This window comes from Suncus etruscus, chromosome 5 (genome assembly GCF_024139225.1).
Source record: "Suncus etruscus isolate mSunEtr1 chromosome 5, mSunEtr1.pri.cur, whole genome shotgun sequence".
Classification (NCBI taxonomy): Eukaryota; Metazoa; Chordata; class Mammalia; order Eulipotyphla; family Soricidae; genus Suncus; species Suncus etruscus.
This window is the reverse complement of record NC_064852.1, coordinates 105537027-105780819: the sequence shown is the minus strand read 5'-3', so window position 1 is coordinate 105780819 and position 243793 is coordinate 105537027. Positions and strand designations below refer to the sequence as shown.

Sequence of the window (243793 nt, the reverse complement as noted above, 5' to 3'; positions counted from 1 at the left end):
TAATATTCATATTGTCTTCCCCCAAAGATGGACCAGTTGATATTACCACCAGCAGTGAATGAGGGTCTCTTTCCCCCTGCATTCAAGGAAAGTTCCATTTTTCTTTTTCTTTTTTTCTTTTTTTTTGGGGGAGGGGGAAAGCACCGGCAGTGCTCAGGGGTTATTCCTGACTCTGAGCTTAGAAATTGCTCCTGGCAATTAAGATGTGGTACATATACACAATGGAATATTACATGGCAGCCAGAAATGATACAATCACAGACTTTGCAGCAACGTGGATGGACCTAGATCATGTTATGTTAAACGAAGTAAGTCAGAAGACAAAAGATAAACACAGAATGGTAGCACTATTCTGAAAAACCTAGAACACATATTTTATACACAACTAATACCTAACAATCAAATAACAGGGTTCAACAGGGTAGAAACTCTGAACACCGTAATAGTCAACATAGATATGGGAACAGTGTCCAAAATACATGAAAAAGGAACAAAGCAAACTCTTGACTACACATTATACCACAAAGAAAACAGCAACAACAGAAATGGCAGCATAGAGAGAACAGGTATGTAATCAGACTTCTACAACAAAGGTCCACAATAACCCCTTAGAGTACGCATACAGGAACACAAGTATAGAACACCAAGGGAAATCACGGACTGCAATGGCAACATACCATAACATTACCTTTTAATGCCTTTATCTTACTATACTTTAAATAACCTCTCAGCTTTTCTGTCCACAGGTGCCCTTGGATACAAAGGGCGAACAAACTAAGGTGGCAACTCGTGATACCACACGGGATACCATACCTTGCTTGCACTACGAGATGGCCACAAGAAAACTCTTTAACATACACTTTATCTCTAGGTAATACCTTCATTTAGGAATTGAAGCACGAGACCAGTCAGACCACTGAAGCAGTACCTGAGACGTACAGACTTAAACTACAGGCTCTATTCTTCGAACACATTCAATCAAACCAGCATTCCCTTGCCATTTTCTCCTCTCTTCTCACTACTTTTTTTTTTCTATTCTGCGCATTACTTTTTTCCCTTTCTCTCCCCCTTTTCTCTCAAAGTTATTTTCTCTTTTCTCTCCCTTCAAACCCTTCCCATATACCTTCCCCTTTCCCCCCTCCGGAAATCCAACTATCCCTTCATCCCTCAATCCCATCCAGATCTCCCACCATATTAAAACTCTTCACCCCCAGTCCTTATTCTATTAGGCATCAAGATCGACCCCCTACCCAACGAACCAGTACCCAGCTCCCAGGCGAGAGGACACCCAGATAAACCCACACCTCGTCTCCTGAAAGAAAAGACAGCCAACCCCCCTGTGGACTCACACTGCGAGGCCCTCCCTGCCATCTCCCCCTAACGCGGACTACTCCTTGAAACCGGGCCTAGATCCAAAAGTTTCCCCAATGCAAGAACTCTTCCAAGACCTCCCTGCCACAAATTTTTACCAATCTGAAGAAGGGCAGGGGGTGGGTTAGGAAGATGCCTGGGAACCCACACACCACAAGAAAAACTCAAAAGACAATGGGGAAAACTGTACTTCCAACATAGGCATAAGACCTGTAATACACCACCTCTTAACCTGCCCTCCCCCAAATGTAAGGTAATCTTTTGCACCACTTTGGCCCCTTAAAAATTTTGCTAACTCACTTTATTTCCTTTTTTTTTTTAATTTATTTATTTATCTTTTTTGAATGTTCATCCTACATATATATTTGTGAGCACATACATTTTTAATTCCCCCCCCTTTTTTTTTCTTTTTTTTTCTTTTTTCTCTCTTCGTTTTTTGATACGTGACCTGTGTCTGTTACCCCATCAGTCCACCCACGAATACACAGACATTATAATGTAACACCACTTCCCTCTGCAAAGGCACACTAAGTAAAGGGGAAATATTACATATAAAAAAAAAAGAGCTCTTATCTACTAGAGATAGGAACTCATAGTTGTTTAAAATATAGGGATATCTCCTGCCTTGAAAATATGTCATGTGGAATCAAATTAGACCTCAGGTGATTAGATACCATTCATCCAGCCTTGAACCCTTGATCCCCGACATAGAAACGGCACAGCTCTTCACAACAACTCCAGGAAACAAACTCCATCCGGGACGGCCTTAATACGATGAGACCAACAACAAGGCCCAGCTCTAACATGATATCCTGACAACGAGGAAAATGCGAACAGCTTGACCTTAGAGCAGATTAGCCTACCTTATCAACTAACGACAAGACAAAAACAGAAGTCTCGCCACCCTTTGGTAGGTCCAAAAACCAAGATTGGGATTTACAGATGACTGGCTGCTAGATCCACGACCAGACTGTATACATCTCGGGCCCAATAAAAAAGCCCTAGTTTAGGGTTTGAACTATGACCTGCACAATAATCATGATCCCCAGTCCCAAAGGTGCGGCAGAGACAATAGTAACGGAATGGGGCTTTTTGGAAGCACAAAGTAAGACGCTATCCTAGGCGCCACCCTAGGTTCAGTGCAAAGACCAAGATCACCAACCACAGAAGATGGACTAAAATGACACTGAGGTAACAGAACCTCTAGAACCACAAAGACTGACTTCATCATAAGTCCCACCCCAGGATCTGTGCAGATACTGAGACCTCTAAACACAGAGCAGAAGTCCTCCACACACCAAAAAAAAAAAAAAAAAAACCAACGAGAAAGTAAAGGATCCTGAGCAAAGTCTAGAGTTGATCCCATGACAGTATGCTCCAAGGATGGAGAAACCCCATATCTCTTAGGCCAAGTGAATTCTTTTTCGAATGACCCCAATATTTACTGTGCCAGGGCAGAAGGGAAAAAACAAAAATACAAAAAGCGCAAAACCTTGGTTACTTTTTATATAAATATATATATTACCTTCATTTATTATTGTTATTACTATTTTTGATTTACCAATCTATTTTGGTCGAATTCTCTGGGTGTAATTATTGAAAGTGTAGTCCCCAATTATACTTTTTTTTTTTCCTTTTTTTTTTTTTCTCTTCCTCTCTTCTCTTTCGTTATGTGCTATGCCATGTTTCTCAATTCAAGACCATGGCGTGATTTTTGTTTGTCTGTTTTTGTTTTTGTTTTTTTTTCCTATTTGTTTGTTTGTTTGTTTTGTTGGCTCTGTGTGGTGCTTATCGATATAGCTGGAGCCCTCACTGGATATTTGACACTTCTTTTGGTACTAGTGGAGTGTTTCACCTTCTTTTTCTCCATCTCCCAAATTGATGATGAGAGCCTTTAGAGGGACTCCGCCCAATTTTGGGGTATTAAACTCTTATCCCAGTTTATTACTTTTCTCTCCTTCAAACAAAACCATGCAACTTGAACTAGCTAGTCCTGACTCCAGTTAGAGGGGGAAATAAGGGAGGCATCAAGACCAAACAGGTGCAAGTCTACTAAGTAGTGGGTTAGATACAGAGGAGACCACATATTCTACCTGCCCTGGGGTGAGGGAAAAGGAAAAGGGAGGTAGGACAGAAACGGGGGTGTAGGGAGGACAATTTGGCGATGGGAATCCCCCTGATTTTATGTAAATATGTACCTAAAATATTATTGTCAACAATATGTAAGCCACTATGATCAAAATAAAAATTTATATTAAAAAAAAAAAAAGAAATTGCTCCTGGCAGACTCAGGGCATTATATGGGATGCAGGGGATCAAACCTGGGTCCATCCCAGGTTGGCCACGTGCAGGGCAAAATGCCCTACTGCTGTGCTATCACTCTGGCCCTGGAAAGCTCCATTTTCAATTTTGTGCTTTCACTGCCTTACAATTTTCCAACAGAAATTGAATCCATTTCCTTTTCTTTAAAACTTTATTGATTGACTGGTTTTGGGGCCACACCCAGCGGCGCTCAGGGGTTGCTCCTGGCTCTGCATTCAGAAATTGCCTCTGACAGACTGGGGAACCATATGGGATGCCAGGAATCGAACAGGGTCTTTCCTGGAGTGGCTACATGCAAGGAAAACACCCCACCGCTGTGCCATCTTTCTGGCCCCATGAACCCATTTCCATTCCTATTAGCCTCTGTGGCTTTAGTGGCCACTCTTGTCCCGTCATCTCAATACAAACAGATTTGGATATGACACTCTTCTTAGTCATAGTGTTTTATGTGTTTTACTAGTTTCTTCATTGAAGCCTCATAACTTCCTCAGAGGTAGACATTAAAACTGAGCATCCCATCTCTCTCTTCTGTTTCTATTAACAGGAACTGAACTAGCAACGTCTACACTTTTTTGGACATATTGGAGTGATTTTTATTTCCAAAAGGTATGGGTTGAGAATGTTTATCAGGTTGTTTTTTTTAATTATTTATGTTTATTTTACAATACTATTACTAATGGTTTCTAGTCCACTGCAGGACTAGTGTCAGTGTCTAGTGACTAAATGTAAAAAACAAACAAACAAACAAACAAAAAGAAACACACACACCTGGTGGTACTCAGGGGTTACTCCTACCTCTGTGCTCAGGAATCATTCCCAGGACTCAGTGGACTAGGTAAGTCTAAGGCTCAAACTCAGCCACATACTTATAAAGCATGTATTCAGTATTTTCAGCTCCTTTTCAGTCCTAATAAAGTTGATTTGAAAACAAAAGAGAAGTGTGTGCTGTGAATAAGGGTGAATAAGGCCATGGAAACTGGTCATATAAAGTTTCAGATTTTTTGGTTAGGACTTTGGTTCCTATGTTGATGGACATGAGAAATCATTGGAAGTTTTGACCATGATCTGAATCACATTATTGCAGAGGTGGCAGGATATTACTCTTGTAGGTACTCTGACCAGGGCTTGATTCAGGGAGTAATTCAATTGGTAGAAGAGCCTTTTAAAGGACAGTGAAAAAATGCTCAAAGCAGGCCATGGAGAGAAACATGAAGCAATCCCACCATCTAGAGGAGGAAATTTCACTTTCATAAGCATAACTTCAGTTTAACAAAAGCTAAACATTGAAATGTCTGGGGTTTCCTCACCTTGAAGATGAACTATATCTTGCTGAAAGTCAAAGTTTCCTTCTCTGAAGTTATTTTAGTAAACAAAAATATGATTAGTGTCTAAGATATAAACAGCCTACTTGAGTTTGATTCCTGGTACCACATATAATCCTCCCAAGGACTACCAAGAAGAGATCCCTGAGCACAGAGCAAGGAGTAAGTTCTGAGCATAGTTGGATGTGGCCACCCCCCCACCAAAAGAGCTTTTTTTTCTGGTACTTGAAAAATGATGTGTTAGTTTCAAACATTTTTTTTTTTTTTTTTTTTGTGGTTTTTGGGTCACACCCGGCAGTGCTCAGGGGTTATTCCTGGCTCCAGGCTCAGAAATTGCTCCTGGCAGGCACAGGGGACCATATGGGGCGCCGGGATTCGAACCGATGACCTCCTGCATGAAAGGCAAATGCCTTACCTCCATGCTATCTCTCCGGCCCCAGTTTCAAACATTTAAGAAAAATAAAGAGACAATGCAGAAAAGACATTCGTATTTCTAGGTTCATAGCAGCTGCATTTACAATAGCCAACATCTGGAAACAACCCAAGAGCCCAATTACAGATGACTTGGACAAAGAAGCTATGGTGCATATACACAATGAAATACTACTCAAGGTCTGGAGAGGCAGCACAGAGGTAGGGTATTTGCCCTACATGCAGCCAATCCAGGACAGATGGTGGTTCGAATCCTGGCATCCCATATGGTACCATGAGCCTAGCAGGAGTGACTTCTGAGCACAGAGCCAGGAGTAATTCCAGAGCACCACTGGGTGTGACCCCAAAACCAAAAAAAAAAATAAATAAATAAATAAAAAAAAGAAAGAAAGAAATACTATTCAGCTGTAAAGATAAAGTCATGAAATTTGCTGATTGACATCGAGAGAATGGTGCTGAGTAAAATGAGTCAGAGGAAGAGGATCAGAAACACTCAGATCACACTCATAAAATATATTTTCTATATCTATATGCAGAGCATAACAAAATAGTAGGAGAATAAAGGCCATCGATAATAGAAGGGAAGGGCAGGAGAATTAGTCCTTTGGAGGAAGGTACACAATCATTGCATGCTGAGACTCAATCATGAATAACTTAGTGGGGCTGGAGAGATAGCACAGCAGTAAGGTGTTTGCCTTGCATTTGGCCTATCTGGGAAGGATCCGGTTCTCTTCCCAGCACCCATATGGACTCCAGCCTGCCAGGGGTAATTTCTTTTTTTTTTTTTTAAATAGATATCTTTTTTTCAGGCACCTTGATTACAAATATGATTGTATTTGGATTTCAGTCATAAAAAGGACACCCCCTTCACCAGTGCAACATTCCCATCACCAATGTCCCCAATCTCCCTCCTCCCCCAGGCTCCCACCTATATTCAAGACAGGTTTTCTTCTTCTCTCACTCATTAACATTGTCACCATAGTTGTCAGTGTAGTTATTTCTCTAACTGCACTCACCACTCTTTGTAGTGAGCTTCGTATTGTGAAGAGTGAGCTTCTATTGTGTGCCTGTCCTTCTAGCCCTCATCTCTATTGTCTCGGACGTTGTTACAATTGTTTCTAGAGTCTGGCTATTGTAAATAGTGTTGCAATGAATATAGGTGTGAGGAAAGGATTTTTTTTGGGGGGGGGGTCATACCCGGCAGCGCTCAGGGGTTACTCCTGGCTCCACGCTCAGAAATTGCTCCTGGCAGGCTAGGGGGACCATATGGGATGCCGGGATTCAAATCAATGACCTTCTGCATGAAAGGCCTTACCTACAAGGTATCTCTCCGCCCCGAGGAAGGGATTTTTGAATTGTATTTTTGTGTTCCTAGGGTATATCCCTAGAAGTGGTATAGCTGGATTATATGGGAGCTCAATTTCCAGTTTTATGAGAATCTCCATATTATTTTCCATAAAGACTGGACTAGACAGCATTCCCGCCATCAGTGAGAGTTCCTTTCTCTTCAAATCCCCGCCAGCACTGATTGTTCTTGTTCTTTGTGATGTGTGCTAGTCTCTGTGGCGTAAAATGGTACATCATAGTTGTTTTGATTTGCAGTTTGCCCAATTCCAGGCGCAATTTTTGAGTGTAGAGCCAGGAGTAGCTCATGGGCACTGCTGGGTGTGGCCCAACAACCAATCAACCAATTAATCAACCAATAAGTAAAGTTTAAAAAATGAACAACTGTAATTTATGGTGACTGAGTAAATTTTTTAAAAAAGAAAATAATGGGGCCGGAGCAGTGGTGCAGACGGTTTGCCTTGCTCATGGCTGACCTAGGACTGATTGTGGTTCGATCCCCGGGTGTCTCATATGGTCCCCCAAGCCAGGAGCGATTTCTGACCGCATAGCCAGGAGTAATCCCTGAGTGTCACCGGGTTTGGCTCAAGATCCCCCCCCCCCAACAATAACAGCAAAAAAATCAAGAGTCCCATGGGTGGTTGGAATGATATTACAGCAGATAGGACGTTTGCTTTGCAGGCAGGTGGCTGGTCTAGGCTCATCCTTGGCATTTCATAGGGTCCTCCGAGCACTGCCAGGGGTAATTCCTGTGTTCAGATCCAGGAATAAGCCCTGAGCATTGCTGGATATAGCTCATAAACCAAAAGGGAAATTAATAAAAGGATCAGGGGTCTGAGCGAAAGCCCAAAAATAAAAAGCCAATCAATCAATAACATTTAAAAAATAGAATATAGTTGTAGGCTTGGCCTTATATAGGCTGAGAAGAGGCGGGGAGGAAGGCGCGGTGGAAGCACAAGGAGCGAGGTTGGAGCTTCGTGGCACCGCAGGAGTCCTGCTCGGCCCCCACCAGCCTCGCAAGACCCTGGGGCCAGCGCCCCGAGCTCTTGCATCTGCATGTTCATTTGCGAGTTTATTTGCATTTTGCCTTTGCCCGCCCGCGCGCCCCGCCCCGGAAACACGCCCCGAGTCGTCCGGGCGCGCTTTGCAAAAGTCTCTTGGCTCCGGCGTCGGTTCTCGCGGTTCTGGCTCGGTCCGGAGCTCGGTCCCGGAATCCTCCGTCCCGCGGCCGCTCCCCGAGTCCACGGCGCGGCGATGAGCCGGACCCGGGCCGAGGTGGACGCCACGCTGCAGACCGCCAAGCTGGACGCGGCCGAGCTGCTGCCCGCCGTGCACTGCGTGGGCTTCGGCGCCCAGGCCCGCCTCGCCGCGCCCGGGGACTTCTGCCTGCTCGAGCTCGAGCCCGCGCTGTGCCAGCAGCTGGAGGCCGGACTCAGGTAGCCGGCCGGGCCCCGCCAGCCCCGCCGCGACTCTCCCGGGAAAGGGGCACCTCGGGGCCGGGGAGGGCAGACCCGGGATCAGGCCCAGGCCCAGGCCCGGCCGCTCGAGTCCTAGCGGGCGCTGCTTGCTGGCCCAAGACTTCCCGGAACTGGAGCGCTTTACCGTCTCTTTCGCTCTCTAAGACAGCCCTGCCCGTAAGACGCACCTAGTTCGTAGAGGAGGAAAACACAAAAAACCCTAAAGCAAATGGTGTACTAAAAATTTCACAAGCTCTAACAGAACAATATTTCAATATTATTTCCATGTTCATTGAACAGCAGTCAGCGTGCCGTTAAGAATCATTATGACCTACATGTTGTTCTATATACCTTATAGTTTCAGTTCTGATATCAAGGTCTTTAATCCATTTGGATTTTACCTTTGTACATGGTGTTAGCTGTGGGTCTGAGTTCGCTTTTTTGCAAGTGGCTAACCAGTTGTGCCAACACCACTTGTTGAATAGGCTTTCCCTGCTCCATTTAGGATTTCTTGCTCCTTTATCAAAAACAAGGTGGTTATATGTCTGAGGAACCTTCTCTGAGTACTCAAGCCTATTCCACTGATCTGAGGGTCTGTTTTTATTCCAATACCATGCTGTTTTTATAACTGTTGCTTTGTAATACAACTTAAAATTGGGGAAAGTAATGCCTCCCATATTCCTTTTCCCAAGGAGTGCTTTAGCTATTCGAGGTTGTTTGTTGTTCCAGATGAATTTCAGAAGTATTTGATCCACTTCTTTGAAAAATGTCATGGGTATCTTTAGAGGAATCGCGTTAAATCTGTACAATGCTTTTGGAAGTATTGCCATTTTAATGATGTTGATCCTGCCAATCCATGAGCATGGTATGTGTTTCCATTTCCGCGTGTCCTCTCTTATTTCTTGGAGCAGTGTTTTGTAGTTTTCTTTGTATAGATCCTTCACATCTTTAGTCAGGTTGACTCCAAGATATTTGAGTTTGTGTGGAACTAATGTGAATGGGATTGTTCTCTTAATGTCCATTTCTTCCCTATCATTATTAGTGTATAAAAAGGCCATTGATTTTTGTGTGTTAATTTTGTATCCTGCCACTTTGCTATACAAATCTATTATTTCCAGAAGATTTTTGGTAGAGTCTTTAGGGTTTTCTAAGTAGAGTATCATGTCATCTGCAAACAGTGAGAGCTTGACTTCTTCCTTTCCTATCTGGATTCCCTTGATATCTTTTTCTTGCCTAATCGCTATAGCAAGTACTTCCAGTGCTATGTTGAATAGGAGTGGTGAGAGAGGACAGCCTTGTCTTGTACCAGAATTTAGAGGAAAGGATTTTAGTTTTTCTCCATTGAGGATAATATTTGCCACTGGCTTCTGGTAGATGGCTTTGACTATATTGAGAAAGGTTCCTTTTATTCCTATCTTGCTGAGAGTTTTCATCAAGAATGGGTGTTGAACCTTATCAAATGCTTTTTCTGCATCTATTGATATGACCATGTGATTTTTATTTTTGTTGTTTATGTTGTGTATTATATTGATAGATTTACAGATGTTAAACCATCCTTGCATTCCTGGGATGAAACCTACTTGATCAAAGTGAATGATCTTCTTGATGAGGCACTGGATCCTGTTCGCCAGGATTTTGTTGAGGATCTTTGCATCTGTGTTCATCAGGGATATTGGTCTGTAATTTTCTTTTTTGGCAGCATCTCTATCAGGTTTTGGTATTAAGGTGATGTTGGCTTCATAAAAGCTATTTGGAAGTATTCCTGTTTTTTCGATTTCATAAAAGAGCCTGGCCAGAATTGGTAGTAGTTCCTCTTGAAAGGTCTGAAAGAATTCATTCGTGAATCCATCAGGACATGCAGCTCATCACATAGAGTGATGAGTGCAGTTGCAGAGATGACTACACTGAAAACTATCATAAAATGTGAATGAATGAGGGAAGTAGAAAGCCTGTCTCGAGTACAGGTGTAGGGGGGTAGGGAGGAGGGAGATCTGGGAAATTGGTGGTGGGAATGTTGCACCGGTGAAGGGGGGTGCTCTTTACATGACTGTAATCATACAACTATAATCATGTTTGTAATCATGGTGTTTAAATAAAGATAAAAAAAATAAAAAAAATGTGAACCAGCATATAATTAAAATAAAAAGAATTATAACTCAAAAAAAAAAAAAAAAAAAAAAGAAAGCCAAAAAAATAAATTAAAAAAAAAAAAAAAAAAAAAGGGCCGGGCGGTGGCGCTGGAGGTAAGGTGCCTGCCTTGCCTGCGTTAGCCTAGGATGGACCGCGGTTCGATCCCCCGGCGTCCCATATGGTCCCCCAAGAAGCCAGGAGCAACTTCTGAGCGCATAGCCAGGAGTAACCCCTGAGCGTCACAGGGTGTGGCCCAAAAAACAAAAAAAAAAAAAAAAAAAAAAAAAAAAAGAATCATTATGACTCGGGGTTGGGGTTGGAGAGATTGCACAAGCGGCGTTTGCCTTGCAAGTAGCCAATCCAGGACCTAAGGTGAATGGTTCGAATCCTGGTGTCCCATATGGTATCCCGTGCCTGCCAGGAGCTATTTCTGAACAGACAGCCAGGAGGAACCCCTGAGCACTGCCGGGTGTGGAGGGAGAGAGGGAGAGAGGGGGGGGAGAAAGGGAGGGAGGGAGGGAGGGAGAGAGAGAGAGAGAGAGAGAGAGAGAGAGAGAGAGGGAGGGAGGGAGAGAGAGAGAGAGAGAGAGAGAGAGGGAGGGAGGGAGGGAGGGAGGGAGGGAGGGAGGGAGGGAGAGAGAGAGAGAGAGGGAGGGAGGGAGGGAGGGGGAGGGGAGGAAGGAAGGAAGGAAGGAAGGAAGGAAGGAAGGAAGGAAGGAAGGAACACTACTGCCAGGCAGAAGTCAGGTGTGGGACTGGCTCTGCTTTGACAGGGATACTGGCCCTACAGAACAGCTTGATCTTGATTAAAATGCAGTGGTGAGGCTGGATGGGTAGTGAGCTGGGGAGGGCCTTTGCCTTGCACCAAAGCGATCTGGCATCATCACTCCCTGGCACCTCCTGGTTCCCTGAGCACTGCCAAGAGGACCTAGGAGTAACCCTTGAGTGTCACTGAGTGCTCCTCCCAAAAGAAATTTAGAAAACACAAAAATAACACAATGATGGGTAGTTTCTTGCCTTCCACTCATATTTATTTTATTCAGAATATTTGTCAAACATTGGGGGATACGTTGAAGGCCGTTTTCCAAACCTGGTGGTTTGGGGCAGCTATTCAGAAAACACGGGTGGGGATCTGAAGCTGTTTGTAATTGAAGACAATTGCTGTCTTGCTTCAAGACTTAAATCTGAAGTCCCACCTGGAAACGAAGGGTTCCAGCTTAGAATTTAATGCTCTGCTGTGGAGCTCCTCTTCACTTGCCATATATTAATGAGGTATTTGTTTCCTTCAAGTTCCTTGAAATTTCACCCCTGTTTATTTTTGTTAAGTAACACCAGGTGATGCTCAGGGATCCTGGTAGTGCTTGGTGGACCCAGATGGGATGCCGGTGATTGAACCGGGCTCGGTCACCTACAAGGCAAACACCCTCTTGTTCTCTCTTTTATTCTCTCTGACCCTAAATTGAACCCTTTAAGTCTTTTTTGCTTGCTTTACTCACCAGAATGTTATTGTAAACCAGTCTGTCTAGCCATAGAATATTTCTAACAGAATTGGAGGAAATATTTCATGTATGTTTTCTTTCTCTGTTCTTTTCTTGCCACATATGGCCACATATGGCAGTGCTCAGGGATTACTCACAGCTCTGTGTTTTTGGGGAGGGGTCACTCTTGGTGGCACTTACGGTTCATAAAACAGTGCCCAGGATCCAACCTGGTCTTTCAACAAATGAAGAATGTACTTAGAACCGCGGTCCTTCCAAGGCTAGCGCAGGTAAGGCAGGCACCTTACCTTCAGCGCCACCACCCGGCCCCTGTCTTGCACTCTTCCCTACAGCTTGCATGGATGCACCAATTGATGACAGTTGGCCCCTTTGGGTCTTGCTCATTCATAACTAATTGTTTTTCCATCTGAGGTACCTAAGTGCTGTTTCTTGAGGCTTCCACTTTGCTTACAGGGGTCCTCAAACTTTTTAAACAGGGGGCCAGTTCACTGTCCTTCAGACTGTTGGAGGGCCAGATTATAGTAAAAACAAAAATTATGAACAAATTTCTATGCACACTGCATATATCTTATTTAGAAGTGAAGAAACAAAATGGAAATAAATACAATATGTGGCCCGCGGGCCGTAGTTTGAGGACCATTGGAGGCCCTTGGGTCTTGCTCTGTGAGGTGGGTGTAGCATTGTGCTCGGACCTGAGAGTGGGGTTAGACAATTCAGGGCTTTGGAGTTCTACGATCTCAGGATTTTGGAGATGTTGTGAGAAACCATCACAGTCTTCGTAAACTTTTATTTTTTCTTTTTTATCTTGCTTCTTGCAGTCTGGTGATTCGTGGGGATAAGGATGAGCAGGCCGTCCTGTGCAGTAAGGACAAAACATATGACTTGAAAGTAGCAGATACGTCCAACATGTTGCTTTTTATCCCTGGCTGTAAGACACCTGACCAGCTGAAGAAGGAAGGCGCCCATGATAATATTATTCACACCGAGGTACTGTCCTTTTCATCCTGAGTTGTTTAAGGATGAGAAAAACAACACGTGTGCTAATCTTGCCTTTGTTTAAAACCTCAGGGCTGGACTAGAGGGCATTCCCACCAGCAATGAATGAGAGTTCCTTTCTCCCCACATCCCCACCAGCACTGAATGTTCTTTTTTAAATATTTTTTATTGTGGGGCCGGGCGGTGGCGCTAAAGGTAAGGTGCCTGCCTTCCCTGCGCTAGCCTTGGACGGACCGCGGTTCGATCCCCCGGTGTCCCATATGGTCCCCCAAGCCAGGAGCAACTTCTGAGCGCATAGCCAGGAGTAACCCCTGAGCGTTACCGGGTGTGGCCCAAAAACCAAAAAAAAAAAAAAAAAAAAAAAAAAAAAATATTTTTTATTGTGACCAATGTGAATTACAAATCTTTTACAGTTAATTTAAGGTATATAATGATAGTGAATTAGAGAGAGCCATTCCTACCACAAGTGTTGTCCTCTCTTCACCCCTTCACCCCTGTTTCCAGCATCATCCCAACCCATCCCCTTTGCTCCCTGGATTGCTTGTGAAACAGGTCTGTTGGGAGACTTTTTAATTGGGCCTTGAAAGATAAAAAGCTAAGAAGATTTACATGACTGAAACCCAGACACAATCATGTATGTAATCAAGGTGTTTAAGTAAAATATATATATAAAAAAAATGCTAAGAAGATGCTCACCTCTGTTTAAGAGGGCCGACTGACTGCCTCTCCTACAGATATAACAGCACCAGCACATAACAAAGCACTTGCCTTCCTTTTCTTGCTCTTGTTTAGAACAGATGTGTTAGTTGGAATATTTTGTAGGTTAGTTGTCATTTTGTGTAATGATATCAGGAAGATTCTGTCACTCTCGTTTTCAGATCTTTGGTTATTCCAATAACTATTGGGAGTTGAGAAGATGTCGACCTAAATTAAAGAAACTAAAGAAACTTTTGATGGCAAATGCCTATGAGGGGCCTGATGGTCAAAAAGAAAAGGAGTCAAATCACTCAAAGGTAAGCCTTCTTTTTAATTTTAAGTATGGATTCAAAAGTAGAATCAATATGAGAGGCACTTAAAATTTATTCATATATTTATATTTCTATATATATTTGGTTTTGGGACCACACTTGGCAGCGCTCAAAAGTCACTGCTGGCAGGCTTAGGGGGGCATATGGGATGCCGGGGATTGAACCTGGGTTTGTCCCAGGTTAGTCACTGCAAGGCAAACATCAACCTAGTACTGTGCTAGCTCTCTGGCCAAAGTTTATTTATATTTATATAATAAAAATAATCTAAAACTTACCTGAAGGAAATGACAACAATAATCTGGAATAGGGGCGAGTGGTGGTGCAACTATAGGGTGTTTGCCTTGCATATGGCGGTTTGATTCACCCCATCGCCTGCCCCTACATCCCATATGGTCCCCCAAGCCAGGAGCGATTTCTGAGCACATAGCCAGGAGTAACCTCTAACGTCAACGGGTTTGGCCCAAAAACAAAACAAAAAAATTCTGGAGTAGAAGGTGCTTGATAATAGTCCAGAGCACATGCTTTGTATGCAGGTTTGATCTCTGGGCCCACATGGTTCTTTGAGCTCTGAGATAGGACTTGCCTTTGAGCATCATCTAAAGTGGTCCACAAAGCAAACAAGTCCTAGATACTGTAATTCTGTTTGTTTAACTAGATGCTTCTTGTGAGGTGGGAATCATCTGGTGCTATGGGTCAAACCCAAAGCTGATGCATGCAGAACATGTGCTCCAGCCCTCTGAGCTGCCTTTCTGACTCAAAGCTTATCATTTTAATAATATTTTTAGGTATAGTTATTTGGTAATAAGGATATTCACTTTGTTCTTTTATCACCATCACAGCTAAAATTTTAATTCCCTCATCTCGTCTACCTTTGACAAATGCATATAATATCCATCTCTGAATTTGATTACTAATACTTTATAAAAGGGGACTCATACAATATTTGTCCTTTATGTTGATTATGTTTTCAAGAACCAAAGTTTTATTTAAATTTAAATTCAATTCATATATTTTTCTTTGTATAGGTTGGCATTCATATCTAAGATATCATTGCCAAATACCCCCCATTTGTCTTTACGATATCTATTGATTTCATATGAAAATCATGATACCAACCAAAAAAACCTACACAAATTCTGCTTTTTTTGCTTTTATATCTTCTCTGTGTTGTATTTCCTCTAATTTAGAAAGTAAATAAAAATAATGTCTGCCATGGCCATAACACATTGTTGTTATTGTTGTTCTTTCAGTATACAACTAAAGATTTACTTGATCAAATTCAGGCAAGTGAGGAAGAAATCTTTACCCGACTACAAGTTCTAAATGCCTGTGAGATTGGAGGTAGCATTTCTTAACGATTTTCATTAATAAATTATGGGATTGGTTGTCTGAGAGAGAAAAGTTTGGACATCTTCACCCTTTATATACTATTGATTTACTCTTCTGTTGGTCTCAGAAATAAGATATTTTGTGATGTGTGGTAGGTTTGAGGTATGATGTTACTACCTGATCAGTGATCACTCCTTACAGTCTTTGTTTTTCTTTTTGCAGTGATTAATAATAGAAAAATTATGTAAATGGAGAAAGGCCTTTAACTATCAAGCAGCCTAAGTCCTTTATTGTTTTTAGTAGTAAAAAATAATTGTTTTTGTTTTTTGGGCCACACCTGATGGCCCTCAGAGATTACTCCTGGCTTTGCGCTCAGAAGTTGCTCCTGGAAGGCTTGGGGGGACCATATGGGATGCCAGGAATTGAACCCGGTTCATCCCAGGTCAGCCGCATCCAAGGCAAATGCCAGCCCCCAAGAGTAAAAAAATTTATTGTTTTATTTTTTCATTTATTTTACTTATTTATTTAGTTTTTGGACCGTACCTGGTGGCATTCAGGAGTTACTCCTAGCTCTGAGCTCAGAAATCACTCTTGGTAGGCTCAAGGGACCATATGGAATGCCAGGGATCAAACCCTGGTCTGTCCTGGGTCAGCTGTATGCAAGCCCTACTGCTATGCTATTGATCTGGCCCCTTGTTTTTATATACATTTTTTATTTATTTGTTGTTGGCCATATATTGAGTTAGTGATTGAATCAGACAGAATCCAGATACTTGATGCCCTGCTTAAAATTAATTTAGTAATGTGAAGCTGTTTCCAAATTTCTTGTGAGATGGACCCATTTCAAAGTGTGATAGCTCTAAACATAACTTAGCAGTGTGTTACTTGGCTGCGTGACCAGCCTGTGAAGCTTTGTGCGCGTTGGCCTCAGGTGTTGGTGGCAAAGCCCAGCAATGTCTCGTTCTCGATTCCTCTGTGCAGCCAGAACTTTTTCAGCATTTGGGTCTGTGGTGATGCTTGAGCAGTTTGTATTTTCAGCCCAGAGAAGCAGCTTCATTCTGCACTCAAATGTTAGAAAGAAAGAAATCCATGTGGATTTGGAGATATGACATTCTTTTTTTTTTTTTTTTTTGGTTTTTGGGCCACACCCTGTGACGCTCAGGGGTTACTCCTGGCTCTGCGCTCAGAAGTCGCTCCTGGCTTGGGGGACCATATGGGACGCCGGAGGATCGAACCGCGGTCCGTCCTAGGCTAGCGCAGGCAAGGCAGGCACCTTACCTCCAGCGCCACCGCCCGGCCCCTTATTATTTCTTTTTACTTTTTTTTTTTTTTTGGTTTTTGGGCCACACCCGGTAACGCTCAGGGGTTACTCCTGGCTATGCGCTCAGAAGTCGCTCCTGGCTTGGGGGACCATATGGGACGCCGGGGGATCGAACCGCGGTCCGTCCAAGGCTAGCGCAGGCAAGGCAGGCACCTTACCTCTTGCGCCACCACCCGGCCCCTTCTTTTTACTTATTTTTTTGTTTTTTTTTTTGGAGGGGTTTGGGTCACACCTGGCAGCGCTCAGGGGTTACTCCTGGCTCTGCACTCAGAAGTCACTTCTGGCAGGCCTTGGGTGGGGGAACCATATGGGATGCTGGGATTCGAACCACCTTCAGTCCTGTGTAGGCCACTTACAAGGCAAACGCCTTACTTACCACTGTGCTATCAATGGCCCACTACAACATTCATTTCGTACATGTACACAGCCTCTCTAAGTAGATTAACTCTTGGAAGACTTTAAATCTTTTTTTTTATCCTTTGGTTTTGGTTTTTGGACCACACCCAGCAGCTTTCAGGCATTACTCCTGACTGTGTGCTCAGAAATCACTCCTAGCAGCCTCGGGGGATTATGAATTGCTGGGGATCAAACCCAGCACCAGCCCAAAGAAGAATTTAACCCTTAAATGTGGCAGATTCTGGGATCAGAGTGATAGCACAGTGGTTAGGGTGTTTGCCTTGCATGCAGCCGACCAAGGATGAACCTGGGTTCAATCCCCAGCATCCCTTATGGTTCCCCGAGCCCTGAGTGCCACTCTGTATGGCCCAAAAGCCAAAATAAAATTAAAATTTAAAAAATACGGCAAATTCTGCTAGTGCATGAATGCAAACACTTGTGTTTGCCTATAGAACAAGCTGGAAGCATTGTTGTAGTTACTTAAAAAATATTTGCGTCCAAGTTAGAAGTGATTTAATTACGGGTGCCTGAGGCTAATTACCCTGGTGTAAGGTTACTATGAATGTTAAGATTTAAGATAGAGCTAAGAAAGGGGACGGGAGAGCTAATACTGCAGATAAGGGTGCATGCTTTGCACATAGTGACCTGATTTGAATCCCAGCCCACCCCCCATGTGGTCTCCTGAACACTGCAGGAATAATTCCTGAATATAGAGCTATGAGTTACCCTTAAGCATGATCAGGTGTGGCCCCGAAAGAAAAGATTTTAAGAAAGATTGAAAAGAAAAAACAAACGTTAAAGCATAAATTTTTACATAGCCTTCTATATTTTTCACTTATTATTTAGAGATGGGTAAAATTTTGGTGAGGGGATGCAGATATTTCTTGCTTTCTTTAAATTTTATATAACACAATCCATTTTTTAAAATCTCTTGTTTTTATTTTGCCAGAATACAAATGGCAACATTTTCCCTTAGAAATGGTCGATGTCTACTTGATTGTTTCTTCAAGGATAGTTATATCTTCACGTATAAAATAGTATTTCAGGACTGGGAGGGTGTGAGGGAGAGTAGCCAGACAGTGCCAGAGTTAAAATCCAGGACTCCTGCATACAAAGCAAGCATTCAGTCTAGCCCTTTGACCATTTCCCTAGTTCCAGCATATCATAATTTTTTCATGTAACAGGAAAGACATTTTATTTATTTTGGTTTTCGGGTCACACCGCAGCGCTCAGAAGTTACTCATGACTGTACTCAGAAATTGCTCTTGGCAGGCACTGGAGACCATCTGGGATGTGGGATTCGAACCACTGGTCCTGGATTGGCTGCATGCAAGGCAAATACCCTACTGCTGTGCTATCTCTTCAGCCCCCATTTAAAAAAAATTTTTTTTTGTGGGGGGAGGCCCACGCCGGCGGCACTCAGAAGTTACTGCTGGCTTTGTGCTTAGAAATTGCTTCTGGCAGGCTCAGGAACCATATGGGATGCTAGGGATCGAACCCAGGTCCATCCTGGGTTGACTGCATGCAAGGCAAATGCCCTGCTGCTGTTCTATCACTCTGCCCCCATGGGAAAGACATTTTAATGTCCAATCATTCTTTTGCCACCCATCCACTTTGTCCCCCTGAATCAACTGAGGTGTTTTTTTTTTTTTGGGGGGGGGTGGTCACACCCGGCAGCGCTCAGGGGTTACTCCTGGATCTACACTCAGAAATCACTCCTGACAGGCACTGAGGACCATATGGGATGCCGGGATTCGAACCACCATCCTTTTGCATGCAAGGCAAATGCCCTACTTCCATGCTATCTCTCTGGCCCCATGAACCAACTGTTTAAGTGATTTGGCTTTTAGTGGTCTGAGAATCTCTGCAAGAGAGCTATGATAACAGATCAGTGGACTGATATCTGTCACAGAGATTAAGGGTGAAAGATACTGTCCATTTGCCCTTATTTATATGTAAGATATTCTTTTGTTTGTTTGTTTTTTGGGCCACACCTGGTGAGGCTCAGGGGTTACTCCTGACTATGCGCTCAGAAGTCGCTCCTGGCTTGGGGGACCATATGGGACGCCGGAGATTGAACTGCGGTCCTAGGCTAGCACTGGCAAGTCAGGCACCTTACCTCTAGCGCCACCGCCTGGCCCCATGATATTCTAAATGGCAATACCACCTTTAGGTTTCACATTACCACCTAAAATAATATTCTGAGGGGCCGGGCGGTGGCGCTAAAGGTAAGGTGCCTGCCTTGCCTGCGCTAGCATTGGACGGACCGCGGTTCGATCCCCCGGTGTCCCATATGATCCCCCAAGCCAGGAGCAACTTCTGAGCGCATAGCCAGGAGTAACCCCTGAGCGTTACCGGGTGTGGCCCAAAAACCAAAAAAAAAAAAAAAAAAAAAATATAATATTCTGAGATCATTACGTATTAGCACATTTGCAAAAAATTAAAACTACTCAGCTATAATACAGATCTGAATTGAAGGAAAGCATTAGAAGAAGCAAAGACAATATCTTTAATTTTTTCTTTTTAACTTGACTAGTAAGAAGCATCTGCTGTTACTTGACCAGTTTATTAACCAATTAATGTGCTTAAAATGTTCTGTGGTAAAAATAACTTTCGGAATCTGTAGGTTACTGGAGGATCCTCGAATTCGATTATGAAATGAAGCTTCTGAATCATGTAACTCAGCTTGTGGATTCCGAGTCTTGGTCTTTTAGCAAAGTTCCTTTGAATGTGTGTCTCCAGGAACTTGGGCCATTGGAGCCAGAGTAAGGATCCTAATTACTTGTTTGTCCATATTTACTTAAGGCAGGGGTCTTCAAACTTTTTAAAGTGGGGGCCGGATTACGGTCCCTTAGAGAGCTGGAGGGCCGGACTATATGAGCTACTAATTCCTACTCACACTGCACATATCTTATATAAATAAAATGAAAACCATTTATAAATAAACAAATCACATACCAGTATTTCAGTGGGAACTGTGGGCCTGCTTTTGGCTAAAGAGATGGTCAATGTCTGGTTCCATATTTGTCACTGCCAGCTGTAACTAGTGATGCAAGCGGGCATCAGTTAATCTTGATCTGGTTGGAGATTTCATTCTTGAAAAAGTCTGTTCATAGGCATAAGTGCTACCAAAGATGGTTACCATTTTGAGTGCATGGTTCCTGATATTTGGATATACACTGAGTGTATATGCTGGCAGGTATCTTGGCAACCAAACAGCGCTCACTGCTGGAGGGCCGGATCAGACTCCTCTGTGGGCCGCATGTGGCCCGAGGGCCGTAGTTTGAAGACCCCTGACTTAAGGGATAAAACATTGTGGGTTTTTGTTGTTGTTTTTGTTTTTTGGGCCACACCCAACAGCGCTCAGGGGTTGCTCCTGGCTCTGCACTCGAAATAGTTCCTGGCAGGCTCCAGAAATCATATGGGATGCCAAGGATCAAAAACCAGGTCTGTCCTGGGCCAACCGTGTGCAAGCAAATGCCCTACTGCTGTGCTGTCTCTTGGTCCCAGTGGTAGAATTGTTTTGCAGGCTGGAATTGAACCCATGGCAGAGACTATCTGCGTACTTGGGAGGACAGGGTAGAGGAGGATTTGGACTATATGTTCTTGTTACTCCAAGATATTCCTGTCTCTACCTGGTGGTATTCAGGGGACCATATACATTTTGTGGTGCTAGGAATTCAATTAGGTAACAGGGCAAGTGTCTTTTTGTTTTGGATTTTTGCTTTTGATTTGGGGACACTCCCAGCAATGCTCTGGGATAACTCCTGGCCTTGCAACTAACTGGTGGTACACTGGAGAGTTATAGGCGATGGGACCATCTAACCTGGTTGGCCACGTGGAAGGCAAAAGACTTACCCACAAGACTATCATTCCAGCTTCAGGGCAAGTGTCTTAATGCTCATATTCTCTAGCCATAAGAACATAGTTTATTTAAATTTTCATATCATATATCATTAAAAATATATGCAGTTAAGAACTTGGATATTTTGTTATCGGGATAGATAAATATATACTTTTTCTTACCATGAAAAATTTATAAAAACTTTCATTTAAGGTTTTTTTTTTAAGTTTTTGGGACACACCCAGCTATGTTCCAGGGTACTTTCTGGCTCTGCGCTCAGAAACCACTCCTGGCATGCTCTGGAGACCATATGAGATGCTGGGGATTGAACCTTCATCAGCCATGTTGCAAGGCAAATTCCCTACCTGCTGTGCTATCACTCCAACCTCTAAGCTTTTTATTTTCCTTATGGTAATTTTCCAGTATTTTTTTAATTTGTAGTGTAAACCAATCTATGCCACTTAGTTATTCATACTACAATTTATATCTAATTTCTGATCAGAAATGAGGTTTAAATATAATGCATAAACTGCTGGTAACTTTTCACATGCAAATCTTATATTTTTCAGGGAAATGATTGAACACTGTCTTAAATGTTATGGAAAGAAATATATAGAAGAAGGTAAGAATTGGAAAGTATTCTGCTGGGTATTTTAACTCTTGTCCACTGAAACTTACAAGCCTTTGTAAGTGTGTATTAATAATAAGAACTCCATGGCATTGGGACTAGAGAAATAGCACAGGAGTGACACTTGCCTTGCACAAGGTGTGCTCTGGCTTGTTTCCTGGCATCATATTTGGTTGCTTGAGCACTTCCAAGAGTGATCTCTTAGCAAGAGCCAGAGTAGCTTTGGACCACAGCTTATATGACCCCAAAACAAACAAGAACTCTGTGGCTTTGTGGGAGATAGTTTGTATGAAATTCTTTTAAGGAAAATGGAATGTAAGTATTATATTGAATTAAATGAAGATAATATCTTTTCCTTAGATAAAGTTTATTTTGAATTGAGTGCTGACAAAATATGTAGAGCAACAGCCCAAATGCTACTGCAGAATGCTGTCAAATTCAACCTCACTGAGTTTCAAGAAGTATGGCAACAGAGTGTTCCTGAAGGAATGGTAACCAGTCTTGATCAGCTTAAGGTAACTGCAGCAAAGATGGTGTCTAGAACTCAACAGCTTGTCATTAATTACTAGGGAAGTCAAGTTTATAGTGGGACTGAGTTTGGAGCTGATTTATTTTCAGAGCAGCCTGTTAGGAATGCACTCTCCATTCATCACAAAATCCTTAGAAAACCCTAGCAGTTATTGAAGTATAATTTTACAATCATAAAATCCCCCCTTTAAGATTATCACTAAGAAGTGATTCTTAGTAAGTTCCCTGAGTAACTCAGACATCTCAAACCCATTGGTACTTCATTATGGCTTCCATCCAATATATATATCATTTTGTTCCATTTTCCCCAGCAATCGTAGCTCAAACTCTCTTGTTTTTCTGGTTCTAAGTAGCAGCACTTCCCTTATTCTGTTTGATATGTTATAAACATCTTGCTTACATCACTTCAGTAACTGTCCATTGCCCTACAGATAAAACCCAGGATTTGTCTTCTGGTGACTAAGGCCCTTTATGAGACCCCCCTGCAGCCTCATCTCTAAGGTTTCCCTCCTGCTCTGTGCATCACTTCTGGTTTCAGTGTTCCAGAGCTCTCCCTGACCTTGGGACCTTTATTGTTCTTTTCTCTGTTTGCACAAGCCCATTTCTTCCTCATTTTACAATGCTTTCACTGAGAAGGCCTCCTACCGTCAGAGAAGGTCCCTGATTTTAATCTTCTTGGTCCTTTCTACTTTTTTCTTTCAGAGTTCTTACATCTTAGCTTTGACACAGTGAAATTACATGGTGCCCCACTCTCAAAATTTCCAGAATTTTGTTCACTGGTGTTAACCCTTACATCGCATACTGCCTGGTAGGTAGTGTAGAAATGATATTATGGATAATATTATGGAGTTCTCTTTATGTGTAGGCAGCAATGTGGAGTGCTGGACAGAAAACAAATATCAGAGTCCTTAGCCCAAGGACTGCACAGCTTGGGGGCTGGGGATGGGGAAATATGACACAGGTAAATGTCTTCACCTTAGGATGAACATGCATGAAATATTATTGGTGCAAAGAAAAGGTTTGGGCACTGACTGGTGAAACAGGAGAAGGTTTCTACGGGAATAGAATTTATTTATTTTTTATTTTTTTATTTTTAATTATGAGAACAAAGATGCAAAGAAAGAGGACAAGGTAAAGTTACAGTGGAAGGACAATCATCCATAACATAATTCTCAGAAGAAGTCCCCTTGCTGATATCTTAACTTTGAACTTTCAGCCAAAGAACATTAAGATAAATAAAACAGAATCCAGGTACAATTACTTTGTCCCTCAAGTCCCCAGATTGTAACACATTATAATATTTCTTAACAGCACACAAGGTAATCTAAAGCCATAAAACTTACATAACTTCTTAAACATTAGAGGCATAGTATGTTTTTACATTTCCATGTACATGCATATTAGCTTGTTTTTTTTTTTGTTTTTTTTTTTGATTTTTGGGCCACACCCGGCGGTGCTCAGGGGTTACTCCTGGCACCATGCTCAGAAATCACTCCTGGCAGGCACGGGGGACCATATGGGACACCGGGATTCGAACCAACCACCTTTGGTCCTGGATCGGCTGCTTGCAAGGCAAACGCCGCTGTGCTATCTCTCCGGGCCCCGCATATTAGCTTGTTAACCTCAAATTTTAAGTGGGTTTTTTTTTTAAGGATTAGAGTCCCCAAAATATGAGGGGCATGGAAAGAAATAACCTTGGCCTAAATACAAAGAGACCCTACCCCTGAAGTTTCCTGGCATAAGACCAACTCTAGGCTCCAGGCAAGTTAGATTGTCCAATCCAAGACATTGTCCGTAGTGCCAACACACTTTTCACACAGTCTCTGTTTGTTGGTATCATGTTTCTGTATTAAAGATCCTGGAATCTGCATATCCTACATTGAAGTCAGGATGTGGAGCGTCCTCTCATTTCACCTCACCATTAAAGGGCAATGCAGGAAGCCCTGTCCTATAAGCAGGTTGTTGTTGTTAAGTCTTCTCAGTGTTTTTTTTTTTTTTGGTTTTTGGGCCACACCCAGCGGTGCTCAGGGGTTACTCCTGGCTGTCTGCTCAGAAATAGCTCCTGGCAGGCCCTGGGGACCATATGGGACACCGGGATTCGAACCAACCACCTTTGGTCCTGGATCGGCTGCTTGCAAGGCAAAGGCCACTGTGCTCTCTGTCTGGGCCCAAGTCTTCTCAGTATTAAGGAAAGTCTCTTTTGAGCAGGTCGATATCTGAGCAGTGGTAGGGTCTTCTGTGGTAGAGGATTACTTCCAGGTGATGTTATAGACAAACCTGGATGTTTCGTGGATGGCTTCCCTGGTTTAGGGGTGAATGGAAAATGCCCTTTCTTCTGAGGCCTGTGCCAGGTCATTATGTCAATGTTCAGGGTGAAGGTCCCTTTGCACTACAAGATTTGTGTGTTCCAATCTCTAATAGATAGGATCTTATTTGTATGTATAGTATTTTCCCATTTTAATGTGCCTATGCAAAAAAGGAGCAATGCCAAGTGGCGTTATTGGTGCATATGGGGGCCATAAGAACAAGCCCAACAATCCCCATGATATGGTTCAATCATAAGCATTATACTGGGGGACTCTCACCAAAATTCCTTGTTGAACAGCTCATAAAGAGAAGATAAAAAGTGGTTAGAGTCGTCACTGTATAAGAGGATATTTAGTAAGACTTATAGTTGTCAGAGAAAAAACACAAAATATTCTAAAGAAATACGTGTCCGTTTTATGTCTTTTGAAACAGTTTGGGGTTGTTACACACAATGCACGGCTTTGGTCTGTGATTAGGATTGTGGAATACAGAAGTTAATAAGAGTATTGTGGGTTAGTGATGTTTGGGGGGTGAGAGAGTTAAGGAGTAAAAATGAGCTTTGTAGGAGTGTGGGAAAGGGCAGAATACAAAATGGACATTCTGGATACGCAAAACATAACATAAAGATGATGAATACTCTTTTTTTTTTTTTTTTTTTTTTTTTTTTTTGGTTTTTGGGCCACACCCGGTAACGCTCAGGGTTTACTCCTGGCTATGCGCTCAGAAGTCGCTCCTGGCTTGGGGGACCATATGGGACACCGGGGGATGGAACCACGGTCCGTCCAAGGCTAGCGCAGGCAAGGCAGGCACCTTACCTCTTGCGCCACCGCCCGGCCCCGTGAATACTCTTAATACATAAGTGCGCACCGGGGTACTAGCCCCCCGCGCGGTTTTCCATATGCAGAGTGGTCAGAAATTGCCAGTGACAAACAGCACAACCGAGCAAATTTCAGCACACCCCAAGTTAGGACCAACCATTTCTGGCCGCCTGGGCTGCCACCCCAGAAGGCCTGGAGGCCGGGGGCAGAAGAGGGCAAGCCTGGGAGCCTATCAAGGCTCCCAGCACACCCAAGTTAGGGAGAAGGCCTTCCACATGGGGTCTCCCCCAACCCCATGCCTGCTAGAGCTAGCCTCCAGCTCAAGAGAGGATCGAGAGAGAGCCAGAAGCCAGGATCTGCCTGCCCTACACGCTGTGCCCTAGAGCTGAGGGAAGGGCAGGGAAAGCGTGGGACCCCATCCAGGAGGGACCCCCCCCCCACCTTGACTGGCCGCCTGGGCTGCCACCCCAGAAGGCCTGGAGGCCGGGGGCAGAAGAGGGGAAGGCTGGGAGCCTATCAAGACTCTACGGGAATAGAATTTAACTCTCCAGGTTGAAAGAACAAGTCGAGGAGCCGGAGAGATAGCATGAAGGTAAAGCATTAACCTTGCATGCAGAAGGTCAATGGTTCGAATCCCGGCATCTCATATGGTCCCCCGAGCTGCCAGGAGCGATTTCTGAGCCTAGAGCCAGGAGTAACCCTGAGTGCTGCTGGGTGTGACCCAAAAACCAAAAAAAAAAAAAAAGAAAAAAAGGACTATCCAAGAGCATGTGTTTAAAAACATAGAGGTTACAGAGTGCTGATAAATTAGTGAGGAGGATGACTCTGTGACTAGGTCGAGATAGTTCTTTTGTTTGTTTGTTTTTGGGTCACACCCGGCAGCGCTGAGATTCAAACCATCATCCTTCTGCATGCTAGGCAAATGTACTATGCCCATGCTATTTCTCTGGTCCCATGGGTTGAGATATTTCACCTCCAGCTAAAAAGTTCTTTTTGATTTTATAGAACTTGAGGTAGGGAGGGGGGTTTCGCACCTGGCTGTGCTCAGTACTTACTCTTGGCACTGTGTTCTGGTATAATTCCTGACAGGGCTTGGGGGACTATATGTAGTGGAGGAATTGAACCCACATTGGCCGCATGGTAGGCAACCACCTTACCTGTCTCTCCAGTCCCTGGCTAGAATTTTCTTGGAACTATTCTGTGACTTTGCTTAGAAGAATCCCATGGTATTCGGCCTTTGGGCAAAGGCATTTGGTAGTAATGAAGTGGATGGGAGTAGGGTGCAGTTTGACTATGAAAAAAGGAGAACTATCTAGTCTCTCAACATTTAAATGACTGTGAGAGTACACCTTAGAAATGGGAGTTGGGGGGCCGGGCCGTGGCGCTAGAGGTAAGATGCCTGCCTTGCCTGCGCTAGCCTTGGACGGACCGCAGTTCGATCCCCCGGTGTCCCGTATGGTCCCCCAAGCCAGGAGCAACTTCTGAGTGCATAGCCAGGAGTAACCCCTGAGCGTTACTGGGTGTGACCCAAAAACCAAAAAAAAAAAAAAAAAAAAAAAAAAAAAAAGAAATGGGAGTTGGGGCCAGAGTGATAGCACAGCAGTAGGGCATTTGCCTTGTACATAGCTGACCCGGGACAGACCTGGGTTCAATCCCTGGCATCTCATATGGTCTCTCGAGCGATTTTTGAGTGCAGAGGAAGGAGTAACCCCTGAGCACCACCGTGTGTGGCCCCAAAATAAAATAAAACGAAACAGAAAAAGAAATAGGAGTTGAGAAGTTCAGAGAGTAATCTTGATGCCTGGTATCTGTAAGATTTAGTGACCATAAGGTGTGGTTTGTGGGCAGAAGTGATAGTACAGTGGGTAGGGTCGTTGCTTGGCACGCAGCCAATCTTGGGTTTATCCTGGAATCCCATATGGTCCCCTAAGCATCTTCAGGAGTGATTCCAGAGTGCAGTGCCTGGAGTAACCCCCTGAGCATCACCAAGAATGGCTCTAAAACAAACCAAAAAAAAAAAAAAAGTGTGGAATTTGAGTAAGGGAATTCCGAAGATACATTGGTTTCCTAAGCATGGGACTAGGACAGGTTTGGGTAATGAGCTTAAATTCCTACATAGTTCTAGATCTAGAGGTTTATTGCTGGAAGAGGATTTTATTTGGAGATATAGATATTACATGAGCAATAAGCATGAGCAAATAAGAGGTAGATAGACATCAGAAGTTGAGTATGATGGTTTTTTGTTTTGTTTTGATTTGTTTTATGTTTGGGTGACACTCAGAAGATCCCAGAGCTTACTACTGGTTCTGCTCTCAGGGATTTCTTGGGGTGGAACTCAGGGCCACATGGTGTAACAGGGTTGGCCCTGTGCAAAGCAAATGCCAAACCTGCTGTACCATCTCTTCGACCCTATTGAGACTTATATTACCCAAGATAGTGACAGGGAGCAAATAGTGGGTCAGGGAATTGCAACATCAACTCAAGAAGAAATTGAGTTCTTGCGCTCAAGACCACCATGTCAGAAATAGAAACTCACAGAGGAAGGCGTGATCAGCAAAAGGAATAGGGCTATCGAGACAAGTCTTAAGGAAGGGTCCATTGGCTTGGGCATTGAAGGTCATCTGTGATCTTTAGAACTAAAGCCATCTTGATAAGTGGGTGGTGGAAAAAGCCAATATCCTTGTTTAAAGGACCTCTTTAATGGGAAATGTTATGTCTTTGCTATAAGTCTTTGTGTGTGTGTGTGGGGGTGGGGGGCTGGAGAGATAGCACAGTGGTAGGGCATTTGACTTGTACGCAGCCGATCCAGGACAGAAGGTGGTTTGAATCCTGCATCCCATATGGTACCCCAAGCCAGCCAGGAGTGATATCTGAGTGCAGAGCCAGGATTATCGGTTTATTACTTTTAACTGTTCCTTTTCTTCTCTTGTAGGGGTTAGCTTTGGTGGATAGACACTCCAGACCAGAAATCATATTTTTGCTTAAAGTAGAGGATTTACCTGAGGATAATCAGGAACGTTTCAATAGCCTCTTCTCTGTAAGGGAGAAGTGGACAGAGGAAGATATTGCTCCATATATTCAGTAAGTCATGTATGAAAATGGTTTGTGAGGGATGGAGAGTTTATTCTCATAAAGAGTGATAGAGGGTTTAGCTTTATTGTAATACAATTTTCCCTAAAGTCACTATTTAGTAATTCTTGAACTTTGTCAAGTAGCATCTCAGGCCAGAGAGATAGCACAGCAGTATGGCGTTTGCCTTGCACACAGCTGACCCAGGATGGATCTAGGTTCGATTCCAGTTATTCCATATGGTCCCCTGAGCCTGCCAGGAGCAATTTTGAGTGTAGAGCCCTGAGTAACTCCCGAGTGCTGCTGGGTGTGACCCCAAAACAAAACAACAATTAAAAGAAAGTAGCATCTATTGAAGCATGTCTCCTCATTTTGCTTTGGGGCTACTCCTGGTGGTGCTCAGGACTTATTCTGGGCTCTGTGCTGTAGTATCACTCCAGGCAGTACTAGGGATCCAGCCTGGGTAGACTGTGATTCAGCATCTTGCTTTCTAGTGCTTTCTTTGCTCTCCTCTCTGCAAAACTGTAACTCCTCAAGCAGCAGTCAAGATTAAGGATCTCACTGTGATCTAAAAAAGCACCTCTCTTTTATTGTTCCTTCTAGTGTTTTCTCCTACCATATGGTGGTAGAGGCCAAATTGCAGAAGGACAGGTCTGTTCTGGAATCACTATTGAGTAGACCTGAAATCAGACACCAGCCTTTCTCTTCAGTGTGACTCAGCTCTTAAGACTTTTCTCTTTTTTCCACTATTAGATTCCCTGTGTTAACTCTTTTTTTTTTTTCGGACCACACCCGTTAGATGCTCAGGGGTTGTTACTCCTGGCTAAGTGCTCATAAACTGCCCCTGGCTTGCGGGGACCGTATGGGACACCGGGGGATCTAACCAGGATCCTTCCTTGGCTAGCGCTTAAAAGGCAGACACTTTACCTCTAGCGCCACCTCGCCGGCCACCCTGTGTTAATGCTTAACTTCTACTATGTGTGTGTTTGTTCCTGTCTTGGCACTTCTCCTGTTATACTTTTCTGGCAAAAATTTACAAAGCTTAAATACAACTTTTTTTTTTTTTTTTTGGTTTTCTGTTTTTTGGGTCACATCCAGCAGTGCTCAGGGGGTACTCCTGTTTTTGCACTCAGGAATCACTCCTGGTGGGCTCAAGGGATTATATAGTATAAAATAAAAGTATCCACGAGTGGTGAGTCTCTCCCAGACACCATGTTTCTAACCCCTTAGGCGGACAGGTCTGATGAAGCAGGGTAGCAGTGGAGAAATAATACCAAGCCAGTGAGGAAAAGATTTGTTAGTCAGTCTGCTTTTTGCCTCATGGCCTCTCTCTCTTTGCTTGTGCTCTCTCTGGCCCCCCTCAAAGCCAGAACTGTTCTCTTTATTCTCCAGAACCCAACCTACCAGGATGGGGAAAGGTCCTTTAATATAGGTGGGTTTTTACATATTAAAGGAAGAGGTTACTGGGAAGAGAAAGTTGGGGGAACACCTTTGTTTAGGGTTTTAGCTAGGTTTATCTTACAATATAGTATGCCAGGGACCAAACCTAGGTCAGCTGCTTGCAAGGCAAATGCTCTACCCACTGTGCTATTGCTCCAACCCCTCAGATCCAACTTTCTGTCTACTTTCTGCCTCTCTGTGTGTGGCTGAAATTTCCTGGGGGGAAATAAACAATTTTTCTCTGTCTTTGGGAATCTAAAGCCTTTACATATGAGGTGTGCTCTCTGCTATTACCCCCTTCTGGTCTTCTTAAACTTTCCTCCAATTATCCACTTCATGCCATCACTGCTTATCTACTGGATTACTTACATCAATATATGAAACTATATTGCTCATCTTAAGAAAAGTAACATTGGGAGGGTGCTCAGGCAGTGGTAAAATATAGGGATTTAGATACTTGCTTTCATGTGAGTGAGCCCAATTTGATCCCTGGCATCACATACGTAAAAACTCTGAGTACTGTCAGATGTAGTCCCCGCTCCTCACCTCCCCACCCCAATACAGGAATAGAAAAAATAAAGGGCCAAGGGACGTGGTTCAGAAGTAGAGTGCTGGGCTTGCAGGTGTAAGGTCATGAGTTAAGTTTATTCCAGACCCCTTAACTGAGTTGATTTCAGCAGCACAATAAATGTGTGCATCTCTCCAACACACCATGGGCATGTGTGAGCACCACAACCCTAGTTGAGCACTTCGAGGAAGTAGGTGATACTATAGCTAAGTGTATGTGACCTCCAGCCATTAGAACAGTGGTAGCAAGGACAAAGGAAGGGTAAGGGAAGACAGTGACATAACCACCATTTTTCTCATGCCCTTCGTTCTCCTTCACAAAGAACCTTTTTTCTGCTTTTCTTTTCTGTTCTCTCCTTAAACCAATGTCACTTGCCTTTCTCTTTATCATATGAAACCAAACACTGCCAAGAGTGTTTCCAGAGCACAAAGCCAGAGGTGAGCTCCAAGCACTGCCAGATGTGCAACAACCCCCAATTACCCCCCCCCCCCCCAGTTAAGAATTACATGTTTGAGGCTAGAAAGTGTACAACAGGCTGAGAGTATCTTTGCATGAAGGAGGCCTGGGTTTAATCTTTGGCTCTAAATAATCCCCTGAGCATGACCAGTTACAACCTCTGAATACAGCTAGCAGTAGTCCTTGAACAGTACCAGATGCTCGCCATCCTCCCAAAGGAGTAAATTAAATAAGCTCTGCCCTTTCTCCTGTAAACATACACCCTATGCTTTTTGTTGGAAAGATTGGTTAAGGGGAGAGAGAAATAACATGCTATGAAGTTTGTTAGGTTTCTTTCATGCCACTCATTTCTATTTTTTTTTTATTCCTACAGAGATTTGTGTGGAGAGAAGCAAACCATAGGCACATTGCTCACTAAATATTCTCGATCTTCGATGCAAAATGGCATTAAAGTTTATAATTCAAGAAGACTTATATCTTAAAAGAACAAGTCTTTATAGAATTGCTGGCTATAAGATTCTTTGGTTTGTTTTACAGACTTTCAAGAGTTTTAAAGCATTTTCTACTCATAAACATTTTGAAACTACCACACTTTTGTCTTAAATATAGGCAAATATTTTTTTATGAATTTCAGATTGGTTATATTATGTGCACAGTGTAGACAAGGACAAATGACAGTGTTATTTCCTATGTTTAGTATGTCTTTGTGTTTACATATTTATAGAAAAATCATAACTTTTTCATTGCATATCTTTTAATTGTATGTTTTTAATCAAGATTTGATATTCTAGTTAATAAAAAATGGTATTCAAAAAACTAAAGTTTGTTTCCTAAAAAAGTTAATGATTCAGGGGCCGGAGAGATAGTGCAGCAGTAGGGTGTTTGCCTTGCAAGCGGCCGACCCAGGACCAACTGTGGTTTGAATCCCAACATCCCATAAAGTCTCCTGAATCTGCCAGGAGTGATTTCTTTTTTTTTTTTTTTTTTTTTGGTTTTTGGGCCACACCCGGTGACGCTCAGGGGTTACTCCTGGCTATGCGCTCAGAAGTCGCTCCTGGCTTGGGGGACCATATGGGACGCCGGGGGATCGAACCGCGGTCCGTCCTGGGCTAGCGCAGGCAAGGCAGGCACCTTACCTCCAGCGCCACCGCCCGGCCCCAGGAGTGATTTCTGAGCAGAGCCAGGAGTAATACCTGAGCGCCACCGGGTATGACCCAAAAAAACAAAAAAAACAAACAAAAAAAGTTAATGATTCATTTAAATATGATATGCTTTTATTTTGTTTTGTTTTAAAATTTTATGTTATTGGGGCCGGAGAGATAGTATGGAGGTAAGGTGTTTGCCTTGCGTGCAGAAGGTCGGTGGTTCCAATCCCGGCATCCCATCTGGTCTCCCGAGCCTGCCAGGAACAATTTCTGAGCATAGAGCCAGGAGTAACCCCTGAGCACTGCTGGGTGTGACCCAAAAACCAAAATTTTTTTTTTATTTTGTTGAAGCCGTTGTGATTTACAAAGTCCTTCATAGTTGGGTTTCAGACATACAATGAATCAGGGCCAGTCCCATCTCCAGTATTGATCTCCCTCCACCATATTCTCAGAGTGTATCCAATACCACCAACCTTTGCCGCCAAGCCTGCCAGTATAACAGGTCCATTTACAGTTAGAGTTTGCATCTCTTGATTCCATTATTGTTGCATTTGGCTTGGATATTTAGTTCTGTCCTTTTTGTAATCTCCACCAAAGACATGAGACCATTTGGCCCCTGGCTCCCATCTGTTTATTTTAGTGTTTCTCCTCCACTCAGTTTCTTTTTTTCTCTTCGTTATACTCTGGGGCCAACGGTGGTCGAGACAACTCCCATTTAGAACATTGTGTTTCTTCATGGACTTACTCTGAATACCACATTGTGTTATCATTCTGTATTTATTTTTCTGTTTTATTTCATTTAACATAATATCTTCCAGTTCTGTCCATGTTGTGTCAATTTGCATGATTTCATCATTATTTACATCTATGAAGTATTCTGTTGTATATATGTACCACATCTTCATGATCCACTTGTCTGTTGTTGAACATGTAGATTGATTCCACACCTTAGCTATTGTACTGAGTGCTGCAATGAGTAGCGGTGTGCACACATCCTTTTGGATGAATGTTTTTCTGTCCTGGAGTTTATACCCAAGAGAAAGATTGCTGGGTCATATGGTATCTTAATTTTTTTGTTTGTTTTTGGGTCACAATCAGCAGTGCTCAGGAGTTACTCCTGGCTCTATGCTCAGAAATCACTCCTGGCAGGCTCTGGGGACCATATGGGATGCCGGAATTCAAACCACCATTCTTCTGCATGCAAGGCAAATGCCCTACCTCCATGCTATCTCTACGGCCCTATAGTAGCTCAATTTTGAATGTACTGAGAGCCTTCCATACTGTTTTCCATAGGGGTTGGACCAGGCGGCATAACATCCATCATCCTATCAGCAGTAGATATGAATTCCTTTCTCACTACATCCTCACCAACAGAGATTATTTCCAGTATTTTTGATATGTGCCATTCTTACTGGTATAAGATATCTTATTGTTGTCTTGATTTGGATTTGCCTAATGATGTGTGATGAGCATTTTTTCATGTTTCTCTTGGCCATCTGTTGGTCTTCCTCAAAGAAATGTCCATTTCCATTTCCATTTTTTTTGTTTGTTTGTTTTGTTTTTGGGCCACACCTGGCGATGCTCAGGGGTTACTTCTGGCTGCCTGCTCAGAAATAGCTCTTGGCAGGCACGGGGGACCATATGGGACACCGGGATTCGAACCAACCACCTTTGGTCCTGGATCGGCTGCTTGCAAGGCAAACGCCGCTGTGCTATCTCTCCGGGCCCTCCATTCCCATTTTTTTGATGGGGTTTTTAGGTTTTGTGGAGTTAACCTTTGTGAGTACTTTATATATCCTAGATTTCAAAACTTTATCTCATGTATTGAGTGCAATGTTTTGTTTTGGGGCCACACCCAGTATTTCAAGACTTACTCTTTACTCTGCATTCAGGAATCACTTCTGATAGATGTCAAAGTTTGAGTCTGGGTTAGCCTCATGCAAGGGAAATACCCAACCCTCTCTGTACTATTGCTCTGGTCCTTATTTTTTTTATTTTTTTATTTTTTTGGTTTTTGGGCCACACCCTGTGACGCTCAGGGGTTACTCCTGGCTATGCGCTCAGAAGTTGCTCCTGGCTTCTTGGGGGACCATATGGGACGCCGGGGGATCGAACCGGGGTCGTCCTAGGCTAGCGCAGGCAAGGCAGGCACCTTACCTCCAGCGCCACCGCCCGGCCCCTGGTCCTCATTTTTTTAAAACTGTAATTATTGTTTTTTGGGCCACACCTGGTGGCATGCAGGTTACTCCTGGCTCTGCACTCAGAAATCACCCCTGACAGGCTGGGGGACCATATCGGATGCTGGCATATGGGATGCTGAACCCGGTTCCCCACATGTCTACTGCATGCAAGGCAAAAGCTCTACCGAAGTACTATCTCTCCGGTCCCTCTAGTCCTCATTTAAATTTAATTTAAATTAAGTGTGTTCCTGTTCCCTTCAGTGGTTCACCAAATGGGAAGTCACTTGATAGTATCTTCTAGTGATAATTAAATTAGTTGTCTCAGCACTGGTTCCATAATCTCCTCCAGGGCTGGAGAGATAGCACAGCGGAAGGGCATTTACATTGCACTTGGCCAACCCAGAACAGACCTGAGTTCGATTCCCAGCATCCCATATGGTGCAATTAGTCTGCCAAAAGTAGTTTCTGGGGCCCGGAGAGATAGCACAGCAGCGTTTGCCTTGCAAGCAGCCGATCCAGCACCAAAGGTGGTTGGTTCGAATCCCGGTGTCCCATATGGTCCCCCATGCCTGCCAGGAGCTATTTCTGAGCAGACAGCCAGGAGTAACCCCTGAGCACTGCAGGGTGTGGCCCAAAACCAAAAAAAAAAAAAAAAATGGTTTCTGAGCACAGAGCCAGGAGTAACCTCTGAGTGCTGCTGGGTGTGGCCCAAAAACCCAAAAGAAAAAAATCACCTCCATTCACTTGACTGGTGCAGATACCCACTTAGGGATGAAATGGATTTAGTTGCCAGTCCTCTGAAGAATACTAATTTTGCAGTTTATTACCCTTGTAATGGAGAATACTTACATAGGTAATATGCACTAGAAAGCTATGAGTAATTATAAGTAGCTTTGAAATGCTCCATAAAATTCCTTTATAACATTTTCTCCTAATTTGCTATCCAGGCCAAAATTCAACTTAATTATATTGTGGGGGTGGGCATATCTGGTGATGTTCAGGGCTTACTCCTGGCTCTACAGTCTGAAATTGCTCCTAGAGATGTTCAGGTGAACATATAGAATGTAGGGGATTGGGCCCTGGTCAGCCATGTGCAAGACAAACACTATCTCTTTAGCCCCATTCAAATTAATTTTAACTTAGTAATGAAAGTTGGTGAGAGTAGGACTAGGTTAAAATTGGTCCAACGCTTGGAAAATTGTTAATGGGTAATTCATAATTAACATTTAACAGCAACTGAAATCGACTACAGTTCTCATTCTCAAAAACATGAAATGCTAATCTGATGGCTTCGAAATATTTTCCTATCATTAAATAAATTTTTCTCAGGGCCGGAACAATAACACAGTGGTAAGCTGTTTGCCTTGCACGTGGCCAACACAGGAAGGACCCCAGTTTGAATCCTGGCATTCCATATGTCCCCTGAATAGTCAGGAGTAACCCCTGAGTGCCGCTGCAACTGTTTTTCTGCACCTGTGGAATTTTTGTTTTATTTTGGGGGACAGGGATTTGAGCCACACCATTCCATGCTGAGATGGGAGGGCCCTTACTCCCTCTGGTTACCATAAGGGCATGGAGAGGCTACTTGCAAAGCAGTACCAACATTTCTACTATTTCAGGCCCTGGATTTCCTGGTGGTGTAGATATCATAGGCAGTGCTGGCATTGAACCCAAATCTGCTGCATGCCTTAACCCAAGCATGATACGCCAGCATAGATTTTTTTCCCTTTTAATTTATGATATTTTTCCTTCCCATTTTTATTGAAGTGCTGTGATTTATAATATTGTTAACAATAGCTTCATGAATGTCAGCCTAACACTTCTCACCTACCTTTGAGTGCCTGTTTGCCTTTACAGATATCAACCACCAAGACTACCTCAGTACTGTGGACCAATTGTAGAGTTCTCTTGCCCTTGGCCATTTGTTGCTCCCTTACTATGTATCTTTGTTTTACAGCAACTTTTTTTTTTTTTTTTTGGTTTTTGGTTTTTGGGCCACACCCGGCGGTGCTCAGGGGTTACTCCTGACTGTCTGCTCAGAAATAGCTCCTGGCAGGCACGGGGGACCATATGGGACACTGGGATTCGAACCAACCACCTTTGGTGCTGGATCGGCTGCTTGCAAGGGAAACACCGCTGTGCTATCTCTCCCGGCCCTATTTTACAGCAACTTAAAAATTATTTTTAATTCAGAAAATTCTTTTTTCAATTTCCAAGTGTTTGCATTTCCACCCATGTGTGCTTGTGATTTATTTCTATTTTCAAATCATTGTGGTCTGCTTTAATAGCTAATATTTCTGAGTCTTCTTGATTTTATGAAGCTGTATTTTGTGACCACATTTGCTGTTTCATGCAGAATATTAATTTAAATAAATAATAAGGATGGGGCTGTCTTGAGAGTTCCAATAGGTTGAGTGCAGGCTTTGCCTGCAGAGGGTCCAGGGTCCACCCGTATCTCTTTCGTTTGTTCCCCGCAAGATGTACCTGGACACCACCACGTCTTGTCTCCAAACCAAAACTAGTAGAATTAAAAAATAAAATACTAAGGCAGCAGTGTCTAATCTGGATTTCAGAGACAGACCACTAGAGTTCTAGCGTGATATTTCACAGTTTAAATCACTGGGACTCCGTGAATCTTTTTTGTTTTTGAAACCATTGTGATCTACAGAGTCCTTGATAGTTGAATTTCAGATATACAGTGAATCAGGGCCATTTCCACCACCCATGGCCCCAGAGTGCATCCTGCACAACCACCCTTTATCCCCTGGCCTGGCAGTATAACGAGCCCCTTTGAGTTTAATGTCTTTGACGTTGGCTTGTATATTTAGTTCTGTCCTTATTTCCCCACCAATGCATCTGAGACCACTTGGTCCCTGGCCCCCAGCCTTTCTTTATTCCTTTCTTCTTAGTTTTATAGAAAAATGCAGGGATATGTGGGAAAACGAGAATCTTTAGTGTCTAGCTGCAGGTGTCGCGATTACCACCAGCCCCAGCCCTTTGCACCCACCTGCTTCCCACCTCCCCATCCCTGCAGAGCACCTAAAACTGCAGGAGTCTTCCAGCTCCTCCCGCCTCCGTTATTCAACCGGTGTATCCAACCTCCTCAATGCTTTAACAATTTTCTACAGCCTGGGTACTCGGTGGAGCAGGAAAAGCAACGATAAACAAAACGAAAAAGACCCCCAGAAACCCTATGTGGGCCAGGCCCGCAAATGCAAAGCATCCGCGGCCGCCCACTTCCGGTGACGCCAGGGGTCAGAGGTGAGCCGCAAGATACCACCGGCGGTGGCGGCGGCTCGGGGACGCGGAAGTTCCCTGCGGGCCACGCCCACAAGCACATCCCGCGCGGGACCGCCCACTTCCGGTGCCGGCAGGGCTCAGAAGTGAGGCGCAAGATGTCGGCCGCGGGTTTCTGCGCACGGCCTGGGACCGGCGCTACCCCGCGCTAGAATCTCAGCGGAGGCGGCTCCGGACGCCGGTCTCTGTCTCCGTTCTCTCGCGCTCCCCTCCAGAGCCAGTTTGGCCGGGCGGGGCGGGGCGGGGCGAGCAGCACGCAGAGAGGCGCGGGGACTGCGAATGGTCCGGGGTCCCCCGGCGCTCCGCTGTGCCGCCGCCTCGCTTGATGCCGCCCGCGGGGCTCGAGCCCGCCAGGATGAACAGGAAGAAGGGGGACAAGGGCTTCGAGAGCCCCCGGCCCTATAAATTATAAGTATTTGCGTCTCCCGGAGGGGTGGTGTGGCCTGGCTGGGCTCGGCTTCTGCGACGCTCTTTGAGTGGGATCCGTCCTGAGCGTGCAGCGGAGGTGGCAAGTAGTCGCAGATTGGATTGCACCGGCCCAGGCCTCTCATGGAGCTGTGTTGTTGTTTTCAAATTTTATTTGATTGAAACCAATATGATCTACAGAGACCTTCGTAGTTGCAGCTTAGATAGACAGTGTGTCAGGGCCCTTCCGACCACCAGTGCCAACCTCCCTCCACCCATGGACCCAGAGTGCCTCCTGTACCACCATCCTTTGCCCCTGCCTTGCCAATATAACAGGCCTCTTATAGTTTAGATTGTTACAGCTTAGGTCCCTTGATTCTCTTATCGTTGACTTTGGTTTGGATATTTAGTCCTGTCCTTCCTTATTTCCCCGCCAGTGCATCTGAGACCACTTGGCCCCGACCCCCCCACAGCCTTTCCTTCTTCCTTTATATTTATTTTATATATTTTTAATTTTTATTTTATTGAAACAGTTGTGATCTTCAGAGTTCTTCATAGTTGAATTTGATTTCTACAACTACCTTTGTAGTTGCATTTCAGATATACAGTGAGTCAGGGCCCTTCCCACCACCAGTGTCAGCCTCTCTCCACCAGTGGCTCCAGAGCATCCTATACTACCACCCTGTCTTTGCCCCCTGGCCTTCCAGTGTAACATGTCCGTTTGAGTTTAGATTGTTAAAGTTTAGGTCTCTTGATTCTAATGTCTGACTTTGGCTTGGATATTTAGTTCTGTCCTTATCACCCCACCAATGCATCTGAGACCACTTGGCTCCCCGCTTTTCTTTATTCCTTTCTTCTTAGTTTTATAGAAAAATGCAGGGATATTTATGGAGCATTTTTTTTATGGTAGCATTGTTTAAAGAAATCTTTCCAGGGCTTCTTCAATGGCAAACAGTCCAAATATCTTCCTTCCCCTTTAAAAGGATTTGTAGTGAGACTTGGGAGAGTTGTGCATGCAGCATTTCTTGGTGCATAGAATTGTACTTCTTGAGTAATCAAGGTTTTATTTTTCTTTTTCTCTCCATGTACAACTCACCAGGTCGTTTGTATCAATAACATCAACTTCCAGAGGAAATCTGTGGTGGTGAGTACAGACGCATCCATTAGGAGGGACAGCTAAGTAACTTCACCCACTTAATGACTTAGGAACTTTGATGTCACCCAGCTAGGTTTTCAAGACTAGGTAAGAATTAGTGTTTTGGAGATAGTGGGTAAGGTGCTTGCCTTGCAGGCAGCTTAACCCACGTTTGGTCTTCCACACCATATAAGGTCCCCTGAACACCTCCAGTAATGATCCCTGAGCATAGAATCTGAAATACCTATAGGTGTGGCTTCCTTCCAGTCCAAAAAAAAGAATTAATGTTTAGCACTGATCAACTCCCAGACTTGGGAGTTGGGCTGGCAACCAGATTGCTAGTTTCTTCAGTTCTCTTTCCTCTTGTTTGTTTGTTTTTTTCTTTATTTTTCTGATTAATTTGTGTGTATGTGAATTAAGATAGTTTTTATTGAAACTTATTTAGAATGATGTGAGGGGAAAGAAATATGTAAGCAAGAAAAGAAAATCAGGACATACAAAAGAGATAAGTGTTCTAAGGAAAACTTGGACTTGAAGAGAAAAACTGACTAGAATTTTATTTCACTGAATTTGTTGTAAAATGGGAAAATCTGTACTATTGAATGCACTAGAATCATGTGTGAAATATCCATAAGTCTGATAGAGAAATATATGTATGCAAAAACTGAGACCTTTGGGCTTGCTGAAGTCCTTTGGCAATTCATTCAGTCGGATATGTTGTTTTACTTTTTATTGTTGTTTTGTACTTAGTACTTAGTAAGTTAGAGGTTAGTACTTAGTACTTAGAGGTTAGTACTTAGAGGTTACTCCCAGCTCAGTGTTTGGATTGCTCCTAGCATGCCAGGGAGATCTTGAAGTGCTGGGAATCAAACTCCTGTCCTCCAAGCATTGAATGCTCTAGGAACTAGAGAGATTGTACAGGGTTTCAAAGCACTTGGTGGCAGCTACCAAACCACTCCAGACCAATATTCAGTCCCATCTCTCTGGAGCCTCACTAGGAGTGACCTCTGAGCAGAGAGCCAGGAATAGCCTCTGAGCACTGTCAGATGAGACTGATGCAAAGTATATGCTGGTCTGTTTAATACCTCTCTAGCTTTCTGTGGTTTCTTTCCAAATGCAGATGGTTTTTAGCTTGATATTTTCTTTGCCTTTGGAATTGATCCTTGAAGTGTCTGAAGTTAATATCCTGGAGTGTTCTTCCTGTGTTTTCATCAGTCATTTTGTAGATGGGAGTTTAACACTGAGGCTTTTTTTTTTTAATTGATATCCTTATTTAAACACCTTGATTACAAATTTGATTGTAGTTGGGTTTCAGTCATGTAAAGAACACCCCCTTCACCTGTGCAATATTTCTGTCACCAATGTCCCCAATCTCCCTCCTCCTCACCCCACCCCCGCCTGTACTCTAGACAGGCTTTCAGCTTCCTACTTCCCTCATTCATTCACATTGTTATTTATTTATTTATTTATTTTTGGTTTTTCGGGCCACACTCATTTGATGCTTAGGAGTTACTCCTGGCTAAGTGCTCAGAAATTGCCCCTGGCTTGGGGGGACCATATGGGACGCCGGGGATTGAACTGCGGTCCTTCCTTGGCTAGGACTTGCAAGGCAGACACCTTAACTAGCACCACCTCACCGGCCCCTCATTCACATTGTTATGATGGTTCTCATTGTAGTTATTTCTCTAACTGTACTCATCACTTTTTGCAGTGAGCTTCATGCCATGAGCTGGACCTTCCAGCCCTCCTCTCTTTTGTCTCTGAAAATTATTGCAAAAATGTCTTTCATTTTTCTTAAAACCCATAGATGAGTGACACTCTTCTGCGTCTTTCTCTCTCCCTCTGGCTTATTTCACTCAGCATAATAGATTCCATGTACATCCATGTATAGGAAAATTTCATGACTTCATCTTCTGATGGCTGCCTAATGAGTCTTTTAATGTACAGTGATACACTCTTCCTACCTCCTATGTCGTAAATTAATTGCTCTTCCATCTGAGGGTTTACTTCTGAGCTATTTTAAGTGTTTTCCTTTTTTGTGAAAGCTGTCTTGCCACACAGCTTTGATTACTATAACTTTAGAGTCTTGTTTAAAGTTAGGAATATGATACCTCCAATTTTCTTATTTAATTGCTTTAGACATTTGGAGAATTTTATGTTTTCATTCAAATTTTAGCAGTACTTGCTTCATATTCCATGTGCGTTTTGATATCCTTTGCATTGAATCTTGAAAGAATGCTCACTTTTGGGGCCGGAGAGATAGCACAGCGGTAAGGCGTTTGCCTTGCATGCAGAAGGACAGTGGTTCGAATCCCGGCATCCCATACGGTCCCCGTGCCTGTCAGGGGCGATTTCTGAGCGTAGATCCAGGAGTAATCCCTGAGCGATGCTGGATGTGACCCCCCCCCCCCCAAAAAAAAAAAGAATGCTCACTTTTATTTGTTTTGGGGAACATGGGAGAAAGATAAAAGGGTCATAACTAATTGTGTTAGTCCTGACTTTGTCAGGAGTGACCCCTTGGTGTTGCTAAGGATTCAAACTAGGGTCAGCAATATACACGGCAAGCACCTTAATTCCTCTACTCTCTCTCTTTCTCTCTCTGGTGCAGAGTAATCATTTTCCCCCCCTAAGGTAAGGGAAGGGAAGGGAAGGAATGGGGAGGGGAGGGGAGGGGAGGGAAGGGGGCTGAGAGTAATCATTTTAACTATATTAAATTTCTCAGTTGTGAACATAGAATATTTTTCTATTCCTTGTATCTTTTCTTTTAATAGTAATTCATAGTTTCCGATTAAAAAAAAGTCTGTCACTTCCTTTGTTAGGTTGATTCTGGGTACTTGTTTTGTTTTGTTTTGACACCATTGTCAATAGAATTTTAAGAAAAGTTGTTTCTACTTAATTGCTTATAAAAATGCACTAGAGAGGCTGCAGCCGTAGCACACCCGTAGGGCATTTGCCTTGAATGCAGCCAAGCTAGGACAACCCTGGTTCTATTCTGGGCATCCCATTTGGTCTTCCAAGCTGGCCAGGAGTGATTTCTGAGCACAGAACCAGGAGTAACTGCCGCCAAGTGTGACCCAAAAAACCAAAACAACAACAAAATGCACTAGAGTTTTATATGTTGATTCTGTAACCTGCCACTTTATAGATGTGTTGTTCCTAGGGGCTTAGGGACACACTTCAGGATTTTCTCTTTAATATTTATTCATTTAGTTATGTGAATAATAAATAACTAATTATATTTAGTTATGTGAAAAGCAATAGTTTGACTTTTCTGCTTTTGTATCTCTTTATATTTCATAATTGTTGTGTCACACTTCGTGTTTGTTGAATAATAGTGATGCCTGATCTTAGAGAAAGGCTTTTAGTTCTTCACTGTTGAATATGTAAGCTGTGTGTTTTTGATAAATAACCTATAATATAATGGTAAATTTCTTCTGTCTTCATTTTATTCTTTTACTTTTAATTCACGAATGGTAGTTGTAATCTTTTTTTTTTTTTGGTTTTTGGGCCACACCCGGCGGTGCTCAAGGGTTACTCCTGGCTGTCTGCTCAGAAATAGCTCCTAGCAGGCACGAGGGACCATATGGGACACCGAGATTCCAATCAACCACCTTTGGTCCTGGATAGGCTGCTTGCAAGGCAAATGCCGCTGTGCTGTATGTCCGGGCCCGGTAGTTGTAATCTTGTTAAATACTTTCTTTGCATATATGGATTAAAGCATATTATTTGTTTTTTATTTTGGGGTCACACATGCCAGTGCTTGAGGGTTATTCCTGGCTCTGTACTCTTTTTTTTTTTTTTTTTTTTTTTTTGGGCCACACCCGCGGTGCTCAGGAGTTACTCCTGGTTGTATGCTCAGAAATAGCTCCTGGCAGGCACGGGGGACCATATGGGACACCGGGATTTGAACCAACCACCTTTGGTCCTGAATCGGCTGCTTGCAAGGCAAACACCACTGTGCTATCTCTCCGGGTCCCTGGCTCTGTACTCTTGAAAGACTAGAGGACCATATGGGATGCTGGAGATTGAACCAGGGTCAGTTGCGTACAAGGCAAACGCTCTACCCACTGTCCTATCACTCAACCCCAAAAGTATCATCAGTTTGACTTACCTGCTTACTCTCTCCAGCCCTTATTTTCTTTTGAAAACAAAATGCTGTTATTTGCTTGTGGTGATGTTATGGTTCAGAAGTTGGAAGAACTCTGTTGGGTAGTACGTCTGATATACATAGCAGCAATTGAGGCTGAATGATTATTATTTCCAAAATGACCTCATTTTTTTTTTTTCATTTTATTTTGTCCTCCCATTCACAATACAGACCAGGCAAAGGGCCTGGTTTGAGGTATATATGGGGAGCATTTATGTACCTCCTCTTTACACAGTCAGTGTAAAGAACACAGCCTGTGATAAGCATTGGGAGGCCTTAAAAAAATGACTTCATAGCCTACATGTATGGCTCTTTGATGCTTCTTTGATTCACTTGCCACCTCCTTCAGAACAGAACCTTTCTATATGACTTTGAGGGTTTTTTTTTTTTTTTTGATATAGTGATATCAGAATAATTCTATTTCCTAGAGAATGGTTGACTCCAGGATGAGGAAATAGAAATTGGATAGCCAGTTTCGAGCAATACCTGGAGCCATCACAATTGCACTTCCAAACATGATCTTTGTCATACCCATTAAAAGGCTACTTAAGACAAAGGTGGAGGGACACAACTTATGGGTGACAGTGACTTGACACTGCAGGAGGGCTTGTGAGCTGGAGGGCCTACTGTGGGCTCTGGAAAATATAGTATACTATGTTGTTTACTGATTTTTGTTTTCATTTTCTAGTGGGGGTCACACCTGGCAGTTCTTGCATTATTCCTGGCTCTGCACTCAGAAACCATTCCTGCCAGGCTCATCTGGGTTGGCTGTGTGCAAAACAAACGCCCTATCTGCTGTGCTTTTGTTTCAGCTCCACCACCCATGTATTTTTATTTTGACTGTGGTTCCAGGGATCAAACTTACTAGTGCTTCACATGTAGGGCAAATGATCTGCCATGGATCTGCGTCCTCAGCCTTGATACCTATATCTATTTACTGTAGTTGCTTTGGAACTGTAGTAGCAGTTCTGAGTAGCTAGACCAGAGAATGAGCTCTATAAAATCTATTTACTATCTGCTTTGTAAAGATTATCACCTTTGAACAGTGCCTGAGAAAGGAGATGACATTTCAGCCCTGTTCTCAACTACATTAGTAGCCACAAGTCTTTTTTATCCCAGAAAGCCGGCTGTGGAACTTACTTGCTATAACCCATACTTTTCTTGAACTGATGACTGATGATGTATATAGTTTCCTTATTCCTCCACTCGTTCCACTTTTCCTTTTGCCTCTGCTAATATTTCTGTTAGTGTGGCTCAGGTTCACTCTGAATTGAATCTGCACATTGTTTCATCTTTGATTCCCACTCACCATGACTGATGATGGGTGAGGTGACTGATGGGTGCCAATGAGAGGGCTTTCCACTTGTTTTTCTGAGATTCCAGACACTTCTATCCTTACTCTGTAATAGACCCTCAGTTCCCATTTGATATTTAGTAATTCTAGACAGGGCTGTGATCCCTTTATCTGCCTCTTGTTTCAGAGACACTTAAGAGTAATGGAGAGATGGTTTCAGGTACAGTTAAATCATATGTCCTGCTGAATACATTCTTCCCTTTGTTAGTAGGACATGTGAACACACTGAGGTCCTAAACATGGAAACATTCTGTTAATGGCTTCTCTAGGATAATAATAAGAACAGTTATACCAATGTTCACTGCTTGATTCCTAGGTCTGTTAGCTATGGGGAGATGACCCTCGGTGCTGGAGCCAAACATTCTGTTGAAAGTCTCATATGGGTGCTTTAATTGACTTCAACAAATGATTATGTATTGGTTGATACACTGCTATCTGGTTGATAGCATAAGATAAAACCAGTAACTTTTGTGTGCAGGAGTTCATTGCCACGTTTCTTAGGTTTCTGGAATGTTGTGATTACATATGTTCAAAATATGGAAAAGCAATGTAAATAGAGCAGAAGAGAAGTTTGAATTGAGGATCTTGGGTGAAAAAAAAAGAGTTGCTTTACGGGGCTGGAGCAATAGCACAATGAGTTAAATCATATGTCCTGCTGAATACATTCTTCCCTTCGTTAGTAGGACATGTGAACACACTGAGGTCCTAAACATGGAAACATTCTGTTAATGGCTTTTTCTTTGCATGTTGGCTGACCCAGTTTTGATACCTGGCATCCCATATGGCCCCCCAAGCCCACTAAGAGTGATTCTTTTTTTTTTTTTGTTTTTTGGGTCACACCCGGCAGTGCTCAGGGGTTACTCCTGGCTGTCTGCTCAGAAATAGCTCCTGGCAGGCTCAGGGGACCATATGGGACACCGGGATTCGAACCAAGCACCTTTGGTCCTGGATCGGCTGCTTGCAAGGCAAACACCGCTGTGCTATCTCTCCGGGCCCTAAGAGTGATTCTTTAGTTCAGAGGTAGGAGTAGTCCCTGAGTGGTGTTAAGTGTGGTCCGAAAACTAAAACCAAAAAAAAAAAAAAAGGTAGTCTTAAAAGTTTGAGGAAGGTCCAGAGCAGTAGCACTGTGGGGAGGACATTTGCCTTGCACACAGCCACTGTGTTCTATCTTCCGCATTCCATACAGTCCCCTGAGCCTGCTAGGAATGATTTCTGAATGCATTGCCAGAAGCAACCCCTGAATGCTGCTGGATATGTCCTCCCCACCCCCGCACAAATACACACACACACACACACACACACACACACACACACACACACACACACAAAAGTGAAGGTGTGTCATGAGAAATTATGAGATCTGTAACAGAATGTTGTGTGGTTGAATAGGTACACTAGGAGAAAAGTGAACAGCATGGTCATTGTGGACATTCAAGGAATGGAGGTGAAGATTGTAGGAATTAGCCAAGGAGATAGCTCAGAGGCTTGGTGCACATTCATGTATGTGGAAGGCCCTGGTTGGAGTCCTGTATTGCAGAGTTCCTCCAAGCACAACCGGGAATATTCCCTGGCACTGACCCTGGGAGTAACCCTGAAGGGCTGAATGGGGGCACTTTGAATCAGTGATATAGGGTGGGTCAGAACATGTTTGCTTTCATGTTACTTAAAGTGAGAGGGAGAAAAAGAGCTTCATTATATGGTTAGAGAGATTTTAATAAGGCACAGTAGAGGATGATATACCTGTTTGCTCTAAACATGAGAGAAAAGTGGAAAATAATCATGTCTGTTATGAATTTCAGAATTTTCTATGAATTGCTTAACTATCATATAGATACAGAAAAGTAGGAAGTGTTCTTTTTAATTAAGGCACATAGATCTAGAGAAGCACAAATATATATATATACATAAATATGTATGTATATATAGATATATAGATATACTTAATAAATGGTAGTGCTGGAAGATGCTGGAATGATAGCACAGCAACAGGGTGTTTACCTTGCCTCTGCCAATGCAGAACGGACTTAGGTTTGAACCCTATCATCCCATATGGTTCCCCAAGCCTGCAAGGAGCGATTTCTGAGCATAGAGCCAGGAGTAACCCCTGAGTGCCGCCTGGTTGCCCCTCCGCCAAAAAAAAAAAAAAAAAAAAGGCCAAAAAAACAACAGTAAGTGGTGGAGCTGGAATTTGAATGTAGGCTGCATGGATTGAGGACTCAAAGGGCTGGAGTGCTTGCTCTGCATGTGTGTTCTGATCTAGCTCCAGCTAGATCCTTTGAATACCATTGGGAGTACGCCAACCCTTTCCAACAATGAATGCAGACAGCCTACTTCCACAAGACGAGCATTTAACAATGACAGTATTTTTCCTTACTCCTCAGTATAAATCAGTAAATTTTTAGTGGTTAGTTTGAATATTGCAGGCAGGCATATGTTAAGACTAGGTGATGTCAGAGACTCAATGTTGTGTGATGACTGGGCTCTCCCTATCCTCTTGAAATACACTTTTATTTTCTGTTAATATTACCCTTAGCTCAGTAAATTAGGCCCTATTCCCATGTCCCACCAATGTAACTAACTTAGCAGTACTTGCCATAGTTTTTTTCTAATTCACCTGTGTTTTGCTTGTTTGTATTTTGGAATAGTGTCTGAAGGTGCTGGAGGGCTTTTAGAGATACATAGTGCCTCCCACATAAAAGCATGTTTGTTTTGGGATCAGGCAGTGCTCAGGGCTCACTCAGGAATCACACCTGGTGGGGACCATATGGGATATTGGGGAACAACCCTTGGTCACCTGTATTTATGGCAAGCACTGAATTTGCTTACTACAGAGCTGGACCCTCCCTCCATTCACTTTTGATACTGTATTGATTCTTGCTTTCTGAGCTCATTCAAATTCAGTTACAGATAAGTCGTCCTATTGCTGATAATTCTAACTTAGTAAATTTTGGTCTTCCTAAGAAAATTCCGTGAACTCCTTTAAAGAGATTTTCTTATTTAATCTGTCTTATTGTTCTTACCTACTTACACAAAAATCTGTGCAGTCTGATTTAGGATGTCTGACTCTTTTTTTGGCAATTGGGGGAAAGGCTACTGCAGAATCTAGGCTTTTGAGCAAGTTACATGGAACCTTACCTAAAAAATGTTTGCATGTTACTTAAAAGCCTTCTGTATTAAGTATTAGTTTCTCTGCCTTCCTATGTTTATTTTAGATGGACTCTATCAGTTTTCTTTTTTTTTTGTTTTTTTTGGGCCACACCCGTTTGATTATCAGGGGTTACTCCTGGCTAAGCGCTCAGAAATTGCCCCTGGCTTGGGGGGACCATATGGGACTCAGGGGATCGAACCGCGGTCCTTCCTCGGCTAGTGTTTGCAAGGCAGGCACCTTACCTCTAGCAACACTCACCGGCCCCAACTATCAGTTAGTTTTCAACCCAGGATATTGAAATCATTCTACAGTCCATGTTTCATTGTTTTGTTTTGTTTTGTTTTATTTTTTCATTTGATTAACACGAGAGTGGACAGCCAGTATAGAGAGTGGTCTCTTATATTTTAAATCGGGTCTCAAACTCGAGGCCCAAGAGCCGCAAATGGCCCTTCGTACAATATTTTGTGGCCCTGCCCTAGAGGAATCTTTTTTGTTTTGTTTTGTTTTAGTTGTTTGGGTCACACACCCCCAATGTTCAAGGCTTACTACTGACTTTGCACTCAAGGATCACCCCGAATTTGCCTCGTGGGGCCTGCAGGTAAATTGAGTTTGAGACCCCTGTTTTAAATCTATGCCCCAGATTGTTTCCATTGCCAGAATGGCAGAACAATATTAAGACTTGTGAAGCCACTTGGAAGGAAATTACACAGGCTCAATGGAAACCAAAATAGTTTTTTTTTTGGCCTGTATATGTCCTGTAAGTGCTTTCTGTTTCCCATTCTCTTGATTTACCTACCAGGAACAGATGACTAGACATATTTATTAGCTTTATTGATTTGCTTGATGGTTTTCTTTTTTTTTTTTTCAGTTTTTATTTCTTGTTGGGAGCCACATTCTTTCAATTGAAAGCCTGATCCTGGTTCTGTTTTATCATTGTTTTTCATCCCTGTTGAGGTTTTAGTTTATCTAGAAACTAATTCTATTTGAGAATAGTGAGGTTTCTTTAAAAAAATTATTGCAGATTGCCTAGTTTTCACTGATAGTGAGTGTGGTCCACTGAGATGTTTAAGCACACATAATTCATATCACTTAGTCTTTAGAACAACTGCATTTGAAATGAAGTTAATTGAAAAACGCATCTGTATTTAGCTATTTGAGATTCTATCTCTGGAGTAGAGTTTAAATAGAAATTGAAGAATCTAATATCTGCCTTAATAATAATGTCATTTTAATTCTTTTTAGGGCTTTGTGGAATTGACTATATTTCCTACAGTTGCAAACTTGAACAGAATCAAGTTGAACAGCAAGCAGTGTAGAATATACCGAGTTAGGATCAACGATTTAGAAGCTGCTTTTATTTACAATGATCCAACCTTGGAAGTTTGTCACAATGAATCAAAACAGTAAGTCACATAACTTTAAAGCTTGATATTTATAATAATTTAATATTTTATGATTAGCTAAATGTTCTCAGGGAACATTAGATTAGTATTAGGCTCTGGATCCCAAATATTTTTTCCTGATTATAATTTCTGTTGCATTACTATTTAACAATATAAAATTTAGTAAAATTTGCTAACTGTCAAAACACAAAGCTTTATTTTTGAAAAAATTTATTTCTTATTTTTATTTATTTTTTGGTTTTTGGGTCATGCCTGGTGGCGCTCAGGGTTTGCTCAGAAATTGCTCCTGGCAGGCTCGGTGGACCATATGGGATGCCAGGATTCTAACTACCATCTGTCCTGAATCAGCTGCGGACAAAGCAAATGCTAGCTATCTCTGCAGTCCCAAGTTTATTTATTTGTTTGTTTTTTGGGCCACCTGGTGACACTTGGGTTACTCCTGGCTATGCACTCAGAAATCACTCTTGGGACCTTATGGGATGCTGGGGGAGATTGAATCAAGGTCCATCTTGGGTCAGCCTTGTGCAAGGCAAATGCCCTACCACTGCATCACCCTCCGGCCCCAAGTTTTATTTTTTTTCAAAGCACAATTTAGAAGTATTCTTTAAGAACTTTGGTAGATAAATTTTTTAGCCATACTTTACTTTTTTTGTTTTAGTTTTTTTTTTTTTTTCTTTCAGTTTTTGGGTCTCAATCGGTGGTGCTCAGGGGTTACTCCCGGCTTTGCTCTCTGCCCTCCTGGCAGGCATGGGGGACCATAAGGGATGCCAAGATTCAAACCAGGGTCTATCCTGTATTGGCTGTGCAAGGCAAATGCCGTATGGCCCCATTTACTTTTATGGGATTTTTCTTTTTTAAGTTTAGTTTAGACACTATGATTTGCAATATGTTAATGGAAGGGTTGCCTGTGTCAAACATTCCAGCACCATACCCTCCACCAGTGTCTGCTTCCCTCTGCCATTGTCTCAAGACCCTCTCTCCCCCTCTTGTGCTAAGATTCCTGATAAACACCAGTTCTGTCGCCTTTTGGTGTTATTCCCTTTGTGTTAGTTTTGTTTGTTAAGTTAAAACCAGATTTTATTTGCATGTACCAAGAGGAAGGAGAATATGAGAGAGAGAGTAGAGTACTGCACATTCAAGAAGGAGAGTACTGGAACCCTGGTACACAGCCCAACATGAAAGTAGGAAAAGCCACATCTGAAGAGGGGAGATGCAGGCACCGTTTTCTCACGTACTCAGGCAGTGATGTGAGCCTATATATCATTTATATATTCTTTATATCCCAGATCTCAGAGAGCTCATTCTGTTTCCCTTTCTTTCTGACTTTTTTCACTCAGCATGATACTTTAAATTCATCCACGTCACAGCAATTTGCATGGAAACAACCTGAGTGCCCAAGGATAGATGACTGAAAATCAAAGAAACCATGGTTCATGTGCACAATAGAATGCTACTTGGCCAAACTTTTAGGGTTTTTTATTTAAAAAAATTGTTACTTCAGAGTATTAAATATCACCTTCAGTGAGTTAACTAGCCACTGCACTGTGCAGACAAGAGGCAGTTTTTTTCCCCCTTTTCTTTTTGGGCCACTCTAGTGGTACTTGGAAGCTATTATTTGCTCAGTGCTCAGAGGACCAAAAGTTTACGGGTACTGAACGTTGCTCCTGGATGCAAGTCATCTATTCTCTCTAGCTATCTTTCTGGTCCAAGAGAGACAACTTTAAAAATATTTTATAATCGGGGCTGGAGAAATAGCATGGAGGAAGGGCATTTGCCTTGCATGCATGAGGACAGTGGTTCGAATCCCGGCATCTCAATATGGTCCTCTGTGCCTGCCAGGAGTGATTTCTGTTTCTGAGCGTAGAGCCAGGAGTAGCTTCTGAGAGCTGCCGGGTCTGACCCCAAAACCAATATATATATATTTATAATATATATGAAAATTTTTTCTTTGTTTTTGGGGCACACTTGGTGGCCCTCGGGTTATTCCTGGCTTTGCGCTCAGAATTGCGCCTGGCAAGTTCAGGGGGCCATATAAAAGTTTTCAACTATTTTCGTTTGTGGGGCACCTAGCGCTAATCCATTCTTAGACGACCTGCTTCTGGGTCAGGGTTTTGTATGTAGCAGAGCAGCTCCCACGCTGCAATCTATTGAAAGTCAGCCCTCGACACAAGGGTTTGAAAAAAAAGAAGAGTAAAGAAAAAAAAAATAAAAATAAAAAAAGAAAAAGAAAAAGTTTTTAACTATTTTTAGAATAACATGAGATTATTTTTTCTAAAATACTGCATTTCTTCTAAAATATTGTGAGATTACTTTATTTTATTTATTTATTTATTTATTTATTTATTTATTTATTTATTTATTTATTTTTTGGTTTTTGGGCCATACCCGGCGATGCTCAGGGGTTACTCCTGGCTGTCTGCTCAGAAATAGCTCCTGGCAGGCACAGGGGACCATATGGGACACCAGGATTCGAACCAACCACCTTTGGTCCTGGATTGGCTGCTCGCAAGGCAAACGCCGCTGTGCTATCTCTCCGGGCCCTACTTTAGATGCATTAACATCTTGTAGTGTAGGTAATTTTCTGCTCTTTTAAAAATAATCTGTTGGGCTGGCCCGTTGGCGCAAGCAGTAGAGCATGTTTGCCTTGCACATGTTGACCTAGGACAGACCACCATTTGATCCCCCAGAGTCCCATATGGTACCCTCAAGCCAGGAGCATAGCCAAGAGTAACCTCTGAGCATCACTGGGTATGCCCCCCCCCCAAAAAAACAAAACAAATTGTTAATCACATTTCTACATATATTATGATTAGGTTTCACTTACTTTTATGGTTTGGTAATGCTTCATTTACACAGTATACTATAAGTTACAAGATTAGTTCTTGTTTGCAACATTCTGTCATATGAAAATTTTTCTTATTTTGAATTATGATTTAATAGATATCATCACTTATATTTTATCATCATCTTTCCTGTGGTCATTAGTATTTTACTAAAACAGTTGCCCCAGTGTGATTTTTTACTAGCTGCATTATGGACACTTGTTTTTATAAAACTTGGCTAACATGGGATTTTATAGCTGGACACTTGGACACTTCTACAACCTTTCTCATTTCTAAAATAACTTCCCAGGTAAGAGGGAAGTTTTGGTTTGGTTTGATTTTTAGGGTGCCTCACCCGGTGGTGCTCAGAAATCATTCCTGGAAGGCTCAGGGGACTATATGGGATGCTGGGGATTGAACCTGTGTCCTTCCTGGTTCATCTGCTTGCAAGGCGAATGCCCTACCGCTGTGCTATCACCCCAGCCCCAAAAGGGAAGTTTTAGTGCCACATGTGTGGCTTTCATAAGTTTGATCTGGCATTGGACCATCGGGCCTGCGCTGCTGGGCCAAACATAGCTGAGGGTGATTCTGTTCAAAATTTCTCTTTAATGGACCTATACAATTGTCAATAAAATGAAAAAAAAATTAGTATACTAATTATGGAATTAATTTTAAAATTTACTGATAAAAATTAGACATCTATAAGAATGATTAGCATGAGGAAAAAAAAAACATACTCCATCACGTGTTTGTATTTGTTTTAAAGTTAAGGTGTTTGGCTCTACTTTTCTTAATGCAAATAGTGTGCTTACTTTGGTTGAGCTTCATGAGCAACAGTAAGGGACAATGGGAAGCAGGGAAACATTTAGATAAAAGGCTAAAAGGCATTTCTAAATATTTTGTCCAACTGAATGTTAGATAACTTATTACATTTCTTGTATTGGCTATTAAAAGCCTTGTCTTTCTCGTTTTTGTTTCTCTTCTTTGGCTATAATTCTGACATGTTTGAGACATCTTAAAGTCTTACCAGGGACTAGAAGTGACATGGGGACAATGGTGGAGAGTCCTAGACATTTGGCAGTAGGGAAGGCACCGTAATTTTGAATTTGAACATTAACACTATTATGATCATGTTACCTAAAGTAAAATAATGTTTAAAAATATTTTTTTGGATTCTGTTAGATTTTAAAGCTTGTTAATCCATTCAAACTTTTGCCATATTTTATATGTGCTCTTTATACTTATTAGAAAAACATTGGCTTTGACCACCCCAAATTAGTGAAAAATGGAGTGATCATAGTAATTAATAATTATACTGCTTATGTGATGAGTGAACTATGCCATGTATAGTTTTTGTCATGGTGAGTAGAGCAACAGTTGATTAAATAGTTGAGTTTGGTAATAAGATATGATTACAGAAAATGGTGTCAGAAATGTAAATACTTGGTGAAATAGTTGTTTTGTTGCTAAGGTTGAATTTCTTTTCCTCCCCCCAGGAGAAATCTCAATTATTTTTCCAATGCTTATGCAGCTGCGGTTAGTGCTGTGGATCCTGATGCAGGAAATGGAGAACTTTGTATTAAGGTTCCATCAGAATTATGGAAACATGTTGATGGTAAAACATCAAGGATATATTGACTAGTCAATAAAATCTTGTTAGATTTGGTGACTAGAAGTTTTTACATAAACATTGATTATGTCAGTTTATTAAGCATTTGAAATAATACAGCATTGTATTGAAACAGAAAGTTTTGCCAGGGACTAGACATGATGTAGGGACAATGATGGAGGATCACTGGTTATATTAAAATATTTGTAAAATTTGAGAGATAGTACAGTGGATAGGGCACTTTTCATGGCCCAACTTGGCTTTGGTCCCTCATATCCCATCTGGACCCTTGAGCACTTCCAGGAGTAATTTCCTGAGTGCATTGTCAGGAGAAAACCCCAAGAATAGTCAAATGTGGCCCCAAAACAATAGCAAAATTTCACCAAGGACTGATAAGAAGCAACTCACTTTACTGTTGTTTTTAATGTGAAAGTTATTTAAAATAATGGATTTGTATAAATTTGAGATTGTAAGCCCATACAATATCAAATTAGTTTACAGTTATAGCATTGTATATAGCATAAAAAATAGTAAAAATCATATGGTTAAATTCCTTTCTTATTTAATCTCAAAAAAAGTGACCTGCTCAAGATTAAAATTAGAACTTAGTATTGAACATACTTTTTACTTTTTGGGTTTTTTTGGGTGGTATTTTTGGGCCACACCCAGTGACACTCGGGTTACTCCTGGCAATGCACTCAGAAATCGCTCCTCGCTTGGGCCAAGACCGTATGTGGGACCATTTGGGACACCAGGGGATCGAACTGCAGTACATCCTAGGTTAGTGCTTCCAAGGCAGACACGCTAGCGCTAACACTCCGGCCCCTACTTTCTCTTTGAGAGTACTATAATTTTGTTTTTCTTTTGTGTAAACTTAATTACCCTTTTAATTATTATATGTACCTTTATTTTATATATGTACTTATATATCATATACACATATAACCTAACCTTTAAAAATTGATCCACAAGAAAAGACTTTATTTTTTTTTAAATAATGAGTTTTGTGTGAAAGGGGGACAATTTTGGGGACAGACATAGGCAGTTTTTGGACAGGCATTGAAGATCATTGCATGTCCAGGTGCTGATGATATAATAGCTTTAGTATTAGAATTTTAAGCTAATTATGAAAGCAATGTTTGTTATAGAAAAGCTTAATAAAATTTAATATAGGTGGGGCCGGAGAGATAGCACAGCAGCATTTGCCTTTCAGGCAGCCTATCCAGGACTTAAGGTGGTTGGTTCGAATCCCAGCATCCCATATGGTCCCCCGTGCCTGCCAGGAGCTATTTCTGAGCGGATAGCCAGAAATAACCCCTGAGCACCACCGGGTGTGACCCATAAACCAAAAAAACAAAAAACAAAAAACTTAACATAGGTAATAACATGAATTCTCAAATATTCGATCTACTTCCTTCCTTCCTTGTGCTCTCAGAGTTAACTATCTGTGTGGAATGTCATAAAAGAACAAACTTGATTTAGTTTGGAAGGCGTGTTTAGTTTTAGGCAGTCAGTGTAGCATACCCAGAAGAGTATTTTGAAAGAACATAGCAGACTAGAATTGAGTGGAGATAATGGCATCAGTTGCAGGCTCTTTAGTTATATAGGTGTAGAGATGGTGAAAGCCTAAACTGGAATAAGTAATATGGTTTCTGCGTTAAAGCAGGCTTCACTTTCTAATCAGCATGTCTTTTGTTTTTCTTATATAAGCCACTGTTACTAAATTATGTCATCCCCCCCCCCCCCCCAGAATTAAAGGTTCTAAAGATACACATCAATTTTTCTTTGGATCAGCCCAAAGGAGGTCTGCATTTTGTGGTACCCAGTGTAGAGGGAAGTATGGCGGAGAGAGGTGCTCATGTTTTCTCCTGTGGATATCAAAATTCTACAAGGTAGATTTTGAATTTTTTTCCATACTTATAATTTCCAGCTGCTGGTGTGTGTGTGTGGGGTGGTGGTGGTATGTGTATGTGGGGGGGTGTATTTGCAATGTACACTTTAGTATAAAATGATGATTTATGAGCTTGGGTCTTCAAACAAGTTAACATTTCTGTTGGCAGGGAGGGTTGGGGTGGGAGAATACCCTGAAGTGCTGGGTATAACTCCTAGCTTTGTGTGCAAAGATCACTCTTGGTAATGCTCATGGTAGCAAAGTGATACCAGATATTGAACTGAGTTCAGTCCCTGCAAGACAAGTATCTTAACTCCTATACTGTCTCTCTGACCCTTTTTTTCTAATTTGTGTTCCATTAACCATTCTTCCTATTTCCTATCTTTTCTGTCATTATTGTTGTGAGAATACTTCTTTTTTGGCTGTAGATGTGCCTCAGTAGTGCAGTGAGCCTTAGTTTTAAAAATGTATATATAGTTCTTTCTCTCTTTTTATTTATTTAATTTTGGTAGAGATAAGTTGAGTTACCCTCAGTGATACTCAGGGCCTCTTCCTGGCTCTGTTCAGGAGTGAATTTGGGTGGTGATTATGAATGATCATGGGTGATGGATGATGTGAATTTGAACCATATCCTGTCCCTGTAAGACGAGTGCTTTACCATCAGAACTCTATAGCCCCTCTTCTTTTTTTAAAGTCTGCAAGATTGAGATGAAATAACATACATTGCAAAATTCTCAAATAGGAAGCTCATAGTACTTTGTCATAAATGAATGAATTACCATTCTGTATTTTTATCAAAAAGCATCTGGGGCAGGAGAGATTGCATGGAGGTAGGGCATTTGCCTTGCACGCAGAAGGATGGTGGTTTGAATCCCGGCATCCCAAATGGTCCCCCAAGCCTGCCAGGAGCAATTTGAGCATAGAGCCAGGAATAACCCCTGAGAGCTGCCAGGTGTGACCCAAAAACAAAAACAAAAAACAAACAAGAACATCACATCTGAGTCCCCTGTTCGACTGCTGCTTTCTCACTTGCTATTCTCCTCAAGATTAACCATTATGCTGTTCTAAAGTAGCACATATATGTTACATAAGTGGGATGATTTTCATCATGCTATGCATATTAATTTAACTATGTTGTTAGCATGTATAATTATAGTTCCTTTTCATGATTGTAGTTTATTACATGCTATGGGAGTGTTTGTTGTTGTTGTGTAGGTAACCCTGATGATTAAATGCTACAAGCTAGAGTTGCTATCTTATGTCTCTCTTCTATTTTATTTTTTGTTTTGTTTTTGGGTCACACTCAGGGATTACTCCTGGCTATGCGCTCAGAAATTGCTCCTGGTTTGGGGGACCATATGGAACGCCGGGGGATCGAACCGTGGCCCATCCTAGGCTAGCACTGGCAAGGCAGACACCTTACCTCTCGCGCCACCTGGGTCAGCCACATGCGGGGGGATCAAACTGTGGTCCGTCCTGGGTCAGCCGCATGCAAGGCAAACACCCTATCGCTGCGCCACCGCTCCAGCCCCATGTCTTCTCTTTTAGTAGTAACTATAGACCCCGACATATAAAACTTGCCCTTAGTTGCTGGAGGTTTTATATCTGAATTTACAATGCATTAATTAGTTCAGGAAACCAGTTTTCTTACCTTAAGGAATAGAATCTGAATATTTTTAAAAGTTGTTACAAATAAGAAGGGCACTTGCCTTGCATGTAACTGACCTAAGTTCAGTTCCCTTCTTTTTATATGGTCCCCTGAGGATGCCAGGAGCAAATCCTGAGTGCAATGCCAAGGTAATTCTTGAGCACTGCTGGGTATAGTCACAAAACAAACAAAAATTGCTACAAAATTTTTATTGTCTGAAACAAATGATACATAGAACTGAGTACTGTGAATACTCAACTGAAAATTATATTTGATTGAAAATTGGATGCTAGGTCCCGGAGAGATAGCACGGTGGCGTTTGCCTTGCAAGCAGCTGATCCAGGACCAAAGGTGGTTGGTTTGAATCCCGGTGTCCCATATGGTCCCCCTTGCCTGCCAGGAGCTATTTCTGAGCAGGCAGCCAGGAGTAACCCCTGAGCACCGCCGGGTGTGGCCCAAAAACAAAAACAAAAAAAAAAAAAAAAAAGAAAGAAAGAAAAAGAAAATTGGCTGTTATGCATTGCTTACTTTTTTTTAGATTTGAATTGGAGGTAACTACATGTTATATATTTTATATTTTTATATTGCTAAGTTGTATTTTTAGAGAGGTTTCTATGTATGTAACATGAGGGAAACAAATATAAATTATGCTTTCAGTTCCAACATTTTAAAACTGTCAAATTTCTTTCCTAGATTTTGGTTCCCATGTGTTGACTCGTATTCTGAATTGTGCACTTGGAAATTAGAATTTACAGTAGATGCTGCAATGGTGGCCATTTCCAATGGAGACTTGGTGGAGACAGTGTATACCCATGATATGAGAAAGAAGACCTTCCATTACATGTTGACCATTCCAACTGCAGCTTCTAATATCTCCTTGGCCATTGGACCTTTTGAAATACTTGTAGATCCATACATGCATGAAGTAAGTCACATCTCCCTGTTTGTTTCTAGACTCCTGTCATTCCTGATAAGGAGAAGGACATTGAAGCATATGGACTTTTTCCTACTTAAGACGCGTACTAGAAAGAAAAGGCTGTCTGATATAGTTAATGAGTGAATTCTGAAATGAATTCCTTTCAAAATGTTTCATGATAAAATTGCAAATTTTTTCACCTGGGAGTTTGTCATTTAAAGTGAGCTTAAATATATGCTTTGGTTAGAATATAGATTGATTTCACTGTCTTTTTATTCATTATTTTTATTATCTTCTTTACAAATCTTGGTTCCCAGCTTTGGAACTTGACGTAGTGTGATTTTAGATGTCAAAAGTAAGATTTGTTTTCACTTCAGTCTTTTCAGAGTAAAAGAAAGTGGCTAGCAGACACCTTGTGTCATGGATAATACTTTTAGGCTGTGAAGTGCTTTTCTTCAAGTGTGAGACTTTTAGGTGAAAGTGATTCATTGATGATTAATTTTTATGGCTTGTACATATATTTAAACGTATGGGTGAATCTCTTTATGATTTTAACTTTTTTTTAAACATAAGGCTTATATTGTGACCATCTCAATAGCACTTCTTTTAGTTATATGAATAAAAACTGAAGGCAACCGGATTTAGATGGCAAGCTCTGAACTCTGCTCCTAGGCAAACAGTTTATTGTTTGCTTTCTGGAAATTTGTGAGATTTATAAGATGCTCTCAGCAAATATTCAAGATATTTTGTGAATGATTTTCTTTTGGTTGTCTGAACAGTGACTTCTAAAATGTATTTGCTACTAAGACTGGCAGTGAATTTTATTGTTTTTGGTGAACGATCAGCTTTAAAATCAACATCACGTTTTACACATTATGTATTTTGGAAGGGTCTTTTTCCTTTTGAGCTACTAGCTGGATGAAAGGTAAATGAAATTAAGAGTAGTTTTCTTGAATGTTTAAAACCCATGACTTAGCTTTCCTTCCTTCCTTCCTTCCTTCCTTCCTTCCTTCCTTCCTTCCTTCCTTCCTTCCTTCCTTCCTTCCTTCCTTCCTTCCTTCCTTCCTTCCTTCCTGCCTGCCTGCCTGCCTCCCTCCCTCCCTCCCTCCCTCCCTTCCTCCTTCCCTCCCTCCCTCCCTCCCTTCCTCCCTTCCTCCCTCCCTTCCTCCTTCCCTCCCTCCCTCCCTCCCTTCCTCCCTTCCTCCCTCCCTTCCTCCCTCCCTTCCTCCCTCCCTCCTTGCCTCCTTCCTCCCTCCCTCCTTCCCTCCCTCCCTCCCTCCCTCCCTCCCTCCCTCCCTCCCTCCCTCCCTTCCTTCCTTCCTTCCTTCCTTCCTTCCTTCCTTCCTTCCTTCCTTCCTTCCTTCCTTCCTTCCTTCCTTCCTTTCTTCCTTCCTTCCTCCCTCCCTCCCTCCCTCCCTCCCTCCCTCCTTCCCTCTCTCCCTCTCTCCCTTTCTTCCTTTTTTGTTTCTAGGCCAGGCACTCAGGGGTTACTCTTGGCTCTCATTCAGAAATTGTTCCTGGCAGGCTTGGGGGACCTTATGAGGTGTTGAGGATCAAAGCTGATGGAGTCCTGGGTCATCTGCATGCAAGGCAAATGCCCTATCGCTGTGCTATCACTCCAGCCCAACTTAAGTCTTTTTGTCTGTCAAATAACTTTACCATATGTGCTATTATCTTAAAACTTAATGTAAAGTAAATCATTTTTAGATAAATAAGAATACTGTTTTTTATTTGTATGCCAAGACTCATGCCAATATTTAGGAACTTTTGCCTTGGTAATATACAACTTTTGCCTTGGTAAATCTATATAATATATAAGATGACTTTTTAACCCATGAAAAACTTCTTAAAAGTTGGGGGTCATTTTATACGCCAGTATACACCATCTGAAACTTACTCCAGCTTCAGGATGATCTGGCCCCTTGATTCGTGCCCCTTACCGCTGCATCCCATCCAGCTGCCAGGTGTCATCACTCAGTTCTCTGCTTGTCCTGATTCATCTTTCAGGGCACACAGAGGAGCTGAGTTACCAAGTGCTGCATCCCATCCTGTTGCCTGGTATGCAGCTTTCCTGTTCTGTCTCTGTTCAGCTTTTATGGGACGTAGATGAGGTGCTCTGTCTCCCTCTAGCTGTCCTTTTAATCACTACACTCCAGCCAGCTGCTCTTGGAAGAATCCAATTTCACTCTTATATTTACATGTTTGATGACAAATAGCCTTATGTTTATAAGTACATGCATTACATAAGCATTTGAATTAAAATTATCTATATTGAAATAAAATGTTATGTTTTTTAATTTCCATTTGGTGTGCGTTTAACAGAGAAGTAATCTTATACAGTGTATATAGCACAAACCCTAGGGGGTCGTCTTATATTCCAAGAAATACGTTATATCTTTTGTTACTCTAGTCTTTTTTTTTTTTTTTTTTGAATTTTGGTTTTTGGATCACACCCGGCAGCGCTCAGGGTTTACTCCTGGCTCTACGCTCAGAAACCATATGGGATGCCTGGATTCGAACCACCCTTCTTCTGCACGCAAGGCAAACGCCTTACCTCCATGCTATCTCTCTGGCCCCTACTCTTTCTTTTTATATGTGTTTTATTATTTTCATTTATAATACTGCTGCTAATAAGTTTCATATTCTAGTCACCGATCTTCCATAATTCTTTCAGAAGGACATATAATCATGTAATTTTCCTTCACAATCTTCTATAATCTGAACTAAATCTTTAACCTTACTTCTGCAGTCTTTTAGACGTCGACTCTTAAGTTTCTCTTTTAGTTTTTCCCCTAATGCCTTTTCTTTCCTGCTTGTGTGTTGTATTCTAGATAGTTTGCTTAGTTTTTCTGGATTGTACCACATTACTTTTTTTTAGGTTTAGATTTTGGGATATTCTTTTTTTCTCTTCAGACCAGTCAAACTTTCATTAAATTAAAAAGACTAACTTGGGGTTGGGGAAAGGGCAAGTGATAGAAGAAGACTCATAGCTTGGTCCAGGTCCTGAGACTGAGCTTCATGACCCCCAACACTGTTGTGTGTGATTCCTAATTTTTCTTTGGGGGAGGTATTTGGGGTTGGGCCACATTCAGCAGAACTCCTGGACTACTTCTGATCCTGCACTCAATCACTTCTGGCAGGCTCGGTTGACCATATGTTGTGCCAGGGATCAAACCCAGGTTGGCCGTGTGTGGCAGATGCCCTACCCACTGTACTATTGCTTCGGCCCATGGGCTCAATTTTAAAAAAATTTAACTCACGTTAACTTGGCATAGAATTAGAATATGTGGCAAGATTGTATGTGATAATCTTGGGTCTCTCTCCAAGGTCCAAGAATGTAATCTAGTAAGAAATTTATAATACCTATTTTCCTTATTCCTTTCCCTTCCCTCTTTCCACTCCCTTTTCCACTCTTTCTCTTACTGTGTTTCTTTCACTCATCCTCTCCCTACCTCCCATTTCTCCATCCCCCTTTTCTAATTCCTGGCATCTTATCATTTTATTTTTAAGTACGATTATGTTTGTAAACATAGTAAGAGTAATCACTTTTTAAAATTACATCATCATTTTCTTTTTATGCCTTGAATGTGTATTTTTAAAAGTTATATGAACTTTTATTGAGGTATTTAGAAATTTAAAAAATAAAGTCAACAGCTTTACAGTTACAGATTTTCTCTTTTTTCCCCCTAGGTTACTCATTTTTGTTTACCCCAACTTCTTCCATTGCTTAAACATACTACATCATATCTTCATGAGGTGTTTGAATTCTATGAAGAAATTCTTACATGTCGATATCCATATTCTTGTTTTAAGACTGTATTCATTGATGAAGCTTATGTTGAAGTGGCTGCTTATGCATCCATGAGTATTTTTAGGTTGGTATCTCTTCAAATTTGAAATGTTGGGCTAAAAGAAGGTTCAGTGGGAAGGTTCTTGCTTTGCTTACTGCCAGTCCTGACTCAGTCCCAGTACTTACATGGTTCATAGGCCTTACCAGGAATTAAAACCTGAGTACTGCCAGATGTGACCCAAATTTTTGTTTTAAAATTTTTTGTGGGGCCACACCCAGAGGCACTTAGGAGTTACTCCTGATTCTATGTCCAGAAATTACTTCTGGCAGGCTCGGGGTACCATATGGGATGCTAGGGATTCGACCCGGGTCCATCCTGGGTTGGCTATGTGCAAGGCAAATGCACTACCGCTGTGCTATCACTCCAGCCCTGTTTTAAATATTTGGAACTGCCTATATTAGGGTGATAATGCAAAAGCCATTACTTAATATTGTGAATATGTTTTTTGTAATTATTTAGTACAGCGTTTTTTTTTTTTTTTTAGGTAGCATAATAACAGTGACTAATTTTTTTTCTTTATCATGTTGGGTTTTGTAGAAACTCTAGTGTTTATAAAATGTTAAACACTAGATAAAAGTATTTTTAGTATAATATCAAAGATTCATTATTTTTATCTAGAATTCACTTTATTTTGCCTATTTTTAGTTTTTTTTTTTTTACTTAAGTAAGAAAAATATATTTTGGATAGCTAGTGGGAGAGCTATTTTGGTGTTTTTATTTCTAATTAAAAATACACTGATACTGTCAGAAATGTTGTTTGAAAACTACCCACTTTATCATTCTCATTTTTTAAAATTAGTTGAATAGTTCCTACTTTATAGGAACTATATCTGAGGATTACCAGTTCACATTTTGGAGGCAAAGTTCTACCCTTTGGAGGTCAGTTCTACCCTTGCATTCTCCATTCAAAGTGGTGATCAAATGGGTTGATTTGTTTCAAAGTGATAGGCACAAGAAAACTAATATGCTAGGAAAAGATTTAGAAAGAAAGCCTTTCATAAAGCAGTTTGTGATTCACCAATGATAACTTTTACTTCCAAAACATCTTTGTATATATTTTTATTGGAACTTTATGTTTCTTGCGTTAAGTAAAAGTTATTGAGAGTACCAATTTCAGCTAAATTTTGAAAATACGTGAAAGCTCTTAGAATATTTTGATTCCTCTTTTGTATATAACAAATCTCTTTTATTGTAAAAGCACAATTTTATTTTGACTGAAAGATGGTTTATTTTTTGGCTTTAATTATCTGTCTCTTCTTTTAAATGCCAGCACAAATCTGTTACACAGTGCCATGATCATAGATGAGACTCCTTTGACTAGGAGGTGCTTAGCACAGTCGTTGGCCCAGCAGTTTTTTGGATGTTTTATATCCAGAATGTCTTGGTGAGTATTTTCAAAGTTTACAGTTAACAAGAAAAACAATTCTGGAAAGTTTAATTTTCCTGTAATAGAAAAGGAACTCTATTCTTTTTTTTTTTTTTGGTTTTTGGGTCACACCCACCGGTGCTCAGGGGTTACTCCTGGCTTCTGCTCAGAAATAGCTCCTGACAGGCACAGGGGTGTCATATGGGACAACGGGATTCGAACCAACCACCTTTGGTCCTGGATCGGCTGCTTACAAGGCAAACACCGCTGTGCTATCTCTCCGGGCCCAAGGAACTCTATTCTAAGTAGGTAGTTAAGGGGCACAATTCTGTAATAGTTAAAAATGAGTATGTAAATGTCATTCAGATTTTTGGGCCAGTGGGGCCAGAGAGAGAGTACAGTGGATTGGGCTCTTGCCTTGCATGCCACTGACCCTGGTTTGATCCAGGCATCCCATATGGTCTGGTCCCCTGAGCATTACCAGGAGTGATTCCTGAATGCAGAGCCATTCATGCAGTAATTCCTGATCATCACTGAGTGTGGCCCCCAGAAAAATAAATACATTTTATGAACTCAGTATAGTGACTCAGATTACAATCAAAAGTATAGTGGGTAGTGTGCTTGCTGTGCCAAGCTGATACCTCCTATGATCTCGAAGCACTGCCTGAGTGATTCCTGAGTGCAGGGGCAGGAGTAACACCTGAGTATCTCCAGGTATGGCTCAGTGATAAACAAATGAAATAGGCAAGTATTTGATAGCAATAATTGTTTGATTTTGCCAATGGGCCTGATGGTGACCAGGACCAGATCTTACTCCTTGCTCTGTGGTGAGGATCCCTTCTAATGGTGGAGATTGAAACTTGAACCAGAAGTTGTTCAAGAAACAAGAACCAGAACTCGTGGAAGGCAAATAACGTTGTTATCCTTTATACTGTATAATAAATGTAAATGCTATAGGGAGAAGAGATTAAATATACAGAAAAGTACCGGTAAAGTTTCAGTATTGGCATTCAATATAGTTGGTAATATTTGAGGTAATATGTGATGGATTTTTATGGTTCTTTAAAATAATTGTCCTCACTAGCAAAGTTGATCATTTGGATTTTTCTGCTAGTACTTAACTTTGTTCTAATTTATGTTGAGGATGCAAATGATTAGAGCAGTTCACTTGAGACAAAATTGAAAAAAATAATGTATGAGACTCGTTTAAGATTATATTTATAGATACCAGAGAGATAAGGAACCAGAGGTTAAGGCGGTTACCTTGCTCAAGGCTAACCACAATTTGAACTGCAGCACCACACATGACCCCCCAATCTCTTCCAGAACTGATGCCAGAGTACAGAACCAGTAGCAGACCCTGAGTACTGCCATGTGGTGCCAGAAATGTACTTTAGGTAGTTTGCGAATCTTGCTTTCTTTTCTCACTGGTGGGAAACATTAGGGAGGAAAATCACTGATTTATAATTCTCCTAACAACAGTTTCATTGACAATAATACTTGGAACAAAACAGTCAAAATAAATGGAATGTGTGAGTATATAAATACAAAAATAAGCAAATTGTGTTTATAAATATCCAAAAATTATTCTTGGAGGGGTCCACATCTGGTGGTGCTTGGGGGGAAGGGTTCTCAAAAAAAGAAAAGGAAAGAAAAAGAATTGAAGTACTTGTATACAAGCAAGAAATTGTTTAGAACAGAGATAGGTAAGAGAAAATGAAATGGCTCTTTCTTTTCTTTTTTGTTTTTTGGGTCACACCCAGCAGCGCTCTGGGGATACTCCTGGCTCTACACTCAAAAATCGCTCCTGGCAGGCTTGGGACCATATGGGATGCCGGGATTAGAACCATTGACCTTCTGCATGCAAGGCAAACACCTTACCTCCATGCTATCTCTCCTGCCCCGAAAATGGCTCTTTCAAGAATAGAGCCAGACAAAATATTTGAAAGAACTATATAAGTCAGCAGCCGGCCTTCAAATATCGCAGTATTCGGGAATAATCACAATAAAAATCACATTAGTAAGAAAATTGCATTAAACATTCGCATCTCCTGAGCAGTTTCGTTTGGGGTATGCAAATGTTTAATGCGATTTTTTGCGATTATTTTTCATACTATTGCGAATTTTTATTGTGAATATTATTCGGTAAGCAAATAATCGCGAATACTTTGCACCTAGCGCAGATGTCATTTCCGCTGCTCCTGCCCGCTGTCCCTTGCATTATCGGAGGCCTAAGGAAGAGAAGGGAGAGAAGTTTATTACAGAATTAGATTTTGTCATACCTTCATCATGACTTCATCAAAGCCTGCAGGGAAGAGAAAGATTGATGACGAGCACAGACAATTTCAGGAAAAGTAGGAGACGCAGTATTTCTTTGTTGAGCACAGGGGCATCCCCACATGTCTTATTTGCTCAGAGTAAGTTTCAGTGCACAAGGAATACAACTTGAAATGCCATTATTCAACTAAACATGCTGAGGAATGTGCAAAATATCAAGGAAATGAGAGAGCCAAGCGGGTTGCCAGTCTTAAAGCATGTCTAATGAGGCAACAAGATTTCTTCAAGAAAGCAACCAAAGAGAATATTGCATCAGTCGAAGCTAGTTATATGGTTAGTGAGATGATTGCTAAGGCAGGGAAACCATTCACAGAAGGAGAGTTAAAAAAAAAATGCATGTTACAGGCTACAAGTAATACCTGTCCGGAAAAGAAAGGTCAGTTTAGCAAAATCAGCCTTTCTGCCAACACTGTGGCAGAGCGCATTTCTGACATGTCAAGTGACATTTATCATCAACTGTGTGAGAAAGCCAAATGTTTTGATGCATACTCAGTGGCTCTTGATGAGGGCACAGATATAACAGACACTGCACAGCTCACACTTTATGTCCGTAGTGTTGATTGCAATTTTGAATTGACAGAGCTGCTCACAATAATTCCAATGCATGGCCAGACCACCACTAGTGAGATATTCTGGCATCTGTGATTCCATTGAGAATGCAGGTTTGCCATGGAAGAGGTTTGTTGGAATAATAACTGATGGAGCGCCATCAATGACAGGGAGGAAAATGGACTGGTGGCGCTTGTTCAAAAAAAACTTGAAGAGGAGGGTGTAGAGAAGGCCATTGCTCTTTACTGCATTATCCATCAGCAGGCCCTTTGCAGTAAATGCCTGCCGTGTGACAATGTGATGTCTGTTGTTGTGAAATGCATCAACCAGGGGCCATGCAGGTGGCGCTAGAGGTAAATTGAGTTTGAGACCCCTGATACAAGTATTTTATAGTTAAAGGGAGTACTAGTGTGAGGAAAATTTTAATGAACAAACACGCTGAAATAAGTTGGAAAAAAATCACACAATTTGTTAGTAATTTGAGAAGGTAGAGTAGTATACATACACTCTTTTCTTGTCTTCTTTTGATCTTTTTTAAAGGGTTAGATGATTCAAATGAATTTATATTTTGACTTCTTTATTTAGGTCTGATGAATGGGTACTAAAGGGAATTTCTGGCTATATTTATGGACTTTGGATGAAAAAAACTTTCGGTGTTAATGAATACCGCCATTGGATCAAAGAGGTAAAGACTGCTGGGCTCATTATCCACTAAGAAAGGCCAGAGCTATGGAATGGAAGGTAGGGTGTTAGCCTTACATGCACCCCACCCAGGTTTGATCTCCAGCATCTCATATGATTCCCCATGCACCTCCAGGAGCAATTTCTGAGTGGAGCCAGGAGTAATACCTGAGCCACCAGGTTGGACCCAATAAAAGAAGAAAAAAAAGTAAAATGTTGCAATTTTGATTTTGAAGTCACATTCTTTTTTTTGTTTTGTTTTGTTTTGTTTTGGGGCCACACCTGATACTCAGGGGTTACTCCTAGCTCTGTGCTTAGAGGACCATGTGGGATGCTCGGGATTGAACTGGGGTACATCCCGAGTAGGCCACATGCAAGGCAACACCCTACCACTGTGCTATTACTCCAACCCAACATATTTTTTTTTTTTTTTTTGGTTTTTGGGCCACACCCGGCGGTGCTCAGGGGTTACTCCTGGCTGTCTGCTCAGAAATAGCTCCTGGCAGGCACGGGGGACCATATGGGACACCGGGATTCGAACCAACCACCTTTGGTCCTGGATCGGCTGCTTGCAAGGCAAACGCCGCTGAGCTATCTCTCCGGGCCCCAACATATTCTTTTTTTTATTTGGTTTTATGGGTCATACCCAGCAGTGCTCAGGGTTACTCCTGGCTCTGTGCTCAAAAATCGTCCCTGGCAGGCTCAGAGACCATATGGGATGCTAGGAATTGAACCACTGTCCTGGGTCAGCTGCATGCAAGACAAACACCCTAGCACTGTGCTATCTCTTTGACTAGTAGTGGTAGTGGTAGGGCATTTGCCTTGCACGTGGCTGACCTAGGACGGACTGTGGTTCTATTCCTGGCTCCCATCTGGTCTCCCAAGCTAGGAGCAGTTTCTGAGCGCATAGCCAGGAGTGACCCCTGAGCGTCACTGGGTGTGGCCCAAAAGCCAAAATAATAATAAAAAAAACAATAATGATAATAATTGTAAAATACTGTCACGTGGAGGTCTCTAATTTTTTTTCTGTCGACATGAAAACCACTTTACTGACTAGAAGGGGAGGAGAGTAGTACATGCTCACTACAGGAACCTTGCACTCTATTCCTGGCACTGTTGTCGAGCACTATTGCAAGTGACCCCTGAGAACCACAAGTAGCTTCTGTGCATATGGCTTCAAAACAAAGCAACACAACAGAAATGCCTCTGCCACTTAGCTGCCTTCTCAAGGATCTGAAAAACTTATAAAAGAGGGTGGAAGATTCCTTAGCACTTGCATTGTGTCAATTACTGTTGTGAACAGTATTGTAATTGTCGTAATTGTCCTAGCTACTCTATTACTGTCTCCATTTATAAAGAATCAGATTATTTAAAGTTAGCTAAGCAGTAGAGCCAATATTTAAACTGACTTTCTTTTATTTTTTTAGCCATGCTAATCTTCTCTGTATCGTTCCAATTTTAGTATATGTGCTGAAGCGAGCACTAAACTGACTTTTAACTGCTTCACTATGTTATGTCTTTATACTGCTTGTAGATCATTTAAATGAACCATGAATTTCCAGCACACTTTTTTTCACTTTTTAAAATTTTGTTTGATCTCTTTCAGATTAGAAATGACTATGTTTTGTTAGTTTGTTTTGTTTTTGTTTTTGGGCCACACCCTGTGATGCTCAGGATACTCTGGCTATGTGCTCAGAAATTGCTCCTGGCTTGGGGGACCATATGGGACGCTGGGAAATTGAAACACATCCATCCTAGGCTAACACCAGCAAGGCAGATGTCTTACCGCTTCAACCACAAGACTACAGAAGTTTTTTTTTTTTTTTTTGGTTTTTGGGCCACACCCATTTGATGCTCAGGGGTTACTCCTGGCTATGTGCTCAGAAATCGCCCCTGGCTTGGGGGGACCATATGGGACGCCGGGGGATCGAACCGCGGTCCTTCCTTGGCTAGCGCTTGCAAGGCAGACACCTTACCTCCAGCGCCACCTACCCGGCCCCAAGACTACAGAAGTTTTAAAGTAGATTTCTGACATTTTATACTTATTTGTTTTTTGTTTTGTTTTGTTTTTTGCTTTTTGGTCACACCCCGCAGTGCTCAGGGGTTACACCTGGCTTTACGCTCAGAAATCGCTCCTGGCAGGCTCAGGGGACTATATGGGATGCTGGGATTCGAACCACTGACCTTCTGCATGAGAGGCAAATGCCTTACCTACATGCTATCTCTCCGGCCCCGATACTTATTTATTTTTACTTGCCTAAGTCCCTTACCAAAAGTAAAATACAAAGAATGAAGAAGTAAATTCAAAACATGGGTTAGAGAGAGTGGGTTGAATCATTAGAAAATGCTCCCAGACTATAGGTCTCCCTGAACTCCAGGAGTTGAGAAGGCCTTTGGGCTGTACAGTTTAAGTCATCTGTGAAGTCTGCTTTGTTTAAAAGACTATTATTCTCCATATATGTATATATATATTTTTTTGTTTTGTTTTGTTTTGTTGTTTTGTGTTTCATTTTTTGTTTTTGTGTCACACCCGGCAGCACTCGGGTTACTCCTGGCTCTACGCTCAGAAATCACTCCTGACAGGCTCGGGGGAACATATGGGATGCTGGGGTTCAAACCAACGTCCTCCTGCATGCAAGGCAAAACACCTTACTTCCATGCTATCTCTCCGGCTCCTTCCAAGTATATTTTAATTTATTTTAAGAAATTTATATTCTGACTCCAAGAAATAAATTTTCTTTGTCAAGTTACAAAACTTGATACATCAAAATATTTTCACTGACCTATTTTTGTGTCTCTTCATTTTTTTAGGAGCTAGACAAAATAGTGGCGTATGAACTAAAAACTGGTGGAGTTTTACTACATCCTATATTTGGAGGGGGAAAAGAGAAAGATAAGTATGTTTAATATTCAGAGATGATATTGTAATAATCTCATTACTCTTTTCATTGCTCTACTATTTTTATTACATATGATGGCTATAAGTAGATTTAAACTTTTTTGTTTGTTTGTTTGGTTGGTTGGTTTGATTTTTGGGTCACACCCAGCAGTACTCAGGGGTTATTCCTGGCTCTACACTCAGAAATGGCCCCTGGTAGGCTCCAGGGACCATATGGGATGCCGGGATTTGAACCACAGACCTTCTGCATGCAAGGCAAGCGCCTTACCTCCATACTATCTCTTCGGCCCCAGTAGATTTAAACTTTTAAAAAGACTTTAAAATAAGACTTCTCTTTTTTTGTTTTTGTTTTTGTTTTTGGGTCACACCCGGCATTGCTCAGGGGTTACTCCTGGCTATCTGCTCAGAAATAGTTCCTGGCAGACACGGGGGACCATATGGGACACCAGGATTCGAACCCAGCACCTTAGGTTCTGGATCGGCTGCTTGCAAGGCAAATGCCACTGTGCTATCTCTCCGGCCCCAGGACTTCTCTTTTTCATGTTAATTTTCTAATGCTACCAAATAGCATATAAACTCATAATTTTAAAAATAATGAAAAATGGGGCCGGCGCGGTGGCGCTAGAGGTAAGGTGCCTGTCTTGCCTGCGCTGGCTAGGACGGACCGCGGTTCGATCCCCCAGCGTCCCATATGGTCCCCCAAGCCAGGAGCGACCCCTGAGCGTCACCGGGTGTGGGCCAAAAACAAAAAAAAAAAGAAAGGAAAAGAAAAATATTTCGCTTAAGTACCACTGATTTTACCTTTGTTAATCTCATCAGATGATTGGGTGTCAGAACTTCCTAATGATGCCTGACTGATCACCACTTACTCATTTTTTTCTCTTTTCTTTTATTTTCTCTTTGTGGACAACCATTTATAACAAAGTAATATGAGGGCCCAGATAGATAGCACAGCGGCGTTTGCCTTGCAAGCAGCCGATCCAGGACCAAAGGTGGTTGGTTCGAATCCCGGTGTCCCATATGGTCCCCCGTGCCTGCCAGGAGCTATTTCTGAGCAGACAGCCAGGAGTAACCCCTGAGCACCGCCGGGTGTGGCCCAAAAACCAAAAAAAAAAACAAAAACAAAAAAAACAAAGTAATATGATAATAGTATGAGTTGAAATTTCTCAAGTCTGGATTCTAAAGGGCATATAAATTTAATTTAATTTGGGGAGATATTTTCTCTAACCATTAGATGAAATTTTATTTTCTTTCATTGATAATGTACATTGAAGATTTCAGTAATAATAATTCTGTGGCTTTGTCAGCAATAAAAATTATGGAACGTTTCTATCACATTGCAATGGCTAAGAAAAACCTGAAATATTCTTTGCATTTATCACTACCTTAGACTTACTTCAATAGCTCTGCTAGCTCTTGATGTTTTGAAAATTTGGGAATTGTTTGTTTGTTCTAATTTTTTATCTTTCTTTTTTTAAGTTTTGTTTGGATACCCAGCCATGATCAGGGGTTACTCCTGGCTTATGCAAGAGAACAGTCCAGTGTTATCACTCCAGCCCCTGTTTTTTAAGTTTTATAGGAACCATACCTGGCATGGTCCAGGACCTGGGACCTTATTTGGTAGAACTGGGCCTGAGTCGCTGATGATGCTGAGATTGGTAATGCTCTGCCAAAGCAATAGCATACCTGGTAGGGTGTTTGCCTTGCATATGACTAGTGTGGGTTCAATCCCGGACATCTCATATGGTTCTTCAGAGCACTGCCAAGTGTGATTTCTGGGTGCAAAGTCAGGGAGTAGCCCCTGAGCAATGCTGGATGTGGCAAAAAAAAAAAAAAAAAAGGTAAAACAATGGGGCCAGAGTGATAGCACAGTAATAGGGTGTTTGCCTTACCAGGATGGACATGGATTCGATTCCCGGCATCCCATATGGTCCCCTGAGCCTGCCAGGGGTGATTTTTGAGCGCAGAGCCAGGAGTAACGCCCTGAGCACCGTTGGGTGTGGCCCAAAAACCAAAGAGAAAATTTTAAACTAAAAGATTGGGGGTATTTGGGACCAGGAAGTCTATAACCAGCATTGCTTATAGGGGCATGGAGTTCCAGGCATCAAACTCAAAGCCTTGTATGTGCTGGACATGTGCTCTATCACTGTCATACGACTTAATTTTTTTTTTTTTATGTACTGTGGGTTTTTTGGCCTACAGTTTTTTTTTTTTTTTTTTTTTTAGGCAGACTTGGTGGCACTCAGAAGCTTCTCCTGGCTCCGTTTTTTAGTGATTGCTGTTGGCATTGCCAGTGAGACAGTGCAGAGATCAAACCAGGGCCCTCCCACATACTTGGCATGAGTTCCATCCCATTGAGCTCTCTCTTTGACCTGTGTGTTTTATATTTTATTCCCACCCCAAAATTATGAACAAAAATGTTTGGTTAGGTGCCTGAGTAATAATACAGTAGTAGAGCAATTACCTTGCATGTAGCTGACCCAGGTTCAGTCCCTGGGTCCCCCAAGCTAACCAGGAGTGATTCCTTAGTGCAGAGCCTGAAATAACCCTTGAAAATTGCCATGTGTGGCCTCAAAACAAACATTTATTTATATTTTTCAAGTATTTTTTTTTTTTGGTTTTTGGGCCACACCCGTTTGACGCTCAGGGGTTACTCCTGGCTATGTGCTCAGAAATCGCCCCTGGCTTGGGGGTACCATATGGGACGCCGGGTGATTGAACCGAGGTCTGTCCTATGCTAGCGCTTGCAAGGCAGACACCTTACCTCTAGCGCCATCTTCCCGGCCCATCAAGTATTTTCATAACTATTATTGTCTGTTTTATTGTGTAATTAAGTTTGTGCTTTAATCTTGGATCATTGTTGGAATTGTATTGTTGATATTATGAATTTAGAAATAATTGAATATCTAAATTTTTTTCTCTAAGAACTTTCTGTGTTTTCTTTATTCAACTTTTCTTGTACATTTTTAAGTAAAACATAATTTCCTTCTAGTGGGATGTCCTAGCTTTACTATTTTCCTGTTAAGAAAATTGCTTAGGTTTTTCCATGAGGTTTGACATAATTGGTGTTTATGTGACTATGGAATTTATTGTTTGTTAAAATTTGTTACATTCAACCAGACTGTGTCTTTTTCAGTCCGGCATCCCACCTGCATTTCTCAATAAAGCATCCACATACGCTCTCCTGGGAATACTATACTATGTTTCAGTGTAAAGCTCATCTAGTGATGAGGTTGATTGAGAATAGAATCAGTATGGAATTTATGCTGCAGGTAAGATTTAGGATTAAGAATTTATCCTATAAGCATATAATCTGAGTACTGTTTTGTAGAGAAGGGTCAGGGCATTTGCATTTATGGCTCTGCTTGATACTAATCACCACCTTGGTTTCATTGCCAAGTCTACTTGTTTATATTTCCTCAGATATAGAACTATTAGATAGATTAAATACTTAGTGCAGTATTACTATAAAGGTACAACTTGAATCTGAGGATGAAAATTCAAACTCTGTGCATATGCTCTTGTGTTAGGTCACACCTTATTTTACCTAAAACAAAGATCATCCCTGGTTCCTTTGAATGTTTGTTTACAACTTGGATTTATCCCAAAACAGAGATTGTCTTACTTGTAAACCTGGGTGGAACTGGCTCATGATAGCCTGGGCTATCTGTCCTTACCACCCCACCCAGGGGTGCTCTCTACTCAGTAAAAAAGGCAGTTCTGGCAGGCAGCTTGCTCTCCATATGAGGTAGAAGACAGCCAGACTACATGTTTCACCCTTAGCCTGGTTTGGATTATTTTATGCGCAACCCTGATTCAGACTTGTTCACTTGGAGTTGGAGATATGGTGTGTGGGATCATTTTACAATGTTGTATTTGGCATTATTTAGGATATTTAGGCTGAAGCAAGCAAAAATTTAGAAATAATATTAGTAGGAAAAAACGTGTCCATAATGTCCATAATCATATTTGTGTTTATTATTCATAGGTTCTGCATAACTTTAAGATTTTGGTGTCAGTTTTTGAAATATAATAGAAATAGCTGCATTAAGATGTGCAGGTTTTTGGGGCCGGGAAGGTGGCACTAGAGGTAAAGTCCCATATGGTCCCCCCAAGCCAGGAGTAACCCCTGAGTGTCAAACGAGTGTAGCCCAAAAACCAAAAAAAAAAAGATGTGCAGGTTTTTATTTTCTATTTATAGTATTCAGTGAGATCCATGAAGAATTTTTTTTCATGAAGAATTTTTAATAATCTTTTTTCAAGGTATTTCAAGTTATTCTTTTTTTGTTTCTTTTTGTTTGTTTGTTTTTGGACCTCACCCAGTGGCGCTCGGGTTGTTCCTGGCTCTGCTCAGAAATCACTCCTGGAAGGCTCAGGGGACCATATGGGATGCCGGGATTCGAACTACCGTTGGTCTTGAGTCAGTCACTTGCAAGGCAAGCATCCTACCACTGCGCTATCTTTCCAGCACCTGGTTGTGCTTGAACCCAGTTAAAGCAGAGTAATATGTCCCGTCAGTACATGTCCAGGTTTCTTATATGCAGTGTCTTTGAGCTGTCTTGCGGATCTTCTGCCTTGTTCTTGTGTAATTATGAATAGATAGGTCATTCTTCTTTGACCAGGGCATCATTAAAAATGCAATTGTTTGTAGGGAAAACAGTTATGTAATCTAATTCTTTTGATATTTTTATTGTTGATAATCTAGTTAAAATACTGTATGTAGTTAAGACATAGAATTCTTTTTTTGTTTGTTTGTTTCTGTTTTTGGGGCCACACCCATTTGATGCTCAGGGTACTCCTGGCTAAGCACTCAGAAATTGCCCCTGGCTTGGGGGACCATATGGGGGATCGACGGTTCTTCCTTGGCTAGCACTTGCGACACAGATGCCTTACCTCTAGCGCCACCTCGCCGGCCCCAAGACATAGAATTCTACAATTGACAGTGTAGGGGTGTAAGGTCCGAAATTAAAAGCAGTCTTACTATATTATACAACCTTAACTAAGTAACTTGTTTTACAGGTTTTTAATAAATTGCTAAGTTTGGCTAGTACTGCGTCATCTCAGAAGTTCCAGTCGCATATGTGGAGTCAGATGTTGGTTTCCACATCTGGATTTTTGAAGTCTATCTCAAATGTCTCTGGCAAAGACATCCAGCCTTTAATAAAGCAATGGGTGTATCCTTTTTTAATAGCACATCAACCAAGAGGAAAGGAAATATGGCAGTGTGTTTAAAGGGAAAGAGGAAGGGAATTTGGGGGGACAAAAGAGTTGATAATTATTTTGTTTCAAAATAATAGTAGAATTAATCAGAACTGTAAGTCATTTCCTCTAACTTAAGTGGTATCTTGGAAATATTTTTAATTCTATTTGAAGTAATTATATTAACAATCCAGTTGAGTTTGTTTTTTTTTTACTTCATTGAAAACACAAATTCTTGGGCCTGGGAGATAGTACAGCAGCTCTTGTCTTGTAAGCACCTGGTTCAGATTCAATTCCTGGCATCCCTATATGGTTCCCCCACATCTTCCTAGTCCTCTCTGAGTGATTCCTGACTGAAAAAACAAACAAATAAGAAATTAAAAAGAAATTGTTGCGAAACTTTTGTTTGAGTTTTTGGGAACAGTTAGATATAAACTTTTAAAATTAAAAAGCTTTTTGGGGGTTGGGGTTGGACCACATGTAGTGACTTCAGGTTTTATTATGTTTAGGTAAAATGGTTACAGTAATGGTAATGATTACTATTTGATGTACAAAGTTATTATACCTTCACCAGGGGAAAAGTTTTGTATGTGAAAAAAATTGTATATGAATTTTGTTTACTTGCCACTAGTTTTCAATAAAAATATGCTCCCAAGCTTTAAACTATTTAGAGTTATTTACTGCCTTAATGAACTCACACTGTGTTGTAGTATGCTTAGTACATACTTACTTCATTTTGCAAAAGTCCTTTACAGTTCTTCAGAGATCAGAGTGGAGTAGTAAAGTTCTATGGAAGTTTTGCATTTAATAGAAAACGAAATGTCTTGGAATTAGAAATAAAACAAGATTATACATCTCCTGGAACTCAGAAATATGTGGTAAGTTATTTTCCAAAATGGCTTTTACACTGCTTTCCCCTCAATTTCAGTATAGAAAGAGTTTATATATAGGAAATGGAAATAGGTATTTAGTAATCAGATTTTATTCACAAAGGATTAAATTGATTTTTTTGTTTGTTTTGTTTTTGAACCAGACCTGTCTGTGCTCAGGGCTTCTTCCTGCTCTGTGCTTAGGGATCACTCCTGATGGGCTAGGGGACCATCTGAGGTACCGAGAATCAAAACTGGTTTAGCTCTGTGCTAGGCAAAAAACTCTACCTGTGTCTTCTCTTCGGCCTCACAAAGGATGAAATTGAGAAAAAAAATCAAGTTTCAGTGTTAAAAAGAAAAGATAAAATGTATACATATGTGTGTACCTATATACATGTATGAGTGTGTACACATGTATATAGACACATAGGTTTTCAATATATTGCTGTTTGACATTATGTGTGTGTACATATAAACATGCATGCATATATATGGACATTACAAAGGATTTACATTTTTCTAGTTTACCAATTGCTTTCCTACATCTCCAGAAATACATTTTGTACAGTAACAATATCTTGACATTTATGATTATTAGTGTTGGAATACAAGGCTGGCAGTATCTTTGAAAAGTCCTCTTCTTTTTAAAGGGACCACTTAAAGTGACAGTGCAGGAGTTAGATGGATCCTTCAATCATACATTGCAAATTGAAGAAAACAGCCTTAAACATGATATTCCGTGCCATTCTAAAAGCAGGAGGTAGGTAGTATTTGCTGCCTAAAAATGTTTATAACTAAACTATAAGTCTTAACAGTTTAGAATGCTAAAATAAAATCCAATTGAACACCTGGTTTGGGCATAGAAAATGTTATCTTTTGCCACATTTACGTTTTTAATAGTAGATAGTTTTTTTTTAGGATTTTTCTGTTTACCTCACAGAGTTCAAAGGCCATTATTATTGCTGGCTCTGACCTCCAAAGTGATTGACTACTGGTGATACTATTTAGGTGGTTTTGTTTGGTTTTGATTTTTGGGTCACACCCAGTTGTGCTCAGGGGTTACTCCTGGCTCTGCACTCAGAAATTGCTCCTGCCAGTCTTGGGGGACCATATAGGATGCCAGGAGTCAAACCAGGGTCCATCAGGGGTTGTCGTACTGTGTACTATCACTCTGGCCCCTCTATTTAGGTGGTTTTTTTTTTTTTTTTTTTTTTTTTTTTTTTTTTTGGGTTTTGGGTTTTGGGTCATACCTGGCAGCACTCAGAGGTTACTCCTGGCTCTATGCTCAGAAGTTGCACCTGGCAGGCTCGGGGGACCATATGGGATGCCGGAATTCAAACCACTGTCCTCTGCATGCAAGGCATATGCCTTACCTCCATGCTATCTCTCCAGTCCCTAGGTATTTTTTAATGTGAGGAATACCAGGTGGCTTTCTCTGCTCCTGCCTATTTTTATTCTCGCTCAAGTTTTTAGTGTTGTTTTTTTTTTTTTGTAAGTTATATGATTTGTGGTAATTTGCATAGAAGTAGTTATCTTTTGGGGAGGGTGGGCTGTGCATTTTGTACATATTGATTAGTTATAATTATTAATATATAAGTTATGATGCACTATCTCATAGAATTGATCCTTATCTATATAATATTATCTAGAGATAATTTAATAAGATCTGTTTAGCTATTAAAAAATAGAAGCTTGCGGAGCCGGAGAGATAGCATGGAGGTAAGGCATTTGCCTTTCGTGCAGGTCATTGGTTTGAATCCTGGCATCCCATATGATCCCGAGTCTGCCAGGAGCGATTTCTGAGCATAGAACCAGGAGTAACCCTTGAGTGCTGCCGGGTGTGACCCAAAAACAAAAAACAAAAAAAAATAGAAGCTTGAATGAATGCTCGTAACTTTATATCTAATATAAATCAGAACCTATACTTAGTTAAAAACATTCTAACTTTAAGCTGTTTTTTTTTTTTTTTTTTTTTTGGTTTTTGGTTTTTGGTTTTTGGGTCACACCCGGCGGTGCTCAGGGGTTACTCCTGGCTGCCTGCTCAGAAATAGCTCCTGGCAGGCACGGGGGACCATATGGGACACCGGGATTCGAACCAACCACCTTTAGTCCTGGATTGGCTGCTTGCAAGGCAAACGCCGCTCTGCTATCTCTCTGGGCCCTGTTTTATTATTTTTGAAGAAGTTTCTATTTTGTGGGGGGTTGCAGGACAAGGATTTTTTTAAATACATTCCAAGTTTTCTACATTGCATTATTAGTATAATTGAAAAATTATAGTTTCAAAATTATCTTCTTTTAATCTTATTTTTTCTTTGTAAAGAATCTAAATATTTATGTATCTTACTCTCTTTACTGTATAAAAATGCAGCTACCAGTTTCTGTATTCCTAGGAATGACTATATATGTTTCTACTCTAGTTAAATTAATTAGGCAAGCATTTTATTGTTTACTTTATTACCTTATGCTTTAATATAAACATAATAATATAACATAATAATAATAATTTGTTTTTGAGTTCCACTCTGATTACTATTCCCATTTCCTGGGGTTATTTTTTAAATGATACACGAAGTTTTTTCACTTGGGAAAAATGTGCTCTTTAGCACCTTTGTGAACAGGAAATGTCACAATTAAAATTTTTTTCCCCTTAACTGTAGAAATAAGAAGAAAAAAATTCCATTGATGAATGGAGAAGAAGTTGACATGGATCTCTCTGCAATGGAGTAAGTTACAATTTTTTCTGTAGTTTTTGCGTATCTTGTTATACGTATCTGAAAGTAACCATTCTGGGACTAATACTTTAAAGTGTTTTTTTGTTTGTTTTGTTTTTGAACCATACTCTTTGATGCTTTGTGCTTACTCCTAACTCTGCACTCAAGAATTACTCCTGGTGGTACTTGGAAACATCTGCCATTCCGGGGATTGAACCTAATTTGGTTTTGTTAACTATGCTTGTTAATTTGGATATATAAAGATAAATTCATGGTTTTCCAGATTATGAGACTACCATTTTCCAAAAAAGTATTAAGGCTCCTAGAGGCACCGCAGCACATGCTTTGCATGAAGGAAGCCCTCATTCATCCAGTCAGGAATAAGCCTGAGTACAGAGCTGTGTTTTGTCCCAGAGCATTACAGTTGTGGCCCCCAAACAAACAAAACAAAAGTCAGTTAAGCAAATTGATAAAAATCAGTGAATTTGTTTCTCATCACAGGTTTCTAGTTCAGAGTGGCACAGCAGTAATCTATTAGACCCCTAGCAATTGAAATGAAAAGAACTTGGTCTCATAAACCTTTTTCATAGCAAGTAATCACAATTCTAAAATCTCCAAATTAATTATTTGGTTTGGGATATCTTATGATTATCAGCATATCCTTGGGAGTCTTTTCAGCAAGATTGATATCCGACCAGAGAGATAGAATAGTGGATAAAATGCTACATGCTGTTGATCCAGGTTTGATTTTCAGCCCTCTAAATGGTCCCCCAAGTCCTACCAAGAAGATCCCTGAATTCAGAGCCAGGAGTAAGCCTTCGGGTTGTAGTCTAAAACCCAAAAATATTAATATTAAGATTAATGTAGGGCCCGAAGAGATAGCACAGCGGTGTTTGCCTTGCAAGCAGCCTATCCAGGACCTAAGGTGGTTGGTTTGAATCCCGGTGTCCCATATGGTCCTCCATGCCTGCCAGGCGCTATTTCTGAGCAGACAGCCAGGAGTAACCCCTGAGCACCGCCAGGTGTGACCCAAAAACCAAAAAAAAAAAAAAAAAAATTGATGTAGATTAGACATTATAGAAAAGTTGAAATACATTAAACAAATAACCAGAAAGTTTTTAGTAGGATTTTAAAAGAAAGATACTAGACAGTAAACACCAGACAGTCCTAATTCTACGTACTGGTACAAACCTGGTGAATATAGCTTTGTTGAGGCATTTTCCTTGCACATGGCCAACCTGGGTTCAATCCCAGGCATCCCATATGGTCCCCAAAGCCTGGCATGAGTGATTTCTGAACACAAAACCAAGAATAACCCCTGAGCACCACCAGGTGTAGCCAAAAATCCCAATAATAATGATAATAATAATAATAATAATAATAATAATAATAATAATAGTTATAACTGCTTTGTTTTTATTTTTTTAAATATAAAGCTAAAATAAGCCAGGTAATTATATTTCCTTTCAGTGCCGACTCTCCTTTGCTGTGGATAAGGATTGATCCCGATATGTCTGTCCTGAGGAAGGTAGAGTTTGAACAGGCTGATTTCATGTGGCAATACCAGCTCCGCTATGAGAGGGATGTTGTTGCACAGCAGGAATCCATTTTGGCTCTGGAAAAGTTTCCTACTCCTGCATCTCGTCTTGCCCTCACCGACATATTAGAACAAGAACAGTGTTTCTACCGAGTACGAATGTTGGCCTGCTTTTGCCTCGCAAAGGTGAGATCATGCCTAATAAAAAGAAAACAAGATGGCACAGCATGCAGCAAACAAACAGCTCTTGTATCATGAAGATAGCACAGGCCGGGTGCATGCTTCATATGCTGGATCCCCAGCACTGTAAGGTCTCTGAGCACTGGGGGGCCACCTCTATCCCCAAACCAAGAATAATTCTCATTAGATATACTCTCTGAAAACTAATTAGAATTAATCCGTCATCTTGTTTTATAATATCTTTATTTAAGCACCATGATTACAAACATGTTTGTAGTTGGATTTCAGTTATAAAATAGTCCGTCATTTTTAATTTTACGTGGTAATCCTTTCAAAGCTTTTACAAACGCTAGTTTTGTTTTGTTTTTTGCCCACATCTGGCTATGCTCAGGAGCATTTCAGACTCTGGACTCGTAGGTGAGCCCTGGTGGTGCTGGAGAATGGGGTAGGAGCCAGGGATTGGAATTAGGGTCATATCTGCCACAGCTGCATGCAAGGCTAGTGCTTTACTTTCTGTATTCCTGCAGAGACCTCTGACCCCTCTTATAAATGCTTTTAACAAGACTGATATGCAAGAAACATGGCTCTTTTCCTGAAAATAAATATGCCCTAAAATGGTATAGATCTCATACCTGAAAAGTCACAAACCGGAGAGAATGTGTTACCTTTTTATTATTGAATTGCCAGTTCTATTTTTGAAGCTGAGCTTGTATTGGTAAGAAGCAGAATAACCTTGCTTCAATTGCTGTTTCACATTATAGTACAAGAAATCAGTTTATCTTAATTTTTCCACTGGCAATTTTGTTCATTTGAGCTTAACAATTAATATTAGGAATATATAATTGGAAATCATAGTTTCTCTAATTTGACATGCTAGAAAAGTTAATTTGTTAAGAAAATAAAATATCTTTCTTCAGGTGCCCCCAAAACTGAAGGTAGAACAAATGAACACCAGAAAAGTGCAAACAAAAATTTGGGCAGAAATAATTGTTTCTTGTTACTTAAAAAAAAATCTACATAATAGGTTCATTCTTATATGCAAACTCTTTTTATCTTCCTTATTGCTAAACCCATTTTCCAACATTTTAGTGGGTTAGATTTGTTTTATCTTTAATGATAGTTGAATTCCTATGTTGTTGTTGGTTTTTTTGTTTTTTTGTTTGTTTTTTGTTTTTTGGGTCACACCCACCTGCGCTCAGGGGTTACTCCTGGCTCTATGCTCAGAAATTGCTCCTGGCAGGCTCTGGGGAACCATATGGATGCCAGGATTCAAACCACCGCCCTTCTGATTGCAAGGCAAATGCTTTGCCTTCTTGCTATCTCTCTGGCCCCAAATTCCTATGTTTTAATAAGATTTACAATAAAAGCATAATTTTCTTTGCTAATTAGCTAAGGATATAATTTAATTCTATAGAGATTTTGTGTTAGTTTATGCTAAACTTGCAGTTCATAAAATTGTGGATTTAGCTAAAGTTAATTATAATTGAAATGCTTAAGACATGATTTTTTTGTTTTGTTTTATTTTTCGACCACACCTGGTGATGTTCAGGGGTTTACTCCTGGCTATGTGCTCAGAAATTGCTCCTGGTTGGAGGATCATATGGGACGCCGGGGGATAGAACCGCAGTCTGTCCTAGGCTAGCACGCGCAAGGCCTTACCGCTTGCACCACGTCTCTGGCCCCTAGACATGATTTTTATAGTCTATAAAATATAAATAGCAAGTAAATAAAGTATTTTGTAGTGAAGCATTATTTACAGGCTTAAATAGAAGGTACTTGATTATTGTTTCACTGAAGTTAGTCTGAAAAACCTTACTTAAAACTACATGGTGTTGTTTCTGCCTCATAAGTATAAATGCTGAAATTATTTTTTGGAGGGTTGTTGTTGTTTCATTTTGGGGCCACATCTGGCAATACTCAGGGCTCTGACACTAAAAATTACTTGTTTCTAATTTTCAGATTGCAAATTCAATGGTGAGCACATGGACTGGACCACCAGCCATGAAGTCACTCTTCACTAGAATGTTCTGTTGTAAGACTTGTCCAAATATCGTGAAAACAAACAACTTCATGAGTTTTCAAAGTTATTTCCTACAGAAGGTACCATTCTGATTTTTTAATCTTTATTTAATGTCATGATGTATATTTCTCAGTTTATTTGGAAACCATCCAAGTAATAGGTTAGTTTGTTTTCTTAAAATACCATTTAGCCGGGGCCAGATGCAGAAGGACAGTGGTTTGAATCCTGGCATCCCATATGGTCTGCTGAGCCTTCCGGGAACAGTTTATAAGCGTAGAGCTAGGTGTAACCCCTGAGTGCTGCCGGATGTGACCCAAAACTCAAAAACAAAACAAAACATTTAGCTTTTTTTAGCTTTTTTTAGCTTTTTTTCCATTTTGTCTTTTGAACTCTTTTTTTTTTTTTTTTTCTTTTTTTTTGGTTTTTGTTTTTTGGGTCACACCTGGCAGTGCTCAGGGGTTACTCCTGGCTATCTGCTCAGAAATAGCTCCTGGCAGGCACAGGGGGACCATATGGGACACCGGGATTCGAACCAACCACCTTTGGTCCTGGATTGGCTGCTTGCAAGGCAAACGCTGCTGTGCTATCTCTCCGGGCCCTTGAACTCTTTTCTTTTTTTATTTTTTTTTCTTTGTTAGACTATTTGGGTGGTTTATGGTTTTTGCGTCACACCTTACTATGCTCCTGGCTCTGCACTCTGGGATCACTCTTGGTTTGGGACCATATGTGGTGCTGGGGATCAAATCCAAGTCAGCTGTTTGCAAGGAAAATGCCCTACCCACTGTCCCTCCAATAGCTTTTTTTTTTTTTTTTTTTTGATTTTTGGGTCACACCCGGCGGCACTCGGGTTACTCCTGGCTTTTTACACTCAGAAATCACTCCTGGCAGGCTCAGGGGACCATATGGGATGCCGGAATTCGAACCACAGTCCTTCTACATGTAAAGCAAACACCCTATCTCTATGCTATTTCTCCGATTCTGAACTTTTTTTTTTTAACGAAACTTTAGTTGATTCGGAGCTGCTTGAAAATACGTGTTGATCATCATTAGTACTAAAGCACATAGAAGTAGATACTTTGACATTTTGCTTGGTTACATGAGAATAAATGCAGGGGCCGAAGCGGTAGCGCAAGCAGTAAGGTGTCTGCCTGCGCTAGCCTAGGACGGACCGCAGTTCGATTCCCTGGTGTCCCATATGGTCCCCCCAGCCAGAAGCGATTTCTGAGCGCATAGCCAGGAGTAACCCCTGAGCGTCACTGGGTATGGCTCAAATACAAAATACAAAACAAACAAGCAAAAGAATAAATGCAGTTCTTTTTTGATGACAGTCCTTTTTATTACTTTTTAGTGTGTTTGCACGCATGCACATATATGTACAAGGGACAGAACCAGAACCTTGTACAAGCAAGCTATACACTTTATGCCTGAGCTGTATGTTTGTTCCTGTGGGAGGTCAACTAAAGCGTAAATAGTGCATCCTAACTTTAGAGTCAGGCATCTAGCCCTGGCTTCAGGTACAACTGTGCTATTATTCTCTAGCAGTTTGCACAAGGGCATGTTTCTTAAGCTTTTGTTAACTCAGCTGTAAAATTTATCTTGTTTAGAGCTAAATGAGATTAAGTATATGAAGTATAATCGTGTAATAGAATTATAATTTGATTATTATTCAGTATTTTTTTTGTAAATGATAATTTAGCAGTGTTATGAAGGAGTGGTTTTAAGAAAGGATGTGGCAGTCAGTGTTCATCATTTGGGCAACTTGAAAATCACTTGTAAATTTTTCCCCATAATGTAATAATGTTGAGGGCAGAAATAAGGATAACTGGGATAAACTAGTAATAAGTGAAGTTGAAGTAGAGAGAACAAATGACTTTGGAGTTGTAGAGAGAGACAGGTTGAACATAAAGCAGATTTAAGAGACTATCTTGGATTGTTTGTGTAGAGGAAGATGTGTGGAGACATCTTAGGCACTGTAAAAGGAACCAGTGAAGAGGAAGCTCTGTCCTCAGGTGTCACTCCTGGCTGTGCTTAAAGGACATATGTTGTTCTAGGGATGGAAGGAACCCAGACCAGCCTGCAAAGCAGGCACTTTATCTGCTGTGATTATTTTTACTGTTTGTTGGGGGCCTTGTCCAGCAATGCTCAGAGGTTGCTCCTAGATGTGCACTCAGAAATTACTCCTGACTGTGCTCAGGGGACCATATGGAATGCTGGGTATCAAACCTAGTAGGCCATGTGCCCTGCATACTGTACTATATATTTCTCCAACCACCAGCAGATCATTGTTTTTTTGTTTTGTTTTGTTGTTTTTTTTTATTAAAATAATGGGCAATATTAGAATGCATCACAGATATTTCTATGGAAAATAACCATTTACTTTTGGTCCTTCAAAAATGAAGAAAGGCATCACCCTTCTTGTTTCCCATTAGGAGGAATGGTTATTTTAAGTTAATAGGAGGTAATTATTTGAATTATTTTTTTGTTTGTTTGTTTGTGGATGGGGAGGAACTTAGATCTATTTTTGTATTTCTTCCTTGAGTAAAAATTGCTTTATTTTACTGGTAGAGGTTCATTTCCATTAAATATTGTCTGTCATTTGTTCTTTCCAATAAAGGCAAAGCATACAGGCTACATTGTATATACATCTATGTAGTTCCATCTACAGGTTTTCTACCTAGTTCTCTTGGGCTTTAATGTTTGAGACATATTCTCCATAGCAGGGGATGTAGTATGTTGAGCTTTGGGTGCATCCATCTCCATTGAGTGTCATTAATGACACTCAGTAGTTAACCCACAGTAACTTTTCTAAATTTACTTCCATGAAACATTTTAATGAGAGCTAAATTTTATGCTTGATTTGCTTTTTTGTAGACTATGCCAGTTGCAATGGCCTTATTGAGAGACGTTCACAATCTTTGTCCCAAAGAAGTCTTAACATTTATTTTAGACTTAATCAAGTACAATGACAACAGAAAAAATAAGGTAAGTAAATACAAAACTATCCAGTGATCTTCCTAAGGAAATGAAATCATTTTTAAATTCATGATAATTGAATTTGCGAGCGATAGAAACATACAATTTATATTAAGCAATGGGGTAAAAAAAAAAACACTTTTTTTTTTTTTGGTTTGGAGATCATAGCCAGGGGACTTGGATTACTTTTCTCTATTTGCTATTGGGTCACTTCAGGCAGGGTTTAAGGGATGAGATGGGGTGCTTGGGTTTAAACCCAGGTTGACTGTTTGCAAGGCAAATGTCCTAGTCACTATACTACTACTCCAGCCCTCCAAAATTATTTTTCAAATATTTATTATATTGGTGAAGCCAGCTAAATCTTGTTTTTGTGGGATCTAATAGCCAATTTTATTTATTCATTTATTCAGAGTAATACGTAGGAAACAGATCTTTCTTAAGATAACTTACTAGAAGATGTTTGACTTTTGTCCTTTTTTACTGTTAAATATGTTCATTTAACTAGCAAATAACTTGAATGTCATCTCCAAAAATTATTGCCTAGGCCGGAGTGATGGCACAATGTTTAGGGTGTTTGCCTTGTATGTGGCCAACTCAGGTTTGATCCCCAGCATCCTATATTGTCCCCCAAGCCAGCCAGGACTAATTTCTGAACATAGAGTCAGTCCGGAGTTACCCCTGAGTGTCACCTGTGTGGCCCAAAAACAAAACAAACAAAACAAAAGTTACTGCTTTTAATCTCTAACCAACAGCAGGTACATTCTATGGTAGACAGTATAGGATAGTAAGTAGAAGAGATGATAAATGTCTGTCTGTTGATTATTGTTACATATTATAGTCTGATTCTGAGCCTTCAAGATTCAACCTGATGGAGAAATCTTATCAAATCGAATTGCTACAGTGGAGATACATATTCACAGGCAGTGGGCTTCCACCAGCAGCTGATGAACTGGTATAGTCTATATTATATAATGGTTGCCCACCATTGGCCCAACACCCTGGGTTGGGATGCAGACAGGTGCAGGTCTTTGGGTGTGAAAAGGCTGAACAATGAATGCTGTTTTAAGGAACTCAGTGGGAAAGTGCCCACTTGCAAGGAATAGGAGGAAAGCCTCAAGTTCACTGTACAAAATGGACCCTCAAATGAAAATATAGAAACAAATAAGATTTTCTTAGTTTTGTTCATAGGGTCATCACCTCGGGATGTTTATTCTACGCAAAAGGCACAGCACATAGAAAGACACACTTGTTGACATATGTAATGAAAAATCAAATGAAGCATATAAGTTGAGTCTTATGTTTATTTGTCTTGATTTATAATAAAATTAAGACTTTTATTCAAATGACTTTTTAAAATCAGTACTACAGAGAATTGTTTTTGAATACCAATGAAATATGTTTAATAACTTATTGCAACAACTGAAATGTGAACATTTCCATTATAATTTTTATAATAAATTATTATAAAAAAATATCCTAGCTTTAAATGTTTTAATCGTGATTTCATCTCTGATGCTGTATAAGGAGCAAGCCTATGTAGGCAAACGTTTTGTAGAAGGCACCCTACAAATGAGATAGATGAGAGATAAGGGAGTATGTACTGGGGATTGAATTCTGGTCTCCTAAGTGGTATACTTGTTCTGTTGACCTTATTTAATATCTTTTTAAGTGGTTTAAATTTTCCATCTGTTTTTGTTTTGTTTTGTTTTTGGATCACACCCGGCAGCAGTCAGGGGTTATTCCTGTCTCTGCGCTCAGAAATCACTCCTGATAGGCTCGGGGGACCATATAGGATGGCCAGGATTTGAACCACCATCTTTCTGCATGCAAGGCAAATGCTCTACCTCTATGCTATCTCTCTGGCCCTGTTTTTTGTTTTTGTTTTTGTTTTAATTTCAGCTAATATTTATTGACTAAGTCATTCTTTTGGGAATTGTATTGATGGGCTGTGTCATTGCATTTCCATGTTACTTTTCCTTCAAAGTTCTTATGGGGAGGTGCAGAATAGAAAGTACAGCAGGTTGGGCACTTGCTTTGCATGCCACTGACCCAGGTTCAATCCCTGGCATTCCATATTGTCCCCTGAGCCTGCCAGAGTGATTCCTGCGCTCAATGTCATGATAAGCAATGCTGGGTATGACCAAAAAGGAGAAAAATGATCAGTTTTCAATATTTCAGGATCACAGTGTTTGCCTACTAGTATGTCCGTAGGAGACCTTTTTGTTTATTGATGTTTGAGTTGGGTAATTTGGCTTCTAAAATTATGTTTTTATTTTGTTTTTATTTATTTAAACTGTTTTGTTATAGCTGCAGTAGCATGGATGCAATAATGTTTACATCCATTTTTGTGATAACACAATTATTGTCAGTGCCCAAGACCTCCATCACTATACTGATGTCACTTAATAGTCTGCCTCTTCCACTCGCCTAACCCCCAGTAACCTCAATTCTGTTTTCAGACTTGTCATTAGATGCTATCCATCTGTTTGGTTGTTTTGGCTTGAGGACCACACTTGGCTGTGCTCAGTGATCACTAAATTTTGATGATTTTCAGTTTTCTGGGTAAAGCTTGAGGGGAAAAGTAAAGGAATAGTATTTTAATAAGATGGACTAAGTACTGTGATAAAAGATTCTTCTGGCTATTGAGGAAGGAATTTGGAGGTAAAACTGCCCACATTATGGGAGAAAGAATAAAAAGGATGATTTAAGTTCACAAACTAGAATGAGAGAAGCAAGGATATGTGATAGATTGGATCTTTGCGGGTGTGGAGAGTAGATGGAACACCTTTTATATTGGGGAAGATTCAAGAAGGTAAATAACTTAGAGTATTTAAAGGTCTCTTGTATTTTCACTCACGTGGCATATAAATATCCTATTTCTAATATTCCAATTTTTGTGTCTAAATTATATCAAAACAAAAAGGATGTAGGCATAAAAGTATTTTTGAAGGGGAATATATTAAGGAATAAAAATGGAGACTGAGTTTTGAAAAATAATTTTAACTTAGAAGATGAATTGATTCAGAATTTAGGACTTTATGGAAAATAGGGCAATTTTTTTGTCTTGGAATTTAATCAACAAACTAAAACCTTAAGCCTTCTTTATAGAAGTGTAGTGTATTAGAACAAGAGTAGCTTAAAACTGTGGAAAATAAGGATATAATCTACTTACTAGGTAACTGCTGTTTAATTTTGTAACCTCTTATTTTATTTTTTTCCTTAAAAAGAGAAATTTTGGAAGCATGTGACAATGCTTTTGGAAAAAAAATTTAAGCTACTTTTTTCAGTTATGCTGCTGATAATGTTTGCTTATTGTTCTTAATACTGAAGTAAGTGCTCTTCCAGCATTTTTAAATTAAAATCATTTTTGTTATTTCATAATACTCTGAATTTTAATTTTTCCTTAGATACTTTTGCGTCTCAAAATTGAATCAGAATTGGAAGAGTTGATGAAAAGTAATTGGAAAGTTAATTCTGTATACTTTATTGTCAGTGGTGGAAAATAATAAATCTATATCTTTGGTTTCCTCTGCTTCTCTTGATTGAATTATTCTTATTCTTAAATTATGCTTTCTGTACCAGCTTTCCAGTATTCCTGTGTTTTTGTTACTTTGTAGTATTTTTTTAGTGAATATTACCTTCAGTTTTTGAAATTATATTTCAATTTGATGCTACATATTTATTTCTATTATAAATATGTTCTGTTTGAGGTATGTCCTTATCTATTAATAATGATTTTGGCTTTTATTCTCTACTCATTTTCTTTTTTCTTTTCCTTTATTTGGTTTTTGGGCCACACCTGGTGACGCTCAGAGTTTACTCCTGGCTATGTGCTCAGAAATCGCTTCTGGCTTGGGGGACAGGGACCATATGGGATGCCAGAGGATAGAACCGTGGTCAGTCCTAGATCAGTGCTTGCAAGGAAAACACCCTACTACTTGTGCCACTGCTCTGGCCCTTTTTTCTTCTTTTCTTTTGGGCCATACCAGGCAGCATTCAAGGATCTCTCCTAGCTGGGATCACCTACGAGGCAAGTTCCATGCCGCTGTAGCATCTCCCTGCCCCATACTGGGTTGCCTTTTTTTTTTTTTTAACTTTATATATTGATTGATTCATTGACTGATTGCTTTCTGGGTCACACCCAGCGAGCTCAGGGGTCCTCTCAGCTCTGCACTCAGAAATCACCGATGACAGGCTGGGGCCCATATGGGATACCAGGAATTAGAACCGAGTCTCTCCTGGGTTGGTTGCATGCAAGACTATCTCTCTAGAGGGTCCTCTTATCCTTGGTTTTTTTCCTTTGTGTTTTCTTGGTGCTTCCAAATCCCATTCTGTGCCCCCTCTCCATTATTTTGGTCTATTTTCTTTCCTGTTTTTTGGGGGGTGGGTATTAGGAGGCTACATCCAGTTATACTCAAAAGACTGCTCTCTGTTGTCCTTGGGGGAGCCCATGCTGAGGTGAGCCTACATACTCTGCATGAGCACTAGCCTTTGAGCTATCTCCTGACCCTGCCCTCCAGTCTTTCTTTCTCATATTGAGGCGTCCCACAAATAATAGTGCTGATCCTTGTGTATATGTTCAAAAGTGAGAGGGCTACACTGAAGAGCTCATCTAAAGCTCTCTACTACTAGGATGACTTGAATTTTTACTTTATAAGAATCAGGCTGGATTCATGTACTGTATGAAAGGTACCTTACATGAAGTAAAAATTTATTCTGTGAAGTAATGTGTCAATTACTGATACTCTTTCTCCTTCTGTTCTGATCTGTGTCTACATACAAAACAATAGTTGAATACCAGAAAGTTTGTTTTCAGATAAATTGCAATGTTAAGTTTATACATACTTTATTGCTTTTTAAACAAGCATAATTTTTAAAAAATTTTTTATTTTTAATTATGAGAACAAAGATGCAAAGAAAGAGGACAAGGTAAAGTTACAGTGGAAGGACAATCAGCCATAACATAATTCTCAGAAGTTCCCTTGCTGATATCTTAACTTTGAACTTACAGCCAAAGAACATTAAGATAAATAAAACAGAATCCATGTACAATTACTTTGTCCCTCAAGTCCCCAGATTGTAACACATTATAATATTTCTTAACAGCACACAAGGCAATCTAAAGCCATAAAACTTACGTAACTCCTTAAACATTAGAGGCATAGTATTTTTTACATTTCCATGTACATGCATATTAGCTTAAGTTAACCTCAAATTTTAAGTGGTTTTTTTTTTTTTAAGGATTACAGTCAAAGGAACACAGTAAAAACGGTGTTAGAGTGGCAATTCTTGTTTGCATAGGCCCACCAAAATATGAGGGGCATGGAACGGAATAACCTTGGCCTAAATACAAAGAGACCCGGCCCCTGAAGTTTCCTGGCATAAGACCAACTCTAGGGTCCAGACAAGCTAGATCGTCTAATCCAAGACATTGTAGTGCCAACACACTTTTATTTTTCACACAGTCTCTGTTGTTGGTATCATGTTTCTGTATTAAAGATCCTGGAATCTGTATATCCTACATTGAAGTCAGGATGTGGAGCGTCCTCTTGTTTCACCTCACCATTAAAGGGCAATGCAGAGAGCCCTGTCCTGTTAAGCAGGTCGTTGTTGTTAAGTCTTCTCAGTGTTAAGGGAAGTCTCTTTTGAGCAGGTCGGTGTCTGAGCAGTGGTAGGGTCTTCCGTGGTAGAGGATTACTTCCAGGTGATGTTATAGACAAACCTGGATGTTTTGTGGATGGCTTCCCTGGTTCAGGGTTGAATGGAAAATGGCCTTTCTTCTGAGGCCTGTGCCAGGTCGTTATGTCAATGTTCAGGGTGAAGGTCCCTTTGCACTACAAGATTTGTGTGTTCCAATCTCTAATAGATAGGATCTTATTTGTATGTATAGTATTTTCCCATTTTAATGTGCCTATGCAAAAAAGGAGCAATGCCACGTGGCGTTATTGGCGCATATGGGGGCCATAAGAACAAGTCCAACAATCCCCATGACATGGTTCAATCATAAGCATTAAACTGGGGGACTCTTTCAACAAAATCCCTTGTTGAACAGCTCGTAAAGGGAAGATAAAAAGTGGTTAGAATCGTCACTGTATAAGAGAATATTTAGTAAGACTTATAGCTGTCAGAGAAAAAACACAAAATATTCTAAAGAAATACGTGTCCATTTAATGTCTTTTGAAACAGTTTGGGGTTGTCACACACGATGCACAGCTTTGGTCTGTGATTAGGATTGTGCAGTACTAAAGTTAAAAAGAGTAATGTGGGTTAGTGATGTTTGGGGGGGGTGAGAGAGTTAAGGAGTAAAAATGAGCTTTGTAGGGGTGTGGAAAAGGGAAGAATACAAAATGGACATTCTGGATACGCTAAACAAACATAAAGATAAGGGATACTCTTAATACATGCAGTGCACCCCCGTGCGGTTTTCCATATATTAACTAGTCAGAAATTGCCAGTGACAAACTTAGCGCAACCGAGCAAATCTCAGCACACCCCAAGTTAAGGCCCACCGTTTCTGGCCTCCTGGGCTGGAACCCCATAAGGCCTGGAGGCTGGGGGCCTGTCAAGGCTCCCAGCACACCCAAGTTAGGGAGAAGGCCTTCCACATGGGGTCTCCCCCAACCCCATACCGGCTAGAGCTAGCCTCCAGCTCAAGAGAGGATGGATAGAGAGCCGGAAGCCAATATCTGCCCACCCTACACCCTGTGCCCTTCCTACCCTAGAGCTGGGGTAAGGACGGGGAAAGTTTGGGACCCCATCCAGGAGGGACCCCCGGACGTCCACCTTGTCTGGCCACCTGGGCTGCCACCCCAGAAGGCCTGGAGGCCGGGGGCAGAAGAGGGCAAGGCTAGGGGCCTATCAAGGCTCCCAGCACATCCAAGTTAGGGAGAAGGCCTTCCACATGGGGGTCTCCCCCAAACCCCTTGCCGCTAGAGCTAGCCTCCAGCTCAAGAGATGATTGGATAGAGAGCTGGAAGTCAGGATCTGCTCGCACTACACCCTGTGCCCTTCCCACCCTAGAGCTGGGGGAAGGGCGGCGAAAGCTTGGGACCTCATCCAGGAGGGACCCCCGCACACACACCTTGTCTGGCTGCCTGGGCTGCCACCCCAGAAGGCCTGGAGGCCAGAGGCAGAAGAGGGGAAGGATGGGGGCCTATTAAGGCTCCCAGCGCACCCAAGTTATGGAGAAGACCTTCCACATGGGGGTCTCCCCAAACCCTATGCGGCTAGAGCTAGCCTCCAGCTCAAGAGAGCTCTTTCTCCTTCTGTTCTAATCTGTGTCTACACACAAAACAATAGTTGAATACCAGAAAGTTTGTTTTCAGATAAATTGCAATGTTAAGTTTATACATACTTTATTGCTTTTTAAACAAGCATAATTTTATAATATTAATTGTAATGATTTTGTGGCTCAGTTTTCAGATAACTATTATCGTGCCGAAATGATTGATGCCCTTGCCAATTCTGTTACGCCTGCAGTCAGTGTGAATAATGAAGTTCGAACTTTGGATAACTTAAATCCGGATGTGCGACTCATACTTGAGGAAATCACCAGGTTTTTGAATATGGAGAAACTTCTTCCAAGTTATAGACATACCATCACTGTTAGGTATGATGATTCTTTACATTTCCCTTAAAATTATTTTTTAAATAATTATAGAAGAACTTTCCTTTTCAGGATAGGAATATTGGGAAATAAGACAAATAGATAAAATTTAAATCTTACCTTCTTTGACTTACCAGTAATTATTACCCTTTTGTGGAAAGCCTTTCAAGTTTTCTTCTTGTAACTATAATTTTAAGTTCTAATTTATGTTTATAATTTTAATTTATAAATTTTTACATTATGATATGTATTGAACATCTAGTTGGAGTTTTACTTTCTTTTTTTCTGGTTTGGGGTCTCAGGGCCGATTCTACTGGAGCATTGCCCAGATCATATGGGACATGTATACATGTTCCTGCATGCAGGACATACACACTGGAGGGCAAAAGCAGTAGCACCACTTAATAGCTAGGACTTGCATGTGACCAACCCAGGTTCAATCCCTGACACCCTAATGGGTTCCCCAAGCCATACCAGGAATGAGTCTTGAGCTCTGCCAGGTGTGCCCCCCACCAAAAAAAAATCAAAATAGAAATGAAATATGCCTACCAGCTCTGAAAACAATGGTTTTTATATTCTATTTAAGCCAAAAGTACTTTGTACATTTATCCCCAATGTTTCTTTGTCTTGATTTGAGCTACTATAAATATCCTGTTGTTCAGTTCTTATGAAGCCTTTTCGAGTCTATCGACTTCCTTTTTATATAACTACTGAAAGTTCTGTCTGGGAGTTTGATAAAAGAAGATAATATTTTATTGTTTCAATAAATGCATAGATGCATACATTTATTCAGTAAATACTAAATACATTTTCTTAGGTGTGATTCTGTTATGATAATAAAATTTTAATTTTGAAGACATTTTGACATTTTATTTTATTTTATTTGGTTTTTGAGTCACACCAGCAGCGCTCAGGGGTTACTCCTGGCTCTACGCTTAGAAATTGCTCCCAGCAGGCTCGGGGGACCATATGGGATGCTGGGATTCGAACCACCGTCCTTCTGCATGCAAGGCAAATGCCTTATCTCCATGCTATCTCTCTGGTACCAGCATTTTATTTCTTAAATAGGGTTTATATATTCATTTTTTGTCATTTTTATTGAGTGCTGGGTTTAGATATTCTAAATCATTCCACTCACTGCTAACATTTAATATCACAGCATTAAGTTATTGATTCAGCTTGCTCTTTCAAGCCTGCCCTTAGCTCATATTCCTCACATCTAAGTAAATTTTATTCAATAAAAACTATCTTGCTTTATTTTAAAAGAAAAATAAAGGAAGTTGGGGCCGGAGTGGTGGTGCAGCAGTAGGGCGTTGCCTTGCAAGGCTGACCCAGGACGGACTGCGGTTCGATCCCCTGGCGTCCCATATGGTCCCCCAGGCCAGGAGCAATTTCTCAGTACAGAGCTAGCAGTAATCCTGGGCATTACCAGGTGCAGCCCAAAATAAAAAAATTAATTAAATTAAAAAAAGGAAATTGGGGCTGGAGCGATAGCATGGCTGTAGGGCATTTGCCTTGCACATGGCCAATCCAGAATGGACCTTGGTTTGATTCCTGGCCTCCCATAAACTCCCCCAAGACAGGAGCAATTTCTGAGCGCATGGCCAGGGGTAACCCCTGAGCGTCACTGGATGTGGCCAAAAACCAAAAAAGACGGGGGGAGTTGATTCAAATAATTAATTTTTCAGTCTCTCATCAAAATTAAATCTGATACCTAGGAAACACGTTTTAATCAGAACATCTTTAACAAATCTATCATTCTGGGACGGGAGTAATATCATGGCGGTAGGGTGTTTGCCTTGCATGCTGCCAACCCAGGAGGGACCTGGGTTTGATCCCCAAAATCCCATATGGTCCCCCGAGCTTGCCAGGAGCGATTTTTGAGTTCAGAGCCTAGAGTGACCTCTGAGTGCTGCCAGCTATGGCCTGATAACTAAACCAAACAAACAGAAAACCATCCTCCCTCCCTCCTTCCCTCCCTCCCTTCCTCCCTTCCTCCCTTCCCTCCTCTCTCCCTTCTTTTTTCCTTTTGGTTTTTGGGCCACACACTGCAGCACTCAAGGCTTACTCCTGGCTTTGTGCTCAGAAATCGCTCCTGGCAGGCTTGTGGGGAACCATATGGGATGCCGGGAATCAAACCCAGCTCTGTCCCCAGTCAGCTGTGTGCAAGGCAAACACTACTTCCCTATTCCAGTTCCTTTAACAAATATTTCTATCCTTTTCCTAGTTGTCTGAGAGCAATACGAGTGCTGCAGAAGAATGGACATGTGCCAAGTGATCCAGCTCTTTTCAAGTCTTACGCAGAATATGGCCACTTTGTAGACATTCGGATAGCGGCTTTGGAAGCTGTGGTTGATTATACTAAAGGTAATTGTCAAGAAAGAGATGTGCATATTATACTAGGAAGAAATACATGCTAGTAAAAGTAAGTTCTGTACAATACAGAGATTTTCTTTATTGTAACACCATGATGTACAAGCTGTTCATAATACAGCCTTTTCTGACATTGAGTATCTCAACATTAATTCCAATATTCGTTGACCTTCCTTCCACAATTTCCCACACTCCACCCCAGCTTGCCCTCTTCAGGCACAAATTTACTTCATAATGTTTGTTCCAACACAGAGGCGAATGGAATGATCCAAACCTAGGTCAGTAAGAGTCAACATGTGATCATGGTTGCAGATATTTGAAAGAACTTGGTGGCAGCAGAGTAATGGCATAGAGAGCTGCAACAAATGACAAATACACTGGTTGCCTGTGGTCTGATCCCTGCCATTGAATACCAGCCCGGTCTCCTTCCGCACCACCACCACTGCTGGCACCACCCTGGAGGCCTCAGCAATGCTGAGTGTGGGCCTCACTGTTGTCACTGCCTCAGCCTGTCTGCGCAGCCAGACTGAGAGTCACTGGGGTAGAGGAAGTGCTTTAACAAGATCAGTTATGAAGGAAACTGTATTAAGGGTTAAATTTTAAGAGATGATGCTGTAGAAACTTTATTTACCATATTTTCCGGCGTATAAGATGACTTTTGAAACAAAAAAAAGTCAACCGAAAATCGCGGGTCATCTTATACGCCGAGTATATCACAAAAAATGTTTCAATATGCCGCTAAACGAAAATTGTCTGAATATTGCACAAAACGAATTTTCCAACTTGATCCTGCACCAATCACTGCAAGGCTGCTTGGACCGCCTCTCTAACTCAGCCAATCCAGGCAGGCTTTTTATGCATGCAAATTAGACAATGTTCAGGACCCGAATCTACACTGTAAAAAGCCTGCTCAGATTGGCCAGAGTCAGAGAAGAAGTCTATTACAGTATAACCTTTGAACCTTTGCTTGTTGTGATTAGCTCACTGTGGTACATGAGCACAGGAACACATGCAGCGCAGCACATGCAGCACAGGAACGTTCTGTCTGATACAGCGATTATAGGCCTAAACCTATGTTTTAACTGCAAAATTAGGGGGTTGTCTTATACGCCGGCAAATACGGTACTTTCTTAAATGAGCTTGGCACAAAATGAAGTCTTATTATCTCTCCAATTTTGTTTGAACATTTGACCATTCTTGAAGTCTAGATGTCTTGACATCCACCAGATAAGCCACTATTCCTAATCTTCTTTCTCAAAGTTTACGAATTTTCATTGAAGCCAAGATATAAATATTTTATAAATTAATATAATTCAGAATGAAATAAAGTTCTAATATTCTGAGTTCCAAAAGAATACTAGGTAGACATTATCATTTAATTGGTGTGACTAGATCCCAGATCATTACAAAACAGAAAAAGGATGAAAATAATAGAAATGAAATTCTGAAATAAAAATTTCAAATCACAAAACACAGCTTAGAGTCACCAATTACTATAGTGGATAGGACACTTGCGGTGCACATGGCCAACCTCAATATTTGACATACTCCTGAAGTAAACCCTGAGAACTGATGGATGTAGCTCAAAAACCAAAACATAAAAAAAATAGAAGTGGAAATAGCTAGTGTGGTTCATTTTGTTGATCAGTAATATTTAGCACCTCATTTGTAAATCCTTTTTATATTCTTTTGTAAAGCAAAGGCTGCTCTTCCATCTTAAAGCAGCCAGTCCAACGAAGGCAATTGTTTGGTAGCACATGCGCAGTGCTCCTGGCTCTTGGCTTAGGGATCTTTCTTGGTCAGGAGGTATTTTCAGGGCCAGAGATAGATCCTTGGTTGGTCACAAGCAAGACAAATGCTTAGCCCCTGTGTTGTCTCTTTTAGCCCACGAAAGCAGTTTATCGGACTGTATAAATAAGTGACACTCCCTTGAGTATCAGACCTCTTTATAAATTTATTTAAATCTTAGAATTTTACCTGAACTCATCTTTCCATTTAGAGATAGTCATTTCTAACTTAGGACTCCTTATAAATTAAAGTTTTCTTTGTTGTATTTACCATTAATTTGTATTTTAGAGAAAAATGTACTTCGTGTTTTATTTCAGTACATGGAGCTTATATATGCAGTAGGATACTTGTAAAATGTACAGTGACCTATTGCATAAAAAATGAAGCTTTCCACAGCCTTCACCACTATTTAGAACTCCATCAATGATTATAAACTCCCTTTTATTTGTTTTAATTCACAATAAATATATTTCCTTTTTACATTTTTAGTGGACAGGAGTTATGAAGAACTACAATGGCTACTTACTATGATTCAGAATGACCCTGTACCCTATGTAAGGTTAGTTTTGTGCTATATGTTTTGTTGTGAAGTCAGAAGGTAAATTGAATTATTTTAGAATATTCATTTAAATTGTTACAAAGAACTAGGAACAAGCCTTTTTTTATTTTTTTTTTTAAAGAAATGTTACACATTGGGGCCGAAGGGATAACACAGCATTAGGGTGTTTGCTTTGCATGCAGCCGACCCAGGACGGACAGTGGTTTGAATCCTAGCATTCTGTATGGTCCCCTGTGCCTGCCATGAGCGGTTCCTGAGCACAGAGCCAGGAGTAACCCCTGAGCGCTGCCGGGTATGACTCCCAAAAAAAGTTACACACATGAATAGTGTCCTGCTAAATTTTGTCTTTGCAAAGCTATCTTTTTTTGTTGTTGTTTGGTTGGTTTGGGGCCACACCTAGCAATGCTCAGAGCTTCCTCTTGGCCTTGTACACAGAAATACTGCTGGTAGTACTTGAGGGATTGTAGGGGATGCCAAGGATTGAACCTGGTAAGCCTCATGCAAGACAAATGCTCATGCCCTACCCTCTGAACTCCATTTCATGCAATGGTCCTCAAACTACGGCCCGCGGGCCACATATTGTATTTATTCCCATTTTGTTTCTTCACTTCTAAATAAGATATATGCAGTGTGCATAGAAATTTGTTCATAATTTTTGTTTTTACTATAATCTGGCCATTCAACAGTCTGAAGGACAGTGAACTGGCCCCCTGTTTAAAAAGTTTGAGGACCCCTGATAGAGAGTAATTGATGGTAGGGTTAGGATAATCCACCAACAGAAATTTTGTTGTTTGATCATTCATGTGATGTTTTTGCAGCTGTGGATATGAAATAATCCTTGACATTCTTAAAGTTTGATGCTGGTCCTTTGCAGGTATCTAAAGTAAATGCTTACTGTAATTATGTTAATCTTTTAAAAATGATTATGAGATTGTCATTGTTTCCCTTTAAACTTTATGTCCTTTGAGTATTGATTTGATTATTTAGTTAATTACGCATATTTCCTTATTAACAAAAAGTCTTTCTGCTGTGTTAAACTTAAAAACAACTTTCAAAGAAATGTTTTAAAGGAATATTTATTTTTACTTTAAAAAAAGTACTTGTTTTACTTCTTGTAAAATAATAGCTTCAAAGTTATTTCCAATTCAACCTTTACCAAGAGTTTGTAATGATCTGAGTATGAATAAATCCCATAAAGTTTTACGTGGCTTTTTTTGACTTTGGTATTTATGTAGGGTAACTGGGAAATCAATCAGATAGACAATTTTGTTCTTCTGGGGTTGGAGACAGTACAAGTATAAGGTGTTGGCCTTGCTTGCTGCTGACCCAAATTCAATCCTTGTTGCTTCATACTGTCCCCCAATGCTTCCAGGAGTGATCCATGAGCAGCACTGTATGGTCCACTAACCAAAACCGAAACAAAGTTACTCCATATCCAGATTAAAATTGAGCATATAACATTTATGAGCTCTAAGGAGTGGTGAGTTTTAATTGCCTGTCAGTGAACTGATGTCATTCATAAGTGTGAAAAAGTTGAAGGACCATTGACACAGATTTTAGATGTTATTTTTCTGTAATGCTTACTTGCTCTTATAAAGATTGTGAAATCTTTTAGTACTGTAATTATGTATTCCATAAAGATAAGAAAATGAGTGCCATATTCATAAAAATACTTTACCTACTTTGGGGGGGGGGGTTTACATCTGGCTCTACACTCAGAAATTGCCCCTGGCAGGCACAGAGGACCATATGGGATTCCAGGAATCAAACCACCATCTCCTGAGTTGGCCACATACAAGGCAAACACCTTACTGCTCTGCTATCTCTCCGGCACCATATCTGTCTAATTTTTTATATTTTACTTTCCTTCTTACAGTTTTGTTTTGTTTAGTTTGCATCATTAGGGATTGCAGGGCCATACACATGCAAGGCAAGTAATCTACCACATAGCCTCATTCCTGACCAAATATTTTCATAACTATAAAAGACATAGCTGTAAAAGAAAGCCTTAAAGTTTCAAAGTAGAAATGTTACAGTGAGAGCCCATTGTCTTTCAGTTTGCAGAACTGAATGGAAGCCAAACATTGAATGATTTAAACCATAACCTAACTGTTCTTTTTCCTCTCATTTTTTTCCCCAGTGCACATCTGATTTAATCTTAGTTCTAATTAAAGCTCTGCCAAGTATACTTTTAAGATATTGCTAAAATGTCAATTAAAATTACAGCCTAATTTTTTTCCTTTTTCATTACTCCAAAGTTTTGAACTCCTTAAACTTAATGAGGCCTGGCTCTTATTCTTTCACTTAACTGGTTGAACTATTTTTTTGTAACTTACTCTCATCTTTTTCTTTTTTTTTTTACTCATTTTTATTTTATTTTTATTCATTTTTTTCAGGGTGGGGTCCATGACCGAAGGTGATCAAGATCACCACTATCTCTGTGCTCAGCGATCACTTTTGGTGATTTTAGAAACATGTGGAATGCTGTTTAAACCAAGATTGGCCATATGTAGGGCAAATGCCCTACTCACTTTGTTATCGCTCCAGTCCACTCCTTTTCTTTTTCTGCTTATTTGCATGGTGGAGAAAGATGGTGACCTGCCCAGCAAGATCTGGCCACTGGTCCTGACACCTGACCATCTGGTTCTAGAGAACACAGAACCATACCAGGTGCTTGGAACCATGTGGTGCTAGAGATTGAGCTCAAGGCCTGGCACATGGAAGACTTAGCCTCTAACCCTTGGAACCATCTGAATTATCTGCCTGTCCCCATTTTTTTTGGAAGGGGGATACACAGTTCTGGATTGGCCAAGTGCTGTCTCCTCTTTTTTTTTTTTTTTTTTTTTTTTGGTTTTTTGGTTTTTTGGTTTTTGGGTCATACCTGGCTGTGCTCAGGGGTTACTCCTGGCTCTACACTCAGAAATTGCTCCTGCCAAGCTCAGGGGACAATATGGGTTGCCTGGATTCAAACGACCATCAGTCCTGGTTTGGCTGCTTGCAAAGCAAACGTCCTACTGCTGTGCTATCTCTCTGGCCCCTGACTCCTGTCTCTTCTTTAAGTCACTCATCAAGTACATTGTTTTCCTCCATTATTTTTGGGTGGTGGTGGTGGGAAGCACTTCCAGTGCTCAGGGTCTACTCCCATCTCAGTGCTCTGGTATCACTCGGGAGCATGTTGTCCTGGGGATCAAATCTGGTGCTCAGTTGTACAGTTTTAGCTATGGCCTTTGAACTGTCTCCCTGCTCCTGACCATCTTCTTTTGATCTTATGGACTAATTTTTAGAAGATTTGAATGTGTTTTAATAGCCTCTCATAAACTGCTGATGACAGAGTTTGTTGCCTTGGATGCTTTGTTTTGTTAGTTTGTTTATTGGGCCACACCCAGCGCCACTCAGGTTACTCCTGGTTTTGCACTCAGTAATTACTTCTGGCAGGCTCAGAGAACCATATGCAATACTGGGAATCGAACCTGGGTTGGCTATGTGCAAGGCAAACGCCTTGCCCACTGTGTTATTACTTCAGCCCACCAGTCCCAGTGCTGTGAACTCTATCATAGTCCCCGTATCTCCTGTTTCATGAACTTTGCCCCCACTTTTTCGCCTCCAACTTTGAAATGAAGTTGAATATAAACACAAAGCTATACCTAAGAAGATGTTGAAGTAGGAACACTAATTTTCAAATACTTTAACTTTTTTTTTCTTTCAGGCATAAAATTCTGACCATGCTGACCAAGAACCCACCATTTATCAAGAACATGGAGTCTCCCTTATGCAATGAGGCCCTTGTTGATCAGCTTTGGAAACTAATGAATTCTGGTGAGATGGCAATGGTTAAATTTTGATTAGTAAGAGTATTTTTATTTTCAGTGGGTTTATTTTTGGTTTTGGTTTTGGGGCCACACCTAGTAGTGCTCGGGTCTTTCTTCAAGGTCTGTGCTCTGAAATTTTGATCTGATGTTTTAAAATTATGGTACTGTTTTTTTTTTTTTTTAATTCAGTCGAAATGTTAAGTGGAAGTGCATATTCTCATATTTGTGAGTGAAAACTACAAAACCATTTTACACTATCCAGTATTATAGCAACTTTTCTCCCTTTGTGCTTCTTATTATGATTCTCTTTTGAGACCATAATGCTTAGTCATAATTAAGTATTTAGGGAGTTTGTTTTCTATGTCCAGAAGAATCTGTAGAGCTTTTCATTTATCTTAAATTCTCTAAATTACTGGTATCAGCATCAATTCTGCCAACTGCCCTTTTCTTTGCAGGTGTACAAGGAACGAAAGACTGTTACAGAGAGAGGTTTTGGGGCTTTTTTTGAGTGGTGGTATGCCTAGGGACCACTTCCGTGATACTTGACCGAGCCGAGAAAACATGACAGTTTAGTTGCTGGTGCCCTCCTTTTTGGTGCTCAGAGACCAAACTGTATTAAATAATACAGTTCTGGGAGCCACCACAGCCTCGCTTGGTAGTTCTTGAGGGCCATCTGTGTTATTCAATGGTGCTGGCCTTTAGGACTAGTAATCAAACTCAGTTCAAACATGTCAGCATTTTTGAACTGTATCAGTGGCCCATAAATTTTGCTGGAAGCCTTAGGTCACAGATTGATTTTATCAGTCTTATTTTTGTTTTGGGGCCACACGTGGCCACTCTTAGGAGTTAGTCTTGGCCTGTGCTCAGAAATCGCTCCTGGCAGATCATATGGGAGATCATATGTGATGCCAGGGATGGAACTCCGGTCCATCCTGGTCAGCCACGTACAAGGAATACACTCTACCACTGTGCTATTGTCTGGCTCCCAGATCAGTCTTTATATTTAATAATAGTGGTATTCCGCAGGGTGGAATGGGTAGAAACGCATAAAAGAATACTTGGTATGTGGGCCTAGAGAGATGGTATGGTGGCTTCCCATTAAATGTGACTGACTGGTTGGATCACCAGCACCACATACAGTTCCAAGTACTAGTAGTAGTGATCTCTTGGTGTAAACCCTGAGCACTACTGGTGTAGCCACAGAATAAATATAAAAAGCCTTGAATGAGTGCCTTCTGAGTTTGTCTTTGCTATAGGGTCAATTAGCATTTTTGGAAGTGAAAAAATCAAGACTTAACGGAGACATTGAGACATTGAGAGAAATTGACTTTGGTTGTTTAGCTACTTTTTTTGCGGGGGTGGGGTGGGGGTTTGGGTTTTTGGGCCACACCCAGTACATTCAAGGGTACTCCTGGCTATGTGCTCAAAAATCACTCCTGGCTTGGGAGACCATATGGGATGCTGGGGAATCAAACAGCAGTCTGTCCTGGGTTAGTGAGTGTAAGTCAGATGTCCTACCATTTGCACCACCGCTCTGGCCCCTTTTGCCATCTCTGGATTTTGCTTATTTTTGTTTCCATTTTGTTTATTTAAATATCTAGTAAAACAGTGAAAATATAAAAGTTTGACTAATTCTTATGTAACAAAGTCCAACTTTAGAATTGTGGCTTTTTAAATTTAAACCTGAAAGCAGTAATAATTTCAGTATTAAAATATGTTTAAGCGGGCCTGGAGAGATAGCACAGCGGTGTTTGCCTTGCAAGTAGCCAATCCAGGACCAAAGGTGGTTGGTTCGAATCCCGGTGTCCCATATGATCCCCTGTGCCTGCCAGGAGCTATTTCTGAGCAGACAGCCAGGAGTAACCCTTGAGCACCACCGGGTGTGGCCCCTCCAAAAACAAACAAACAAACAATATATATATATATATATGTTTAAGTGGGGGCCAGAGAGATAGCATGGAGGTAAGGCATTTGCCTTTCATGCAGAAGGTCATTGGTTCTAATCCCAGCATCCCATATGGTCCCCCGAGCCTGCCAGGAGTGATTTCTGAGCATGGAGCCAGGAGTAACCCCTGAGCACTGCGGGGTGTGAGCCCCCAAAAAATATATGTTTGGGGGGTGGGGCAGAGAGATAGTGTGAAGGTAGGGCATTTGCCTTGTATGCAGAAGAATGGTGGTTCGAATCCCAGCATCCCATATGGTCCCCTGAATGCCTGCCAGGAGTGATTTCTGAGCATAGAGGCAGCAGTAACCCCTGAGCGCTGCCAGTTGTGGCCCACACCCCCCCCAATAAAAAGAATATGTTTAAGGGGTAGGTTCCTGAAATGCTTTCTTCCCAGCAGACTATTGAAGAAAAGCAGATAAGACAAAGAATAAATGAAAGTGGAGTGATTATCATAGTGGAGAAATTTAAGTGTAGACTTAAAAGAATAAACCTTTTGGAATACTAGATTTTTAGTGGCAAGTTAATTATTTTGTAGGAAGATGGAATAAAGTAAAAATTTTCTAGATTATTGCCTGTGCAATAATCTAGTAGGTAGGGTCTTTGCCTTTCCGCTGGCTGACTCAGGTTCAGTCCCTGACATTTCATATTCTCATTATCATAGCTAGGAATAACCCCTGAGCACTGCTGGTTATAGCCTAAGTACAACAAAAACCCCAATGTTGCTTTAGCAACATTATTTAACATTTTTTTTTATTAAAACACTGTGATTTGGGGCCGGAGAGATAGCACAGCGGTAGGGCTTGCCTAGCAAGCAACCCATCCAGGATGAATGGGGATCGAATCCCGGCATCCCATATAGTCCCCCGTGCCTGAGCGATTTCTGAGCACTGCTGGGTGTGACACAAAAACAAAAACAAAAACAAACATGGTTTACCAAGTTACTCAGTCGAGACACCAATCCTGCCACTATTGTGACTCCAGTTCACCAGTGTACCCAATTTTCCATGTATCACCATAGCCTGTCTTCATGCATATGCAAACAAATTTACTTTATATTGGTTGTAACACAAATGAATTATCAAAACTTGGATCAACAAGGATCAGTTTGAGCTCATTGTTTTATCTCTCCATGAAGTTACTAACGTTGCTGTCTTAGGATTTTTTGGGCCATGGATGGTGCTAGTTGAGCCTTCTGTGTTATCACTTAGGCTCACTTAGCTTGTTAGATAACTGTAATTTTGTAATATTTCCTGTGATAGTACTTGGCTTACCAGTATTATAATATTTTGGGGTGTCACATGGCCACACAGTCCAGGATTTACAGATTTGAAATAAATTTGATGGCTTGGTAATTTTTTATGGTTAAGTCGTAGAGCTAGGCTATTTCTGTTGAAGGATTGAGGGTTTGGCACTGGGCACAGAAAGAGGATCCCATACCCACCCTTTCTGAGAATGTCACAAAGGTATTGCCATAAACCAGACTATCAGGGAACTTTATTTTTGGAGCTTAGTAGAGGAGCTGGGCTGTTTTTCTGCTGGGAAGATGGCAGGTGTGGGCATTCATGTCTATTGTTTCTGTAATCGTCTATTCATCATTAAATTAGAGGGTTTGCTAGTGGGGCCTACATTATTCAATCACATTTTTTAGGCTTCCTTTTATCTCTTCCCTTTTTATAGGCCTGGAACAGTTAGAAATGCATAAATGTGCATACTGACTCTTTACATCTCGATTTTTTAGGTACCTCGCATGACTGGAGATTACGCTGTGGTGCTGTGGACCTGTACTTCACCCTTTTTGGCCTCAGTAGACCATCATGCCTACCCTTACCAGAACTTGGGTTGGTTCTTAACCTAAAAGAGAAAAAAGCTGTTTTGAATCCTACTATAATTCCAGAGGCCATAGCAGACAGTCAAGAAGTTGTGATTAATCCAAGTATTCACGCACAGCTCATTGGATTTCAGAACCCTGTAAGAATCGTGTGATGAAAGATGCAGTTTTGTTGTATAGAACCATCTAAAGACACTTAGTGCTTTCTTTGAACTGGCAACTTTCAATGCTGCTATTTATTTCTCTTACTACTTTAAAAATCACACACCAACATTTGCTTAACGCTTTAATAATTTATGAAGTGTTCCTGACAACTACTTAGCTGCACATAACAAATGATGTGCTGCTAGTTTATTCACTCCTTCAGGAATGACCTGAATTTTTGTTCTTGACATGCAGTTTCTCCTTTGAGCAGTAGAAATTGAAGTGAAAATTTACCTGTCACGTACTAACTTGGCTTTCCATGGTGTTTAAACACGTGAACTTACTATTTTGCTGCTTTATACCTAGTATAGTTCTAAATGTTCTAAGTACCTAGGCAAAATGCTTGTTGAGTTTAATGAATAGGAGACTGGTCAGGTACATGAATTAACTACTGATTTGGGAGGAAATTATACTTTACAATTTTTTTTAATTGTATGTATATATTTGACTTTAAAAGGGCTTTTTATTTTGTTTTGTTTTGGGGCCACACCCAGCGGTGCTCAGGGGTTACTCCTGGCTGTCTGCTCAGAAATAGCTCCTGGCAGGCACGGGGGACCATATGGACACCGGGATTCGAACCAACCACCTTTGGTCCTGGATCGGCTGCTTGCAAGGCAAACACTGCTGTGCTATCTCTCCGGGCCCTAAAAGGGCTTTTGTTTCTAGGTTTGCATTACAAGTATTGGATTTTGCAGAAAGACCTTTGAGTCACATATTAAACATCATACAGTGTTTTATTATTAGTAACAGAATGCTTCAATACTTGATGCTTCATTTTTTACCAATATTTATGCCAGATACTTGCCTGGCAATTCCCAACTGGGAATTGGTGTTTGGAAATTCTTAAATGCAGATTCTCTCTAATCTAGACAGTCATATAAATTATTTATTCATCTACTTTTTCCAAAATTTATACTTATATGCTGCAAATTTAACATGTATCCTAGACTTTGGATTATAAAGAAGTGAAATCCATAGAAAAGTTTCATCAAAGAACTCTTTCTGGGCCGGAGGGATAATGCAGCACATAGGCCACTAACCTTCTACACATGGTTAACCCACATTTGATTTCCAGCATCCCATATGGTCTCCCGAGCCAACCAGGAGTGGTGCCAGGAATAAGCCACGAGCACTGCCTGATGTGGGCCAGGAACTACAAAGAATTCTTTCTGATCCAAATACTTGTAAACCTTTGGAAATTTGTAATTCTTAACTTACTTGTATTCAGAATTTAAATCGCAGAATAAAAATGAGATACAGATCTTTCTGGAAAAGCTCTTAAAGAGAGATTGTTGAAATTCTTCTCTAAAAGTCCAGCAGACAGAAAAATGAGGTTTATGGGGCTGGAGAGATAGCATGGAGATAGCATGCAGAAGAATGGTGGTTCGAATGCCGGCATCTCATATGGTCTCCCAAGCCTGCCAGGAGCAGTTTCTGAGCATAGAGCCAGGAGGAACCCCTGAGCACTGCCGGGTATGACCCAAAAACTGGAAAGGAAAAAAATGAGGTTTATTTTAAAGCCATTGCTGATAACTTTGAGGCACTTGGCTTGTTTTAACCGTAGCGAGTATTTTTTAGCTATAATATGAGAGCTACTTATCTTCTGAAATCTCATTTTAATCTTGACTTTTGTCATGAAAAGATGGTAACCTTGCCCAGGAAGCATCCTGTAATACATGAGTTCAGCAGCAGGGAGTGAAGAGGAAGGCTGGTATTTCACTGGGACCCCACTAGAACCAGGTCAAATTGGAAAGGAATGAGGTTAGCAGTAAAGTCAAACTCAAGATCAGAGTAAGAAATACAGGTTAAGCCTGTATTAATATTCACCTTCTTTACAATTTTTTGAATACTTGAAGTGATTCTTAGAGCAACTCACAAAAGTACTCCAGTATCTACCTAAGTCACTGCAGCCAATGGTTCATTTAGTCTCTGTCACCATGTATTTATCTCATTAGGGGAGCAGCTATTTGTGCAAATCTACCTCAACTTACTGCTTCTGCCCATGGTGTAGGGATAGATGTTTGCTGTTACACACTTCCCGGTAATTCCCAGTCAGCTTCCATTGGATATTTGGCTCTTACTAGTTTTTGAGAAAAGGGAGATCACATCTATTAAAAGATTTTTGGGGCTACATTTACAGCTTCTCTGCCAACATTCCTAAAAGCTAAAATTGAAATATAAAGTGATATAATGGTTCTTTTTTTTTCTTCTTTATCTCATGTGTGTATTTTAGTTTTCTAATTCTCAAGATGAGGAGGAGATTGATATGGATACTGTTCATGATAGTCAGGCCTTTATTTCCCATCACTTGAATATGCTTGAAAGACCATCAACTCCAGGTAAGATTCATGTACAGCATATGGATATGATTGGGGTAATGGAAATGAGTCATGTCATATCATCCTAAGGATTATTGCTGTATTTTCAAGGTTTTATTCATACATATAATAGATTACATGTAATAGATTATGTTAAGATTATAGCATATCAGCAAAGGACGAAATTTAAAACAATAGGTGGGGGAAGCAGAGGGCATTTGCCTTGATGAGCCAATCAGGTTCAATGCCTCTCATTTCATAGGGTCCTCCAAATCCCACTAGGAGTGATCCCTGAGCCTAGAACCAGGAGTAAACCCCAAGAACTCCCAGTGTGGCCCTAAAGTAAAATTATAAATAAGTAAAAATTAAAAAAAAAAAGTATGCAGCATACTTCAGAGTTAGCTCAGTGGTCTTGTGAAGCTTAAGGGCTAATGGTTCTGTACTCAAGGGTGCCTCCTGGTGATACTCAAGGAATAGATGCAGTGCTGGGAATCAAATCAAGGTGACTGCATGGAAGGCCTAACCCTTAACCCCTGTTTTATCTAGCCCAAACTTTTAGAAATAAGATATTAAGGGCCTGGAGAGAGAGCACAGTGGCAGGGTGTTTGCCTTGCATGCGGCTGACCCGGGAGGGACCCGGTTCGATTCCTGTCATTCCATCTGATCCTCCAGCCTGCCAGGGGCATTTCTGAGTGGAGCCAGGAGTAACCCCTGAGCGCTGCTGAGTGTGACTCAGACCAATCAATCAATCAAGTTAAAAAAAAGATACTGGGGGGGCCAAGTGATAGCATAGCAGTAGGGCATTTGCCTTGCATGCGGCTGACCTACAACAGAATTGGGTTCAATCCCCTGCATCCCATATGGTCCTCTAAGCCAGGAGCTATTTCTCAGTGTATAGCCTGGAATGACCCCTTAGTGTCACCGGGTGTGGCCCAAAAACAAAAATATTTGGGATACTGCTGATTTTTGAAGCAAAACTTTGGGAGGAGGATAAATTTCTTCATATATGCAACTGGGTAAAATTTTGATTGTAGGCTGGGGCCGGTGAGATAGCATGGAGGTAGGGCATTTGTCTTGCATGCAGAAGGACAGTGGTTCGAGTCCCGGCATCCCATATGGTCCCCCGAGCCTGCCAGGAGTGATTTCTGAGCAGAATAACCCCTGAGCGTTGCCAGGTGTGACCCAAAAACTAAAAAATAAAAATTTTTTTTTTTGATTGTAGTGCTTGGGAGAGATCTGAAAGGGCTAGACTAAGAGTATACATTTTACATGTTAGAGCTCGGTTTGATTCCTGGCACCACATGTTCGTCTTAGAACGCCACTGAGAATGACCCTCACAATTAGTTATTTTATGATATAATACATATATAATTAGCAGTTACTTATATTATGATAATCTCATCATCAAAAGATGTGAATCTTGATAAATATTATAATGCATTCTGAAGAGATTATAACTGTTGTTAGCATCTTTTTTAATTCTCAGCAATAATGAAGTAAATTAGATGTGAATCGGCCCTGGAGAGATAGCACAGCGGCGTTTGCCTTGCAAGCAGCTGATCCAGGACCAAAGGTGATTGGTTCGAATCCCGGTGTCCCATATGGTCCCCCGTGCCTGCCAGGAGCTATTTCTGAGCAGACAGCCAGGAGTAACCCCTGAGCAACACCGGATGTGGCTCAAAAAAAAACAAACAAAAATTTAGATGTGAATCATGAAATGTGATCATGGAAGCTGTGACCCTGCCACCCACTGTAGCATGTCTTTCCTCTTTGCTCCTGATTATCTGACTTTGCATTGCAAATATGTATTCGCATTATTTCTCTTTTTCTACATAGATATTATGATCTTAGGTTTTCTTGCCCTTGATTTTGATTTTGGTTTTGTGGCAGGTTTTTGTTTTTGTTTTTAATTGGTCACACCCAGCAGTGGTCAGGGCTTACTCCTGACTCTGCTCAGGGGTTCACACCTGGCTGTCATTAGATCAAACCAGTCAGCTATGTACAAGACCTGGACCCTGGCCCTGTATTGCCGTGCTGTCTCTCTGGCCCTTTGCACTTAATTTTTGAATTTCATTAAAATGCTTTGATACTCAGTGACTTTTTCTTTTTTTTTTTTGCTATTCAATACGTAGTATTAAACTTGATCTTATGGTTCAATTCATTATCACTTATTAGTTTTGTATCATACTAGTGTCATTAGTACAATAACTGAAAATAAATTACAAATTGATAATTCTAGTTTCTCCTGCATTTTTTTCATTATAACTAACTTTTTTACCTCCGGCAGTGCTATTTATCACTTAAATTCTTAGCTGTTTATTTTCCCTAAACTATTTTGATCTAATTTAGTATGATGGAATTATTACCAAATCTTAAGGAAAAGAGGGAATCTTGTACTAGATGTGGGGTTTCACATTAGGACACTGGGCTGAGAAGTTCAGTGTTATGACACTTCCATGGTAAGGTCCTGGCCTGATCCCCAAAACCACAGAAAGAAACAAGCATATGTGGCATCGTTTCTGCCTCAGGTATCAGATCTGATTTATTTGTTGAACCTGTCTGTCACTTCACTTACTCTTTTGATTCCATATATGCTTAGGTTTAAACATATAGAACCACAATCAGTGATAAAGCAAGTGGATTCATCACTGGTCTTAAAATGACTCTTACTGTGGTTGTAATACATATGTTTTTTATAGTTAGCTTCAAAATCCTATCAGACATTTTTCTTCTTTGGGGAACAAAGAATTGAGTTTCTCTTTGACCTTTTTATCTTTTCAGGGCTCTCTAAATTTCGGCCAGCTGTCTCTAGATCTTCTCTGATGCCTCAGCACTCATCAGGAAGCGAGGGCCCACCTGCCACGAAACCCCCATGGAATCTGGAACTTAGCCGGAAAGGAACAGGTAAGAGTATTCCACTTCTATAAGTAGGAAACATTGGTATTATACTGCTGCTACTCCAGCTTTACTCAGGGACAAATCTATAAGTTACATAAAGTTGAAACAACCTAAAATCTAGATTGGAGACACACACTTTTGGTGGGGAGGCCGCACACAGTGGTGCTCAGGTGGACCTGTGTACAGGATCACGCTTGGCAATGTTTCAGGGACCTTATAGGTTTGAATTTAGGTCAGCCATGTGCTATCCCATTGTACTGTGTCACTGGCTCTGGAAGACCTTTTGCATTGCATTTATATTCTTGAATATATAGGCTTCTATCAATTAACTGAAGTTCAAAAGTAATATACTCCTGTTATTAAAAAGTTGGAAATAAGGGCCAGAGCGATAGCACAATGGTAGGGGTTTGCCTTTCATGTGGCAGATTCAGGACGGACCTTGGTTCAATCCCTGTTGTTCCATATGGTCCCCTGAGCCAGGAGCAATTTTGGAGCACAGAGCCAGGAGTAACTCCTGAGCATCAGTGGGTGTGGCCCAAAATCAACAACAACAAAAAACAAACAAACTTGGAAATAACAGAAAAGTAGAAAGACAGGGAAAAGCATCCTTCTTTTATACCATTTAAAGATATCCAGGGAGCTGGAGAAATAGCAAAACTGTAGGACGCTTGCCTTGCATGCAGCTGACCCCCAGGTTTGGTCCCTGGCATCCCATATGGTCCCCTGAGCCTGCCAGGAGTGATTTCTGAGCACAGAGCCAGGAGTATCCCCTGAGCACCACTGGCTGTGGTCCCAAAACAAAAATAAAGATACCCATTATATATGTAAATATATGTATTATATATGTAAATATATTTATATATTTTTATTTTTATTTAAGCACCATGATTATAAGCATGCTTGTAGTAGTACCCATTATATTCACATTTTGCCTTTGTGGTTCTAGAATATTATATATTTTTAAAAAAATATGACGATAAATAAAAACCATCACATTGATGCCTTTATATATAAAAACAAACCAAAAGTTTTTTATACTTCCTTTCATCTCTAAAACTTATAATTAACTGATAGTTAATTAAAACTTGATCCTCTAAGAAGCATGCTGTTTTTTAAACAAGCCTTCTTCGGCCTTTCAGTACCTGTGGACCACACTTGTGTGCATACTGGAGCACAGCCTGGCAGTTAGGCCTATACAATCAGACCTACCTGTGGACCAGCACTAATCTATAGGCTGGTGGTTTAGAACCATTGTCTTAAATCGTTTTGTACTGTCTTGCTGTAATGCTGTTTTACATTAATCTTCACTCCCTGCTCCTTAAGCATTCTACAAAGATGATAAAATCCCGCTAAGAGTACCGTGTTTTCCAGCGTATAAGACGACTTTTGAAACGAAAAAAGTCAACTAAAAATCAGGGGCCGTCTTATACACCAAGTATATCCGGAAAAAATGTTTCAGTATGCTGCTAAATGAAGATTGTCTGGATATTGCCACAAAACGAATTTTCCAACTCGATCCTGCACCATTTCGGACCGCCTCTCTAACTCAGCCAATCCAAGCAGGCTTTTTATGCATGCAAATTAGACAATGTTCTGGACCCGAATCTACACTGTAAAAAGCCTGCTCAGATTGGCCAGAGTCAGAGAGGAAGCCTATTACAGTATAACCTTTGAACCTTTGCTTTTTGTGATTGGCTCACTGTGGTACATACAGTTGCAGCACAGGAACGTTCTGTCTTATACAGCGAATATAGGACTAACAATGTGTTTTAACTGTAAACTTAGGAGGTCGTTTTATATGCTCGATTGTCTTATACTCCGGAAAATAAGGTAATTACTTGCTGCTGAAACTACCATAAAATAGAGTCAGTCAAGTTTATTGAAACAAGGAGTGAAAAACACAATAAGAAAACAAAAACAAGGGGTTTGGGTTTGAGGCCATCAGTGCTCAGGGTTCATTCCCAGTTTTTCACACAGAGTTCACTACTGGTAGATTCGGGGGATTTTTTGGGATGTTAGGAATCAAACCCAGGTCTGCTGTGTGCAAGGCAAATGCCCTGCCTGCTGTAGTATTGCTCTGGACACTAAGCAAAATTGTTTTTAAAGTAGTATTTCCAAAAGTTATTAATTAATTAAACTTTAGAATTCCAGGTGATGGGATTGTCTTTTTTTTTAATTTAATAATTTTTATTGAGACCAATATGAATTACAAATCTTCACAGTTATATTTAAGGTAAATAGTAACAGCGAATTAGGGGAATACCCATTGCCAACATTGACCTCCCTCCGACCCTGTTTCCAGCATGCAGCCCATACCACACTTAGTCCACTGGACTGCAAGTGTACTGGTCTCTGTTGTATATAGCTTGTTGTAGTTTGGGTCTCCTGGCTCTACTGTTGCTGACTTTGGGTTGGGGACCTAGGTCTGATCATTCTTTATTTCCACTCAATGCTCATGAGACTGCTTGCCTCTGGTACCATCCTTTTTTTTTCTTTTTTCAATTTGTAGAAAGACATAGAAATAGGAGGCAGAACAAGATGATTCATGTTTTATGGTTCTGTAAGAAAACAAAGTGGGGAGGGTCTCCTGTCTAGAGCTGTAAATGTAAATTTAAAAAAAGAAAAAAAAAGTGGGGGAGGCTGGGCTGGGGATTATCTTTTTATTTTTTTTTGTTTTTTGGGCCACACCCAGTAGCGCTCAGGGGCTACTCCTGGCTATGCACCCAGAAATAGCTCCTGACTAGGGGGACCATGTGGGACACTGGGGATCAAACACAGGTACGTACTGGGTCAGCCTGGTGCAAGGCAAACACCCTACTGCTGTGTTACCACTCTGCCCCCTGAGGATTGTCTTTTTTTAAACCAGCTTTCTTACATAAGCAGAAGGGAGTATTTTTGAGGAAATGAGATGTCAGCAGTGGTTATGAGACATCAGTCAAAAACAGGACCTCAGAACATTATGGTATTGAGACCCCCAACTGTTTGTTGCCTGTTTATAGCTCTGTGTGTGCTCTATACCAATGCTTTGTATTAGACTCAGACAAAATGTATCTTAGAAGGAAACCAGTACTTAATTTGAGAAATACTTTCTTTGGTCCTTGTCTCATATTTGCTCTGAGTTTTATGATGGGTGGAAGGGTTGTTTTTGTTTTGGGGCCACACCCAGCAGTGCTAAGAGACTGTTCCAGGCTCTCTGTCCCAGGGAACATACACAGTGTCAGGTGTCAGGGATCTAACCTGGTCTGCCTCACATGCCTTCATCTCTGATACCAACTTGCTTTGGTTTAGATATAATTTTGTTACTTGATATTATTAGGCATAAATTTTTTAATTAAATTAAAAATCTTTTTTGGTATTTCTTTTAAGTATAATGTTACTATTCTGTGTGCTAGCTTTAAAATGGTGGTACCATGAGAACTTAGAGCATTTTTATTTTATAAAGTATAGTATTTGAAAGGATTCTTTTACCTTTGTACCCTTTTTTTTCTCTTTGGCTTTTTTTTTTTTTTTTTTTTTTTTTTTGGACTGTAGCTGATTGTGCTCAGAGTTTACTCCTAGCTTTGTTTTCAGGGATTACTCCTGATGGAGTTCAGGGGAACATACATATGGTGTCAGGGATTGAACTTGTGTCAACGGTTTGCAAGGCAAGCACCCTTCCCATCATAATGTAGCTCTAGCCCCTATTTTGGATTTCTAAATTCAGTGTTTCTTCAGATATGTCATCATATCTGATAGGTAACTTTTCCCATGGGAGGTTAGAAGTTGCCTCATGCAGTAGAAAACTTAGCCATCATGTGTAATTGTATTTCTAGAAAGGGAACACCTGGAGCTCCTTTTTACCTTTTCCTTTTTCCTTCTTTCTTTGCAATGTCAGAAGCATGGCTTTATATTTTCTTTAATCCAAATAAAAGCTGGCAGTAAAACTCAAAACTTCCGAAGCTGGGGTCTCCCAACTACATTTTCCCAGCCTGAGAGTTAGGGGTCAGAGGATGAGTTAGAGGACAGTGGTGAGGGAAGTAGAGGCCATTGAAGACCGCGATGTTTCAACATTAAAGTTCATAAGTGATGCTTTGTAGCCTTATTAAAAGTTCTTCCAACTGGGGGCCCGGCGGTGGCGCTAAAGGTAAGGTGCCTGCCTTGCCTGCGCTAGCCTTGGACGGACCACGGTTCGATCCCCCGGTGTCCCATATGGTCCCCCAAGCCAGGAGCAACTCCTGAGCACATAGCCAGGAGTAACCCCTGAGCGTTACCGGGTGTGGCCCAAAAAACCAAAAAAAAAAAAAAAAAAAAAAAAAGTTCTTCCAACTGAGGCATGTTTTCTTTTGTCTCTATATATCTTATACAAATTTTGGAAGTCATTGACTAAAAAAAATTACACATTAAAATCTGGATTTTAGGGGCCGGCGAGGTGGCGCTAGAGGTAAGGTACCTGCCTTGTAAGCGCTAGCCAAGGAAAGATCGCGACCACGGTTCGATCCCCTGGCGTCCCATATGGTCCCACCCCCCAAGCCAGGGGCAATTTCTGAGTGCTTAGCCAGGAGTAAACCCCTGAGCATCAAATGGGTGTGACCCGAAAACCAAAAAAAAAAAAAAAAAATCTGGATTTTATTTTCCTCCCCAAAGTATTGACTTTTTGGCCAAGACTTAGATAATCCTGCTAGAAACAGTAAGCCAGATGATAATGGAATGTGTTATAGATATCTACAGCTATGGGTTAGAAAATGAATGGGGTTTTGGGTAAGATGGAGTCTGTTATTAGAAAATGGGTCATGATCTACACTTTAATCTTTTCCTCCCTAATTTTCTTTTTTCTCTTTATTTGCTTTTGATAACAAGAAAATAGATTTTGGTGAAGAGATAAATGTGTGAATCAGATTGTTTTTAATGGAGAGATCAGTATGTGTGAACAGATTGTTTTAATGAAGAGATGAGCGTGAGTGGTCTGATAAGCCATTTTGCATTAGGAAGGAAAGCAGCCATAATATCTGTCCTCATTACTTATTCTTGCACAAACAGATGGAAAGAAATGCAGAGAAAAGGTACTCCCAACCATAGTGAAGGCCTGACACAATCATTTTGACCACCAAAGTCCCCCAAGCTGCTGCAAGAATTGTGGTAATAAAGCAAAGAGGAGTGACAGTAACATGGCAGGCGGGAAATCCCTCGTGGTTTTTGTGGGGAAAGAGGGAGAGTTTCTGTAGTTGTCTAGATGGGATTGTATGTTATGTAACATTTTCTTGCGTAAGTCAGTAAAGCACTAATTTGGTGTATAAAATCCTTTAAAATGGGGGAAAAAAGCTCAAGAGCCTCAAAGTTCTTTCTTTTGAAAGTCATATGAAAAACAGATGTGTTTTTTTTTCTTAAATGATGATATAATCCTATATTTTTATAATGGAAAATTTTAAAAAATAATGGGAATAAAACAAGGTTTCCTTAAAGAAAATGCAGATTTTTTTTTATTTTGTTTTTGGGTCACACCCAGCACTGCACGGGTTACTCCTGGCTCCATGCTCAGAAATCGCCCCTGGCAGACTCGGGGAACCATATGGGATGCCGGGATTTGAACCACCGTCCTTCTGCATGCAAGGCAAACACCCTACCTCCATGCTATCTTTTCAGCCCCATAGATGTAATTTATTTAAAATTCAAACTGGGGCCTGAGAGATTGCACAGCGGTTTGCTTTGGGCATTTGCCTTGCATACAGCTGATTCAGGATAAACGGTTTTGAATCCTGGCATCCCATATGGTCCCCTGTGCTTGCCAGGAGCAATTCCTGAGTGCAGAGCCAAGAGTAGCCCCTGACATCGATGGGTGTAACCCTCCTCAAAAAAGCACTGAAGGTCTTGGTCCTTCAGGCCCCAAGCATTGCCACATGCTCTTGACCTGAGCATTGGGCTATCCAGTGTTGTTGGCTTTTTCTCATCAGAATTGACCTCTGGTTGCCCTGAACGCTGCTTTGAAGCCTTCCAATATTTGTGTATTTGATGATACTGTAACTTAGAGATCTCAAACTTTTTTTCTGAGCAATATCTGGTTACCAGGTTTTTTGGTTTTGTTTGGGGCCACACCCAGCACTACTCAGGGCGTATTCTTGGCTCTCGCTCAGAGATCACTCCTGGCAGTCCCCGGGGTGGTGATGAAGGGATATGAGATGATGGGAAGGAATCCAAGTCGACATTGTACAAGGCAAACACTCCACCCACTGTGCTATCGCTCTGGGCCCTGGTTACTAATTATAAATGATAAAATTGCTTCTGTATAAAAAACCCTATATTTAGCTTTTGTATTATTACCACTAGCTCCACCAAAATCACAAATGTAAAGAATATGACTTCAAGATAACTAAATTTCAGTATGAGTTACTAAAACTAAAACTAAATATCAGTTACAACAGAAGCTATGTTGGATCAATTCACTTGTTCTGAAATAATGGAACAGGGCCTGCCACAAAAAAGTACAGCAGTACCAATTGAAATAAATTATTTATTTATGTGTTTTATCTCTTCCCTTCAAAACCAGTCTTTAAAATTCCATTTAGTTAGACTAGATTGACTTGAAAATGTGTTTAAACTGACAGCTTGTTTAAAGTGAATTTTATGCATGATCATGCCATTCTATTGTATCTGTTCTTTTCTTCAGCAGATTTGAGCAGATGTGGGGAAGTGGGAGTATAGATAACTGTGGGAATCAGAATAAAAAAGGAATTCCTTGATTTCAGACAGTGGCTCTGATGAAAGAGATCCAGAGGATTTCTTAAAGATATGCTACAGTACCTACCAGTTATGTGCAATGGGCAGATTGATTGCCATTGTCTCTGGAATTAGGCTACCGTGGTGGTAGCTCAGATCTGTCAGTACCACCTTGATCAAGTCACTTCATTACCTCACTTGTATTGAATTATAAAAAAATGATCGAGTTGATTCTGTTTGGGACATTGGGGAAATCTTCTCAAAGAAACAAGATTTGGAGCTGGAGAGATGGTACAGCAGGTAGGGCACTTGCCTTGTACTTGGCCAACCTGGGTTTGATCTCTGGTACCTCTTCTGGTCCCCAAGCCCCACCCGCAGTAATCCCTGAGTGCAAATAACCAGAGTAAGCCCTGACTATTACTGGATATGCTCTCTTGCCCCGAAAAAAAAATTAAAAAGGAAAGAAAGAAATGTCATTTGAGTTGAGTTTGTGATATTGGTTTGGTTTAGTTTGGGGGCCAGGCTTGGCAGTGCTCATGAAGGTTGAAGCTGGGCCTCCCACATGCTTCTCCACAGCCTGTTGAGCTGTCTTTTCAATCCTGAGTTTTCATTTCAGGAGCTTAAATGTTTCTTTCCCTTTTTCTTTATTTAGGATACAGTTTCCTTTGTGGTGTTGTGGGTTTTGGGTATTTGTTTGTTTGTTTTTGTGCCATATTTAATAGCACTCAGGATTTGGTCCTGGCACGATGCTTCGGGGTTACGCACAGGTGATATCAGGCATTGAACCGAGGCCTCCTTTATGCACATATACAGTAATCCTCTGTGCCATCACTCTGGCCTTTTAGAGTGTAGCTTCAATCCCTTCCTTTTTTCCCCCTCTCTGTTTACTTTTTTTTTTCCTTCTGTTGCGAGCCACACCTGGTAGTACCTGGTGTCAGTAGTTCTAGGGATAGAACCAGAGCTTTACACATGGAAGACATTTCCTCTGCCTCTTGAGTCAAATCCACAGCCCAGGACGTCAGGCTGGGAAAATCTATGAAACTATGCCTGCACAGTGGGACCCGACCTTGAGAAATTGTGAGTGCTGCCTGTGTGTGTCTGTCTCCTGTCCTATCGCTTGCACCTCTTAGGAGTGGGCCGAAAAGAGGCTCCAGAAAACTCGCTCTCCCAGAGGCTCATTCAAGGGCGGGCACACCAAGGAACTGCTTCACAACGTGAAAACCGGCTATAAGCAGTACTTTGCAGAAGTCAGGTACCCTGTTTGTGACATCAGGCTGGGAAAATCTATGAAACTACGCCTGCCCAGTAGAGCCTGACCGTGAGAAATTGTGAGTGCTGCCTGTGTATGTCTGTCTTCTGTCCTGTCTCTTGAACCTCTTGGGATTGGGCCAAAAAGAGGCTCCAGAAAACTCGCTCTCCCAGAGGCTCATTCAAGGGCAGGCATACCAAGGAACTGCTTCACAACGTGAAAACTGGCTATAAGCAGTACTTTGCAGAAGTCAGGTCACCTGTTTGTGACGTCAGGCTGGGAAAATCTCTGAAACTACACCTGCCCTGTGGGGCCTGACCTTGGGGCCGCTACGTGGCCATGCGCTCTTTCTAAGGAAAGAATGCCATTGAAATAAGAAGAAAAAATCACACTAAGAACTGTGCTGGAGGCTGAACTCTGCTGGAACTCAGATGCCAGCACCCCTATCTGCCTGTCTTCTGTGCTGTGCTCCATTTTCGGCCAGATTTCATCCTGTGTGTGGCTCATCTGCGGATGGCTCGCCTTCCCTGGAGCTGAGCTTACACGCCCAGAAAGGGTGGAGCCAGAGGAGCATGGCCGCTCCGCTTCGCTTCCCAGCTGTGCACATCATTTTGCCAATGAATACAACCACAACACGTAGAAAAACCCACAATACAAGTGTGACAATGGGGAAACAACACAGGCCAGCACCAGACATAGAGAATGACGATGCATCTCTGATGACTTGAACATGACCAACCAACTAGTCAGTCTCTGAGATAAGGAGTTTAGAGTCTCAATATGGAAGACGTTCAAAGAACTCAAAAGTATAGAAGAGAACACTAATAAGAATCAAGAGAATATGAAGATAGAAATCAGAAAACTCCAAACTGAAATTTCAGGTCAAATAACAGGTCTGAAAAACTCAGTAGATTAATTGAAGAAAAACATGGTTGAGCTTTCCCATGGGTGAAAAGCAGCTGAGAATAGAATTAGTACACTGGAAGATGAGATGAATAACAATTCCATACAGCAGAAGAAATTGGAAAAAAGCCTTAACGCAAATCATCAAACAATGGAAAAATTACTCAAAGAATGTGAACAGATGAAGAAGTCTATGATAAGCTCAACAGAAACAACTTAGAATCATTGAAGTCCCAGAGACCCAGGAAGAAAATCTCCAGGAAGAATCAATGGTCAAGAACATCATTAAAGAGAAACTACCAGAGCTAATGAATACATGCGATCAAATCCTGCATGCCCGAAGAGTACCAACTAAAAGAGACCCCAGAAAAAAACACCCCAAGACACATCCTAGTCACAATGACGAATCCCACAGATAGAGACAGAATTCTGAAAGCAGCAAGATCGAAAAGAAAAATTACATTCAAGGGAACTTCCTTGAGATTTACTGCAGACCTGTCACTGGAAACACTCAAGGCCAGAAGGCAGTGGTGGGACATAGTGACAAAATTCAATGAAATAAATGCTTTGCCTAGAATACTGCACCCAGCAAAACTCACTTTCAGGTTTGAAGGAACAATACATGGTTTCACAAACAACAGCTCAGAAATTTTATAGACTCAAAACCATTCTGTGTGTGTGTGTGTGTGTGTGTGTGTGTGTGTGTGTGTGTGTGTGTGTGTGTGTGGTTTTTGGGTCACACCCGGCAGTGCACAGGGGTTATTCCTGGCTTCACGCTCAGAAATTGCTCCTGGCAGGCACGGGGGACCATATGGGACGCCGGGATTCGAACTCATGACCTCCTGCATGAAAGGTAAACACCTTACCTCCATGCTATCTCTCCGGCCCCTCAAAACCATTTTTTTTTTTTTTTGGTTTTTGGTTTTTGGGTCACACCAGGCAGTGCTCAGGGGTTATTCCTGGCTCCAGGCTCAGAAATTGCTCCTGGCAGGCACGGGGGACCATATAGGACGCCGGGATTTGAACTGATGACCTCCTGCATGAAAGGCAAACGCTTTACCTCCATGCTATCTCTCCGGCCCCTCAAAACCATTCTTTTTTTTTTTTTTTTTTTTTTTTTTTGGGCCTCACCCGTTAGATGCTCAGGGGTTACTCCTGGCTACGCGCTCAGAAATTGCCCCTGGCTTGGGGGGACCATATGGGACACCGGGGGATCGAACCGTGGTCCTTTCCTTGGCTAGCGCTTGTAAGACACCTTACCTCTAGCGCCACCTCGCCGGCCCCTCAAAACCATTCTTAAAAGAAAAACTGAACGACCTACTTTAAGACAACACTGACTAACAGACAGCAAACTTCGATATAAAGATGGCACCAACTCCAAGGACAATTCTTTCTCTCAATGTCAATGGACTAAATGCACCAGTTAAGAGAAACAGAGTGGCTAAATGGATCAAAAAACTCAATCCAACCTTCTGCTGCCTAAAAGAAACTCACCTGAATAGTCAGAATAAACATAGACTCAAAATAAAAGGCTGGAGGAAAATCATCCAAGCAAACAACACCCATAAAAAAGCTGGAGTGCCCATACTAATATCAGATGATGCAAACTTTAATACTTAGGAAAGTTGTAAGGGACAAAGATGGACATTTTGTATTAATCAAGGTATATGTACAGCAGGAAGAAATCACTCTCCTAAACATATATCCACCGAATGAGGGGCCAGCAAAATATTTAATACTATTGTTGACAAATCTGAAAAATAATATCAATAACAACACAATAATTGTGGGAGACCTCAACACGGCATTGTCAACACTTGACAGGTCAACCAGACTGAAACTCAACAAGAATATACTAGACCTGAAAAGAGAAATGGAAGAAAGAGGCCTAGTAGATATATACAGGACACTCCACCCCTAGAAGCCTGGATACACATTCTTCTCTAATGTACATGGGACATTCTCCAAGATGGACTACATGCTAGTACATAAAACATACCTCCATAATAACAAGAGGATAGAAATTTTGCAGGCTACCTTCGCTGACCACAAGGCCCTGAAATTATAATGTGAACTACAAAGGTACACAGAAGAAAAACTTCAATACCTGGAAGTTAAAAACCTAATACTGAATAACCAGTGGGTCCGAGATGAAATCAAAGAGGAAATCAAAACCTTCCTAGAAACATGACAATGGAGACACAAACTATCAGAACCTATGGGGCACAGCAAAAGCGGTACTGAGAGGAAAATTTATAGCTTTGCAAGCACACATCAGGAAAGAAGAAGGGGCATACCTGAATAGCTTAATGACGCAGCTCATAGAATTAGAAAGTACTCAACAAAAGGACCCAAAAATAGGGAGACAGAAAGAAATAACAAAGCTGAGAGCAGAAATCAATGAAGTGAAAACCTGAAAAACAATACAAAAGATCAACGAAAGCTGAAGTTGATTCTTTGAAAAAAATGAACAAGATTGATAGACCACTGGCAAAACTAAGAAAGAAAGAGAGAGAGAGAGAAATTTTATAACTTGTATTAGGAATGAAAAAGGAGAGATCACTACTGATATGGTAGAGATCCAAAGGGTAATCAGAAACTACTTTGAGAAACTCTATGCCACTAAAAAGGAAAACCTGGAAGAAATGGATAAATTCTTGGACTATTATAATCTTCCACGGTTGAATGAAGAAGATGTAGCATATCTAAACATACCCATCACTATTGAGGAAATTAAGACAGTAATCAAATGTCTGCCCAAAAATAAAAGTCCAGGCCAGATGGATTTACTGATGAATTCTTTCAAACCTTTCAAGAGGAACTTCTACCAATCCTGGCAAGACTCTTTCATGAAATCGAAAAAAACAGAATACTTCCAAATAGCTTTTATGAAGCCAACATCGCCTTGATACCTAAACCAGACAGAGATGCTACGAAAAAAGAAAATTACAGACCAATTTTGCTGATGAATACAGATGCAAAGATCCTCAACAAAATCCTGGCAAATAGGATTCAATGCCTCATTAAGAAGATCATCCATTCCGATCAAGTAGGTTTCATCCCAGAAATGCAAGGCTGGTTTAACATCCGTAAATCTATCAATATAATACACAACATCAGTAACAAGAAAAATAAAAACCACATAATCATATCAATAGACGCAGAGAAAGCATTTGATAAGGTCCAACACCCATTCTTGATCAAAACTCTCAGCAAGATGGGAATGGAAGGAACCTTTCTTTCTCAATATAGTTAAGGTCTTCTACCACAAGCCAGCAGCAAATATTGTCCTCAATGGAAAAAAAACTGAAAACCTTTCCTCTAAATTCTGGCACAAAACAAGACTCTCCTCTCTCACCACTCCTATTCAACATAGCACTGGAGGTACTTGCTATAGCGATTAGGCAAGAAAAAGATATCAAGGAATCCAGATAGGAAAGGAAGAAGTCAAGCTCTCGCTGTTTGCAGATGACATGATACTCTACCTAGAAAACCCTAAAGTCTACGAAAAAGCTTCTAGAAACAATAGACTCATATAGCAAGGTGGCAGGCTACAAAATTAACACACAAAAATCAATGGCTTTTCTATACACCAATAGTAATAAGGAAGAAATGGACATTAAGAAAACAACCCGGAGGGGCCGGGCGGTGGCGCTGGAGGTAAGGTGCCTGCCTTACCTGCGCTAGCCTAGGAGACGGACCGCGGTTCGATCCCCCGGCGTCCCATATGGTCCCCCAAGCCAGGAGCGACTTCTGAGCGCATAGCCAGGAGTAACCCCTGAGCGTCACCGGGTGTGGCCCAAAAACCAAAAAAAAAAAAAAAGAAAACAACCCGGGGCCGGGTAGGTGGCGCTGGAGGTAAGGTGTCTGCCTTGCAAGCGCTAGCCAAGGAAGGACCGCGGTTCGATCCCCCGGCGTCCCATATGGTTCCCCCAAGCCAGGGGCGATTTCTGAGCACATAGCCAGGAGTAACCCCTGAGCATCAAACGGGTGTGGCCCAAAAACCAAAAAAAAAAAAAAAAAAAAAAAGAAAACAACCCCATTCACAATAGTGCCACACAAACTCAAATATCTTGGAATCAACTTGACTAAAAATGTGAAGGACCTATACAAAGAAAACTATAAAACTTTGCTCCAAGAAATAAGAGAGAACGGGCCGGAGAGATAGCATGGAGGTAAGGCGTTTGCCTTTCATGCAGGAGGTCATCGGTTCGAATCCCGGCGCCCCATATGGTCCCCTGTGCCTGCCAGGAGCAATTTCTGAGCCTGGAGCCAGGAATAACCCCTGAGCACTGCCAGGTGTGACCCAAAAACCAAAAAAAAAAAAAAAAAAAAAAAAAGAAATAAGAGAGGACATGCAGAAATGGAAACACATACCCTGCTCATGGATTGGCAGGATTAACATCATTAAAATGGCAATACTCAGGGCCCAGAGAGATAGCACAGCAGCTTTTGCCTTGTGAGCAGCCAATCCAGGACCAAAGGTGGTTGGTTCGAATCCCGGTGACCCATATGGTCCCCTGTGCCTGCCAGGAGCTATTTCTGAGCAGACAGCCAGGAGTAACCCCTGAGCACTGCCGGGTGTGGCCCCCCCCCCAAAAAAGGCAATACTCCCCAAAGCATTGTACAGATATAATGCAATCCCTCTAAAGATACCCATGACATTCTTCAAAGAAGTGGATCAGGGACTTTTGAAATTCATATGGAACAATAAACACCCTCGAATAGCTAAAGCAATCATTGGGAAAAAGAATATGGGAGGAATTACTTTCTCCATCTTTAAACTGTACTACAAAGCAATAGTTATCAAAACAGCATGGTATTGGAATAAAGACAGGCCCTCAGATCAGTTGAATAGGCTTGAATACTCAGAGAATGTTCCCCAGACATACAATCACCTAATTTTTGATAAAGGAGCAAGAAATTCTAAATGGAGCAAAGAAAGCCTCTTCAACAAGCGGTGTAGGCACAACTGGCTAGCCACTTGCAAAAAAGCGAACTTAGACCCCCCAGCTAATATCATGTACAAAGGTTAAATCCAAATGGATCAAAGACTTTGATATCAGACCCGAAACCATAATATACATAGAACAACACGTAGGTAAAACACTCCAGGACATCGAGACTAAAGGCATCTTCAAAGAGGAAACTGCACTCTCCAAGCAAGTGAAAGCAAAGATTAACATATGGGAATATATTAAACTGAGAAGCTTCTGCACCTGAAAAGAAATAGTGCCCAGGATATAAGAGCCCCCCACTGTGTGGGAGAAACTATTTACCCAATATCCATCAGACAAGGGGCTAATCTGCAAAATATATAAGGCATTGACAGAAATTTACAAGAAAAAAAAACATCTAATCCCATTAAAAAATGGGGAGAAAAAAAGGACAGACACTTTGACAAAGAAGAAATACAAATGACCAAAAGACACACGAAGAAATGCTCCACATCACTAATCATCATGGAGATGCAAATCAAAACAACTATGAGGTACCACCTCACACCTCAGAGATTGGCACACATCACAAAGAATGAGAACAAGCAGTGTTGGGGGGGGATGTGGAGAGAAAGGAACTCTTATCCACTGCTGGTGGGAATGCCGTCTAGTTCAACCTTTATGGAAAGCGATATGGAGATTCCTCCAAAAACTGGAAACTGAGCTCCCATACGTCCCAGCTATACCACTCCTAGGAATATACCCTAGGAACACAAAAATACAATACAAAAATCCCTTCCTTACACCTATATTCATTGCAGCACTATTTACCATAGCAAGACTCTGGAAACAGCCAAGATACCTACCCTTCAACAGATGAATGGCTAAAGAAACTGTGGTACATATACACAATGAAATAATATGCAGATGTCAGGAGAGATGAAGTCATGAAATTTTCCTATACATGGATGTACATGGAATCTATTATGCTGAGTGAAATAAGTCAGAGAGAGAGAGAGACAAAGACACAGAATGGTCTCACTCATCTATGGGTTTTAAGAAAAATGAAAGACACTCTTGCAATAACAACTTTCAGACACGAAGAGAAAAGAGCTGGAAGTAATAGCTCACCTCATGAAGCTCACCACAAACAGGGATGAGTTTAGTTAGAGAAATAACTACGTTTTGAAGTATCCTAATAATGAGAAAGTAGGAGGGAAATAGAAAGCCTGTCTAGAGTACAGGCGGGGAGGAGGGAGATTTGGGACATTGGTGATGGGAATGTTGCACTGGTGATGGGTGGTGTTCTTTACGTGACTGAAACTCAAACACAATCCTGTATGTAATAAAGTTGTTTAAATAAAAAAATCCATGGCCCTTTTATTAATGATATTTTATTACACAGCTGTACTTATTCAGCTTCTCACTTGCTAGTTTGTGAGCCCCACAAGAAGAATTACTTGTTCAGTTCATCAGTATTGTCTTCACTCTTCCATGTCATCCTGATGTGTGTCAAATGAATATGTGAATCAGACAAATAATGGAAGTGCATTCCATGCATTTATGAAATTTATGAGAGTATAGAAAACAACACTAGAAAGCCAAGAGCATGTAGAATACAGCAATGAAGGATAAGCCAGAAAGGGAAAGTTTAGTGTAGATTATGAATGATTCAGATCATGGTTTCTTGGTGGTTTTGGATCTGGGCACCCTACCTTCCCCCACTGTGAATCATGAGAATCAACACCCTCTGACAGAATGGCCCAGATCCACAAATGGCCCAAGTCCACCTTATCCAACTGCCAGCCTCCAAATTTGTTCCAGATCTATAGAGCCTGAACTGAACAGAATTTTATAGTAGCATCACTCAAGCAGGATCACAGGGAATTTAATGGGAAAATTACATAGAAGACCACAATGTTCAGGAAGCCTAAAGAATAACACAGAAGGCTCAACTAGCAATGCCATAGCCCAGAAAATCCTTAGACACTTTGGTAATACCATTGAGAGATAAAACAATTATTGCAAATTGTCCCTTATTGATATGAGTTGTAATAATTCCATTTGCCTTTGTATTTTAACAAGCAATATGAAGTAAATTTGTTTACGCCTCCGAGGGGTGGAGGCAGGTTAAGGTGGTGGGTGGGAAACCAGGGACACTAGTGGATGGAAGTTCACACTGGTGTTGGGACATTTAATTCTTGGGATGATTATATTATGCACAGCTTGGTAAATAATGGTGTCAAAATTTAAAAAAGAAAAAACATTGATAATTAAATATAGAAGGAAGGAGTCAATGATTCTTGGGCATATTTTTTTTCTATGACTACATATAAAGGATGTAAAGTATCATTAGCATATAGTAATGAAGAATTACTTCTCAGTATAATCCAACGATGATAGGTCTGGAACTACCAAGAAATTTTTGTACACTGAAATCTGAGAACTACAGTAGGATGAAATACTGAGTGAAGGCTTCAAAGTTTTTTGATTATATTTTGGGGTAAAGTAAAAGGGAGCTAAAATATCTATTGAAGGAGAGCCAGAGAGATAGTACAGGCATTGTAAGGCACTTGCCTTTCATGTAATGTAGCTGGCCCCAATCTTTTCCCATTATTATATATGTTCCCCCGTAGATTGCCAAGAGTGAGCACTGCAAGCTCAGTAGGGTCAACAAAATGTAAAAATAATAATAATCTGCTGAAGGTGTGTAGAAGAACCTTTTTTAGAACCTATTCTCTTAATCTTTATTGTCTCCCGTCCCCCGTTTTTTTTAATTCTATTTCTATAGAGATATTTCCTCCCTAGACATGCCAACTTTTTCTGATCTCCATATATGAAATCCATTTTTGTTTCTTTGTTACCAAAAATGTATCTTAAGGAGCTTTCAAGCTTTGAATTTTTTTTTTCTTAGATGTTGTTGTTGACTAAGATAGCATATTTATATGTGGATAAGAGAGTTTCCAGGTGGCAAAAATAAATATTGCCAATTTCCCATCTGATATTATTGGGCAAAGCTGCTTGAAGGCGTTTTTACTGATCATTGTTTCTTAATCTGTAACACTCATAATCAGTACTGTCATGTCATAGAACTCTAAACTAGTAAATGTTTAGGAGATTGTTTGGTAATACTGTTCCATTTAAATAGTTCATATAAGGAAGTCCTTTTTTTATTTTATTTTATTTGGGGGGGTTTGGGCCACACCCAGTAATGCTCAGGGCTTACTCCTGGCTATGCGCTCAAAAGTTGCTCCTGGCTTGGGGGACCATATGGGATGCCGGGGGATCAAACCATGGTCCGTCCAAGGCTAGTGCAGGCAAGGCAGGCACCTTACCTCTAGCGTCACCGCCCGGCCCCCCCTTTTTTATTTTTATTATTTTTATTTTTTTTATTTTTGAGCCATACCCGGTGACGCTCAGGGATTGCTCCTGGCTATGTTCTCAGAAATCGCTCTTGGTTTGGGGGACCATATGGGACATCGGGGATCAGCAGCGTGAAAGGCAAATGCCCTACTGCTGCGCTTTCACTCTGGCCCTTGTAAGGTAGTCTTTGAACTCAGTGCTGAAACCTGGTCATCCATGTGTGTCATCCATTGGAAGTCTTACTGTAGATACTTCTGATACTAGTTATTCCATGGAGAGGATCAGATCAAAACTAGCATATCTGATATCTTCAGCTGTCACTTTCATTTCCCTCTTCCTGTTTCCCTAGGAATTCATTTGGGTGTTTTTAATCTTGAAGGTAAGGAGCCAACACCTATGGAATTGAGTGCACATCCCACAGCAGCAGCTCCACTCTCCATGTTCACTAAGGAATCGGCATCCTCAAAACACAGTGACCACCATCACCACCACCACCATGAGCACAAGAAGAAGAAGAAGAAGCACAAACATAAGCACAAGCATAAGCACAAGCATGACAGTAAAGAGAAAGACAAGGAGCCTTTCACTTTCTCCAGCCCTGCCAGTGGCAGGTCTATCCGTTCCCCTTCTCTCTCTGACTGAGGAGTCCAGCAGGCCTTTTCCACAGTCAGTGTCCAGAAGAATATATTCAAAGAAAAACTTTGTTCTCTAGGACGAAGAATGAACGGGGGGAAAGAGTTGCCACATAGATATTCAGTTAGTTACCTTTATGTTCTAAGCATTGGTTTACGTTCTTTTTATACCATTGCACTCTAATTTAAATGTGTGTTTTGTAGTTCTGAATAAGCCATTTTATCCAGTTTCCTCTTGAAAACACCAAGCAGATTTCATAAAGGTCCTTAGATATCCTCTGGCAGTCCCCATTCAATTCACATCATGGTCTGTGTGTTCTGCCAAAGTCAATTATGTTTTAAAGACTTTGGTAGATGTTATAGGGCAAAGTTATGTTTATAAATAGAGGCTACTGCCAAATCGGTTGTGAAACCACTATTTCTAGAGAAATATAGTAGAATGCCATTTGGAACTACTGAAGAGAAAATATTGAGCATCATTTGTCTCACTCTTCTTTTCTGTTAACCGTCAAACTTAACAGATTTTATGAACAAGAATACTTGATACTTTTTCACCCTATAATATCGAAAATTTCAGGAACAGCGCCTTTAAGAATGAATTTTATAATTTTTTGGTTAGCACAGTAATTATGGTGTTAGAATGAACAGAAATATCAAATCCATGATCTCAAATCACGGTGTTTGTTTTTTCATTACACATAAATGAGTATGTTCATATGTAGAATGTTTTGCACACAAAACGTGGATAATAGACAATCTGACACATTTATACAACAGTATATACCTTAAAAAGGTGAACTTTAATTCTGTTTAATTTGGAAATAAGCAGTTGGGCCTTTGTGCAAATATATTAAGAATTTAAAAACATAACATTTTTATTTCATACTTTAATTTGTATGTACTTCTTAATTTTTAACTGTAAATTTATGGTGTGCTTTGTGTTTAAAATGTTTTTCATACTTATTTTTATTATTATTATTATTTTTTTTTGTCATTAAAACATTGGACAAGCTGCTTTTTCCCAGAACAGGTTTTTCAAAGGGATCTAATGACGGACTTTTCCTGGCTCTTCCTTTTCTCTGCCCCCAATGAAGATCTTGTCATTCTCCTTCCCTTTGTCGTATCCTGCTCAGACAAGAGCTATATACGGTTACGATTCAGGGGCATTTGGTGCTGTTCAGAGCAAGAGCTGATTTTAGTAGTTTCCTTTAAAAGAAACCTGTAAGACTTTTCAGGGGGCACATGATGAGTGATTGCATAATACTTTGGAATTTAGCATGAGTGTTCCCAAAACGGGGAGTTGAATGGGGTGCCACCAATTATTGTATACTGGAACCCTGATGAAAGGCACTGTTAGTTAAGTGCAGGATTATTCAGAGTTGCATTCTTTGGGGGGGGGGCGACTTTTAATTGCATTTAACTTGTTCAATAAATAATTTACATTGGTAATTTTGCTTTTGTATCTTTTTATATTTTTTGTTAACTTTCACTCTGAGTTTAAAATACCAGCAGTTTGCTTTGTAGCTGAGATTTAAGATGGCCTCATAAAAGAGGGTGTGTGTGTGTGTGTTTTTATGGGGATCAAACCCAGGTCAGCCTTGTGCCAGCAGGTGTGTGTGTGTGTGTGTTTATGGGAATCAAACCCAGGTGTGTGTGTGTGTTTATGGGGATCAAACCCAGGTGTGTGTGTTTATGGGTATGTGTGTGTTTATGGGTGTGTGTGTTTATGGGGATCAAACCCAGGTCAGCCTTGTGCCAGCCAGGTACCCTGCCCAGCATGCTGTTCTGTATCTCTGGCTCCAACTTAGCATAATTTTAGTAAGGGACAGATATATCTATATTTGTGTGTATATATATATATATATACACACACACACCTATGTTTATATATATATATACACACACACCTATGTTCTCTTTAAAATGGATCGTTTTCTTAAAATTATTTGCAAAATACAAAGGAAAGCAAGAACATGTTTAAGAATTGTAAATGGCTGGATCATAAACACAAAGGGAATGTGATCAGACATCAAATGACAGTTACTTAAAGATTTCACCGGAGTGTTGACAATTTCAGTAGAGTGTTGCAAATTATTTGCAAACGAAATACTGTTAATGTCGCATAGATGATTTCCAGTTTTGAAAACAGAGGGTAGCTATTTAGTGTTTTCAAAGACAATAGCACTTATAAAATTTGAGACCCTTTTGGCCTAGAAGAACGAATTACTATAATAGTAAAGGAGCTTCCAGTACCTGCTCTGAAACTAAGGTTAGAAGTTCAGATCTAGGGTGGCCAACATGTTCCAAGCGTGGTACTGGTCTCTCTCCTTTTCCATTATTATTCTGTCTTGGCCACACTTGGTTGTTATTGAGAACCTCCCTGGGTTCTATGTCAGGGAACCTTGTTGTGCTGAGGACTGGGAGCATGTGCTGTAGAGGAAATTATTGCACATAAACCATCCTAGTGTTATTTTCCAGGTCTCCGTCTCTAGATTGTCACTGTTGCCAGGATTGTTTATCTCTCGAGCCTATAAACATATTTATACAATACTTAGCTTGTTTTTAAGAAAAATGATAGTTTACAGAAATTTTTTTAAAATATATCTTTTGTGCGATGGGGTGGTGATAAAGTTTTATCTTTCAGGTTTAAATTTCTTACCCACTTAGAGTTTGTTTATAGTATTTGGTAAAGTTTATTTAGTTTGTTTCAAGGTGACACGTTGGTGCTGGGTCAGGGGTCCTTCCCAGCCTTTTTATGCTCATCCCAGCAGTGCTTAGAAGACCACATCTTCCCAGGGATCAAACAGCTGCAACGTTCATTTGTTCAGAATCCTTTGAGCTACTCCCCAATCCCTGGAATTAATTTTTATAAATGGTAAATAGTAGGAATCTAAACTTTTTTGTCTTTCTACAATGCTACCAAATACTGTGTACTTTAAAAACCTATCTTTGGACCAGAGATATAGATCAGTGGATTGGAGAACGTGCTTTTCTTGTAGAAGACCCAGGAGGAATTCCCAGCTCCATACAATCACCCAGCACTGCTGAGTGTGGCACAAAAACAAAACAAAAATTCTTTCTGGGATCAGGGATGTGGCTCAGTGGTCAAGTGTGCATGCATGAGAAGCTAGGTTTAGCTCTCAGCTTCATCACTCATACATACTCATCTTTTTTATTTTTTTATTTTAATAATATCTTTAAGCACCATGATTATAAGCATGTTTATGGTTTCAGTCATAAGAAAGAACATCCGGGCCCTGAGAGATAGCACAGCGGCGTTTGCCTTGCAAGCAGCCGATCCAGGACCAAAGGTGGTTGGTTCGAATCCCGGTGTCCCATATGGTCCCCCGTGCCTGCCAGGAGCTATTTCTGAGCAGACAGCCAGGAGTAACCCCTGAGCATCGTCAGGTGTGGCCCCCCAAAAAAAAAAAAAAAAAAAGAACATCCCCTTCACCTTTCCACCACTAATGCCTCCCATCTTCCATCTCCTTCCAGTCTTTGAGACAGGCATTCAATTTCTCTCACTACCATTGTCATGATAGTTGTTAGTGTAGTTTCTTTAGCCACTTGTCTGTTGTCAGGCATTTCAGTTGTTTTCATATTCTGGTATTGTAATAGAACTGCAATGAACATAGGTAAGTGTGCAGAGGACATTTTTGAATTGTTTTTGTGTTTCTAGAGTATATCTCTAGGAGTGCATAACCATCTTTTTCAGATATCACATGTTGCATTTTCATTTTATTTCTATATGTGGGTTCATTTCTGTACTTTGGAGTTACTTTGAGGTGGGATGCACAGCATGCATGGCTCAGGGTTTACTCCTGGCTCTGTGCTCAAGCATCACTCCTGGTAGTTCTCAAGTGACCAGGTGGGGTGCCAGTTTTCAAATATGGGACAACCACATGTAAGTCAAGTGCCCTACCCATTGTTCTATAGCTCTGACCGCTAGTTTTTTTTTTTGGGGGGGGGGGTCACACCCGGCAGTGCTCAGGTTTATTCTTGGCTCTATGCTCAGAAATTGCTCCTGGCAGGCTCGGGGAACCATATAGGATGCCGGGATTCGAACCACTGTCCTTCTGCATGCAAGGCAAATGCCTTACCTCCATGTTATCTCTTTGGCCCCTCCGCTAGTATTCTTTTTTCCACTAGTATTTTTTTTTCACATTTTAAAGTATTTATTGTGATACCACCTCCACCACATTCAGGCATCCAATGGGATTTTTGACCCATGATTAATACACACAGTGAGGGCATAAATCTTTCTTGGGGCTACCAAGCTCCTCTAACAATGTTATCATGTGGAGCATGAAGGACAGAAATTGATTTCAACACACTGCATATTATGCTAATATATGTTTGCTGATAATAATGTAAGTAACTAGTGTCCCCAAATTGTAGGTTTGCAAAATTCAACTGAGTCTGACAAAAAGAGGGCACTTAAAATTGTTCCAAGAATGGGCAAGAGGAAAATTACCATAATTAATGAAAGGGAAATTGAACATATCCCTCTTCTAATTGTTTTTTTTTTAATTTTTATTTTTAATTATGAGAACAAGGGTGCAAAGAAAGAGGACAAGGTAAAGTTACAGTGGAAGGACATTCACCCATAACATAATTCTCAGAAGTCCCCTTTCTGATATCTTAACTTTGAAATTTCAGCCAAAGAACATTAAGATAAATAAGACAGAATCCATGTACAATTACTTTGTCCCTCAAGTCCCCAGATTGTAACACATTATAATATTTCTTAACAGTACACAAGGCAATCTAAGGCCATAAAACTTACGTAACTCCTTAAACATTACAGGCATAGTATTTTCTTACATTTCCATATACATGCATATTAGCTTAAGTTAACCTCAAATTTTAAGTGAGTTCTTTTTAAGGATTAGAGTCAAAGGAGCATAGTAAAAATGGTGTTAGAGTGGCAATTGTTGTTTGCATAGGCCCACCAAAATATGAGGGACATGGAAAGAAATAACCTTGGCCTAAGTACAAAGAGACCAGACCCCTGAAGTTTCCTGGCACAAGACCAAGTCTAGGCTCCAGGCAAGCTAGATCGTCCAATCCAATACATTGTCTGTAGTGCCAACACACTTTTATTTTTCACACAGTCTCTGTTGTTGGTATCATGTTTCTGTATTAAAGATCCTGGAATCTGCATATCTTACATTGAAGTCAGGATGTGGAGCATCCTCTCCTTTCACCTCACAATCAAAGGGCAATGCAGGGAGCCCTGTCCTGTAAGCAGGTCGTTGTTGTAGTTAAGTCTTCTCAGTGTTAAGGGAAGTCTCTTTTGAGCAGGTCGAAGTCTGAGCAGTGTAGGTCTTCCGTGGTAGAGGATTGCTTCCAGGTGATGTTATAGACCAGCCTGGATGTTTCGTGGATGGCTTCCCTGGTTCAGGGGAGAATGGATTATGCCCTTTCTTCTGAGGTCTGTGCCAGGTCGTTATGTCAATGTCAGGGTGTAAGGTTCCACTAGTATTTTTTAACTTCATTGGCTTGATAATCTAATCTATAAATGATGCTGCTAATTTTATGCATATCAATAGTATTTATCAAAGAGAACCAGTCTCCTTTTGGTCCTATTTGGGCTCTCAACAGATCAGCGACCCACACTTAGTGGGTCCAGCTATTTTCTTAGTTCAGCCATTTAAATGTGATCTCTTCCTGACATGTCCTCACAGACAGACACAGAAATAATGTGTAGCCAGCCAAGGAGATCCCTTGGCTCAGTTAAGTTGACATGTAAAATCATCACTACCACATTTAACTAAATTTTCATTACTTGCAACATTCGTTTCTACTGAAGTGATTTACAACATAAGTTTTAGGATCTCAGCATCACAACAGAGCCTTGGGCTTTGTCCATGTACCATCTTAAACTTTATCCCTACTCTTCAGACTCAACATAGTTTTAGATTTTTTTTTTACTTGAAACTAATAGGTATTTCATTTTTACCTTCCACCTCTCCTTAATTTTTATGCATTTTGTTTTCTAATTTTATTTGCCTGCTTTCTTGTATACAAGTTTGGGAAGCCTCAATATTTGCCTGTCTACCATTCTGCTGTCTACATGTTGCCAGTTTGCTCTTGTGTGCTGTGGGCTTATGCTTTACATAGTTATTTTTTTCTCACAAGTTGAACTTTTGGACTGGACAGGTACTACAGCAGATAGGGCACTTGCCAGTCCTCAGCACCCTATATCGTCACCAGATGTGATCCAAAAACAAATTAATTTACAATTTTTGTTTTTCTTTCCTTTTCTTTTTCTTTCTTTCTTTCTTTTTTTTTTTGGTGGCCACACCCAGCAGTACTTGGACTATTTCTGTCTTTGTGCTCAGAAATCACACATGGCAGGCTCGGGGGACCATCTTGGTTGCCGGGGATCGAACCCAGGTTAGCTGCATGCAAGGCAAATGCTCTACTCGCTGTGCTCTCTCACCGGCCCCTTCTCTATTTCTTTAAGATGATACTTAAAACAAAGAAGCTACTTTACTACCAACTGGTAGTCTTGTAAACTTAAAAATAACATTTGTATGCATGAGACCCTATCCTGAACAGATTGCAAAGCATGCTGCCTCCATTTTTTTTTTTCATTGTAATTAAAAATATGTTCCATCAAAACCCTTTTGTGCCTGGGAAATAGCTGTAAAGCCACTCAGTTTTCCTTGTACTTCATGTCTTATATTCCCAACCTAATTATAAATCAATGAAAAAAGTCTTCATCTCCAAAGTGCTATAAGCCAAATCAGACTCTCAGAGCTCTTGACCTCTGGCACCCCAGCCAGAGTCTAGACTGAGTGACTCACTTTCAAAGAGTAGACTATAGAAGGAAAAAAAATCAGAATTATAGTCCAGACACTCAAGGACACAGCATGCTCATGATCAGTATGGCCAGTGATAAATCATTCTACACTCTGTGATGAGAAGGGGACGTTATCATTGTGGTTTTCTTCTCTTTGGATATAAAACCCATTGTCCTCATCTAATCATGGGAAAAATGAATCAGATAAACTTTTTTTTTTCTTGGTTTTTGGTTTTTGGGCCACACCCGGTGGCGCTCAGGGGTTACTCCTGGCTGTCTGCTGAGAAATAGCTCCTGGCAGGCACGGGGGACCATATGGGACACCGGGATTCGAACCAACCACCTTTGGTCCTGGATCGGCTGCTTGCAAGGCAAACGCTGCTGTGCTATCTCTCCGGGCCCCATGATAAACTCTTAATAGGCATTTAATATATCTGTACTTTTCAAAACCAGGAAAATACTGACAATGATCATGGACCAGCAGTGACATGACAACAGGGCAGTGGTTTCTGCTGGTTTGGATCCAGCAATAGGAAAAATCCAAAACATTCTAGAGTTTGGTTAATGTACTCAGGTTTTTTTTGTTTTGTTTTGTTTTGTTTTTTAATATTGGCAAGTGCACTGTGGGGATATAATATGTTAATAATAAGAGAAAGTGGGTATAAAATATAAGAATGTAGGAGGAACACATAGGGTTGTGAAGTCCTTTTGATCATGTATTTTATAACCTATATTTTTTTACTTCTTGAAGAGGTAGATGGAGCGGAGAGATAGCACAGTGGGTAGAGCACAGCTGATGCAGTTTCTTTCTCCGGGGCCCTATGTGGTCTCCTAAGTACCACCAGGAAAGATTCCTGAGTACTGCAGGGTGTGCCCCAAGACAAACTCCCAAAATATAGGTAGAAAAATTCACTGTTCTTTGCTCATAATTTTAGAAGGAAATGTACACATATAAAGGGCACAGGGTGGAGGGCAGGCAGATCCTGGCTTCCAGCTCTCTATTCATCCTTTCTTGATCTGGAGGCTAGCTCTAGCCGGCATGGGGTTTGGGGAGACCCCATGTGGAAGGCCTTCTCCCTAACTTGGGTGGGCTGGGAGCCTTGATAGGCCCCCAGCCGTCCCCTCTTCTGCCCCTGGCCTCCAGACCTTCTTGGGGTGGCAGCCCAGGCGGCCAGACAAGGTGGGTCCCTCCTGGATGGGGTCCCAAGCTTTCCCCACCCTTCCCCCTACACTAGGGTGGGAAGGGCACAGGGTGGAGGGCGGGCAGATCCTGGCTTCTAGCTCTCTATTGATCCTTTCTTGATCTGGAGGCTAGCTCTAGCCTGCATGGGGCTTGGGGAGACCCCATGTGGAAGGCCTCCCTAACTTATGCGCTGGGAGCCTTGATAGGCCCCCAGCTATCCTCTCTTCTGCCCCCGGCCTTCAGGCCTTCCAGGGTTCCAGTCCAGGCAGCCAGAAATGGTGGGTCCTTACTTTGGGTGTGCTGAGATTTGCTCAGTTGCACTAAGTTTGTCACTGTCAATTTCTGACCAGTCTACATGTGGAAAACTGCACAGAGGCTAGTGCCCCTTGCGCATTGCATGTATTAAGAGAATTCCCTATCCTTATGTTATGTTTTGCGTATCCGGAATGTCCATTTTGTATTCTTCCCTTCCCCACACCCCTACAAAGCTCATTTTTACTCCTTAACTCTCTTACACCCCCCCAAACATCACTAACCCACATTACTCTTTTTAACTTCAGTAATGCACACTCCTAATTACAGACCAAAGCCGTGCATTGTGTGTAACAACCCCCAACTATTTCAAAAGACATAAAATGGATTTCTTTTGAATATTTTCTGTTTTTTTTTTCTCTGACAGCTGTAAGTCTTACTAAATATTCTCTTATACAGTGACGATTCTAACCACTTTTTATCTTCTCTTTGTGAGCTGTTCAATAAGGAATTTTGGGGCCCAGAGAGATAGCACAGTGGGGTTTGCCTTGCAAGCAGCCGATCCAGGACCAAAGGTGGTTGGTTCGAATCCCGGTGTCCCATATGGTCCCCCGTGCCTGCCAGGAGCTATTTCTGAGCAGACAGCCAGGAGTAACCTCTGAGCAACGCCAGGTGTGACCCAAAAACCAAAAAAAAAAAAAAGGAATTTTGATGAAAGAGTCCCCCAGTTGAATGCTGTGATTGGACCATGTCATGGGGATTGTTGGACTTGTTCTTATGGCCCCCATATGCGCCAGTAACGCCACGTGGCATTGTTCCTTTTTTGCATAGGCACATTAAAATGGGAAAATACTATACATACAAAGCAGATCTTATCTATTAAAGATTGGAACACACAAATCTTGTAGTGCAAAGGGACCTTACACCCTGAACATTGACATAACAACCTGGCACAGGCCTCAGAAGAATGGGCATTTTCCATTCACCCCTGAACCAGGGAAGCCATCCACGAAACATCCAAGTTTGTCTATAACATCCCCTGGAAGCAATCCTCTACCACGGAAGACCCTACCACTGCTCAGACATCCACCTGCTCAAAAGAGACTTCCCTTAACACTGAGAAGACTTAACAACAACGACCTGCTTACATTGCCCTTTAATGGTGAGGTGAAACTAGAGGACGCTCCACATCCTGACTTCAATGTAGGATATGCAGATTCCAGGATATTTAATACAGAAACATGATACCAACAACAGAGACTATGTGAAAAATAAAAGTGTGTTTGCACTACAGACAATGTATTGGATTGGACGATCTAGCTTGCCTGGAGCCTAGAGTTGGTCTTATGCCAGGAAACTTTAGGGGTAGGGTCTCTTTGTATTTAGGCCAAGGTTATTTCTTTCCATGCCCCTCATATTTTGGTGGGCCTATGCAAACAACAATTGCCACTCTAACACCATTTTTACTGTGCTCCTTTGACTCTAATCCTTAAAAAAAAAATCCCACTTAAACTTTTGAGGTTAACTTAAACTAATATGCATGTACATGGAAATGTAAAAAAATACTATGCCTCTAATGTCTAAGGAGTTACATAAGTTTTATGGCTTTAGATTGCCTTGTCTGCTGCTAAGAAATATTATAATGTATTACAATCTGGGGACTTGAGGGACAAAGTAATTGTACCTGGATTCTATTTTATTTATCTTAATGTTCTTTGGCTGAAAGTTCAAAGTTAAGGTATTAGCAAGGGGACTTCTGAGACTTATGTTACGGGTGATTTTTCTTCCACTGTAACTTTACCTTGTCCTCTTTCTTTGCATCTTTGTTCTCATAATTAAAAATAAAAAATTAGGGGCCGGGAAGGTGGCGCTAGAGGTAAGGTGTCTGCCTTACAAGCGCTAGCCAAGGAACGGACCGCGGTTCGATCCCCCGGCGTCCCATATGGTCCCCCCAAGCCAGGGGTGATTTCTGAGCACATTGCCAGGAGTAACCCCTGAGCGTCAAACGGGTGTGGCCCAAAAACCAAAAAAAAAAAAAATTAGCTTGTGGCCATGGTGAGCACCATGCTGAGAGTCCATCTTCTTGAGAGAGTCTCCCCGGTGCGCTGCAGTCTTTCTATTCATGCCCCCGGAGCACCTTTGGGTGCCAAAGGAGATGGGCACTATCCTTGGAGCTGTCCAGTGACCCCCACGCGGGAGAAGATCTACGCCATCTGCTTGGACTATGCGTTTCTCAACCAGGCCACCTCAATCTCCAAGACCCCCAACTCCAGCCACTCTTCCTGCCTCCCAGAAAGTACCTCGCTTTCAACTGCAAAGAATGCGACCCGCTACCTGGGCCTGGCCACGGCGCCGGCAGAGATCATTCACAATGAAGAGAACAGCCTGGAAACCGTATCCAGCAGCTTGGGCAAGCTACCTCTGGCGTGGGAGATTGATAAATCGGAATTTGATGCTGTGACCACAAATCTGAAACATAAATCAGGTAATGCCAAGAAACAGATTTCCAAGAAAAAGACCTCAGATAAGAAGGGAAGACACCCAGGGACTGGCCCCAGCACTCTCCTGTGGAAGATATTAAGCATCGGAAAGTTTTTGACCTCAGGTGATGGTATAGCATAAGTCGGCCACAGTATAAGACATCTTGTGGCATTTCCTGACTGATCTGCTGGAATTTCTTGTATAGCACAATGGGAACAGGAAACCTTCCACCTATTACTCAAGAAGAAGCTTTGCATATTTTGGGCTTTCAACCCCCGTTTGAAGATATTCGCTTCGGTCCTTTCACAGGAAACACAACGCTGATGAGGTGGTTCAGGCAGATCAATGACCACTTCCACGTCAAAGGATGCTCGTATGTTCTTTACAAGCCTCATGGGAAGAACAAAACAGCTGGAGAAACTGCTTCAGGTGCCTTGTCTAAGTTAACGCATGGGCTGAAAGAGGAATCCCTGGCTTATATATATATCATTGCCAAAACCATTATTTCTCACTGATTGGCTTTGAAGCAACACCCGTTAAGGCAAATAAAGCTTTCAGCAGGGGGCCCCTCTCATCACAGGAAGTCGAATATTGGATCCTAATTGGAGAATCTAGTCGGAAACATCCTTCTATTCACTGTAAAAAAATGGGCAGATATTGTTACTGATCTAAACACCCAGAATCCAGAATATCTAGATATCCGGCACTTAGACGGGGGCTACAGTACCAAAAAACAAAGAAAGTTGGTGGAAATTTGCATTGCCTCATATCGTTCCAGAAACTTCACTGGCAAAGATTCGGCATTTGGAATTTTCCATTTGGAACCATAAGACCAGAGTCACAGCCTCTATCACATGGCCTGGGAATTGCCAAATCAGAGAGTGAGGACAACATCTCCAAGAAGCAGCATGGGCGGCTGGGCCAATCTTTCAGCGCAAGTTTTCATCAGGACTCAGCATGGAGGAAGATGTCCAGCATCCACGAGAGGAGGAATAGTGCTTACCAGGGCTACAGTGACTATGACGGGAATGTCTGAACTGCTGGGTATTGAACAGATAGATGAACAGCTGTTGTCTTATCCACAGAAATGGTTCTTCTCGGAATTGTGCTAAGACAATAGGAGAATTTACTAAGTTTACTCAATAGGGACAGATCGAGCAGTACAACTATAACCTTGTAGTTCTCCAGTGAATAAGCTTGTATAGGATGATGGTGATGTGATTACAGATATACAAGCAGATAAGCAGAGATTATCGTCCTTTTAAAGTTTTGAGTTATGTAGATTTTCTGGACAGTTTCGCAAAATCCAGTAAGTGATAGATCAGCAAATCTTAACAGTTTCATTTACTAGCGTTGCAATTTGAAAAACTGAAGCATGATTTCCTATCACTTGATGCCCATTTGTTGCCTAGATTTCATTCGTAAATTTCACATGTAAGGCACCATCTGCCTTCTTCAGCAAATGGGGCTGTCATTTTCTCTCATGGTGAAAGTTCATTTAAAATGGTTTTGTGAGTCTACTCATTGTTTTTCTGGTGGCAGTTTCTTGCCTGCCTCATGGTATTCTGGTTAACTCTTTCAGGATGGTTGGTCAAGAGACAGAAGAGAAAGAGTCCAGAAATTAATCTTTTCTAGTGGTGCAAATGGATGTTTTAGGAACACTTAGTCAAACTGTTTTTTGATTTTCTTGACTTCGGATGCTACGTTTAGGTTGTGGCAAGAACTTGAGAACCTCAAAAGACTTGCCAAGCTTAGAATGCATTTAGGAATAGAGTAAATTAACAAGTGGACATTGCTATATCTCAGATATTCTGAGAAATGAGATCCTCTGATATGTGACAGCTCTCAGAAAGGATTTGAGGGTCAATAATAGCATGAAAGAGGCAATCAAAATTCCTGCCAGAAAGCCGCTGTTTCAACTTCAGACACTGAGCTGCGTTTTTCCTGTAGATAGTGAGTTCTTCTCCCAATCTAGAACTCATAGATAACTAGGTTCTAATTTTTCTTCCGAGACTCAGGTCAGGAACTTGATGATGACCGGGTGCTGGCTATGTTGGTAAGCATACCGCAATACACCTCAAGGAGAAGGTTCAGATTTTTATTTTTTAAATATGTTCATTTTCTTCTCTTTGAATTTTATATCCATCTCTCCATTCAAATATGCCTTGCCTACAGAAGGGGAAATAGGTTTTTTTTTTTCTGAAGATGATATTTTGCTTGGAATGCAAAGAACTGAATGATTTGTAGGTTGTTGATTTTGTTACTTCATACTGGAACTTTGAAGAAGTTTTCATCAAATAAAAGTTTTGTTTTCTACTTTAAAAAAAATTAAAAAAATTAAAAAAGAGGAATATTTGGAGAGGTCAAAGGAATAATGATCTTGATTCAAGGTTGTGTCATGAAGAGAAATGTAAAGGCTTCTCAACTGAAGAAGAAGAAATGGAGGGGTAAGCCCTACTTTTTTTTTTTTCAGGCCACACTCATTTGATGCTCAGGGGTTACTCCTGGATAAGCGATCAGAAATTGCCCCTGGCTTTTGGGGACCATATGGGATGCCGGGGATCAAACCGCGGTCCTTCCTTGGCTAGCGCTTGCAAGGCAGGCACCTTACATCTAGCGCCACCTCGCTGGCCTTGGTAAGCCCTACTTTTTAAAAATCTCTAGATGCTAAAAAAAAATGAGATTAGGTAAGTTGAGAAACAGTGTATCTTCCTGTGAGATTCAGTCTTACAGTCAGAAACTATAAGTTCAAAGAAATTCTTTAGGAAGGAAATTCAGTTAGCACAATTTTTACAGTCAATTATGGAACTTTTAACTATTGTATCTATTAAAATCTAAGGACTTGGGCCAGATTTTACACTGGTTAAGGTAACTAGTATAATTCGCCCAGATTCAATTTCTGGCACTACTTTATCATTCTCCAAGTACCACCACCAAAAGTGAGCCTTGAGCACAGAACCAGGAGTAAGCCCTGACCATTACTGGGTGTGGCCCCCAAACAGAAAATTTAAGGACCATTTCTTATTTGGAAAATTTTTGAGTCTGATTTTCAGTGTTCATATGGTATTTAGGCTATGTTGACTTTTATCACGAAAATAGGTCTTCTTTTTTTTTTTTTTTTTTTTTTTTTTTGGTTTTTGGTTTTTGGTTTTTGGGCCACACCCGGCATTGCTCAGAGGTTACTCCTGGCTGTCTGCTCAGAAATAGCTCTTGGCAGGCACGGGGACCATATGGGACACTGGGATTCGAACCAACCACCTTTGGTCCTGGATCGGCTGCTTGCAAGGCAAACGTTGCTGTGCTATCTCTCCGGGCCCAAAATAGGTCTTCTTAAGCAATTATTCTCAAAAGTTTATTGTTAATAAGCCTTAAAAATATTCTGTTTAACATAACTATATTGATAACCTATAACTCATCACACTGAAATATTATGACAACATTTCAATTTGTCATAAATGAATAAAACAGTGATCCTTCTTTTTTAAAGTGTATTTTGTTTGGGTGCCACATCCAGCAATGTTAAGGGAATATTCTCAGGTCTGTGCTTAGGAGTGACCCTTGGCAGTGCTCAGGAACCATGTGCGGAGATTAAACTCAGGTTCGCCATGTGCAATGTACTCTAAAAGCCCCAAGTTTTTAATTTTTTTGTTGTTGTTTTTTTTGTTGTTGTTGTTTTTCAGTCACACCCATTTGATGCTCAGGGATTACTCCTGGTTAAGCGCTCAGAAATTGCCCTTGGCTTGGGGGGACCATATGGGACACCGGGGGATCGAACCTCGGTCCTTCCTTGGCTGGCGCTTGCAAGGCAGACACCTTACGTCTGGCGCCACCTCGCCAGCCCTGAGTTTTTTATTCTTAATTCAATAATCATCATTTAATTAGAGTAGCTGAATACATTTAGATAATACTATTTCCCCCTAAAATAAAAATTTTTGAGTCTGGAAAGGTAATACAGGAGTTATGGTACTTGTTTTGTATGCTGCTAGCCACTGTTCCATCCATGGTACTGTCTTTGGTTTGAGCACAGAGCCTAGGAAAAGCCTTGGATCCCCATCAGTATGGTTCAAGACCCCTCTACAAGTTAATTAATAACATTTTCCCTTGGTTTTAGTCCAGTGAATTAATTTGGGGGCCCACACCTGCCACATCCCACTCAGGAGAGGCACACACCACAAGGAATAGTGCCCTCCTGAAAAGGAATTATTTGCCAAAAAGGCCCGCTTAGAGCAGTCAAAATCACTTGACCCTTTGCGTGGATTGTTTGGACATAATTCCAAAAGTGGCTGTAACTATCTCTCTCTTTATTTTTAACCTATATTAGAAATTAGGCCTTTGTAAATTCTTTCTAACAAAGGAGGACAGTACAAATCCCGCCAAAAGTCTCCCACTTAACAGCTCCCTGTAATTTTTGCTACTTTGGCGCCAAGATCAGGTTTTCCCCAAAACTTAGCTCATAGTAAAGTAATTTTCAGTTTTCCCCCAAAACTCTAAAACATTTCTCTCTCTTCCCACTTCCCTGAAAATTACCTGTTTCTTTTCTGCTTACCCAAAACAAAGCAAGCCCAAAACAAACTGCCTTTTCACCTTCAGTATCGGCTCTTTAATATGCTAATTTAAGCCAGGGTCCTCCATTCTTTTCCCAGTTTCTTTGATGTCAAGAGTTTGCACCCTACATTCCAAGCCTCAGCCTTTTAAAAACAGCCAGCTCAAAAAATAAATTTGTCTTCGTCTTTTTAGACGCGAGTCCCCATACAATCTGTGTGGTTTCATTCATTTCTACAATATTATTCCGTTCATTCGCCATTCCGTGTGCCCACTCTCTCCCTGTGGAATTTTTTCCCAAACTCCACGAAGGATCTGTTTGCAGGTGCTGAAGACTGCAACTCACACAGCAATTGGCGCTTCAACGAGGAGCCATTAGGAGAGGGTAAGCTGTCTCTTGTCTTTTCTTCTATCCTTTTTTTCCCTTCTCTTTTTCCTTTCAGGACACGGAATTGGACCTCACCAGGTTGCCTAGGAACCCCTGGAAAGTACCAGGTTTTAAGGCGAGAAGATATACGGGAACATGGGTCAAAATTATTCTAAGCAACAAATTATTTCTGGTACTATAAAGTATATTCTAAGAGCTAAAAATTATGCCATATCTCCATAGCAGATACAGCAATTTATTCTATTCTTAGAAACTTATAGCCTCTGGTTTATTGAGAGGGGTACTCTATGTTTGGAAGATTGGCTACAAGTACAGCAGGATATCCAGGATGTATATAAAACGTATGGTCCTGATGCTCACCTAAATCTTATTTATACAATTTGGACAAAGGTTATGGAGGTAATTGATGATAAACAAGAATCAGTACATGCAGCCAAAACTACCAGGGTAGAGATGAAATATAGTTATAATCAGCAGTCCAGGCAGAAGACCAGTATAAATTTTAAAGGAAGAACTAGCGATCAGGGGCTTGATAGAGCAAAAGAGGGCTCAGTACCTTTAACAGCTGATATGCCGGTTCCTTCTATAGCATCTCTAAACTTAGAGACAAAAGAATCCCCCAGAAGACACCAAGTTAAAAATGAATCAAAATTAGCTTTGGCTACTGTTTCTCCTGTGCAAAAGGTTAAAAAATTTTTAGAACTAAACAATCTGTATGCTGCATCTTCTCATGCTACTGAGTTGTTCTCCTGTAATGTTTGAGAAGTATGAGAACACCTCAGAACCACTTTTAACATCTATAAGAATTCAGGACAAAGATATTTTAGGCCACGTGGATACCGAAGCAGACTTTTCCTGCATTGCTGGAAAAGACTGGCCCCACTCTTGGGCGGTGGAACACGTTCCATTCCCTTTGAGGGGTCTAGGATTGCCTAAAAGTGTTCTAAAAAGTGCTGTTATCCTAACTTGGAAAAATGGTGTAAGCAAAGGAAATTTCCAGCCCTATATTCTACCTCACTCATCGTATACTATATGGGGAAGAGATGAGCTTAAAACTGTCTAAAAATCATGATTAATAACATTTTTGCATATCTAATGCATAAATTTTTTTTCATAAGTCTCTGCTCAAATGTTTTCTTTAAATAATAATAAATATGTGTGTATTCGTAAAAGTTGCAGGTCATATCTAATGCAACAAAAGTAGAAATTTGCCAACTAGAAATTTATAGAGGTAAACAAATGCACTTAATTTTTTCTATTTCTCTTCAAAAACCTCCCTTTTTAACTAAGAGTCGACTCTTCTATTTTCTTCTAAAAAGGCCTTATCTTTTCCTTTCCTAAAACAATTTTTTTTTATTAATAGCCAGCAAAAATCTGGCGGGAATAATTTGGAGACGTCCAAAAATTTCCCACAATTTTTCTCATCTCATCTTTTACCTGCAGCTCACCTTTATGTTTGTCACTTTATGTGCTGTGTGAATCTAAAACTTTGTCTAAGTGTGCATTTAAATTGTATGTCTGAAAATTGTGTCTGAAAACAATGTGTGCTTCTTTAATATAACTGAGCATATTACAAACGTGCAATTTTGAAAAAACAGCCTTTTCCTAGGTCAAACCTCGCCTCAGAGAAAAGCAAAGAAAAAAAAAATGTGTTTGTGCTTTGAATCCAAGCAGCTTCTAGGCCCTGAGGGGGAAGAAACCCCCCCCCCCCACAGAGCCCATTTTGGTCATCAGAATAAGGTCTGAATTTCTCAAGGTTTCCAAATTTTCTCTTTCTAAAAGGTTTTTTATAAATCAAAATTGTCTAATGTTGCAGTTAATTAAGATTTAACCATAATATTAATTTTGTGTATGCTTAATATTTTTTACAACTTAATTTTAAGAAAAAAATTTTTTTCTTGGTCACATAAATTTATTACTGTGTAATATTATCATTGGTCATAATAATATTAAAACTGGTATCAAATTGTGTTAATTCTTTATTGTTATCTAAAATAATAATACATTTAAAAACTAATTTTCAATCGTCTTTAATAACATCTAGCATTTTATTTACTTATATTTTTGTAATAATTAAAAGTAATTTTCATCATTTCCATCTTTTAAGCCTTAATATAAGTTTTCAAATGTTAACAAATAGCTGGCATATACCACCTGTCAGCACTGGTCTCAATTTAGTTGAGGTGTAATTCATCTACAAAGAATGCCCTCAAATTTTCAACAAATTTTAGTACCTTTAATTGGTAAAAGGGGACTTATCCCCAAAAGTCTACAACTTTAACAATTAATTAATCAGGCCATCTCATTTGTCAGTCTATTAGTGCCAAATTATTTTCAAAACACTAATCTAATGCTTTATATGGTAAAATTCTAGTAATAAAGCATGTTTTTAACCTCATGTTACAGTGCTCGTGAAATCAGAGCTACATAACTTATTGTAACTTAAATTACTAATTGCAATTTCAAAAATTTACTTGTTGCTCTGTGCTTTCAGCCTCTTAAAATCTTTAAATTTATCTTTTGTTTATACTCAATGGCTACCTTAATTTGCATATGTATAAACAGGAATGCCTTCTTTGCAAACCACATTTGCAAACAGCCTTCAGTGGCTGCCCCAAAAAGAAAAATTTTTCTCCAATCTTAAAAATATATGGGCCCGGAGAGATAGCACAGCGGCGTTTGCCTTGCAAGCAGCCGATCCAGGACAGCTGATCCAGGACCAAAGGTGGTTGGTTCGAATCCCGGTGTCCCATATGGTCCCGCGTGCCTGCCAGGAGCTATTTCTGAGCAGACAGCCAGGAGTAACCCCTGAGCACCGCCGGGTGTGGCCCACAAACAAACAAACAAACAAACAAAATATATATATATATATGTTTAAAAATATAATTTTAATTTTCAGCTATCTAAAGTTAAGATTTTTAGTTAACATGTATTTGGTAACTACTTTCTGTATTTGTTTTATATGTATTTAAAAAATACTTAAGTAAAAGTTACTTAATAACTACAACAAACTGGTCATTAGTAACAAAGTTTATTCATGTACTAATTACTCTACCTTATCACGGTAACTCTTACCCAAAAATTTATAGTAAACAAATTAACAGTAATATTCAGCTGTGTTTTCTCCCACCAAATCATTAAAGTTTTTTTTCTAGAACTGAAGGTGTGCCTTCACACAAATGCCAATCAAACTAATAAAACATCAATTTTTACGTCTTGTTTGCTGCATAACTTTTCATTTCCATAACTCAAAAATATTCTTCCCTCTATTCTTTCTATAATTTTTTCTATAAATTTGTTTTCTTTTATTTCAATATGTATACAGTATAATCAAGTCAATTATGTGGTTTTCTTAACAAACATTTTCTCTTTTTTAAGTATAGAATCATTACTTTATAATCTTATTGCTAGTATGTTAAAAGTTTTGCTTCTTTTATTTTTCCTTATATTTCTAGCCTCTAAATATACCTACCACCACTACCTTATCTAGTTGCTTATAAAATGCATTTAAATATTATAACCATACATAATTTACCTTGCTTTATAACCAATCTGTACTAATTAATAATTGTAATTGCTTTTACTTAATTTTCATATTTTTATTGCAAATTAACTTTTATCCTCCCACAGAAACAAGAACACGTGCACCTCTAAAACAATCTTAAAGTTTTTTTGAATCTACTCTGCTCAAATCCCACTAATCAATTTAATCCTTTCCAGGAATTGAAACTGCAAAATTATACCAGTCAATTGCATTCCCTTGCAATCAAAGTAACAAAAAATCTTTCCTTCTTCCTTTCTTATAGGCAAGTAATACAGCTCCTTTAACATCCTAAAAACAAATAATGCAAATTCTCTACCCTCACTTTCTCCTAACAACCTTTGTTTTATAGAACTTCTACAACATAAAGTCCAAAAGGGAAGCATATAGCTCCCCCGAAGCATAATTAAAAGCTATTTAATTTCCCTACAGGTCTAAAAAGTTTCTCTGGAACCCAGTCAAAGTAAAACAATTACCATGCCCCCACTAATTTTTTCACTTATGTTTTCCAGTTTCTTCAAAAAAAAATTCACAGAAACTACTAACGCTGAAATACTGTCTGCCTGAGAAATCAGTCTCCCTCCGCAGAAGCTGACAAGCTCACAGACTCAGCACCCCTGCTGACTTCACCTGACAACGCCAGCTGCATTTTCAACCCCCAGTCCTGTGACTTCTGCAAAAACGCCAGCACTGCTGACCCCTGAAAACTGCCTGGAAACAGATGACGTCACACCTGCAGCTGAACTTACGAACTCTAAAATTTAAAAACTGAACTTATAAACTCTTCAACAAAATACCATCTTTTATTCTTCTAAGTATATGTTTCCTGTTTAGCCTACCTTCTTGAAAGCAGCAACAAAACTTTTATTATCATTGTAATTTGTAACAAAAATTTTTTATATATATGTGTTTATGATTATAATTAGCAAAACCAGCAATTCCCCCTTCCAACTATTTCCCAGCAAAAATTGTTTCGTATATGTCATGTTATTACTATTGCTTAAATTCTCTCCTAGTTTCCAACTTTTCTATGCTTCTTCTTTATTTCTAACTTTTCTTAATAATGTAGTATTACTCAATCTTCCTTCTCCTTACAATTCTCTCACTTACAGTATCTTATTTGTTTTTTATTCCTCAGTGCCAGTGCACATTCTCAATTTTTATATTGTTACAATAACCTGCCTATATTTTAATTTTCATAAAATAGTATATACTTTATACCCTATTTAGCTAAGTGTATCATAGCTCCTAATCCCACCTTGCTAAAATCAAATTATAACTTTTGGCTCTTTTGGTACTGTCTCTATTCTTCCTAATTGAACTTATAGCAAAAAATAGCATACGTAAAGTGTTTTGCCTCGCACGCAAAACAATAATTCGAGCTCCTATTTGGTCCCTAGTGTGCAAAAGGCTATTCTGAGCTCACAGCCAATAAAAGCCTGAAATTGCCACCAGGTGCCCACGCAAAAAAAAAAAAAAAAGAGTGAATTGCCACATCCCACTCAGGAGAGGCACACACCACAAGGTATAGTGCCCTCCTGAAAAGGAATTATTTGCCAAAAAGGCCCACTTAGAGCAGTCAAAATCACTTGACCCTTTGCGTGGATTGTTTGGACATAATTCCAAAAGTGGCTGTAACTGTCTCTCTCTTTATTTTTAACCTATATTAGAAATTAGGCCTTAGTAAATTATTTCTAACAAAGGAGGACAGTACAAATCCCGCCAAAGGTCTCCCACTTAACAGCTCCCTGTAATTTTTGCTACTTTGGCGCCAAGATCAGGTTTTTCCCAAAACTTAGCTCATAGTAAAGTAATTTTCAGTTTTCCCCCAAAACTCTAAAGCATTTCTCTCTCTTCCCACTTCCCTGAAAATTACCTGTTTCTTTTCTGCTTACCCAAAACAAAGCAAGCCCAAAACAAACTGCCTTTTCACCTTCAGTATCGGCTCTTTAATATGCTAATTTAAGCCAGGGTCCTCCATTCTTTTCCCAGTTTCTTTGATGTCAAGAGTTTGCACCCTACATTCCAAGCCTCAGCCTTTTAAAAGCAGCCAGCTCAAAAAATAAATTTGTCTTCGTCTTTTTAGATGCGAGTCCCCATACAATCTGTGTGGTTTCATTCATTTCTACAATATTATTCCGTTCATTCGCCATTCTGTGTGCCCACTCTCTCCCCGTGGAATTTTTTCCCGAACTCCACGAAGGATCTGTTTGCAGGTGCTGAAGACTGCAACAGAATTTGGCTCACAGCACACACCCATTATCACTCAGGGGTTACTCAGCCACATGCAAGGCAAACACCCTACCGCTGTGCTATCACTTTGGCCCCCAATTTAAAATATTTTTGATTGCTCACTCCATTAATAAAATAAAAAGGAAAATGTATATAATATATTTATAATTCTAGATTAACATAAAGATAAGGGTCAGAGCAATAGCACAGCAGCATGTTGTTTGCCTTGCAAGCAGCCAACCCGGGACAGACCCAGGCCTGATTCCCAGCATCCCACATGCTCCCCCGAGCCTACCAGGAGCAATTTCTGAGCACAGAGTAACCCCTGAGCGCCACCGGGTGTGTCCCCCCCCAAAAAAACATATAAAAGTAATCAGGGAAGGTGAAGTAGGTGGTCAGCGGTAGAGCACTTGTCTTGCATGTATTAGACCCTAGGCTCAATTCTTGCTTTATGAAAATAAAGGCAGTCAGTCTTGAGTAATTTTTTTCAATCTATTCTGACAACCTTTTATTGGTATATTTATATATTTAAGGAAGTTACATGATTTATGTAGATGAATTGCTACTAGCATTTATTTATAAAACGTATGCAAGAAAGGATCAGATAAAGATAAAGTAAATTATTTGTAAATGTCCTATAATATTAACAGCTTCATTCTTTTTTGATATCTACAATTTTGGGAGGGGACCATACCTAGAGGTTGTTGGAGATGACTCCTAGCTCAGTTCTTGGGCAGTTTCTCCTGGCATTGCTTAGGATACCATGCAATACTGGGTTTTGGAACCTGGAATTCCCACATGCAAAGCATGTGCTCCAGCTGTCTGCCAGTCTTAACATTTTATTTTAAGATGCTTTGGAGCAAAATGGGCCCTCACTGCTCCTAAGGGTTCTGAGATACATGTGTTTACTGTTTTATTCTTATACTCTCATTTATTTAGAACTACACAGTCAGAAAGTGGAAACATTTTTCTTGCAGATTAAATTTTAATGTCTTTTGGGGGGGGGTCCACATCCAGTGATACTCGGGTTATTCTTAGCTCTGCACTTGAGAATTACTCCCTATGAGATACCAGAAATCGAACCAGGATCACCTGGGTCAGTTTTGTACAAGGCAAGTGCCCCTACCTCTTACTATCACGCTGGCACACTATTTGTGGGGTCGGGGGGCAAAACTGGTGATACAGAAGGGTGTTACAGTATCTAGGAATCATTCCTGGAGGTATTCAGGGACCGTACGTGATGCCAAGAATTGAACTGAAGTTAGCCTTGTACAAGGGAAACACCCTGCCCACTGTACTACCAGCCCACTTTGTGTGTGTGTGTGTGTGTGTGTGTGTGTGTTTGTGTGTGTTTGGGGCCACTTCTGACAGGCTCAAGGGGACCATATGGGATGCCAGGGATCTAACCTGTGTTGGCCACATTCAAGGCAAACACCCTACCCGCTGTGATATAGCTCTGACCCTCCAGCCCACATTTTTTTTAATTTAAACACTATTGTTACAAGGTTGTTCATGCTACAGCTATTTTTTTCCCCACAGATAAAGTTGTTCATGATTGAGTTACAGTCATGCAGTGTACAACAACTTCACTTCACCAGTGAAGTGACTGCCAGTGTCAACAGTTTCCCTCTCATCCTCCCCTGATGCCCTCTTCCCTCCCATCCACCCTCTCCCACCTGCCTCTGGGGCAGGCATTTTACCTCTCTCTCTCTCTCTCTCTCTCTCTCTCTCTCTCTCTCTCTCCTTTCTCTCTCTGTCTCTCTCTCTCCTTTCTCTCTCTCTCTCACACACACACACTCTCACTTTTTAATGTCTTAAATTTTATTATAGACTTGGCTCAACTTTTTAAGTGTATTTTTATTCACATTTGAAATTAATGAATCTTCCTTATTTCATTAGGAGATAATTTGGAATTAACTACTTTAATCTTAACAAACACAAAATAAGCATTATGATGACCCTGATGAGGTAGAATAAAGGTAAGCCAAAGGCCATACTGCTTATGCTAATGTTTGGACTCAAATCAAAACGCCTGATTCTGTGTTTGTTTTAAAAGCACATCCAGTTGTGCTCAGACTTACTTATGGCTCTATGCTCAAGGATCCATCCGATGTGGTGCTGAGAATCGAGCCCAGATTGGCTGCATAAAAGGAAAGGACCTTACAATTGTAGTATCTCTCTGATCCTATGTAAAAAAAAATTTTTTTTAACTAGCTGCATTTTAAGTACTCGGTAGTCATCCATGGTGAATGTCTGCCATGTTGGACAGCGTCGATCTAGAATATTCTCAAATTATTTCGACAGAGCCAACTCTGACAAGGATAGAGTCACCATGTTTTTCATTTGCATTGTGGGTGGAAAAGAACTCATGGTATGAAGCCTACAAAGCAGACATTTTCTTAGTACTCTTGTTCGGTTCTAACTTGTGTTTACATGATTGGTTTCATCTTCAAGGGTATTTTGGGTAGGATTCCTTGGAAAACAGTTGCCTGCTTTGCATTTTTAATTTGTTAAAACTCTTACCTCTGTAGGTAAACTCCAGTAGGTCAAAATACAGGAACAAGTGAGAGCCACTGCCCCCTTGTCAAATTCATATCGTGTAACACGGATCTAGGTGAAACCATCAGGGTCAGTGTGTATGTTTATAAAAATTAAGGAGATAGGTCTTCAGCAGAGTTAAAATGCGCATTGTCTGCTGCATACTTCTTAAAGAATTTAGCTACACCACTTGGAGGGTCCCTATTCCAGATCTGGGATCTTACATTGCTGACCTGTTTATCCTTTGCAGTGCCTTGCTCTTTAAAATTTTTTTTGTTCCTCTGTCTTCCTCTTTGCAAAAGAATAAGCAAATCTCTGGGCTAGAGACCAGCAGGACTGTAGCCCAGCAGGGGAACTGAAATCTTAACTGGACACAGATGTTTACTGTATGGGAGACAGGGCCAGAAGGAGACAATAAATGAAAGGGATAAAAATATGAGTTCTTCAACGTTGCTTTCTTTGATTCTTGAGAAAAATCTTGGTTGCTTCCTTGACAAGATTTAAACCTTCTAAAGTTTCTTGCACATGTATTTTCTGCTTTTAGTGTCACGCTCTTCTGTTTGATTTACTATTTCTCAAGAACTTTTTTTCTCCATAAAAATAAAGGAAAAGATAATAGGGCACACACACACACACACACACACACACACACACACACACACAGATATCTCAGCAGGCTTAATATATACTTTGCTTGCAGGAGGCCTAGATTTGATCCCTGGCTTTGCATGGTCCTCTGAGCACAGAACCAGGTGTATGCCTAAGCAACATTGGGTGTGACCCAAATCTAACAAACAAACAAAAAAAGAAAACCTCCACAAAATTTAATTGAATTTATTTTATAATGTGATGGGACCTGATATTTGTTTTATATATGCATAAAAATTAAGGTAGATGTAAATTTATTTACAAATATTTTCCCAACAATTGCATATATGTAATGTTTGAAAAGTAAAAGGTGCCCTCCCAATTTTTTTTAATTACAAGAATAAAGGTGACAAGAAGCTTTTTTTGTACATCATACCACTTAAAGGTGTCCTATAAGGTATCAGTTTTGCAGCCCTGGCATTGAACTGCCTGCCAGTTCAGCACTCATGGGACTTCCTGAGCATACCTGAAAGGCTCCTTCAATCCTTCAAAAAATGGGCTGTGATGCTCACACATATTGCCCAATGGGTGCACCACTGGGCGGTTGGGGATATTCTGTGACAGTATTATTTGTTACTGACCAATTAACCTGCTGGTCAAAACCTACCAACTGGCCTAGTTTTGGGAACCTTCATCTACTCTTCCTGGTCTTCAAATATCCCCTTCCAGTGCACAAGGCTCAGACTAAGAATTGTTGGGTTAATTGCTTCCCATCTAGGCTCTAGTTGTTCCCCATGTCGGCTATAGTTACTGTTTCAACTTACAAGAAAGATTACTAAAGTTTCATCTTAAAAGTAAGCTTAAAAAATTCTAATTCGGGCAGAGCGGTGGCGCTAAAGGTAAGGTGCCTGCCTTGCCTACGCTAGCCTTGGACGGACCGCGGTTCAATCCCCCGGTGTCCCATATGGTCCCCCAAGCCAGGAGCAACTTCTGAGCACATAGCCAGGAGTAACCCCTGAGCATTACCGGGTGTGGCCCAAAAACCAAAAAAAAAAAAAAAAAATCTAATTCGGGGCTGGAGAGATAGCACGGAGGTAAGGCATTTGCCTTTCATGCAGAAGGTCATTGGTTTGAATCCTGGCATCAAATATGGTCCCCGAGCCTGCTGGGAGCAATTTCTGATCATGGAGCCAGGAGTAACCCCTGAGCACTGCTAGGTGTGACCCAAAAAAAACAAAACCAAAAAAAAAATTTGAATTTAACCCAAACTATAACAAGCTAAACACAAAATGGTCCTGTTACACTGGTAGACCCAGGGCTAAGAGTAGAGTTACGGAATGCATCCTGGGAACTCTGGGAGCGAGAGGTCAACACTGGTGGTGGGAATGGCCCTAATTCACTGTCACTATATGCCTGAAATACGACTGTGAAAGACTTGTAATTCACAATAGTCTCAATAAGAAATTTTAAAACTAATTAAAAAAAAACAACAACAAAAATAAGTCTATCTGGGGCCGGGCGGTGGCGCTAGAGGTAAGGTGCCTTCCTTGCCTGCGCTAGCCTAGGACGGACCGTGGTTCGATCCCCCAGTGTCCCATATGGTCCCCCAAGCCAGGAGCGACTTCTGAGCGCATAGCCAGGAGTAACCCCTGAGCGTCACCGGGTGTGGCCCAAAAAAAAAAAAAAGTCTATCTTTTTTTAAGAAATAAATTCTTTAATTGAATCACTGTGAGATACATAGCTACAAAATTATTCATGATTGAGTTTCAGTCATAAAATATACAAAACCTGGGGTCTGAGTGGTGGCACAGCGGTAGGGTGTTTGCCTTGCACACAGCTGACCCAGGACGGACTGTGGTTCAATTCTCCCTCTGGAGTCCTATATGGTCGCCCAAGCCAGGAGCTATTTCTGAGCGCATAGCCAAGAGTAACCCCTGAGCATCACCCGATGTGGTCCCAATAAAACAACCAAACAAAAAAATATATATACATACAAAACCCTACACTGGTGCACATTTATTGCCACCAATGTCCCTCTGGCTGCCTCTGTGGATTATTTTTTTTCTTCTTCTTCTCTCTCTCTTGCTCTTTCTCACTCTCTATTCCTTTTAGATATTGTGGTTTTCAGTATTGTTATTGATGTATTATCATGTGTATCATTTTACTTTTTTCCAGCACCCAGGTCTTGTCCAGAGTGATCATTTCCAGCTATGTTCCCTTCTCTACCCTTCCCCACTCTTTTTGGCAAGCTTCCTACCATCAACCAGTCCTTCAGGTCCTCACTTCTATTGTCTGTATAATTTTACCATGCTGTCTTTTCTTTTTTATCCCACAAATGAGTGTGATCATTCTATATGTATCCCTCTTCCACTGATTCATTTTGCTCAGCATAATACTCTCCATATCCATCCATGTATAAGCAAATTTCATGACTTCATTTTTCTAACAGCTGCAGTGTATTCTAATGGTAGATGTACTACACATTTTTTTTATCCACTCATCTGTTCTTGAGCACTTGGGTTGTTTTCAGAAATGTGCTGCATTTAAACAGTGTTCCTGACACTTTGCTACATAACTATGTGCTGGTAGCTCAAAGGATTAGAATACTTAGGGAGCCTTTGTGTGATCCATGGTACCACATGCTACCAAGCATTGCCCCAGTAAAACAAATCTTGGTTATTTTGTTATTTTATACTGATGACATTGAACTGTCTATGCACTCATTTTACTGATGAGGAAACCATTAAATGCACATTATATGACTATATCATCCAATATTTATTAAATATGTTCTATGCACTAGTCACCAAGATAAAATTCACAAGCAAGAGAAATGAGTTTAGCTGTCAAGGACCTTTGATTTTCTTGGAGTAGATGATATATTCAATAAGAAAGAGAACCTTCCAGAGAAGGGGCCACTATAATAATAATAGTTGGAAATGATTACTCTGGACTAGAACTGGATACTGAAAGAAGATAAAGTGATATGCATGGTACCCCTTCAGTAACAGTATTGCAGAGTACAGTGCCTAAACGTATAGGGAAGAGAGAGAGAAAGAGAAACAAATAGAAAAAGAAAAATGCCCCCCCACCAAAAAAGAGGGGCCAGAGCGGTGGCTCAAACAGTAGGGCATTTGCCTTGCACGTGCTAACCTAGGATGGACTGTGGTGTCCTATATGGTTCCCCAAGCCAGGAGCGATTTCTAAGCACATAGCCAGGAGTAACCCCTGAGCATCACCAGGTGTGCCCCCCCCAAAAGGAAAAATGTCTGCAATAGAGGCAGACGGAGGGGTAACTGGAGACATTAGTAGTGGGAAATGTGCACTGGGGAAGGGATAGGCGCTGGACATTGTATGACTGAAATTCAATCGTGAACAGCTTTGTAATTTTTTACCTAAAGGTGATTCCATTTTAAAAATTGTATAATATATATAAAGAAGTACTCATGGATCATCACTCAGAATGAAAATTTTTTTTAGTTATTCCTTTCTCATTCGTTCCTCTAGCATAGCACTCATGTTTTTCAATGACTTTTCTAGATGGTATTTGTTCAGAACAAGTGGAGTGATAATGTGACACTTTCACTTAAGTGACTTTTTGCGGTGGAGGAATCTGACACAGATGTGCCCAGTTTACTCCTGACTCTCATCTTAGGGATCACTTATGGTAAGGCTTGGGGGAACCTTGTCAGGTGCCAGGGATCAAACCCAAGTTGACTGCTTACAAGTCGTGTGCCCTACCCACTGTACTATCTCTTCATCCTTATGTGACATTTTATTTTGATGGGCACAATGGTTACAGTCTGGCACACAGCTGTGTGTGCCAGTATACAGGGTTTTATAGAAAACCTGCATAAAATGTGTTGGTTTCCCACCACTAGACTCTATTGGGCTTTGTCTGTTTTCACTTTCACCAGTGATCTCTAGTGTCTGGACTTTGTATTCTGTGTGCCCTGCATATGTTAAATATTATGAAGATAGTAAAGAAATAGGAAATGAATCAGCAAATTTGGGTGAGTCACAAAGGTTCAAAAATATTTCCCAAGATAAACTTTTACCCTAAAAACATGTTCCTCGGGTGTGTGAAGACCTTCCCATTTGATTCTGAGTCATATCATAATACTGTTTCTGGTGCTTATTTTTCCTCAACCATTTGGACACTTTTGGTAGCTACCATGATCTCAACTTTGCATTGACTATGAATGTGAAAAGTGATTTTTGGTTGGTTTTGTTTTGGGGCCACATCCGAAGGTGCTCAAGGGATTAAAACTAACTCGACCACATGCAAGCCAAGCCAAATTCCTGGCCTGCTGTACTATCTGACCCCACAAAGATGATTTGTATCAATAAGAGAATAAATAATGTGGAGAAATCATAGTTGTGGTAAACAAGAATCTTGGGTTCTAGGTCCCAACTTCCCTGGTGCCTGGTGGAGTGACCTCTAATCATCCATCTCACTGGGACTGTGTCTTGGAAGATGAGAGAACTGAATAGGTCATCTTCACATTTCTTGCTAGCTACCAAATTATCTTTCTGCTACTATTGTATTGTATTGTATTGCATTGCATTGCACTGACTACATAATGACAGCTATATATTGTGTAGGAAAACCATTTCAATTTTTAAATAGAATCAACCTTGATGGGGCTTTATTTGACATTTCTAAAATCTTATATTTTTGTCTCAAACCAACTCTATTCTGAGCATATACACAAGGTATGGGGCCAGTGAGGTGGCGCTAGAGGTAAGGTGTCTGCCTTGCAAGCGCTAGCCAAGGAAGGAAGGAAGGACCTTGGTTCGATCCCCCGGCATCCCTTGGTCCCCCCAAGCCAGGGGCAATTTCTGAGCGCTTAGCCAGGAGTAACCCCTGAGCATCTAACGAGTGTGGCCTGAAAAACCAAAAAAAAAAATACATACATATATATATATATATATATGCACACAAGGTATAAACAATATAGTTGGATATATATAAAAAAAGGGTTTCAGTTTCAGGTTTCAGGCTTTCGGCTATGCTGTTTACTCGTTTCTTTGAACAAATACATATTTTTGCCAAAAACTCAGTGTTGTGAGCTGATTGTCTCTTCATAATTTTATGGACTCTGCTCTTAGAAAGTCAGTAGGTACTGTTGGATGCCTATGAGTGTAAGACCCTTTGGAAACTATAAGACTACATCCTGGGAAGAGAGTTAAAATTACTACATAGATAATAATAATGGAACCTTAACCTGTCATTTCAGTTAAACTTTTGAGACACTTTAAGATGTATTTTCCATGAGGGAAGTAAGGATTCTCTGCCAAATACTCTGTTACCATCATAGACTTGTGGTAAAAAAAATTTGCACTGCATGTATCTTGAAACTGTTTGACCTACACTGTGATCTTATACCAGGGTCCACACAGCTTTGAAATCCTATATACCCAGTAAGTCATTCCAGGACAGTGCACAAAGTTCTGGAACTGACTATGGCTCCTAACTGCTAGTCAGATGAGAAAAACTAGGATGAGGTACTGAGATTTGGGTGAAAAGGAACACTAACTTTTTTTTTTTTTTAGAATAAAAGACTCATGCCTATCATGTACCCAACCTTTTTCTAGTCCCTGAGCATTTCTACTGTAGCATTAGTGGCAACTGAGTGGTGGCCCAGGTAATCCCCAGCACTAAACATAGCCCAAGAAAAATGTCTTCCCCAGGACTATGTATGAATCATCAGCACAGTTGGCCATGAACCACCAAATGGAACCTCTGGACCTCCTGAGCACTGTTTACAAACCCCACCACCAAAAAAAATAGTAGTAATCTGTCCATCCTAGTTGGCTTCATGTTAAAGGCTTTTTGTAAAATGATGGCATTGGTAGGTGGTTTGTTGGGTAGCTGGCTATAACTGTTGCTGTTATAGGTAACATGTGAAGTGGGTCAAGAGAAACGACAGCTTCATAAGTCTGCTGCCTTCCTCTTTCCCTGCCTGGGTCACCGGGAAATGACTAGGAGTTCTAAGGCAGATAAGGTCAGCCACCAGCACCTGAACACCATAAGACCTTGCACTCACCAGCTGCACTCAGCCGAGCCCCTCTGGGATTACCCAGTGAGGGGTTATGCTCCACCACCCAATGAGTTTTCAGGATGCTGTGAGCTCAGCCTGGAGCTGTGAAATGTCTTCAAGAAAAAGAAAGTCCTTCAAATGCTTTATTCCCCCCCCCCCCACTAGTCTCTCATCTACCATCTCAGAAAATAATTTCAGGTAAAAGTGGAATTTATCTGAGAAATCTGAGGGGAGAAAGAGAGTTATATGCTCAAAAGAGAGACAAGCTTCCCCAGAGTTGGAAGGAGCCAAGCATGGATCCCAAATTGAGATGTGCGCACAGCCCCAAGGTGGAGATTGTGCACCAGTGTTAGGTTACACCTTATTTATTTTTATTTTTTTTAATTTTTTATTTAAATAACATGATCATAGTTGGGTTATAGTCACAAACAGAACACGCCCCTTCACCAGTGTAACATTCCCCCCTCCCCCCTTCCCATCCCCTGCCTGTATTCGAGACAGGCATTCTACTACAGGTATTTGTTTTTAAGTTCAATTAATTGTATTTTTTTCCTTAAAGGATAAGAGTAAAAAAAAAATATAGTAAAGGTGTGATAGTGGCAATCGCTGTTGTTTGCATAGGTCCAGAAAAACATGGGGAAAATGGAAAAAAAAATCTTTGGCCTGATTACAAAGAGGCCTCACCCCAGAAGTTTATTGGCATAAGACCAACTCTGGGTTCCAGGCATACCAGTCTGTCCAAACCGAGTCATTCTCCATGGTCCCGGTGAAACTTTTTCACATTTTAGCTATTGTTGATATCAGGTTCTTATATTTAAAGATTCTGAATTCTGTGCATTTCTTTCATCGGTGTCAGGCTGATGTGGCGCATCCTCTAGTTTCAGCATACCATTAAATGCGGAGCGATCTGCCCTGCATGCAGACTGTTGCTGAGTTGTCTGGGTGCTAGGAGCACTCTTTGGAGTAAGTCAATGCCAAAGCAGTGGTAGGTTTTCCTGGTAGAGGTTTGGATTCTGGAAATGTTATAGACAATTGTGGTTGTTTCCATAGATGGTATCCATTGTTCAGGTGTGTGTGGGCGATGCTCATTCTTCTGAGGCCTAAGCCAATCATTATGCCAATGTTCAGGGTATAAGGCCTAATTGCATTACCAAATTTGTGTTCCCACCTCTATTAGATAAGAACTTGTTTGCATATGTATTATTTTCCCATTTTAATATGCCTATACAAAAGAGAAGCAACAAGATATTGTTGGTGCATCTGGAGGCTGACGAATGAAGTCCAACATTCCCCGTAACTTGGTTCAAACATGAAATCTGTACATAAATACTCTTCTACCAGTATTGCTTATAAAACAGATCTCAAAGGGAGAAAATCAAACAATCAAATAACAAAACCAGTGGGCAAAATTGTCACTATATGAGGATGTTCGGGGTTACACCTTATTTTACCCAACAAAGATCATCCCTGGTTTCTTTATTCTGTTTGTTTACAACTTGGATTCATCCAAAACAAAGATTGACTTATATATATACCTGGTTAGGTCAGGCTCAAGATAACCTGAGCTATCTGTCCTTACTCTGTTCTTACTTCATCCACAGGGGGTAGGTAGTCTCTGTACTCAAAAAAGGCAATTCTGACAAGCAGCTTGCTCTCCATATGAGACAGAAGATTACCAGCCTGGTCTGGATTATTTCATGTGTGATCCCGATTCAGACTCATTCACCTGTGCTTGGAGATAAGGCGTGTGGGGTGATTTGACACACTAGAAAGTAAAAGAGAGTAAACGTTTCAGACAACAATGGGGACAGCCACGATCAGGGAAATCCCTGCCTTCTCCTCTCTTAGTTTCTTGTTTATATGAGCAGAGCACATCCTAGGGTACTCAGGGCTTGTGTATGGTCCTGTGCTCAGTATTCACTCCTAGCCATGCTTGGGGGATAATATGGGAAATGAGGGTTTGGAGTTGGCTTGGTTGTGGTCAAAGCAAGTACATTAACCTCTGTACTATTTTTTAGTTCCTGAAATTAGATTTTATACCAGGGGTCTCAAACTCGCAGCCCGTGGGCCATTTGCGGCCCTCCAAACACCATTTTGTGGCCTATACAAATATCGCAGTATTTGCGATTATTCACTTACCGAATAATCACAATAAAAATCGTATTAGTAAGAAAAAATCGCATTAAACATTCGCATACCCCAAGCAGTTCCGTTCGGGGTATGCAAATGTTTAATGCGATTTTTTGCGAATTTTTTCTTACTAATGCGATTTTTTATTGCGAATATTCGGTAAGTGAAATCCCTTATGCCTCACCCTGACTTTGCCTCCTGCGGCCCCCAGGTAAATTGAGTTTGAGACCCCTGTATTATACAGTTACCCAAACTCTTCTCCAAAGTCTGTTATGGGAGGGGAGGTAGTCAAAGTGAAGAGCTTGGAAGTGTTGTCCTTCTGTGATATTATTTTTGTTTGTTTGTTTTTGTTTTTTTGAGTCACACCCGGCAGTAGTGCTCAGGAGTTACTCCTGGCTCTGCGCTCAGAAATCGCTCCTGGCAGGGATGCCGGGATTCGAATCACCATCCGTTCTGGATTGAGGGCATGCAAGGCAAACTCCCTACCATTGTACTATCTCTTCGGTCCCTTCTCTGATATTCTTAACATCACCTTTGATCTACACCAACTCCGCCAAGGGTGTCCCACTGATGCTCTGGGCCCAGGATTCTGTACCTCAAAGACTCTCCTCACTTTGAAGGTAGGTTTTTGTGTTTCAGAGGCCTCCATGATTGATTTGGGTTCCAGACAGTGTCTTTCTCAATAACAGCCCCCATGCCTCTCCCCTTGCAATAATTACCATTGAGAAGATGGTCACTATCACTTTTCCACTTCAGCCAGGGTGACAGTGATAATCTTTGCATCACTCAGGCCTCCCCACCACTAGTGTCACTGCTTTGGGGAGATCGCCTGTATCTTCATGAAACTTCCCTTGTGCTCTTTCACCCTCTGGGAGAGAGCAAAGTCAGTAATACTCAGCTCATTTTATGGTTGAGCAAACAGACTTGGAACATGTGGTTTTCATTTTAGATTAATGCAATACAGGCCTGTCCTGGCATTGATTGAAAATCTGCTGGGCAGACACCTCTATACACAGTAATCATTTGCATTGAGTTATTATACATGAGGTCACCAGCCTTCAGATATTACTTATACCTTGAGAATATGGAGCCTGGTCCTTTTGTGTGGTTGAGGAGGCACCATTCTCTAAATACTGTGGTTTTAATTAGTTACAGTAATTTTTAAAGTGAAAAGTAGAGGATGTCTGTTTTCCTGGCAAATGCTTCTAACAACTTTGGAATATCTTGCTTTGAGGGGACATGACACATCAGGTTTTGATTTGCCTTCAGTTATTTTCCATTCTGAGAGAAGCCAACTATTATCCTAAAAGGTCAGCATTGGTTTCCATGCTTCATCAAACAATCAAGTTTCATGGCTATTTTCCTGTTAAGTACAAACTTTTTGTTGAATACAGATGTCCTGCTGCCTCTAAGATGGTGGCCCAGTGACTCAGAAGCCTTGGTGCAAGAGTCAGTTACTTCTTTCTTCCCCTCATTTTATGAATTTCTTCAGAGATTCAGCAGAGGTGTACCTTAGCACACCTATGGACAGAAGAAATATAAATGAGAATCTCTGACCATCATAACAAAATGTGACTGAATGAGGGAAGCAGAAAGCCTATCTAGAGCACAGGCCGGTATGGGGTGGGGAGGAGGGATACTTAGGACATTGGTGATGGGAATGTGTTGCACTGGTGAAGGTTTTTTTTTGTTTTGTTTTTTTAAATAAAAATAAATAAAGAAAAAATGTTAAAAAAAAAAAAAAAGCAATATACCAATTTCCACCCATGGGCCCAGAGAGATAGCACAACGGTGTTTGCCTTGTAAGCAGCCAATTCAGGACCAAAGGTGGTTGGTTCGAATCCCGGTGTCCCATATGGTTCCCCCGTGCCTGCCAGGAGCTATTTCTGAGCAGACAGCCAGGAGTAACCCCTGAGCACCGCTGGGTGTGGCCCAAAAACCAAAAAAAAAAAAAAAATGAGGTCATGAAATTTTCCTATACATAGATGGACATGAAAACTATTATGCTGAGTAAAATAAGTCAGAGGAAAAAGTGAGACACAGAATAGTCTCACTAATCCATGGGATTTAAGAAAAATAAAACATTATTGTAATAATACCCAGAAACAACAGAGATGAGGGCTGGAAGAACAGCCCATGGCATGAAGGTTACCATAAAGAGTGGTGAGTTCAGTAGAGAAATAACTACACTAACAACTACCATGACAATGTTAATTAGTGAGAGAAGCCTGTCTTGAATATAAGCAGGGAGTGGGGGAGAGGAAGATGAGGGTCAGTGGTGGTGGAATGTTGCACTGTTGAAAGGAGGGGCATTCTTAAAAAGAAAAAAAGAAATGAGAATCTCTGGAGGATGGAGGGAATGGAGAAATGCTTATAATGGAGGGAAACAATCAACCAGTAGGAGAAAGTGGTGCTGAAAAGTGGTAAAAATAGTATGTTTGAAACACTATCAGCAATAATACTATAAACCATCATGAAAAAAAAGTGTGTGTGTGTGTGTGTGTGTGTGTGTGTGTGTGTGTGTGTGTGTGTAAGCACCTCATAGTAGTAGACTAGTGGGAGGCAAACAGGGGCTGGGAGGTTTATTGGTGGAAGGAAGGAACACTGGTGAAGCTAGGGAACTTTTCAAAATCACCATCCAGATACCTCAAGGACAGCTTTTTTCCATTGTGAAGACTTGGATTTTAGCTTCCACTGGCCTACCTTTGAATCTAGTTTCTCTTGTATGGAAAATATGTGTTTCTGGTAAGCTGTTTAACTTCTTCACTAGTGAAATACAACAGTTTACTTTTCTTGGTCCTGGTGAGGATCACAGGCTATGCTTTGTACTTATGAATTCTCCCAACTGCAGGAAGTAGAGAGATGGACATAATTTGGGTGCATAGCCATAGCCATTCGTTTCACTTATATTCATGCTTATACCCAAATGTGTCTGGGTTATGCAGCCTAAGTGGCCAAAGATAACATTTTTGTGTCCTCTTCCTTTTGTTCCCCCAGCATCATATGTCTGGCATGGCAGCAGCTTTGCTTACTCTTAAAGAAAAATGGAAAAAATCTCAGATACCAAAAAAAAAAATAATAATAATCTCAGATATTGAGCTTGATACAGTTGAAATGAAGTAGCATTCACCATCAGCCTCTTTGACTTTTCAGTTGAAACACCATTACATCCAGACTCTCCTTATAGAAAAGCACAGCCTAACTGCTATGAAAGTACCATTATTCTCTGTGATAATAGTCTCTGTGGTATAATCTGTGAGAAGTTTCTAGAGAAGAAACGGAGGCCCAGAGATGTATGACTTGCCTCAGTTATACAGTTCACCATTGATGGAATTCACTCCTGCTAACTCAGAACCTGAATTCAATTGTAGTGTTTTGGTAGTGGGTTATATGGGTTGAAGGGGAGGTAAAATGAAATTACTTATACACATTATTTTATTTTATTTGTTAATTTTTTATTCCCACCCGATGATTTATGTGGTTGTTTATAAAGCATTTTCAGGCATGCCATGTTCCCCCCTTCAAAGTCACCACCCATACCTCCATGCCTCCATCATTTGCCTCACCAGCCTGACTCCTTTGGGTCCCATGCTTAGGACAGCAAAGAAAAAACCTTCACCTCTACAACATAAGCTGGCTGATGCTTCTGAGCCTTGTCCATGTAGCTTCTAGCTCTCTTCATTTTGGTTGCCCCTTCATTTCTCTCTCTCTCTCTCTCTCTCTCTCTCTCTCTCTCTCTCTCTCTCTCTCTCTCTCTCTCTCTCTCTCTCTCTCTCTCTCTCGGCATGTAGGCCATTCTAATTTAGCATAGTTCTGGCATGATTATTTTTTTTCTAGAGATTTACTGGTTTTTTGTTTTGTTTTGTTTTGTTTTGGGGCCACACCCAGCGGTGCTCAGGGGTTACTCCTGGCTGTCTGCTCAGAAATAGCTCCTGGCAGGCACGGGGGACCATATGGGACACCGAGATTCGAACCAACCACCTTTGATCCTGGATTGGCTGCTTGCAAGGCAAACGCAGCTGTGCTATCTCTCCGGGCCCATACTGGGTTTTTTAAAACAATATATTTAAGCACCTTGATTACAGACATGATTAGGTTTTAGTCATATAAAGGACAACCCCTTTCACCAGTACAACATTCCCTTCACCAATGCCCCCAATCTCCCCCCTCCCCCACCCCCTGTATTCGAGACAGGCATTCTACGTCTCTCACTCATTTCATTGTCACCATAGTTGTCAGTGTGTCAGTGTAGTTATTTCCCTAATTGTACTCATCACTCTTTGTGGTGAGCTTCAAATTGTGAGCTGGTCCTTCTGGCCCTTCCAGCCCTTAATTCTATTGTCTCTGGGCCTTATTACAATAATGTCTTTAATTGTTCTTAAAACCAATAGATGAGGGCTCGGAGAGATAGCACAGCGGTATTTGCCTTGCAAACAGCCTATCCAGGACCAAAGGTGGTTGGTTCAAATCCCGGTGTCCCATCTGGTCCCCCGTGCCGCCCAGGAGCTATTTCTGAGCAGACAGCCAGGAGTAACCCCTGAGCACTGCCAGGTGTGGCCCAAAAACCAAAACAAAACAAAACAAAACAACCTATAGATGAGTGAGACTATTCTGTGTCTATCTCTCTCCCTCTGACTTATTTCACTCAGCATAATAGATTCCATGTACATCCATAATAGGAAAATTTCATAACTTCATCTCTCCTGATGGCTGCATAATATTCCATTGTGTATATGTACCATAGTTTCTTTAGCCATTCATCTGTTGAACAACATCTTGGTTGTTTCCAGTCTGGCTATTGTAAATAGCACTGCAATGAATATAAATGTAAGGAAGGGATTTTTGTATTGTGTTTTTGTGTTCCTTAGGAATATCTCTAGGAGTGGTGTAGCTGGATCATATGGGAGCTCAATTTACAGTTTTTTGAGGAATTTCCATGTTGTTTTCCATAAAGGCTGGACAAGATGGCATTCCCACCAGCAGTGAATGAGAGTTCCTTTCTCTCCACTTCCCTGCCAGCACCGATTGTTCTTTTCTTTGTGATGTGTGACAGTCTCTGTGGTGGTTCTTTCTTCTTCTTCTTCTCTTTCTTTCTTCCTTCTTCTTCTTCTTCTTCTTCTTCTTCTTCTTCTTCTTCTTCTTCTTCTTCTTCTTCTTCTTCTTCTTTCTTTCTCCTTCTTCTTCTTCTTCTTCTTCTTCTTCTTCTTTCTTCTTCTTTCTTCTTCTTCTTCTTCTTCTTCTTCTTCTTCTTCTTCTTCTTCTTCTTCTTCTTCTTTCTTCTTCTCTTCTTCTTTCTTCTTCTTTTCTTCTTCTTCCTCTTCTTTTTCTTCTTCTTTTCTTCTTCTCTTCTTTTCTTCTTCTTTTCTTCTTCCTCTTCTTTTTTCTTCTTCTTTTCTTCTTCTTCTTCTTTTCTTCTTCTTTTCTTCTTCTTTTCTTCTTCTTCTTTTCTTCTTCTTCCTCCTCTTCTTCTTCCTCCTCCTCCTCATCCTCCTCTTCCTCCTCCTCCTCCTCCTCCTCCTCCTTCTTCTTCTTCTTCTTCTTCTTCTTCTTCATCTTCTTCTTCTCCTCCTCCTTCTCCTCCTCCTCCTTCTTTTCCTCCTCCTCCTTCTCCTCCTCCTCCTCCTCCTCCTTCTTTCTTCTTTTTTTTTTGATTTTTGGGTCACACCTGGCAGTGCTCAGGGGTTACTCCTGGCTCTGCACTCAGAAGTCGCTCCTGGCAGGCTTGGGGGACCATGTGGGATGCCAGGATTCGAACTACCATTTGTTCAAATCAGCTGCTTGCGAGACAAATGCCTTGCCACTGTGCTATCTTTCCAGCCCCATTTGTATTTCTTCTTTGACAAAGTGTTCATTTCTTTTCCTAATTTTTGATGGGATTAGATTTTTTTTCTTGTTAAGTTCTGTCGGAACCTTGTATATTTTCATTATTAGCCCCTTATCTGATTTATTTCAGGTTTTGGGCCACACCTGGTGGTGCTCCAGATGTATTCCTGCTCTGCACTCAGTAATCACTACTGTTGAGCCTGGCTCAGGGGACTATATTGGGTGCCAGGTATAAACGGAGCCCTGGGCTCCAAAACTAGGATCAGGCAAGACGCAGGTCTGGAAGCAAATATCAATGCAGAAAATAAACCACAGAGTGAAAAGGTGCAAGAACAGGTTCAGAAGTTCCAACACTCGGGCCAAGAATCCAACATACAAGCCTTCTGCTCCTAAGGAAGAAACAGCGTAGTGGAGGAAGACCAAAGAAATGAGCTTTTTCCTTTCTGAAAGTCTGGTAGGCGCTGACACATAGCACAGACTCATATTCCAACTTGGACACCATCTTGGCTGTGTTCCTGCCTTAACTTTTAAATAAAGGAACCGTGATACCAAGGACACCTGGAGTTGTGTGCTGGTTTTACAATTTCTCAGGGTCAAAGCCTGCTCAGACAATGGTATAGGGGTTAATATGCATGTCTTTTCTTTGACCATTTTTATTGAAGTACTTGGATTTACAATACTGTTAATCATTTTCTTTTATTTACTTATTTATTTATTTATTTTGATGTTTGTGTCATATCCAGCAGTGCTCAGGGGTTACTCCTGACTCTGCGCTCAGGAATCCCTCCTGGCAACTTGGTATACTATATGGCTTGCTAGAGATCAAACCTGGGTAGGTGTGTGTAAGGTACATGCTCTACCCTGTGTACTATCACTCCAGCCTCTAATGTGAAAGCTTTGCATGTGGCCAACCCTAGTTTGATTCCAAATACCACATGGTCTGCAGATGTCCTGGAGCACCATTAGGTAATGCACAGCCTTGTATGTGATTCACTTGACTTCGTTCCCCAGCATCCCATTAAGCCCCACATCCCCCAACACTGCCAAGAGTGATTTTTTCTTTTTTCTTTTGGGCCATACCCAGGATGCTCGGGTTACTCCTGGCTATGTGCTCAGAAATCACTCCTGGCTTGGGGAACCATATGGGATGTCACGATGGAACCATGGTCTGTTCTGCATCAGCTGCATGCAAGGCAAATGCCCTACCAGCCCAAACCAAGAGTGATTCTTGAGTGCAGAGCCACGAGTAACTTCTGAGCATCACTGACCTCAAAGCAAACAAACAAAATAAAACAAAAACAACTCAGGTATCTGAAGATGCAGGTGAACCTTGTGTATGCAAGTCTGTGTTGTCAGTTCCCATCAATGCATTTACTTCTCAAGAACCACCAGGGGGAACGGAGCCATAGCACCGTGGTAGGGCATTTACCTTGCACATGGCTGACTCGGAATGGAACTGGGTTCAATTCTCAGCATCCCATATGGTCCCCCGATCCTGCCACAAGTGATTTCTGAGCCAGAGGTGACCTCTGAGTGCTGCTGCCAGGTGTGGCTCAAAAACAAACCAACAAAAAAGAACCACCAGGTATGATCTTAGAAGTTCCTGAGCACTGCTGGCCCCAAGCACCAAATCTTTAGATACCAATAGACCAAGAACCACCTGAAAGGCCAAACCCTAACTAACAAATGACTCTCATCAGAAAGAGAGAGAGAGAAAGAGAGAGAGGAGAGAGAGAAACACTTGAGAGAGAGAAGGAAGAGAGAGAGGGAAGAGAGAGAGATAGAGAGAGAGAGAGAGAGAGAGAGAGAGAGAGAGAGAGAGAGAGAGAGAGAGAGAGAGAGAGAGAGAGAGAAGAGAAACACTTCTGACCGTAATGCTCATACATCTCTGACAGCCAGTAGAGGTCCCACTTTACCTGTGGTGTTTGGTGTTTTTTTTTTTTTTTTAATATGTGTTATTGTTTAGTTAGTATTTTACATTGAATTTTATTACATTTATTTGGTTTTTGGGCTATACCAGGCAGTGCTCAGGGGTTACTTCTGGCTCTGCACTCAGAAATCGCTCCTGGCAGGCTTGGGGGACCATATGGGATGCCAGAAACCCAAGCTTGGTCTGTCTCGGTCAGCCGCTTGCAAGGCAAACACCCTACCGCTTTGCTAAATCTCTGGACCCTACATTTATTTTTTGTTAATTTAAGTCATGTTTGCATGCATGCATTGAGATATATTAAAGTTTTCTTTATTTTTTTTATTTAAGTACTATGATTACAAACATGTTTGTACTTGAGTTTCAGTTATTAAAAAAGAACACCCCTTTCACCAGTGCAGCCTTCCCACCACCAATGCCCCTCGTTTTCCTCCTCCCCACCCCCTGCCTATATTCGAGACAGACATTCTATTTCTCTCACTCACTACCATTGTCATGATAGTTGTTGGTGTCGTTTTTTCTCTAAGGGCACTCACCACTCTTGTGGTAGGCTTCATATCATGGGCTGGTCCTTTCAAATCTCATCTCTATTGTCTCTGGGTATTGTTACCATACTATTATGTTGAGTGAAATGTGTCAGAGGGAGAGAGACACACACAGAATAGTCTCACTCATCTGTGGGATTTAAGAAAAATAAAAGAGGGCCCGGAGAGATAGCACAGCGGTGTTTGCCTTGCAAGCAGCCAATCCAGGACCAAAGGTGGTTGGTTCGAATCCCGGTGTCCCATATGGTCCCCTGTGCCTGCCAGGAGCTATTTCTGAGCAGACAGCCAGGAGTAACCCCTGAGCAACGCCGGGTTGGCCCAAAAACTGAAGGAAAAAAAAAAGAAAGAAAAGAAAAGAGTTTCTTCTACAGTTTCAATCTCCCACCAGGTTTGGGGTCACTGTCTAGATGATGCTTCCCCGACAGAATAAAGAAGGGGGTTGGCTGAAAAGAGGAGCTGGGTAGGGAATGACTTGAATGAAAGGCAGCTGAGTGGCAGGACACAGGAGCATCTGTTTTGCTTTAAGCTTGGGGGTCCCTGCAGGGAATGTTTTTAAAGGAAGTTGATCTTTTCCTCAGGTTTCCACCCCACTCTGTCCTGTGGTTTCTCCAGCAGCCAGTGTCTGTGCAGGCAGCTCTGCCTTCTGGGAGTTCCAATTTACAGAGAACAAGCTCAGAGCACTTGAAGGGCTGTCAAGAGGTAACTATTTTCCCATCAATTCAAATTGACAGCAGATTTGAACAAATGCCCTGGAATTAAAAAGCCATCCTGTCTCCAGTGGAAAAGAGAGTGAATGAAGCTTGCACAGGCAACGCTTGGATGGGTTTTATGTTGCAGCGGACGCTTCTCTGGAGTGTTAAGCATTTTATGGATATCTGCTGGCTGATTAGGTATCAGATGGTTTTGATTATACTTGAGTCCAATTCTTGCATATGTGATCCCCACTCTACCCTCCAAAGCATGGACTTTCTGTACCTAGAAGGACATGTTTTCACCATGTCTACTTCCTCAATTCAGTACTTTGGGACCAGCAAATGAATCACTTGTCATTAAATAGCTTTTAATATATTTGAGGGCAGGGGCAGGAGTGATGGTGAGCATCTGGGCAATGAGGTCAGAAGGACAGAATCCAACTCTGCTTACCAGGTGATGCTCCAAGAAGCACTTTGTATGTTCTGAGAACTCCTTGGCTACTTTGTTCACTGGACATTTAACATACTTTCATCTGGGCCAGCTGTCAGAAATTTCCAGTGCATAACAGGTGTAGATTATTCTGGAAGTGAGAGCATGTTGGGCACCTGCCCACTATCCTCTCCTTTCTCAACATCCTCATAGTGAGCCAACATGAGTTAATGGTGCTGTGCAGGATGAAGCAGCAAAGCACGTTTCAGTTCTCCTGTCATTGGACAAAAGCTGGGTGGCAAGTCAAGTCCCATGGGAAACGTTTCGCCCATTCCAGGATTTCTCCACAGTCTGCGATGATCTGCACTGGAGAATGCGAGATCAGCTCCAACTGTGAAGGCCAAGGGAAGCTGGACATTCTTGAAACACGAAGGAAATGCCAGAAGGGCAGGCACAGTGGCTGCCCTGTGGTCCTAGAAACTCAAGCTCTCCAGACTCTGAGCCTGGCTCCATGGAGAGCCCGGGCCTGAACTTCCTATCTTTAGTTCTTCTTCTTCTTTTTCTTCTTCCTGGGGCCACCATACCTGGAATAAGCTCAGGGTTTATTCCTGGCTCTTTGCTAAAAGATCTGTCCTAATGCGGGTTTGGGAGACTACGAGGTGTTGGGAATCAAATCTAGGCCAGCTGCATGCAAGGCCTACCCTGCTGTCCTATTCCTATGGTCTCATTTCCTCATTTCTTCTACAAAGTAGCTTATGCCTATGGGGGTCTGAGCTTAAACTAAGCACAGCCCCAAATGACCTCCTGCCTTCATTTGTTGATCAGCTTGTGATGACCTTTTCTTTAGTGAGAAGTTATTTTGCATCTCTCCCCCTTATTAAAAGGCAAATTTTGGGAGAGAAGAATGCTCTTTGTGTTGCCACTGTGCTCTCTCACCCAGATTTGGAAAGTGGATGGTACTCAGCATAAGGTCATGCCAATTAAAATCCTTTAACTGGCAAAGGCTGAACAGACACACTATGTTCCCTCCTGGTTTCTTTATTAGAAATTCTAATTTCTGAGGCCAGAGTGATAGTACAGCATGTAGCGCACTTGTCTTGCAAACTGCTGAACTGGGTTAGATCCATGTACCTCATATAGTCCCCCAAGCAAAGCAGGGATTATCCCTGAGTACGGAAGCCAGGACTGACCACTCCCCCAAAATCCCTGAATACAGTAGTGATTTCTAAGCCTGGAACCAGGAGTGAGTAAGCCCTGAGTGCAGTCAGGTGTGACTCAGGAAGAAATAATTTAAAAAATAATAAATAAATCATATTTTGGTACTCCCAAATCAATCTCTAGAGGTAATATCCAAGAATCCTGCTTATTGAATAAACTCTCAGAGCCTTTGATCACAATTTATTGGTTGGTTTTAGAGTCACACCTAGTGGTACTCAAGGCATACTTCTGACTGTGCTTCAGAATTATTCTGGTAGTGCTTGGGGGGACCCTATATAGAACAAGAGGTTGAACAGAGATCAAACATATGTAAGGCAAGCCCTTAACCCATGTACCACCTCTCTAGCCCCAGTCAGAGTTTTGTCTGAAACTTGCTCTGGTACTAAGGGAAACCCAGAACTGAGCTGCACAAACAGCTCAAATCACTTCATCTGTGTCAGATTAGTTGACAAAATTTCCCCTGGAGACTCCTTCCATTTAGGTGATATTCTATCAGGGGATATCCCAACACCACTTTTCTCTGCCATGGCAGGGAGATCATACCCCTGCTGGTTAAGAGGGGGGAAGTGGGAGATGAGCAGATGCTTTTCCTTTATTCCTTTTTTTTCTTTTAAATAATATCTTTATTTAAGCACCATGATTACAAAAATGTTTGCAGTTGGGTTTCAGTCATAAAAAGAACACCCACCCCCTTCACCAGTGCAACATTCCCACCACCAATGCCCCTATCTCTCTTCTTTCCTACCCCCTGCCTGTATTGCAGACAGTCATTCTACTTCTCTCACTCATTGTTAATGATTGTCATAATATTGTCATAATAGTTGTTATAATAGTTATAATAACATTGTCATAATAGTTGTTAGTGTAGTTATTTCTCTAACTGCACTCACCACTCTTTGTAGATGCTTTTTCATATCTCTTCTATCTCACTTCACAGTCGACTCCAACTCAAGCATTTTTTCCCTGTCAGAACTGGGATCCCACTTGTGCTCTGAAAAATACATCTGAATTGTTTTCATTGGAGATTTCAGTCATTTTCTTAGGGGAGGAGAGAGCCTTTGTACAAAGCAACACCTAACATAAGAGAGGACTATCACAGGTGAGGACTATCATGATCTGCAGTGACTCAGAAATGCACTAATTTCCTTTCTGGCTTGTAAGACAGATTTGAGTGTTCTGTTAAATTCTGGGGCACCCTTTTGTTTTGTTTTGGCAGAAGTGAAGGAAAACTATAACAAGGGTTATTTTTTTTTTCATGTTTCCACTATCAGTTTTCATTAATCCATCAGGAATGAAAAAGCTGTCAATTGAAGAGTTCTGCTCTTAGGAAAGAAAAGTTGAGAGAGATCCCAAGTGACTGATGACAAGAGAAGTCCTTAAAACCAGTAGGGCTGCCAGTCTGACTGGGCCACTTGGTGTCTCAAGAAAACAAATTGTGATTTGTTTTTTGTGTGAACGAGGAAAAGGGATCAGACTTAATGAGTAACTGTTTTTACCGAGCACTGTCCTTCCTTACTAACAGAAGTAAATGGCCAGAACTATTTAAACTATGTGAGAAGTCATCTCTAGGAGTTTTTCATTTTTCTTCAATTTTCCTAGTGGTTTCCAGTTTTTCTGGTTGAAAAGAAAGGATTTTCTTTTTTTTTTCTTTCTGTCTCTCTCTTGGTGCTCTATCAACAGTGCTCATGGACTTCTGATATTGCTTAAGGGACAATACACAGTGTCAGGGATTCAGCTTGGGTTGACCACATGCAAGGAAAGCTTCTTACCTCCTGTCCTCTCTCTTTTTCTCTCTGGTCCCAGAATTTTGTATCTTGGAAAAAAAATATTGGGGCCAGAAAGAGAGTATGGGGGATGAGTCACTTGTCTGGCATATAACATCTCATTTTGATCCCTGGCATCAAATGGTTCCTCAAATACTGCCTGGAATAATATCTAAGGGCAGATACTGGAGTAACTCCTAGTCATAGAGTAAGGAGTATCTCGTAAATAGCACCAGATACAACCAAAAATACTCTAACTCCTCCCCCCTAAATTTTTTCTACCAAAGTGACAATATATGAATTTTCAGAATGAAATTATTTATTTGAAGAGATTTTATGGTAATTTTATCTGTGACTGTTCTTACAATTTGGGAGAAGTAGCCCACATCCAGTGATGCTCAGAGTTTACTACTTTGTGCTCAGGGATCACTTTTGGCAGTGCTGGGGTTAGAACTGTGGTCAGTCGCAGGATCCCTGTACTATCTCTCCAGCTCCTTTACATAACTTTTACTTTGATTTTAAAGTAAGATTATACCAAAAGGGGCCAGAGCAGTAGTACAGCAGGTAAGGCACTTGCCTTGCACATGGCCAGTCTATGTTTGATCCTCAGCATCCCATATGGTTTCCTGAGCACTGCCAGTAGTGATTTCTGAATAAAGAGCCAAGAGTAACCCCTGAACATTGCCAGGTATGGTCCCCCAAACAAACAACAATAAAAAGAATGTGCAATGAATTTCATAACAGCTATAAATGTATTTCACATTTACTTTATGCTAATAATTATCCTAATGTTTTACAAGGGTTCCCCCTGCTTAAAATAGGTTTTATAAAGCAGCATGGGAAGATAGCTCAAATGATGGGAACAAATACTTCATATGTGGCAGTCCTGGTTCCTTCCTGGCACCAGATGGTCCCTGAAAACAGTCCCTGGGCCAGGAGTAGTCGCTGATGTGATCTAAGAAACAAAGCCAAATAAAAATAAAAACAAAGAGATCAATAAGGTACATACTCTAATTTTTCTTTATGTTATAAAAAGACCAGAACTTCGAGATGCTCAAAGTTAAAAAAAAAAAGTAGATTTGGGGGCCAAAGCAATAGCACAATGATAGGGTGTTTGCCTTACATGTGGCCCCGGGTTTGATTCCCAGCATCCCATTGGTCCCGAAGCCTGCTAGAAGTGATTTCTGTTTTTTTGTTTTGTTTTGTTTTTGGTCACACCCAGCAGCACTCCTGGCTTTATGCTCAGAAATTGCTCCTGGCAGGCTCGGGGGACCATATGGGATGCTGGGATTCGAACCACTATCCTTCTGCATGCAAGGCAAATGCCCTTACCTCCATGCTATTTCTCCTTTCCCAGAAGTGATTTCTGACTGCAAAGCCAGGAGTAACCTCTGAGTGCCACTGGGTGTGGCCTAAAAACAAAAACAAAAGAAGGAAAAGTAAATAGTAAATTTGAACCTAGATTTGAATTATTCAAAAATTTGTGGTATTAACACAAACACACACATATACACAATTATTTTTTCTATTTCTTTTTGTCTTGGGGTCAGGGCTTAAAGACCATGTAGGCTGCCTGGAATTAAACCTGATTTGGTTGCATGCAACATAAATGACCTACTTGCTGTACTATTACTCTGGCTCCAAGGAAGATCAATATTTTTTTGTTTTGTTTTGTTTTGTTTTGTTTTTTGGGCTACACCTGGTGACTCTCAGGGGTTACTCCTGGCTATGCACTCAGAACATTGCTCCTGGCTTGGAGGACCATATGAGACGCCGGGGTATCCGAACTCTGTCCGAGTCCTAGGAAAGCCGCGTGCAAGACAAATGCCCTGCCACTGCTCTGGCCCTGGAAAATATCTCTCTTCATGTCATTTTATAGGGACCAGTTCAAGAGAGAGGCTGTGTTTGTCTTGGGGGCTTACACATGCTTCATACTCTCTGGGGATGGTGTCTAGAGGTGTGCAGGATGGGTTTGTGTTTCACTTAATGTCCCAGGCACTCCTTAATACAGCCTCTAACAAATCTAGGCTGTTCTGAGAACCCCTGCTCACAGAACTGTTTACATTTGTATGAGGAGGCCCTGGATCCGCATGTACTACGTGCCATTTTGACTTCAAGAAGCTGGCGCCTTGAGATCTGAAGTTCTTAAGTAACTGTTGAAAATGAAGAAGGCGTACTGGCAGGGCTGTGATGGGGCCGTGTGTGCTGACTACATCTATGACAGGATGGAGCTTACTTGCCTTAAAGCTGCTGGGAAAGTGTGGGAGGCACAGCACAGTCCAGAAGTAACACATGAAGCTTTTCTGAGTATTGAGAGAGACAGAGAGAGAGAAAGAGGCAGAGAGAGGCCATGAAACAGAAGAAACAAAATTACATATTACATACATAAAACAGGTCAAGACTGCCCTTGTCTGGATAGCTCTTGCTATCTTGTTGTATTGGCTTTCCCAAACTCCGTGTGTTCTGAGCAACAAGAGACTTGGTTTTGTTTGTTTTGTTTTGTTTGTTTGTTTTTAACCTGAGCAGGTTGTAGTAGGATCAAATTGGAGGGACATTCTTCCTGTTTCTAACATTCTATTGTTATATGTGGTTCCTGCCATCAAGAAGCAGGTATAAAAATATTTGCAATACATGATGAAAATAAATTGTTCTAAGGACCAAGTAAAGTTCAGTCTTGGTGGTCTTGGCATCATTGCAAAATGAATGGTAAAAACTTAAGGACAGGGGGATAGGTAGGTAGTAGGTAGGATATTTGCCTTGCATGCAGCCAACCCAGGTTTGATCCCTGGCATCCTATATGGTCTCCTGAGCCTGACAGGAGTAACTTTTGAGTGCAGAGCCAGAAGTAATTCCAATCACCCGCAGTTGTGGCCCCCAAGCAAATGAAAAAAAAAAAAAAAAAAAACCAAAACAACAAAAAAAACCAAAGCAAAACCATAGGGGAGCCAGAGAGATAGCACAGTGATAGTATGTTTACCTTGCAAGCAGTTGATCCAGGACAGATGGTAGTTCGAATCCGGCATCCCATATGGTCCTCCGAGTCTGCCAGGAGCGATTTCTGAGTGCAGAGCCAGGAGTAACCCCTGTGCACCACATGGTGTGACCCAAAATCCAAAACAACAAACAACAAAACCTCAAGGACAGTAGAGTAATGCCTTAACCTTGATATCATTAGAAAAAGATTTTCTTTGGGCTGGAGAGATAGCACAGCTGTAGAACATTTGCCTTGCATGTGGCCAACCCTGGACGGACCTGGGTTTGATCCCTGGCATCCTGTATGGTCCCCCAAGCCTGTTGGGAGAGATTTCTGAGTGCAGAGCCAGGAGTAACCCCTGAGTGCTGATGGGTGTGCTCCCCCCAAAAAAAACAAAACATCAGAAGCAATTTCTGAGCATGGAACCAGGAGTAACCCCTGAGCACTGCCGGGTGTGACCCAAAAACCAAAAAAAATTTTTTCTAAGGGATTTTAAATCAACAAAGTTTAAGTTGTTTATTTGGGTTTTTTAGGGTTTTTTTTGTTTGTTTGTTTGTTTTTGGGTCACACCCGGCAGTACTCAGGGGTTACTCCTGGCTCTACACTCAGAAATCACTCCTGGCAGGCATGGGGGACCATCTGGGATGTCAGGATTTGAACCATTGTCCTTCTGCATGCAAGGCAAATGCCCTACCTTCATGCTATCTCTCCGGCCCCCTAGGTTGGTTTTTATTTGTTTTTAATATTTAGACAATTGAACTTAAAAAATGTACAAGTTGAACACATGATCTTTTTGATAGTAGTGAATTAAATTGAAGAATATCTAGTTTGGGGCCCAGAGAGATAGCACAGTGGCGTTTGCCTTGCAAGCAGTTGGTTGGTTCAAATCCCGGCGTCCCATATGGTCCCCCATGCCTGCCAGGAGCTATTTCTGAGCAGACAGCCAGGAGTAAACCCTGAGCACTGCCGGTTGTGACCCAAAAATAAAAAAAATAAAAAAATAAAAAGAATATCTAGTTTACCAACAGAGAAAAAATAGATGCTTTTATACTATAATAGTTTGATTCTCAGTATGTTCCTTTTAGTATTCCACATATTGTTAACATACCACTGCCACTATGCACTTTAACTCAAAACTTTTTTCCTTAGGGTCCCTTGATGACAGTTGCATGTCACAAGGTCTGCCCTGATCATGTACTTGATAAATAAGCAGTTGGATGAACATTAGAATATTTTAGAGATAATCATGCATTCATTCAAATAGGTATTGGACATTTTATGAGCCTGGTTCTTTTACATGAAAAGATGAAAGCAGCATCAGTTCTGCCCTCCTAGAGCCCCACAATCCTGCAGAAATGAGTTCATAAGTAGCTGAAATGCAAAGTAAGAAAAGAGGAATATCTCAAAATAATTTTTGTTACTGAGGCTGCTATTTTAGATGCACTGAGAGGAAGTGTGCAACTACATTTTCTACTCAATAATGCCTAAAATAAAGACATACAATAGGCTAAAACACCTCCAATAAGTAGAAGATTTTATTGTGTTCCACCAGGTTCTTAATTCTCTTTTTTTTAATTATCTTTATTTAAACACCGTGATTACAAATATAATTGTACTTGTATGATTACAGTCATGTAAAGAACACCCCCCTTCACCAGTGCAGGATTCCCACCACCAATTTCCCAGATCTACCTACTTCCCACCCCACCCACACCTGTACTCAAGACAGCCTTTCTTTTTCCCTCACTCATTCACTATCATTATGATAGTTTTCAGTGTAGTTATTTCTCTAACTGCACTTACCATTCTTCATGTCATTAGCTGCACCTACATGGGAGGATGAGGGAAGTAAGGGTTGGGACTGAGGCAGTAAAATATTAGAAATGAGGTTTGTAGGGCAGAATCAAGGTCCCAATACAAGATGGATATTATGGATATATAGAATATATGCACACAATAATATCAATATAAAAAAAGAGAAAAATTTCCACTGACTGCTCCAATATAAACCAGTGCTAAAACAACCTGCCCTCCTCCCAGAGCGCATTCCCATTAGTGTAGGGAGAGATAGGGGGAAAGCCTGTTGACCCCTATAGAGTCCACCTAGACTGGTGCCCAGGGAAAGACTGAAGTCCAGGGGAGAAAAACCCTATACCTGGCAAGAGCTGGTCTCCAGAATCAAGGACGAAATCGGAAGCCAGATGTCTGCCCGCCCTCCTCCCCATGCTCCTCCTCCCTGGAGTATGGAGGGAGGGGGGAACCTGAGGACCACTAAGAGTCCACCTGAACCCACTTCTGGCCATCTGAGCTGGCACCCAGGGAAGGCCTAGAGTCAGGGGAAAAAGACAAGGATGGCTGGGGGCCTGCCAAGCCTCCCAGCACTCCCCAGGCTAGGGAGTAAAGCTCTGGTATGGGGCTTCCCCAAACCCTATACCTGGCAAGAGCTGGTCTCCTGAATCAAAGAGGAAACCAGAAGCCAGATGTCTGTCTGCCCTCCTCCCCATGCACCTCCCTCCTGGAGTACGGAGGGAGGGGGGAAGCCTGAGGACCACTAAAAGTCTACCTGGACCCACTTCTGGCCATCTGGGCTGGCACCCAGGGAAGGCCTGGAGTCAGGGGGAAAAGACAAGGACGGCTGGGGGCCTGCCACGCCTCCCAGCACTCCCCAGGCTAGGGAGAAGGTTCTGGTATGGGGCCTCCCCAAACCCCATACCTGGCAAGAGCTGGTCTCCAGAATCAAAGAGGAAACCGGAAGCCAGATGTCTGCCTGCCCTCCTCCCCATGCACCTCCCCACTGGAGTACAGAGGGAGGGGGGACCCTGAGGACCACTAAGAGTCCACCTGAACCCACTTCTGGCCATCTGAGCTGGCATCCAGGGAAGGCCTGGAGTCAGGGGAAAAAGACAAGGATGGCTGGGGGCTTGCCAAGCCTCCCAGCACTCCTCAGGCTAGGGAGAAAAGCTCTGGTATGGGGCTTCCCCAAACCCTATACCTGGCAAGAGCTGGTCTCCCGAATCAAAGAGGAAACCGGAAGCCAGATGTCTGCTTGCCCTCCTCCCCATGCACCTCCCCCCTGGATACGGAGGGAGGGGGGAAGCCTGAGGACCACTAAGAGTCCACCTGAACTCACTTCTGGCCATCTGGGCTGGCACCCAGGGAAGGCCTGGAGTCAGGGGAAAAAGACAAGGACGGCTGGGGGCCTCCCAGCAGTCCCCAGGCTAGGAAGAAAAGCTCTGGAATGGGGCCAGGTTCTTAATTCTCAATGTGGATCTTAAAATCTTGAGTTCTTTAGGTCTTGGACTGAATGCCCAGATTTCAGTAACTTGAAGTGCTGTAAATCACAGTGCCTAAAAAGAATTGGACAATGATAAATCTTTAAAAATCTTGACCATGGGACCAGTGATAATACAGTGGTTAAGTCACTCACCTTGCATATAACAGACCTAGGTTCTATCCTCCACACATCCTGGTTCCTTAAGCTTCCAGGAGTGATCCTGAGTGTTGGGTTACACCTTATTTTACCCAAAACAAAGATTAGCCCTGGTTTCTTTGTATGTTTGTTTGCAACTTGGATTTACCTCAAAGCAGAGATTGTCTTATTTGTAAACTTGGGTGGGTTTTCTGCCCCACCCAGGGTGGTCCCTGTCCTCAATAAAAACGGCAGTTCTGGCAGACAGCAGGGTCGGGGGTGGAGGGAGCGGGGAGGGGAGGGGGCGGGAGGGGAAGTTTCCATATGAGGTAGAAGACTGCCAGACTACACTGTTTCACCCTCAACCTGGTTTGGATTATTTTATGTGCTACCTTGCTTTATACTCTTTCACCTGGGCTTGGAGAGAAGGAAGATTGGTGTGATTTTGCACCTGAGCACTACGAGCTGTTGCAATTCCCCCAAATATCTTGACCAATATGCCTCAGATTTACCAAAATACCACAAAGCAAGAATTTGGGAATTATCACAGACAAGAGAATCTCAAAAGATTTGATGACAGCATGCAGATTGGTTTTCTGGATGGGACCTTGGAACATAAAAATAATAAACTAGGGAAAAATGACAGAAATATAAAATATGGACCAGAGCAATAGCACAGCAATAAGACTGGAGTGATAGTGCAGTGGTAGGGCCTTTGCCTTGCACACACTGACCCAGGACGGGCGGCGGTTCAATCCCCGACATCCCATATAGTCCCCCAAGCCAGGAGCAATTTCTGAGTGCAGATCCAGGAGTAACCCCTGAGCGTCACTGGGTGTGGCCCAAAAACCAAAACCAAATAAAAAATTAATTACATTACATTAAATTAAAAACTTATTTCCTATAATATTTAATACCTTGATAACTATTAAACAAAATTAAAGAAACAAAATTTTCTTCATATTTCTGAATCATAACTATATATGCAAGAAAAATATAACTTTCTAATTTGCAGTCAAGTAATTCTTCGAAGAAGAATCAATTCTTAGAAGAAGCTAGGAACATGGATGAAGGCAATGTAATAACAGTAGTGGTTTCAATCTCTTCTTCTTACAACCCTATTGAATTAGGAACCACTCATGACCTATTTTACCCCAATATCTTTTTCAAGGTTCTGTCTCCAAATAGTTACATTTTATAGTACAAGGAGTTAAATTGTCAGCCTATGCTTGTGTGAATAAATGGTGCCAGAGAGCAAAGCTGAGACCTCCCACATGCAAGTACTCTGAATAAGTAATAGTCCCTGCCCCAATTTCCAAATTGGGACCACAATTTATACCATAACATAAAAAGATTCAATTTTTTAAAATTTCATTTTATTGAAACAATTGTGATCTACTGAGTCCTTCATAGTTGAATTTTAGATATACAGTGAGCCAGGGCCCTTCCCACCATCAGTGTCAACCTCCCTCAGAGTGCATCCTATTCCACCACCCTTCACCCCCTGGCCTGCCAGAGTAACAGCCCCCTTGAGGCTAGATTGTTAAAGTTTAGAAAAACTTTCAATTTTAAAACATTCCATCTTAATTCAGGAAGGGAATTGAAGTGTTTAACTTTAGGGCTAAAGAGATAGATAGTGCAGCACTAAGTACTGATTTGCCTCTCATGTTTCTGATCTGCATTTGATCTTCAGTACCACCTCTGCTCCCTTGATTTCATCAGGAGTGATCCCTGAGAACAGAGCTAGCAGCCAGCCCTAAGTACTGCTGGTTTGGCCCCCAAACAAACAAAACTTTTAGCTTTCATAGGTAAATATGTGTCCCTCTAAAAATTGAAAACAACAGCTTGACAAATATAATACATTAAAGTTTTTCCATTCACATAGGATTTTGATGTTTGATGAGGATAGTTATTTTTCAATTTTTTTTGTCACTAAGCTATATTAACCAGCCCTGACTGCTTTGTTTACTAAGCCCTTAGTAACAGCTGGAGTTTACATAGAATATTTGCTCTGGAAATGTGTACATATAGTACAAGCTCTAAGAGAGGAGAAAAAAAAGTAATACTTTGCTGGCCTTAGACTAAGATTTACTGTAAAAGAGGATTTTAAGGGTGTTAAATGGCTATAGATGAAGCTGAACAATTTAATGCCAGTAGACATAGATGAATTGTTTGGACTTAGATAAGAAGCAGCACTTTGACTCTGGATCAAAGAGAATAACTTGGCATTAAGATTGTTGGTTATGCTTATCAGCAGGAACATCTATGCTTATTAAAGGCACTTCTGTTTTTATAGAGGACATTATCTTCTCTGACCTTAGAAATGACCTATAAGAGTTGCATGAAATGATGAAAGAGAGTGCAAAATTCCACCTTGAAGCCGTTTGAGGACCCCGTGATAACAATTTAAATGTCTTATTTTTGTATGTAAAGAACTAGATTGGGATTTTAAAAAATAGTATGCTTGTAGACTATTGACACTGACATTATTTTTCATCAAGAAGATTAATTTGTGTGTGTTGGGAGTGTCCAGAAAGATTGCAATCACTATATTTTTCACTCTATAAGATGCACCTGACATAAGACGCACATAGTTTTTAAATGAGGAAAACAAGAAAAATTATTCTAAAGCAAATGGTATAATAAAATATTTAATAAACTATAACAGAATAATATTTCAACCATGTTAAGTGAACAGCACTCAAAGTGACATTAAGAGTCATTACGAGGCGTCCAGAGAGATAGCACAGTGGTGTTTGCCTTGCAAGCAGCTGACCCAGGACCAAAGGTGGTTGGTTTGAATCCCAGTATCCCATATGGTCCCCTGTGCCTGCCAGGAGCTATTTCTGAGCAGATATCCAGGAGTAACCCCTGAGCACCGCTGGGTGTGGCCCAAAAACAAAAACAAACAAACAAACAAACAAAAGAATCATTACGAAGGGCCGGAGAGATAGCATGGAGGTAAGGCGTTTGCCTTTCATGCAGAAGGACGGTGGTTCGAATTCCGGCATCCCATATGGTCCCCTGTGCCTGCCAGGGGCGATTTCTGAGCATGGAGCCAGGAATAACCCCTGAGCGCTGCTGGGTGTGACCCAAAAACCAAAAAAAAACAAAACAAAACAAAACAAAAAGAATCATTACGAGGGGCCAGTGAGCTCAGTGGTAAGACTGTCTTGCATGCAGCCAATCCAGGACAGACATTTTTTTTATGTTCAAATCCCAGCATCTCATATGTACCCGAGTCTGCCAGGGGCTACTTCTGAGCACAGAGCCAAGAGTAACCCCTGATTGCTGCTGGGTATAAACAACAACCAAAAAATAATATATCATTATGACTGTCATTAATAAATGGAGAGAGTTTATATTTTTATAATGTCTTTAAACACTGTGATTACAACCATGATTGTAGTTAGGTTCTGATTTCAATCATGCAAAGAACACTTCCCTTCACCAGTGCAACATTTCCACCATCAATGCCCCTAATCTCCCTACTCCCTCACATCATGCCTGTATTCAAGACAGGCATTCTACTTCTCTCACTCATTAACATTGTCATGGTAGTTGTTAGTATAGTTATTTTTCTAACTGCACTCATCACTCTTTGTGATGAGCTTCGTATCGTGAGCCAATCCTTCTGACCCTCATCTTTGGGCATCATAACCATAATGTCTTTTATTTTTATTAAAATCCATAAATCAGTGAGATTATTCTGTGTCTCTCACCCTCTGGTTTATTTCACTAAGCATAACAGTTTCCATGTATATTCATGTATAGGAAAATTTTATGATTTTGTCTCTCCTGATGGCTGCATAATATTCCATTGTGTATATGTACCACAGTTTCTTTAGCCATTCATCTGTTGAAGAGCATCTTGGTTGTTTCCAGAGTCTGGCTATTGTAAATAGTGCTGCAATGAATATAGGTATAAGGAAGGGATTTTTGTATTGTGTTTTTGTGTTCCTAGGGTATATCCCTAGGAGTGGTATAGTATCATGTGGGAGCTCAAGTTCCAGTTTTTTGAGGAATCTCCATATTGTTTTCCATAAAGGCTGGACTAGACGGCATTCTCACCAGCAATGAATGAGAGTTCCTTTCTCCCCATGTCCCCACCAACACTGATTGTTCTTGTTCTTTGATGTGTGCCAGTCTCTGTAGCCTGAGATGGTACCTCGTTGTTTTGATTTGCATCTCCCTGATGATTAGTGATGTGGAACATTTTTTCATGTGCCTTTTGGCCATTTGTATTTCTTCTTTGATAAAGTGTTCATTTTTTCTCCCCATTTTTTAGTGTAGTTTGAGGTTTTTTTCTAGTTAAGTCAGTAACTTGTATATCTTAGATATTAGCCCCCTTGTCTGATGGGTATTGGGTGAATAGTTTCTACCATTCTGTGGGTAGGTTTTGTATCCTAAGGACTATTTCCTTTGAGGTGCAGAAACTTCTCAGCTTATTATATCCCATCTGTTTATCTCTGCTTCCACTTGTTTGGAGAGTGCTGTTTCCTCCTTAACGATGCCTTTTTAGTCTCAATGTCATGGAGTGTTTTTTCTATGTGTTGTTCTATATACCTTATGATTTCAGGCCTGAAACCTGAGTTCGTTTATTTGCAAGTGGATGACCAGTTATGCCAACACCATTTGTTGAAGAGGCTTTTCTTGCTCTATTTTGCATTTCTTATCCCTTTATCAAAGATTAATTGATTGTACATCTGGGAAGCATTCTCTGAATACTCAAGTCTATTTCACTGATCTGAGGATCTGTTTTTATTCCAAAACCATGCTGTTTTAATGACTATAGTATTGTAATACAATTTAAAGATGGGGAAAGTAATGCCCCCCCCCCACATTCCTTTTCGCAAGGGTTGCTCTAGCTATTCGCAGGTGTTTATTGTTCCAAATGAATTTCAGTAATGTTTGATCCACTTCTTTTAAGAATGTCATGGTATTCTTAGAGGGATTGCATTAAATCTGTACAGTGCTTGGGGAGTATCAACATTTTAATTTGTTAATCTTCCCAATTCATGAGCAGGGTATGTGTCTAAATGGAGAGAGTTTAAGTTTCAAGTACTCTCCTAGTTTTCAGCTCCAAGTGGCATTTGCTCCATAAGACACACAGACATTTCCCCCCATTATTTGGGAGAAAAAAAGTGTGTCTTATGGTTCGAAAAATATGGTAGTTTATGCTCTTGCCTTGCACACAGTTAAGCCCTAGCTTGAGTTTCTGACACTGTATTAATTAGTTTCGTGAGTCCTGGCCAGGAGTGATCCCTGAACACAGTCAGGTGTAGTCCAAAATATATAATGATTTTTCATGTTCACAAAATTGTTAGACTCCATAAAATATTATAATGTGGTATTTTAGTCAATTTGAGAGGTGAAGAAACTGGGACTAGTATATGATGTATTTATCTCTCCCTCATGGTTATCTTGTGTTTTAGGAAAGAACTAGGATTCTTTTGATCAATTCTCCTTGTTTTCACTCAAGCCTTAGAGACACCAAACTTAAAAAATAAAAAGACTCATAGTGGGGTGCGGTGGGGCAGAGTGATAGCACTGCTGGTAGAGCATTACACACTGCCAACCCAGGACCAACCTGGTTTAATTCCCAGAATCCCATATGGTCCCTGAGTCTGCCAGGAGCAATTTTTGATCACAGAGTCAGAAGTAGCAACTGAGCACCTCTGGGTGTGGCTCAAAAAACAAAAAAAAATTGTAATTAAAATATAAATAAAATAGGGGCAGGAGAGATAGCATGGAGGTAGTGCATTTGCCTTGCATACAGAAGGATGGTGGTTCAAATCTCGGCATCCCATATGGTCCCCTGAGCCTACCAGGAGTGATTTCTGAGCGTAGAGCCAGGAGTGACCTCTGAACGCTGCCAGGTGTGACCAAACAAACAAACAAATAAATAAAATTTAAAAAAGACTGGGAAGAGGGGCTGGAGTGATAGCAGAGCCGATAGGGTGCTTGCCTTGCATGTGGCAAACTCTGGCATCCCATATGGTCCTCTGAGACTGCCAGGAGTAATTTTTTTTTCCAGAAGTGATTTTTGAGGGCTGCCGGATCTGGCAAAAAAAAAAAAAAAAAAAAAGAAAAAAAAACACCTAAAAATAATTAAAAATTAAAAATATTTTTAAAACACTGGATCGAAATGAAATCCAATTTGGTTTTCATAATTAAAAGTTAATATTCAGTAATGCAATAATTAAGGACTTTATGCCACATAAATGTGAAAAGAACTGCTGAAGTCAAGGGTATTAAGGACAGAAACAGGAGCTCGATTGATCATCCATCTTTATTCTACAAATTCTAATAAACTTATTCAAGATTTCGCTCAAGGTGGCCATGTGCAGAGTCATTCAAAGGGCCTCTTCCAAGGGAAAGGAAGTTTGATATTTGGGATTCCTCTTTATCTTCCTTTGGCACAATAATTTAACTCTGATAGGCACAACTCCAGGTTCTTATATTCTTCAGTTTTCAGCTCTATTCTCTTTTTACTTTTTTTTTTTTTTTTTTTTTTTTTTTTTGTTTGTTTACCTTGGCAAATGAATCTATTTCATGCCTCCAACCATTTCATCTTTCAGTCTCATGTAGCCTTCAAACCCTACATTCTGTCCAGACTCTTTCCTAAATTTCAACTCTGTGCCTTCAGCTCCCTGCTTCAGATGTCCCCTCAGAAAGTCCCGGTAACTTCTTACATATTAAAAATAAAGCCAATATTTCCTTCTCCAATCTAATGCATGATCAGCACTGAGCTGCCTTTCTTTTCTATTTACCCTCCTTTTTAATCAGTTACAAAGTCCTGATTATTTGTCCCTCAGAACTTCTCTAAAAGTGTTTTCTTGTGATTTTCACCTGCTCCAGCCCAGCTTTGCTTCATTTCTCTTCTTCTAATTTATTTCCTCACTCTATTCCCTTTGATACTCTCCTTTCACTCTTCATTTGTCAAAATCATAATTTGGTTTTTATTAATATGTATTTCCAACTTATTTCATCAGGAGAAATTCTGGTGAAATAAAAAAGAAAATAAAGTTGTTTCAACAGGGATTCTACTTTCTATAGATCAACTGAGAATTCGTGCCTGTGCTATAGCTTCATGTCTTTTATATTTTTTTAAATACTATCTTTATTTAAACACCATGATTATAAATATGTTTGTACTTGGGTTTTAGTCATAAAAAAATTATAGCTTTGTTCTTAGGGCACTTGCTTTGCAAGTCAACATAAGGCTGTGAGTTCAATTCCTGGTGTCCTTACATGGACTGATCTCAATTTCTGGCAGTTAGTGGTCCTGTGTTAACTATTGCCATGATTTCTGGCCACACCACAGCCAGGAGTATGCAATACACCAAAAATAAAGGGTGAGATCCTGGTGAACAACCAGAAAGAGGCATTCAAGAATTATAGCCAGAAGACTAAGTTCCAGTGAGCCCAGGTATGAAGACACAGCAACCCTTACTAAGCACTACAAATAAAATGTCTAAATGTCTAAATGCCTCAGTTAAACAATATAAGAGGTAGGAACCCCCAATCAGGATCACAACTATAATACCACTGCCATGTATGTGGACATCTCAGAAACAAAAATTTAGGGAAAGGAAGGGCACAAATATAACTAAAATATAATCTATATATGTGTATTATATATATATATATATATACAAACATATAGATCTCACAGATAACAGAGCCAGGAGCAGTTTCTGAGTCCCTCTAGGTATGACTGCTCCTAATAAAATGAATAGCTTTATCTTTATAAAACTGAGAAATTATCTACAACCCCAAACTCTGAAATATAATTGCTAATAAACTAGTAAAATTTGGAACCCATTGGGGAAAACACTTAAAAAAAATCTACATTTCCATAGTGGTCTCCAAGAAAGTGGTACATTGTGTTCAATGCAGCTATGTGTGAGGTTATGTGAACACCAAATACCATGCAAGTTCTTGTTCCATGCTCCAGAGTGGTTGGGCATACAGACCCCCCCAAATTCTATGAATAGGTAATTTTCTTTTATTCTTTGGGGGGCCACATCCAGCAGTGAGCAGGGCTTACACCTGACTGCACTCAGAGATCACTCCTAATGTATTTAGGGGACCCTATAAAGGTACTGGGTATTAAATCTGCGTTAGCTGCATGCAAGGCAAATGCCCTACCTGCTGTATTATCATTTGGGCCCCAACAGATGGGGAATCTTTACACACCCTCTGAGGGATATATTCAAGATAGTAGGTGGTCAGCCTGTTTGACCAGCTGCTATACCCAGGCACACAAAACTCTTGTTATTGAAGAGGCCTGTTTGTGGACCACACAGAACTCCTTGTTCTTTCATCCAATAATTCCCTACAAAACAACAAAGAGTAGATATATCAAAGGAGAGAAAAATAGACCACATAGTGAGCATAAGAAAATAGGATTAAAAAATAAATAAATAATGAAGAGAAGGGAACTAAGAACAAATATATCTGTCATATCCATAAACTTAAATGGAAGTAAAATCTTCTCTTACAAGACATAAACACAAAAGACAAACATTTCTAATGCTGTCAAGCAAAATAAATGCCTAAGCTTCCCAAAAATGTAAACTTAAAATAGGAAATCATAAAAGTATAAAAGAAAACATGGATGGATTTAAATATATTGGAATTGAGAAGAACTTTCTAAGAACTGGATAGAACCCAGATGCCATAAACAAAGTCACGGTCAATTTACCTATTAATATATAAAGAGCTTTTATAAATCAGCAAAGAAAACACCACAAACCAACAGAAAAATTACCCAGGAAATCTTAAAAAGCTGTTCTCAGGGAAGGAAGTATAAATTATTTCAAAAACACAACACTTGCTCATCATTACTCAGTTTAAGAAATATAAGTCAAAACAAAGAAATTGGAACAATTAATCTGCCTCACCAAATTGTAAAGGTCGATAACAATAATGCCCAAGGATGTGTGGAAACAATTGTAGTCATTCTGTGGGATAAATAAGTGCTTTTGGGAGGGTGGTCCATACCAGGTGGTTACAAGAACTATTCCTGGCTCTGTGCTCAGGGGTTATTCCTGGCTATGCTTAGGGGATCATATGTGATGACAATGATGGAATGGGATCAGCTCCAGGTAAGGAAACTCCTGTTTCCAGCTCCCTAGACCAACAGGTACTGCTAGTGGACAAATTTAAAAGAGCTTTCAGGGCCGGCGAGGTGGCACTAGAGGTAAGGTGTCTGCCTTGCCAGCACTAGCCAAGGATCAGGACCGCGGTTCTATACGCCCCGCATCCCATATGGTCCCCCCAAGCCAGGGGCGATTTCTGAGCGCTTAGCCAGGAGTAACCCCTGAGCATCAAACGGGTGTGGCCCGAAAAAACAAAAACAAAAAAACAAAAAAAGAGCTTTCAGATTTATTTTATCGATTAAAATATGGGGGATGGGCCAAACCCTGCCGTGTTCAGGGACTATTCCCAGCCCTCTCAATTCTCAGGAGTGACCTTTGGCAGTGTTTGAGGAACCTTACCTGGCCCCTTACAGCGCAACTTGGTCAGATTTCCGGTTGCTGTGTCAACAGGCTCATTCCCCTGGGATATCTGTGAGTGGGGCGTGAGTTGTGGAACAGCTGAGGCTCTGTCCTTGCCGGAGCAGATCATCAGACAGAAGAACAGGAGCACTGGAGGTCCAAACACATTTGCTAATCACACACATGGATGTGTTTTACGAAAATTGCTGATCTTCAGAGTAAGGTTTATTCTCCTCTGAAGTCCAGAAAGGCTAAGTCAGTTATCCAAAGGAAGTGATGGATTTGGGTTCAAATGTAGGAGGTTCTGGCTCCCAAACCTGAGTATGTTCCGTTCTGGAATCTATGTTCTGGGGCGGGAGGGAGGTTCAGGATGAAGCAACAGTGCTCTCACTTTGGAGAGCTTGCTTCCACACTCTCTTCCCTTCGACTATGGAGCTGAGCATGGACTGGACCGTGGCCAGGTTATGTGGGTAATATAACAAGTGGGTCTGGGGAAGCCTGGCAGAACACTGGTGGTGACAAACTCATTCCCTTTGGCTTGGCATTTAGTTGCTACTTCTTTGCCTATGAAGTCCTGGGTTTGTGGATGCTTTCTGGACTCAAGTCCAATCCTTCTTGAAGACCAGCTGGGTGAGTCTGTTTTTCTGAAAAACAGATGATTAAAACTTGGCAAACTTAGGGGGTAGGAAATGTGAAACATGTGCCTGGTTGGGTTTCTTGGACATGTTTGTAATCAACCAACCAAATTTCACTTAAATCTTTTATGGCTTCTCTGAGACTTGTAGTGAAATTGAAAGCCACAAGTTGCCCTGGACTGATTTGTGGTTGCTTTAATAACCATCCCCTCCCCCTGACTCCTTCTAACACTTAGTGAAGCCTATTATTTCATCGTGACATCTTAGTCACACTTTCCAGGAGACTAAATTTCTTAGCTTGTATTATGGATAAATATTATATGTGATATTAGAACAATATGGTTAAATGCATCTTCACATGAATTTGACAAGAGACTGTCAAATATAGACTTTGAAAATTCTTTAAGTAGCATTGCTCTACCGTCAATTTAAGAAATACTTGGGGGGGGCAGAGTGATAGCACTAGGCATTTGCCTAGCATGCAGCTGACCCAGGATCATCCTGAGTTCAATCCTGGACATCCTGAGCACTGCTGAGATTGCCTACCTATACACACACACACACACACACACACACACACACACACACACTCACTCACACACACACACACACACACACACACACACACACACACACACACACACACACACACACACACTCTTAGCACATCTCACTAGTTCATCATCTGAAGCTCAGGGAAGGACTTCACCAGGGATCTAGTCACTGAAGTTTTAAACTCTGAAATAATTTTCAATTCTCTCTGCTTTTACATTTATATTTACATTTAATCAGGGCCAAAACATTTTCATCATAAATGTCTCTTGATTTTGCTGTTTCACTTCATTCACTTCATTTCTTGGTTCACATCTTTATTTCTGTTTCTTCCCCCAAAGCTTAAATATTTATTGTGGTTTAGGTGACATATTTATAAGTGTTAATGTGTATGATTTTGGTATACAAAGTTACTATACCTTCACCATCACCAAAGTACCCAAGATGTTCCACCAGGGTACTTTATCTCCTTACTTATTTTTAATGAAAAACTGTTATCTACTTTAAATAGATATATGTATATATGTAAATGTATATATATATATATATTCTATTGAGTATCATGCTTGACATAGGCTTGTGGAAAATGACTTTGACTATATTGAGAAAAGTTCTTTCAATTCACATCTTATTGAGTTTTTATCATAAATAGGTGCTGGACTTTGTCAAATGCTTTCACTGAATATTTTGGTATAATAAAAAATGTCTTCTGCACACCTATATTCATTGCAGCGCTATTTACAATAGCCAGAATCTGGAAACAACACAGATGCCCGACAACAGATGAGTGGCTAAAGACACTGGTATATATACACAATGGAATATTTTGCAGCCATCAGGAAAGATGAGTCATGAAATTTTCCTATACATGGATGGACATGAAAACTATTATGCTGAGAGAAATAAGTCAGAGGAAAAGAGATAAACACAGAATACACAGATAAACACAGAATACACTCAAGGCCAGAGAGATAGCATGGAGGTAAGTGTTTGTCTTGCATGCGCAAGGATGGTGGTTCAAATCCCAGCATCCAATATGGTCCCCCTGAGCCCACCAAGGGCGATTTCTGAATGTAGAGCTAGGAGTAACCCCTGAGCATTGCCGGGTGTGACCCAAAAAGAAACAAACAAAAAATAAAAAGAAAGAAAGAAAAAAATAAAAAAAAAGAATAGTCTCACTCATTTATGGGATTTAAGAAAAGTAAAAGACATTATTGTAATAATACTCAGAGACAACAGAGATGAGGGCTGGAAGGACTGGCCTACGATATGAAGCTTACCACAGGGTTGGTGAGTGCAGTTAGAGAAATAACTACACTAACTACCTATATATATTAATATCTAACTAACTACACTATCATGACAATGGTAATGATTATTTAATTTAAGATATGATCAATCTTTTTACTTTTTTGATGTGCACACTTTTATTAACTGTACTACTCCAATGTCTTTCTTTCATACTTTCTACACAGATCTTATTTGCTTTGGATAGAAAAATCACTCAGAACCCAAATAAAAGTATGCTATTCCTCTACTTCAAACCTTCCTGTGCTCTCTATTACACACAGGATGAATGTCAAACCCCTTGGCAAGACCTTTTGGGCCTTTGTCTATGTTACATTCTGTGCCATGTTTAAGGAGGATGAACATACCCACACATCTTAGAAAGACTAGCATTTTTTTTTGTTGGATTTAGTTATGAAGAATGAAATAAAGGCACACCAATGTTTTCAGTCTGGGAAATGGAAAGAAGAAATTGGGCTGAAGAAAGAAGAATTGATAACTCACTCCTCCACTTCTTTTTTGTTGTTGTTGTTTTTGGGCCACACCCAGTGACGCTCAGGGGTTACACCTGGCTATGTGCTCAGAAATCGCTCCTGGCTCAGGGGATGCCAGGGATAAAACCCAGGTCTGAGAAAAAAAATTCCAGGTCTGTCCTGGGTCAGCCATGTGCAAGGCAAATGCCCTACCGCTGTGCTATAGCTCCGGCCCCACTCCTCCACTTTTTTTTTTTTTTTTTGGCTTTTGGGTCACACCCAGCAACGCTCAGGGGCTACTACAGGCTCTATACTTAGAAATCGCCCCCAACAGGCTCTGGGGACTATATGGGATGCTGGGATTCGAACCACCGTCCTTCTGCATGCAAGGCAAATGCCTTACCACTGTGCTATCTCTCTGGCCCCACTCCTTCACTTTTTAAAGAGAATTTTATAAGATCAGGGGAAATTTTTGAGACAAGATAGATAATAAGCTTTGGGAGCTCTTTTGATCCAAATGTATTGTGCACTGAAAACATGGTCCAAAAAGTTTACATGTTTTTGCTGCTATCTATCCATTCATTTCTTTAATCAACACATATCTCTCAATATTTAGAAAATGAGGGCACCATGTAACATATATGCTCTTAACGATGACTTTAGAACAGATAATTGCAGAACTGTAGCTTCCCTCTTGGTCATAAAGCATAGATGGTGCTTTGAGAACACATTCTAGAAATACCTGCCCAGTCCAAGAAGCTTAGGGAAGGGATGTGTAAGTGGAGAGCAGAACACTGACCCATAGAGATGACGAGAAATACAAGCAGAAGGAAGAGAACATGGGAGAAGAAGTAAGAATCAGAACAAAGTGGGATGTGTAGATCTGGTGGGTTAACAGTGCCATGATTAGCATGGAAGCGGGTATGGGGATGACTGCATCAGCATAAAATAAGAAGCACTAGGAACTTGAGGAGGTTCTAGGCTAGATTGAGTTTTAGAATGAAGTGAACTAACACCACGGCTCATGACTGATGGGTGGAACATAGACTGGGTTCACACAAACACTTAGAGACTTTCATTTATAGGCAACCACTTTGACCAAATTATTGTTCAGCTATAATAAGGATTTGATGCTTCGTCTTCAGGACAATGGGTAACTCTGTATGCTACTAAGCAGAGGAATTGGTGGTCAGGTTAGAATTTTAGAACAAGCTCTCTGACTGCAGCATGGAAGATACATTGTTAGAAGACTTCAAACTGAAATCAAGGAGAATGGTTAAAAATACTGGGAGGTTCAGATAAGAGCTGATAGGGGCTTGATCTAGTTCAGTGGTGTTTGCTGGAATTGTGCTACCATGAGTAATTTGAGAAACTTGTTATTCACTGCTAATATGAATGGTAAGGGAAAACTCATTACCAGCCTTTAAGGAACTAGGCAGGAATTATACAATTATTCTTTTTGTTTGCTTGTTTTTGTTTTTTGGCCACATCAGGTGGCTCTCAAGGGTACTCCTGGCTCTGCACTCAGAAATTGCTCCTGCAAGCTCGAGGGACTATATGGGATGCTGGGAATTGAGCCCCGGTCTGTCCTAGGTCATTTGTGTGCAAGACAAACACCTTACCACTGTGCTATCTCTCTGGCTGACAATTATCCTTTTTAACCAAAGCCTGATTTGGTGAGGAAATCAAACAATAATTTTGCTGTGCTATGATTTCATCTCAGTGAGGAACTAGATGTTCTTTTCTTTTAGACCTCTCATTTAAAAGGCAATTGATACTACAAAGGGGGGCATTACTAATATATATATATATATATATATATATATATATATATATATGTGTGTGTGTGTGTGTGTGTGTGTGTGTGTGTTAGCATATAATCTAAAGTAACACATATAGCCATCACTTCCAAAATGGAAAGTAATAGAAATTCAATAATGGATTAGGAAGAGAAACAAAACATCTGTCTGTCCCTTTCAATTTATTTAGTTGTATATACTTTCACGTGAGCCTGATGGAAACATTTATGTTGTGACAACTTGTTGTGTTTCCATCACTCCTGCTCTTAGAAACATTTTCATCAGGCCATTGGAGGATCTCATTCATCACCCGAAAACAGCAACTCAAGCTTAAGCTTTTTGGTTGTGCAATTGAGTTAAATTTTTACAAACTCAATTGGTCTGGTGTGGGTGAGATGTCAGCCAGCAGGGCAAAGATGTGGGAAGTACAGAGTCAGACAATAGTGGGACTCACTACATGACAGATTTGTGGAGGTCTGGGTGAATTTCCTCAGTCACCAACCAGACATGTACCTTCGTGGGATCAAAATTAATGAACAAAATAATAATCGTTAGTAATTGATAAAGGTAAAGCCTCAATGACTAAAATAATCGTCCTATTTTTCTCCAGTTTTCTAACACCAAATGTACAAGCACTAAATATACCAAATGTACAAGCAACACAACCTGTCATGTGACTTCAAGTAGGGAAGCATCAGAGCCAGGTATGTACACAACATCAGCAACAACGGGTAAGAACAAGGAGATGAGAAGAGAGAATACAAAGAATAAAAGCAAAGAAGAAGGAGAGTTGAGTTTTAGCTTCAGTATTTTCCTACTCAAGCTTTGGGGCATTTGAAAAGACATTTCCTTGTACCTTGTACCTTAATTCAGAATGAACTTTCCATACACATTAGGATCTCAATAGATAACTGTAATCTATTACAGTAATCTATTACAGACTGAGTATTGTGTCTGAGGTCCAAGATAAGCTAATGGGGAGATACAGGGATGAATAGAAAAGATCTTTGTGTTTTAGTTGCTCACAGCTTACTCACAGGGAATGAGCAGGAAACATGTGCAAAGGGCTAGAATTCATGCTTTATATGCAGAAGCCCTTGATTGATTCTCTTGCACTACATGATCCCTTGCCCAATGCTAGATCTGCCTGCCCCTTTTATATTCAGGGGACAATTTGCCATTGTGCAGTCACTTCCCATAGTTTGGGATCACTGAGGTGAGGGAGTCTGAAAGAGGGATAATTAAACTACCTCTGAAGAGAAGTTGCCCCAAGGGTGGGAGAGAGCATACAAAGCAGTGGAGGGCAAGTGACAGTCTGCTAATTACACCCAATAACTCAAATCTTAATGCTTAAGTGAAAGAATAGAAGTTAGAGAGATAGTACAGCTGGTAGGACATTTGCCTTGCATGTGACCCAGATTCAATCCCTGTCACCCAATATGGTCCCCTAAACCCTGCTAGAAGTGATCCCTGAGCACAGAGCCAGAGTAAGGCCTAAGCGTACCAAATATGTCCCCCAAAACAATTGGGCTGGGGTGATAGCACAGTGGTAGGGCATTTGCCTTATACATGGCCAACCTGGAATGGACCCAGGTTTGATCCCCAGCATCCTATATGGTCCCCAGAGCCTGCCAGCAGTGATTTCTGAGAGTAGAGCCAGAAGTAGTGCTGAGTGCCACTGGGTGTGGCCTCAAAACAAAAAAAATTAAATTGAATGAAAAAAGTAGGGTGTTTTGTTTTGCTTTGTTTTGTTTTGGGGCCACACCCGGTGATGCTCAGGAGTTACTCCTGGCTCTGTGCTCAGAAATTGCTCCTGGCTTGGGGGACCATATGGGATGGATCTTTGTCCTGGGTCAGCCGCATGTAAGGTAAAAGCCCTGCCATTGTGCTATCTCTCTGGCCCCAAAAGGTAGATTTTTTTTTATTAAGAGATTTGAGTGTGTTGACAAACTTTGATGTCTTATTACTCTTGTAGTTGTCTTAAAGTAGGTGATAAGGGCAGTAGTGATAATACAATAGGTAGGGCACTGCCCTGTCTACAGACAATCTGGGTTGGAACCCCAGCACCCCATATGGTCCCTCATACCCACCCTGAGTGAGCTGGAGTGACTCTGAGGCTCACTCTCCTGACTCAGAGCCAGGAGTAACCCCTGGGCACTGCTGGGTATGGCCTTTAAAAAATATAGTTTATAAATGGGCTTATGAAGTAGAGAAGAAATGTAAAGAAAGGGAGATGGTTGATGTCTGAAGATTTCAGAAGAAATGTGAAGAGAGGAATTCTGTATCACTCAGCAGGAAAGGTACCTTTGATGTGGGAGGAAAAGCTTTGAGATGCAGATAAGTTTTCCACTGCTGAGACAGGAGGAGCCTGTGTTAATCCTGATAACTACAGAGCTCTTATTAGGAGAAAGGAAATTGCATAGTGAAGGAAAGACAGTGGGTGTGAGAACAGGGTTCTGCAGAGGTGGAGATAGTGACTTCATGTCACTACAGACATGGGTTGGCTGGGACACCTGAAAGAATTTCATAGTGCCAGGTTCCCAGGCAAGACTGCAGATCCCATATGTGACAAGACCTAGAGAAATGGATATATGGTGATTTGTATGCAAATCTAGCAGATAATCATGTCTTGGATAATCATGTCCTGCAGATGAACATGGCAGAGGACAAGGAAATAATGAGAGGAAAGACTTAAATTGGTATTCAAGACTGAGAACTTAAAGATCATTAGGAGAAGAAACAGGACAAACTCCAGTGGGTTCAAATTCAGGAGTTTGGTAGGATGAGCTGGAGAGCCGAGATGTCCTTGTTCCTGCTAAGTGAACACTCACAGAAAAGCACACCAGAGTAGATAATGACAGCCTGAGAGGTAGAATAGCAGGTAAGGCCCTTGCATTGTAAGCAACCCGAGTTCCATCCTGAACCCACTAGAAGTGATCCGAGTACAGAACCAGGAGCAAACCTTGAGCACAGCCAGGTATCCTCCCTCCCCCTAAAAAATTTTTTTGTTTTGTTTTTGAGAACAGTGTGTCAGAAGAAACACAAAGAAATTTACCAACACAACTTTCATTATTCTCCATAGTTTGTACCATAATCCCCTCTAAACTGAAGAGAAAACAAAACAAAACACCAATGGATTGCTATCATTTTTTGTACCTGGGAAGAAGAAACTGCCTCATTCTCATGAAGTGAAGGTACATAACTTGAAAACTAGGTCTATGTTGACTTTGTGTCCTGGTTGTAAAATAACATAGGACTCCTGCATCCTGTCTTGTGAGTTGATAACCAAAGGCCAATTGTACTAGCCCATTCGACCCTGCAGGATGAAGTCCAAACTGCCGGGAGTGATACCACAGGTGGATTAAAGTCCAAATCCACACCCAACATTCGGGCTGGACAACTGTATTCAGTTCACCCCATTCTTTCAGGGTGGCCTCAGGGTCAGTTCTGTCCTCCTCTTGGCTGACTCCTTTTAAATTGAGAGTGAGTATTGCCCCTTTCTTCCAGCTTTTGTAAGCCAAGGGAATGAGAGAAGGTCCCCCCATGGCAGCTGGTTGGAGTGCATTCCGCAACCAGGATGATGACACTTGTTGAGGAGGACTCTTTCCCACCCCCTAGTTCCACACCCAATTTTTGAATTTGTCATCCACTGGGAAGACTTCAGGAAAAAAAAATGGCCTTGTTTTGTTAAACTAGAGGTTAAAATAACCTTCAGGGGTCTCAAACTCGAGGCCCGCGGGCCGTTTGCTGCCCTCCGTACATTTTGTGGCCCTGCCCTAGAGGAATCTTTTTTTGTTTTGTTTTGTTTTAGTTGTTTGGGTCACACCCCCCCCAATGTTCAAGGCTTACTACTGACTTTGCACTCAAGGATCACCCCGACTTTGCCTCCTGTGGCCCAGGTAAATTGTGTTTGAGACCCCTGCTAGCAGCTCGAAACAGGCTTGTTCTCACCCCTCAAGAGTGAATGGACTGGTTCCCAGAGCAAATTTGGAGCAAATGGTAGATATTACTATCTACCCATTCAAACTAAAGACAGTGCATACAACTCCAGATTAACTACCGCTATCAACAACCAAGACAGGGGTTGCATGAAAAGTAATTCCTGACATTTAACTTTTTTTGACTCAGAAAGGAAAAGAGCGGAAGGCACTGTTGATTTCAGGGCTGGTGGTTCTTCCTCTGTTTCCACCATGGGACAAGTCGATGTCTGTTTTAATTTCACGAACCTTGTTTTGTCAATATGACCCAGATCTCTGATTTTTTTTTTAAAAAAAAAAAGAGGGATTGGGGAGATTGGACAAAGACCCTATTTCTTGGAGAGACCTGTAGGAGTCAAAGACAAACTTTCCATTAGGTTCGGTTTAAAAGCCAGATGAGGGGCAATAGAGTTAGGAAGGGTAAGGCGTTAGCCTTGCATGCAGCTGACCAGAGTTCGATCCCATTTGGTTCCCCAAGTTCTCCAGGAATAAGTGAACCCAGAGTATGGAGCCAAGAGTAAATGCCAGAGCAGTGTGGCTGGATGTGCTCCCTCTCCCCACAACAAGAAAAAAAAAGGCTAAATGATTGCACACTGTTGAAAAGCTTGCAGGGGTCTCAAACTCGCGGCCCACGGGCCGTTTGCGGCCCTCCATACAACATTTTGTGGCCCTGCCCTAGAGGAATCTTCTTTTGTTTTGTTTTGTTTTAGTTGTTTGGGTCACACCCCCCAATGTTCAAGGCTTACTACTGACTTTGTACTCAAGCATCACCCCGACTTTGCCTCCTGCGGCCCCCAGGTAAATTGAGTTTGAGACCCCTGCGAGTATTTCGCATACACTGGGGTGCGGTCTTGGCGGGGGCAGTAAGTACGGTGGTGCCATTTTCGAGTATGTTAAAGGAACATACCAGTGACTGCCCGCCCGCATAAACCTGTTAATTCGCCTTGGCGACCCCACAGAATAAAACCCTGCAGCAAAATTCTTGCGGACGCCGGAGAGAAGAAAAATCGTGATCAAAGGAAGAAGGAAAGCTCCATGGAGCGATTCTCCTAGAAAGACTCCGGTCAAAAATTAACAGGGCCTACCGCGGGGGTAGTAATGAGTACGCGCGCCCCGGTTACCGCGTCTTCCGCGGCTCGGGACACTTTTCCTTCCCAAAGCCACTTTGTCAAAGGTCATGTGTGAATCTTGTCAAAGGCCAACCTCCAAAGGAATCATTGTCCCCCGGGACATCTGCCCTAGAGAGATCCGCAGAGCAAACGGCGCCGTGCAAACAAGAGCAGCCCGGGGCACGAGCCCGGGCAGAGCGCAGAGCGCAGCGGACGCGCAGCACCCACCGGCCGCAGCATGACCCGCCGCGTAGATCGGGTACGGTAGGCTCCTCTCCTCGTGCCCCTCAACACCAGCCCTGGGGGGATGCGAGTCGCCCACGGCAGCTCGCTGAGCCTGGAAACCTTGCCACGCGCCTGGCGCTTTGCAGGGAAAGATCGTTCCCTTGCAACTCAGCCGCACCAGCGATTTCCCAGGCGTGCCAGACGCAGCGCGCACGGACTTTCCCCCTTGCCGTGGAAGATCTGAGTAGGCCCACATGGATCTCTTCGACTGGCAGACAGAAACCACCCGTGTCCAGCGAGGACCCCCCCCCCCCCTTGGGAGGCACTGGAGGTCTCGGGAACGTTCTGTGGAATTTGTGTCTCCACCTCCAGGCGCAGGGAGCCCTTTGGTGGGGGAGTACGCAGCAGGCCAGCCGAGGCTCAGGGCCCTTTGTACTTCATTGTTTGTCCAAGCCGTTCAGAGGGATCTAGAGAGTTTGGGAGACGAGTGCAGGGAGTCTGGGGTCTTGCAACAAGAAGCAACTGTTTTGGGTCTGGAGCTGGGCACCTCACAAAGAGGGTGCTCCGGGGCCTTGGGTACAGTTGGTTTAGGCGCAGACAGTGGGTCAAAGGGATCGAGCGGGTTTGAGCAGAGCCACCCTCGAGTTGCATTGTAAGAGTGTAAACCCCAACCCCATGTTTCTCCATGACAAAGACCATGAAAACAAAAGCCTTTCTAGTGCTCGGCGGGGACCCAGGAAAAGCGATTCTGGTGTTTGTTTCCAAGCCTCGATCAGATCACACACACTGCATTCCCAACGGCAGAAAGGACCCTGGAGTGAGTTTCTTTGGTCCTCTTGAGCTACCATCTTGAATAGTTTGCTCCTGGCCTTCCCACTCAAGGTGGAAAAGTGGGTGGCATCAACTGCTCATACTAGTTCTGCCTTCACACCCTGCCAGCTATACCCATTCTGAAGACAAGCTTGATGAGCAGTTCCCAGGACTTTGGTGGGCATTTGTAGATAGAAGCCTTTGAATTAGTCTTCATATGTATCTCAATTGGTTTCCTTTGGTTTTGTTTCCCCATTGCCTTCTCACCTAGCTTTTTCCCCTCCCTTTGGGGGTGGGGCCTTGTTTTTGATCTCAAAAAAGGCCTGAGCTGGGAGCTGCCGTCTAGGCTCGTGGTTCCACGTGGTGGAGTGACTGGCTTGTGGGTGAACAGCTTGCAGTTTGAGTTTCTTGCTTGCTAAACCTTTCTAACTGTGTGGATTATTTATTGTGGAGGAATTGCTACAGAACAGGTGTCTCTTGTCCTACCCAGATAGGGGACATGGGATTCCCTCTTCCAGATCGTGGAACACACAACCGACCATTCAAAACCAGTGGACATTCCCGTCTCCTCTCCAAGGATTCTGTCATGCCAGGTTTCCCTCTGGTTCCCAGCTGCCTTTGAATAACTAGCTAGTGCCTCTAAGCATCTCGCGCATGGGTGCTGGTATGTCCACCGAGGGGGAACTTTCCTGACTCTTGCCTTTTCTCTCTCCCACAATATCCTTGAATTATTTCATCTACTTTCAGGGCATCATCAATCACCACAAACATGTTTTCACTTTGTATTCTCGCCAAATACCAACCATTCATTGAGGTTATCTCCACCTTCTTGTTTCATCAACATCTTAAAATGAACTTGCTCAGAACTGAAGAGGCCAGCCTGGGAGATATAGTTCAGAGGGCTCGAGTGCAAAAGCCTTGCATGCATGAGGCCCCAATATCCATGGTTGCACCATCGGGTGTGACTGGCGGCCCCTAACACTATTGGATAGGACCAGAACCATAGCATTGAATTATCTAACCTGGTGGAATATTGCAGGAATGACTCCTGGGTCCTTGGAAAGGACCTGCAAAAGTGAATTTGTTGTATTTTCCCAAACCAGTTCCTCCTCTTCTACTTTCCACCATACAACATCTCTGGTACCCAATTCAGATACAATAAAACAGCCTAGGTGACTTCCTATCTCTCATTCATGGCATCTAACAGTCCCCAGGTTCTATCTGTCCCATCTCCTTAAGATTCTTCTGTGTACAGGGCCAGAGAGATAGCATGGAGGTAAGGCATTTGCCTTGCATGCAGATGGACGGTGATTCAAATCCCAGCATCCCATATGTTTCCCCCAGCCTTCTAGGAGCGATTTCTTAGCGTAGAACTAGGAGTAAACCCTGAACACTGCCGGGTGTGACCCATTCTCCCCCCTCCCCCCAAAAAAGATTCTTCTGTGTAGTTCTCCTGTCATGGTTTTACTTAAGTCAAAAGCTGCTTCCAGTCACAGCTTTGCATTTGGGAACCATCCTGCTCCACTCCTAACTCCAACCTTGCCACTTTATTGTATCAGGAGGTCTTTGCACACTGCAAGGGAGCCATGAGGTCAGTATCAAAAAGTCATTGGTGGATTCTTTATTTATTATTTATTTATTTATTGTCTTGTTTTAAACACACCCGGCGATGCTCAGAGGCTATTCCTAGCTTTGCTCAGGATGCCTTCCTGGCATGCTCAGGGGGGCATGTGGGATGCCCGAGACCAAACTCAGGTCGAGCGTGTGCAAGGCAAGTGCCCTACCCGCTGTTCTACTGCTCTGGCCCCTTTTTTTATTTTTTCTTTTCCCTCTTTCAGAATAAGGTTGATCTCTATAGCCTCCTTTTCTAGTACCTTCTTCAAGCTTGCCTCTTGCTCCTCATATTTTAGACACATTTTTTGTGCTTATGGTGTGCAAACGTAGCCTCTTGACTGCCAAACATGAGTTTCTTCTTCATCTTTTCTTAGGTCAGAATCTAATTCCCATTTTTCTTTAAAGACTCAACAGAAGGCCTGAGCAATAAATTATACAGCAGGTTGAGAACTTGCCTTGCATCTGGCTGACCCAGAGTTCAGTCTCTAGTACATTAATCTCTGATGTCACCCCCAGCCTATCAGGAGAGAACCCTGAGTGCAGAGCCAGGAGTAAGCCCCAAGCTATGCTGGATGTGGCCCCAAACCAAAAGAAATAAAGTGAATAATAGAGATTAAGTAGAGGGGCTGGAGTAATAGCACAGCAGTAGCTGTTACCTTGCATGTGGCTGACCCAGGACGGACTGTGATTTGACCCCCTGGTGTTCCATATGGTCCCCCAAGCCAGGAGCAATTTCTCTTTTATTTTTTTGTTTGTTTGTTTTTGGGTCACACCCAGTGATGCTCAGGGGTTACTCCTACTATGACCTTAGAAATCGCTCCTGGCTTGGGGGGATCATATGGGACGCTGGGGGGGGTGGTGGTGTCGAACCACAGTCCGTCCTAGGGACATACATATAAAGGTGCTCATGACTACTCTCACGTATCAACTGTAACTAGCCACATGCAAAGCAAACTCCTTTGTTTTGGCAGCCATACCTGTGACATTCAGTCATTACTGCTGGCTCTCTGGTAGTGTTTGAGGGTTCTTATGGGATACTGGGGATCAAACTCATATTAGCTGAATGAAAGAAAAATGCCCTCCCCACTGTTCTATCTTTCCAGTCTCAAGGCAAACTCCTTAAGCCCTGCACTATCCTATCTGTCCAGCCAGGATTTACCTTTCTTCATTGCAACTACAGATATTCCTTGCTTAACGACCTACCTGTTTAGCAACTGCTTGCATTTACGACCATCTCTTCACCATTATTTTATTTTAAATATTCTTTTTCCATCTTGTATACTCTACAGTACAGTACTGTGGTTTTTGGTGCTTTAATGTACCTACGTTACTAACTTTATGTTCTGTAATACATTGCTGTACTGTGTAAATTACACAACCTATGCAAATTAAAACAAGTGGAAATTTTCAGTGTGATCTTTCTCGTTATTTTACTTATTCAGAATACTGTATTGTTAAGTACTATGCATATTCTGTACTACTGTATACAGTACATGCAGTTCCTCACTTAACGACCAGTTCGCTTAACACCCAAGTCTTTGAAACGAAACTTGGTCGTTAAGCGAGGAGTATCTGTATATATTTACTTATCAGTTTTCTACTGATGTGTAAACTTGAGGGAACAAGTCGGTTATTTTTGTCTTAGCATCCTCAGAAGTATCCCTGAGGGTCTCCAAAGGGGAGAGCAGGTAGGTTCTGAGAGTGTGATGGGGCCTAAGGAGGATTCAGATGAGAAAATGCAACTTTGGTTTTCTAGAGAAAATATGCATTCCCCACACTCTAGAAGTGAATGATAAGTAAGTTGCATGCTATTTAAACGTCAAACTGGTCTTGTTTGAGAGACAGCCTAAATCCCACTGTGTATATTCTCCTGTGTTAGAAAGATGGTGTGGATTGAAAACTGGTTGAGGGGTCAGAATGATAGCATAGTGGTAGGGTGTACCTTGCACGCTGCCAACTTGGGACAGACCTGGGTTCCATCCCCGATATCCCATAAGATCCTCTGAGTCTTCAGGAACAATTTCTGAGTGCAGAGCCAGGAATAACCCTTGATTGCCACTGGGTGTAGCCTCCAAAACATAAATAAGACAAACAAAGAACTGGTTAAATGTACTTATTAAAGGGTAAATGATCAGTGTCTTTGGTGGTATATGCATTGGAATCGAGTCTTTCTGTTTTATTCAATATCATTGATGATAATATTTATACAATAAATAGGCATAAACAAGGACTACAGCCCCAAACTAACAATAGACTGTAGTTTATTTTTACTTCTTCATTTGAAGGAGAATGTAGAGATATATAGAAAATGCATTGTGGTATATATGTATACATGGGGCAAATAATTGCAGATTGATGTTGAAGACAGTACAAACCAGAGAGATAGAAAGGAAGAGGGAGAAAAATTGGAGAAAAATAGGGGAGGGAGGAAGGAGTCAAAGGGAATCAGTTAGTAAATGGCTTCAAATAGTGGTAAAGGTATATGTATATGCATTTACTTACATTTTTTAACTACTTAAGCTCATTTAGAATGAATTTTTATTTTTATGTATTTATTTATTTATTTATTTTTGTTTTTGGGCCACACCCTGTGACGCTCAGGGGTTACTCCTGGCTATGCGCTCAGAAGTTGCTCCTGGCTTCTTTTTTTTTTTTTTTTAAATTTATTTGAACACCTTAATTACATACATGATTGTGTTTGGGTTTCAGTCATGTAAAGAACACCACCCATCACCAGTGCAACATTCCCATCACCAATGTCCCAAGTTTCCCTTCTCCCCACCCGACCCCCGCCTGTACTCTAGACAGGCTCTCCATTTTCCTCATACATTCTCGTTATTAGGACAGCTCCTGGCTTCTTAGGGGACCATATGGGACGCCGGGGGATCGAACCGCGGTCCGTCCTAGGCTAGCGCAGGCAAGGCAGGCACCTTACCTCCAGCGCCACCGCCCGGCCCCATAGAATGAATTTTTATATAGTTTCCTTTCCCCCTTCCTTTTGTTGACATTTTGATAACTGGTAGTTTTACACATGCCTGGCTGTGGCTCTCACACATTTTTGTTTTTTTAGCTCTGGCACTATCAGATGGGGGTCCCACATCAGATTGCAGTCCTTGCCCCTGGGACTTGGACTTCTTTAGCTCAAGAAGCATCTCTTGCTATTTGTTGGTTTTGGTTTGGGGCTACACACTGTGGTGATCAGAAATTACTTCTGACTCAGCACTCAGGGGTCATTTCTGGCATTCCTGGCAGGCTTGGGGAATTATATGTGATGCCGGATATTGAACCCAGGTTAACTGCAAGGCAAGCACCCTACCCACTGTATTATCTCTCTAGCCATGTTTGCACTCCTTTTTCCTTTCTTTCCTTTTTTTTTGACACACACACACACACACACACACACACACACACACACACACACATACACATATATATTTTTTGGTTTGTGGGTCACACTCAGCAGTGCTCAGGGGTTACTCCTGGCTCTACACTCAGAAATCACTCCTGGTAGGCTCGTGGGACCACATGGGATGCCGGGATTCGAACCACCGTCCTTCTGCATGCAAGGCAAATGCCTTACCTCCATACCATCTCTCTGGCTCCAAAATATTTTTTAATTTATAAATAAGTTATTTAATTGTATTTCTCTTTTTGTCTTTTTCATTTTTGTAAAATCTTATTTTATTGAAACAATTGTGATTTACAGAGTCCTTCACAGATGAATTTTAGATATACAGTGAGTCGGGGCTCCTCCTTCCACCAGTGGCCCCAGAGTGCATTCTACACCACCCTTTGCCCCCTGACCTGCCAGTGTAACAGGCCCCTTTGAGTCTAGATTTTTAAAGTTTAGGTTCCTTGATTCTATTGTCATTGATTTTGACTTAGTTATTTAGTTCTGACCTTATTTATTTCCCCCCTTTCTCTCTCTTTTTGTTTCTGGATCACACTCATAGTGCTCAGGACTCATCTGTCACCCCTTTTGTGGTGCTTGCACATACCTGGTTGCATGGCAGCCAAAAAAAACTTATGCTGGGGAATCACAGATGACAGAACTGCAGGCTTCAATAACAGAGATTGTATTTGGCATGTATGAAGCACTAGGGAGTTGAAATCTTGACTATATTTTGTGAGAATGGTGCTCTGAGCCCTGCACTATTCCTTTGGGCCTCAGATTTAGGAGATTAAACTGAAGATAAAACCCACCAGGAGGAGCTGGAGAGATAGCACAGCAGTAGGGCATTTGCCTTGCAAGTGGCCGACCAAGGACCAAATGGGGTTCAAATCCGGGCAACCCATATGGTCCCCGAGCCTGCCAGGAGTGATTTTTGAGCAGAGAGCCAGTAGTAATCCCTGAGCACCGCCAAATGTGGACCCAAAACAAAACAAACAAACAAACAAATAACCCACCCACCAAATCCACCAGGAAATGTTTCTCCTATGATGAAGTAACATTAACTTTTATTAAAAGAGATATAGAGTGTAGAACATGGATGCTGATTATTGTTCTCCTGTGTATTGTGCAGACCATTTTCAGAGCAATTATATCTAGTTATAGGTCTACAAATAAATTGACTAGCATTTTTAGCATTCATTATGTATTTGTTACTCTGTGGGTTACTCATGATAACAGTACTGAAAGAGACAGACTTGCTATCATGGAATTCACAGTACAAAAATTTTTTTTTTGGTTTTTGGGTCACACCCAGGGGTGCTCAGGGATTATTCCTGGCTCTGCACTCAGAAATTGCTCCTGGCAGGCACTGGGGACCATATGGGATGCCGGGATTCGAACCACCATCCATTCTGAATCAGCTGTATACAAGGCAAATGCCCTACAGCTGTACTACCACTCCGGCCTCCAGAAAAAAATTTTGAGACAAATTTTGTTTGAGATAAATCAACAGAGGACTTTAATATTACCCTTGCTTTAATAGGGAAAGCATAGGTCTGTTTCCATTTATAAAGGGGTATTTAATTCAAACGTAATGGAATTAAAATATGTTTTCAAAAAAAAGTGATATTTTAGTGGAAAACCAAAGGGTGAGTAAGAGACTGGTGGTAGAGGAAAAGGATTGCCAGCATAGGCAACTGTGCTGTGAGGGGTTGAGAATAAAAGGCCTACACAAGGGACTGAAAGGATACACAGAAAGGGAGGGGTTGAGAAAGATGAGACCAGAGTGAAATTTCATGTTACAGAACTGGATTGATCCTTAATCATACAGGGATCAATGGAGAGTTGTAAGCAGAGCAGTGGAATCATCAATCAGTTTTGGGTTCTAGGAAGATCATTTTGGTGGCAATAGAGTCAATTGTTGAGCCCATGTGAGAGAGAGAGAGAGAGAGAGAGAGAGAGAGAGAGAGAGAGAGAGAGAGAGAGAGAGAGAGAGAGAAGAGAGAGAGTCACTTAAGAGACTTGTAATAATCTAAACAATCAAGATGGTAGCTGAAAGATGACACTGAGTGGCAGATTGTCAAGTTAATTAGGAGTTCTAAAGCTACAAAGCACTGGCAAACTAAAGGAAATATGTAAGGAAAAGACAAGCAAAAATGATATTGAGAAGGATTTCATCTCTCTTATACCCTTGAAGAGGGATTAGCATTGAGAAGATAGCACCAGCCTAAATGGGTGAAAGATAAATTTCAGCTCAATACAATGGATTTTCAAAGGAAGTTGTTCATGACAATGCATTCTTTGTTCTAGAAATATTTAAACAAAGTTTTGATTACTATCTCAGAAAAGTTAGAGAGAGTGATTCACGGCTAGGGTGAAGGACATGAGATTTGAGGAAGACTCTTAAGTCTTTCAAATAGCTTAGTATCGAAGCCCCACTGTGATCCATCCCTTGAGGGTGTCTTATGTATTGTTGCCTCTTCAGTCTCTCAAGCTGTTGTCTTGTAGAAACAATGAAGGACATTAAGTACTACTTTGGATAATAATGTTTGTGATTACACATCCCTCTGATTTTCTATTTCTACCTTGTCCCCTGACATCCTTTTAGAAACTCTAGGAATTACTTTTGCTGGTCAGTTTGGCATATTTTTTGTTTTGTTTTGTTTTCAGAGTGGGCTGGACATTGTGCTGAATGTTTCTTTACAGCTTCCTGTTTCCTGTATCAGGATTGTCCATCTGTATATCCTATATATTTCACTGTGATATTCTTCTTGCTTTAAATCAAGACCCAATCTACATAAAATACTGAGTCTTGAGGGCCAGAGAGATAGCACAGTATAGAGCTCTTGCCTTGCACATAGCTGACCCAGATTCGAATCCTGGAAACCTACATATTTTCCCAAGTCCTTTCAGGAGTGGTCCTGAGCTTAGAGCCAGAATAAATCTAGGTACCCATAAGTAATTAGACTTAAAAAACAAAAGGAAATGGGGCTGGAGAGATAGCATGGTGGCAAGGAATTTGCCTTGCATGCAGAAGGTTGGTGGTTCATATCCTGGCATCCCGTATGGTCCCCTGAGCCTGCCAGGAGCGATTTTTGAGCATAGAGCCAGGAGTAACCCCTGAGCACTGCCGGGTGTGATCCAAAAACAAAAACAAAAACAAAAACAAAAAAAGGAAAAAAATGACCCAGTCCTTCATTCAACATTTTTATTATTACAGTATCAACTATATAAGTATTTTTACATAATTGATCTTCTATTGTATCCTTAAAGTCAAGTATATGAAAGTATTCTGAATGATTCATGAAAAGGGTACTCAATGGTATCAATGGTATTGTTTAAGCCAATAACATTTAAAATGTATTTATATATTGTTGGGTTTTGGGTAACACCTGGTGATGCTCAGGCATTATTCCTGGCTCTTTACTCAGGAATTATTCCTGGTGATGCACAGGGACCTTATGGAATGCTGAGGAATTAACCATGAGCAACCATGAGCAAGGCAAGTGCCTTACCCAATCTATTATCTCTCAGACCCAACAACAGCATTGTAGAAGGACATTTCCAACCATAAAGAAAAACATACTTTTATTTTATAAATAATGGTTGCATTTTGTGGGAAAATGAAATAATTCAAGAAGAAACATGATAATGCTTATAATCTCACACCTGGAGATCAGCATAATAACATGTTGGCTAATTTCTCTTTCATACTTTTGTATGAATTTAAGATAATCTTAGGATCTGATATTGTAAAAATTTTATCTTTACAAACAGCATTGCGAAAAATATGCCATTCCCGTGCTATATTATGCTTTTAAAACTTGATCATCCATAGATGCATTGGAATCTACTCTATAGATGTTTGTTTAACAAGCTCTTTTTTTTTTTTTTTTGTGGTTTTTGGGTCACACCCGGCAGTGCTCAGGGGTTATTCCTGGCTCCAGGCTCAGAAATTGCTCCTGGCAGGCACGGGGGACCATATGGGACCCCGGGATTCGAACCGATGACCTCCTGCATGAAAGGCAAACGCCTTACCTCCTTGCTATCTCTCCGGCCCCTAACAAGCTCTTCTTAATAGAATCAGGCTGTCTTTTTTTTTGTGCTATAAATAAAGCAATGATGACTCCCTGGACCCTGGACCCATATACCCATTTTTTGTTGTTGTTATTTTTGAGTCACACTTGACGACACTCAGGGATTATTCCTGACTCTGCACTCAGAAATTGCTCCTGGCAGGCTCGGGGGACCATATGGGATCTGGGATTTGAACCAATGTCTGTTCTGGATTGACTGTGTGCAAGGCAAATGCCCTACTACTGTGCTATCTCTCCGGCACCATCCATATGCCCATTTTATGGGAATATATATATATTTTTTTTTTTTTTTTTTTTTTTTTTGTGGTTTTTGGGTCACACCCGGCAGTGCACAGGGGTTATTCCTGGCTCCAGGCTCAGAAATTGCTCCGGGCAGGCACGGGGGACCATATGGGGCGCCGGGATTCGAACCGATGACCTCCTGCATGAAAGGCAAATGCCTTACCTCCATGCTATCTCTCCGGCCCCGGAATATATATATTTTTTAAAATAACAAGACCATTCCTGACTATAAAAGAATATTGAATTGCTCATTGAAGTATGAGTGACAAAAAATGTGATTTTGCCTTAATTTTTTTCTGTTTTATTACATAAACATAATAAACCTTTTATATAATATTTTTAAAAATTATGTATTACTTATTAGACCTTTAATATCACAGTGGTATCTTTTTAATTAAATCACTGAGATACATAGTTCCAAAGATTTTCATGATTGACCTCAAGTCATACAACATTCCAACAAAGGTAACAAATTTTTATTCACAGTAAGGAAAGTTGAGGTTAGCACTATATGTGGCTTAAAGTAGAGCCTGTGTCTTGCATATGTGAAGCTCTGGGTTTGATTCACAGCACTGCAAAACAAAAAACAAAACAAAACAAAACAAAACAACAAAAAAAACCCACAAAAAAACCCTAATTAATTCATATAATGAAAAGTGCTGCACTGCTTGTTATTTCTGAAAAGAGGGTTGATCTGTGTTTTGGTGTCTGGAAGAAGGTTCCTGAGCATGGCCTTAGATCCTTATTCTAAAGTAAATAATTCATCTTAAACAATCCACAGGAGACTAAACATGGGAGACTAAAATATTATCTTCTGTAAAGCAGATCTTTGTTGGGAAACACTGAGTATCAGTTTGGTGGCTTTTTAACAAAACAAATGAAAACAAAAGATATTGCTCTATCCTCTCACTACTCAAAGTCCTCCAGGACCTCAGAATATGAGTTTACCTTTATTAGTGAGGGTTTTCCAGAGAAATAAAAATAAGATCTCTCTCCTTTTTTTCCTCCTTTGTCTTATCTCTCTCTCTTTTCTCTCTCTCCCCTCTTTTCTCTCCCCCAACCTTTTTTTTTGGGTCACACCTGGTGATGCTCAAGTTTTTCTTTTTTCTTTCTTTCTTCTTTCTTTTCTTTCTTTCTTTCTTTCTTTCTTTTTCTTTCTTTCTTTTCTTTCTTTCTTTCTTTCTTTCTTTCTTTCTTTCTTTCTTTCTTTCTTCTTTTCTTTCTTTCTTTCTTTCTTTTCTTTCTTTCTTTCTTTCTTTCTTTCTCTTTCTTTTCTTTCTTTCTTTCTTTCTTCTTTCTTTCTTTCTTTCTTTCTTTTTTCTCTTTCTTTCTTCTTTCTTTCTTTCTTTCTTTCTTTCTTTCTTTTTCTTTCTTTCTTTCTTCTTTCTTTCTTTTTCTTTTCTTTCTTTCTTTCTTTCTTTTTCTTTCTTCTTTCTTTCTTTCTTTTCTTTCTTTCTTTCTTTCTTTCTTTCTTTCTTTCTTTCTTTCTTTCTCTTTCTTTCTTTCTTTTTCTTTCTTTCTTTCTTTCTTTCTTTCTTCTTCTTTCTTTCTTTCTTTCTTTCTTTTTCTCTCTTTCTTTCTTTCTTTCTTTTCTTTCTTTTCTTTCTTTCTTCTTTCTTTCTTTTTTTCTTCTTTCTCTTTCTTTCTTTCTTTCTTTCTTTCTTTCTTTCTTTCTTCTTTCTTTCTTTCTGTTCTTTTTCTTTCTTTCTTTCTTTCTTTCTTTTTTCTTCTTTGTTTCTTTCTTTGTTTCTTTTCTTTCTTTGTTTTTCTTTGTTTCTTTTTTCTTTCTTTCTTTCTTTGTTTCTTTCTTTGTTTTTCTTTGTTCTTCTTTGTTTCTTTGTTTCTTCTTTCTTTCTTTCTTTCTTTCTTTCTTTCTTTTTCTTTCTTTGTTTCTTTCTTTGTTTTTTTGTTTGTTTGTTTGTTTCTTTCTTTCTTCTTCTTCTTTCTTCTTTCTCTCTTTCTTCCTTCCTTCCTTTCTCTCTCTCTTCTCTCTCTTTCTCTCTCTTTCTTTCTTTCTTTCTTTCTTCCTTTCTTTCTTTCTTTCTTTCTTTCTTTTTCTTTCTTTCTTTCTTTTCTTTCTTTCTTTCTTTCTTCTTTTTCTTTTCTTTCTTTCTTTCTTCTTTCTTTCTTTCTTTCTTTCTTTCTTTTTTCTTTCTTTGTTTCTTTCTTTGTTCTTTGTTTGTTTGTTTGTTTCTTTCTTTCTTTTCTTTCTTTTCTTTCTTTTCTTCTTTCTTCTTTCTTTCTTCTCTCTCTTTCTTTCTTCCTTTCTTCTCCTTTCTCTCTCTCTTTCTTTCTTTCTTTTCTTTCTCTCTTCTTTCTCTTTCTTTCTTTCTTTCTTTCTTTCTTTCTTTCTTCTTTCTTTCTTTCTTTCTTTCTTTCTTCTTCTTTCTTTCTTTTCTCTTCTTTCTTTCTTTCTTTCTTCTTTCTCTCTCTCTTCTCTTCTTTCTTTCTCTTTCTTTCTTCTTCTTTCTTTCTTTCTTTCTTTCTTTCTTTCTCTTTCTTTCTTTCTTTCTTTCTTTCTTTCTTTCTTTCTTTCTTTCTCTCTCTCTTCTTTCTCTCTTCCTCTTCCTACTCCTCTTCTCTAGCTTCTTTTTCTTCTTTCTCCTTCTCCTTTCTATTCATTCTTCTTTTCTCTCTCTCATATCCTGTTCCTCTTTCCATCCACCTACATAAGTGAGGAGTAAATGGACGAGACAAAGAGATTCTAGGAATTCACATAAGTGATTCAAGTAAGTCCCTCAATCTGTGAGCCAGACGACCAAGGAAACTGGAGATATACTTCAGTTTAATTCCAAAGAATTGGGGGGTAAAGTTTTGATAGTGTAAAACCCACTATGAATCCAATGAGTCCTGATAAGAAAACCAGGAAGAAATACCAGTTCACACGAAAAGAGAAAATTTTCCCTTCTTTTGTTTTTTTTGTTCCATTTAAGTTCCCAGTGGATCAGATATTATTTACTTGCACAGGGGAAGATCATCTTTACACAACTGATGCAAATGCTAATCTTTCTCTGAAACACACACACACACACATGCACACACACACACACACACACACACACACACACACACACACACACACTTTGCTAGATCTCCAGGCACTCCCTTAGCCCAATAAAATAGACATAAAACTAACCATCACAGGCTCTTGACAGCGGTAACCAAAATAAAGTGAGTCCCAATGAATTATTGGGATAGTCCTAGTTCAGTAGACTACTGTCCTTAACAAATAGAGGAACATTTGGACACAGAGAAATACATGGAAGCAAGAGGATGGCAAGAGACTTAGGGAGAAGACAGGCAGAGCCTGGAACAAATTTCTCCCTCACAGCCTAAAGATTGAGCCAATCTGTTGTTGAGATTTAGACTTTAGATTTCTAAACTGCTAGGAACTCAGACCACACATTTCTCTTTTAGTGGGGAGTTGTGTGTGTGTGTGTGTGTGTGTGTGTGTGTGTGTGTGTGTGTAATGTTGGGGACACACCTGGCAGGGGCTATTCCTGGCTCTGGGTTTAGGAGTGACCAGCCCCCTGGGAGTGCTCAAGGGATCAAATATGATGCCAGAATTGAACCAGGTTGACAGAAACAACCCCATGCAAGGCTTATGTTTGGCTTCATTTCTAGTTTTTGACTCTATGTTATAGCAACCATAGTAAATTAAATAAATTTTAGACAGCATAATTCTTCTAATACAGTTTTAGTGGATAGTATTCAAAATGATGATATTTTACTCTCCAGTCACCAGAGATTTGGCTCTGGTTCACAGGAATGAAAGATAACAGAACGCTTTTATTTCATAGGTAACAAATAGCCTCATATTCAGTTATTTTCTCTGACACCATTGCATTCAATATGGAAAATCTGGGGTTGGAAATAGCAATAGAGTATGTGCCTCACATGGACATGAGACCCTATTTGATCTTGATATTGCATGAACCACCAAACACCACCAGGTATGGTGTATGGGGCCTCTGAGAATTGCATAGGTGTGACTTGGTGGCCCCTAACACCAAGGTGGAACCTCCCACACAGATAAAAATTCTATGTTCTAGGGATAAGTTCAGAGAAGACTAAGTGACTCAATGCAGGTTATATTAATTGCAAGTGGTAGAGCTGAAACTTTTGTTTTTTAAATTAATATCTTGTTGATATCTTTTTTTTTTTTTTTTTTTTTTTTGGTTTTTGGGCCACACCCGGCGGTGCTCAGGGGTTACTCCTGGCTGTCTGCTCAGAAATAGCTCCTGGCAGGCACGGGGGACCATATGGGACACCGGGATTCGAACCAACCACCTTTGGTCCTGGATCGGCTACTTGCAAGGCAAACGCTGCTGTGCTATCTCTTTGGGCCCATCTTGTTGATATCTTAAGCACCATGATTACAAACATGTTTGTAGTTGGGTTTTTGTTATAAAAGAACACCCCCATCACCAGTGTAACCTTCCCACCACCAATGCCCCCCACTTCCCTCCTCCCCCACCCCCTGCCTGTATTCGAGACAGGCATTCTATTTCTCTCACTCACTACCATTGTCATGATATTCATCAGTATAGTTATTTCTCTAACTGCACTCACCACTCTTTGTGGTAAGCTTCATACCATGGCCCAAACCTTCATCTCGATTGTCTCTAGATATTATTACCATACTATCTTTTATTTTTTCTTAAATACCACAGATGAGTGAGACTTTCTGTGTCTATCTCTCTCCCTCTGACTCATTTCACTCCACACAATAGTTTCCATGTCCATCACATATAGGAAAATTGTATGACTTCATCCCTCCTGATGGCTGCATAGTATTCCATTGTGTATATGTACCATATTATTTTTAACCAGAGCTGAAACAATGCTGAAATTTTGTCAGCCTATATTGGTTCCTGAATTAAATATCATGCTTTTTACCTTGTAGACAAGACAAATAACATCTTTAAAGCTAGGAAAGATGTGGATTGTAGCCTTTAGAGCTCTGTTTCCTCTCTCTTCCCTAAATTTTGTCAGGATCATTTGATAATCCTACTTTGTGGAAAGACACCTTAAATAAATGCCTGAAGCCAGCAACTTTGGCCAGACCATCCAAAAGATCTATCATTAATTATTGATGTTGGTGCCTATGTGTTTATGTACACTAAATATTCTCCAAAGCTTTTTTTTTTTTTTTTTACTGACAAAAGGTCTTTAAAAGTACACAGTTTGATTGCTGACAAATCCAGTTATGAGTCTTTGAATGTGTTGGATTCAACTGAGTTTTTCCATCATTAATACTGCTCAGATATTAATTCAACATAGTGACGTAAGGGATGCCTAACACTTTCCAAGAATCTACTTGCCTTTAATCAGCAGAAGCAAATACACAGTTATTGCACTTTTTCCTTGAGTGACCCGAGTTTGTTCTTGGCACCTGTGAGTGGGGACCACTGGCTGTCTGAAAGTTTTAGTGGATTCTACCCAAAGGGATTATTAGTTCTGAATTTTGGAGGTAATTCCATATAATGCAGTTCTCTTCTTCCTTAAAAGAATAAAATGCTGCTGATATTTGGATTACTTCTGTTATGTGATAGTACAAGTGGTTTCCAAATTGTGAACCATAAAAAGATCTTTAAGTAGGATTTGCAGATTTAGAAGCAACTCCCCCCCCAAAATAACAAAAAGCTCTAGGATGTTTCCATTTCAATTTCAAATAAGCAATGCATATTTTGTTATGAATACATCACCAAACTGAAAATAAAAAATATTTTCTCTGGAAAGTCTAGCTAAAAGGTAATATTGGAATGGCATCTAAATAAGTTTTTTATTTTTCAAAACTCAATACAATTGTGTTTGCCCAAGTAAGGCTTCAGAGCTTCCTGACAATATTAATGGGATTGACCTAACTTGAAAGCATTTTATTGGTGTGTGTAGATGTGGAAGATGGTGGGAAATGTTGGACTATACCTGACTCTGTTTAGCGGCCATTTCTGATTCTGTGCTCAGGGTCACTCCTAACAGTGCTTGGTGGACTATATGCAGCACCAAGGTTTAAACCATTGCCATGGCCACAGCTGCATGCAAAGCAAGTGCCATTTGGACTACCTCACTGGCACAAAATATCACTTTGAAAAGTGGAGATAGCACATAGAAATGTGCAGGGCTTACTCCTAGCACTCTTTTCAGGGATCTTTCCTGGCAGAGCTCAGAAGATCATAGGTGATATTGAACTAGGCTTGGCTGTGTGCAAGTCAATCAATCCTGTACTATGTCTATGGTCCTGCAATTTGAAATTTTATTGGTCCAAACTTTCTTATTTTATTTTATTTTATTAAAATCATTGTGATTTGCAAACTCCTTCTTATTTGGATTTTCAATATACAATTAATCAGGGTCAATCCCACCACCAGTGTCGACCTCTCTCCACCAATATTATCAGAGTACATTTCATACCACCACCCTCTGTTTCCCAGCCTGGCAGTATAACAGGTTCATTTTAAGTTTAGATTGTTAAAGTTTGGGTCTCATGGTTATATTGTTGTTGACTTTGGCTTGAATATTTAGTTCTTTTTTTTTAAACACCACTAGAGACCACTTGGCCTCTGACCCTCATCCTTTCATATTTGAGTTTCTTCTCCTTCAGTTTCTTTCCTTCTCCTCACTATACTCTGGGACCAAGAATGTTCAAGATAACTCCCACTTAGACCACTGCATTTCTTCATGCAGTTATTCTAAATACCACATATTCTAAATATCACATATATAAGTGATATCATTCTGTATTTTGGTCCAAACTTTCAATCGGGTTGACATAACTTGAAAGAACTTGTCATCTTGTGCTGAAACCATAATTATACACCATTTTTGGTGAGGTTATGTAAAGGACGTTTATAATCTTATATAATCTTCATCACCACGATTGGCAACCTATGACTTTAGGGAATCTGCTTAGATTAGATTAAATGTGATTGGAAAACAATCAGCTCCTTCTGTTTTTCTCTAATTTTGTTTGCTTTCACACTATAACAGCAACTTGAATAGTTGTGATAGGGATCTTTGTATGGTCTACAAGACTTAAAATATTCACTATTTGTTCATTTACAGAAAAAGTTCAGCTATCAGGACAGCAGAGATTCTTTCTTGTATGCAACTGACCGGATTCAATCCCTAGCCCATATGATCCCTTGAGTCTCACCAGGAATGATCCCTGAGTACAGAGCAAGAAGTAAGTCCTGAACATCTCTCAGTGTGGCCCCCAAAGAAAACTAAACTAAAAGTACAGCTATTCATGCTCAAACCCACTTTTAGAGGTGTTGTTATTCAAAACAAAATTTTTATTACTTATCCAGAGGTGCTCAGAATGTCTGAGGTTTCCTTCTCATAATTTTTGGCCAACTAAGCCTGTGGTTCAGTGTGACAGTCTGAGGATGTGGTGCCTGGAGGGATGCTGCTGGGGGACAAACAATATGGCATCTTTATTAGACTCAGCCAAATGTTAGTATGTACCTGGACCCTGTCCCCCCTCTCTTTCTCTCTGGCCCCTGTTTCCATTTTAAGAATTGAATTTTCAAAAACAAAAACAAAAAAAGACCTGACAAGATTAAATAACTGGAAAAAGTGTCTCAGGTCTTAAAAGTCAAAACAAGCTTTGCTGAATTTTAAAACTTCTGCTTTTCTTAAAGCTCATTCAAAGGTTACTTGTTCAAGACCTTTGTCCCATGTGGTTTGACAATAGGGAAATTGATTTGTGGCTTCTTGTTAGGTCCCATTCATCTCAATGACAAGGCAGACCAGAAAGTTCCCTAGACACAAATTTTATTTGGGGGCCATACCTGGCAGCACTGAAAGGTTACTCCTTGCTCTGTGCTCAGAAATAGCTCCTGGCTTGGGGATGCCTGGGGATCGAACCCAGGTCAGTCCAGGGTCAGCCACTTACAAGTCAAATGCCTTAGGCACTGTGCTATCATTCCCACTCCCTGTCCCCAACCACAAGTTTAAGCTCTTCTCTACCTCTTAATTTCACTGCACTTTCATTCCTACTCCTAGAAATCACAGATTATCAGAGTACTTATGGGTGCTGGTCATCATTGATTTAGATATCAATGATATAATTATTTATCAAAAATAAATTAAAAGAGTACCTAACCTGTGGTTACAAAGCAATCCCCATCTGTGTTTCAAAGACCTTACTCTGTGGAGGAGTAACATGAAGAGACTGGAAAGCTGGGGTCATCACAACAGTTGGAAAATAGGACCCCATTACCAGGCAGCTCCTGGGGCATAGAGGAGCCAGAATGACAGCTACCATCAGAAAAGAGGCTTTTTTAGCTTTGTCTTTGACCAGAGAATGCCTCTCAGTCCTGGTGGTAATGTTTTCCTTGGGAAGGTGAGATGTTCATCAATGTACACTGATGACTTAAACCCTTACTACTGTTACATAGACATTTATAATTTCAATAGCCAATTTCCAGGGAATCAAAGTGGCCAGAAAAGCAGTTCTGTTGCCAAAGAATGACCATTCTAGATAATAAAGGCAGGACTAGAGCAATAGTTCAAAGGGTAGTACCAGTGCTTGTCTTGCATATGGCCAACCTGTGTTCATCCTTTATGGTCCCCAAGCCTTCGAGGAGTGATCCCTGAGTACAGATCCAAGATTAGCCCTGGGTCTGGTCCCAAAATCAAATAAAATACAATGAAATAAAGGCAGTTTTCCTCACTAACACCTAATCTGTCATTAGATTTTTGGGCAAAAATATGACCAAAACAAACAAGTATAAAAATAGATTTGCTAGAATTCTTCACTCCCCAAACTATGTTTTGTATGGAATCACTGTGAATACAAATATGTGCAGAGCAGGGACCAGAGAGATAGTACAGCTATCTGAATTTGATCCCTGGCATCCCATATTGTTCTCTCCAGCACTGCCAGGATTGATTCTTGAGTGCACAGCTAGGAACATCCCCTGATGTTCAGTCTAACCAAACTGTTCAGAACATATTAACATTGCCTGGATCTCTGGAGGTGATTGGGAGAGAAAATTGTTTTCTGAGATAGATAGGAATGGAAGATGTGGAAAAATGTGGAAAGGTAGGAAACATTTTCAGTCCACTAAGCAAACAATTCAATAACTAGTCAACATGAAGTAATTAAAGTCTTTTTAAGAGCTTTGCTTATGCAGAATCACATGAATATAGTGGCCAATATCAACTGGCTTCTGCAGTTTTCCCAGCATGCCTTGGTGCGAGGAAACAAACACGAATTGTTATTATTTTCCTGTGAGTGAGAATTGACACACTCATGTAGTATGGGGAGAATTCTTAATAGCTCTGGTATTGGGAGAGCACAAGCTAGAGAGGAACGTGGAAGAAAGACCCCAACTTGCTGTCATTTAACTGAGAGCTAACTTGTAGGGTTGCTGCCCTTTTTCTCCCATTTCATCCTCCACTTTCCAGTTTTTTAATATCCTTCTTCTTTCTGCATTACCCTCTTTTTTCCTGCTTTGTTTACAACCAGCATTAATCAAAGGGCTCTGTGTGCTTGACACTGTGCTAGGCTCTGTGGATAAAAGGAACAGGGGTATAGGACTGGGGAGGTGACTTCATATGCCTCTCTGGCATTTGCAAGGCTCCATATTCTGCACAGTGATACAGTTCTGTAGCCCTGGTGATCCCCCAGCACCAGCAGGCTGAGCACCACCTTATGTGGCCTGAGCACTAAGCTATTTGATTTGTATATTGGGCTAAGTTCAGCCAGGAATAGCCTCCAGATTCCCAACACTTTGGGTGTTACCCATATTTTCAAATTTTTATTTTGGGGTCAGAGCAATAGTACATAAGGTAGGGTGCTTGCCATGTATGTGGCCAACCTGGGATCAATCCCGGCATCCCATATGATCTGGTCTTCTGAGTACTGCCAGGAGTGATTCCTTAGCACAGAGCCAGTTGTAATTCCTGAGCACTGTACAAGTCTGATCAAAAGCCGAAATAAATTTTTTTGTTTTGTTTTAAGGGAATGGATTTAGACTTACATAGATTACAATCCAATAGGAGAGGTAGGGGTCAGGGTAAGCATTGAAAGCATAAAGGTGGGAGGCGAAAGAGAATAACTGGGCAGAGATGGGGGTTTCAATGTGCAGGCCAGGTACTCTTTCTCACTGGAAATTGAAAATTCAGAGAGCAGAGAATTTCCACCTTCTGAAGTTTGAACCCTAGTTTGCCTGAGAACCAGAAGAAGCTGGAACTGTTTACCTTTCTTTAAATCCTAACTGAAACATAATACTTGCTCTCAAAATGTTGACCCTGGGCTGGGCTTTGCTCTTGCAGAGCAACTTGAACCACAACCATAAGAGACATGGAGCTTCCCTATATTTCTTGGCTTCTTCTGACATTAACTCTGGATTAACCATGAGGTGTGGCACTGTGCAGCTGTGGGCAGCAGTGCTGAAAGATGCTGAGAGATGCATTGTTCACCTCAAGTTTGGGTAATGCTACAAGAGTCATGTGATCTACAAATTCCTCACAATGCCCCCTTTTAACTCCATAGAATTCTGCCCCTCATTAAAATGCAGGCCATGTACAGCCCACTTGTTTATGCTTTTTGATCCTAAGCAAGTGCTAGTCGAATAAAGAGGCAGACTAGTCTGTCCAGGTCTCAAGGCAGCCTGGGAAAAGTAGGTAATTCAGGAAGTTAGGCTGATGCTAGCAGGTTCTTGTTGCATCATGACCTGTGCATTATTGTTCCCTCTGGTTCATGGGGAGTAAGGGCTGCAGTGTTAATTAGACACTGCAGCAATTCACTGCCAAAAGTGGTAGAAAAAGTCTGAACATCAGAGTGAACAGATATCATTTTTGGGCATTTGGATTTCTCTGGAGATTGTGGGCGGTCCAGATACAGGAAATCCCACAGTATACAGAGACTACAAAACTACGGGTTAAATAGAGAGCTAGTACAGCAGGAGGGCACTTGCCGTGCACATCATTGACCCAGATTCGATCTCTTGCATCTCTTATCATCCCTTGAATCTGCTATAAGTGATTAACCCCTCAGCATTGCTGGTGTTGCCCCAAAACAAACAAACTAATCACCCAGAGACAATAAAACTTTCAGGAGATGTGGATACAAGACAGTTTTCAAGGAACTTTCAGTTTAATAAGGAGAATTTCCAACAAAACAAACTCAGCAGATAATTCATGTTGTGGGTATTCGAACCATTTCAATTTGGTTTAACTCCTTTCTCCACCACATGCACAGTAGCCCTCAGAAAGTGGTTTCATCTTTTAAGGCTTAGATTATTAATTTATAAAATGAATTCTATAACTACTTTGACAAAAAATATAAAAATGGATAATACTAATGACCTTATTTGTTAGGTTCAAGGGTTAACTACATACCATCCTGTCTCCCTCTATTCCAGTTTACTCTCTATCTTGTTTTCTTTTTTTTTTTTATTTCTTTTTTTTAAGAGTTTCTTCTATTTTTTTAAATTTTTTTTTAATAATGATTTTTATTTTAACCAAAATGGGCTACATATCTTTCTTTCTTTCTTTTTTTTTTTTTTTTTTTTTTTTGGTTTTTTGGGTCACACCCGGCGGTGCTCAGGGGTTACTCCTGGCTGTGTGCTCAGAAATAGCTCCTGGCAGGCACGGGGGACCATATGGGACACCGGGATTCGAACCAACCACCTTTGGTTCTGGATCGGCTGCTTGCAAGGCAAACACTGCTGTGCTATCTCTCCGGGCCCGCTACATATCTTTCACAGTAATCTTGTTTACTATTTTATTCATAATTCTTAGTTGGGGGTTAGGAGTAAGAGTCATAATTGGTGATATTCAGGAGTTAATCCTGGCTATGTGCTCAAGTATTGCTCCTGATAGTAGTGCTCAGGAGAGTATATGTAATGTCAGGGATCAAATCATGCAAAGCAAGCTCCTTATCCCTGTACTGTCTCTCCAGCCCTTCTTAATTATTCTTATCACTAACCAATAATTGATAGATATATAGCTGTATGGCTTATGTCTTTTTACAGAATGTAAGCATCACAAGCAGATGTTTGGGTTCTTTTGTTATTACTGGTATCTTCTGTGCCTAAAATTATGCCTGGGATATAAAAGGTTCTCAATAAAATATTTGTTTTACGAAGGATGTATGATTAAAGTGAATAGATAAATAAATATTTTAGTTTATTTATGGGCTACACCTGCTGGTAATTGGGGCAACTCCTGGCTCTGCATCCAGGAATGACTCCTGGTTGGCTCAGGGGAACATATGGGGTGTCAGGGATCGAATATGGATGGGCCACATGAATGGCAAAGCTTTACCAGCCCCAATGATTGAATTTCTATCTGAAATGTTTAACAACAGAGAGGCTGTCAGCACAGGAACTGTTGATGGACTCAGGTCTGTCAAGTGGCACTGACATCTCCTGACTGTTGGGTGAAATAAGCAGATCATTGTCAATAGTTGGCTCACATGATATTAACTGGAAAAAAAAGCACTCCCGATTTTTTATCAATTCTCAGGAAATGGGGAAAACATCTGCAGAAAGAGAAGGAAGATGGGAAAATGAGTATAGGGCATCTTTTGCAAAATAGTTTGTCACATGAGCAGTCAACTCTTAATTCTCTGACCTAAGTTTTACCTGGCTTCAAATGCCATAGACAGGCAAAACCCTCTGCAAAGGGTACAGTAAGAGATTAGCTCTATGGGAGGTTGGTGTCATGGTAAAACAGTCTTTCAAAAATTCTTATTCTGTTGCTAAAAAGTAAGGGCACCAAAGAAAAACCTTTCTACTGTTTTCAAATGTGAAAGAGGAGGAATTCCTTCCTTCCTTCCTTCCTTCCTTCCTTCCTTCCTTCCTTCCTTCCTTCCTTCCTTCCTTCCTTCCTTCCTTCCTTCTTCCTTATTTAATAAACTAATTTATTTAGTAAGTTTTTTTTATTGATTAATATTTTGGGGTTTGCAAATTTGTTAATAATGGTTTCTCATGCACATAATTTCAACACCACACCCACTATCAGTGTATCCACTTCCCAATAAGACATTTCTTTTCTTTTTTTTTTTTTTTTTCCTTTTTGATTTTTGGGTTAACAACCAGCAGCGCTGAGAGGTTACTCCTGGCTCTATGCTCAGAAATTGCTCCTGGCATGCCCGGGGGACCATATGGGATGCTGGAATTCGAACCACTGATCTTCTGCATGCAAGGCAAACGCCTTACCTCCATACTATCTCTCCCGTCCAAGACATTTCTTTTCAAAGTAGCAACATGAAATGTTTCCTAGTATCTTGGGTTATAGAAAAAAAGAGAAGCAGGTTAGATACTCTGAATGAAAGCATAGGAATCTAGGGATATTACTTCTGTACCCCTCTCTCAATAACTCCCCTCCCACAAATCTGTGATACTTTATAAACTCATTAATAAGACAGTGGCAAAAATTTTATATACTGTCTGGCTGTCCTCAGTGCTCAGTAGAGGACTGCTATTGTAGTAACAGTAACTACAGAGATGATTTCTTCGAATCTCTCCTATAATCTGTGAAGAACTTACTGAGACTAGGCCCATTTTATTTATGAAGACCAGAAGTACACAGAATTTGTGTGTGTGTGTGTGTGTGTGTGTGTGTGTGTGTGTGTGAAACCTGTACAATTAGTGAGTATGTGAGCCATGACTAACCGAGCCTGATATCCCAAGAGGTTAAATAATTAATAAGTTGTATAACATCTCCTACTAAGTAAAGGCTTAGGGGACAACATGAGTCCCACTTCTGCATCTTGCATAATACTCAAGTGGCAAGCTGAAGTTATTAGATTTCAACTCTGCAGAAATTCTGTTTGACAGGGATTAGAGTGAACTCTAAGATAGGGAGAGGCTCACCATTAGGTCAGCTTGGCTAGTGTCTGCTTCTGGAGCAACCTAGAAGTAAGTTGCTTCATTTCTTCATTACATCTTTTTGTTTTGCTTGGGGAATTCCCCAGTCTCCCCTTCCAAACAAAACAAAACACCACATAATGGTGCTGGAGGTTGCTCCCTTGGAGTACTGGAGTGGGGGCAACATGTGGTGTTGGGGATTTTAAGGAACCCCTCCCGAAACACCCTATGTTAATTTCACTTGGATGGTCAGACCCACTCACACCTGGGAGAGATCTGCTGTTGGGAATAAAAATAAAGTTGCTGGCTGGGTGGAAGGAGAGGCAGCAAGGAAGTATGGAGTGCAGCTGAAAGGGAGACAGAGGCAGAGAGAGCCAGAGAAGAAGCAAAGAAATAGCTGCTTGGAAAGGTTTAGCATAGAAGCCACGTGAGGAAAAGCACATAGTGGTTAGGGCCTTGGAGTAAAGCAAACTGACTCCAAAAAAACTCTGACTGCCTGTGGAATTATTTCACCGCTACTACTCTTCTCCAGATCCGCCAGTCAAAGGGGTAAAGGCACTGTGCCGAGAAAGGCCTCACCCCAACAATAGGACATTAGACTTTACATATTAATTTAAAACAACAGAGGATGAATTTGGGGGCTCTTTCATACAAATCATACACTTCAGTCTTGCAAGCCATCTCCCTTACCCTTCATCAAATAAACTTTTGTATATTTTTTCATTTCTTAGGTTATCCCTAATGTATGTTCCCTTTAATTGATGTGCATTAAATAGCATGTGACAATTAAATACTCCATGTCTGTGTGTATAATATATGTATGTATGTATGTATGTATGTATAATGTATGCATCTCTCATTCAGGGGATGAAATAACAGGAATAAAGTTTGTATAAATCTCTTTACCATTTCTTTTAATAACCCCCCAACAAAGTAGAAAGTAAAACAAAATTTTGATAATTCAATTTGACTTCATCATTTTTTGTGGGGGTCATATCTGGCAATGCTCAAGGTTTTATTTCTTTACTTTTGGGGGGAGGGGGCCACATCCAGCGGCGCTCAGGAGTTTCTTCTGGCTCTGTGCTTAGAAGTCGTTCCTGGCAGGCTCGGGGGACCATATGGAATACCAGGGATTCAACCCGAGTTCATCCTGGGTCAGCCTAATACAAGGCAAATGCCCTACTGCTGTGCTATCACTCTAGTCCCAAGGTTTTATTTTATTTTATTTTATTTTTGGTTTTTGGGCCACACCCATGGTGCTCAGGGTGACTCCTGGCTATCTGCTCAGAAATAGCTCCTGGCAGGCACGGGGGACCATATGGGACACCGGGATTTGAACCAACCACCTTTGGTCCTGGATCGGCTGCTTGCAAGGCAAACGCAGCTGTGCTATCTCTCCGGGCCCCCAAGGTTTTATTTCTAATTTTGCACTCAGGAATTACTCCTGGCAGTACTCAGGGGGATTGAACCTGATCTCAGATCAGGCATGTGGAAGGTAAACACCCTATCCACTGTACTATGGCTCCAACCTTAATTTGACCTCATCCTTGCTGGTTAAGGCCGAAAGAGAATATATTTCCTTTGAGTTTTAAGAGAAGAAAACAATAGATGAGCATAGAAGGGATATTAGATATCATATAATCAATCTTCCTCTGCATTTAGAAAATTAGAAAGAAGCTTTGTTGAAAATGGTCCAGCCTTTTTTTTTAAATAATGACTGTACTTTATTTTTATTTTTAATGAGAATTCTGTTAACACTAATTGACAGAAACTTCTTTTTATATGAGGAATATAATATAAATATGCTTTTCTGTAACTTCCAGTTTTGCTAGAGGTAGTACACTGAATAAAACTATAGTTGCTTTGCAAATATTTAAGAAGGATATAGCACATTCACATTCTTTCATCACCCATGTAAAGCCTACAGACACCCAGATGTAGGTTTCTAAGCCATTGACTAAAGGATTGCTCTTTTAATGTCCACTCTCTAAACACAATTCACTGTGCCTTTGGTGACATAAATCAGGTCATGTCACTGCCTGACTCAAATTCCTCCAGCAGTTTCTCATCAGTCATTCCTATTAAATACAAAACAAAGGCTCTGCTAGGACATGTGAAATCTTGCTTGAACCAGAAGCATCTGGTCAGCCAGGCAGTTGGCTGTTGCTTCGAGCTTTTATTGGAGACAGCTATAGATAGAATATTGAGTTCAAGAATATGCCCCATATCAGGAGGGTCAGGAGGAATCAGGAAAGTTCCCTGTTGCGCCCCCCCCCCCCCCGAGATCTCTCTCTCTCTCTCTCTCTCTCTCTCTCTCTTGGCCATACCCGGTGATGCTCAGGGGTTACTCTTGGCTATGTGCCCAGAAGTTGCTCCTGGCTTGGGGGACCATATGGGATGCTGGGGGATCGAACCGTGGTCCGTCCTAGGCTAGCACTTACCTAGGCAGACACCTTACCTCTAGCGCCACCACGCGGGCCCCCAGAGATGTCTCTTGATGATTAGGAAATTGGAGAATGAAAATGAGTATTGAAGAAAACTTCCTGTTTCCCCAGTCTTGTTAGTACAGGGGTGACAATGAAAAGGGTCAGCTCGGGTCTTGATTCTGCTGTTCAAATATCAGAATTAATTATAATAATTATAAGAGTACAAAACTATAAGGGGCTAGGGAGATAGTGCAAATGACTAGCATGCATGCTTTGCGTGAGTGAGGAGGACTCAGTTTGTGGTTTGATCCCTATTATTCTATGGTCTCCTGAGCACTTCCAAAAGTGACTTTTGAGCAATGTATTAGGAGCACCCCCTGAGAATAGTTGGGTGTGGTCTGAAAAGAAACCAAAAGCATTATCAAAGTTGGAGGGCTGGGGTCAGAGAGCGAGAGAGAGAGCATGAGAGAGAGAGAGAGCATGAGAGAGAGAGAGAGAGAGAGAGAGAGAGAGAGAGAGAGAGAGAGAGAGAGAGAGAGAGAGAGAGAGAGAGAGAGAGAGAGAGAGAATACAGCTGTCCCCACACCTTGCCAGGAGTGATCCCAAAGTGCAGAACCAGAGGTAAGCCCTGAGCCCAGTTGAGTGTGACCATCTTCCCCCATAAAAGAAAAGAAAAGAAAACAGAACAAAAAGACTAGAAACTTGGAAGGGGCTAGAAGCTAGATTAAGTTGAAGTCTCCAATTGTCTCCCCAATTCTTTCTGCATAAATTTTGCAATTCCTTTGCATACCTTTGTGATGGAATTTACCATGGTGTTAACAAATAGTTGATCTCTACTTTTGCTAATTAGTACATGCTTTGATTTTAGTATCTTCCACATCAAAGTAGTTGTACTTGGCAAAAATTAGCTTTCAGTAAGCTTCAGTTAGTAATTATAGAGAGCAGTTCCGAAATCTTTAGTGAACTAATATATACACAAAAGTATCCCTGTCTTACTAAAAGTCCAAGCAATTGGCTTTCAAAGACTAGCATTCTCTCTGATCTTTGGGGAATTTTTTGTTTGTTTGTTTTTGGGTCACATCCAGCAGCGCTCAAGGGTCACTCCTGGCTCTGGGCTCAGAAATCTTCCCTGGCAGGCTCAGAGGACCATATGGGATGCCGGGATTCGAACCACCGTCCATCCTGAATTGGCTGCATGCAAGGCAGATGCCCTACGGCTGTGCTCTCTCCCGGCCCTCTTTGGGGAATTTTTAAATGACATTGTTATGATGCCCAAGATTTTGGTCGTTAGCTTTGCGCAGTGGCAGTATCGTTTATTCGAGGCGCGATTATTGCTATTGAAACAACATATCGTCATCACCATCATCACTGTTTAATTTTTGTTCTTTGGGAATACATTTGTTCAAGGCTTACTCCTGGCTCTGTAGTGATCACTCCTTCAGTTCTCAGTACTATCTGTAGTGCTCAGGATGAAACCTGTCTACTGCATGTTCTTCCACTATCTGTTTGGCTTATTATTATTGTTGTTGTCGTTGGCTTATTTTAGTTGGGGCCACACCTGGTGGTGCTCAGGGGCTACTCCTGATTCTGTGCTTAGGGATCATTTGTTGATGATCAAGGGACCCTTTGCGAAGCCGAGATTTTGTTTAGTTTTGGGGGCACACCCAGCGGCGCTCCGGTTCCTTCGATGCCGAGATTAAACCAGAAACAGAAACATGTAAAGAAAATGCTTTTAGGGGCCGGAGAGATCGCATGGAGGAAAGGATTTGCCTTGTGTGCAGAAGGTCGGTGGTTCGAATCCTGGCATCTCATATGGTCCCCCGAACCTGCCAGGAGCGATTTCTGAGCGTGGAGCCAGGAGTGACCCCTGAGCGCTGCCGGGTGTGACCCAAAAATCAAAAAAAAAGGAAAAAAAAAATAAATAAAGGGGCTGGCGCAGTGGTTATAGAGGTAAGGTGTTTGCCTTGCCAGCGCTAGCCTAGGACAGACCGTGGTTCGATTTCCCGGCATCCCATATGGTCCCCCAGCCAGGAGCGACTTCTGGGCGCATAGCCAGGAGTAACCCATGTGCGTCACCGGGTGTGGCCCCAAAACCAAAATAAATAAATAAATAAATAAATAAGAAAATAAAATTCTTTTAGGGAAGAAGAGATAGCACAGTGGTAGGGCATTTGCCTTGCACGAGGACTAAACAGGACAAGCTCTGGTTAGATTCCCTGGCATCCCATATAGTCCCCCGTGCCTGTCAGGAGTGATTTCTGAACGCAGAGTCAGAGTAACCCCTGAGCGCCGTCGGGTGTGGCCCAAAAACAAAAAACAAACAAACAAAAAAGAAAACGCTTTTAATCCCTTTCCTATCTCTCCAGTCCCCAACCAATTAATTCTTCATTTTGTGGGTCAGGACAAGGCCAGCCTAAAACAGAAATTAGATTGTGATTTCTGTTATCCTCTGGACTAGAAATCATTGTCAATTAGTAAAACTTAAATATTGATCAATTTTTTTTTACTTTTAATAGACTCACATTTTTTCCAAAAAGGCAAAATTCTCTCTCTCTCTCTCTCTCTCTCTCTGTCTCTCTCTCTCTGTCTCTCTCTCTGTCTCTCTCTCTGTCTTGAAATTCTCATTGGGAAATCATGAAAAAAAGAACTTCCTCACTGAATAGAAATTTGAACTTAGTTAAGTTGTTTGGTATATTTGAACTCATTTTTGCATATATTGATTTTAAAATACTGTAAATGGATTGATTTATAATGATTAATTGGGCTGCATATATGTACATTTGCACAATTGTATATATGTATATATTTTGCATACAATTACCTATCCAACAGCTTGAATCTAATACTTAATACTAGCTAATACTTATAGAGTATTTGTTTAATTCCAGGTATAAAACCACTCATCCATACTTGGTCTCCCTTTTCTCTTCATCCTTTCTGAAATATAGTCAAATCCTGAGCCTTTTTTTCTGCCTAGAAAGCCTTTCCCTTTGTTTACTTAAAAACACTTTTCCACCCTGCTTCAAGAAATAAGAGAGGACACATGGAAATGGAAACACATACCTTGCTCATGGATTGGCAGATGGATTGGCAGGATTAACATCATTAAAATGGCAATACTCCCCAAAGCATTATATAGATTTAATGCGATCCCTCTAAAGACACCGATGACATTCTTCAAAGAAGTGGATCAAACACTTATGAAGTTCATTTGGAACAATAAACACCCTCGAATAGCTAAAGCACTCCTAGGGAAAAGGAATATGGGAGGCATTACTTTCCCCAACTTTAAACTGCACTACAAAGCAATAGTTATGAAAACAGCATGGTATTGGAATAAAGATAGACCCTCAGATCAGTGGAATAGGCTTGAATACTCAGAGAATGTTCCCCAGACATACAATCACCTAATTTTTGACAGAGGAGCAAGAAATCCTAAGTGGAGCAGGGAAAACTTCTTCAACAAGTGGTGTTGGCAGAACTGGTTAGCCACTTGCAAAAAAGTGAACATAGACCCCCAGTTAACATCATGTACAAAGGCAAAATCCAAATGGATTAAAGGCCTCAATATCAGACCTGATTCCATAAGGTATATAGAACAACATGTAGGTAAAACACTCCATGACATTGAGACTAAAGGCATCTTCAAGGAGGAAACTGCATTTTCCAAACAAGTGGAAGCAGAGATAAACAGATGGGAATACATTAAGCTGAGCAGCTTCTGCACCTCAAAAGAAATAGTGCCCAGGATACAAGAGCCACTCACTGTGTGGGAGAAACTATTCACCCAATGCCCATCAGATAAGGGGCTAATATCCAAAATATACAGAGCACTGACAGAACTTTACAAGAAAAAAACATCTAATCCCATAAAAAAAAATGGGGAGAAGAAATGGACAGACACTTTGATAAAAAAGAAATATAAATGGCCAAAAGGCACATGAAAAAATGCTCCTCATCACTAATCATCAGTGAGATGCAAATCAAAACAATGATGAGATACCATCTCACACCAGAGATTGGCACACATCACAAAGAATGAGAACAATCAGTGCTGGCAGGGATGTGGAGAGAAAGGAACTGTTATCCACTGCTTGGTGGGAATGCAGTCTAGTCCAACCTTTATGGAAAGCGATATGAAGATTCCTCCAAAAACTGGAAATTGAGCTCCCATTTGATCCAGCTATACCACTCCTTTGGATATACCCTAGGAACACAAGAATACAATACAAAACTCCCTTCCTCACACCTATATTTATTGCAGCACTATTCACAATAGCCAGGCTCTGGAAACAACCAAGATGTCCTTCAACAGATGAATGGCTGAAGAAACTGTGGTACGTATACACAATGGAATAGTATGCAGCCGTCCGGAGAGATGAAGTCATAAAATTTTCCTATATATGGATGTACATGGAATCTATCATGCTGAGTGAAATAAGTCAGAGGGAGAGAGATAGACGCAGAATAGTCTCACTCATCTATGGGTTTTAAGAAAAATAAAAGACATTTTTACTACAATCCTCAGAGACAAAGAGAGGAGGGCTGGAACTTCCAGCTCACTTCATGAAGCTCACCACAAAGAGTGGTGAGTGCAGTTATAGAAATAACTACAATGAGAACTACCATAACCATGTGAATGAATGAGGGAACTGGAAAGCCTGTCTAGAGTACAGGTGGGGGTGGGGTGGGATGGAGGGAGATTTGGGCCATTGGTGGTGGAAATGTTGCACTGGTGAAGAGGGCTGTTCTTTACATGACTGAAACCTAATCACAATCATATTTGTAATCAAGACGTTTAAATAAAGATATTATATTAAAAAAACACTTTTCCAGGGGCTGGAGAGATAGCACAGTGGTAGGATATTTGCCTTGCATGCAGCCAATTCAGGATTGATGGTAGTTCAATTCTTTGCACCCATATGATCTCCCGAGTCTGCCAGGATCGATTTCTGAGCGTAGAGCCAGGAGTAACCCCTGAGGGCCACTGGGTGTGGCCCCCAAAACAAAAACAAAACAAAACAAAACAAAACAAGAAAAACACTTTTCCATTTCTACTTCAAAAGTGGTATCAAGTGTGTGTGTCAAGTGAGCTGTCCTGTTCTCCCAATTAGAGTTCCTTTAGTTTTGAGTCTTTCATTGATTTGATTTGATTTCATTGATTTGAGTCTTTTATTGATTGCAAAGTGGGGAGACTAAGTGAACCTTGATCCTTCTAACTCATATATAGTTCTTTTGTTTATAACTGGATTTTTTTTGGGGGGGGTTGGTTTTTGCAGTACTCAGGGGCTACTCCTGGCTTTACACTCAGAAATGGTCCCTGACAGGCTCGGGGGACCAAATGGGATGCCGGGATTCGAACCACTGTCCTTCTGCATACAAGGCAAATACCTTACAGCTGTGCTATCTCTCCGGTCCCTGGCTTTTTGTTTTTAAAGATGTTCTTCAGGGACAGAAAGTACAGAGACTTTGATCTGGGTTTGATCATGCGGAACATATGTTACTTGAGCACTCCCAGTAGTGATCTCTCCGTACTACTGGGTATAGCTTATCCACCCCACCATGTACATGCCCCCAAATATATAGTCTTCAAGTGCAAGCTTCTGTTTTAATTTCCTATAAATGTCTCACAAAATTTCTTCTCAGAAAGTTTCCCATGGAAACTATTATGCTAAGTGAAATGTCAGAGGGAGAGAGAGACACACAGAATAGCCTCACTTATCTATGGGATTTAAGAAAAAAAAAAAAGATGAGGGCTGGAGTGACAGCATAGCAGTAGAGCCTTGTACGTGGCCAACCCAGGTCAGACCCTGGTTTGATTCCTGGCATCCCATACGGTCCCCTAGCTACCAGTAGCTATTTCTGAGTGCAGAGCCAGGAATAACCCCTGAACACTGCCAGGTGTGACCCCCCCCCCCCAAAAAAAAAGAAAAGTAAAACAAAAAACATTATTGAACAAAAAACATTGTAATAATACATAGAAACAATAGAGATGAAGGCTGGAAGTACCAGCCCATAATATGAAGCTTACCATAAAGAGTGGTGAGTGCAGTTAGAGAAATAACTACATTAACAACTATCATTGCAATGGTAGTGAGTGAGAGAAATAGAATGCCTGTCTTGAAGAAAGGCAGGGGATGAGGGGATTTGGTGGTGGAAAGGTTGCACTTGTGAAGGGAGTTGTTCTTTTTTATAACTGAAACCCAACTACAAACATGTTTGTAATCATGGTGCTTAAATAAAGATATTATTAAAAAAAGAGTCACATCTTTTGAGGTCTGAGGTAAGAATTGGGCTTTCTTCTTAGGGCATTTGATATGGGAAAGAAGGTCAGGGAGAGAAAGTAAATGAAAACAGGAAAGCCTAATGAATGTGGGATGGCAGTGGGCCTGCTGTAATCTCCCAGTTTCAGGATATTCTTCTGTTTTGAGACATGTAGAATCACACATGGACTATTTGAACTTGTTCCTTCATATCCACTGTGAATCGTCAGAGTCAGAGAGTAACTGAGATGGGGTCAGAGCCATAGTAAAGTAGGTAGAGTACTTGCCTGGTGTTTGGCTGACCTTGGTTTTATCTTGCACATCTCTTATGGCCCCCCAAACCTGCTAGGAACCTTGCTAAGAGCAATTTCTGAATGCATAGCCAGGAGTAACCCCTGAACGTCAAACGGGTGTGGCCCGCCCCAAAGAAAAAGCTATGCATGGGGTTGGAAAATAGCACAATGATGCCTTGCATGCAGCCAACCCGGGAGGAACTGGGTTCGATATCCGGCATCCCATATGGTACCCCAAGCCTGCCAGGAGCAATTTCTGAGCATAGAGCCAGGAGTAAAGCTCGAGTGCCACTGGGTGTGACCCCAAAACCAATTAATTAATTACTTAACTTAAAAAAGCTATGCATATGGTTTTAAGTTCAAAATTGATTGTATCATTTTTAAGGCTACCGAAAGGTTGGGACAATAGTACAGAGGGTAGGGAGTTTGCCTTGCATTCTTGATCACTTATATGGTATCTCAAACACTGCCCAGAATAATTCCTGAGCACAGAACTGGAATAACCTCTGAGTACCTCCATGTGTGGCCCCAAAAGCAAAAGGAAGGAAGGAAGGAAGGAAGGAAGGAAGGAAGGAAGAAAACCAACCACAGATGTATTGGGGGGGGTCATCCAGTTTCTACATCTTTTTCAGTACTTGCTAGCATCTGTTTTTTCAATTTTAACCATATTAGTAGGTATAAAACAGTAACTCATTAGCAATATGATTTCATTTTCCTTAATGAATAAGGATATTAAACATGGCTGTATATACTTATTTTTATAATATCCTTCAAAAATTCCATTCCAATCTCTTGATCATTCAAAAATGGATTGTCTTTTTATTTCTGAATTTTAAAAGTTTATTATATACTGGGGGCCGGAGCGACAGTACAGAGTTAGGGCATTTGCCTTGCATGTGGCTGACACGGCATGGATTTGGGTTCGGTTGCCGGTATTTCATATGGTCCCTGGAGCCTGCCAGGAGTGATTTCTGAGCACAGAGCCAGGAGTAACCCCTGAGGGCCACCAGGTGTGGCCCCAAAACAAAAACAAACAAAACAAAAAGTATATTAAATACTGTAGAAACTGGATACTTATCTGGCATATGATATGCAAAAATGTTTACCATTCCACTAGTTATATCTTCAAAATATTTTCTTGCTATTTTAAAAATGTCATTTAACCCTTGTACAAATATAACTGTCTTCTCTTTTGGTTAGGTCTTCTATATTTCAATGATGCTTTCTATGTTTCAATATCTAGATCTGACACTTCTTTTATTAAATTGACTAAATAATTTATTTGGTTTTTATTTGGGAGGATCACATGTAGTTGTGCTCAGGGACTACACCTAGCTAAATGCTCAGGGAACTGTTTGGTGCTGGGATTCAAACTCTTCTTGTAACTATAGCCACATGCTAGGCAAGTGCAGTTTTTTTTTGGGGGGGGGCACACCGGTGATGCTCAGGGGTTACTCCTGGCTATACTTTCAGAAATCGTCCCTGGCTTGGGGAACCATATGGGATGCTGGGGGATTGAACCATGGTTTGTCCTAGGTTAGCTTGTGCAAGTCAAATGCCCTACCTCTGTGCCATTGCTCTGGCCCCAAAAGTATACTTTTAATATGTCTCCAGTTCATTAGTTTTATTAGTTTCATTTTAGATTGTCCATTGCTGGTATACAGAAAATTAACTGATTTTTTAAAAATATTTATGTTATATCATGAAATATCCTTTTTAATTGTTATGATTTTTTATATATCAAATGATACCATCTGTGGGTAGGTTTTTATTTGTTCCATCCTAATTTGGATGCTTTTCTTGCCTAAGAATCATCCTGACTAAAAGTTCAGCATTGCATCTCTATCTTGTCTCTTTCTGATCCTTTAAGGGAAGTATTCACCATGATATGTGATATTAGCTGTGACTTTTTCCTAGAAGTCTTTTTTCCAGGCACAAAAGGTTCATCTATTGTCCTGGTTTGTTGAGCTCCTCTTGCAAGTGAAAATAATAGAAAAGGCAATTCTACTTCCTTCCTCAGACAGGAGCAGTGTGCTGCTAATCATGTGATGATGACATTCCAGCAACAAATAACAAGTTCCTTATAGATTTAAGTTCAAATTTAAATTAGATTTGTTGAGTTGATGCTTACATTTTGAGGACTTTCCAAAGTAAATAGCTGCTCTTTGTTACTGTAATTAAACCTTGTGTTGCCAAAGCTGTCTCAAGTCATCTCAAAGGTTAATAAGTCACTTATTGCTTTGGAAGTGTTGTTTGTTTCTCCTATGGTGAAATTGTAATATGTCTAACCTGTGTTTTGGTGTAGGGACCTAAGGCAGTGCTTAGTGGTGGTGACTCAGGACACATCTTGTGTTCAGGGGCTATTCCTGGCTCCATATTCAGGAGTGACTCGTACAGGGTATGTTCAGGATACGATTTGTGGAGCAGGGAATGAATGGAATGAGATGGGCTGCATTCAAGGCAAGGACCTTATTTCCTGGACTATCTTTTTGGCTGGACAAATCCAGCTTTCACCTCTATATGTAAAGGGAATTAGGCCGGAGTGATAATATAGTGGACAGGACATTCGCCCTGCTTGGGGTGACCTGTGTCCAATCCCCAGCACCACATATGGTCCCTTTGCCCACTAGAAACACTGCCAAGAGTAATCCCTGAGTATAGAGCCAGGAGTAAGTCCTGAACACTGCAAAACAAAACAAAAAGTAAAGGTAATTTTCCTATATATAACCCACATCACTAGTAGAATCCATTATTTGCCAAGGATTTTGTTGAATGATAGGCAGTGATAAAATTTGTATCCTTCTGTCAATTAATGACTAATTACTATGACTGTAATGATTATATGTGTGTATGTGTGTTCTATGATTGATGCGCTGAGCTATTTGCTTAATATGCATTATATCACTTGGTCTTTTATTAACTTTGTGTTTAAAAAATACTGATATTTGTTAAAAGAAACCGGGTTTTAGGAAAGTGAACAAATCTTATGATTGAAAGTGGAAAATTCAGGTTAATTGTGGAGAATCCAATCATATGGACTCAGAACCATATTGTCTTTAATTTGTTCTCTGGAGATTGTTCTTATTGCTAAGCTATTTGAATACTTAAATAGCCAAATGCAGAGCTAAATGTCAAATGTCCTGCGTAGAATCTTTAGGTTCTTGAATAAAGGTGTAGTGTGGCTGTTTTCTAAATTTTGGGATCTGAGGGTCACATCCAGCTGTTGCTCAGAGGCTATTTTTGTCTTTGTATTCTGGACTGATGCCCAGTAGTGCTCAAGAGACTCTACATGTTGCCAAAGATCAAACCAGAATTGGCTGTAGTCAAGACAAGTGTTTTTATCTCTGTATTATTGTGCTGGCCCCTTTGCATAAGGGGGCCACTTGGAGGGGGACTCTTTTCAAAGATGGTGGGCCTTGGGGAAGGTTATAGACAGACTAAGATTTGATGGAGCACAAAGAAAGGAAAAAAACTTCAGGGCTAAATAACAGTATGAAAAACATGAATGCAGAACTGGGGTTTGAACAAGTTGCAGGGGTGTAGAGGGATGAGTGTGACAGGAGTGACAAGTCTCAGTTACCAGTGTAAGTTCTGACCTGGGAGCCATTTGAGTGAGATTTTCATGTGGCTGGGAATCTGGATGCTAGACCAAGGATTGGATTTAGTAAAGTATATAAATTATGGCATTTGCTTAGTTATTGCTTTGTTTATTTTTTTTTATTTTTTTTGTGGTTTTTGGGTCACACCCGCCAGTGCTCAGGGGTTATTCCTGGCTCCACGCTCAGAAATTGCTCCTGGCTGGCACGGGGACCATATGGGACGCTGGGATTTGAACCGATGACCTCCTGCATGAAAGGCAAACGCCTTACCTCCATGCTATCTCTCCAGCCCCTGCTTTGTTTATTTCTAACAGTTGCTTTTTTTTTTTTTTTTTTTTGGCTTTTGTTATTTCTGAGAAAGACCATAGGGAGAAGAGATGTAACTGGTTCAATGAGTTTTGGGTTCCCTGCTCCTACTTTATGTAGGATAAATTCAAATGTAGGTTTGAGTATTTATTTTGAGATTTTATTTGAAAATAAGCTTTTTGTTGCTTATGGACATGAGTTATGAATTGTCCACTTATTTCAACAACCAGAATTTACAGATTAAAAAATTTAGAATTGCTGCCAGAGTGATAGTATAGCAGGTAGGGTACTTGCCTTGCATGCAGTTGACCTAGGTCCAATCTGTGGCATCCTATATGTTCCCTCCCTCCCAAGCCCACAAGTGGTAATCCCTGAGCACAGAGCTAGAAAAAACCCCTGAACACTACTGGGTGTGGCCCAAAGATCAAATATTAAAAAATAAAATTTAGAATTAAAGTAATAGCTGGTTAGTAAGAGAATAAAAATTTAAATTCAATTTAAGTTACAATTTAAGTTTCATGATACCAAGTACTTTCTTCAACAAAAATTTATTGCTTTATTGTCTGCCTATTACATTTCAGGCAAGACAAAAAGCTCTGTGGAATGCAAAGATAACTGATTCCTTCATTTGATGAGATCTCAAAGGGTATAGAAACCTAAAAAGAGAGAGAGCAGCACAAAACACAATACAAAAATGCCTCTGCACTACTTTGTTTATTATTTTTCAATAGTCAGAATCTGGAAACAACCCTGATGCCTGACAACACTGATATATCTACACAATGGAATACTATGCAGCCATTAGGAAAGCTGAAGTCATAAAGTCATAAAGTTTGCTATACATGGGTGGATATGGAGATTATTATGCTGAGTGAAATGAGTCAGAGGGAGAGAGATAGACACAGAATAGTCTCATTTATCTATGGGATATAAGAAAAATAGAAGACAATATGGCAATAATACCTAGAAACAATAGATAGAAAGCTTACAACAAAGAGTGGAAGAGTGCAGTTAGATTAGAGAAGGGTCTACTATGACAATGATAGTTGAAATTGATCACTCTGGACAAGAATTGGGTGGTAACAGGGGATAAAGTGAAATGGCACCCCCCTTCATTAGCAACAGCAAAACCATAATTTCAAAAAGAAAAGGGAGATAAAAAGTGAGAGAGATAGAGAGAAAAGAGAGAAGCAAAATGGCTGCCCTAGAGACAGGAAGGGGTGGGGAGGTGGGAGGGAAATGAGGAGCATTGGTGGCAGGAAAGGTGCACAGGTGAAGGGTATCCATTCTATGACCGAAACACAACTATCAATAATTCTAGGGGCCATAGTGATAGCACAGCAGGTAAGGTGTTTGCCTTGTATATGGTTGACTTGAGTTTGATCCCTGGCATTTAATAAGGTCCCCCAAGTACTGCCATGAATGACCCCTGAGCACAGAGCCAGGAATAACCCCTGAGCACTGTCGGGTGTGACTTGAAAACAAAAACAGAAAAACAATTAATGTAAAAAAAGCAATTATGCAACCACAATACTTAAATAAACAAATTACATATATACATATATATATGAGAGAGAAAAGAGAGAGAGGGGGGAAAATACTGAAATAGAAGTGATAGTCAATTGCTTTGCTTGGTAGTGCGAAAGCTGGAGTCAGGGTAGTAACTCATTGGGATGATCCAAATTGATTTGGCATGATCCAAATCTTCATAAATATTTGGAGTTTTCCAGAGAGATTAGATGAAAGAGGGTTTTGTAGATAAACTAGGCAAAACAAAATATAAACATTTATTAAGAAATGTTGTTATGAGAGAATACAACTTAATCAAGGAATAGCAAATATTTCTCTAATTAAGAAAATTTACCACTTATGAAGATGCATTCTGTGCCAGGATCGTGCTAGGCAATTTATTTGGATTATTTTATATAATACTCTTATAAATCCCATGACCTGGATGCAGATGGGAAAAACGAGTCGTGGGATGAGGAGGGCATTCACCTAGGGGTCAGGTAAGGTTTTGTAGTTAAATCATGGTTTAGGTAGGCTCCAAATCCAGGGAGCTTAAATTTGGATTTAGAGTTACTGTCTCATTAAGCAATTTGGGTTTTATCCTCTCGGTGAGTAATTCTCAAACATGTTCAGAATCACTTGGTGGGCTTATTAAATCAGAATCTGGAGTCTTCTCCTTTGCTCTAATTTTTTATTTTGTAGGTTGCAGGTAGAACCCAAGGATATGCAATTCTCTCATTTTAACAAGAGACTTTGGACATAATTCTAGTCCTGCTAGTCTCTGCTCTCTGAGAATTTCATGGGTAGGGAGCCTCTAGAGAAGATTTTAAATTTGAAAGGAAAAGAAACAGATTTACAATTTATGCAGAAGTTTCTGGGTGATGATGTTTAGGTAAGGTAAGCAAGGACTCAATAAAATGGTGTTTGAAGGAGATAGAGAAGGTAAACAGGGAGAAGAGTTCAGGGAGAAGAGTTAAGAGATGAACTGCATGTTCAGAGGATGAAGATGAAGGGATGAATCTAAAAGTAATGCTAAGGAAGACAATTTGCATATTTATAGCACTCGCCCAGTTCTGATAAGTGATGGGGAAGGTTGTATTTAGAACTAGTATTTGTAAACAGGGAGTGTGATCAGAAGTGAGAAATGGGGCCTGGAGAGATAGCACAGCGGTGTTTGCCTTGCAAGCAGCCAATCCAGGACCTAAGGTGGTTGGTTCGAATCCCGGTGTCCTATATGGTCCCCCGTGCCTGCCAGGAGCCATTTCTGAGCAGACAGCCAGGAGTAACCCCTGAGCACCGCCGGGTGTGGCCCAAAAACCAAAAAAAAAAAAAAGTGAGAAATGGGGGGCCTGAGAGATAGCACAGTGGTAGGGTCTTTGCTTGCAAGCAGCCAACCCTGGATAGACTCTGGTTCTATTTCCGGCATTCCATATGGTCCCCCAGCATGCCAGGAGCGATTTCTGAGTGTTGAGCCAGGAGTAATCCCTGAGCGCCACCAGAGATGGCTCAAAAACAAAACCAAACACACAAACAAAAATATGGAGAAATGGAAAGATTATATTGTATTCCATTATACCACCAAAGGCTTTGGGGTTTTGTGAGTCAACTCTGTGAACTACATGTGGAGTTGAATGGAGGATTATGATTTCATACTATAGTGGAAGATTATCAGAGTTGGCTGGAAAAAAGCTGGTTTTAGTCCTTGAATTAATCATTTTCCCAATTCTTTGAACTTCCATTTCTTCATCTGCAGGTGGGTTCAACAGTGATTTCTCAGTCTGCTAATAGGGTTATTCAACTTGTGGTGAAGTTTTAATACATTCATTTTTGGGGGCTGGAGAAATAATTCTGAAAGCAGAGAGTATGTTGTGTATGTGCAAATCCCTGGATTTAATTCCTGACATGGTTCACAACTACCACAGCTGTGCTTTGGTAGAGTGGCCCTGGTGACCTCTGAGAACCCCAGGGCTGAGTACTGCAGAAGTTGTCCCTATAACAATAAGAAAACTTATCTTTGACTAAGAATACATGTATTTTTAATTTTTAAAATCCCTTTTTTCATTCATTTTCTTCATATTTTCACATATAAATACAATGTTACATTATTTTTTTCTGATAATTTAGTTTACTTCTTGACTTTTCGAGTAAGAGCAAATATAGTGTTTGCTTTTGGTTTGTTAATTTTGGATTTTTTTTTTTTTTTTTTTGGCTTTTAGGCCACATTCAGCAATACTCAGGCGGGGTTTGGATACAGGGGATGCAACCCTGGGTCAACTCCATGCAAGACAAGTGACCTACCCACTGTAATCTTTTGGTCCCCCAAGTATCTTCCGCCCTCCCTCCCTCCCTCCCCCCCCCTCCCTCCCTCCCCCTCCCCCTCCCCCTCCCTCCCTCCCTCCCTCCCTTCTTTTTTTCTTTCTTTCTTTCTTTCTTTTTTCTTTCTTTCTTTCTTTCTTTCTTCTTTCTTTCTTTCTTTCTTTCTTTCTTTCTTTCTTTCTTTCTTTCTTTCTTTCTTTCTTTCTTTCTTTCTTCTTTCTTTCTTTCTTTCTTTCTTTCTTTCTTTCTTTCTTTCTTTCTTTCTTTCTTTCTTTCTTTCTTCTCTCTTTCTTTCTCTCTCTCTTCCTCCCTCCCCCCTCCCTCCCCCTTCCTTCCTTCCTTCCTTCCTTCCTTCCTTCCTTCCTTCCTTCCTTCCTTCCTTCCTTCCTTCCTTCCTTCCTTCCTTCCTTCCTTCCTTCCTTCCTCTTCCCTTCCTTCCTTTTCTGTCAATCCAGCAGGTATTACTCCTGGTAGGCTGGGGGGACCATATGGGATGCCAGGATTCGAACCACAGTCCTTCTGCATGCAAGGCAAACACCCTACCTCCATGCTATTTCTCCGGCCACCAAGTATCTTTTCTTATCAGTGTTTTTTAATGTCCAATTTGATAGTCTTTTTGTCTCAAATGATTTCAAAACAACTTACAAGTTGTTTTAAAGTGTTTTAAAAGCTACTAGCAATAACCCTTACTTTAAGTTGATGAAAATTTATCTCTATGTCTTCCTTCCAAACTAACATTTAAGAAGTTGGCTTTACTGAGTATAGGCTTAGTCTCTAGTCATTAATGCTGGAATAATACTGAACACCTTTCTGCTCTTTAGCCTTTTCACTCCCCAGTTTTCTTCCTCTTCACTCATTGCCAAGGTTTCCTGATCTTTAATCTGGATGACAGCCATCATTTTCAAAGCAATTTTTTTATTTCTACCTAATTCCGTCCAGTACATGTGCAGAGCAGAGATTATGCTTCAAAATCTGATTAAACTCTTACCCACTTTAGCCCTGTTCTATTTTTCCATTGCTGTTAGAATTAAGACAATGCCATATCCCATGACTGATGAGTTCTCTCAGGAACTGGCCTGGTGACCTCTCCAGTCTCATTTCACTCCATCCTTGCTCTGGTTCTTTCTACATTAGTCAAATCACCTGCCTTTTCTCATAGGTTACTCTGTCTCTGCTCTATACCCAATCTTTGCATATTCCGTTCCCTCTGTCTAGAATCATTTATTTATTTACTCCCACCTATTTACTCCCTCAAACAGCTTCATTGACACTATACATCTTTCTTGACTCTTGGTTAGGTCAAACCTTAACTATGTGTTTTTATAGCACCAGTAACCTTGACACCTCCATACTTCTCATAGTTGCATTCCTCCCCACCTCCCGTTTATTCTGTGCCTATTGATTCCTCTGGAGGGCAGGAAGTGCTTAATTTGACTCATATAGTACAAGTGCATGAAATAGTGCTTTTCACACCAGAGGCCCCACTGAAATGAAAAGATTCTTCACAGAGAAAGGAGATTGTTCCACTGCAAAGGGGGCCATGTTCATACTCTACTGAAAATACAAGTAACACATCCAAATTAGAACATAAATTGAAGTCATTGCAAGAAGTAACTGTTGATTTTGGATTTCTATTGTGTAATGACTATGAGCGCAAACCCTGTTTGCACATGAATAAGCATATGCTTTTTCTCCACAGATGAAACCCTTGGGACCATAAATTTCCCAGAAATTTTGCTTCTGTGATTCTAAATAGAATCTTAAGTGGGGTCCATTTTCTACACATCTTTGGGAGCAACTGAAATAGCTAGTTCCACTGTTAGCCATCATAATATTTTGGCTAACGTACATTCTTTTGGTGAACACTGTTCAGGTTTCATTCTGAGCATTCTATTAGCCCTCAGTTGCTTCAGATTTTCAAAGGCAGATTTAGTTCAAAGAGTTTAAAATAGAATAGGAAGCACCAGAGTGATAGCACAGTAGTAGGGCGTTTTCCTTGCCTGCGGCTAACCCAGCACAGACCTGAGTTGATCCTTGGCATTCCATATGATCCCCCAAGTCTGCCAGGAGAGATTTCTGAGCACAGAGCCAGGAGTAACCCCTGAACACCTCTGGGTGTAGCCCCAAAATCAAATAAATACATATATATGTATATATATAAAATAGGAAAAATATATTAAATAAGAAAAGTACTGTTTTCTTACTTTCCTACTGTGTGCTCTGTAGCTATTGTTCAAATATACTAGTAAAATCAGGTGGTCAACTGTCACAGTCTTAAAACTATTCTGGGTCTTATAAATTCAAGACAAGACACAATTATGCAGGCCATTTTACCTGAGGAGAAACTAGCTAAAGTTTGAATAAGTTCATGAAAATTTCACAATTACTGCAGGAGGCAAGAGTGACAACCCTTAATTATAAATCTTTCAAATCTCCTCGTTAACCTCAAGCTCTCTTACCTTAATCAGGATTTGGGAACAAGGATTCACAGAATCATTTCATGAAAAGATAGACTGTGCATCTGTATAAATGCAACTACTGTATGGCAATTAGCAACACACACTGCTGCTTTGTACCACCAGCAAAGTCACTAAGGGTTCTGAAGCTTACAGTTTGGAGATGGTCTTATGGAGGAGCAGAGATGGCTCATCAGTAAGGGATTTAAATTTAATGCTTAATTAATAGTGAATACAGTTCACCATCTATAAAAATCGCACTGTGAGTTAGATCAAACAATTTTACATGAAGGTCTGATACAGAGAATGCAGCATAATATATTCTAATGCCGTTTTTTCTAAATGGGATCTTTATAGTACTCGCATGAGAATAGTATTGCATTAGAATAGCCCATTGTACTAACTCCAAAAGCTTCTCCCTGGTCCCCAGGCACTAATGAATAAGAATCTTCAGGAGTAGTTGATGAGTATCAACATTTTAAACAAATTCAGAGCAATCCTTACTGTGTCCCCCCAAAAAACCTTTATTTATCAATTTATTTATTTATTTATCAATTTATCTAAACAAAGTTTAATTTAATTAAATTAATTAATTTATTTGGGGGGGAGGTCACAGCTGGCGGTGCTCAGGGGTTACTCCTGGCTCTGTGCTCAGAAATCGCTTCTGGCTGGCACAGGGGACCTTGTGGAATGGCGGGATTCGAACCACCGTCCACGCTAGGCAAACACCCTACCCCTGTGCTATCTCTCGGCACTCTTATTTTATTTTTTTAAGTGATCTTTTTTTTAAGCACCATGATTACGAACATGTTTGTAGATGGGTTTTAGTTATAAAAAAATAACACCCCTCCTTCACCAGTGCAGAGATTTGTTTACAGTTCTGAGTTTTCTTCTGCCAGGGGGCAGTGTTCTCTGAAATATGGTTGCATTCATAAACCCTGCTGCAAGTTCATCTCAGCCTTTCTTCTATACTTTTTTTTTTTTTAAGACGTGCCCCTGCCAATTCTGACCTTATATTCCCTAATTTTAAAGTCCATAGCAGGGGAACTTTCTTAATTTCTTCTTGTAGAAGATTTTAGGCTGCATTAAAGTCATTTCAGTTGTGTTTCCAGAACTAGAACTACAATTTTAGACGGACTTCTTGTTTCTCAGTTTCAGATAATGAGAAGTGATTGCACTTAGAAGTTGATTTTATGCTGAGGTAGGCTATAGTTTCCCTCCTACAGTTCATTTATAATGAAGTTTTGCAGCAAAATTTAGTGTAACTATGGTTGGATGGAGGGCATGTCTGCCTGTGCATATGTGCACTTGTGTGTATTAATGAGTTCCATATGCATCGTCATATAGCAGATGCTAGAGTTCTTTGGCAGGACGGTTCACAGAAATAGTGTCTGAGCTCAGTCTTCTTAGGTAATTGGCACAAATGCTGTATCAAAGCCAATTACAGTTCCATTTGATTATTACACTTAGATTTTTCCCTCCTGCATAGCCACTTTCATGTCAAAAAAGGGAGAGGATTGATGTTCACTTCTGACTTTTATTTATTCATTTTCCA

The 243793-nt window shown here is 40.8% G+C and overlaps 4 protein-coding genes, 1 non-coding gene and 1 pseudogene across 5 annotated transcripts in view; 4 read left to right on the top strand and 2 right to left on the bottom strand.

The window, feature by feature from the left end:
* Positions 1-8005: 8005 nt before the first annotated feature.
* On the top strand, positions 8006-31182 carry DSCC1 (DNA replication and sister chromatid cohesion 1). The gene is made up of 9 exons (XM_049773470.1): positions 8006-8227; positions 12696-12864; positions 13752-13886; positions 15152-15242; positions 19574-19712; positions 21361-21413; positions 21780-21934; positions 28005-28153; positions 30979-31182. The coding sequence occupies exons 1-9, from the start codon at positions 8046-8048 to the stop codon at positions 31085-31087; spliced, it is 1182 nt and encodes a 393-aa protein (XP_049629427.1). The 5' UTR covers positions 8006-8045; the 3' UTR covers positions 31088-31182.
* A 6343-nt stretch (positions 31183-37525) lies between these two features.
* On the top strand, positions 37526-128332 carry TAF2 (TATA-box binding protein associated factor 2). The gene is made up of 26 exons (XM_049773385.1): positions 37526-37636; positions 38723-38776; positions 48659-48819; positions 53138-53256; positions 55001-55142; positions 57483-57714; positions 61396-61580; positions 62827-62940; positions 66394-66493; positions 69301-69386; positions 72525-72660; positions 74408-74562; positions 75351-75465; positions 76107-76216; positions 78114-78179; positions 79638-79890; positions 81844-81984; positions 84776-84886; positions 92293-92486; positions 94711-94850; positions 97134-97203; positions 100910-101019; positions 104696-104925; positions 107223-107328; positions 110089-110211; positions 127727-128332. Exons 1-26 carry the CDS (start codon positions 37553-37555, stop codon positions 127987-127989), a joined length of 3600 nt encoding a protein of 1199 aa, XP_049629342.1. The 5' UTR covers positions 37526-37552; the 3' UTR covers positions 127990-128332.
* Positions 43061-43190, bottom strand: LOC126010165 (small nucleolar RNA SNORA51). The gene has a single exon (XR_007496296.1). It is a non-coding gene; the product is annotated as a small nucleolar RNA SNORA51 (small nucleolar RNA).
* On the bottom strand, positions 67883-67972 carry LOC126009898 (uncharacterized; annotated as a pseudogene).
* A 10032-nt stretch (positions 128333-138364) lies between the features above and the next one.
* LOC126009125 (basic immunoglobulin-like variable motif-containing protein) lies at positions 138365-186244 on the top strand. Its single transcript, XM_049773496.1, is given in 5 exon segments — positions 138365-139179; positions 139182-139343; positions 139345-139411; positions 139414-139733; positions 186233-186244. Coding segments are annotated over 5 exon segments (822 nt in total). The 5' UTR covers positions 138365-138912; the 3' UTR covers positions 186239-186244.
* Positions 186245-198968: 12724 nt separating this feature from the next.
* ENPP2 (ectonucleotide pyrophosphatase/phosphodiesterase 2) overlaps positions 198969-243793 on the top strand; it is a 157127-nt gene continuing 112302 nt past the window's right edge. The window contains exon 1 of the mRNA XM_049773393.1: positions 198969-199084. Coding sequence (XP_049629350.1) covers positions 199064-199084 — 21 coding nt within the window. The 5' untranslated portion in view covers positions 198969-199063. The remainder of the gene's footprint in view (positions 199085-243793) is intronic.

Bases quoted from the DNA above. Each gene is read 5' to 3' on its own strand.
- DSCC1 (XM_049773470.1), top strand. From the start codon at position 8,046: ATGAGCCGGACCCGGGCCGAGGTGGACGCCACGCTGCAGACCGCCAAG. The intron at 15,243-19,573 runs GTAGCATTTCTT...CGGAATCTGTAG, and splicing joins AAATGCCTGTGAGATTGGAG to GTTACTGGAGGATCCTCGAA. The intron at 21,935-28,004 runs GTAACTGCAGCA...CTTCTCTTGTAG, and splicing joins CCAGTCTTGATCAGCTTAAG to GGGTTAGCTTTGGTGGATAG.
- TAF2 (XM_049773385.1), top strand. From the start codon at position 37,553: ATGCCGCCCGCGGGGCTCGAGCCCGCCAGGATGAACAGGAAGAAGGGG. The intron at 75,466-76,106 runs GTAAGTTATTTT...TTCTTTTTAAAG, and splicing joins CTGGAACTCAGAAATATGTG to GGACCACTTAAAGTGACAGT. The intron at 76,217-78,113 runs GTAGGTAGTATT...CCTTAACTGTAG, and splicing joins TGCCATTCTAAAAGCAGGAG to AAATAAGAAGAAAAAAATTC.